Source organism: Cervus canadensis, chromosome 32 (assembly GCF_019320065.1).
Source record: "Cervus canadensis isolate Bull #8, Minnesota chromosome 32, ASM1932006v1, whole genome shotgun sequence".
Taxonomy (NCBI): domain Eukaryota; kingdom Metazoa; phylum Chordata; class Mammalia; order Artiodactyla; family Cervidae; genus Cervus; species Cervus canadensis.
Window position 1 is genome coordinate 27,447,357 of NC_057417.1, and position 281,885 is coordinate 27,729,241.

The following is a 281,885-nucleotide window of genomic DNA, read 5'->3' on the forward strand; positions in this document are numbered from 1 at the left end:
GACGTGGGTTCAATCCCTGGGTCGGGAAGATCCCCTGGAGGAGGGCATGGCAACCCACCCCAGTATTCTTGCCTGGAAAATCCCCATGGACAGAGGAGCTTGGGGGGCTACAGTCTATAGGGTCCCACAGAGTCAGACATGACTGAAGCAACTTAGCACTCATGCATGCACATCAGTGTAAAAAGGTAACATCTGGCATTCATTTGCACAAGTAGAAAAATGTAATAGTTCAACAAGATCAAGTTTTGGCAAGGATGTGGAACAAGTGGAATTTGTGTGCTATATGTGGATATGTAAAACAATATAATTTTGAGAGCAGTTTGGCAATATCACATAAAGTTGAAGAAATAATGTATCTCATAACCCTGCAGTTCCATTTCTGGGTACAAAGATAGTCACTGCAGCATCATTTGTATAACTGGCTATTTGAATACATCCAAATGTCTACTGTAGACTAACACAAGAACAGATGAATAGTGGTATAATTTCATATAACAAAATACCACAAAACAGCTGGAAATTAACCACCTATCTGACCATGATTAAGTGATACCACAACAGTCCTATAGACAACTATACAAATGGGCACACTTTTTGAGGCAACTGTTTGCAGGCAGGGGACAACAGGAAGCACAGGCTGATCTCTGAGCAGAAACTCATAAGGTGAGTCCCCCAGATCTAGCTCCTCTACCCGGGGACAGTTTCTCTAACTATTGCAGAGAGCTGGAGCCTAAGCAGGGTCGGGAGAGCCCACTGGGCTCAGGAGGCAGACCCAGACTTTGAAACCACGGAAATGGCTGGAAACCACTGGGTAGAGCAAGAAAACGGAGGGTGCCATGCAGACAGTTACTGACGTCTGTGTATGGGATCCCACAGATCTCTGGTGGGATGCTGATGTGATGGTTAATTTTATGTCTCAACTTGACTGTACCACGAGGTGCCTGGATGTTTTGTTGAACATCATTTTTCAGTGTATCTACGGGAGTGTTTCTGGATGAGATGAACACTGAATTGGTAGACTGAGTAAAGAGACTGCCCTTTCCACAGTAAGTGGGCCTCAACCAATCCACCGAAGGTCTGGATAGAACAAAAGGGACGAGAAGCAGTTCTCTCTGCCTGTCTCTGAGCTGGCCATCAGTCTTTTCCTGCTTTCAGACTTGGATTTGGACTAGAACTCCAGCTACTTACTGGCTCTTCTGCTTCTTGGACTGAACTACACCATCAGCTCTCCTGGGTCTCCAGCTTGCTGACTACACATCTTGGAATTTCTCAGTTTTCTATAATGACATGAACCAATTCCTAATTCTTCCTAGTAGTAATAAATATGTGTGTGTTTATCTCTAGTTTATTGGCTCTGTTTCTCTGGAAAACCCTGTATAATACAGCCAGGCTGCATATGCAGAGTGAGACAACCCGATGCTTACCAGAAAGCGGGTACTGTATGGGGGCTAAGATCAGAACAGAGGTACCAGAGTTAGAGCAGTCCTTGGATAAGAGCATTGACAAGGGAGCTGTGGCCGTGCCAAAGTGGAGGCATCCTGTAAATGCATTTTTAACACCCTTGGCATCCAGTTGAAACAGGAGAAAGGGTTCAGGGAGTCCATTGGGCTGTCTGTCAGTTCCCTGCCTATCTGAAATGGAGGTGATGGAGCTAAGAGTTTACCAGAGCAGTAAAGTTTAAAAGACAGAATACCAGGGACTTCCCAGGTGGTCCAGTGATTAAGACTCTGTGCTTCCAATGCAGGGGGCATGGGTTTGACCCATGGTTGGGAAACTAAGATCCCACATGCCAAGTAGCTCAGAGAAGATAATAGAAGAATACCAGAGAGAAGAGAACTGTAACAGAATCCCAGAGGTCTACAGAGGTCTCCTTGGGTATTCAGCACAGTACTCATTAGTATATGTTTATAAGAAGATTACCCAAAGCCAAAGAAAAAGCATTAGAGGAAACAGGATCTGGCACTAAAAAATGGCTAGGAAAGGTATCTGTTCCCTTGGCCAGACTGGGAAAAGCATAATTCATAGGACACTGGGTAGAGTACTCAGGAAGGCGCTGCTGCCTCAGCACAGATAATCCTCCTTAGACTGAGCACTGCTCTCAACCTACTTAATAGGTCAAAAAGCAAAGTCTAAAAGAACCAAACTTTTCCAAGGACTTTAACTGCATCCCAAAACAAAGTTCAAGAAAACATACAGGAATAAAAAGTGACCAGAACTCCACAAGGCAAACTTCACAATGTCTGACATCCAAAGATTACCAGGCATACAAACAAGCAGGGAAACATGACCTGTCAGAAGGAGAATAATCAAAACTGACCCAGAACAGACCACAGGGGTTAAAACTAGCAAAGAATGACATTAAAAGTTACCTTAGGGACTTCCCTGGCGGTACAGTGCTTAACCCCCTGCCCAAGCAGGGGACGTGGGTTCAATCCTTGGTTCGGGAAGATCCCACGTGCTGTGGAGCAACTAAGCTCCTGCGGCCCATGCTCTCGAGCCCAGAGCTGCAAACACTGAGCCCGCACGCGGCAACTACTGCTACAACCACTAAGCCTGCACACCTAGAGGCCGTGCTCCGCCGCGGGAAGCCACCACCGTGAGAGGCCCAAGTCCGCCAACGAAGAGCAGCCTGCGCTCATAGCTGGAGAAAGCTGCGAGCAGCAGCCAAGACCCAGTGTAGTCAAAAACCAACAAGAAGACATCAATATAATTACATTTCAAATGTTTAAAAAGTTAAGTATAGCGATATGGAAAAATATGAGAAGAAATAATGGCCCCAAACTTTCCAAACACAGTAAAAAACATTTAAAAAACCCCACAATTCTGAAGCTCAATCCCAAGTACAAGGTATATAAAGAAAACTATAACAAGTCACATCAAAGTCAAATTGTCAAAACCAGCAATACAGATAAAATTCTAAAGAAAAAAGAATGTTTCTGAGGAACAAAGATGATACCAAATTTCTTGTTGAAAACAATGTAAGTGAGATGATAGTAGAGTAATAACTTTAAAGTACTGAAAGAAAAAAACTATAAATTAAAATTATATCCCAGTGAAAAATATCTTTTAATATCTTCATCACCACCAGACCAACTACAAGAAATGTTAAAGAATGTCCTTCAGGACCAAGGAAAATCATCCCATATGGAAATCTAGATCTACATAAAGGAACAAAGAGCATCAGAAATGGTAACATAGGTAAATATTTATGACTTTTTTCTTGTTATTTAAATCTTTTAAAAACATAAGATTGACATAAGCAAAATAGCAGAGGCAGCATCTTCAGCTCCCATCTCCTCACAGAAACATCAAAAAACAGAGCAGTAACTATTAGAACTAACTTTATCAGAACTCTGGAAAACAATCAAAAGATTTACAAAAACCAAACAAATGCTAAGTCAAGAAAACAGCCATTTAAAAGTGGTGGAAAGCTTTGTGGCATTTTTACTTGCTTTTCTCCCACCCACTCTCCAGCTTGGCAGCAATCCATAAGATAGAACCCTACATTCCCAGTGTGGGAATCTGGTCCCTGTTTCATAGGGAGCAGAGCATATCTTATTTGCAAATTATCCTATATTTCTGCTCTAACCTATATAGGAACTACCTGAAGGAATTATGCAGGCACTTTTTCTGTTCTTCTGAACTTGGAATGCACTTAGGCCAGAAAAGCAAGTGGACATTGCTTGAAAATATCACAAGGTAAATAAACCACAGATGCATGGGGCAAAAGATTACAGTTGAGACAAACAATGGACTACTGTTACAGACTGAACTGTGTTCCCCCAAAATGTAAATACTGAACCCTAATCCCCAATGGGCCTTTAAAGATTAATTAAGGTTAAAAGAGGTTATATGAGTGGGGCCCAATCCAATATGATTAGTGTCCTTATAAGAAGAGGTAGAGACACCAGAGACGCAGAGAAAAGGCCACATGAGTACACAGGAAGAAGGTGTCATCTGTAAATCAAGAAGCAAGGACTCAGGAAAAACCAGCCCTACCAACACTTCGGTCTTGGACCTCCATCATCCAGAATTGTGAGAAAACAAATTTATGTTGTGTATACCACTCAGTCCATGATATTCTGTTATGGCAACCCTCATAACAGACTAAAGCAGGCTGCCTAAAGTCTGGGAGGAAAACCTGGGTAGAGTTTCTTTGGGTAAGCAGGGCATTTATAATCATCTAGGCATAACAGAGTATTTAGAAGGCTACGAGAATGCCTAGAGCAAGATGCACACTCAGAAAATACCTGACAAAATCAGAAACAGACTCACAGATAACAGAGAACAAACTAGTGGTTACCAGTGGGAAGAGGAGCAAGACGGGGTAGGAGATTAACAAACTACTATGTAGATACAAACTTTTATATATAAAATAAACTACAAGGATACAGCACATAGAATATTGCTAACATTTGATAATAATTTAAAATAGTATGTATTAGTCTCTCAGCGGTATCCAACTCTTTGCAACTCCATGGACTGGAGCTTGCCAGGGTCCTCTGTCCATGGAATTCTCCAGGCAAGAATACTGGAGTGGGAAATATTTACAGATAAATTTAAATGTAACAAAATATATGCAAGACTTCGATACTAAAACATTACACTAAGTCTGCAAATAATTTTTAGAGATATTAAAGAAGATCTAAATAGAGAGATAAATGTTTATGGATTGGAATATTCAATATTGTTAAGATAGCCATTTCTCTTTCATATTGATCTATAGATTCAGTGCAATCCCAATGAAAATGTCAGGTTTTTAACTAGAAATTGATAAGGTGGTTTAAAATTTATATGGCTATGCAAAGAACCCAGAATAGCTCAGTCAACTCAACTGACATAAATAAATTGGATATACTATCTGACTTCAAGACTTACAGCAAAAGTTATAGTAATCAAGACAGTATGTTGACATAAACACAGACATACAGGTTAATGGAACAGAAGAGAGAATCCAGAAAGAGACTAACATACATGCGGTCAACCAATGTTCTATATTGGCACCACTGTAATTCAATGGGGAAGATGTTGGAACCCTGGATGTATTTGTTATCTATTACTGCATAACAAATTACCCCACAATTAAGTAGCTTAACTCAACAAACCTTTCTTATCTTACAGAGCCAGGAATTTGGGAGTGGCTTAAGTGGGGGTTCTGGCTCCGGATCTTTCATGAGCTGGCAGTCAAGACATTATGCTGTCATGTGTAGGGTTTGCTTCCAAGACAGCTCACTGCCTGGTTATCTGGAGGAGGCCTCAGTTCCCTGCCAGCTGTTGGCAGGCCTCAGTTTCTCACTACATGGACCTCTCCATAGGGCTGTTTAAGTGTCCTCATCACATGGCAGCTGGCTTCCCACAGAGCAATTCATCCAGAGCAAGAAAGGGGGGAAGCCACAATGCCTTTTAGGCCTGAATTGTGTCTTACACCAACATTTGTACTGTAGACTAATCATTAAAAATCAAGTTTCACTGGAACTAAGACACACTCATCAGATTTTCTATTCTCTGTGGCTGCTTTTCCACCGTAAGAGCAGAGTTGAGTAGTTGTAATAGAGACCATATGGCCTCTAAACCTAAAATATTTACTACCCGGCTGTGATTGGCATAACCTACAGTGCTTGTCTTAGTGCCTTAAACATAGTAGCTTCTCAAGAAATGTGCTAGTGCTCATGAACAATACATGTTGGTTAGTTTGTTCAATAAATATTCGTTGAGCTCCTATACTAAATGCAAGGTAATATCATAAGTGCTAATGATATATAGTCAACAAGACAGACCTGGTTCCTACTCTAATTTTCTTCATTGCAGAGGTCCAGGTTGCCTCAGGGTGTAACACGTTATGAAAGTGACAGTATTAGTCACTCATTTGTGTCTGACTCTGCGACCCTGTGGACTGAAGCCCACCAGGCTCCTCTGTCCACGGAATTCTCCATGCAAGAATCCTGAAGTGGGTTGCCATTCCCTTCTCCAGGGGATCTTACCACCTGGGGATAGAACCCTGGTCTCCTGCATTCAGGCAGATTCTTTACCATCTGAGCCTCCAGAGGACTCTATTGTCCTGCTTCCCAGTAGAGGGCAGTCTGAAGCTTGTCCCCTGGGGATTGTTAACTCCAACAATCTAATACTGTCAGTGAAGAACTGTCATTAAGGACAAAACACCAAACTACCCAAGATGTGTATTTATTCTCTCAACAGAATTTTAATATGTGTCAAGTTTGTCTCTGGAACTCCTGGCCTCCTGTTTTTCCACTCTTTCCACCTTTTTCCCTGCAGAGGTGGTATGAACCATTATAGGCACCGCTGGAAAGTTAAAAACGTGGTGGAAACAACCAGGTGCATCTCTCACTGACAGACGAGCCAGGATGGGGAGAAAGAGGGGATTCCTGCGAGGGACGGATATACCTGGTAAGTACAGAGCCGCAGGCCAGAAGCAGTTCTGGGGGTAGAAACCTGGTGTCCACCATGTTAAGAGAAGAAACACATGCCTTCCAGTCGTTAGTTCACTACTGACTGTGCACCCACTACCTACTCTGTGCCACCCAGTATACGGCATCATGGACTACAGACACGGTGCCAGCCCTCAAGGAGGATGTAGTTTAACAAAGAAGTCAGACATGGAAGAGTAAGAAAAGCACTGAAAGTACCAAATTATTCAACAGTAAAGACTGTTCAATTACTAATAGCATAAGAAACCAGTAAAGAATGCAGTGGTGGGCTTCCCGGGTGGTCCAGTGGTTAAGAGTCTGCCTGCCAATGCAGGGGACACTGGTTCGATCCCTAGTCCAGGAATCCCCACGCACCACAGGACAACTAAGCCCGTGTGCCACAACTCCTGAAGCCTGAGCGCCTCAGAGCCTGTGCTCCACAACAATGAAAAGCCCACACACCGCAACTAGAGAGTAGCCCCCGCTTGCCGCAACCCAGAGAAAGCCTGCGCACAGCAACAAAGACCCAGTGCTGACCCCCCAAAAAAAGTGCAGGGGCAAAAAACAGTCATTTTATTATCCTGAGATTCTTTGATTCTAGTGGACTGGCTTGTTTCTGCTCCTCAGTATTTGAAAGCTCAACTAGGAAGGCGCAAAGGCTAGGAATGACTGATGGTAGAAGGCTGGCATCACTTAGATGCCTCTTCCCTCACATTGCTAACGGCTGTCAGCTGGGACATCTGCTGAATTATGGACCGGGAACACGTACACATTTCTTCTCCATGCTGTGTCTCCATGTGGATTACTGAGTGCTTCCTCAGAGTATGGCAGCTTAGTTCTGAGAGCCAGTGTTCCCAGACAGAAAGGCGGAAGTGCACAGCGTTTTGATGACCTAGCCTGGGAAGTAACATAGAGTCACTTCTGTCCTACTTTACTTGGTCAAGGCAATCACCGAGATCTGCACAGGTTTAAGAGGAAGACACAGACCTCCCACTACTCAATGGAAGAAGCTGTAAGGTTATATAGTCAGATGAGCATGTGTGATGGGAAATGTTTCTGTGGTTATCTTTGGAAAACTCGATCTGTCACCGGCTGTCGTGATAGCACAGGATGGGGTATAACAGACGGGTATAACAGGGTCAGTCAGCAAAGGCCTCTGTGAGGCAGTCTTGTCTTTGGCTAAGGGGTGAAGGGCTAAGAAGGAGCCTTGGGAAGAGCTTTAGGTAGAGGAATCAACAGGTGTAATGACTGCAGTCCAGAGAGAGGGTGGTGTGTTTGAATGCTGCACATCCATGCGACAAGAGCATGGAAGGCCAGAGAAAAGTGCTGCAGGGGAGGGTCCAGACGGGAGATACCGAGTGGCCTGGCTCATGTCCTCTGTGCTGGACCCCCGAGAACCGGAGCAGCCTCCAGTCAGCAGTGTCTTAGGAAAAGAGAGACTGGAGAGGAGAGAGCAGGCAATGGCTGTTCCCAAACTGGTGAAAGTGGGGCAAAACTGTGTAGTTTAGTGGACATCCTACCCCAGTGGTCCCTGCATGGAAGATAAAATTGAATCTAACTCTCATCCGATAAAATAAGGAAAGTCTGGAGAAATAATTAAGCCCAAGGCAGCTGTGGATAAAAAGAGACTGCACAGCAACACAGAGGTGGGGCGACCCTGCGAGGCTACAGTTAACAACTTAAGTTGCCATCAATTAAACATCTGCTGCCTGTACTCTTTTCCCTCAACCTCAATTCAGGTTAACGACTGAATTTTTTTTCTTTCTCATTTTATACTTTGGATTCAATGTGTCTCCATTGCTGATCTTGTCTCAAGAGTCAGATCCAAGAGGTGTGTAAAGATCCATAGATCCCATGGATACCATGGGACTTCCCTGGTGGTACAGTGGTTAAGAATCCACTTGCCAATGCCGAGGACATGAGTTCAATCGCTGGTCTGGGAAGATCCACATACATGCCGCGGAGCAGCTAGACCTGCGCACAACTACTGAACCTCTGCTCTGCAGCAAGAGAAGCCAACGAAATCAGGAGCCTGGGCGCAGCAACAAGGAGCAGCCACGGCTTGCTGAAACTAGAGAAAGCCCGCACACAGCCAGGAAGACTCAGCACAGCCAAAATCAGTCAATTAATTAAAAATAAGAGAATGGATACTGTGTATCACTGTGCAGGTATCAACACATTATATCAGACAAAATTATAAACATCTGTATGCCAATGTCAAGAGAAAAAGCTAGATATATACAAAATAGATAGCCAGCAAGGACCTACTGTATAGCACAGGGAACTACCTGAAATATAATCTGAAAAAGAATATATGTATATGTATCTCTGACTCACTTTGCTGTACATCTGAAACTAACACACACTGTAAATCAACCACACTTAAATTGGGAGAAAAAATGGAGGAGATGAAAAAAAAAGCTAGAAAGTAGGGACTAGATCATGAGGGACCTTGAAATTCAGGTTAGAGTCCGGCTTGTGAGCTTCTCTAAACATACAATTTGAATCCAACAGCAGACACGTGACAAATTATGTGAGTACTAAACTACATACCAGACTGATTCATATGTCCGAAATTCTGTTCCTCCTGCTTCTGTATGAAATGCGTTTACTCATCAGGGGAAAAACTACTTATTTTCTAAGATTTGCCCTAAGTGTTACCACCTCTGTGAACCCTTCCTTAGTCCCAAAGATATGGCCACTACCACCCTGGTGTCCCTACTATCTTGCACAGACTATTTACATTGCATTTATTTACTTAATTGTGCTCATTCACATATATATTACTCCCTACTCTATAGTCTCTGGACTCTTTGAAGACAGAGATTGTGTCTTGTTCACAATACTCAACATGGTGAGCCTTCAGTAAATGTCTGCATGAGTGACTTTCATCTTCAAACTGAAGCTGACAAGAATCTGACTTCCCTACTTTGGTGGTAGACCACAGAGAGCTGGGGTTTCTTTTACCTAAAGCTGCTGCTAAGTCACTTCAGTCGTGTCCGACTCTGTGCGACCCCATAGACGGTAGACCACCAGGCTCTGCCATCCCTGGGATTCTCCAGGCAAGAACACTGGAGTGGGTTGCCATTTCCTTCTCCAATGCATGAAAGTGAAAAGTGAAAGTGAAGTCGCTCAGTCATGTCTGACTGAGCGACCCCGTGGACCACAGCCTACCAGGCTCCTCCGTCCATGGGATTTTCCAGGCAAGAGTACTGGAGTGGGGCACCATTGCCTTCTCTGACCTGAAGCTGAGGCTATGCCAAATTGAGGGTATAACAACCACTATTATGATGTCAAGACCGCTTATTCTATGCTAGCTGCTGCTCTAAGTGCTCGACATGTATCGGTCTATTTAATCTTCCCAACAGCCCTACGGCAAGTTCAGCAAGGGTTGAAAAGCTGAGACTAGCCACCTGGAGGAGAGGGCCCAAATGGACAGATGGAATGAGGAAGAAGATGGGGAGAGGTCTCATACGCCAGGGTACAAGGCAGCGGGGCTGAACAACAGGGCTCTTTAGGAAGAAGGTCTGGGTTGTATACTGGAGTTAAGTTTTAGCTGGCTGCTGCAGTATGGGACCATGAGACATAATACCGGTAGGATTTTTCATCACACAGGAACAAGTGTATTGTTATTAAAACAAGAAGTTATGCTCTAAAACTTACCAAGAAAACAATTTTACTCTTTTTTTGGTCACATGGCACGCAGGATCTTAGTTCCCTGACCAGGGATGGAACCCACACCCCTTGCTTTGGGGGTGCAGACTCTTAACCACCAGACTGCAAGAATAGTCCCAAGAAAACTATTTTAAATGCCTTATGTTCTTTCCTGGTGCAAAGAAGATGGAGTATGCACATTCCATCATCTTCCTCTCACTAATTACAACCAAAATTGCTGTTCAAAACACATGACACAACTATTAAAAAAAAAAAAAAAACCTCTCAAAAGGTGAGAAAAGGCAAACTGACTGGAGACTCAAGGGATAACTCAATGGTGAGTTTCCTGGGTGGTCTGTTTGTTTTGACTCCTATATATTTTGGCTTGGGTGTTAGAGCAGTCTGCAACTAGAAAATGGCAATGAGTCCTTCTCAAAGCAAAATAACCCATAAAAACCCAGCCCTAAGAAAAGCCTACACTCTGCAACAAATGATGAGGAGGGTAGCTCTGCAAGATGGTACCCTTTAGGTTACAGTCACCCTACTCTAGGCAATGCCACAAAAGAACTCATACCTTTCTCCCTCTCCACCAGGTACTGCAGAGGCTATAAGACAAAGCCCTGTTGACCATGCCCACCTGGTACCAACAACACAGAGGTGCCACCTCTCCCCTGCCCACCAGGTACTGGAGACTGTGGGGAGGAGCCACAACCTGCACTAATTGAATAACAGGAAAAAGGCAGCACCTAATCCCCTCTCAAATAGAGAACAGGGAGCTAGAAAAAGGCATTCTTTAAATATGTGTATGAAGGATTAGTCATGCTTTCCTAAGCAGTGCATATGTGAAACCAATCAATATCAACACAGCAAAAGCTTTGGGAATTGAACTACAATGAGGAATACTCTGAGATTCCAAGTCGGTGTCTGGGTAGTACACAAATTGGGCAGGCCAGAACAGCTCTGAAAAACGCTGTGAAAATGAAACTGATCTTCAAACCAGAGCCCACAAAATTAGATGAGAATGTGCATTCTGAATATAATATATGGAAATTGATTTCCTCCTAAAATAGATTTACAAAAAAACTAGAACCTCATAATATTCAAGATGTCCATGATAAAATCTAAAAATTACTCTTCATACTAAGCGCTAAGGAAAAGAAATCAAATGAGAGAATACAATCAACAGATGCTGACTGCAAGGTGAAAAAGATATTGAAATTGTTGAACAAGGATTTTAGAGCAGCCGTTATAAATATATTGCAATAAATAATTATGAACACTCTTGAAACTTACTGATAAATAGAAAGTCTCATCAAAGAAAAAAACCTGAAGATCCAGAGGGAAATTTCAGAATTAAACATTACAGTAGGTTAAAAAATGCACTGTATGGACTCAAGAGCAAAACGGAGATTTAACAGAGAAAAGAATCAGTGAATCTAAAGATGTATCTGTAGAAATGATCCAATATAAGGAAAAGAAACAAAACAGCAAAAAAAAAAAAAAAGTGTAAGTATCTAAGGTACAGTAACAGAAGATCTAAGATACTCACGTCACTGGAGTCCCAGAAGGAGGAGAGAAAGAGTAAAGCACATAAAAAAATATCTGAAGAAATAATGGCTGAAAACTTCTCAAATTTGGCAAAAGACATAAACCTGCCAATTCAAATACCTGAGCAAACCCTAAAAGAATAAACTCAAATAAGTCAACACCCAGATACATAATTAAATGTCTGAAAATTAAAAATAAAGGAAAAAAATTTCAAAAACAGGTGGAGAAAAACAAAGTATTACCTACAGAGAAAGAACAATTTGAAATACTACAGATTTCTCATCAGAAACCATGGAGGAGAGAAGGAAGTAGCAAAACATTTTTAAAGTGCCGAAAGAAAAAAAAATGACAATGCATAATTCTATATCCAGTGAAAATATCTTTCCAGAAAGAAGGTGAACTAAAAATATCAAGAGACGGAGGAAATGAAGTGATCTGCAACTATCAGTCCTGCTCTAAAAGAAGTGACAAAGGAAAAGTTCTCCAAATAAAAATAAATTAACAGAAGTTTGAAATATCAGGAATGAAGAAAAAGCAATTTTTAGAGCAAATATCTGTGTGACTATAATCTCTTGAATTTTTAGTTATGTTTGATAGATGAAAACAAAATTATAATGTTGTCTCATATGGTCCTCAATGTATGTAGAGGTAAAATTTGAAACAATGTCATAAAGGGAAGAAAAGGGACCTAAAGGTGGTAAAGTTTCTACATTCTGCTTGAACTGGTAAAGCTTGACACTACTGGTAACCTATCATAAGTATGTGTAACATAATCTCAGCATTAACCACTGAAAACCTATACAACAAAAGCTACATTAAAAAAATCTATAGCTATATTAGGGAGGGTACCTGGTAGCTCAGATGGTAAAGAATATACTTGCAATGCAGGAGACCCAGGTTCGATCCCTAAGCCAGGAAGATCCCCTAGAGAAGGAAGTGGCAACCCATTCCAGTATTCTTGCCTGGAGAAGCCCATGAACAGAGGAGCCTGGTGGGCTACAGTCCATGGGATCGGAAAGAGCTCACTTTCACAGCTATATTAAAATGACATACTAAAAAATGTTCAAGTATCTATCCCATAAGAGGGCAAGAAAAGGGAAAAGGAAGCACCAAAAAAGCAGGAATAAATAGAAAATAAGTAAAACGGGAGACTTAAATCCTAACCAATCAAAAATTATATTAAATGTGAATCATCTAAACAGATCAATTAAGAAAACAGAGATGATCAGGACATATTCTTCTAAAACTGAGTCAGAGTGATGTCACACAAAATGACAGAGTAGGAACTACAGGTTTGTCCCTTCACCAAAGCAATCATTGAGCTACAAAGAATGACTGAAATCAACTATTTTGTAACTTGGAACATGACCAGAATCTTTTAACAACCTGAGGAGTCCTTCTACCAATGAAGGGAAAGGTTGCTGATCTTTCACAAGTGAAGAACATGTGCAAACTAGTCAATATCCCTTGTTCCTCAGACATGCTGCAGCTGTATAGGATAGCACCCTATGTTCCTGAGGAAGCTGGCTGATGCCAGAGTAGACACTGGAAACACTGTCCTCCCAAAGTTTGGGATCACACAGTTTGATTAGTCAGATGGGTCTCGGAAGATCAGCATTGATGCTTGCCTTGGATTTGACCCTACTGGCAGCTTTGGCTTTTCCTGGAGCATCTATCAGATAAAAAGAGACAGAATACACCTCCGCTAGCTCCCTATTTAGAGTCAAACATTTAAGAAAATCTATGTCAGGTCACTGACAGACAGCAGAGAAAATGGAACAGAAACTTCAGTGACCACAGAAAAACAAGGAATACACATTTTGCAATAATAGTTTGTAAAAGTAACAGCTCCAGCCCTCAACAAGCAAAAACTAGCAATCCCTGATGAGTAAGAATCACATTTTGAGAGTTATCACATTATAACACTTTGAGCAGGAAATGGCAACCCTCTCCAGTATTTTTGCCTGGGAAATCACATGGACAGAGGAACCTGGTGGGCTACAGTATATAGGGTCACAAAGAGTTGGACATGACTGAGCCACCGATCACACATTACAACACTTAGACTATATAGCTCTCAACAAAAAATTTAAAACAAAGAAACAGGAAAGTATGGGCCATTCACAAGAAAAAAAAGAAAACAATTAGCCCAGACACTGGACTAACTAAACAAAAACTTTAAATCAAACATCTTAAAGAAGTTCAATGAGCTTAGGAAACCATGGACAAAGAAACTAAAGAAAATCAGGAAAATAAAGAATGAACAAAATGAAGGCATTACTAAAAAGAATTATAGAAAGGAAGCAATCAGAAATCCTGGACTGAAAGTACATTGACAGAAATGAAAAATTCACTAAAGGGGTTCAATAGCAGATTTGAGAGGTAAAAGACTAGCAGACTTTGAGAGAGATCCTTTGAAGTAATCAAGCCTGAGGAGCAGAAAGAAAACTAAGGCAAGATGCCAAACAGACCCTGGGGGACCTGTAGAGGAGCAGTAAGCATTCAAAGAACAGTGACTTCCCTGGGGGACCTGCGGAGGAGCAGTAAGAATGCAAAGAACAGTGACTTCCCTGGTGGTCCAGTGGCTAAGACTCAGGTGCTCCCAACCCAGGGGGCCCGAGATTGATCCCTGGTCAGGGAACTAGATCCCACATGACACAACTAAAAGACCCCAAATGCTGTAACGATGATCGAAGATCTGGTGCAGCCAAATAAATAAAAAGAAAGAAAGTGGGCTAAAAAAGGCAAAGAATGATGGAGACAATTGTATATAGAACCTGGAATCTCATAGAACAATGGGGCTACAAGGCTGGGTAAGAGTCAAATCTGACAGTTTCATGCCTTTGTAACTATGGGAATTTAGTGAACACATAAGAGGTGGGGGAATGGGAAAGAAAGTGAATTATTTTGACTTCAGATTTAGACAAAGCCTGAGGTATGAAAAAAGGCACACAAGGGATTCCCTGGTGGCTCAGATGGTAAAGAGTCTGCCCGAAGTGTGGGAGACCCAACTTCGATCCCTGGGTAGGGAAGATCCCCTGGAGAAGGAAATGGCAACCCGTTCCAGTATTCTTGCCTGGAAAAATTCCAAGGACGGAGGAGCCTGGCGGACTACACAGTCCATATGGTCACAAAGAGGTGGACACGACTGAGCGACTTCACTTTCACTTTCACTTTAGAAAGAGTCTGAGATATGAAAAAATGCACACAAGGCCCTACAAACAGCCAAAATGCTGTCTTCGAGCTTAGAAGTCCTGTTACTTGAGAGCTAAAAACCATCTAAAATCACCCTACTAATTGAGAAGACTGTGTAGCGGACCAGCATCTGTTCAAAGAGGGCCAGGAACAGAATCCTGAAAAGAGATATGTTGTTGAGATGAGGTGCAGAATCATGTCCCAGCATCGTGGGACCCAGGAGGGCGGGGGCAAACTCCAGTGAGGAAGGGCAACAAAGAATGGCTGGGGCCCTCACTAAGCGACAAATGCTGTGCACCTACTCAGCACTGGACCGTCTTGCAATTATGACGTGTTTGACAAACCCCAACACACACATCATTGGAGTCGGAAGCCGCTGGTGACCAGCTCAGAGGGAAGCCTGAGACACCTACGCGGCCTGAGGGCCTGGAAGGGGCTTACCCGAGTGCGCACCTCCAGGTGAGGGTGGACGGTGTGGCCACGGCCCCGGTAACAAGCCAGCCCAGGCGGCTGCGGCCTGCGAGGCTCCGACATTCGCCAGTCTAGGCTGTGAAGACCTGTCAGCCTCGCTGACCAGCGGGCCCAGAAGGACACGAACCCGCGTGGTCCCAACATGCACCGCGCCTGTTGCGTCACTGCGGGCGACTCACGTGAGAAGCGCAGGAGGGAGCTGGTTGCCAGGCAACCCGGGGGCGTGGGTGGGAAGAGGGAAGTCAGCCGGTGGTAGTAGGCTGCTGCCTTCCCTCAGTGAACCTGTGGTTTTACGTAGAGGCTCCGTGAAGAGCGGTGGTGAGGAGCCAAAAGGACTTTTCTTTACTGCTCATACTAATAGAACAGGTGTAAGCTGTTCACTTTGCGCCAGGTTGTATTGTGACAGCAAATGATTTTTCCATGCTTGATTTGGGTATTTTGAGTATGTCGGCTCTCTCTGGGGTGTGATGAAACATTGATTGATCTGAATTAAGGTCTCCATTTGATTGTTGTCAACTTCAGCTGGTCTACCTGACTGTGGAACATTGTCCAGTGAGAAATTTACAAATGAAACTTCAAAAACCACTTTTGACCTGTTTGATCAGTCACATAACACCTTCTCCATACACTGCACAAATCTTTTTCTGCATTTCAATTCTGTTTTTACCTTTTTTGAAGTAATAAAGCATAATATGCAGAAAATGTTGCTTTATTTCCTTCCGTCTTCAATATCAAAATGACTACACAAAATTCACCTGTTTTGATAAGGTTTTTTAAACACAAGCTATTATGACAGCTGTCATACAATCTAAAAAAATGTTTCCAATGAACATTTATCTCTAAATCAATTCAAATAGAACTCCTTTAAGGGATTTTATAACTAACTTGGTAATAGCATCCAAAGGCAGAAAAATATCGCCTAAACATTTTGTAATATACATGCATAGACATGCATGTATAAGCAAATGCAGAGATCTTATAGCTTTCATTTTAAAATTTTAGCCATGAGTCAGTAAAACTTAGTAATACAAACTCATTGGTTTATACCCATTTTATATTTTTGGCCATGGGACGGGGCATGTGGGATATTAGTTCCCTGACCAGAGATCAAACCTGTGCCCCCTGTGTTGCAAGCAGAGTCTTAACCACTGGACCACCACGGAAGCCCTCATACCCACTTTATTCAGTTCAGTTCAGTTGCTCAGTTGTGTCTGATTCTTTGCGACCCCATGAATCCCAGCATGCCAGGCCTCCCTGTCCATCACCAACTCCCGGAGTTTACTCAAACTCATGTCCATTGAGTCAGTGATGCCATCCAGCCATCCTATTCTCTGTCGTCCCCTTCTCCTGCCCCTAATCCCTCCCAGCATCAGGGTCTTTTCCAATGAGTCGACACTTCGCATGAGGTGGCCAAAGTATTGGAGTTTCAGCTTCAGCATCAGTCCTTCCGATGAACACCCAGGACTCATCTCCTTTAGGATGGACTGGTTGGACCTCCTTGCAGTCCAAGTGACTCTCAACAGTCTTCTCCAACACCACAGTTCAAAAGCATCAATTCTTCAGCGCTCAGCCTTCTTCACAGTCCAACTCTCACATCCACACATGACCACTGGAAAAACCATAGCCTTGACTAGACAGACCTTTGTTGGCAAAGTAATGTCTCTGCTTTTTAATATGCTATCTAGGTTGGTCATAACTTTCCTTCCAAGGAGTAAGTATTTTCTAATTTCATGGCTGCAATCACCATCTTCAGTGATTTTGGAGCCCAGAAAAATAAAGTCTGACACTGTTTCCACTGTTTCCCCATCTATTTCCCATGAAGTGATGGGACCAGATGCCATGATCTTAGTTTTCTGAATATTGAGCTTTAAGCCAACTTTTTCACTCTCCTCTTTCACTTTCATCAAGAGGCTTTTTAGTTCCTCTTCACTTTCTGCCATACCCACTTTGTATATTTATCCAAATTTTATCCCATGGCAAATGGGACAAAAGAGGTTATATACTCAATATGAGGGCCAATTCTTTTTATCATTATTTATGGAGCAGGTCTCTAAGATTTTTGTTTGCCCTGGATAGGTAATCTGATGGAGGCTGAGAACTACATTTTAGGCTCATGACTGATGGCTGAGGAGACATCTAGCCTCTGTCTGGAAGTCTCCAAAGCTCATCTGAGTGGCAGGGAAGAGGTTGAAGCAGAGCCAGTGTGGGGAGGTCTGAAGTTTCCCAAAGAAACCAATGACATTCCACTTATCCTCAGTAGAATCGAGGCAGCAAGGGAGAGGAAGGCAGGTTGGTGAACCATAGCTGGCAGGGGTTCAAGAAGGGGATTTCAGTTGACAGAAGTTCCCATGGAGGAGCAGGACCACATAGAACAAAAGAAGCCTGAAAAAATAGCTCCCATCAAGAACTGAATATTGGCTTACAAGGCTAACTTCTGAAAACAGAACTCTTTTTAAAATTTTTTCTTTTTCTTTTAAGAATTTTTATATTTAAATTTAGTTAAAAGTTTCTTAAATATTTATTTTTTGGCCGTGCCTCGTGGCTTGTGGGAATGTCAGTTCCCTGACCAGGAATTGACCCCAGGCCACAGGAGTGAAAGTGCCGAATCCTAACCACTAGGTCATCAGGGAACTCCTCTGCCCGCCTCCCCACCCCCTGAATTATTTCAAATATCTTACTATCAGCCAAGTTTAACAACAAATGTTCCTGGCAGTGTTGAATACCCTCCTCCTTTTCTTTTTTTAAAACCAAAGGCATGTGTATGCCCGCTGAAAGTGTGAATTGCTCAGTCGTGTCTGAGTGTTTGCAACCCCATGTAGCCCACCAAATCCATGGAATTCTCCAGGCAAGAATACTGGAGTGGGTAGCTATCCCCTTCACTAGGGGATCTTTCCAACCCATGGATCAAACCTGGGTCTCCCACACTGTGGGCAGATTCTTTTACCATCTGAACCACCAGGGAAGTCTTGACTCAAAACTAAAACCAGTAAGACTTATATGATTTAGCAGGGGTCTCCCCGAAGAGGGTGCCAAAGACGCAGTCCTCTCCAGAACTGAGAGCCCAAAGAGAGCCCAGAGAAAGAGATCACTGTTTCCCCCAAAGAGCTGGGAACAATTGGAGGGACATTAGCTGCAAATGGGGTGTACCCATATTTCTGTACAGGCATATTCTTGAGAACCCTACCCAATAGTTGGCCTCCTGCACAGGAAAGAAGTGACAATTTTCACACTTCGGCAGGAGGAAAGCCAAGACAAGCTCCCAGGATGCAAAATGAGACAAACAGGAAAGCAGGAACTGACCAATAGGAGAAAGTGAAAGTCGCTCAGTCATGTCTGACTCTTCATGACCCCATGGACTACACAGGATTATTCTCCAGGCCAGAATACTGGGTATTTTGAGTGTGTAGCCATTCCCTTCTCCAGGGGATCTTCCTGACCCAGGGATTAAACCCATGTCTCTAATGTCTCTTGCTTTGGCAGGTGGGTTCTTCTCCACTAGCACCACCTGGGAAGCCCAACCTAAATATATATTATCCATAAAAATTTAATGTTTTGAGTGTTTAGATAGTTCATATTTCCTTGTTGGTTTATAACGCCATCTGTTGAACACTACTGCGTGGAAATAGAAAACACGTTGATGCTTGCCAGGGGCTGGAGAGAAGGGTGAATGAGGACTGACAGCTTAATGGGTACCATGCTTTCTTTTGGGGTGATGACAATGTTTGGCAACTATTGATAGACTGAGGTGCTGTTTACATAACAATGTGAATGAAATAAATGTTCTCAAGAGTTAATTTTATGTTATGTGAATTTCACCTCAATTTTATGAAACAACAATGGGAGGCCATTGAAAGGTTTTAGAAAGCAGAGAGGGTGACCGGGGAGGGGAAGGGCAGAGGAGGAGATGGCTAGTTAGTATCACCAACTCAATGAACTTGAGTTTGAGCAAGTGCTGGGTGACAGTGAAGGACAGAGGAGCCTGGCATGCTGCAGTCCACGGGGTTTCAAAGAGTTGGACACAACCGAGTGACTGAACAACAATAGGCTGACAAGATCAGATGTAACTTGGAGGGCGGATGATTACTCCAGCTGCAGAATGAGGATGGTGTGAGAGGGGCAGAATTCAGACAGGTGGAAGATTTAGGAGATTACTGAGGTCATGAAGCTATGAGGACGATGAGGCATTATATTACACCCTGCTTAAGATTCCCAGCATAACGTCCCACATCGTTCAAATGGCATTCAAGGACTTCTATATTTGGGCTCTAACTTGGTCACTCTCAGCTGGTAAGGGCTTCTGTTTTTCCTCAAACTCTCATTCACTGCTGTTAGCTTTGCCTGGCGTATCCTTCCCCTGCCAACTTTTCCTTATCTTTTGGTTTTAGCCTAAAAGTCATTTCTACATGGAAGCTTCCTCTGACCTCCTTGAATGTATTAGCTCCCTTTCAATGTCCTTTACACGCACCCTTTGGTCATGCATCACATTTGTTCAGTGTCAGGAGGATGACTTGTCCCTGGCACTGTATTCCTTGTGCCTTAAATGAGGTAGACATGGAATCAGAATTCGTGGGAAGAATAAATTAATCTGCACCTTAAGGAAGTTGCTTCTCAGTTCAGTTCAGTCACTCAGTTGTGTCCGACTCTTTGAGACCCCATGGACTGCAGCACACCAGGCTTCCCTGTCCATCACCAACTTCTAGAGCTTGCTCAAACTCATGTCCATCGAGTTGGTGATGCCATCCAACCCTCTCACCCTCTGTCATCCTGTTCTCCTGCCTTCAGTCTTTCCCAGCATCAGGGTCTCTGATTTCTGCCATATTTCAGTCTCTACCTGCTCTGACTTCTTTTGAGCCTTGAAACATGCTTACATCTTATTTCTTAAAAGCTTTCTCTTGATGCCATTATTTCCTAAAATTATTGCCTGTTTTTCTCTTTGGAGACTGCTAGGTTTCTGGAGATAATGTTTCAGCCCTTCCACATTTTCTCTTCTAATGTATGTGTCTGTCTTCCCGTGTTTGGAAGATTCTTGAAGAAGGGACTATCTCTTACTTTTCCCTCTCCTGTAGTCTCTTGTGTACAATAAGAACACAGCATTGTTTGTTGGTTCTAGAGGATGTATCTGTTGTAATAATTTTCATTTTAAACAATGTAGGAGGGATCTCCCTGGTTGTCCAATGGTTAGGACTCCACACGTTCACTGAAGAGCACCCAAGTTCACTCTCTGGTCAGGAAACTAAATCCTGAAAGACGCCTGGCATGGCTAATATATATATATATGATATAATAAATATAATGTATTATATCCTATATTAACATATAATATAATATATAATTATATAATATTTAATGTAATATTATAAATATTATATATGTAACATGTTATATTATTATATATATTATATAATATACGTTATTATATAATATATATCAATTATATAATTATATAAATATAATATATAAATTAGATGTAATTATAAATTATATAATATATATTATATATAACATACATATAAATTATATATTATATACATTATATAAATTATATAATTATTTATTATATAGATATGTATCATATATATTCCATATTCCATATTATATATTACATACATTGTATATTATATATATAATATATAATATGGGAAAACCAAGCTTTGACTATATATTAATATATATAATATATATTACATATTATATTAGTATATAATATGTAATATTATATATGTAATATATTAATATGTGATATATATTAATATATAATTATTATAGAGGATAACTATCCTCTATAATAATATATTTTATATATAGTCAAAGTTATGTTTTTTCCTGTAGTCATGTATGAGATGTGAGTGAAAGTCGCTCAGTCATGTCTGACTCTTTGCAACCCCATAGACTATATAGTCCATGGAATTCTCCAGGCCAGAATAGTGGACTGGGTATTCCTTCCCTTCTCCAGGGGATCTTCCCAACCTAGGGATCGACCCCAGGTCTCCCACATTGCAGGCAGATTCTTTACCAGCTGAGCCACAAGGGAAGCCCAAGAATACTGGAGCAAATAGCCTATCCCTTCTCCAGCGGAGCTTCCTGATCCAGCAATTGAACCGGGGCCTCCTGCATTGCAGGTGGATTCTTTACCAACTGAGCTATCAGAGTTGGACCATAAAGAAGGCTGAGCACAGAAGAATTGATGCTTTGAACTGTGGTCTTGAGAGTTTCTTGGACTGCAAGGAGATCAAACCAGTTAATCCTAAAGGAAATCAACCCTGAATAGTCATTGGAAGGACTGATGCTGAAGCTAAAGCGCCAATACTTTGGCCACCTGATGCAAAGAACTGACTCATTAGAAAAGACCCTGATGCTGGGAAAGATGGAAGGCAGGAGGAGAAGAGGACGACAGAGGACAAGATGGTTGGCTTGCATCACCAATTCAATGAAGATGAGTTTGAGCAAGCTCCAGGAGTTGGTGAAGGACAGGGAAGCCTGGCATGCTGCAGTCCACGGGGTTGCAAAGAATCGGACATGACTGACTGAACAATAGCCTGTAAGCTCCAGTAGCATGGACATCTATTTTTGCTTTCCATGGTGTTCCCGGTGCCTGGTAGAGTAGATCCTTGAAAAGGGAACAATGAATATGTGAAAGTAACTTTAGATGACAGGGAACAGAAAGGCTTCATTAAGCATTTCAGAGCATGTGCAACGAATGGATACATAAAATGTAAGAGTGTGGTGTAAAAAGAGTTCATTCACTCCATAATGTTTAAACTTACATTGGGTAATGTGTTAGAGGCCATGGTGAGCAAGATTAAGCCTCACTGGCTTTATTTTTTAATTTTTGGCCACACCGTGTGGCCGCCAGCATGCGAATGCTGCAAAAATGCGGCCAAAACCATGAAACCAAATGGATTCATAGGCAAGGGTGCCTCTGTATTTACCCAGATCATCTTCCACCCTGTGCACGTGTACCACTTTCCTCCTGTTATCCTGATTCTTTGCCCTCCTGTCCCATGGACAGAGGAGCCCAGCAGGCTACAGTCCATGGAGTCGCCAAGAGTTGGACACGACAGATTGACTAAACACAAAAACCACTTGCTTCCTTCTCTCTGTTCTTGATGAATCATTTTGGGCAGTTCTCCTCCTTGCCAACCCCAGGTCCTCCCCACCTTCCTCCCCCCCCTGGTAGGTCCCCTTGGCTTAACACGCTGGCAGCATTAAGTTACAGACAGGAAAGTCATCATGCAGCCAGTCCCATTCTGTCAGCTCCCTCTATAAATCCCCTGGTAGCTGTGACTGGCTTGCTCTCAATCCCCTTATGACTCGCAGCTCTGGTCCTGAGCAGAATTCATCCCATGCAATTTTAAGATGGCAGATGATTTTCATGGTTTTAGGATGGACAGGGGTTTCCTAGGTGGTGCTAGTGGTAAAGAATTTGCCTGCCAGTGCAGGAGATGAGTATTGAGTTTGATCCCTGGGTTGGGAAGATGCCCTGGAGTAGGAAGTGGTACTCCACCCTAGTATTCTTACCTGGCAAATTCCATGGGCAGAAGAGCCTGAACATACCTATCCTAGGATGAAGAAGAAAATATCCATAGCTTGAGACCCTGGATTTCAGGCAGAGACCTGGTCTTCCAAATAAATCCCAATACTATATTGCACACTTGATGCTCTCTGACCATTCCAAGAAAAAGAGATCATGCAGAGGATGGAAAAGTTCTACAGGGTGTGAATTAATGTTTCTTTTCTCTAAAGTAGCAAAGGAAGACTTCCCTGGTGATCCAATGGTTAAGAATCTGCCTGTCAATGCAGGGGACACAGGTTTGATCCTTGGTCTGGGAAGATTCCACATACTCTGGGGCAACAAAGCCAGTGTGCTGTAACTACTAAAGCCCATGTACTCTAGAGCCTGTGCTCTGCAACCAGAAGCCATTGCATTGAGAAGCCTGAGCACTGCAATTAGAGAAAAGCCCCTGCTCGCTGTAACTGGAGAAAGCCCACGGGCAGCAATAAAGACCCAGCACAGCCAATAAATAAATAAAGGAGCATAGGAAATGTGATAGTTGCACGCTTCAGCGAACCTTGGGATATGAATGGAGGCTTTTCATTGGAATTCCAGATCTCAAAACCAGTTTGGCTGGTCAGTTATCATCAATACTCTCCACTGCCAGGTTGAAGTATTTATTGAAAAATTGAAAACACAGATGCAATGTATTATACAAAGAAAAGTCTTAATACCCATAATAAAAGTACTGCTGGAAGGAAACAAAGCCAGTGGCTACCTGCCCTGGGAAGGTAGGCACTCAGTGAAAAATGAAATTCATTGGTAGGAACTAGTCTAATGGAAAATTAGGGGAAAAGGTTAAAAACAGAAGAAAAAAACAAACCCAACCCCACCCCTGCAAACCTAAACGTGACAGAGTTTGTTGCAAGTTTGAGACAAGTGCGTTATCACCAAGATTTCTCCGAACCCTCCTCGGTCTGTCCCCATGAGTAGTAATCAGCTTAATTTAGGGCCTTCAAACCTGAGGTAGTTGAGGGTCACCTGAAAGACATGTCTAGAAATCACCTACTCTCAGAATCGGACCCAACGATGTTTGACCAATTGTTTCATGTTGCTTTGGCTCCTGGGGTAGGAGACTGAGTCACCAGTCTGGGTTGTTGACCCCGTGTTTGGTCTGGACCTGGGAGACGTGAGCAGCAGACAGCTGGCCCGGTTTGCTGAGTTGGTGGCTGGCAGGCCCGAGGTGGTGGTTTTCTTTGCGACAGGCAGTGTGGTCTCTGGAGGACCGAGGATGGCAGAGAGAGGCAAAGCCGGTCTAGGTGGAAGGCCAATGCCAGGACCGAAGGCTTTCATCGGCGGGAAGGATTTCCAGAGACGTGGAAAGGTGGCAGAAGGTAGCAAGAACTTCACCACTCATTAAAGACCAAGGTAAGTGGAGCCAGGAGACCCCTCTAGACTAAGGAGCTGGCCAAGAAGCTGGCACCAGCCAGGTGTGAGCTCAGAACCAGCTCCTTAGCAAGAGGCAGAAACAAATCAACCGGACTGAATGACACGTGCTTGTGACCCCCCACGGTACCTGGTGTAAAGCCTGTTGTCCGCCTTGGCAGCTCAGACACTTCCAAGAGAGGGTGCTCTGGGCAGTGGTTCTTCCAGCCACTGGGTTAGGGATCCCGTGGGCAGCAGAATTAGCAAACAATCTAAACTCCATGCTCAGGAGTTTAACCCCACAAAAGCAGGTCTTTTGATTTTTTCTTTTCCTTATCAGGTACACTCATACCCTAACTCTAGAGATGAGACACTGTGTTATACAATTAAGGTAATGGATACGGCTCTATTTCATTAGCGCTAAGCTATTTCCTTGTTGTTGTCCTGCCTTGCTGTGACCCATTTACACTGACCCATGAGACTCCAGTCACGAATGATACTGACTAAAAGGCTGTGAGGTCCATTTTTAGCCCTAGGATGTGATTAATGGTTTAATCAAGGTGTTTCACACCCAGAATAACACGCTCATTTTTAGAACAGCCAAGGTACGACATTTTGATTTCAGCTGGAGAACGGGCTAGCTTCTAAGTCAAGTGATTATGAAAGTAATTATACCAATTCTGACATGTATTTCTTCATGGGAGACAGAACTAGCCTGTGTTCCAGTTTAAGTACTTCCATAATTGTTTTATTACTCTGGAAAAACTCGTGCAAGTTTTAAAAATTACTGTGGCTTCTTTTTAGAGGGAGGGTCATTTAGAGAAGCCTAACTTGGCTCAATACACTAGATTTTCTCCTCCTCGGTAATTTGGAGCACAATCATCTGAATGGCTGGGATGCTGGAAGCAAGGACCAGCCACCTTTGGAAATGCTGACCCACACTGAGAACACACCAATCGGCTTAACTGGTACAGCGGGGCCAAGGATGCTACGTACACATCATTCCATCTGAGCCTTGGATGGAAAAATATCCATAGCCGAGCACAAAGCAGCAGTCAACGTTAAGACCGGTCAGTTTCTACAGCTGCTGCCTCTTTAGCCCAGTTTGGAGAGCACACATCTGAGTCTCATAATCTGAGCTAATGGGAGGCAGCTCTTCGGGTGCCCGACTGAGAAAATGCAGAGAGGGAGAGTTGGCGATGGGCAGGGGGTAGGAAGGAGGGAGAGTGGATTCACAGTGATCAAACAGGGGTCTCACAACCTGTCACGTAGCTGCACTTAGCTACGGTCCTTGGGGACAGGTCCTGGGACGTGCTTGTTGGCTACTATCTATGAGCTGCTACAGATAAATGAAGGAAGACATCGTCTGTCCAAGATGGGAAGGTCACTTAAACGCCGGGGTCCATCTGGAGGTGAAGAAGTGCTGGCAGGCTGCCCATCTCCAGGACACCGTTCACGCGCCTCCTTCTTCTAATTCATCCTCCTCCTTCATTCCGTCCGCAAGGCAGCAAGGGCCCGGGACGTGTGGTTGGAAGGAGTCGGAGCCAGGGGTCCCCCCGCCTTCTGGTTTTCCCTGACCCAGATTCTCTGAGAACTTTCTTGCTTCGAGATTCAAACTGTTAACACACCAGATCTTGACCTTGTTTCTGCCTCTTGAAGAGAGAAGTCCCAGGGCAGCGATGCACGCCTTGCCATAGTCACAGCTGAAATCTCAGCTGCTGCCAGCATTTTCTTTGTAGGTTGCGGTTGCTGCTGCTGCTAATGGAGGTTAGTCATAAATATTCAAGGTACCAAACCAAGCCCAGGGTTCTTTCCTGTTGGGAGCAAGGTGGCCTGATCTTCTGGGTCTATTGATTAGGTAGAACATGGAACTATCTCCTTGAGATTCAAGAGGATGCCAAGGCAGAAAGGGATTGGAAACCCCTCACATGTTCCCCCTTAGGGCCCTGCCTGTGTCTGAAGGGAGGTGCCAACTCAAGGGACCATGGAACATTCCTTTGGGGGCAGGGGGCAGGAAGTGTGGCAACTCTCACTGGCTGGGTTCAAGCATGGGGTAAAGGTTTTTCAGCCCAGTCACGGGGAGTTTCTAAGATGGGTGGGACTCCTGAAGACCTGGGCTGTGTGCATCCTTCCTCTCCCTCTCTCTGTCATCCCCTTCCCTTGTGAAGGTGGGCAGAGGCTTTCGGCTGGGCTCCAGCTTTAGAAGGCAAGGCACTCGCTCTCCTTCCGCTTGACCCCGGGGAGTGGCCTCGGTGGACCCACACTCATTCAGCAGGACACTCGGCTCGGGGGCTGGCGGGGAGCACCACGGCGAAGCCTGGTCAGCACCGTCGCTGTGAGCTGCTGTGGTTAGGGGGCCCGCGATAGCCCAGGGCTTCAGGAGCGATCCCCTGAGAGAGTTGGCTATGTGAGTAGAACTTGGGGAGAAAAAAGAAAAAAATACAACCCAGCCAACCACCATAAGAAGCAGTGGGAATCCATGGAACTGCCAAAAGAAGGGACACAGCCTTGGCATTCTCTGCCAGGACACTTCTGCTTTGCTTCCGACTCTGCGCAGACTCAGGGTCGGGTCCCGGTTTGGAATCCATCAGCCCTCCGGTGCTCACAAGTTTGTGCAAATGATGAAACGGAAAAGACTGAAAGGAAGACAGAAGAGAAAAGGCATAAGATCTTTCCTCTCCAGCTCAGCAGCGCCCCCACCTCCCACCAACAAAGACATCAGATGTTTGGGGGTAAAGCAGGACTTTCCAGTAAGAAGGTCCCCTCTGTTGGGGTGGCCCTAGTCCCCCCTCCTCTGGGGGAGGGGCTGTGACAGAACCCAGATCACGGGCTGGAACACAGAGGGTGTCCCTGTGGAAGGAATCTTTGGAAGGCCTAGGTGGGCCTGGGGTGGACCCCCAGGGTCTGCCCGTGACTGGGGGCAGAACGCGCGCGCGCGCACACACACACACACACGCATCGATGGGCAGCAAGGATTTACACTCTGACATGTGGGGCATCGGTGTGACTATTCTTTTTCGGTTTTCGCTTCTTGCAGTGTAGATGGTGGTGCTTCGGTTCCTAAAAGACAAGTTACTTCCATTTCACAGTGTTTCATACACGCATGCATTCATCTAAACAACAACCACGGGTGCCAAGTTGGGCTCTGAAATACATGTGATCGTAACTGCATCTCCCGGGTCACGTGTCCAGGGAGGCATCTCTGGTGGGTTCCCAGAGCCAGCGAGCCCAACAAGAATCACCATCTTGGTTGTGATCAAGTTGGCCTCTTTGGCCGTACAGAAAAGCAGTCTGCCCAGATTCTGGGTGACCGGGAGTTCCCGGGCTGGTGGGCCAAACCTTCCTCCACTCTACCCTGTTTCTGGCTCCTGACCCCTTTCGATTTCTCTCCACGGCTGGCTCTCTCACTGGTTCTAGGCAGCCGGAAGCTCGGAACTCACTAACCCTGTCTGCTGGGTCTTCACCAATCACTATTCATCCATTCACTACTCAACTGCATGCTGGCCCAAAACAAAACTCCTGGGGGAGAAAACCAGGTTAACTAAGTCTGAAAGGAAATAGTGGTGACTGAGTGACCACCAGTCAACGTTTAGGTTTTAAAAGGTGACTACAAAAGCTTTCTGTCCACCACAGTCTACCCCAGTTTGGGGCTCTCAGGCCATTCAACACTAGAGAGAAGGGAGGCTCTGAGAGTGCAGGGAGGAGGGAGAAGTTCCTGGTTCAGCTTTCCTGGAGGGGAAAGACCCTCATCACAGCCTCCCCCCACCCCCACGGGCTGTGCGGTCCCCCGCCAGGCTCACCTTCCTCCCAGCCCTCGGCAACCCCAGCCAGCTCGTAGTGCTTTTTCCGAAGCTCTCCCAGTTTCTGACGCTCCTTCTGCAGTTCATTTTCCAGCTCCAGCACCCTAACCTGTGGGGAAAGTTGGCCTTTTCTTTGAGCAGGGATCTGAGAATGGTCTCACGTCGACTAATCCCTTTCCTCTGTGGTCTGGGACTTCTTCTCTGTTATGCCTGCTGTTTCCATAGCTCAACCAGTCCTCAATTTCACCCTTGTTTCTGCTCTGATTTCTCCACCCTCTGGTTCATCCATCTATCCCACAGTCTTTCTCACTGGGATCCTCTGTTGAAAATGAATGATGCTTTATGACCAATGCTTAAATGAGAGAAGAGCTTATCTCATATTCCTCTGATAAATCACTAACTAAAAACATACTGAATGTGTGTGAAAGTTGCTCAGTCATGTCTGACTCTTTGCGACCCCATGAACTGTAGCCTGCCACACTCCTCTGTCTGTGGAATTTTCCGGGCACGATTACTGGAGTGGGTTGCCATTTCCTCCTCCAGGGGATCTTCCCGGCCGAGGGCTTGAACCTACGACTCCAGGTCTCCTGCATTGCAGGCAGATTCTTTACTGCTGAGCCACCCTTGGCTATTAAAAAAAAAATCTTGCCATTTGCAACAAACGGATGGATCTAGAAGGTCTTATAAGTGATATAAGTCGGCTAGAGAAAGAAAAACACTGTATAATCTCTCCTATATGAGGAATCTAAAAAACAAAACAACATGAAAAGAGACTCACAGATACAGAGAACAGTAGTTCCAAGAATGAAGGGGGGGCAGAAATAAGTGACGGTATTAAGAGGTACAAACCCCCAGTCGTAAAATAAGTCATAGGGATGCAATATAGAGCATAAAGAATATGGTCACTATTATTGTAATAACTTGTATGGAGACACATGGTTACTAGACTTATGTTGATCATTTCAGGGTAACATGCAAACATCAAACCACTATGTATACACCTGAAACTAACATAGTATTGTTCATCAGCTCTATCTCAATACATAACAACAGAAAGAAATGGGAAAAAAAAAAGGACAACTCTAATGTTAAGTCTATCTGTATGATGTATTCTAATCCAGTTACAACCCGTCTTTCAATCCCAGTTCCCTATAAGTCCAGGAAGAAACCAAATACAACAGTTCTGGTCTCCTTGCGATGCTGGTGTAACTTAGGGTTATTACTGTGCAGGAAAAGGTATAATCTCACTAAAGGAAGGGTTGGTTCTTGGTTATTCCCTCTCATTAACTTTAGGAAAATTTTTTTTAATTGGAGTATAATTGTTTTATAATGTTTATTAGTTTCTGCTGTACAATGAAGTGAATCAGGTGTGTGTGTGTGTGTGTGTGTGTGTGTGTGTGTGTGTGTGTGTGTGTGTGTGTGTGTGTGTGTGTGTGTGTGTGTGTGTGTGTGTGTGTGTGTGTGTGTGTGTGTGTGTGTGTGTGTGTGTGTGTGTGTCCCCCTCTGCTTGGACCTCCTCCCTACCCCCAATCCTACTCCGATAGGTCATCACAGAGCCCTGAGCTGAGCTCCCTATGCTATATAGCAGCTTCCCACTAGCTATTAAATTTACACATGGTAGTGTATATATATGGGCTTCCCTGGGGGCTCAGCAGTAAGGAACTCGCCTGCCAACGCAGGAGATACGGGTTCAATCCCTGGGTCAGGAAGCTCCCCAGAGAAGTAAATGGCAATCCACTCCAGTATTCCTGCCTGGAGAAACCCATCGACCGAGGAGCCTGGTGGGCTACAGTCCATGGAGTCGCAAAGAGTCGGACACAACTTAGCAACTAAACAACAAGCGTGTATATGTCAATGCTACACGCCTAAAATTCTGATCTTTCCTAATCACCTATCTCCACCTCCACTGTTTTCTTCCAGCATCATTTATGTTCATTCTTGGGGTGATATGTATAGCTGTATTCATTTCTCCCACGAGTCTCTCTCTGACTTCTCCCCATGGAAATAATATTTGGGGTCAGTGTCACAGGCAATAGTCTGATTCAACTTACTGATGGAGTTCCTACCTGGGAATCCATCTCCTGCCGTTTGATCTGGGTCAGTGTAATGCTTGAGAAGTCCATGCTGTCTGCAAGAATGGAAAAAGGAGGGTCTTGCTGAATGATACTCCAGTTGACACTTACTTGAGAAGTGGCTGATGCCAGTGTTCTGCTGAAATGCTTGGTTTGTCATTTACCAACAGATGCATGGATGTAAGGAAGGAAGGAAGACAGGGAAACCAGGATCAGAGCCGCACCCCCGCTCCCCTAACAGACAATCGTGCCTGGGGGCGGGGGGGTGGTCATTTCTCTGAATTCAGAGGAATGACTCAATGGAAAAACTAGCTAACGCCTGTCCATATAGTGCTATAAATAGCATGCCCATGGGGTGTCTCAACTTACAAGAAAATAAGTTGGAATGTACAAAGACGAAAAAGAAAAACGAGAGAGAATTTGGAAGCTGGCCTGTGGGAAATTGGGATGGTGGAGAAGAATGTATCCACCCACACATGATGGAGAAGAAAAGCTCGGCTTCTGAGAGCCTACCTGTGTCCTCGATCTGTGATTTGCCGGAAATGGTTGAGGCCACAACCTCGGCGGTGGCCTGGTTTACAGCCCGAGAGGCCTGCAGCAGCTGGGCCAGGTTTGGGCTGTTCTTATCAGCTTTCACCTGCCAGGACCAAGCAGACTTAGGGTCATGCAACAGTCAACTGATGGCTCTTGACAATTATATGCGCTCTGCCGTAGCCACCCGTGAACTTCTCAAAAATCACTCCCTATGGGGGCACACTGGCATCACTCTCTAGTATCAAAAATCATTTCTGGCTTATTTGCCTGGTGGCCTTGAACTCTAACTTAACCAGTTTTTGAAAAATTTATGTTTAATTGGAGGATAATTACAATATTGCGATGCTTTCTGCCATACATCAACATGAATCAGCCATACGTATACACATGGCTATATACCTTAAAACCTCCCTCCCCCCTCTCTTAAACCCCCCTCCCATCTCTCCCCTCATCCCACCTCTCTAGGTTGTCACAGAGCACTGGCTTTGGGTTCCCTGTGTCATATAGCAAATTCCTACTGGCTATCTACATGTAGCAATGTATGTGTCTCAGTGGTATTCTCTCAAATCATCCCACCTTCTCTCTCCCCTCTATTTTGATAAAGCGTTCCAGTTGTGAAAACCAATTTGGGACAATAAACAAGTAGAGTAAAAGAACACTCGCTGGGGAACTATACAACCCATGGAAGGATGGTGACGAGCTTCGTGTTGGGATTAGTTGGGGCAATGGTTTGAACCTGGAGCCTTTTGAAGACAGGCAGACATTGGTTGTGGAACCTCAGAGCCAAGCCAGGGAACCAGCTAACTGGGCTGGCATTGTCCTTATTTGAGTGCTCCTTGAATGCATGATTGCTCAGGGGTAGGCATGGCTGAACCCTTAAAGGCCATTTGCAATAATAGTGAGGAAACCAAGAGGAGTGCATGCGCAGAGCGGGGTAGAGGGGCTCCCTGCTGAACGAAGGCTTTTAGGAGACCCCTGGAGGCAGAATTTTAATTTGAGACTCAACCTACCTGGATGCTGGATAAACCATCTGTTCTTGGGGCCAGCACCACAGTTTGGGTTTCTAACCTACCCAGACCTTACAGTGTCCTGGGGCAGCTGTTTCCAACCTTTTTGGCACCAGGGACCGGTTTCGTGGTAGACAATTTTTCCATGGACCAGGGTGGGGGCTAGGGGGGTGGTGGTTTCAGGGATGTTTCAAGCACATCATGTTTATTGTGCACTTTTTTATTATTACATCAGCTCCACCTCAGATCATCAAGAATTCGATCCGGACGCTGGGGACCCCTCTCCCTCGTGGGGAGCCCATCACAGATCCTACCTTGGAGGCGGCTACAAGCTGGGCGGTGCTAGCAGCAATTTCACGTGAACACACCATGAGCTCCTCGAATTTCCCTCGGCCTTGTACCACCATATCAGCTGCGTCTCTTTGAGAGTCAGGAGACCAGACGGGTTATGAAACTGTCATCTGTAACCCCTCTGTTCTCACCGAGACTACTTCCATCACCTTGGCAGACCGGGAACCCAGCCTGCCTGCCCCACTCCTGTGATGCCCCAGGAGACCCAGACTCCTTTCTAAACTTTCAGTTCTATTAATGTCCTTATCAGCAATCCATTTCTAGGGGCCAGATTTTTCCCCTGAGTTGGTCCCTGGGGTGGATCACTGGAATGGGGGTGAAGGTGAGGAGCCCTGGATTGGACAGATACTTACACCAGGACAGTGGCTCCCCAGCCCACAGCTTTGGCGGCTGAGATAAGTCCTTCTGTCCATCGAGAATTCTTGGCATAAAACTCTTTAGGGGATGCTGTACCCTGGGGAAGAGAAAAATAATAATAGTGACCTTTTATTGTGTGCCCACTACCTGCCAGGTACTTTTTATATGTATTATCCCATGCAGTCTTCACAGTAACTCTGAGGGGGTGAACATTATTATTCCCATTTTACAGATGAGAAAGAGAAGATTCAGAGAGGCAAAAATACTTTCACTTAGTATACGCAGAAAATAAACAGAAACAAATCCTAGGCTTTTCTGACTCCAAAGCTGATAGCATTTCCATTATATCCCAATATCTCTATCTTATATATATAAGAAAATATATACTGGGACTTCCCTTGTGGTCCAGTGGTTAAGACTTCGCCTTCCAATGCACGGCGTGCAGGTTCAAACCCTGCTCGGGGAGCTAAGACCCCACATGCCTTGTGGCCAGAAAACCAAAACTTAAAACGAAAGCAATATTGTAACAAATTCAATAAAGACTTCGTAAGCAGTCCACATTTAAAAAAACAAAAAAAACAAACTATTCACATACAAATAACTTATTTCAGGGGAGTCTAGTTGCTCTTCGTGATTTGCCAGAAGAGGACAGTGAGTACACAGTCAGTGATTAAAAAAAAAAAATTTCTGGGGCTTCCCTGGTGGTCCAGTGGCTAAGATTCCACGCTCCCAGTGCAAGGAGCCCAGGTTCAATCCCCAGTCGGAGAACTAGATCCCATATGCCGCAACTAAGACCCAGTGCAGCCAAGTGAATAGATATTATAAACAAAATTATTTATGAGGGATTGGAGGAGTGGGAATTCGAGGAAGGCAGTCAGAGGTACTAGGGACGTAATGTACAACATGATAAATATAGTGAACATATAGCAATGTATTATGTATGAAAGCTACTAAGCGTAAATCAGAGCTTCCCTGGTAGCTCAGATGGTAAAGAATCTGCCTGCAATACAGGAGACCTGGGTTTGATCCCGGGACTGGGACGATCCGCTGAAGACCCCCTGAATACTGGCAACCCATTCCTGTATTCATGCCTGGAGAATCCAACAGACAGAGGAGCATGGCATGCTACAGTCCATGGGGTGGCAAAGAGTCGCACATGACTGAGCGACCAACACTTTCACTTTACTTTCAAGAACAGATCCTAACAATTCTCATCACAAGGAAAAAAAAAGCTTTTCTCAGCTTCTCTCATTTTGCATCTATAAGAGACGATGGCTGTTCACTAAACTTCCTGTGATAATCACTTCATGTGTGTAAGTCAAACAATTACTCTGTACACAGCATCATACATCAATCATATCGGAATAAAACTGAAAGAAAAAAAAATTCCTACTTGGAATTCCTGTTGGAATACCCAACAGCCTGAGAATCTACAGGTACTCCTAGATCAGTCCCTTGTTCTCTTTTAGGGGCAGAAAACTATGGTGCTAGCAGTAAAGAATCTGCCTGCCAAACCAGGAGACACAGGAGACCTGGGTTTGATCCCTGGGTTGGGAAGATCCCCTTGAGTAGGAAATGGCAACCCACTCCAGTATTCTTGCCTGGAAAATCCCATGGACAGAGGAGCCTGGCAGGCTACACAGTCCATGGGGCCGTAAAGAGTCAAACACAGCTGAGCACGCACACACACAAAATCAGCTCTCAGACTGATAAAAAGCACTACCAAACCAGATGTGGCTTTGTTCCTTATACGACTGTTTTCAGGCTCATAACCCACTCCCTGGACCACCGTCTCCTGAGCAGCAGCTGCCCACAGGGATATGAGAAAGGAAAAGAGAGGGTGATGATGCCAGCAAAGGAATGAGAAACTTGAAGTGACGCTGTCAACAAGTGATGGAGGGAGAGTCTGTCTGAATCACCCAAGTAAACTGCTGTTAGCAAGACAGGGCAGGGACCTCCCTGGTGGCGTCCAGTAGGACTCCGAGCTTCCACTGCAGGGGGCTGCAGGTTCGATCTCTGGTCAGGGAACTAAATCCCATTTGCCATGCTGCACAGCCAAAAAAAAAAAAAGAAGAAGAGAGAGGGGCACGGCAGAGCCTATAATGGAAAGTTGGCACCAGGCTGGTGCTTCTGACTTGCCCAGTTTCTAAAGTCCTCACTTCCTCCTCTGGGGGCTCGGACGTGCAACGCACACTGTTTTTCCCCAGCAGGTTCCAGTGACATCGGCTGGAGTGAATGAGCCTGCCGCCGGAGGCTCTGGCTCACTGCCCTCAGGGGACCTGGCTGTGCCCCAGCTTCTTTCCATGGCATCTGCTGACGTCCATGGGAGTGGCAGCTATACCCTCAGCTGAACGCACATGGCTGGACACACACAAGATCTAGCTGAGGGTGTAGGGAGTAGACTCAGGCTCTCAGCGAGCTGGGATTCAGTGACCAGTGTAACCAACGTCTGCTCTGCCCAGGGCCCTCACCCATGCCTACCCGGCCACTCTCCACTATCTCTCTCTGCAGCTCCTTCGAGGCCACGACCAGGATCTGAATGGCCTGCATTAGGCTGGTACAGGAACCAAGGATTCTGCAAAAGAGCAAGAACAACAACAACAAAGTCAAGGGTGCAAAACAGAGATCCACGACAATGCCGAAGCCTGTTCTCGCTTTCCTGCCTAAACAGAGGCAAACCTGGGATGGGAAAGAAGGCAGAGAATATTCTGGAGGTGAAGCCCTGAAGGAAAGGTGGGTGAGAGAGGACACTGGGAAGGGGATCGTCTCCATAAGGAACAGAACAGTGGTGACTCTTGGGGTTCCTTTCCCCTGCAATACAACAGCTGTGTCATGGTATTACTAATAATACTGATACTGGGGCTTCCCTGGTGGTCCAGTGGTTGAGACTCCGCACTTTCAATGCTGGGGACGCAGGTTTGATCCCTGGTCCAGGAACTAGGATCCCACACGCCAAGGGGTGTGGTACGGCGGAAAAATAATCATACCGATACGGACAACTCCATAGACTCAGCCGTCCCCCGTGGCAGCTTTAATGTTCTACTCTAATCGGTATGAGCCAAGGCAGGACAAGATGTATCCTCATCACCCAGGGGCAACCACGCCGCTCAAACTGACCTTTCGTTCACCTCCAGTTTGACTCCTGTGTCTCCAGCTCGGGATTTGCTGAGCATCTCCTATTCAAAAAGAAGCAGGGTTTCCGAATACATCACAGAGACTGAGTACCCACTGGCGTCCTGTTTCATCTCGGGTCCAACATCCCGCAGATGCCGAGAAACCCAGCAGTGCCCACCCACGTCCTCATGAGGGTCAGGAAAACAACTCAGAGCTCCAAACTACTCAGTGGGAGGCAGCTGGCGCGACCTACAGCCTGTGTCTTAACAGCCTGGGACTGTGCTGATGGGCACAGAATTCTGAGAAGTGTGGCACCATGCCAACAGGGGCAGCTGCATCGAGTCCTTGAGGCAGGTCCTCCTACCAAGGCGGACGGCCTGAGTCTTCCACCAGAGGACCTGTCCAAGGTGCCTGCTCAGCTTTTCCCGGAGACGACAGCTACTGCTGATCTATTGAGCACCTGCCACTGAGACGCCTGTGCATTATCACACCGAACTGTTTACAACAGCGGTCCCCAACCTTTTGGGCACCAGGGACCGATTTTGTGGAAGGTAATTTTTCCATGGACCAGCCGTGGGGAGGGGGTGGTGGCGGTGGTGGTTTCAGGATGATTCAAGGGCATTACATTTACTGTGCACTTTATTTCTAATCTAATGCCGCTGCTGATCTGATAGGAGGTACCTGACTGTGGCTTGGAGGTTGGGGACCCCTGCTTCCTCCCTCTGAGGGAGGAACTAGTGTCATCACCATCATACAGAGATGGAATCTGAATCTCAGCAAAGTTAACGTAATTTACTGGAAATCTTACAACTAGCAAGTGATCAGTCTGGAACTTGAGGTTGGATGGCCTGACACCAAAGTATGTGTGTGATCCTTACAGAAACTGCTCATCTTCCCTTGGCTAGAACTTTCTATTTTCTGTTTCTCAGAGACCCTAGGGGGTTTGGGTTTTGGTTTGTTTTCTAGAGGACTTTGCAGAGAAGGGGGCTTTCCTGGTGGCTCAGACAGTAAAGAATCTGCCTGCAATGCAGGAGACCTGGGTTTGATCCCTAGGTCAGGAAAATCCTCTGGAGAAGGGAATGGCTATCCACTCCAGTATTCTTGCCTGGAGAATCCCATGGACAGAGGATCCTGATGGGCTACAGAGTCAGACACGACAGAGGTGACTTAGCATGCATGCACGCACATGGGGGCTCTGCAGAGAATGACTGAGATACACCCAAGAGGCAATGCTGCAGACAGGTAGCAGTTGCAAAGCATCACTTTAGGTGATGTCACAGACACTCCCATACCTCTATTCTGGCTGTAGCAGCTTCAATGGCAGCGGAAGTGGCAGCCATCTCCTTGTCCACCAGGTCCCCCAGTTCCTCCTGTTTGATGTCTAGGCCTCTGGGCAGGAGATCCTGTGAATAGCATCATGAACGCTGAGACCACCCTCAGACTTCCTCTCTATCCTCCTGTGGCAGACTGGTAAACCTCACATGACAGAAGGTACGAGGGCCCCGCCACGTAACACTTCTGCAAGCCAGGGAGGGGGCTTGTCTGGAATTCTCTCTACCTCATGAGCTCTACAACCCCACGCTCCTCCTACCTCTGTGCTCACTCAGAACCTACCTCCTTCCAAAAGGTCATCTCCACTGACCCCCACAAGGCCACTCAGTTGTAGCTGCTCAGACCCTAACCCCACCCAAAGTAGCATTGATTGAATTTGCTGCTTGGGAGGTACATCAAAAAATCTTCAAATGGGGATGATGTCTTCCAACCAGACAACCTGTCCCTTATTTAACTTTGCTTCCAGGGCAATCATACGAGGCAGTTACTACAACTCTCCTACAGATGGGAAGCCATGGCTCAGAAAGGTCAAATGTCTTGACCACAGTAACTGCTAACAGATGGAGAAGCAGGGATCTAAACTCTGGTCTGATGGCAAAGCCTATGATCTTTAGAAACAGTAAGTGTTATGCACACAAGAGTATAAAATAGATATGAGTGGGTCAAGAATATGATGACCCATATTATCCACCACCCAAACTTAAGGAAGAGCTTAAGAAACATCCTCAATACTTTGAGTCTGCATGTTTTGGAGAAGGAAATGGCAATCCACTCTAGTATTCCTGCCTGGAGAATCCCATGGACAGAATAGCCTGATGGGCTGTAGTCCATGAGGTTGCAAAGAGTTGGATATGGCTGCAAAACTAAAGATTGCATGTTTTGGTCTTTATTTAAAAGGAACCATACTGCAAGTGAAAGAGAAGAGTGAAAAAGTTGGCTTAAAGCTCAACATTCAGAAATCTAAGATCATGGCATCTGGTCCATCACTTCATGGGAAATAGATGGGGAAACAGTGGTTGACTTTATTTTTTTGGGCTCCAAAATCAATGCAGATGGTGATTACAGCCATGAAATTAAAAGACGCTTACTCCTTGGAAGGAAAGTTATGACCAACCTAGATAGCATATTAAAAAGCAGAGACATTACTTTGTCCACAAAGGTCCATCTAGTCAAGGCTATGGTTTTTCCAGTAGTCACGTATGATCGTGAGAGTTGGACTATAAAGAAAGCTGAGTGCTTTCTTAAAGATTTGATAAAGATTTTAAAGAACTAATGCTTTTTAACTGTGGTGTTAGAGAAGACTCTTGAGAGTCCCTTGGACTGCAAGGAGATCCAACCAGTCCATCCTAAAGGAGATGAGTCCTGGGTGTTCACTGGAAGGACTGATGTTGAAGCTGAAACTCCAATATTTTGGCCACCTGATGCGAAGAGCTGACTCATTTGAAAACACCCTGATGCTGGGAAAGGGCAGGAGGAGAGGGGACGACAGAGGATGAGATGGTTGGATGGCATCACCGACTCAATGGACATGGATTTGGGTGGACTCTGGGAGTTGTTGATGGACAGGGAGGCCTGGCGTGCTGTGGTTCATGGGGTCACAAAGAGTCGGACACGACTGAGTGACTGAACTGATACTGCAAGTATTTTTCTATGATTTACTTTTTCACTTGGCATTCTGTATGGGAGATTCATTCTATGACCTAGTAATTCTATTCCTGGGTTTACAGAGAAACTCTTACGTGTGTGCATGAGGAGATATATACAAGAATGATCATAGCGTGGGACATCTCTGGTGGGCCAGTGGCTCAGAATCCGCCCGCCAAGGCAGGAGGCACCGGCTTGATTCCTAGTCTCGGAAGACCCCACATGCTGTGGGGCAACGAAGCCCGTGTACCACAACTATTGAGCCCATGAGCTCCAACTACTGAAGCCCACGTGCCCTAGACCCCGTGTTCCAAAACATGAGATGCCACTGCAATGACAAGCTCACGTACTGCAACTAGAGAGTATCCACTGCTCGCCAACAAACCCAGTGCGGTCACAAATAAATAAAAATTTTTTTTAAAATTAAAAAAAATCCTATGACTATGTCACTCTCTAGAAGGAAAGATTAGCAGCTTCTCATTCACCATGGTCATCCTTCATCCACAGATTTCAGGTTCTCCGTCTCACTGCCCCCTTATCCCCCATGGGAACCTGCCTCCCCCAAGTGATTGCTCTCTTTTTAGCTGTTTTGCTCTCTCTCGTATGCATATTCAATAAATTCAACATTTGCTGGGTGTTAACCACTCAGTGAGTGAATAAATATATTGTCTTCATTTCAGGTGTTACCTGCCCAACCAGATAAAAACCCTTGAAAACAGGAAAGCCGTGCTCATTCATCTTTGACACTGCTGTGCAGTGACGATCACACAGCATACTCTCCATTAACAGCCAGTGACTTAGGTAGAACTGCAAAGTCAATCAGGCGGTCGGGTTTTACAGTCCTCTTACTTTAAATCAAGTTTCAAGTGCAGAAAGAACTGGCTTAGAACATCACTGATTCCCAAGGAAGCCCCCAGCCCTCACTCCAAGAACTACCTTCTGCAGGAATAAATAATACTGATCATACTTCGCTAATGGCCGTGATCCTGGTGAGGCAGCTCCTCATGGCTGTGCTGTCGGCATTCTCAAAGATTCTTTCTTCCTCCAGGAAAGACAGATAGGTGAGGGTCTCCTTGCCGTACTGCTTACAGGCCTCGATCAGAGCTGCAGAGGCAAGGCGACAGAGACTTTCAAAGGTCCGCCTGGCTCCCTGCGCGTTTGGGGCGGCCCCTCCCCTCGGTACTCACAGTCGGCCGACTCCGGGGGTGCTCTGAGGCAGGTGGCGCTGCCGTGAACGATGGTGTCACTGGTCAGGTGGGCCAGGAGTGTTACCGAGTGCAGGAGCCCGCTGATATCTGCAGGAGTTGAAAGGGAGCTTTCTCAGTCCTGCTGGAGGGTGTCACTTCTGTCCCTCCTTCCTCCCCACTTTGCAAGATGGACACACACACACTCCTTTTCTGGGGGCGAAGGAACCGATAGTCATTGCTATGTTCCAACGTTTCTGAACGTCACCTGGCTGTTGCTGGCAATATACCCTCCTTATCCTCCAGCTCTTACCTTCCGGGCACGCCAGGTACTGGCTCCAGCATTTTTCCAGCTGCTCAATGCAGCTGGAAGTGGAGTTGACCTTGGACAGCAGGTGATCTGTGAGAGGGAAGACAGGGTGAAGTCAGAGCCATAGTCACAGCTCGCTTCATCCCCATTAGTTAATCTGCCTCATGGATGACCTTGGGGCGGGTGGGTTGGGGGGGAAGGCGTGTTGCCCTGCAGGAGCTGCCCTGAGAGTGGGGAGGGAGGAGAGGTCACTGGCTATACTGATACGTGATTCTCTCATTGTAGCTTCAAAGGCTCTGCTTTGGAGTTATCTGGTCCTTTAGCCAAGAACCATGGCAACCATACCACGGCCTCGTTTCCGCCCCTCATTTCCTGTCACTGCCAATTGAATCTAACCCAGGCCTTCCTGTTAAGTCTTTCAAGGCCCTAAGCATTGGCCTATATAGGAAAAGAATCTTAAAAAAAAATATTTAAAGGGTGTATGTGTAACTGATTCACTCTGTTGTCCACCTGAAACTTCGTGTTCGGTCACTAAGTCGTGTCCAACTCTTTGCAACCCCAAGCTGCAAACTGCAGTTTGCAAACTGCAGCCCTGCAAACTGCAGCCCACCAAGCTCCTCTGTCCATAGGATTTTCCAGCCAAGAATACTGGAGTGGATTACCATTTCCTCCTCCAGGGTATCTTCCCGACCCACAGATCAAACCCGTTTCTTAACGGTCCCTGCAGTGGCAGATGGGTTCCTTACCACTAGCGCCACCTGGGAAGCCCACACCCAACATTGTTAATCAACTACACTTCAATTAAACAACAACAAAAGGCTCTTGGATTCTCATTCCTCTTTAGTTCAGAGCCCTGGTTCTGTGGGGCTAATCTACACTCACGCTCTGCCCACAACGCAGTCATCCATCCATTGCTGCGCCTTTGTGCTCTGATCCACAGAGGCTGCATCGCGTAAGAGGTTAAGTGCAGGCTTGCCCGTCTCCCTGCACAGGTGTTGCAGCCCCTGGTTCTAGCACTACTGGCTGTGTTCTCAGGTCACGTGCACCTGCTTCATCACCGGACAAAGGAGGGATAACAGTACATCCCCCGGCATCGCGGTGAGGGTCGCTGGGCCGAGGCACGTAAAGCACTGAGGATGGTGCCTTCACATCGCATAGCGAGTGAGCAGCTGTTTCTGATTTTTGTTTTTGATTTGGTTGCGCCACACGGGATCTCTGATCTTCACTGCAGCCTGGGGGATCTTTAGTTGCTGCAACTAAGAATTCACATGCCACAACTAAAGATCCCGCATGCCGCAACGTCGGCTGTTTTTATGGGTTATTATTCCCCACTTTTCTTCCTCTCCATGCCTTCACGTTTCTCCTCTTCTTTCAAAACCCAGCTCACACCATCTCCTGTGGAACCCCCCGCAGCTGCCTGCTCTCCTAGCATTTCTGCAGTCAACAAGGTACCCACGTGTTCCTTCCTTTGTAACTGTGGAGTTTCTTTACAAATGGGTCCCCTGCTGAACAAGATATCCTAGTCTTTCTTGAAATACTTCACCAAATTGAGACCTTTCTAGTTGATACTAAAAATCATTTGCTCCCTCCCTTCTGCCTTGTCCTCAATGGGACCTCACAGGACTTTGCCAATAAGTTCCCTCTGCTTCAGAACAAGCTGGAATCTATTCATGGCTATCCATGCCTTCCCAGAACCCCCAGGGCCTGGATGCTCTTCTGTCTAATGTACACCCCATCCTCTCGTGATAGGGGCCCCCTCTGACTCCAGTGCATGCCCTGAGGACTCCGGGGGCTGGCGGAGCCGACCCTTGCTCACGCCTGTGACTCTTGGGGGTGCGCGGGGGGAGGGTATCACTTCTGCCCCTCTGTGCTTAAGGAAGATGCTTCCCTGTCTAAGCTCACAGCAGCCATGACTGGATTGAGACCACACTGTTCTCCGCAGAGGCACACAGGGCTGTCTGTCCCTCCCCCTCCTGGCATTTAGAAGGGCTTGCAGGCCACAGCGCCCACATTTCACAGGTGTGATCCATGACTAAAGCCGTAGGTGTCCCACCTTGGGGGAGGTGGCTGGGGGTGTGGAAAGCCTCACTGCCAGGCCGCGGGCTGCTACACTGCCCATTTTACAGATCCTCGGGGGTGGGGCCTAGGCATCCCCTGGCGATCCTAACACACAGCTGTGCTGGGAGCCTGAGTCAGGGTCACACGGAGTTCAACGACAACACAAGGATCGGGGCAGGGGGGCGGGGCGGGGCTGACGCCCAGAAGCCGGGCGAGGGGAGGGGCACCTGCAGATCCAGCGCAGCTCGAGAGAGTGGGCTCCTCAAACAGCCTCAGGGCCTCCTGCACCACCTGCTCTGCAGCCCTCCTCGACTCAGCCAGAAGCATCTTGTGTTGGTCCTTCTCGAGCTGGCATATAGATTCCTAGAGATGATGGTGCCGGGAGGTGAGGGTTGGCCACAGACCTCCCTAATGAGCCTCCACCCAGTATCCGCCGGTGACACAGCTGGGATTCCCGGCACCTTAGCTCAAGCTGCGGCTCATGAGGCCCAAGCCACACGGCTTGACACAGAGAAAAAGCCTTTAACCTTGTCCGCGGGCGTGTGCGGCCAAGCACAGGAGGCTATGGCGCTGGACCACGGCTGCCCAGCCTCCACCCTTGGGGAGAGACGGCCAGGTCCCTTCTCATCTGCTCCGTGCGAGGCATCAGAAGTTATGCTCGCCGAGTATTCACCTTCACAATCTGGCCAAAGGCCCTAAACTCCCTTTCACAGCCCCCCTGCCTCCACCAATACCCACAACCCAACGCCCATGGGTGTGAGGCTGGACTTGATCTGCCCCAGGAGCACCCGTTACTTGCCTGTGCGCTAGACAGTTTGAGCTGTGTGTACTCCAGCTGCTTCCGAAGAGCGCACAGCTCCTCCTCTCGACAAGCCATGGCGTTCATCAGGCTGTCCCGGTCCTTCTCCAGGTCTGTGATCTGGGCGGTCCATTTTGCCTCCGACTGTGATGGGGATGGAGTGGCCCGGAGGGAGTTGCTGGGAGAATGAAACTGTCCCCTTCCCAGAGATCCAAACCCACCCCCGAGGAATCTGCATCCCCAAGTGCAGACTGATCCTGGATGGGACCAGGTGGGCCACGTGCCGGTGGGGATGGATGCTGTGCTCAGTCGCGTCAGTTGTGACTCTCTGTGACCCCACGGACTGTAGCCCACCAGGCTCCTCTGTCCACGGGATTTTCCAGGCAAGAATACTGGGTCGTCATGCCCTCTTCCAGGGGATCTTCCCACCCAGGGATCAAACCTGCCTTTCTTGTGTCATCTTTTCCTCTAGCTCCACCTGGGAAGCCCTAGCTGACAGCAATACCAACGCCTAAGGGGAAGAGAATGAGGAAGGGAAAGACAGGTGACACTCACCTGGGCAGAATTTTCTAGGCTGCCTTGGACAATCTGGAGTTCCTGTTTGCTGGTGGCAAGTTCTTGCTTCAAATTCTCTAGTACTTCTGTCTGTTCTTGAGTCTGAAAGAGAAGGAAAACAGGAGTACTGTGATCTAGGTGGTGGCTTCCAGGGATAAACACGTGTAAAAAAATTCCCAAGCTATAAATGTAGATTTGTTTAATCTGTTTTTCTTTAAAGCTATTTTTTGTATTTTGGCCACGCCACATGGTATGCAGGATCTTAGCTCCCTGACCAGGGATTGAACCCATGCCCCCTGCAGAAGTGCAGAGTCTTAACCGCTAGACTGCCAGGGAAATCTCTATATAATTCTCATACAGAAGCAAGAGAGGTCAGAATGAACCAATAATTTTTCTTTCAGCTACAGGAAATGTCAAGGGGGAGCTTTAAGCATGGGGTCCCAAAGAATCAGACATACTTGAGCAACTGAGCATCACACTGGAAATGTCAAGCTTGAGCCCATAAATAACACTAATTAAAGCAGAACCAGATTTTTAATTCAGGCATCCCAACACCTGGTAGGTATTCTGCTGACTCACTCTATCTCACCATCTTGAAGCAATCCCCATTCTTTGATTTCTAAGTGGTGTTTTTTTTCAAAGAGCAGGTTGTGACCCATGAGTAAGAATTCATAGCAAACATCTTTTTTAAAATGCAATAAACACAGCCAAAAAATAACCCACATGCATCCACATAATAAGGTAAAGTATTGCTCTCTGAAACTTTGATTTTCATTAGTTTTTTTTAAAACTTTTTTGCCATACCATGCAGCATGTGGGATGGTAGCACCCCAACCAGGGATGGAACGCGTGCCCCCTGAACGGGAAGCACAGAGTCTTAACCACTGGACTGCCAGGAAAGTCCTCCATTAGATGCTGTTTTTACTTTGGGACACAGAAAAGTGTGAAAGCCCCTGCTCCTAAGCGGAAGGCACTCTGTTTTATCCACCTGCCATCTCTTATGCCAATGGGACCTGCCGCCTAATGCCAACTCCACCCCAAGGCATGGCTGCAGACAACTCCTGGCTGTGGGTCTTTGTAAATGCCGATCCTCTCTCTCTGACATCCACCTGCTTCCACTTCAAAACCTCCTCGAGATTCATCTTAGCTGATGAGCCCTACTCAACTTCAGACCTTTCATCACGTCATGCCTTTAACAGCTTTCACATGAGTAATCATGTCCTGCCCCCAGGGCCCCTTGCCACCCACCCTGCAGATCCGCCCGTGAAGACAAGGCGCTCTATTCTGTGCAGCGCTCAAAGCCCCCTCCATCTCGGATGGACAGCTCCCTTCGATTCCCACCCACTTCTCCTTCCACTCACCTTCCGCTGGGCCTGGTCACTGATGCGCTGAAAAGAATCCTCCAGCTCTTTTTTCTCCCGTTCCAAATCCACCTGGGCTTGTCTGGCCACTGACACCTGTTTGGTCACCTCCGCATTCTGCAAGAGAAGAACGGTGTCTCAAACTAACTTATCTCCGGCTGAAAGACCACCTTCCTTGTAGAACAAAGGATGGCATTCAGACTGAGAGTGCCCTAAAGATGGACACAGACATCGCTTCCCCACCCAGAGGAAGCTGTTGCCTTCAGATGCTCAACTCTCAAGTATTGCAAAAATGATAAAGATGGGGGCTATCACAAGTAGGGCAGGTACCTAAGGTGGAGCTTGAGATATGAGAGCCAGGGAGCTCTGGTTTCCAAGAAATGGTGGGGACACTGGCCCTGGAGAAGCAACACAGCCTGGGTCGACATCTCCCCTGGGCAGGGGGCCCTGTGCACGTGGGACAGGCTGCTGGTGGCGGCGAGGGTCCTACCTTCCGCAGCAGGTCGGCGTGGTTCTGCACCAGCTCATTGTATTTCTCCTTCAGCTTGCTGTAGCGCTGCTCATTGGCTTGGGCTTTCCCTGAATTGTCGAGGACTGAGGTGAGGGGTCTGCATTGGCAGGGCACCCTCTGCTCTTCTTCTGATAAGCCAGAGCCCCTAGAAGACCATCTTGCCTTTCCACAAGCATCTACACCTCCTTCTCCCAGAAAAGTCTTACTTAAAGTCCTCTGGCAAGTCTGCTTTAATGAAGAATCACCTGATTCAAATCCCTCCATTGACTCATGCCCCTTGAGCATTCCAAACTTGGCATGTTTAAATCAGTGTTACTGGCTTCTACGCCACAATTTTTCGTAAGCTCTTTTTTGTCACCCTCTGTCTCCCCATCTGTGTTCCCAGCAGGCCCTCATGGGGAACTCCAACCCACCCTCCTAACCGCTGATGCTGATGTTCACGATAGCCCCTCCGGACAGATGCAAGGCAGGGACGCTGGTGCCCAGCCTCAGCCTGCATTCCAGGGCTGGCGGGGCGCCGCCCTCCCCGGCCCCACCCGCACGCCCACCCCAGCGACAGCTCCTCACTCTCGATCTCCGTCAGGCTCCGCTGAGCCTTCTCCGTGTCCTCGCGTTTCTTCTTGAGCTCGTCCAGCTCGGCCCGGAGGAACTCGCTCTCGTCGGCCGCCTGCTGCCGCAGGTGCTGCTGCTCGGCCAGCTCGGCCTCCAGCTCGCTGGTGCGGCCCTTGAGCTGCAGCACGGCCCGCTGGCTCTGTGGGGAGGGCCGGGGGATGAGTGAGAGCACTGGGTGGGAAGAGGGGGTCCCACCTATCACGTCTCCAGTGCCAACCGAATAAACACCTGGGGTTTCCCAACGAGCTCACTCCCAAGGCCTCGTGAAGAGTGGAGGTCACTACAAGCCAGCTACCCACCAACAGGGGGTGAGGGCGGGGGAGTTCTGGTCCTGTTAGAGGGACCTGGGGGCAATGATGGGCCCAGGACGAGGCAGGGGAGAACGCTTGCTGGTCCCAGGTAAAGGATCTGACCGGCTATGAGTCAGCAGCAGATATTGCAAACAGCTGGCAAAGCTACAAGCCAAACCTTCTCAACATCAAGTGACAAGAATAGGTATCTCACTGCACAGCTTCATAGCCAGCTGGTGGTCATGATTCTCTCCAAGTATCACAGGGCCCTTGGAGTGTGGCTTAAATGCTGCTTGCAAGGGTAAGTGTACTGGAAATACACGATAACCTGGTCCTCTGGCTTTGGCATTTCTACTAACTGACCTTCCATTAAGATGTGGCTCAACAAGGATGGATATGAAGAGAATTTAGTATTAAAAGCTGTCATGTTCCAGTGAAGCCCAGAGGTGGATCAGAGCCCAACTCATACCTCAGTCTTCATATTTTCCAGCTGAGCTTTCAGTTCTCTGGTCTCTCCGAACAGCTGATCAATTAACTGATCCCTAGGAAGAGAAGGAGAGCAAGTTTGCTTCCACTGTGCTTCTCTTTCCTTTGAAATGTGAGCTGGGAGACCCAGGGAGGAGGTTAAAAGCCGATGTTCGTTTGGGAACAATTCTTTGAAATCCTGTAAGTTAACCTCTAAGACCTGCAGTGTCTCCAGATACTAATCTACCACCCACTGGCCCACAGCAATCTCAGCCTCATTGGCTACTCCTCTAGGATTTGAAAGGGGTCAGTATTCAAAGGTTTGGAGAAGGCAATGGCAGCCCACTCCAGTACTCTTGCCTGGAAAATCCCACGGATGGAGGAGCCTGGTGGGCTGCAGTCCATGGGGTCGCTAAGAGTAGGACATGACTGAGCGACTTCCCTTTCACTTTTCACTTTCCTGCACTGGAGAAGGAAATGGCAACCCACTCCAGTGTTCTTGCCTGGAGAATCCCAAGGACGGGGGAGCCTGGTGGGCTGCCGTCTATAGGGTCGCACAGAGTCAGACACGACTGAGGCGACTTAGCAGCAGCAGCAGTATTCAAAGGTTAGGACTTCCCAGGTGGCTCAGCAGTAAGGAATCCACCTGCCAACGGGTTCAATCCCTGGGCTGGGAAGATTCCCTGGAGAAAGGAATGGCTACCCACTCCAGTACTCTCATCTGAAGAATCCCATGGACAGAGGAGTCTGGCAGGCCACAGTTCACGGGGTCGCCAAAGAGTCGGACACGACTTAGTGAATAAACAACTCAAAGGTCAAGACGTTTATCTACGAAGCCCAAGAATTCCTCTTCGGGTGGGTGTGGCAAGTGAGCTCTTGGCTTAACATAGCGCCCACATCATCTGCTTTAACCCCGCAGCCTGGACTCACTTCTCGTCCTTGTTCACGCCATTCTGACTGTTGAAATTGAAGGGATCGCTGCTGGAGGAGCTGCCGAAGATGTCATCGAACTTGCTGTCGAATGAATTCTGCTGTGACCAGAGAGGAGTGAGGACAAAGTTAGAGACCCAGAGGGGTCTGTGTGGGTCTCAACAGCCACAGGGGGGAACAGACGCTTTCTTAATCTGGTTCAAATCCAATTACAGCGCCTCCTAGGGACGCAGGGCAGCGTGATCTCTCTAGGTCAGTGCTTGGGTTAGAATGTGGCTGCAGAACGTCTCTGATGGTCCAGTAGCTAAGACTCTGCTCCCAGTGCAAGGGGGCGCCCAGGTTTGATCCCTGGTCAGGGAACCAGATCCCACATGCCTCAGCCAAAGATCCCCAATGCCAGACTAAAAAGATCTCGTGTGACACAGTGAAGACCAAGTGCAGGGGCTTCCCCAGGGGCTCGGTGGTAAAGAATCCACCTGCCAACGCAGGAGACACAGGTTCGATGCCAGGTTCCGGAAAGATACCACATGCCTCGGAGCAATGAAGCCCATGTGCTACGAAGCCCATGTGCTACAACTACTGAGCCTGTACTCCAGGGCTCAAGAATTGCAATTACTGGGCCCACGTGCCCTAGAGCCGGTGATCTGCAACAAGAGAAGCTCCTGCACCGCAATGAAGAATAGCCCCCACTCTTCGAAATGACAGCCTGCACAGCAGTGAAGACTCAGCGCAGCCATAAATAAATAAAATGTAAAAAAAACCAAAAAACAAAAAGACTCGGTGCAGTCGAATAAGAATAAATAAGAAGGTGGCCGAGCCTGGCCATGGTCCTCCCGCCTGCCCTCCTGCACCCGGGGGCACTGGGAAGGGCTGACCGAGCTTCCTCCTATGAGGTCCTCACCTGCTGGGAGGCGTCCATGCCCATGAGGTCATCCTTCTCCAAGACCGGCTCGCTGTCGGGGGACGACGCCTCGGCTGGGATCACCACCACGGGGCTGACGTGTTCTGACAGGGCGGAGGCTCGTAGGAAATTGGGTGGGTTCTGGAGAGGGAAGACGCACTTCTCGAGCCCCGCCCGCCTGCCAGCCTCGAGGACAGGCCCCCCGGGCTCCGCGGTTCCCTGGCACGCTTACCTCTGGCAGTTGAGGGATCTGAATGAGCCGCTTAAAGTACTGCAGGTTGCTGGAGCGGTAGAAGAAATCTTTCAACCTAGGGGTGGAGCGAGGTCAGAGGGCTGCTGGGGGCCTTCAGTAGCCCCAGGGAGGGGACACCCTGCTTTCCTACTGCCCGCCCAGCCCCAGGGCACAGGCTGCCAAGGAGATGGCCTCCATGGTGCGATTATGACGCTGCCAGGAGACATTATGTATTGCCAGCCCTCACTGATCTGGGGGTGAGCGATGTTGGTGGTGTTTAGTTGCCAAGTCGTGGCCGACTTTTTGCGACTCTGTGGACTACAGCCTTCCCAGGCGGCTCAGAGGTAAAGAATCCACCTGCCAGTGTAGGAGATGCAGGTTTGATCCCTGGATCGGAAAGATCCCCCGGAGATGGAAATGACAACCCACTCCAGTATTCTTTCCTGGAAGAATCCCACGGACAGAGACTGGCAGGCTAAGGTCCATGGGGTTGCAAAAGAGTCGGACACGGCTTAGTGAGTAAAACAACAACAAATCATCTTGGATGGATATGGGAACGAAGAAACTCCAATTTTTTCTCACTCTCAAGTCTCTATTTTGAATCTAAGCATCGAAGGCCAAGAGCACCAGACATACTTTCTGAGATGAAAGGGGGTTAGTGATATCAGCCCTCGCTCTGCAGCACCGCATTTCCTCCTGCTCAGCCCAAGAAACGAAACCCCTGGGGTCTCAGGACAGCCCATCAGACCCCAAGGTTAGGACTGTCCCTGTGACCTCACTGCTGCTTTCCCCGAACTTGGGGACACTGAGGCCTCAGCCGCTGCATCCGCGAAAGAGAAGGTGATGCTTTGATTAGCTCGAAGAATGAAGGGAAACTGAATCACCTGACCACACATCCCCCGCTTTCTGGGCTGGAGCCAACAGTAATAGGCTCCTGCTTTCCTAAGCTACTGGAATTCAACATTCCAGGAAATCGGCCCCAGGGCCTGTCTTCTGGGATTTAATAAGTCATTTTTTATAGCATAAACATACAAGGCTTTTCAAACAGAATAAGGAACCGGGTGGTTAGCACAACTCTGAACTTGCCCTCTGATTGCTACTCAGCAACCAGCAAGAGAAGCCTGGGCTTGGGTTCTGGGGGCGATACTTTTCCTGCAGTCAAGGATGAAGAAATTAACAAGGAAAACAATCACACAAGTGTCCTTCCTGGCTCCCTCGTCCTGCTGTCTCTCCTCCATTCTGACCCCTCTTCTTGGGCAAGCTTAATTGAAAGATGAACCGGATTTTTCATCTCATCACCAATTTTCTTCCCCAAACGCGCCAGAATAATTTGCCCCTCTGTCAGATGAGCTCTTCCTCTTCTAGACTAGAGAGCGGGCTGATTAATCCCTGAATTGATTCAAACATTGCCTGAACACTATAGTCTTAAGGAATTCTTACAAATTCAGGTGCTAGAGATACAATTACAGGCAAGACAGTCAAACAAAATAAGGTCATTCTTAGAACTAGAAAGGAAATGCACAAGGTGCTGTGATAGAGAATATGAGGGTGGGTGGGTGGGGAGGTGGGGTGGAGCTGGAGGAACAGGAGATGGCGGGGAAGACTCCACTTAAATAAGGTGGCTAGAGACTTGCTCTGTGTGGAGGTGACTGAAGATGACCTGGATGGAGCTGGCCAGGCTGGAAGAAGAGCATCTTGAGGAGGGGGAATAGCAAGGGCTAAGCCTCTGAGCTCTGGGTATGTTTCAGGAACTGGAAGAGGACCCCACAAAGTGTGGCTGAAACATGTTGAGCACTGGAGAAGAGATCAGAAACGACGGGCAGAGGCCAGATCATGCCAGGACCTTGCACACCACGGAGAGGAGCTTGGATTTGGTTTTCATCGTTGTCAGAAGCCACTGAAAGGTTGTGAGCAAGGGGTTTACGTTTTTACTGCTGGGTGGGGATGGGATTGCAGGGGACGGGAGCAGAGCACTCTGTCCATACTGGAGGGTCCTGGTAGACAGCAAAAGATGCAGACAAGGCGGGAGGCAGAACTAGAGCCAAGATCTGTTTGTAGATAAACCAAGTGTCATCCGAACTCGCTAATGGATTAAATATAGGGAATGAGGAGAATGGTGAGTTCCAGATCTCTCTCCTAAGCAGACGGTCGGCAGTATTTACTGAGATAAAAAAGACTGGGAAGAAAACGTTTTTGGAAGAAAGCCTAGAGTTCAGCTTGAGATGTAAATCTGGCCTAAAAAGTGAAGGTCGCTTAGTCATGTCCAACTCTTTGGGACCCCATGGACTATATAGTCCGTGGAATTCTCCAGGCCAGAATACTGGAGTGGGTAGCCTTTCCCTTCTCCAGGGGATCTTCCCAACCCAGGGATCGAACCCAGGTCTCCCGCATTGAAGGCGGATTCTTTACCAGCTGAGCCACAAGGGACGCCCAAGAATCCTGGAGTGGGTAGCCTATCCCTTCTCCAGCAGATCTTCCCAATCTAGGAATAGAACCAGGGTCTCTTGCATTGCCGGCAGATTCTTAACCAACTGAGCTCAGGGAAGCCCAAATTTGGTGTAGAGATGTCAAACAGACAACTGGCATTCAGAGGTGAGGTCTGGCTGGAGGTACATCTCTTGGAGCTGTCAGCATGTACATGGCACGAGACCAAGAGAACTTAGGGAAAGAAAAAGAGAAGAGGATGAAGTCCTGGGCATAAGGGAGGCAATGAATGAATGAATGGAGTCACCTTCCTCTATGAGATTTATTAGAGAACTGATTGCTTCCCCAGTCATTGGTAGTTTTGCCCACACCTTCTTTTCCTAAGCCTTTAAAGCAATAAAGCAGGTACCCTCATCCCTCGATGATTTAAAAGCAAGTGCTCCTGGAACTTCCCTGGTGGTCAAGTGGTTAAGACTCCACGCTTCTAAGGCAGGGGGTGTGGGTTTGATCCCTGGTTAGGGAAGTAAATCCCACATGCCTGCCACATGGTGCGGCCCAAAAATAAAATATAAAATAATATCAAATCAAGTGCTCCTGCAAGGATGGGTTGAGTTTATAGCACTTTTAGATTCGCTTCTTTTCTGTCACTCAAGCCGCTTACTTGGTGAACTGCTCCAGGAAGCGGTCCCGGTGGCCTTGCAGGGTGTCGGCTGGGAGACCTGGAAGGAATCGGAAAAGAGTAAGAGGGAAGAAGAGGGGCAGGGGGCAGGGGGCCTCCCTCTGGGGAGGGAAGGGGCCAGTGGTCAGCCCGGGGGAAGGCATTCCTGACCTAGAGCTGCCCGGGAACTAGTAACCTCTTGGGCCCAGTTGGAGCCAGCAGGGACTCTGGGGGCGCTTATCAGCCAACTCTCCTTCTGTCTGCTCCTGGAGTGCAAGCTCCCTGGGCACAGAGGCCTGGAAGTTGTGTCCCTGACCGCAGCCGCAGGGTGGACCAGGGCAGGCCCTAGAGGGGGGCTCTCTCCCAGGGGTCGTGTACACTGGATGCCCTAGGTGAGGCCTTGTGCAGACGTGAGTCTGGGAGAGACCCAGAGAGCCTGCCGGGGGGGCCAAACACCATAGGACTGAGACCCACAGGATCTAGTCTAGCACTGGCTTGGTCACTCCTGACTCTACGATGCTGGATAAGCAGCAGCCTCTTAGGGCCAGCCTCCTCCCTGGCAGAGTGGGGACCGCTCACCTCCCAGATTGTACAGTTCTGTGCAGTTCAGCTATAGATGTCTTACATTTCAATTTTAGTAATTTTTGAATGTGATATTGTCATTCGGTATACACAGGGAGTACACATATAAAGTATAGTAATTCAAAGGAGCAAAAGTTTACAGCGATGACAATAGCACTCTCCCTCAGCAATCTTCCTCCTAAGAACCCAAGAAGTCCAGTGGTGAGAAAAACATGAGACAAACTCAAATGAGGAGCATCCTCTGAGGTATCCGACCAGGACTCCTTAGAGACTTCCCTGGTGGTCCAGTGGTTACGAATGCACATGCCAATGCACGGGGCAGACACGGATTCGATCCCTGGTCTAGGACGATCTCGGATTTAGCTGCTGTAGTGAGCCACGACTACTGAGCCCTTAAACCTACAGCCTGTGCTCTGCGCCAAGAGAAGCCACCCCAAAGAGAAGCCCGGGCACCGCAACCAGAGAAAGCCCCCCGTGGAACAACGAAGACCCAGCACACCCAAAAATAAAGTGGAGAAAAAATTAACAAAAAAACAACAACTGTCAAAGCCATCAAAAACAAGGCAAGTCCAAGGAAACTGTCAGAGCCGAGAGGAGCCTAGGGATACCTGATGACGGAATGTTACACCGTGACCCGGATGGGATCTTGGGACAGAAAAAGGTCATTAGGCATAAAGTGGAAATGTGCATAAAGCATGGACTTCAGTGAATAATAACGTATCACTATCGGTTCACGAACAACGTGGCAGCCTGGAGGGGGCGGGCAGGGCCATCCTGGGTCACCGCTAGAGCAGGCTGGGTGCGTCCCTGCATACAGCAAGGCTTGGCCCTGATCTTTTATTATCAAGATGGCTGGGAGCTCCAGGGCCTTCTGGAATAGGAGCAGAAAGTCAAGGGCCCCGGGGGCGGGGGTGAGGGCGGGGGGGCGGGGAGGCGGGGAGCTGCCTCTCTCCAGGGACAGCCTTGCGGCCAGAAGCTTCCAGAGATCAAGCCTGGAATACTCACAGGAGTGGAGCTTGAAGAGAAGCTTGACAGCGTAATCATAGAGGTGGCTGCAATCCAAGATGACCTGGATGAGCGGGGCAAGGCGGCACTGCCCGGCTGTGGTCACCGACACGGAGCGGGACATGTCCAGGGAGTTGAACACTAGGGGACGGGAAGGGGAGACGTGAGCAGAGCTGGGGAACGAGAGGCCACCTGCTCAGAGGGCAGAGGACAAGCGTCCTGCACTGGAGGACCTGTTCTGTGCAACCATGGTCTCACGTTTAACCCTTTCAGCACTCCTCTGCTCTGCGCTGTGCTCAGGCATGTCCAACTCTTCGTGACCCCATGGAGTGTAGCTCACCAGGCTCCTGGGTCCATGGGATTTCCCAGGCAGGAATACCGGAGTGGGTGGCTGTTTCCTCCTCCATTCAACACTCCCTACGGGGTAGCTAAAAGAATCCCCATTATACAGGAGAGGAAATTGGAGGTAAGCAACTTGAAGGCAGTCACAAAGCCAAGAAGTGGTTTTGCTTGAGAGATGCTGAGTTAAAAGCCAGAGCCCCCGTGGCCAGTGACCAGACTAGGAACCTGTGCCCTCATCAGTCAACAGGCTCCCTGTGTCACAAACCGGTGAAATAAACTGGTTCTATGTCATGTACAGCCAAGTGGGAGCCCAGGAAAGCAGGGATTTATGCGGGAGCGCCCCAAATGCCTCCTTCCTGTCTGAGGAGTTTTACACTCCCTGCCTCCCATTGGCAGAAAGAACACATCAGCTGGTAGACTGCTGATCTAATGTGGGAGGTGAATTCTTGTCCAAGAGAAGCTCTCAGTTTTATGGGGAATCAGAATTTCAGGATTGGAAGGGGCTGTTCACACAGCTCCACCCAGCCCTCCGTCTCAGGCATGAGCTCGGTCTCATGGTGACCTTGACCCTAAGAAACACCCAATCTGGGGGTGACAATAGAAAGCATGTGGGGAAAATATCAAACGTTGATCAGAACACGAAGGAGCAGATAATTCAGCCTGGGTTCCTGGTGGTTTGTCCCAGTGTTCTTGGAACACCAGACAGGACCATGTGCAGGAACCTCAGGTGGACAACCAGAGAGGCTTCGAGGACACTGGGCCAGGAGCCAGGAGGAGGGTAAACCAACAGGATCAAGGCTGACAGAGGTCCTTGGGGGGAGTGGGTGAACCGCCATCTACTCTCCCGGGCTCCAGAGGGCAAGATGCTCCCATGGACCCCTCCATGCCCACCCCCTGCCCCTTGCTCCTAAACCAAGCAACTAGATGCCTGGCCATGGACCCTCAGCACACACTACTGGCCAGGCTGATCTCCCTGCAGTGGCTGCCCTCCGCCTCCGGAGATTCTGCACGTGGCCAGCACTGAGAGACTTCCCCCTGCAGGCCCTCAGCGCATGGGACTGCCCCGGAGGAAAGCCCAGAGCCACTGTGACCTTCCCCGGCCACACTAATCCCCGTTAACGGGCTTAAGTCTGGCAACTGAAAAAAAAAAAAAATCCCAAACAGTTCTAATTAAAAGGCAGCTTTTCTTCTTGACACAAATTAGAAGCAGCTGTCACTGCGAGGCGGCCATCCCCAAGTCTCCTGGCTTCCCTAGGCTTCACTCTGGCAGGGAATCCCAGGCTACTCCATCTCCCGGCCGGTCTGCTGCTTTCCAGGAATGCCCCTTGGCATCTAGCAACATCTAGAGTCCTGTGACCGGGGGCAAAGTTTCTCAACCTCTCGGTGCCTCCAGGAGCTCTTCCGTGAGATGCAGATGGTTCTAATGGCACATTCCTCATAAGGGTCTTATAAGGAGGTCTTGTAAGGACTAAGTGAGAATGTCCTATAACTGGCATAGCAACTTGGAGTGGTTCTTCGGGTTGCTTGGAGACTGATTAGAATCACCCAGGGAAACGCAAAGACGACTCATGTCTGCCTGCAGCTCCTTCATCCCTGCTTCCGTTTTAATTGGTCTAGGGTAAGGCGGGGGCGAGGCTTCCTGGGTGGCTCAGCCACAAAGAATCTGCTTGCGAATGCAGGAGATAGGGTTCGATTCCTGGGTCCGGGAGATCCCTCTGGAGAAGGAAATGGCAACCCGCTCTAGTATCCTTGCCTGGGAAATCCCATGGACAGAGGAGCCTGGCGGGCTACAGTCCATGGGGTCACACAGAGTTGGAGACGATTGAGCACACATGCACGCACTCGAGGCTGGGGCATTAGTGGGGTTCAAAAGCACCCCCCAGGTGATTCTAATAAGCAGCCAGGGTGGAAACTGTATTTTCTAACTCAGTGCTTCTCAAACTGTAACATGTATCAACATCCCCTGGAGTCATCCCCTGACGGATCACTCCAGGGGAATTCTGCGGTGATGGAAGGGCGCTGTTCAACACTGCCAGCCATGTGTGTCTGCAGAGTGCCTGCACTATGATGAGTGAAACGGAGGCCCTGACCTTTAAATGTTATTTAATCGTAATTAATTTAAATAGTCACAGATGGCTATTGGCTACCATATTGGACAGTGCAGACTTGGGGAGTTCGTTAAAATAGAGGACTGGGTCCCACCCCCAGAGATTCTCATTCAGAAGATCTGGGGTGGGATTTGAGAACGTGTGCTTCTAATACGTTCTCAGGTGATGCAGATACTGCTGGTCCAGGGACCACACAGTAGTTGAAAACCTAGGGCACCCCTTCTGAAGGTTCTGATCCAAACCTTACAAGGTCACAGGCTAAGATGTAGAAGCTGAATAGACTTCTGATACCATTTCTCTCAGTTTCTGGGCTTTTCCCTGGTGGCTCAGTTGGTAAAGAACCTGCCTACCAATGCAGGAGATGTGGGTTTGAGCTCTGAGTCAGGAAGATCCCCTGGAGAAGGCAATGGCAACCCACTCCAGTATTCTTGCCTGGACAATCCCCATGGACAGAAGAGCCTGGTGGGCTACAGTCCATAGGGTCACATGATTTAGTGACTAAACCATCACCACCAAGAGGTGAATGAGGACAGAAGTGGGGTGGGGAGACATGTAGAGGAGGCTCTTGATTCCAAATCAGCACTCTCTCCAGGATGAGAAAGCCACCAGCATTCAACAATGGAGGAGTGTGTGCAGACTCGGGTAGCTCTCTCTAGAAAATTCTAGCTAATTCACCCCAGATACTTCCAGAGCATTCAGATGGATGTTGACATCAGTTTATGAACTCTGTCCACTTGGTGTTTCTTCACTGCTATTCATCTAGAAAGCAAGTGTTCTTGAACTTGGTTGTTGAGCACTTGCAATGACAGGCACGGGGCTAGAACAGAGGTGAGCAGGGCCTAGTTCCTGATTTTTGAGCAGGAACTCAGCATATATTGCTAATAACCCGAGGGATCAATGCATATGGAAACAGAGCCAAGTATCATGGGATGCTGGGGCAGAAAGGGTGACTGTGCAGACCACCTCAGCAGAAATACATCCTGAGGGCCAGCCCAGCTGAGTGGCAGATAGGTCTGGGCCAAAGGACCAGCCAGAGCTGGGGCCACAGTCCAGGGACTGTCAGAGAGGCCAGAAGGGTTTTTGGACTCTGGGAGGCCAACTCGGTGGGGAACTGAAGTCCTTCGGGCACGTGACTCTGAGGATGCCCGTGGGCTTCAAGCCTTCCCTGTGCCAGGGCCGAGGGCACAGACGCAGAGGGGCAGCTCCATCTTCCTGGCCTGCGCTGCAGAGCGTGTCCGGAGAAGGGGGCTGGGCCGGCTGCTCCCAGGAGGGAACCAGGCTGCGGGTCAGGTGATGGCCAGGAAAGCCTGAGCCAGACGGGAGGGAGAGACTCACCAGTTTGGAAGAGGTTAAGTTCACACTCCAGGTAGTCGAACATCTCCACTGTCAGCTGGAAACTGGACCCAAGAGGAAAGACAGCTTATATTCCACGGCCCGAGGCCAGTGTCCCTGTGCTGCCGCCAAAGCATGCGTGCACACGTGTGCACACACGCACACACACATATCAGCTCCACGTCTCAGCCCCCACCTAGGTGGATATTAAAGCCACTGGAAGATCAAGCAGGGCGAATTCAACAGTGACAGTGGTAGAGAAAGCGGGCAGGTTCCACACTGTGCTGGAAGGGCAGAGGGGCCCAGAGAAGGGAGGCCTGGAGTGGGGAACACCCTGGAAGGGTTCTGGACGAGGCACCAGCCGTCAGCGGCCCCAAGGTCAAGTCACTTAGCGGCTCTGTCCCTGCCTCAGCCACCAGCCCTGCCCTCAGGCCCTCTGTGACCCTAACCGGAACTGAGGGTCTAACCTACACAAGCTCCCGTCCCCCTCGGTCCAGGGCGTGAGGACGCCCACTTACAAGTTGTTGACGTCACTCTCTCCAGCCTCCTCTAGCTGCCGGTCACTCATGTGAAGGTTGCCTGGGAACCTGGGGTTCTGGGAGGGAGGCAGAGGAAGTCAGAACAGGGCACCCCGAGAGCTCTCTCTATAGCCGACATCACGCACACCAAGCCCCACTGAGCTCCGGCAGCAACAGGCTGGATTCTGCTTGGTGTGGGTGCCTGCATGCTCCCCGGGGAATGTGGTAGCGCTCACAACCATACACACACACACACACACACACACACACACACACGCGCGCGCGCACACAAGTCTCGTGATCGGCTGGCTCACAGCAAAGAACACCCCCCACCCGTCAATATAGGCAAGCTTCCATCCCATGCCTGGGACCCCAGGGAGGGTCCCACCCCCACAGCCTGTACCACGGACATCGTCTCCGTGGGGCAAGGACACCCAGCGCCAAACTGCTGGCGGTCCTCAACCTGACACCCACACCAGGCAGGCAGTGTAGCCTCTGCTTATCCTCAGTACATTCCGAATCCTATCCAGGCTTCCCACTGGCCTCTGACCACTTCCGGAAGCTGCTATTGTTGAGTTCAGGGCCAGGCAAACCGATGCTCACATTAACTTTAGCAAATGGAATTAGTAAAAGAAACTTGAAGGTTGGAGAAGATTACAGGAAGCACCCCCGCAGTCAGGGGAGGTTATCTGGGATTATCAGTTGTTGAGTATCTGTAGTTTCCTGTCTTTCTCAGTGTGGTCTGTCGGGAGTGGAGGGAATACAGGGCAGCCGGCAGGTGGAGGGGAGCACAGAGAGATGGATGACCAGTCCACCAAGGGGGCTCTAAATTCCAGGGTGAGTTCTTCAGGCTCTGAAGTCAGAAACCCTCCACTCGGGCACCTCCATCTCTGGCTGTAACACCCTTGCAGCCCCTTCTGCCCTGAGGCCCACCACCCCGGCTCCTCTGCCTCAGAGACTCAGGCCGGTTGCTTTTCTTTTTAATTGATTTTATTTTTTGGCCGCACCCTGCAGCGTGTGGTTCCCTGATCATGGATCAAACCCACATCCCCTGCGTTGGAAGTGCAGAGTCTTAACCACTGGACCACCAAAGGGAAGTTCTCAAGCCGGTTCCTTTATCGCCCCCTTCTGGCTGTGCTTACTTTCTCACTGGGTCTGGACATGATGGCACCTCTGGCAGGCACCTCACCCTCATCTTTGCCTGTCCCCAACCCACACTGCCGTTAAGCACAGTGAGTCTGGATCGCTGTCGCATGCTCTCTGTCTCAGACCAGCTGCAAATCTCCTTGGAGAATGACTCACAACTGATCACTATGAAACTGCGCTCTCTAGCTCTGCGTGCGTGCCTGCTAAGTCACTTCCGTCGTGTCTGACTCTTTGAGACCTTACGGACTGTAGCCTGCCAGGCTCCTCTGTCCATGGGATTCTCCAGGCAAGAACACTGGAGTGGGCTGCCATGCCCCTCCTCCAGGAGATCTTCCCGACCCAGGGATCGAACCCAGGGCTCCAGAGGCTCCTGCACTGCAGGCGGATTCCTTACCACTGAGCCACCGGGCAAGCCCGCTCTCTAGCTCTACTGCCCCTTCACAGCCTTTGCTGGAGCTTCCGTGGTGGCTCAGACAGTAAAGAATCTGCCTGCAATGCAGGAAACCCGGGTTCAATCCCTGCATCAGGAAGATCCCCTGGAGAAGGAAATGGCAACCCGCTTCAGTATTCTTGCCTGGAAAATTCCATGGACAGAGGAGACTCGTAGGCTATAGTCCATAGGGTGGCAAAGAGTCAGACATGACTGAGCTTCAGACACGACTGAGCAACTAACAACAGTCCTTGCTACTGGCCCGCCGGTTCCCCTTCCCATCAACAACTGCCCGACTCTGCACCTGGTACCCAGCTCCCACACCATCACCCTCAGCACCTCATCACGTCATGTGCTTGCATTCTTACATCGAAACTCCTGCTTCCCACTCCCTTCCTTGCTTCAAAGGTACCCACCTGCCCTGCCCTTCCTCCAGCTTCAGAGAAGTTGCTGCCTCCTTCCTAACTCAGGATCAGCCCCTCCCTGTGCGCTATTTGAACCAATCTAGCTTCTGGTTCCTTCTCTGGCTCATCCAACAAATTCCACTTGAGCCCCTGTTCTGGGCTAGATGTTGGGCCACACACGGGACCCAGGGAGACACGCACACCGGCTCTCGGTGCTCCAGGAACCCACAGTGCAGAGCACCCACGGCTCCACCTGCCTCCTTAGGCTCCTGCCCGCATCCCGTGGTCCAGGTCTTTCCCATGGCCCCACATCTTCCTCTAGCTGTTGTCCCCGCCTCTCCTCCCTTTCCTGCCAGTCTTCAGGAAGTCCCTGACCCTCGTCTGTCCCAGAGATAACTGTCTAATTCTGGCTCTCCCCATCTTTCACACTGACAGCCCAGCTCTCCCCAAGTCACCCTCCACACCGAATGGATGACCTCGCACCAGCCCAGGCACCTGTCACTCTCCACCCCGCCTGCTCCTCACACTAACGTGGGTCTCCTGATGGTGCCATGTGGATGCCAGAGTGTCCTGGGCCTCCCGCCCTTATGTCTTCAGCTGATCCACCACCAGGAACACCCACCCTGCCCTTCCTCATTGCCCCTTCCTCTCTACCCGCTAAGTGGCAGCCTGTGGTCTGGAGAACGGAGAGGAAGTACTCCACAGCAGGCAGAGAGAGATGGGAACGGGGGGACCAGAGGGCGAACTGTGGCTGCTGCGACATATCCCATTCAACATCCTCTCTTTATGATGTGACCCCAATATTCCACCTGGAGTGAGGACAGTCCCCTCCCTGTGACTCTAGGAACCTCTGTGATGGCCTTCTCCAACACAGGATGGTGGGAGGGACACTCTGTGACTTCAGAGGCTGGGGCATCTAAATGCCACGCACTCTACCTGTTCTCTTGGCCAACTCACCCGGCTGCTAGGAAGCCCTGACTAGTGCTGAGACTTTGTGAAGAGATGCTAGACCAGCCCCCCACCGTTTCAGCTCCAGCTGGCATCTGACTGCAACTGCATGGGAAGCCCCCAGCCAGAACTGCTGGCCAAGCCCTTGTGGGACCCCAGACCAAGAGAATGTCAGCGATAACAACAGACTGTTGTTGTTTTAAGTCATTAAACTCTGGGGTAAAGTGTGTCTATCCAGCACAGATCATTGTAATGCCCTAAGGCTGAGCTCAGGTGTCACCACCTCCTAGAAGCCCACCTGGTTGCCCAAACCTGGGCAAGACACCCCACAACTCACTTCTGTGGGCCCTCCTTCTTCTCTCCCAACCAGACTGCGACTCCCAAAGGCAGCAGCAAAGTCTATCCCTCTTTCTCCAGAACCTCACTTCGCCCTAGCCCAGGGTAGACCCTCAGTGATACACGAGGGGAGTAAAGGTGGTCACTGAGAACAGCATGAGCTTCTACATCGACCTGGCCAAGGTTCAAATCCCACCTCACCACCGAGGCACTTTGTGACTCAGGCAAGGGACCCAGACACCGTCTGAGTTTTACTTTCCTAGGATATGATTGTACATGTTTATAGGGTTGTCGTGAGGATTACAAGATATTCAAAAAAGGCTGAACTGACTAGTATGGTTTTCATGAATCAAAGATACCCCGTGAGTATACAAAAGATAATGGAGATAAAATGCACCAAGTTATGGTATTTCTTCTTAGATTTCCTCCTTTCTCTATTTCCACTGCCAGCTCCCTAATTCAGGCCGCTTCCCCTCCCACCTGTCGGGGCGTTCTTCCTTACCTCCTATTGGCACCATGCCCACCCTTCAAGGACCACCTCAAGCCCCACCCCTCCATCTTTTCAAAACATCCCTGGCACTTTTCTAAAGGCGCACAGACCTGGCACTATTACACGGCCGGCTACTACAAGTGTGTAACCTCCTCTCCCCAATGCATCTGTGAACTCCTAAAGAGCAGACCCTTTCTCCTTATTCTTATATGCCACCTGGCACATACTTTTACATGCTTAGGTGTGTAAGAAATACTGACTAAAGTCGTATCCTGAACAGAAGGTTCTGTGCGGATGCTTATCATATGAATGGAAGGAGTTATTTCTATTACCAGTGAAGTCAGTGCTTCTGAAATATTTTCAGAAGGCCACCTAGTGGCCCAGGCTTCCCAGCTCACGCTAGAGGTAAAGAATCTACCTGCCAGTGCTGGAGACACAAGAGAGGCGGGTTCGATCCCTGGGTTGGGAAGATCCCCTGGAGGAGGAGATGACAACCCACTCCAGTATTCTTGCCTGGAGAATCCCATGGATGGAGGAGCCTGGCGGGCTACAGTCCATGGGTTCTCAAAGAGTTGGATTCGACGTGATGAATGAACACGTGGTGGATCAGGTTTCTCTATTTGCAAAATAGGGAACAAAATGTGCAGAGGACCCAGGCCACATCCCAGTCACATCTCACTGACTGCAGTCACTCTATAAAATGTTTCCTCTCACATAGTGGGGATATGGTGTGAGCATTCCCTGAGAAGCCAAGCTGTCCTATTACCTGGAAAACCTGACAATTAAGCCTGGCCAGGGGGGACTTCCTTGGCGGTCCACTGGTTGAGAATCTGCCTTCCAATGCAGAGGACACAGGTTCGATCCCTGGTCGGGGAACTAATATCCCAAATGTCTTGTGGCAATAAAGCCCACATGCTCTGGAGCCTGTGCTCCAAAACAAGAGAAGTCCTTGCACCTCAAAGAGAGACGCTGGTGCTGCAACCAAGATCCAGCATGGCCAAAACACAAACCAGAAAGGCCCAGCCAGGTGTGAGGAGACGGGACAGCCCGGGGCGGGGTGCAGGTGGGGTGGCATGTGAGGGGTGGCTGACAGGGCCAGCAGAATTGTTGAAAAGACTCACTTTGGTGTGATACTCCATCTTCGTTCTCAGCAGTTTGAGGTAGATGCTGCAAAGCTGCCCATACCCTTCACTCAGGTGGCCCTTTGACGAAGAGCAAAGAAAGCAGGGGGTCAACACTGAGAACATTGGGTCGAAAGACCTACAGCCAGGACGTCTTTTTAAAAGAATACATTTTTCCCCCCCGAGTATGAAAATAACATATACCCCCTGTTGAAAATTTGGAAAATATAAAAAAGGACACTGCAAGCAAGTCATCTTCAGCCTAATCACCAGAGATCATCATGGGAAAATGCACAAGGGTCAAAAAGTGAAAGATGAATGGATCAGGGACTGAAATGTAAAATACAAAACTATAAAACTCCTAAAAGATCACAGAGAAAACCTGGATGACCTTGAGTATGGCAAAGGCTCTTTAGATATAACACCAAAGGCACAAACCATGAAAGAAATAATTGATAAGTTGGGTTTCATTAAAATTAAAAATTTCTGCTCTACAAAAGACACTGTCAAGAGAATGAGAAGATAAGCCATGGACTGGGAGAAAATATTTGCAAAGGACGTATCTCATAAAAGACAATTACCTAAAATGTATAAATATACTCTGAAAACTCAACAATAAAAAACCAAACAATTCAACTAAAAAAATGGACCTAAGTCTGAAAATTCAGACTACATACTATATGATTTCAACTATATGGAATCTGGAAAAGGTAAAATTATGGAGCTATTCCATGGACCATAAAGAAGACTGACAGTCAAAGAATTGATGCTTTTGAACTGTGGTGTTGGAGAAGACTCTTGAGAGTCCCTTGGACTGCAAGGAGATCTAACCAGTCCATCCTATAGGAAATCAGTCCTGAATATTCATTGGAAGCACTGATGCTGAAGCTGAAGCTCTAATACTTTGGCCACCTAATACGAAGACTGACTCATTGGAAAAGACCCTGATGCTGGGAAGGATTGAGGTCAGGAGGAGAAGGGGATGACAGAGGATGAGATGGTTGGATGGCATCACCGACTTGATGGACATGAGTCTGAGTAAGCTCTGGGAGTTAGTGATGGACCGGGAAGCTTGGCGTGCTGCAGTCCATGGGGTCGCAAAGAGTCAGACACGACTGAGCCACTGAACTGAACTGAACTGATTCCATGAACAGAGGAGCCTGGGGGGCTACAGTCAAAGGGGTCACAGAATTGGACACGACTTAGCGACTAACAGCAACAAGGAATGTACAACAACCATGAGTGAACTATATTGTAAACTATAGACTTCGGTGATTACGATGGATATGTCAGTAGGTTCATTCACTGCAACAAATACACCACTGTCGTGGAGGATGCCGATAATAGAGGAGGCTATAATGCACGTTTGGATGCTGGGTACATGGAAAATCTCTGTACTTCCCACTCAGTTTTTCAGCGAACCTAAAACTGCTTTCTATAGTCCATAGGGTCACAAAGCTGTTTAAAAAAAAAAAAGGTCGTAATTAAAAAAAAAAAAGTAAAAGAGGCTTCTAAGTTCAGAAAGTCTCAATCAAATGGAAGAGACAGACAACATAGAAGAATTATATTTTGGATAAGGCAGGTGGGCTAGGTATCAGGGTTGACCTTCCCACTGAACACTACTAACAATATTGAGTGAGACATTAAAAACGCTTTGAAGGTATTAATGAGCTAGCAAGAGAGTAAGGAATCTTCAGGGCAGAAACTGAGTAATTCAGATATTCAGAGAGCAAATGGCTTGATGGGGTCAAAATGGGGGTGGGGGCGGGGAGTTACTTTCTCATATCAAGTGCCCTGGAGTTTTGGTTTTCTGAGTCTCCAGGGCCAGGTGGTGAACTGCAGGCACGGCTCTCAGCTGCCCAACTTGAAGAGTCTAGGGGAAGAGCCAACTGCCTTCTTGGTGCAGGGGAATTAAGGGTAAATTGGAAATAACACACACGTACTTCTGCACTGAAGGAGTCCCCCCGAGGACTGCAAAGAAAATCCACTGCCTTAAACCACTGTTATGATCAGAGGGAGGGAAAAACGACTTCCAAGAATTGAACCATGAGCTGGTTATCAAGGGGATCTGCTCGGAATTCATAAAACTTTTAAGTTGAGAATTTAATTTAGAGTGATCTCAATGGACGCAAATGCCAATTCTCTCTGGAGGAACCTGCCTTTGTTAGAATTCAAAGAATTCCCACTGAAAAAAATCTCCAGGAAAATGAGCAATTCACAGTAGAAAAATAACTAAGCACAAAAAGAAACTACATAGACTGAGCAAAATTCACCAAAACAACAGATGGCAGAAACAGATCTCTAAGGACTTTAGATACTGGAAGTATAAAAAGTGATATATGAAATCATATATTTAATAAGCCTAAATAAATTAGAGACTTTTAAAATATATGCAGGGCACAATAAATTATAAAGAGTGCCAAGCAGTTCTGAAAACAAAACAAAACCTCGAATTCCAAGAAATGATAACGACACTAAAATTGAAAACCTTATGGAGAGGTTGAGCAACAGATTAGACCTTGTTGAAAGGGGAATAAGTGAGACGAACACTAGATCTACTGAAATTATCCAGAATGCAGTACAGAGACAAACAGGTAGAAAAAAAATGAAACAGTCATTTAAAGGCATGGGGAACAGAGTGAGAAAGTCGAAAATGCTGCTAACCAGAGTCTCAGAGGAAAAGACAGAATGAAGCAAAGACAATATTTGAAAAGACAATGAGAACTTTTCAAAACTAATAAAAGATAATAACCTACAGATTTAAGAAGTCCAAAGAATCTAAATTCACACTTAGATACATAGTAAGAACTTAAAAACAGAAAAAATAAAATACAGATTAGCTTCAAAGAACAATGATGAGTTTGACAGCAGACTTCATAAGAATGAAGGAAGCCATAAGCCAGTGGAAGGGTATCTTGACTAATATCTTCCATGTGCTAAAAGAAAAGAACTATCATCCCAGAATTCTAAAGTCAGAGAAAATATCTTCCATAAATGAGGGTGAAATAAAGACATTCTCCATCAAGTAAAAGTGGTTGTTTCCCACCAGCAGACTCTCACTAAAGGAAGTTCTAAAGTAAATAATTCAGGCAGAAAGAATGCACGCTCTGAGATGTAAGAGGAGATGAACAGCGCCTAATACAACAATTAAAATAAAATATAGGGTCTAAAAAGAACCAAAATTAAAATATATGACAACAGCATATGAGGGAACGAATGGTGCTAAAATATTCTAAGGTCTTTGCGCTATACAGGAAACAAGGACATGAATTTTAGCAATGATAGCCTAAGCATACCCTTTGTAATTTTTAGATAACATTATCAACAGATTAAAAAAAAAAACCTCTGCTTTTATTTTTTATCTTCCCACTAGTAATGAGGAGGAAACTGAATGAGGAAGAAAATACCCAATCAATCCAAAAGAAGGTAAACAATGAGAGAAATAGAAACAAAACAGATAGGACAAATAGCATAAAATAAGATAGGAGATATAAGTCTAAAGATATTACCCATTATAATAAATGTAAACAGAGTAAAGTTCCAGTTAAAAGACAAAGACTGCCATCTTGAATTTTTATAGAATCCAACGAAATGCTATTGACAAATACATTTCTAAGACAAAAAGATTACAGAAAAGTCAATCACTATGCAGTACATCTGAAACTAATATTATAAGTCAATTACAGTTCAATTAAAGAAAAACTGACCATGAACTAGCTTATACAGCAAAGCTCAAAAAACTTTGAAATATCAACATGATATTGATTCTCTAGCCACAATGCAATACATATACATGTAAAAACTATTTAAAATATAAAAAGTTATAAGTAAAAGGATGGAAAAAGATATACCAGGTAAATTCTACAAAAAAGAAAAAGACCTAAGCTTTCCATGTTACAGAAATTTAACAGAAAACTCTCTAGCACACAGTTGGGAGCTTGGGGGGTAAATCTCTGCTCTGTTCAGATTAACTACTAGTCTTATGACTTAGGAAAAGCTGCTTCCTCTCTCTGGGTCTGTATTTCTCATCTATAATGGGTAGATTGGACTACATAATTGCTAACATTTTGTGAGTGCAGGCAGATACAGGTATGAATTTTAAGGAAAGGGCTAACATAGCAGTTCTTATCCAGTGGGACAAAAAAGACACATCAGCGTCCAATGGGGAGAGTCTTCAAAAAGCAGGTTACCTCCTGTCCTTACACATACTCCTTGAATCTAGAGGGATTCTGGTATGTATATAAAAACACTCTTTTCAATGCATTCAGATCTTGCCACCTACCTCCTCCCTCTTCCTGAGGCACCGAGAATCCCTAACCAGGAAAGAAAAACCACTGGCATTTAGATTGGGAATGCCAGTTCTCAAGGTGCTATGACTCCAATGGGACCAGGAGAAGGAAAGAAGCAGGAACTATGACAGCGTCACTGAGAGCAAGCCCTGTGACATGCGCTTCCATTGGCAGGAGAAACTCCTTGGCCCTGGAACCTCCCAACAGTTTCCAGGAACTCCAGGTAAGACTGCGAATATCATGGTTCCATGTGGGGGCATCCCTGAACCCCTCCCTGATGCCTGTGAAATCCAAAACAAGGTAAAAGAGATGACTTTGTTCTATCCCACACTCCTTGTTCTGTGGCCTCTGCGGAAGGACGAGGCGGTGCAGGTGGCCCCAAGGAGCGGGTTCAAACTCACCCACATCCTGCTCATGTCGCTCAATTCGCTTTTGTATCTCAGAGAGTCCTTGAGAACCTGGAGAGGGAAGAGAAGGAGAGGACACAGAGGCTGGTGAGAGGTGGGTCTGCGGTGGGGCAGAGATGGGGATGGGAGAGAGATGAAATTGGTACCCAGAAGGCCAGGAGATGGGGGCAGTTGCCATCCCCAGTACAGGGGTGGACAGTGCACTTTCCCCACGTGGGTCCCAGGCTCCCCGCCCCTCCGCTGCAGCCCCAGGCACTCACATTTGGGTGTCCATCCCGGAGAAGTTTGTGGAACACGTGGCAGAACTTCCAGCAGAGCACTGCGTTGCTAGACAGGGGCAACCGGTTGACAACAGACCAGAAGGTCTGCGCTCCCTTCTCGTGGTGGGTGCCCAGTATGCACGGTGAGGAGGGTCATGGAAAACAAAGGCGCGGACGGGGCCTGCCTGGGTACCAGCGCTGGATGGGGCCTGCAGCCATGGGGGTGGTGCCTTACTCATGGCGCCCCAGCACTAGCCAGCAGGGGGCGCCGCTTGTGACAAAGGCACCGTGGATCTGGGCTGCTGCTGCTGCTGCTAAGTCGCTTCAGTGGTGTCCGACTCTGTGCGACCCCATAGATGGCAGCCCACCAGGCTCCCCCGTCCCTGGGATTCTCCAGGAAAGAACACCGGAGTGGGTTGCCATTTCCTTCTCCAATGCATGAAAGTGAAAAGTGAAAGGGAAGTCGCTCAGACTTGTCCGACTCTTAGCGACCCCATGGACTGCTGGGCAGGTATCAGCAACTTTTTGACGGATGGCAAAAAGGCACCTTTCCTAATCTGGAAAGTAAGTGCTGGGCCAGCAGTGGTCCTGGCTGACCTTTCGTGGGAAGATGCTTTGGTTGGAATTAGGGCTTTGCTGTGGGAAGGGAGACTCTGCCCTTTAGATTTGCTGAGTTTGTCATGTGGCCTTTGCGGGGGACATAACTGCAGCTAATATTTTAGCAACACAATATGGCTTCTCAAAATTCCCTCTTATCCACTATTCAAAAGCGAGGGTGTGCTTCAGCTCTTCAAGGGCCCTGGCTACTGACACCTGGTTCCTCTTCCAAGTAGCACCTGATTCCTCTCCTGTTAGCCACTCTGCTCTTACCCTGAAAGCGGCAGTCTTTGTTTAAAATATATTAATATTTTCTCTAAATTTAAAATGACTCTTGGGACTTCCTTGGCAGTCCAGGGGTTAAGACTATGTGCTTCCACTGCAGGGGGCGCTGGTTTGATCCCTGGTCAAAGAACTAAGATACTATATGCCTTGTGGCACAGCAAAAAAAAAAACGACTCTTTCACTCCGCATCTTCTAAAAACCTTCCTGGCCTCACTCAGGGATGCCATTATCTTCTAACACCTTAAATTCCCTGTGTGCGGAATTCTGCCCCCCGAGATCCAATTTCAAACATACCTGTCACCCTTGGCACAACCTGCCACAGTTTGCGTTTAATAAATGTCCTTCTGGCCTCGAGTGATTTTAACAGACCTCCAGGCCTCTGTAATTAGGGAACCCTTCTGGAGGAAAGTAGAGGATTTCCACATTTCTTTCGTGATGGGAATTTGCACAGGCCTCACACACCCAGTATCTGGGCATCATCAATCCCAAGTACAATCCGGTCTTGGGCTTCCCAGGTGGCGCTAGTGTTAAAGAATCCTCCTGTCAATGCAAGAGACATAGAGATGCAGGTTTGATCCCTTGATCGGGAAGATCCCCTGGAGCAGGGCATGGCAACCCACTCCAGGATTCTTGCCTGGAGAATCCCACGAACAGAGCAGCCTGGTGGTCTACAGTCCATAGGGTCGCAGAGTCAGACACAGCTGAGGCGGCTTAGCACAGCACGTTCCGGCTGAAATGAGAGGCACTGCACCATTTAGGAGAGACTGGCCTCAGGCTAGAAACTATGGGACTTACCCAAAAGACATGCTGTTTTGCCTCTGAGCTAGAAGGTGTGGTAAAATTCCCTCCCTGGACTGACTGATATTTGTATTTTGAGAGGGGTCACCTTGAACACACAATTTTGGGTCTGGAAGCTGAAATCACCCTTTAAAACAAAAATTTTTTGGCTTCCCTAGTGGCTCAGTGGTAAAGAACCGGACTGTCAATGCAAGAGATGTGGGTTCGATCCCTGATCCGGGAAGATCCCACATGCCTCAAAACAGCTAAGCCCGTGTGTAACGGCTAAGCTTGAGCTCTAGAGCCGGTGAACTCCACCGAGTGAGCCCACATGCCAGAGCCCATGCTCCCCAAGAAGAGAAGCCACTGCAATGAGAAGCACGTGCACTTCAATGAAGAGTGGCCCCCACTTGCCACAACTGGAGAAAAGCCCAAGCAGCCACAAAGACCCAGCAAGGCCAAAAATAAATATATAAATAACTAAAATTAAAAAAATTTTTTTTTAAAATTTGCTTATTTGGTTGTGTCGGCTCTCAGCTGTGGCTTGTGGGATCTAGTTCCCTGACCACGGCTTGAACCCGGGCCTCCCGCAGTGGGAGCGTGGAGTGTTAGCCACCAGATCACCAGGTAAGTCCCCAACCTTTGTTCTTAAAAGAGTGATTTCTGAAATAACTTAGTTTCACCTCAAGCACAGCCCCCTTGGACTAGAAGGAAGGAAGAGGAGAGACAGACAGCCCCCTCCCCTCTCTTGAGATGACTTCTCGAGGCAGACTGTGGTTCCTTTGCTGTGCTTAATCGCTCAGTCATGTCTGGCTCTTTGCAACCCCATGGACTGTAGCTCACTGGGCTCCTCTGTCCACAGGGATTCTCCAGGCAAGAATACTGGAAGTGGGTAGCCATTCCCTCCTCCAGTGGATCTTCCCAACACATGGATTGAACCCAAGTCTCCCACGTTGCGGGCGGATTCTTTACCATCTGAGCCAACAGGGAAGCCCTTTACCCAAGAGCCATCTGCCAAAACAGGAGCCAGGGCAGGCGTGGAGCCGGCTGGGCACGACGGCGTGGAAACAGGCAAGCAGACCCCTCTGTCTTTAATTTAAAAAGCATCTTAATGCATCCAATTCATGTCAGGGACTTGGGGATATAAAGAAAAATAAGATCCACTCCCCAGCCCTCCAGGAGTGGACACCTGATGCGAAAAACCAACCCATTGGAAAAGACTCTGGTGCTGGGAAAGATTGAGCGGGAGGAGAAGGGGATGACAGAGGATGAGATGGCTGGATGGCATCACACTCGATGGACATGAGTCTGAGCAAGCTCCGGGAGTTGGTGACGGACAGCAAAGCCTGGCGTGCTGCCGTCCATGGGGGTCGCAGAGTCGGACACGACTGAGCGACTGAACTGAACAGTTGATTCACTTTGCAGAAACTAACACAACTATACAAAGCAGCTATACTCCAATTTAAAAAAAAGGTACCTATAAAGAATAAATGTTCTGTGAGATCTTTAGGCTTTAAAACTCTAACTGCGTGGAGGGGATCTTTTCAATGTTTATTCACTCCTTAGCAACTGGGAGGCAGAGAGACTCCCAGAAAGTCAGAGCTGGAATTTTAGCTTCTGGAAGCTTCTTTGGCCGACACTCTCATCTGACAGACAAGGGAGTTAAGGGTCGCAGAGGCCTCACCGGGCCCATTCAAGGTCCCAGAGCGAGATGAGATTCTGCTATCTTCCTCCAGGTCCCTCCCATCGCCCCAGGGTGCTTCCCAGGCAAGGTGTACCCTGGCGCTCTCTGTACTCACCGCATTCAGGGGGCACGCCGACCCGTGACAGCTGTCTCTCTCTTCATGTCTCACACCAGACTGACTGACTGGTATTCTTCACAGGGAAGGGTCAGGCCTGGGTAACTCTATTGGGACACTAATTCACGCATTAGTCAGTCGTGTCCAACTCTTTGCAACCCCATGGACTGTAGCCCACCAGGCTCCTCTGTCCATGGGATGTCTCAGGCAAGAATAGTGGAGTGGGTTGCTATTTCCTTCTCCAGGGGATCTTCCCAACCCAGGGATCAAACCCACGTCTACTGTGTCTTCTGCACTGCAGGCAGATTCTTTACCCGCTGAGCCATCTGGGAAGACACTAATAATGAAGGCTTTTCTTGGTTTGGTTTTCTTGACTCAGTAAAGCAACAAGGGTGTAAAAGGGCAGGGTCTGGCGAGGCTCACTGCTGGGCCAGGTTTCTGGGGTACCCGGTCGGGGTTCTATAGCCCCATCTTGGAGCAAAGCCCTAATTCCAAACCAGAGCATCTTCCACTCAAGACAAGATGCTTTCTCACCGCTGAAGAGCAGTACGCGCTGTGAGCGACATTTCCTGAGGGCCTGACCTCTCCTGGGCATTGCCCCGGCAGTACCATGCTTCCTTGGTGTTCCAACCTGGGTCTCCTGCACAGAGGGGCTGGGGTGGGATGGCTTCAAGACAGACTATTCCAACCTGACTAGCTGTGGGGCAGTCACCTTGCTGAACCCTGGCAAGAAGGAGCTTCCCAGCCCAGAGAGAAGCCCAGCCTCCCCCTGCCCTCTGGTCCGTCCAGGCAAACACAAAGGCTTCGGCCACTGGCAGCCTCTCCTCTGGTCTTTGGGGATCAGCCCTCTGGCACCTGGACTTGATCTCAAGAGCAGTTCCTGAGGGATCCACTGGCCAGAGTGCTGCCTGCACTTCTCTCCAAAGCCACAGGCCCCTGACGGTGGCCGGCCAGTCCTGTCGTGCATGCTCAGCTGTGTCCAGTTCTTGTGACCTTTTGGACTGTAGCCTGCCAGGCACCTCTGTCCATGGGATTTTTCAGGAAAGCATGTTGGGGTGGGTTGCCATTTCCTCCTCCAGGGGATCTTCCTGACCCAAGGATCGAACCCACGGCTCCTGCATTGCATGCCGATTCTTTTACCCATTGAGCCATCGGGGAAGCTGAGGCTTCTGCCAACTCTGCATGGCAGGGGGTGGGGGTCAAATCATCAGTCCCCTAACCCTGGGGTCCCCAACCTCTGGGATCTAATGCCTGATGATCAGAGGTGGAGCTAATAATAGAAATAAAGAGCATAGTAAATGTAATGTGTTTGAATCATCCTGAAACCACCGCCTGCCCTGTCTGTGGAAAAACCGTCTTCCATGAAACCGGTCCCTGTGCCAAAAAGGTTAGGGACCACTGCCCTAGTCCGTCCTGACCTTCCCATCTTCTTCCCTCCAGTTTGGGCTGAACCAGCTCACTCAAGAGGCTCATAGTTCCATGGTAGAGCCCCTGTGTCAGCTTAAGGCCAACCACTGCCGCCCAGATCGCTGTTCTGCTTTCATGCTCAGAGAAAGGCATTTGATCAGGTCCCCAAGGGGGTGGTCAGGGTGGAAAGTGCAGGGCCAGAGTCCTTTGATGATACAGGGGAGAAGACCTCCAGTGCCCCGAGGAAACATCTCAAAGGAGAGTAACTTCAAAGGTCTTGGCAGTTCTGCAAAGCTAAGTCACAGGAGAGGAGCGGGACTGGGCTGGATGGCTGCTGTGGTCCCTTCCACCCCGACGGGCTGTGGGCTCTGAAGCCAGCTGCTGCCAACCCACAGTGTTCAGACCCTGCAGGGGCCTGGCTGGAGGGGGGCTGCCCGTTCCTGCAGCTGAGCAAGGACGCCTCGCCCTGACCTCTGTCCCCATGAGTTGATTCCCCTCGGGGTCGGTCTTCGGAGCAACCTCCAAAAGGATATTTCTGGCGTGTTTTTCCTTGACGGCCACTACCTGTGTATTAATGGCCTTATTGATGCTGACAGTCTGAAAAACAAGAGGTGGGGGGGGAGGGGAAAGGAGGATGAGAAGAATAAGCTTCTGACAGTGGCTGAGACCCTCCCAGATGCCCCGCCCTGCCCCTTCCCCTCCCTCCAATGACTCCTCTCTCTCCGCAGACCCCCGTCCCCCTGTCCCCCTGCAGGCTTGGCCCCCACCCCCCACCGTGGGGGGCAGAGGCGGGCAGCGCTCCCAGGCCAGCTGGCCCGGGCTGTCCTAAGGCAGCGGGCTTTGCTGCCTGGCATTGGCTGTGCCCAGCTGCTGTGCCCGCCTGCCACTCATTCACTTGGCACAACAACATGCCAATTAAAGCCTGCACAAAGGGATGTCTTTCATCCCCCAGGGAAACATTATTTCTCCGGGAGCAGGAGGAAGAGGCGCTGAGATCAGGGAGGGGCTGTGGCTCAAAGACCATCCGGACGCACACCCCCTCCCACCCTCCCGCAGCTAGAACCTTCCACGGAGCCTCCCCTAGCTGGCTCGGTCCACAGTGGTCACTCTCCTCTCTTGTCTCCCTGCTCTTGGGCACTTTCCAACTTCCAACCAAACTCCCTTTTATTTTCTTACTTATAAGGCATGACAAATATTCACTCCTTTCCGGTTGTTTTCAAAATCATAATTCTCTTTTGAAGTTAGCAAAGCACGTTACACACATAAATATAATTTCTACATACACACACAGAGGATGGTATCAGGTAGTCTGGTTTTTGAAGTAACAGCCTTTTTCTGTTTTGCTCCCTTCCACAAACGTCATTCTATTCCAACTCATGTTAACAACCTGTTATGTACCCTACACGTACACGTACACCCTACATCTACCCTCGCACGTGCACACACACACACACTCCCACATTCTGAAGGGTTAACTTTGTCACTGTCCTATAAAACTGGGACTGTCATGCACAGACTTTTTTACATCTTGCTTTTTCACTTGAAAATATCCCATGAAATGTTTTCCAAGTGAACCGGTAAAACTCCAGCTCATTCTTTAAAAAGATAACATAATATTCCACAGTGTGGGTGGATGTGATTTATAGCAACCCGTACTGGGAGGAAATTTATTTCCACTAAACTCTTTCAGTAAACATTCTTTTATATATATATATATATCCTTATTAACTGATGCTTTCATTTCCAAGGAATAGAGTATAAGGAGTGAGATCACTGGCTCCACGTTTTTCATTTTTGTTTTTAACTTTTCATCATGGAAAAGTCCAAGCACACATCAATGTAATGGTCCGTCTAATAAGTCCTCATATAGTCGGTCCCCAGCACCAATGATTATGAACTTGTAGCCAAACATGCTTTCTTAGGGATGAGGGGTCACACACATTTTCTGTGAAGAGGCAGTTAGTAAATATTTTAGCCTCTGCAGGTCACAAGGTCTCCATCGCAAATGTTAACTCTGCCACTGGAGTGAGAAAGCAGCCTCAGCGAAACAGACATGAACGACTGTGGCTGCATTCCAATAAAACTTTATTTACAAAGTCAGGAGGTGGTCTGGATTTGGCCGGCGCCTCTAGTGTTCTGGGGCTTCTCTGGTGGCTCCGTGGTAAATAGTCCACCTGCCAATGCAGGAGATGTGGGTTCAATCCGGTTGGGAAGATCCCCTGGAGAAGGAGATGGCAACCCGCTCCAGTGTTCCTGCCTGGAAAAGTCCTACAGATAGAGGAGCCTGCCGAGCTACAGTTCATGGGGTCGCAAAGAGTTGGCAACTGAGCACATGCCTGGTGTGCTGACCTTTGCTTTTTACCATTGGCTACTGATTCCCCTGCTTCCTGGATTATCTGCAGTAAATCCCAGGTGTTATGCTATTTTACCAGTAAATATTTCAGTAAAAATCTCTAAGGGGAAAAAAAGACTCTGAATATTAACCATCATACTATTAATATGATCACACCTAAAATTTTAAGGATCACTTCTTTTGTTTTTTCTTTTATTTTTACTTTTGGCTGCACTGGGTCTTCACTGCGGCATACAAGTGCATGGGCTTAGTTGCCCGTGGCATGTGGGATCTTAGTTCCCTGACCAGGGATCGAACTGGCACCCACTGCATTGGAAGCGCCAAGTCTTAACCACTGAACCACCAGGGAAATCCTTGTTTGCCTATTTTTATATATAGTAGTGTGTATATGTTAATTCCAAACTCCTAATTTATCTCTGGAGAAGGAAATGGCAGCCCACTCCAGTACTCTTGCCTAGAAAATCCCATGGACGGAGGAGCCTGGTAGGCTACAGTCCACAGGGTTGCAAAGAGTCAGACACGACTGAGTGACCTCACTTTGACTTTGACTTTCTCTCTCCCCCCACCACCCCCACAGCCCCTTCGGTAACCGTGAGTTAGTCTCACAAGGCATAGGTCTGTGAGCCAGACTCAAATTCTTTAACAGCACAAGCTCTGTTGTGGGTGGAATTGTGTCTCCGCAGAAAAGATACGTTGGGAGTTCAAATCCCCCAGCCCCTGTGCACATGATGTCATTTGAAATAGCGTCTTTGCAGAGATAGTTGATGAGGTCTTACTGGATTAGGGTGGGTCCTAAGCCCAGTATGACTGGTGTGCTTATAAGAAAACCATGTGAAAACCCAGGGACACAGACACTCAGGGAGAAGGAAGCCATGTGAAGATGGAGGCAGACACCAGAGGGATGTGCCTACAAGCCAAGGAATGCAAAGGACCACCACCAAAACCTAGGAAGCTAGACCAGAAGCACCAGAAGCTAGGAAGAGGCGAGGATGGAATGTCCAACGTGAGCATGGCCCTGCTGGCACCTTGATTTGACCTTCTGGCCTTCAGGACTGTGACAGAACAAACGTCTATTGTTTTAAGCCACCCAATACGTGGTAATTGGTTGTGGCAGCCCCAAGAGACTAACACAGGATCCTTTCCCCATCGGCCTTAGTCCTCCCTGAGGACAAGGAGATGGTGGACACTCCCTTCCCTCTTCTCTATAGCACAGGCAGGGGGCGCCATTGAGCACAGCTGTTGGCTGTCAGTGCAGTGGTCTAGACCAGTTCAGACAGAATCTCACGTAAGAGATGATGCAAGAAAGGAGTAAGAAGTTTACTCCCGGAACTTCCTTGGGGGTTCAGTGGGTTAAGACTCTGAGCTCCCAATGCACGGGGCCTGGGTTCAATCCCTGGTCAGGAAACTAGACTGCACATGTTGCAACTAGGAGTTCACATTCCAAAACTAAAGATCCCGCATGATGCAAGAAGCCCGTGCACTGCAACTAGAGAGTAGCCCTGGCTTGCTACAGCTAGAGAAAAACCTGTGCAGCAATGGAGACCCAGGACAGCCAAAAATAAATAAATAAATAAAAAATATATAAAATAAGCCTCCTCTCTTCGACTTCTTTAAAAAAAAAAAAAAAAGGATTCTGCATGCTGCAATTAAGACCCATATAAGGGCTTCCCTTGTGGCTCAGCTGGTAAAGAATCCGCCTGCAATGCAGGAGACCTGGGTTCAATCCCTGGATTGGGAAGATCCCCTGGAGAAGGGAAAGGCTACCCACTCCAGTATTCTGGCCTGGAGAATTCCATGGATTATATAGTCCACAGGGTTGCAAAGAGCAACTTTCAGTTCACTTCACAGCCAAATAAATAAAAAAAATTAGGAAAATAAGTAAATCTCACGTGTTTACCAGCATCTTTGGCAACATTCAGCTCAGTTCAGTCGCTCAGTCGTGTCCGACTCTTTGCAACCCCATGAATCGCAGCATGCCAGGCCTCCCTGTCCATCACCAACTCCCGGAGTTTACCCAAACCCATGCCCATCAAGTCGGTGATGCCATCCAGCCATCTCATCCTCTGTCGTCCCCTTCTCCTCCTGCTCTCAATCCCTCCAGCATCAGGGTCTTTTGGCAACATTAGGGCTTAAAAATTTTATTGCCCCAAATCTCCCGTTGAGGCAGCACTTGCGTCCTCTGGAGGCCCAGTGCTTCCAGCTTTCTCATCACAAGTCCTTCCTTGAACCGGTTTCTCGGCTTCTGCTTCCAGGCCTGGCCCAGGCCATTCCCTTTCCTTCAGACTTCCTCAGGCGAGTCACACGCTTTCAACTATGTTTCTCTCCTGGCTCTGACACAATGATGGGATCCTGGCTGCAGACAGACCTCTGGGCAAAGTGGCCACATTTGCTGAGCCGTTAAAGGTTGCCTGCATTCATAAGGAATTATAAGGGACCTAATAAATGTAAGGTCTCAAATCCAGGACGGTATGAACTGGACGTGGTCAAGTCCTAGGGGGTCGGTTGAGACAGCCAGCTGCACAGGCTGTGATGGAAAAAGAGAAATCCTTGTTGGCTGGAAATGCTAGAAGCCGAGTCAGGGCCTCTAGAGAGGCCTGTGATGGGTGGGGTTTAGATTTAGTCCACAAATATCTGTTTATACTTACAGATCAAAGACCAGTTGCCCAAAATTGTGGTCAGTATGAGCCTCGCTTACAAAACAAAGAAACAAAACAAAAACAACCTTTAAATTCCCTTAAGCTACATAAAATAATATATCATGAGTCTGTAACTTTAGACTGTGTGTGTGAGAAAACTGAAAATGTTCTGTCCTGTGAAACTGTGATGCTGCTCAGGGAAACTTTAACAAAGGAAGAAGGGGGTTACCTGTCTGTCGTTCCCCTGCCACTCACTGACTTCTCTCACTGACGCTGCCTACGAGTCATCTCGTAGGGGCATCTATGATTGCTGCCCAGAAAGGCTAACTCACCCACTTGCCCAAGGTCATACTGTTCAAGTGGCCAGATCCTGGAGCCCAGCTCCGGAAAAGCTTGGAACACGAGGACCAGTTGGGCCATAGGGCCACACATGTGCAAGGGCGGAAGTGGGGATAAAAGCAGAAGGGGAGGTGGCACTCAGTGGGGGTGGGGGGTGGGGGTGGGCAATGGGCTTCGTGCTGGGCAGGAAGGGACGGAAGCAGCTGGAGGAAGAGTTGAAGGAAGCAGCTATATATATATATATATATATTTTTTTTTTTTTTGGGGGGCGGGGGGGCCACGTGGGATCTTAGTTCCCTGACCAGGGATCGAACCCATGCCCACTGCATTGACAGCTCGGAGTGTTAGCCACTGGACCACCAGGGAAAGTCCTGGAAGCAGCTATGAATAGCAGAGAAGTGAAGAAATAAAGCCCTCAACCTAAAGGGTGGACGTGTAAATGGAAAGAACTGGATGTAAGATGGGCTATGAAACAATTACAACAGGACTGGCCGGTAGGAGCTCCCAGTTACAGCAGAGGGAAGAACTGAAGATGCCGCAGAGGATTTGAGCTGGGCCGGTGACAGAACAAAGACAGGAGTCTCAGACTGAGGGGTCACTGTAAGCAAGGACCGACAGGCTTCGGGAGGGGGCAGTGAGAGACAGCCATTTTTAAAAGAACAAGGACATGAACCAGCAGCAGCAGTGGTTATGATCATCCAGATAATGGCTGCAAATGAGTGATCACTACCAGGCCCTGTGTTACTAAGTACTGTGTATGAATTATCTCATTAATGTCTTATACTCTACATCCTGTGAGTAGGTATTAGTATTAATCATCTTCATTTTACAGATGAGGAAACCAAGGCTTAGAAAGGCCAAATAAGGACTTCACAGCAGTGAAAGTGTCACTTAGTCTTGTCTGATTCTTTTCGACCCCCATGGACTGTGGCCCACCAGGTTCCTCCATCCATGGAATTCTCCAGGCAAGAATACTGGAGTGGGTAGCCATTCCCTTCTCCAGGGGATCTTCTCAACCCAGGTCTCTTGCATTGCAGGCAGATTCTTTATTGTCTGAGCCACCAGGTCTTCCCTCAGCTGAGCTCAGCTGAGCTGAGACTTCACACTCCCAACCTGGGTTTGACCCCTGGTCAGGGAACTAGGGTTTGATCCCTGGTCATGGGCTTCCCTGGTGTCTCAGCTGGTAAAGAATCTGCCTGCAAGGTGGGAGACCTGGGTTCAATCCCTGGGTTGGGAAGACCTGCTGGAGAAGGGAAAGGCTACCCACTCCAGTATTCTGGCCTGGAGAATTCCAAGGACTGTAGAGTCCTTTGCAGTCCTTTTGCAGCCGCAAAGAGTCAGACATGACTGAGCGACTTTCACTTTCAGGGACCTAGATTTGCAATTAAGACTCGGTGCAGGAAAATAAATATTTGCGGTGGGGTAGGGGAAGGCCAAGTAAATCGCCAAGACCCCTCCACCAGCCAGTGTAGAGCTAGAACTCAGACTTGGAGGTGGGGCTCCACAGCCCAGGCTCTGGATAACAAGCCCCACACCAGCCACACCACAGATGATGTCCATAGACTGGAAAAATGGGTGAAACTTCATAAGATGCAATTCAGCAGGTATAAAGGAAGCTCCCTATATTTAGGTCTAAAGAGGGCACAGGGGAGATATGACTCAGAGCAGCACTTGTGAAAATGATTTAGGTGTTTTATTTGGCTGCTAACTTAATAAAAGCACCATTGTGGTGTGGCTGATCAAAATGCAAGTCTGAGTTCCGGATGTATTAAAAGGAGCACAGTGTTCAAAATGAGGGAGGGGATGGTTCTAACTCTATGAAGATAAATACACATGTAAAACACTATTCAGTGTTAGACTTTGTACATTATCAAGGAAACTGACAAACTAGGCTACTTCTAGAAGAGAGTGACCTAGACTGGGATGCACATGGGGCCTGAAGAAATTTTAGAGGAATATCAATATTCTGAAAGGTGGATATGTGGAAGGAGGAGTAACTCCAGGGATCAAAACTAGACCAATGGGTAGAAGTACTGTGAGGCCGTTTCTGGATAAGTTTAAAGCTGTCTCATAAAAGAGAGAATTTCCTCTTATTAGAAGTATACAAGTAGAACTTTCCTGGTCTAGCGGTTAAGAATCTGCCTGCCGGTGCAGGAGACAGGGGTTTGATCCCTGGTCTGGGGAAATTCCACACGTGGCAGAGCAACTAAGCCCATGAGCCACAATTACCGAGCCCACGTGCCTAGAGCCTATGTTCCAAAACAAGAGAAGCCCCACGTGCTGAAACTAGAGAAAGCTTGCACGCAGCAATGAAGATCCAGTACAGCCAAAAATAAGTTAAAAAAAAAAAAAGAAGTGTACAGGCAGAGGCATGGAAACCTCTCTTTGTTGTTGTTCAGTCGCTAAGTCGTGTCCAACTCTTTGAGACCCAGTGCACTGCAGCATACCAGGACTCCCTGTCCTTCAGTCCTTCAGTGGAGTTTGCTCCTGGAGTTTGCTCAAATCCAAGCCCATTGAGTTGGTGATGCCATCCAACCATCTCATCCTCTGCCCCTTCTCCTCCTGCCTTCAATCTTTCCCAGCATCAGGGTCTTTTCCAGTGAGTCAGCTCTTCACGTCAAGTGGCCCTTTATTGGAGCTTCAGCTTCAGTTTTGATCTCCTTGCAATCCAAGGGACTCTGAAGAGTCTTCTCCACACCACAATTCAAAAGCATCAATTCTTTGGCACTTTTTTAGGGTCCAACTCTCACATCCATACATGACTACTGGAAAAACCATAGCTTTAACCATACAGATCTTTGTCGGCAAAGTGATGACTCTGCTTTTAAGTATCCTGTCTAGGTTTGTCATAGTTTTTCTTCCAAAAAGCAAGCGTCTTTTATTTTTATGGCTGCAGTCATTGTCCACAGTGATTCTGGAGACCAAGAAAAGAAAATCTGTGATTTCATTTTTCCCCTTCTATTTGCCATGAAGTGATGGGACCACATGCCGTGATCTTAGTTTTTTGAATGTTGAGTTTTAAGCCAGCTTTTTCATTCTCCTCTTTCACCCTCATCAAGAAGCTCTTTAGTTCCTCCTCACTTTCTGCCATTAGAGTGGTATCATCTGCATATCTCCCAGCAATCTTGATTCCAGCTTGTGATTCATCCAGCCCGGCATTTCACACATGTACTCTACATAGGGGCTTCCCTGGTGGCTCAGCGGTAAAGAATCCACCTGCAATCCACCAGAAGTAGGAGACACAGATTCGATCCCTGGATCAGGAAGATGCCCTGGAGGAAGGCATAGCAACCCACTCCAGTATTATTCTTGCCTGGAGAATCCCATGGACAGAAGAGCCTGGCAGGCTACAGTCCATAACGTCATAAAGAGCGGAGCATCACTGAAGTGACTTAGCATGCGTATGTACACACTGCATATAAGTTAAATCAACAGGGTGACAACATGCAGCCTTGTCACACTCCTTTCCCAATTGTGAACCAGTCAGTTGTTCCATGTAAGGTTCTGTTGCTTCTTGACCCGCACACAGGTTTCTCAGGAGGCAGGTAAGGTGGTCTGATATTCCCATCTCTTTAAGAATTTTTCAGTTTGTTGTGATCCACACACTCAAAGGCTTTAGCATGGTCAATGAAGCAGAAGTAGATGTTTTTCTGGAATTCCCTTGCTTTCTCTATGATCCAGTGAATGTTGGCAATTTGAATCTCTCCTTTAGATTTGCCAGGCCACTTTGGCCAATCATTTTTTAAAATTAATTTTTATTGGAGTATAGTTGCTTCACTATATTATGTTAGTTTCTTGTACAGTCACACGTACACATACATTCCACTCTTTTTTAGACTTTCTTATTACCATTTAGATCACCACAAAGCTTCAACGGACAATCCTTTGTAATTCATTCCTTTTTTTCTTTTTGAATTCCTGCTTCTCTTCATGCGTTTGACAACAAGCATATCGCATATCGTCTTACCTCCCGCACTGAGATTAAAATCCCCAGGGTGAGGACCCTGGCTTCTGCCTTCGTGGGCCGGCAGCTGCTAAGGCAGGACGGAGTCTTAATAAATCATCAAATCATTAAGGACTTAATGACTGCTTCCCGGTGAGCCTGCCTCTAAAAAGCACCAGGAATGTGATTCATGGTCTCCTAAGGAAATCTGTTCTCCTTCCCCTCTCTCCTCTGAAGGAAATAATCAGGTTTGGAGCTGGGTGATGCCTGGAGGGAGGGGGGGACCGAACCCCGGGCAGAGGGTTGGAAGTCTGGAGCTCCATTGCTCACCTCCGGCCCAGGTTAGAGAACATCCTCCAAGAACAGACTGTCCTCCAGATTCCCCCGGAGTCACACAGGCCCTAAGACCGCGCAGCGTCTCCCTTGAAAGAGCTGCATTGTACACCACTTCCTGACCCAGCTGGCCCCTATGTCCCAGGCTGGTTCCGGAGAGCCGATTATCAGCAGGCACGGCAGGAAGGGCCGCTTTTCCCCAGCCTACCCCCCCCCCAGCACCCCCACCGTCCTCTGTGCCCTCAGGACAGTGGCCGCCAACGGGAACTCTTCAGGCCTTGCTTCTGTGGGGAGCCAGGCCTGGGCCGGGGCTGCGGGGGCAGCTGGCCACGTCCGGGTCACGCACGCAGCTGCTGGCAGGGCCCAGAGCTCAGTCTGCCAAGGCCGGGCTGGCTCGCAAAGGTTTCATGGCAGGGGCAGGCACCGAGGATGTGCCCGGTGGGAGGGGTGGGGGGTGGGGGCTGGTGGCAGGTCCCCAAAGCCAGGAACCAGAGGGCCCACCACCCGGGCCGAGTATAGGAAAACCGGAGACCAGGCAGGGCAGAAGGAAAAAGCAAAGTGGGACAGAAAGGAGACAGAAGGAATGACAAGGGCACGCAGTGGGTGGGAAGCATTTGCTCAGCAAAGCCACAAGTGGCCACCACCAAGGGCCTCGGGGATGCCCGGCACCCAGGCGGGGTGGGGTGGGCGCACGCACTGCGACCCTCACCGCATCGGGTTTGGAAGTTTGGGGTAAACAGATGAGGCAGGTGGTCGTGTTAGCGCCTGTAACTTGGTCTGGTCTCTTATCTACCTCCTGTACCCCAGTCTGCAATCCTGCAAAAGTTTCCAGAATCTTCTTTCCAAGTGCATGATCCAAAGACGCAGGGCATAAAGGATTCACAATGTCCCTCAGCTCTGTAACTGGTGAGACGTACAAACCAGTGTTGGGGGCAGGGTGGCCAGGGCTGTGAAACACCCAGAATAGCTGAAGAAACAAGCGTTCAAGGTGGAAAAAAACGGGGGAAGCCACGCGAGTGTCCATCCACAGAGGAACGGGTATATAGAACGAGGTGCATCCACACAACGGGATATTATGCAACCCTGAAAGGAAGGAGATCCTGACACCTGCTACAACGTGGATGAACCTCGAGGACATTAGGCTGAGTGAGATGAGCCAGTCACAAAAGGACAGGCACTGTTGGATTCCACTTCTAGGAGAAATCTGGCAGTCACGTTCAGAGAGAAATAGAACAAGGTTTGCCAGGGGCTGCAAGGAGGGGGGACACGGACAGTTAAGGTTGAATGGGGACAGAGTTCCAGTTCCGGAAGACGAAGAAGTTCTGGAGATGGCTGGTGATGATGGTCATGCAAAAATGTGAAAGTACTCAATGCCACCACACTGTACACTTAAAAGAGGTTAAAATGGTAAAATTTATGATATAGAGATTTCAAAATATATGTACTTATTTATTTATTTGGCTGTGCTGGGTCTTAGAGGGATCTTCGATCTTCGTTGTGGTATGTGGCATCTTTAGTTTCGGCATGCTTAGTTTCGGCCAGTGGGATCTAGTTCCCTAACCAGGAATCAAACCTGGGCCCCCTGCATTGGGAGCTCAGAGTCTTAGCCACTGGACCACCAGGGAAGTCCCGGTATATACATTTTTACCATGATAAAAACACGCAAAAAGAGGAATTGATGTATGCTACAACAGGGATGAACCTCAAATACATGATGCTAAGATGCCAGACACAAAATGTCACATGTTGTATGATTTCACTTACATGAAAGATCCAGAATAGGCAAATCCACAGAGACAGAAAGCAGATTGCTAACTGCCAGATCCAGGTAGGAGGGGGAACGGGGAGTGACTGAACAGGTACACTATTTCCTTTTGGAATGATGAAAAACATGTGCTGAATTAGATAGCTGTGATGGTCATACAACATCATGAATGTATGAAATGCTACAGAACTAATACACTTTACATTGGTTGAGACGGTGAATTTTATAGTATGTGGGAACCATTTTTTTTTTTAAAGGAAGAAAACAACAGAGGAATTGTGATTTTGACCGAATACCTACTATATGCAGGGCAGGGCTGCCATCTAGGCTGTAGGACTGTGCTATAGAAAGCCAGGTGGGTCTTTCCCAGGCTATGGGCATGATCCCTGTACCTGGACCAGCTGCCTACATGCAGGACACCATACTGGTGCCACTGGAGATGCGATGTGAAGGTGGATCTTGTCGCTAAAGAGTTAACGGTTCATAGGGAGATAAAGACCATCCTCTTCCTGTTCCTATTCTTTCCTTCCTTGTCCTGACTCTGCAATTTCACATGAGAAAAGAAAGCAGCGTGGGCACATGGGTTACCTATGCCTGTGTGTGCAAGCAAGACCAGAAAGCTAAAGCCAAAATGAGATGGGAATTCCAGAAAACGTTTGGAGCCCCGCAGAAGGGCTACCTTATCACACAAAAAGTCAAAAGAACAAGCAGGGATGGGCGTGCTGCTTTCAGCAATGATGCCATATTGATGATAAACGCCTATTTTTTGCTTCTGTCTTTTCTGTCCAGAATGATCTTTGAAATGAAAAAGTCAGAGAGTGTCCAAAGAGCAAACCCAAGGTGAGTCAGGAGTCTCCTCGGTGCTGAGTGAGCTCAAGCTTCCGACCAACACACAAGGCATTAAGGCAGCAAGGGTCGGGAAGATCCCCTGGAGGAGGAAATGGCAACCCACCCCAGTATTCTTGCCTGGAGAATTCCATGGACAGAGGAGCCTGATGGGCTACAGTCCATGGGGTCGCAAAAGAGTCTGACTAAACAACAACAACAAAGGTGATACACAAATACTCTGGGCATCGTGGTGAGATCTTGGGGAAATGGACTGGTGCCCACAGACCAGACATGGGTGAGGATAAAGGTGACTGACCGGAAGAGAAGAAGGCAAAATTCCACACATGATTCACAAGAGATTCCTCAAAGAGGCAGCACCCATCACCAGGAGCCCACTTACATTCTTGGAAGCAAGTCCTGTGAGACTGACCTTTCCCCATTAAGATGTTAGGCCAGCATCTCAGGAAAATCAAGCAGATGTGGTGTGTACGTCTGACTTTCCATCCTCGAGGATCTTAACACAGTCTCACATAACATCTCGTAGACAAGGATGAGAAAGAATAGGGGCTACCATGATGGGGAAGACCCCCCCCAACTCTGTATCCCTAAAAATCCCCAGAAATTTCCGACAGGCTCTGATTCAGACCATCCAGCACAGGGGTGACTGATTACAGAAAGGGGGACCCCACTGCATCCTCCTGATGGGGTGAGGGAGCCAACAAGCTCCGCCTTCCCACCCTCATTGATCAGGAGGACAGAAGAGTCCCCTTCAACCAGGCCATTCTGCACATTCTCAGGCAAAGATCAGCACCCTCCCCAGGCTTTGCCCCCAGCCAAACCCAAGCTCCTGTCCCCCACCAACGAGAGCAGCCCAGTGTCTCCTGTGGGGCTCAGCCACTCCGCACAGCAGCTGCCACCCCTCCCAGGGGACGGCATCTATGACAACTGCGGGGTACCCATGAGGGCCTTCAGAAGGTCCTGGGATGGAGGGCACGAGGGTTAGATCCTGAGACACCGCGTCTCAGGAGAAGGCGATGCTGGCTCATCTTCCCTCTCCCCCACCTGCAGGCCGTCATGGCTTCAGAAAGGCACGCCCTGCCCTCACCCCAGTTCTGTTTCTCTGGTCACAGAGGAAGACTTGTTCTGCTTTCCGAGTTACCCGAACTGCCGCACCGCCACGTTCACAGGGGTTGCGCTGAGGCCTCACGCGAGTCCCTCTTGGGGCCAGGACTCTGCCTGGAAAGTGATGCCTTGGGCCGGCCCATCCGACACATCCCGGTCATTCAGGAGGGGCCGAGCCAGGCTCGAGCGGCCTTTCGCAATGGCCTTGGCTTCCAGAGGGACAGCTGGTCTGCAAGAGTGGAAACCCTGAGCTGTGTCTTTCCCCAAACCACCCACATTGCTCAACTTCCTCTCCTCCCCTCACCATGCCCTCCAGCACTCTCCTCCACCCAGATTTCTAACCTGGAGGTTCGTTTTGCCTTTTCTCTTTCAGCAGCACAGGAGTGACTGCTCTGACTTTCCCAAGGCATAGGGGTGGGGCATCGGAGGGGTGAGGGGGGTGTGGATGGCGGCGGAGCATAGGACCACCCTCCCCTGGCTCCGTGCCTCTCTCAGACCCCACTAAGAGTGTCTCCGTGTCTAATGAATGAGTCAGGAGGCACTTGGGACACCCCTCTAGTGCCAGAGCCTGCCACTTCCCCCATCCCCCAAACCTCTGCTTTTTTGTTCTATTTCTACGGCAAAATCCCCCGGAGAATTTCATGGACTCTCTAGTCCATGGGGTCGCAGAGAGTCAGACACGACTGAGCAACTTTCAAAGCAAAGTCAGTTCCATATTACTCTAAAGCCGCTCCCCCTACTCCCCTCTACCCCAGACTCAAATACAGCAGCAAGAATAACTCACGAGTCCTCCCAGCTGAGAAATCATGGGGTCCCTGATCTCGTGATATCAAAACTCCTTGATGAGGCTGCAGCGACACCCCCTCACGCCTCCTCTTTCAGCTTTATTTCTCACTTCAGATGGTGGTCTCCACAGGACTGTGACCCAATTTTCCCAAAAGGCAACTTATAAATAGAGTCCCATTTTACACAAGGGGGCAGCTGCGCGAAGATATGGTACTTGACTCCAGCAGTGAATCCAGTCACGTTAAATCTTCCCAATTCACCTGTTTGGCTCATTCAAATGTGTGAAGACCAGGTGTGCCTGGATAATTATAGCAACGGCGTTTCTCCTTTATTGTCTAGCCCTTCAGTTTGTAGAGAGCTTTCATTTGCATGATGCCAAGAAACCCTGGCAAGGGAGCTGGGCACACTTTATTTATTTAAGATAAATAAATATGTATTTATTTATTTGGCTATATCTGGTCTTAGTGGAGGCATCTGGGTCTTTGCTGCATCAGGTGGGATCTCTAGTTGTGGTCCACGGCATATGGGATCTTAGTTCCCCAGAGACAGGGATCGAACCCTCGTCCCCTGCATTGCAAGGTGGATTCTTAACCACTGGACCACCAGGGACATCCCTGGGCACACTTTATAAATAAACAAGTGGGCTCAGAGAGACCCAGCCACACCAGCCGGGCACAGGCTCTACACTGTACAACCTTGATGGTTATAACTGAATTCTTATTCAGAGGCAGCTTGTTTACTAAACTCTGCTCTGACCTCAGCACATCTGTTATGATCTTTTGGTCCCATGAGAACAAAAAAAGGAGAAAGTCTTTCAGAAAACCTAGAGGGGCTACCTGAAGAAGACCCTCCCCGAGGTCAGACAACCTCTAAACAAATCAACTAGTACTCTTGTCATGGAAGCAGGTCCGGGTCTCAGAGGTCTGCACATCTCTCACCAAACCTCCATAATGCACAGTTGTACTGTGGCAACCCACTCCAGTATTCTTTCCTGGAGACTCCCATGGACAGAGGAGCCCGGCGGGCTACAGTCCACAGGGTCGCAAAGAGTTGGACAGGACTGAGCGATGAAGACTTTCACTTCACTTTCATTCTTTCTCAAGAGGAACTCACTCCAGGTTGAAGGGAAACAGACTGAGTGTTGGGCCTCTGAAGTCCAAGGTGACTGCAGGCAGACACTGTTGACAGCACCTGGACTCACTCCATCAGGCAGAGGCCCCGGGAGCTCACTCTCATCTGAGATAGTGACAGGTGGGTGACGTCCTGAGAGGGGACAAAGATGGGACATTCCTGAGCCCTGAACTCCAGTTCCCAGACAAATCAGCCAGCCTCTGGTCAGTCTTGGCCAAATTCATAGAAGGAACCTTCTGCAAAGCCCCAGAGGGGATGCCTGCCCAGCCTCATTCTTTCTTTAAAAAAAAAAAAAATTTTATTTGGCTGCGTGCTTATGTGCTCCCTCACTCAGTTGCGTCCAATTCTTTCCAATCCTTTGGACTATAACCTGCAAGGCTCCTCTGTCCATGGGATTTTTTGGGGGCAAGAATACTGGAGGGGGTTGCCATTTCCTCCTCCAGGAGATCTTCCCAAACCAGGGACTGAACCTGTGTCTCCCGTGTCTCTTGCATTGTGGGCAGATTCTTTACCTGCTGGGCCATCAGGGAAGCCCATCGGGTCTTAGTTACAGCATTCAGGAACTTCAGATGCAGTGTGTGAGGTCTAGTTCCCTGATCAGGGATCTAGTTCCTTGACCAGGGATAGAACCAAGGCCCCCTGCATTGGGAATGCGAGGAGTCTTAGCCACTGGACCAGCAGGGAAGCTCCCCGCAGCCTCATTCTACAGAAAGCAAGCATGCATGAGAGAAGGACAAATAGCACACAATGTGGTTTTTTTTTTTTTTTTGGTCAGTGGCTCTCCAACCTGGCTGTACCTGAGTATCATCCAACAGCCGACCCCTGGACCCCAGTATGCACCTAAAAGATTCCTTTGCTCCACCCATGACTGGATTCTTCTGGTCTGAGAAGGGGCCACCGTTCATCATACTCTAAGCCTAACTGTGTTACAGAAGAACATTCTATGTCAGAGCCTAAGGGAGAAGAAAAAACTCAGCCAAGGGAAAATCGGGAATGAAGGGGGGGAAGAAGGAGAGCAAAGGAAAAGGAAATAATCAAGACAGTGGAAAAATGGAAAAAGAAGAGATTCCCTCAGCTCAGACATGCATACCTTGATATAAAGTAAATATAATCTTTTTCTTCCAGAAAATGTGAATTGACGCTAAGGACAAATTAGGAGATTATTCGTTTTACAGAAGAATTTGACATCAGAGGCCTTTAAATAGAAATCTCTCCGCTAGTACATTTAAAATAGGATTCCTTTTACAGAAGTGTGATTTATACAAAACCCCTGTTACATAAACCTCAGGAAAAGAGTTCTCCTGCCATGTAGTCTGGCTAACTATAGAACTGGCCCAATAGAGATGGTCACCTGTCTTCTTCCAAAAGATACCCAGCCCTGCTCTCCGTCACCTACATCTACTGTTTTACCTGATTATGGTTCACTGATTCTTAAAGGGCCCCTGGAATCTCTTCTCATCTTCCCTAAACTCAAGGAACAACTGCTCTGAATTTTCTTTCTTTTAAAGAGAATATTTATGTATTTAGTTGGCCATGTCAGGTCTTAGTTTGGGCACTCCAGGTCCTCACTGTGGGGCACGGATTCGCTAGTTGCGATGTACGGGCTCAGTAGTTGTGGCACCCGGCTCTGGAGTATGCAGGCCCAGGAGCTGCAGTCTGTGGGCTTAGTTGCCCTGAGGCGTGTGGGGTCTGAGTTCCCCAATCAGGGATCAAACCTGCTCCCCCTGCATTGCAAGGCAAATTCTTAATCGCTGGGCCACCAGAGAAGTCCCTGAATTCTTTTCATACTCATTCATTCAACACATGTTTCCTGAAGGTTATCATGTATTGGGTACTACTCTAGGAATGAAATGAAATTAATGCAGCCATGAAATTAAAAGACCCTTGCTCCTTGGAAGAAAAGCTACGACCAACCTAGACGGCATATTAAAAAGCAGAGACATTACTGTGCCGACAAAGGTCCATCTAGTCAAAGCTATGGTTTTTCCAGTAGGCACATATGGATGTGAGAGTTGGACCATAAAGAAATCTGAGCACCAAAGAATTGATGCTTTTGAACTGTGGTGTTGGAGAAGACTCTTGAGAGTCCCTTGGACTGCAAGGAGATCCAACCAGTCCATCCTAAAGGAAATCAGTCCTTAATATTCATCGGAAGGACTGATGCTTGGCCATCTGATGCAAAGAACTGACTTATTGGAAAAGACCTTGATGCTGGGAAAGATCGAAGGCAGGAGGAGAAGGGGGCGACAGAGGATGAGATGGTTGGATGGCAACACTGACTTGATGGACATGAGTTTGAGTGAGCTCCGGGAGCTGGTGATGGACAGGGAGGCCTAGAGTGCTGCAGTCCATGGGGTAGCAAAGAGTTGACTGAGCAACTGAACTAAACTGAACCAGGGATACAGTTGTGAACAAAAAAATGATGTCTCTGATCCTGTGGCTCTTATATAATAGTGGGAGAGAGGAAGTAAATAAATAAAATACACAGTACATGAGATGGTGATCTACAGAAGAAAGACAAGGCTAACAACAGGCTGGGGCATTCCAGGCTGGTGTTAGAGAGAACCCTACACACACGGTCATCAGGGGAGGCTGTCTGAGGAGGTGACACAGGCATGCACTTGAAAATGATGAGGAAGCAAGCCCGGCAGACACCTCAGGGAACAGTTCCAGGCACAGCTCACCTGGCAGGTTAAGAAATAGCTAGAGGTCAGGCATAGGACAGGGAAGTCTGGTGTGCTGCAGTCCCTGGGGTCACAAAGAGTCGGGACATGACTTAGTGAATGAAGTACAAGAGGTCAAGTGTAGCTGGCGCTGAGAGGTCAGAGGAGGGAAGGACCAAATCGCTAGGGGCTATTGTTAAGGACCAGCCTTTGTTTTAGGCAAGACAGGGACCACTGGGAAGTTTTGAGCAAAAGGGTGGCAAGATCTGACTCACTTCTTCAGAGGATCCCTCTGGCTGCCGTGCTGAGAAGAGGATGCAGGGACCAGCCTGGAAGCAGAGACAGTGACCAAGCTGCTGCTGCATTAGTTCACTTGGAGATGATGGGAGCTCAGACCGGGCTGAAGGCAGCAGAGGAGCTGAGATGTGGTGGGATTTGGATATGTTGTGAAAGCAGAGCCGACAGGATGCGCTGATGTTTGGACGTGTAGTGTGAGGAAGGAAGGAGTCAAGGAAAGTGAAAAGTGTTAGTCGCTCAGCTGTGTCCAACTCTTTTTTTTTTTTTTTTTAATAACAAAATTAATACAAACCCTTGTGTCGAGGGCTGACTTTCAATAGATCGCAGCGAGGGAGCTGCTCTGCTACGTACGAAACCCCGACCCAGAAGCAGGTCGTCTACGAATGGTTTAGCACCAGGTTCCCCACGAACGTGCGGTGCGTGACGGGCGAGGGGGCGGCCGCCTTTCCGGCCGCGCCCCGTGTCCCGGGATGAAGGGCTCTCCGCACCGGACCCCGGTCCCAAAGCGCGGCGGGGCGCGCCGCGCCGCGCCCCGAGGGACGCGGGCGACGGCCCGCCGGCGGGGACGGCGGGGGACCGGCTATCCGAGGCCAACCGAGGCTCCCGCGGCGCTGCCGTATCGTTCCGCCTGGGCGGGATTCTGACTTAGAGGCGTTCAGTCATAATCCCACAGATGGTAGCTTCGCCCCATTGGCTCCTCAGCCAAGCACATACACCAAATGTCTGAACCTGCGTGTGTCCAACTCTTTGTGACCCCATGGACTGTAGCCCACCAGGCTCCTCTGTCCACGGGATTTCCCAGGCAAGAATACTGGAATGGATTGCTATGCCCTTCTCCAGGGGATTGTCCCAACCCAGGGATTGAACTCAGGTCTCCCACTTTGCAGGCGGATTCTTTACCGGCTGAGCCACCAGGGAAGTCCAAGAAGTCAAGGAGGGCACCATAATTGTTTGCCAGAATAATGAGAGGGTCTGAGCTGCCATTAACAAGATGCAGAGAATCATGGGAGCACAGGTTTGGGGCAGGGCAGATCGGTGCTTCTTTTTGGACATGTTAAATAAAGGATGTTTGTTGGATATCCAGAAGGAGCTGTAAATGAGCCAGGGGATGTGCAAGCCTGGAATCAGAGAAAGGTTCTCGCTCATCCTTAAGTCGCTCAGTTATGTCAGACTCTTTGCGACCCCATGGACTGCAGCCCACCAGGCTCCCTCTGTCCATGGGATTTCCCAGGCAAGAGTACTGGAGTGGGTTGCCATTTCCTTCTGCAAGGGATATTCCCAACCCAAGGATCAAACCCTAATCTCCTGCTTGGCAGGCACATTCTTTACTGATGAGTTCTTGCTAGATCCTAACGGAATCAATATTCAGATATACTTGGTCAGTCTGGTGATCCTTCTTCACTGAGGCCTTGCAAGAAAGAGGGGAGGGGGGCGTTGACCTGCTTTGGGAAGATGGGCACCAGGAAGCTGGCAGTGGATGTGTCTGTTTGAGGGGAGGAGGCGGGGATGGGAGTCTGGAGAAAGCAGAGGAAATATAAGGACGAAACATCTGGAGTCCCATCACAGGCCCATCCATCCCAGCTACAGGGCTCCAGGCCTGGGGAGAGAACCTTCTGACTCATTTCCACTGAGAGAACACACGGGTCAATGTCAAGCTCGAGGTTCCAGGAACGTCCCTATTAACATACAACTGAAGCACAGGCATCACTGAACTCAGGTCAGAGCCAAACAGAAGACAGTGGACATGAGCAGGCAGGATCCAGTTACCCTCGGGAGGCCTTGGACTGTCCAGCTGGCAGGCGGAAACCCTGATGGATATTTCCAGGGCCGGACCCAGGCAGTAACAACGAGCTGGGGTGGATTTGCTAAACGGTCTTCTAAAGTGGAGAGAGGGGTGGATGCTAATTTTGGAGGCGGATTTCGTCATCAGCTCTGGGGCTGTGATGTGAGTTCCTGGGAAAGCAGAGAAGCCAGAAAAGCTCACTTCTTGTTTCTCGAGGGGTGAAGGAGAGCCCTTCCTCTGGGGAAAAGCCACACGGTTCAGAAGTGCAGGGCGTAGAGGGAGATGCCCAAAGGGCCCAGGCAGGGTGAACCCCCACCGGGCACCCAGGCCTGACGCCCTCCTGGTTTCTGGGCTACCAGCTCTTGTTCTAAAGCACAGCTCCTGCGGACTTCCCTGGTGGTCCAGTGGTTAGGACTCCCAGTGCAGGGGGCCCGGGTTTGATCCCTGGTCCAGGAACTAGATCCCACATGCCACAACACCCTGCATAGCCAAATGAATAAATATTTAAAAAGCAATAATAATAAAGCACAGCTCCCGGGCTTCCCTGGTGGTCCAGTTGTTAAAACTCTGCACTCCACTGCAGGGGGCACGGGTTTGATCCCTGCCGCATGGCATAGTCAAAAAAATAAATAAAAAAATAAAGCACATCTCCAACCATGCTAGACACATCCAGGGACTCACAGCAGCACCTCAAGCCTCTGCTTCAAGCTACTCTTATAAGCTAGATTAACCCCCCTTCCCCAAACCATCTCTGTTTATTTAAGTTCTGCCATTAACTGGTCAGTCATGACTGTATTCACTCAATAAATTCACTCATCAAACAAATACTGAGCACCTCTGCAACTGCTGTACTCAGTTAACTCACAGAGGAGTAAGAAAGAAGTCCTGGCTTCAAAGAGAGTGATCTAGGTGGGGAGAAAGATGGGTGGTATTGCATACACAGCCAGTGGGAAGAGGGGCTGGTGGGTGCAGGATGTAGGGAGGCCTCGGGGTAAGCATCCTACCAGGCTGGACAAGTCAGACAGGGAAGCCCTTCCCTGGACCCAGAGAGCCAGCCCAGACAAGGGGCATTCAGGGGAGAAGCCAGTGCTGGTCACAAAAGCGGAGGTCAGTGCCCAACGGCAGTATTGCCAGAGTGTGAAAAAGCCAAGAGGAGGCTGGGACCAGAGAGTCCAGTTTACAGAGTTACAGGGCAACAGAAGAGAGAACCGTCCGAGCAACTTTCCCTGTAAGGACCACCCCACCCGAAACACATCAATGGTTTCTCCTGTCGCAGAGCGTGGGCTGTGGGGTGCGTGAGCTTCCGTAGCTGCAACTCCTGAGCACTAGAGCCCAGGTTCAGTAGCTGTGGGGCACGGGATTAGCTGCTCTACAGCACGTGGGATCTTCCCGGATCAGGGGTCGAACCCTCGTCTCCTGCACTGGCAGGTGGATTCTTTACCACTGAGCCACCAGGGAAGTCCCTTAAAAGCCCCAATCTTAAAGCCCGAGTTATTAAAGCGTAAAAGCAGTGACTAGACAGACACACTTCAATGTGTATACAAGGATCTCACCTCAACTGTGGAGAATGGATACAGCTAAATGTCTATTAGTGCGGGAATGATTACGATGAAGTGATACATGGCTCTACTCATCTGGAAATATGAATCGCTGACGGTTGCTAAGTGCTTGCCCTGTACCAGACACTGGTCTAAACCACGTACAGACACACTAACTCCTCTGCCCTTAGGACAACCCTTCACATTCCCCTACACACGGGGGAAAACCCGGGCTCAAGGAGCCCGTCACCTGTCCAGGTGAGCAAGCGGTGGATACAGAGTCTGAACCCCAGGACCCATGACCTTGACCACGCTTGGTGTGTTTCTAGATCTAAGACACAGAGAAAGCTAAACTACAAGTTTACAAAACTGCATCACGGCATGGCCCCATTTTGTTTAATGTGTGTGTGTATCTGTCTGTATGGATGTGCTTGTGCTATGCTGTGCTTAGTCGCTTACTTGTGTCCAACTCTTTGGGACCCCATGGACTGCAGCCCCGCAGGCTCCTCTGTCCATGGGGATTCTCCAGGCAAGAGTACTGGAGTGGGTTGCCATGTCCTCCTCCAGGGGATCTTCCCAACCCAGAGATCGAACCCAGGTCTCCAGCACGGCAGGCGGATTTACTTTCTGAGCCACTAGAGAAGCCCATGGATATGATTACATTTGGTCAAATCAAATGAACATTTGGCCAGTTTTTACTTCTAAAAACTGTCCTTTCAGCTGGTTCAACCTTGCACACGTGCATGTGTGTTGGTGTGTATACCTACGTGCCCACAGATAAGAAAGTCTGTAAGGATCTATACCAAATTGTTAGCAGTGGTTTTGGATGGTGGGAATATGCCTGATCTTTGCTTTTTTTCTTACACTTCTTCATATTTTCTGAAAACCGGCACAATGTTAAATGTTTTCTTGTGCATGACCTGTTTCCTCACTACAGCTACGTGAGATTAAAATGCACCAAAAGTGGGGTCTTCCCTGATGGTCCAGTAGTTGAGAATCTGCCTTCCAATGCAGGGGACTGGCATTCCATCCCTGGTGGGGGACCTAAGATCCCACATGCCTCGGGGCAACTAAGCCCAAGCGCTGCAAACAGAGAAGCCTGCACAGCGCAGGGAGACCCAGCGCAGCCCAAAATAATAATAATAAAAATAAAATGTGGGCTTCCCTGGAGGCTCAGTGGTAAAGAATCCACCTGCCAATGCAGGAGACATGGGTTCGATCTCTGATCCGGGAAGATCCCGTATGCCTTGGAGCAACTAAGTTCGTGCACAACTACTGAGCCTGTGCTCTCAGCCCGGGAGCCACAACTACTGAAGCCCCAGCGCCCTGGAGCCTGTGTTCCGCAGCAAGAGAAGCCACTGCAAAAAGAAATCTTTGCACTGCAGTGAGAGAAAGCCTGAGCAGCAACGAAGAGCCAGCACAGCCATAAATAAATAAATAATTTTAAAAAATAAAATGTACCCAAAGTTCAGGAGCCTAGCCTTCCTCCTCAACTACCGCACCCGAGGCCAGGGCACTCATGGCCACTTCCCCTCGAGAGCTGAGAAGTCAGAGCATGGGCAGAAAGTTGTACGAGACAGAACCAGAGTCTGCTGACTCAGGGGACAATGCTGACATATGGACAGGACAAAAGGGATGACAGCCAGGACCCTGGGTGACGGCACCGGGAAAATCGCCGTCCGGCCCTAAAACTGCTGACACAGATCTTTGAGCTGGCGGGGTCAAGCAGGCACTGATTTGGTAAGACTATTTTCCAGAGAACCCAGCTTGGGAGAAATCCAGCAAAAGAAAAGCTATTTCAGGTCTGAGAAAATGAGGCGGAACCAGTGCTCCAAAGAGAGGTCACGATAGAAAGTTAATGAAATGTTCATTTCAAAACAACTTCCGCCTACCCCATGGTATGCAGGTCCCACGCTTATCTTGGCACTAGAAAGGACCATCTCCAGGCACTGGGGCCACAAGGGGTGTGAGCCTGTTGGCCAGTAGAGCACATTCCAGTCTGACTGTTCAGTGGAGGCCGCCTCACTTAGGAGACACCTGTGGATTATTTTTAACTTGGACCCTCACGCCCTGCCCGCAGTTATCTCTCTTCCCCCATTCCTCTGGCCCTGCTCCTAAGAGCTCCACTCAACATCCTTTTGCCGGCTCGCAGTACCACGCTCCCAACTGGAATGTCTTCTCCTCTTCTCACTGAATCACCCATTCAGTCAGCATCTACTGGGCGTCAAGTCTTTTCATCAATGACATTGCCGCTCCCTGGACTCAAAGCAGAGCTTAAACACCAACTCTTTCAGAGAGCATCAAGGTATGAGGCTTTGGACCCCGTGTCCTGGGAACTTCGCTAGCCCCACAGAAACGGGGATTGTCCCTAGTCTGGCACAAAAGAGCAGGTGGTTCCTGAACCAATCCCACGCTCTTGTGACCTTGCTGGGGTTTTTGTTTTCTTTGGCTGCACTGGGTCTTAGGTTAATGCTTTTTTTTTGGGGGGGGGGGGGTCGAAAGGCATGTGGGACCTTAACTCCCTGATCAGGGATCCAATTTGCACCCCCTGCATTGGAAGGCAAAGTCTTAACTACTGGACTGCCAGGGAAGTCCCAACATTGTGCTTTTGCATGCGTGGCTTTCTCTGCTTAGAATGCCCTTACCTTCCTAACCCTCTGGGCAAGGTCCTTCCCCTCGCCCAGTTTTCTCAGTGAGCCCCCCTCCTCTAGTGCCAGGCAGAGTACCACCCTCTCCCATGCTAGCACATCCCACAACTGGACCCTATGCATTTTATCGCAAGTACTGTAATTACTTATTGCCCCACTAGACTGAGCTCACTCACCAGAGGTCATCTTGAAAGAAAGACTATTCTATGCCTTCACCTAAAGTTTCAAGATTATATTTATTGCCTGAATGAATGAGCAACAATATTAATAATTATGGACTGGTGGCACAGTGGTAAAGAATCCTCCTTCCAAAAAAAAAAAAAAAAACAATCCTGCCAATGCCGGAGACTCAAGAGACGCGAGTTTGATCCCTGGGTCGGGAGGATCCCCTGGAGGAGGGCATGGCAACCCACTCCAACATTCTTGCCTCGATAATCCCATGGACTTAGAGGTCTGGCAGGCCAGAGTCCACAGGGTCGAAAAGAGTCAACACAACTGAGCAACCACACGCACACTTCTCAGGTGCCAAGAATTGTAAACATATCATCTTAACCCCTCAAGAGTCGGCACACACCGATTGATCTTCCAAAGTTAGCTGATATACAGCAAAGTCAACTAACCTGTCCATGGTACTCGAGTGGCATCAGGATTCAGCCTCCGGCCTTTGTGACTCCAAAGCCCTGGGTCAGCGTCTACAGTGGTCTCAGGACACCAAAGTCACCTCTGCGTGCAGGGGCGGGGCTGGCTCCCACTCCCACTTACAAACAGGCCTCCCCCGCTGTAATCACCATCTTACCTGCTCACAGCAATCATCTGCAGATTAAAGACTCACTAGAAACTAGGGAATCTAGAGGAGACAGGGGTTTTGTTTTGGTTTTTTTTTTTTCCTTCTTCTTAAATGGCTTAATTTCTCTGGGGATCCAGGAAATATGAATTTTGTCTGGCTTCTGTGGTCCAGGGGCAGCTGCCAGACCATGTGCCCGTCTGGCTTTGGATTGGGACCTCTTGGGTAAGAAAGGAGACACAGATGGAATGGAAAGAGCTCTTCAAGAAAATCACCCAGCTGTGTATGGGTCGGGGGCGGGGAGGGGGTTGGGGCTGGGAATGGTCAGCAGGGAGGGCTGGTCATCTGTGAGCTGGGCTGTCTTAAAACCTGCATGTGGGGACGTCCCTGGTGATCCTGTGATTAAGGATCCGCCTTGTAATGTGGGGACATGAGTTTGATTGCTGGACAGGGAACTAAGATCCCAACTAAGATTCTACATGTTGCAGAGCAACTAAGCCTGTGTGCCACAACTAAGACCCATCACAGCCAAATAAATAAATATTAAAAAAAAAAAAAAAATCCTGTAGGTGCATCTGAATTTAGTCCCTGATCGGCAGAGTGACTTTAGAGCCTGCTGAGGACACTAAATCCTGTTTCTTTCTCAAGGCTAATTTTTTTTTAATTTTAATTTTTAATTATTTGATTTGATTTTTTAAAACTAGAGGATAATTACATAATATTGTGATTTTTTTTTTTTGTCACACATCAACATGAATTGGCCACAGGTATACATATTTATTTATTTATTTGGCTATGCAAAGTCTTAGTTGCGGCCTGTGGGATCTAGTTCCCTGACCAGGGATCAAACCCAGGCCCTCCACATTGGGAGCATGGAGTCTTAGCCATTGAACCACCAGGAAATCACCTCAAGGCTATTTCAAGGGAGAAAATAATCCAGGTAAGAGTGTTCTGATAATGATGCAATGATGAAAAATTCACTCAGTCGTGTCCGACTCTTGGCAACCCCAAGGACTATACAGTCCATGGAATTCTCCAGGCCAGAATAGTGGAGTGGGTATTCTCTCCCTTCTCCAGGGGATCTTCCCAACCCAGGGATCAACCCAGGTCTCCCGCATTGCAGGTGGATTCTTTACCCACTGAGCCACCAGGGAAACCCCAGAGTGTTCTACCAACTACAAATGTCCAGGTGTCCTCCAACTCAAAGCATTTCACGGAAATCTGCCTCCCCTCCTTGATTCCAAATCTTTCAACAGACACCTCGGCCATCCTCAGCTCTGGGTCCCAGGCATATTAACACCCACCCCCAGGGGCCTGCACACAAAGTGAGAATCCTACATGTGTCTGCACTGAACAGGAACCTCATCTGAGCAGGATACAATCTTTGTGTTGGGTGACAGTAAGAGACAGCAGTCAGATGGAAAGGGCTTCCCAGGTGGCGCTAGTGCTAAAGAACCTGCCTCCCAGTGCAGGAGACAAGAGACGCAGGTTCGATCCCTGGGTCAGGAAGATCTCCTGGAGGAGGGCCTGGCAACCCACTCCAGTATCCTTGCCTGGAGAATCCCATGGACAGAGGAGCCTGGCGGACTACAGTCCGTGGGGTATCAAAGAGTCAGACACGATGGAAGCGACTTCGCATACACACTCATCAGATGGTAAATCAAAAACTCTTTTTTCCCCCTAAGCATTTTTAAAAGAGGCAAATAACAGATTTCCTTCCCCGCTGTCACTTGGCTGAAGCCAATGTCAGCTCTGACCCCTGACCTTATTCCACGGGCTATCCTGAGAAAGTGGCTGGTCCGTGATGCTCAGCTCAGTTTGAGAAACCGTGCTTGGTGTACCTAAAGCTCACTCCTCCGAAACTGCTCCCCAGTGTGAAAAGGAGTTTGCCTTTCACTGGGGGCCTGTCACACCTTAGGTGTGGAATCACAGGTCTCCGAGGACTGTTTCCAAAGCCTGAACCAGAGTCTCCAGGCTGGCAAGGACTTGGGGGCCGTGCTCCTCCAGGGTCCCTCCTCCAAGGGCCACAAGGTGCCGTTTCTCATCTGGAAGTGGATTCTGCCACAGGATGGATGCTCTCCTGTGAGGCAGTCCTGGCCAGCCAAAACCCCGCCTCCTAGAGCCCCCCGGAGTAGGTAAACTGCCCCTTCCTCCCAACAGCCCTCAGTTGTCCATCAGCCTTCTCTACCACTGGCTGGACTACTCATTTTACTGACATCCTCCTCACTGCTCTCTGGACAGTCTCTAGGTCAGATGCCTCAAACCTTCTCTGACACTAACCACGATAAAAAGCACATCTTACAAGGCAGGTCCATGCGTGTGTGTGTGTGTGTACACCCCAACCAATTTCATGAACCTTCTTACATGGAAGACACTTGGATGTTTTCTGGTCTGTTTCACTCTTTCAAAAGCTTGGCTGCAAGCCACTAAACTGATATTTTGTGACCCAGAACTGAACACGCTGCTCTGGTTTCACCGAGCCAGTCACCCATGTCCAGCTTTGACTGATTATTCAGCTCGGACACTAAGCTTTCCTTTCCACGCAGCTATTAGCTGATGTGAGCTGTGGGTGGAGTCCTGGGCACCTTTTTACACTGGGATCTCTCTGGCTCAGCTCTCCTCCACGCCTCTCCTGCATCCAGCAAGTCTGCACGAATCTCAGCAGACAGCAGGTTGGCCTGAAGCTACTTCCTGCCCTGCCATCAACACTGTTCACTCAGGACACCTAGATGTTTTTCCCCACTTTTTCCCTGACCTCTTCCCATCTTTCTGTCGTGTAAGATGGAGTGTTGTTGCTGTTGTTTAGTTGCTAAGTTCTGTCCGACTCTTTGTGACTCCATGAACTGTAGCCCACCAGGCTCCTCTGTCCATGTGATTTCCCAGGCAAGAATACTGGAGTGGGTTGCCACTTCCTTCTCTGGGAGAGCTTCCCAACCCAGGGATCTAACCCATGTCTTCTGCACTGCAGGTGAATATTTACCGCTGAGCCACCTGGGAAGCCCCTAAGTTGGAGGATCCCATGGATCAGAAATCTGACACCTGAAGCAGGCAGCTGAGATGCGTAAAGACACCCCAAGATTTAGAAACAGCGATACAGGCTTCCCTGGTGGCTCAGAGGTAAAGAATCTGCCAATGCAGGAGACATGGGTTTGATCCCTGATGTGGGAAAATCCCATGTGCCCTGGTGCAACTAAGACCATGGGCCACAACTATTGAGCCTTGCTCCAGAGCCCAAGAGCCACAAATACTGAAGCCCGTGTGCCCTAGAGTCTATGCTCTGCAACGAGAAGCCACCGCAACGAGAAGCTCGTGCACCGCAACTAGAGAGTAACCCCTGTGGCCACAACTAGAGAAAAGCCTGAACAATGAAGACCCAGGGTTGCCCAAAACAAAAATAAATGAATAAAATGATTTATATATGCATGCTAAGTCACTTCAGTTGGGTCCGACTCTTTGCGACACTATGGACTAAGCCCACCAAGCTACTCTGTCCATGGGATTCTCCAGGCAAGAGTGGGTTGCCATTTCCTTCTCCAGGATATATATATATATATAGGTACACAGACACATAGGCGCTAATCCCTTCTTCCGGGATCTTCTCCCCTGGGAGACCAGAGGCCAAAAGCCACCACCTCCAGCTCATCATTTTAGATGAGCTTCTGTCAGTTCTAGAATCTGGTCCCTAAATCTTTTTCCTTACCCTTTACTGACTTTGTCACCATTTTGGTGATGTGGAGAACTGGGGGTCCCAGATCTGGTTCCAAGATTTCCCTTTTCTGAACGTCAGTTTTTTCATCTGTAAAATGTGGCTAATTCTTTATGCCCTGCATTTCTCCTGGAGTTGTGGTGAGCAGGAACATGGGTGGAAATGCTCTGTAAACTGTAGAGCACTATAATGCAAATATAAATTGTTATATAAACTATACCACCTTTTGTTAGGAACTCGGGACTTCCCTGGCGGTCCAGTGGTTAAGAATGGGCCTTGCCATACAGGGGAACTAAGATGCCACATGCCACGGAGCAATTAAGCTCGCCTGCCACAACTGCTGAGCCTACAGGACATAACAAAGGTCTTGCATGCTGCAACTAAGATCTGACATGGCTAAATAAATACATAAAACTTTTTTTAAGAAAAAGAATTGATGTTACTCAGCCACAAAAAGGAATGCATTTGAGTCAGTTCTTCTAATGAGGTAGATGAACCTAGAGCCTATTATACAGAGTGAAGTAAGTCAGAAAGAGAAAAACAAAACCATGTATTAATGTGTGTATGTGGAATCTAGAAGGATGGTACTGACGAATCTGTTCGAAGAGCAGCAATGGAGACATAAACTTAGGGAACAGACTTATGGACAAGGACAGCGGAGAAGAGGGGGAGGATGTGATGAATGGAGAGAGCAGCATGGATGCATATACACTAACATATGTAAACAGCCAATGGGAATTTGCTATATGACTCAGGGAACTCAAACTGGGGCTCTGTCATAACCTAGAGGGGTGGGAATGGGCAGGGTGGGAGGGAAATTCAAGAGGGAAGGGACATATATACACCTATGGTTAACTCATGTTATGTATGACAGAAATGAAACCAGTATTATAAACCAATCATCAGTCAATTAAAAATAAGTAAATATTAAAAAAAAAAGAATTGACAAGGGTTGCCTCTGCTCCCCCAATTACAGCACCATGCATTCCTGCTCTGTGTTCAGTGAAGGCACAGAACTCATTATTGACTCTGGGTTAAACTGCCGGGTTAAACCAGTTTTCCCTTGGCCAGATATCTGATGTCATCAAAAATTCATCAGGTCACGGCAGCTGGTGAATCCACTGTCCCCAATCATTTTTACCGTCATTCAGAAAGATAACCAGACCTGGGAGAAGAGGTTCCCCAAAGCAAGTCAACTGAAATACGGCCTGAGTTCAGCTTTTTAGGCCAATCAAGAAAATAAAGGCTGTGATGGGGGAGGAGGGAATCAGAGTCATCTGAGATGAGACTTTGGGGACTTTCATTGGGCTTCCCCGGGTAGCTCAAACAGTAAAGAATCTGGCAGATTCTTCTCCTGGAATGCAGGAGATCTGGGTTCGATCCCTCGGTTGGGAAGATCCCCTGGAGAAGGAAATGGCAACCCCCTCCAGTATTCCTGCCTGGAGAGTCCCATGAACAGATAAGCCTGATGGACTACAGTCCATGGGGTCACAAAGAGTCCGACACGACTGAGTGACTAACACTTTCATTGTCATAACAGCCACTACACGTGGAGGATTTACTATGCTAAAGTAAAGTATGCCTTAAAGAATTATTTCCAACTTTGATGAGGATGCTCAAGGATCATTTTACACACGAGGCTAAAAGGTTAAGAAACACGCTCAAAAGGGATAAACTATAATCTGCTTTTTCTCGTTCAGTGATAAGCAAGTGAAACCCCAAAGCTCATTCAAGGATGTGGCTGCAACGTTGGGTTTGAGGTCTACCCTGGAACTAAGGACCCCCAGAATGAGAACTTTAAACCAGAGTTTTCACAGTCAGAACAGATAGCAACTCTGGCCTTCAGCAGGAATGGGAAGCGATGCCAACTCCCTGGGGTGGGTAAGGTTCTTCTTGCTCCCCAGTCCAGGGTCTGTGCTCTTTACAAAGAGCCGAGAACAATTGTTTCTGGGCTGGGAGCTTGGCTGCTCAATGATTCATGAGAATCTAGTATTACTTTTGTTTGGACCCCAAACTAAAAGAGCAAAGAGGCAATATATGTGCCTCTCCTGTGCCCAAAATTCTCCAGAGGTTACCCACTGCCGACAGGCCAAGGTTGGAATGCCTTGGCTGGCATTCAACGCTTTTCTGCTTGGACCTTACCAGCGATCTCAACATTCTCTCATCTCAGAACTCTGTCCTCAGCCTCATCCAATGGGTTCTGCCCATTTTTCTTCCTGCAACTCTGCCCACTGGTAAGGAACACCCCTCACTACTCTCAGCAGAGCTGAAACCATTCAGCCGTGAAGACCCAGCCCAGGGTCTTTCTTCCAGACTCTGTAGCCCCTCCGTTCTCAGAGCCCACAGCCCTCAGAGCTGAGAACTTCTGATCCGGATCTGCACTGATAGCCATTAGGCTGGCTTGCATCTCTCTGACCCCTCACCTAGATGCTAAGGGTCAGAGGAGCAGGGAGGCCATACATTATGTTTCTGTCTCCTTCACATGGTCCTTGCTATAGAAAGACAGGAATTAAATAAAGGCTGTTGCATTCAAAAGGGGGTGGATGGGGGCTTCCCTGGTGGCTCAGTGGTAAAGAATCCACCTGACAATGCAGAAGAAAGAGGTTCCATCTGTCATCCAGGAAGATCCCACCTGCCTCGGAGCAACCAAGCCTGTGTGTCACAACTATTGAGCCTGTGCTCTAGAGCCCAGGAGCCGCATCTACTGAGCCCGCAAGCCACAGTTACTGAAGCCCAAGTGCCCTAGAGCCTGTGCTCCGCAACGAGAGAAGCCACTGCAATGAGAAGCCTGCACACTGCAACTAGAGAGCAGCCCCTACTCACCACAACCAGAGAAAAGACAGTGCAGCATTGAAGACTCGGCACAGCTAAAAATAGACTAAAAAATCAAATTATCTTTAAAAATAAAGAAAATGAAGAGGGGATGGATGGAGGGAGGTGGTAGTGTCTAAAGTGGACCAGAGCTCCAGAGACAGAGGTCCTTAAACCCTGCGAGGTGGTCTTCACAGAACAGGCTTTGGAAAGAATCTAAGCTCGGGGACAGAAGGAAGCTCAGAGGTGATCTGGTTTGGCAGCCATTGGTCTAGAATTCTAGGTTCCCTGTCCTTCTCACTACCCCCACGTCCCCACAGCCCAGACAGGTGACTCTGGTCTGGCTAAGACACCCCAAGGAAAAGGCCTTCTGCCTTCCCACCCCTTAAGGTGCACAGAAGACTTTCGGAAGGGTATATCTAATAGTTAGCCAAAGAAAACAAGCTTTTATGGTACCCACATAGGGAATGGTGGTCCAGCCTCTTGGCATTGTCCCACCATGGGCAGTTATGTGTCCTTAGATGAAGATGGGAGCCAGTGAGGCCCTTCACCCGGGGCCCCAGCCCCAGGGGTAGCACTCAGTTTGAACGCGGTCTCCTGCCATGGGAAGGAATGACTCTCACCCATCATCTCCTCCTCACCCACAGTGCCCTACCTAAGACTGAATGCCAAAGGCCTGGCAGGGCCAAGAACTCAGCTGCCTTCTCCAAAGTGATGGTTACTTTAAAAGAGCACTCTGGAAAAATAGCTAGCCTAATTCTATACAAGATGAACTGAAATTATAGTACCTTCTCTTCGCTAAGGTATCAGCAGATCCAGAACCCCGTCTCCCCAGACACACTCCAACCTACGTCCTTCCCTGAAGCCCTGGGGCCCCCACGAAGCACAGGATATCAGGGGATACCTCTCCAGCCTGACACACCAGCCCTCAAAGGCTATGAGGCAGGGGTGTGGGTCTAAAGCCAGGGTCAGTGATCTGAAGAACCCTTGAGGTTCAGAGTAGGAGCCAATAAGGACCCCTAGGCAAACCTGTCCCAGCTCTCCAAGGCTCCCAGAGAACTCCTCCCTTCAGAGTTCCCCAAATCACATCCAGCTGCCCCTGCCCCCCAGCCCCAGGTATGTTCTGCAATCAATCAAGGAGCAAGGTATTCAGCTCCTTTGGTGCCCCTGGAGGAGTAGGGGGGCGGGAAGCCCTGGGAGATGAATCAGTTTCACCAGGGAATCACATGCTTAAGAGGCAGGGGATTGTCTGCTGCCTCCCAGGCCAAGGCAGTTGGGGGGTCTACAAGCAAGCCTCCAGTCTAGAACACCCCTCCATGGATTCTAAGCCAAGGATTCCACCCCTGCCCCATCACCCTCTAGGATCGTTAAAACCCTGGCTTCTGCCCTCCCAGGCCACCTACCTGTGCCCCCCTGCCCACTGGCTCAGTCCAAAAATCTCCCCATGAATCTCAAATCGGCGTGTGAGACGGGGGGGCTCTGGAGGAGCTCGGACGAGCCCCCTTCCCGCAGCCCTGCCCTCCCGCCACCAGGCTGGTTCCCCCGTGTGGGAGGCGAGCTCCACGGCTGTCTCTCCCTGGAGTCTTAAGCGAGCTCTCCGGGGCAGCCCTGGCGGCAGCGCGGCGGGAAACCGGGGAGCCCAGCCGTGTCCGCCAGCCGCCTCCACAGTCCTGGCCCCGCTCCCTCCTCCGGCACGCCTGGAGTTGGGGCCAACAGCAGGATCAACAATACAGAAACTTTCAATGGATCCAGCCGACTGGGAGGGAGCGGGGGAAGGAGGGGGGAGGGACGGGGACGCCGAGGCTCCAGGGCAGTGGCCCCGGCTCTTGACTTACCATCTTGTTCACATCCATGACGGAGGCTGCAGGGGCGCCCCCCGCCCTTGGAGATCCCGCGGGCCCCGAACGCTGCTCCCGGCTAATTGAGCCCGGATGGTGCCATGCTGCGGGGAGGGCGGCCGGCGGGGCCCCCGCGGACCGGGGAAGGCGGCGGCGGCGGCGGCAGGACCGAGACTGGTCCGGAGAAAGGAAGGGGAGGGGGAGGGGGAGGGGAGGCGGGAGGGGGCGGGGGCGGGGGGCCGAGCCGCAGCGCGCTCCGGGGGCGGGGGAGGCGCGGCACGGCGGAGCCCCGGGGGCCGGGGAATCCCGGATTCGGCTGCGGGCGCCCGGGCCTCCGCGACGGTGGCCGTGGCGGTGCGGGGCCTCCGGGGCGGGTGGGATCGGAGGGGATGGATTCCCCGGGCCGGAGAGCCTGCGGCCAGGGCGCGCGGCGAGGGTGTGATTTGAATAACAAAAGGGCGCTTCTCCGCTCCCCCCAGGCCCGGGGCCGGGATCGCTGAGCCCGCAGCGAGGCCGCCGGGCCTCCGGGAAGTGTATGCGCGCGTGTGCGCGTTGGGGTGGTGGGATTAGGGGGACTCAGGAAGTGAGCAGGGGAGGCGGCTGCAAAGAGGGGGGGTGAGGACTGCCCCCACCCCACCCCGCGCACCGAGCCGACATTCCAGTGGGGGCAGGGGGTCCGCTCGGCCCCTCCCAACTTGGCTTCACTGGACAAAGGCAGAATTCAGACCTAGAGGTTAGACTCCCGCGGCTCATCCCCCCCCCCCCGGGAAGGGGGGCTTTGGGAGTGGGGGACGCCCAGATGAGTCTGGGGTGGTACAGGTATCCCCGGAAGGCTCCGAGGTCCCCCTCCAACCCTGCCTGCAGTGCGAGAAACTGGCTTCTAAATGAAGCCTGCCCTCCCTTACTCAATACCTTGTCTGCCTACGAGAAAAGGGAGACAGACGCCCCTCTGCAAGGAGATGCGGCTGGGGGTGGAAAAGGGCTCCTGGCAAATGCTCTCTGGGGAGACAGGTCTCCAGAAAAAGGCTGGAGGCCCGACGCCTCTGGTTTCAACACAGGCATCCTTGGTTGAGCAGGAAGAAGAAAGATTCCTCCTAACCGAGTCACCAGGAACCTGATCCCACCAAGGCCAAGACGGCTTTACAGGGTAAGGAATCACAGGCCCAGAGAAGGGAGGTGACTTGCCCCAAGTCACACACTTGGCAGGAAATGAAGGCAGAAGAAACCTCACTAGGGACAGTGTGCATGGCGCTAAGTCGATTCAGTCGTGTCCGACTCTTTGCGACTCCGCCAGGCTCCTCTGTGCATGGGATTCTCCTGGCAAAAATTACTGGAGTGGGTTGCCACGACCTCCAGGGGATCTACCCAACTCGGGGATTGAACCCTCATCTCTCATGCCTCCTGCATTAGCAGGCAGGTTCTTTACCACTAGCGCCACCTGGGAAGCCCAAGGACAGTGCAGTCTGAGCCCCAAAGAGCTTTCATGCCGCCCGGAGTGTCCAGCTTCTAAAGTCCTTTCTACTGAATAGGTGATCACATGCGTCCATGACCCTCTGACCCTCTAACCCACACCAGTGGGCTGAGGAGGAGTGCTAGGAAATCCCCATTCCTGGCCCCAGGGCCTGCAGGGCTGAGTAGGACAGCCCCTTCCCCTTCAAAGCTGAGTTCTCCATCTATGACATAGGGGCTGTTTCTCTGCCTGCCTTCTTGGGGGATATGAGAACCCTGTGAAATAAAGGATGATATAGATAAGATACAAAAGCAGAAGAACAGGAGGGTCAGGGGCTTTTGTTGCAGTGGTTATTTTTTTATTTCCCAGCTCGGGAGCCCAGTCCAGGGGCCCTTAGCTGCAGGAAAGGGCTCTCTGGGCTCAGGTCTGTCTGTCTAACCCCCAGTGTGGACCGCACACTGACTCTCCCACCCTACCCTACAGCTGCTCTTGGCAAGCCTCTCCGCACTGTGCCCTGGCCAGGGAAGACAGGAAGGCTCCTCTGGTCGGTGCTGGCATTCCGGGCTCCATGGACCCTGCTACTGACACATGTCCACAAGGGTGAACCCCAGCAAGGGACGAGGCAAGAGGGAAGCATGCCACCACTTCCTCATCCTCCAACATGGACAGCCAAGGGAGATCAGGGCCAGGTGAGCCCGCAGGAGCCACCGGACACAGAAATCACTTTTGGATTATCTGCCACCTGATTAAATGCACAACGGCCTTTTTTGCTTAAGGGAAAAAAAAAAGGATTCCATGTTTAAAAAATATATATTTTTTAGCCTCTGGTAGTCCAGAGGCTAAGACTCTGTGCTCCCAATGCAGGGAGCCCAAGTTTGATCCCTAGTCAGGGAACAAAATCCCACATGCCACAACTAAAGATCCTGAGGGCTGCAACTAAGACCCAGTGCAGCCTAAATAAATAAATATTTTAAAGAAATATATTATGAACCCTTAGCTGGGGTTGATCAAGATTGCCCAATAGATCGTGACCTCTTAGCTGGCAAAGCTCATTTTCTTGTTGCTAAAATGTGAATACAGGCACCTGCTTCACATACAGGTGGTAAGGGTTCAGTGAAAGAACTTTCCCAAACCTTGCCTGTAGTAGTAGGCCGAACATCACCCCCACCCTCAGCCCCCACACAGCCAAAGATATCAGGCCCCAATCCCTGAAACCTGTAGATACTACCCTACATGGCACATAGAATTAAGCCAAGGATTCCCGGGTGGGAAGAGGACCTGGATTATCTGGGTAGACCTCTGATGGGGTCTTGTGCACCCTTGCAAGAAGGAGATCTGACCCACAGAAGAGGCAGAGATTAGAGAGATGTGGCCACAAGCTAAGAGATGCTGTCAGCCACCAGAAGTGCCAACAGGCAAGGAGCAGACTCTCTTGTAGAGCCTGTGGGAACCAGGAGGAGCCCCCTCAACACCCTGATTTTGTCTTAGTAGATTTTGTACTTCCGGCCTCCAGAACTACAAGAGAATCGATTTCTGTCGTTAGAGCTACCAAGTTAACGATCATTGGTTTCCCTGGACACAGGAAACTAACACACTAACATACAACTAAGAAACTAACAAACTGGGCAAAGGTAATGAGGGACAGTGTCGAGGCTCTAGACAGCGCCTGCCTTAGGGCTGCCCTCTCTGCTGGACTTCTTTGCCAGGGAGCTGCTCTTAAGGCCAGCAGGAGCCAGGAGTAGCGGCTATTCCTCTCCTGCTGCATTAGGGGCAGGGGGCTTGCATTGCAAAGTGGATTCTTTACCACTGGGCCACCAGGTAAGCCCCTCCTGTGTTCTTTCATCATCAGCTCCAGGTCACTGTATTCCGCTATCTACTGGACGTCCCTGATAGCCTAGCTGGTCAAAAATCCACCTGCAGTGCAGGAGACCCCAGTTCCATTCCTGGGTCAGGAAGATCCACTGGAGAAGGGATAGGCTACCCACTCCAGTATTCTTGGGTTTCCCTGGTGGCTCAGCTGGGAAAGAATCTGCCTACAATGCGGAAGACCTGGGTTCGATCCCTGGCTTGGGAAGATCCCCTGGAGGAGGGAAAGGCTACCCTCTCCAGTGTTCTAACCTTTGGGTCGCAAAGAGTCAGACATGACTGAGAGACTTTCACCAGACATCAACACCTGGGGGTTTCAGACTCACAGACTCAAGGAATCCAAAGATAATATTTTCTTTTACCTCTGTTTTCACCATCTGCTCCTGTTCCACATCCACTTAGTTCATCAAGCTAGAAACATGAAGGTTGTAAATCCATGGCTGATTCATGTCAATGTATGGCAAAAACCACTACAATATTGTAAAGTAATTAGCCTCCAACTAATAAAAATAAATGGAAAAAAAAAAGAAACATGAAGGTTGGCCTTAATCCCTCCATTGAAAACTCCCACTCTCACCCCATCTAATCAGTTCCCATGTCCATGTGATTCTTTCTTGCAAATAGTTTCCAGTCTATGTCTTCTATCGCAATACCAATTGTTCCTGCACTGGATAAGACTAAATCACAGCTTCCTAACTGGCCTTCCCACCTCTGGTCTCTACCTGTCCAGTTCATCTTCTACACCTTTAATTGTGACTCCTTACTGGCCAACCCCAAATGGAATAAAAAGCGAAACAAAAAACCCTTCTAGAGTTTACCCAGCCTTCAAAGTCCTTACTCATCTGGCCTCATAGCCCTCCATTCTAGCCACCTTCTCCCATCCTCTCCTGTCCACCCCCATCAATGAGGTTCCAGTGCATCTCGGGATACTCCTGAAATGCCCTTCCCATCTTCTCAGCGTGGAAGATTCTTTCTTACCTTTTCTGACCCATCTCAAATATCACCTTCTCTATAAAGGCATCCCTGACCCACTGAGCCACAGCCAGTCACTCAGTGTCCCTTCCAGCAAGGGACAGCCTCTGGGTACAGCCTGCATCAACCTTGGATGGGGACGGTTTTGCCCTGGGCTCTCTCTGCTCACTTGAGTTCCCTCAGGCAGAGGCTAAGCCTCACTGAGCAACCCACCCCAAACTTACTTCCCTGCCTCCAGGCTCTCTTCAACCTAAATTCCACACCCATAACACTGCTCCACCCTTAACTTAAACTAAGATCATGGCTGCAACCACAAAATTAAAAGACATTTGTTCCTTGGAAGAAAAGCTATGACAAACCTAGACAGTGTATTAAAAAGCAGAGACATCACTTTGCCAACAAAGGTCTGTATAGTCAAAGATATGATTTTTCCAGTAGTGATGTATGGATGTGAGAGCTGGACCATAAAAAGGGCCAAGGTCCAAAAAACTGATGCTTTCGAATTGTACTAGAGAAGACTCTTGAGAATCCCTTGAACTGCAAGGAGATCAAACCAGTCAATCCTAAAGGAAGTCAACCCGGAATATTCATTGGAAGGACTGATGCTGAAGCTGAAGCTCCAATACTTTGGCCACCTGATGCAAAGAATTGACTCTTTTGAAAAGACCCTGATTCTGGGAAAGATTGAAGGCAGGAGGAGAAGGGGATAACAGAGGATGAGATGGTTGGAGGGCATCACTGATTCCATGGACATGAATTTGAGCTATCTCCAGGAAGTGGTGGAGGACAGATGAGCCTAGCCTGCTGCAATCCACGGGGTTGCAAAATGTTGGACATAGCGACTGAACAACAAAGTGCTGAGTGGATGCAGGAAGTCAGGACGGGAGAGGCAGAGAAGGTGTCCTGGTGGAGGGTGACACCTACTGGAGAACTGTGATTCTGCAGCCTAGCCCTACAAATCCCACACTGAAGAGTCCACTGAGCCGCTCAGGGCTGTGTCTTCTAGAGCACTGAGAGTTCATTAATTCCCAGTAACGAAGCTTAAGGGAGAAGGCAATGGCACCCCACTCCAGTGCTCTTGCTTGGAAAATCCCATGGACGGAGGAGTCTGGTAGGCTGCAAATCCATGGGGTCGCTAAGAGTCAGACACGACTGAGCAACTTCACTTTCACTTTTCACTTTCATGCATTGGAGGAGGAAATGGCAACCCACTCCAGTGTTCTTGCCTGGAGAACCCCAGGAACGGGGGAGCCTGGTGGGCTGCCGTCTATGGGGTCACACAGAGTCAGACACGACTGAGGCGACTTAGCAGCAGCAGCAACGAGGTTTAAACTATGCAGTACTTCCTACAAAATAGCCGTATGTAATATATGTTACTATGCGACCTGCTACCGCTACCAAGCATATGCAGAGAGCTGTAAACTTTGTAAAGTTTATAAATTTTACAAAATGACTTTTTGTCCATTATCTCATTCAATTCAAGTAAGGCAGATAGAACATTATTATTGGCCGTGCCATGCTGCTTGCGGAATCTTAGTTCCCCAATCAGGGATCAAACCCTGTGAAAAACCCTGCGATGATGACACTTTAAAAAGCTGAAAAAGAAGGGCTTTCTTGGTGGTCCAGTGGCTGAGACCCTGAGTTCCCAACGCAGGGGGCCTGGGTTCAGTGGGCTTCCCTGGGTGGTTCACAAAGTAAAGAATCTGCCTGTAATGTGGGAGACCTGGGTTCGATCTCTGGGTTGGGAAGATCCCCTGGAGAAGGGAATGGCCACCCACTCCAGTATTCTGGCCTGGAGAATTGCATGGACAGTGGAGCCTGGCAGGCTACATCTATGGGGTCGCAAAGAGTCGGACACGACTTTCACTTTCATTGGGTTGGATACCTGATACCACATGATGCTACTAAGACTCTGGTAAATAAATAAATATTTTGTAAAAAAATGAAAAAGAAAAAACAAACAAACCCTCAAGATATATGAGAGTTCCAGGACCTAGAATGTACGTCAGGATACGGGAGGGCAGGGAGGGCACGGAATCAGGAAGCCTGAAGGAAGGTGGGTGTGTTGGGGGGCGGGGCTGTCATGCTGTGAATAATAATAGTAACTGATAATGTCTGTTGAGTTCTTACCAGGTGCTGGGCGCTGTGACAAGCACTTCACAAGCATTATTTCTTTTAGTTCCCACAACAACCTCCTATACTAAGTGTTCCTGTTATTACCCATATTTTTACAGATAAGGAGGGAGGCCCAGAGAGGTTAAGTGCCTTTCCCAGGGCCCCACAGCTAATAGTCAGGGGATCCAGGATTGAAGGTAGGCAGTATATTCCAGAGCCACATTGAATCATGCTGGGCACCTAGCATTACCCTGCCCGTGGGAAACCTGCCCTCACTAGGGTTGGCAGGAAGTTTGAATTATGTTACTGTTAGTATGTATTTTAATTATGGGGTTGCTTTTCTTCATTTTATTTATTTATATATTTGGCTGCAATGGGTCTTAGTTGTGGCATGTAAGATCTTTAGTTGAGGCATATGGCATCTGGTTCCCTGACCAGGGATTGAACCCAGGCCCCCTGCATTGGGAGTGCAGAATCTAAAGCACTAGACCACTGGACCACCAAGGAAATCCCGCTTTTTCTTTTTTTAATAAAGAAAATAAATAAGTATTTTATGTTTGGCTGTGCTGGGTCTCCCCCCGGCGGTGCATGGGTGAGCAGAGGTTACATTCTTGTGGTGCTTCAGAGCACTCAGGCTGGGTAGTTGTAGTGCACAGACTTCGTTGCTCCAAGGTATGTGGGATCTTCCCGGACCAGGGATCAAACCCACGTCCCTTGCATTGGCAGGACGATTCTTATCCACTGGGCCCCCAGGGAATCCTGAGACTCCTTTTAATGAAGTCATACAAAAGCTCATTTCGAATGCTTCTAGTCCTTGGAGTGTGGCCAGAATCATCGTCATCTCCATCATCATCAGGGGCACAGCAGCCTTCAGCGTGATCTACCAAGCCCCTCTTATGTAGGACACGATGCCTGGCAATGCCCACTTCTGAATCTGAGAAATGAGAAGCTGAGAAGCAAGACAGTAGTGGGGAGGGAAACAGAGGTGGTTATTGCAGGTAGTTGCTCTCCAACCTCACCGCATGCCACAGTCACCTTGGAAGCCTGGGCTCCACCTCAGGGATGCTGATATAAATGGCCTGGGGACAGAGCCCGGGCACCTGCATTTTAAAGCTCCTCTTGGGGATGTGCCAATGTGCACCCAGGACCGGGGACAACTCAACCCCTGACCACACAGCTGTGGCTCGGGAAGCCCCACCCCAGTCCTGGCTGAAATGAGGGGTACAGGAGACTAGGAGGTGTGGCACTTCCCTTTGCACTTCTCCTACACTGGGATTCTGGAACTTTCCATCCCTTGGCCAAAGGTTCAACCTAAGTGGGGACCTCTGAACCCATTGACTCTGATAGATTTTTTTTTTTGGCTGGGTCTTAGTTGTGGCATGCAGAATCTAGTGCCCCAATCAGGGATCGAACCCAGGCCCCCTGCTTAGGGAACTTGAAGTTTTAACCACTGGAACACCAAGGAAGTCCTGTCTCTGGTATATTTCTTTTCCCTCTTCACATTGCCATTCCATCCCCCAACCCTTACCATCATTAAACACTGATCTCCCTCTCTACATGTTTGATATCACAGGGAAAGAGACCCCCAAGCATGGCTGAGCTATACGAAAATGCCTAGCACACCCCCAGAACCAATCCATTTTCCAAGAGAGACCCCGACGAGGAAGAGACGTGTCCGCTCTCAGGATGCTGCTTTTAACTGGTAGGTTCTGGGCAGCAAAGATCTGCTGGATTTGTAAAGCCTCTCCCACAGCCCGTGGGTGACCGGCGGGAGTCAGGGGTCTGCTAGAAGCACAGACAGATGGGAGCCACTCGGCTAAGTCCCTGAGTCAGCAGACGGCCTGGAAACCTCAACACGGGGGCCCAGGCTGCTCTGCTTCTGCCTGCCTGGCCCCTCCTGGGAGGCAGGAATTTGGGGCTCCCTCAGATGGCCCAGTCAAGAAGCTGCCAGCCTCTCATTTGGAGGGGTTTTTCCACTGCTCCTTCCCCAAGGAGGACAAGTTCAGGAATCTCTTAGCTGATGAGCAAAAGACTTGTTCCGGGAGCGTGGACCAAGGCAGGAAGGTATCAACTCAGAGACGTCTATAGTGACCAAGCACTGGCATTTCCGTGCTGGAGAGGGCGGCTGCTGGGTTAATTCCATGTTATTACAGCCTTACAGGAAGCCAGCCTGGCCCAGCTGTCAGCCAGCAGCGGTTTGTGGGCCTTGGGGGCAGAGGGAGGGAGGAGGAGGAGAGAAAGGAAAACACAGCCCTCTCCCCCCACCCAAAATTGATCTGGAGTTATTTTTAGGTGCTTATTCATCCCATGCATTCCTTTTTAAGAGCCAGGACATGGGCTCTGTACAAAAGCCATTTAGCGGAAGGTAGCTGCTCACGCAGGCAGATGGGGCAGGGGGCACCTGTGAGCACAGGGCCCCGGGGAGAAGGAGGGACAGTGAGAGGGTCTTCAAGGACTGCCCCTCCCCCCTCCAGTAAAAACATCCCAGGATTCTGAAGACAGAGTCTGGCTGAATAGAAGCTTTCAAAATCTGAATTACCAAGTTCAAGTCCAGCTTCCAGCTTTCACTGCCACATGGCCTTGGGCAGGTTACCTAGAAAATCACATGAGACCATGGGCCGCAACCCTGGTGCTGTGTGGCCTTGGGCAAGTCCCTCAGCCTCTCTGTGCCTCAATTTCCCCATGGATGGAAGGAAGCTAGTTAACGTAGGTTAAAAGGAGAATTGCCTAGAACTTCCCTGGTGGTCCAGTGTTTAATACACATATATACACTATTATAACATAGTGTGTATATAGTATATATATTGATATACCTAGTGTGTATACTATATGATATTTATATTTATTTCCAATAACTTGGTAATCTGGAAATAGGTGGAAGTAGAATCCACCTGCCAATAGAGGAGACACAAGTTCAATCCCTGGTCTGGGAAGATCCCACATGCCACGGGGCAACTAAGCCCATGTGCCACAACTACTGAATAAATAAATAACATTTTTAAAAATCGCTCTTAAAAGAGGTTGTTATAAGAATCAAGTGAAAAAGAACATATGGGAAGGTACTTGGGAAACTATTAGTGCCTATAAAATTTTCCAAGTTCCAGAAAAGCCCCTTTATTGCTAAATTTATTAATAAATCATAAAACCTGTCCTCATGAGTCTAACAGGTTGTATTACCTAGAGTCTCTTGCCAATTCTTGCCCCATCAACCTTCCTGCTCCTTCCTTTGCCCAGCTCCTGGAATCTGGCTCAACTAGTGTCCCAGAAAGAGGCTCTGTCATGCATAGCTGGGTGACCTGGACCGAGGCCCTTAACTTTAATTTTGTTTAAATATATATATATATATATATTTATATATTTAGGCTGCATTGGGTCTTAGTTGCAGCCTGTGGGACCTAGTTCCCTGACCAAGGATCAAACCTGGCCTCCTGCACTGGGAGCTTGGAGTCTTAGCCACTGGACCACCAGGGAAGTCCCTCCTTAACTTTTCCTGAGTCTGTTTTTGAGAGACGGTGGAGGGTTTTGGAGAGGTTTCAAGGAGATGACTGGCAGCCAGGGCAGCATGTATGCTCAGTGGCCATGGACTCTTAGGGTCACCTCCAAGGGCTCCCGAGGGGCAGGGCTCAGTTACCAAACCGGATAAGCCAATCTCTGTCCCCAGTGGGACCAAACAGGGCCAACCACCACCGTTCCTAGTTAGACCTAGTGTTGCAGAGATCCTGGGGACAGTCACCCTGATTCCCACCCCTGAACTCCTTCAAGAAGAGACCTGGATGTATGACAAAACCCACTGGAAAAAAAAAAAAAGAAGAGACCTGGAGGCCACAGCTCTCGAATTTTCCCAGGGCGTGGTGGTGGGGGGAGTAGCTGAAATCATTTCTCTTTGTTCGGTTCATGCAGAAACCCCCGAAGGCTCTCCTCATGGCATCTCAAGCAGATGTGACTTGCCAATAGGTGGCCTATTCATTTTTTTCTTTTTTTGGGTCACGCCACATGGCATGCGGGATCTTTGCAAGACCTTAGTTCCCTGACCAGGGATCGAACCTGCGCCCCCTGCAGTGGAAGCTCAGAGTCTTAACCACTGGACCAGCCCAGGGAAGTCCCCTGGCGTATTCTTTATTCTACATTTTCAAACCTATTTTTCTCCTTAAAGCTAGAGACGTCTCTTTAAAACAAAGCTCTTAAAAAAATAAAAAATAAAACAAAGCTCTTCACCATGTCATGTCGTGCTGTGTCTTTAAAAAGTTTAAAGTTGGTACCAAAAGCACTGGGAAGGGAGGTAGGGCTCTTGGGGTTTGTTCCTGGATCACTGAGCAGATTGATGAGGCTGGGGCCTCTTTTTTTCTCTTGGCTCATGTCTGAATTCCAGCCTCTGGAACATCACCTGTTACAGAGCAGTCACTCAGTAGAGAGTGGTTGGAGGTAGGAATGAATGCCTGCAGGAAATCAGTTCACCAGCGTGCCAGGCTCCACTCTGACTGGCACATACTTTGGACTCTTCCCTTCCTCCTGCCGGTGAGTGCCTCTGACTTTAGCAAAGGGCTTTCACACCCACATCTCATGTCTCAACGTCCTGCGTATCAGGGTGCTGTTGCCTTTGACAGATGAGTTAAACAAGACACACAGAAACTCAGGGCTCGTGTAAGAAACAGAATTCAGGTCTCTTGTTGGATTCACACACCAGTATTAAGACTGACAACCCTAGAGAGCATATTAAAAAGCAGAGACATCACTTTGCTGACAAAGGTCCACATAGTCAAAGCTATGGTTTTTCCAGTAGTCATGTACAGATGTGAGAGTTAGACCATAAAGAAGGCTGAGCGCTGAAGAATTGATGCTTTCGAATCGTGGCGCTAGAGAAGACTCTTGAGAGTCCCTTGGACAGCAAGGTGATCAAACCAGTCAATCCTAAAGGAAGTCAACCCTGAATATCCACTGGAAGGACTGAAGCTGAAGCTTCAATACTTTGGCCACCTGATGTGAAGAGCCGACTCATTTGAAAAGACCCTGATGCTGGGAAAGATTGAAGGCAGGAGGAGAAGGGGGCGACAGAGGCTGAGATGGTTGGATGGCATCACCGACTCGACGGGTGTGAATTTGAGCAAGCTCCAGGAAATGGTGGAGGACAGAGGAGCCTGGCGTGCTGCAGTCCCTGGGGTTGCAGACAGTGGGATACGACTTAGCGACTGAACAACATTAAGACTGCAGGCTCTTTCCATGGCTTCTTGCTGTCTTGTGACAGAATCAGGGGGAACCTTGCTCTTCCCGTGGTCTAGAGTTCACGTGTCCACCCAGGCTGACCTGCACTTGGTACCAGCCTGTGCCAATATCAGTGCTGGGCTTTGGGGGGTGGGGGGAAATGGGGACAGATGAATGTAAAAAATGGAGTAAGAACAAGGCTCAGGGACTGAGCAACCACTAAAACGAAGGAAATGACCTCTCCTCTGTGACCAGCAAGGAAGAGTGTTAAACAGCATGACCATGGCAGCCGGCAGTTCCCCTCCTGGGTATATACCCAAGAACATTAAAAACAGGAACTCAGACAGACAGCTGTATGCCAATGTTCAGGGCAGCATTATTCAGAATAGCCAAAAGGAAGTTGCTGGTCAACAGATGAACGGATATATAAACCAGAGTATATCCATACGATGGAATATTCTTCAGCTATAAAAAGAAATGGAGTTCTGATTTACGATATGACGTGGACAACTCTTGTAAACTAATTCTACGAGAAATAAGCCAGACCAAAAGGACAATCGCTGTATGTGAAATTTAGAATATGGGAATTCGCAGACACGGAAAGTCGAGTAGACATTACAAGGCGCAAGGTCAGATGGGAAAAGGGAAGTTCTGTGTCACAGGTAGACTTTCTATTTGGAATGATGAAAAACTGGAAACAGGGACGACTGTGGGACAACACAAGGAGTGTCATCAATGCCGCTGAGCTGTATAATTTTAAGATTTTTTTTTATGCGGACCATTTTTTATAAGTCTTCATTGAATTTGTTACAATATTGCTTCTATGTTTTGGCTTTTTGGTTTCCAGGCATGTAGCATCCTAGTTCCCAGACTAGGGATTGAACATGCACCCCTGCACTAGAAAATGAAGTCTTAACCACTGGACCACCAGGGAAGTCCCTAAACTGTATACTTAAAACTGGTTAAAATGGAAAATTTATGTTTTATAAATTTATATCCATATATAAATTTATATTTATATATATAATTTATTTATATGTTTTATATATATATATATGACCAAAAATTTTTTTTAAAAGATAAGCACGACTGTAGTAGAATAGCAGTAAACATGTGGGTCAGTGAAATAGAACAGCAAGTCTAAAAACAAAGCGGACTATTCAGGAGGTACCAATACAATGGGAAAAAAAAAAAAAAATCCCCCTGCTCCAGGGTATGTAGGGTCAAATGTAAAAAGCAAAACTTTTTAGAACTTACTCAGAAGAACAATCTTAGAAGAAAATACAGAAAAATCTGTTTATACCTTTAGCAATGAGAATACCTTCTTATGCAAGACATGAAATGATGACACCAAAAAAACATTTTTCCTGTGGTGGTACAGTCTTTTATCTGGGCAATCTGGCAGAATCTAATAAAATTTCAAATACACATAAATATACTTATATCTTCTAACCCACAGGTCTCCAACCTCCGGGATCTAATGCCTGATGATCTGAGGTGGAGCTGATGTAATAATAATAGAAATAAAGTGCACAATAAATATAATGGAACCATCCTGAAACCAACCCACCCCCCAACCCCAGTCCGTGGAAAAACTGTCTTCCGGTCCCTGGTGCCAAAAAGGTTGGGGATCTTTGCTCTAAGCCCTGGGATCTGTCCTAGAGAAACACTCCCGTGAGTCATGTTCAAGGGCACTCCCTGAAGCATCGTTCCTAGGGAAAAAGCAAAAGCAACTCAAATCTTCCCACAATAGCACAAAGTCCAAACAAAAGAGGGTGTTTTAATTCTAAGGAATACTACACAGCAGGTTAAAAGAAAGAGGCTGATCTAGAAATGTTAACAGAAAAAAAAAACTCAAAAAAAGGGAGAGAGAGAAAGACACCCTGGATCTTGCCAGATAAATTTCCTTGCTGGCTAACCAGCTTCTTCCTCATTTTCAAAGGATTTTGAAGGTCGGATACACATCTACCCAGCTCCCAGCTGACAGGGTGTGGTGTTATTAACACCTGAAGAGCTGACAGACCTGTGATAAGACCCTGGAACCTCCTACCCCAGCAGCTGAACTCGGATGGAGGGAAAGTCAAGAAGGAGGCATCAGGGTTGGGTATCGATATTCACGCATGTAGTGGGGGTCAAGGGATGAAGGACAGCAGAGAAAACAACTATAAAAACAGCAGGAGAGCAAACTAAGGCAGGCCAGTGTGAAGGCCAAAAGGGCGAGGGCGAGTGCAGCAAAATTCCAACCACTGGCCTGTCATTTATGGGTGGGGACACAGCCAGTGATCTCAACACGTCCTCAGATGCTGCTTCAGGTCATCTTGTCTCCTCCTACTTCCGGCCAGTTCCAGGGCTGCAACTGAAGATCATTCAGGAAGGATTCTGGCTCCTGGCAGATGAGAACTGTCGTGCTAATGGCTTTCCTCCGAATCCTGAAGCCACACAAATGCTTGGCTTTGATCTCACTGGTGTCCTAGGGTCCCCCAGGCTGGTGCCCACCCGACTCTGTTTTTTCCAGCTCCTTCCGTCTCAGGAAGAAGAGGGAACCCGCTTTTTCTGAGCACCCATTATCACATTTCATCCTCACGATTACTGTAGTTAGAAAGGTAATCAATGTGCCTGAGATCACGCAACAGACAAGGATCAAGGCCAGGATCGGCATCAGAATCTGGGTCTATTTACATTAAAACTCATGCTCTTCTCATTAGCTGATGCTCCTGAGGAACACTGAGTACCCCTTGTATGGAAGCATCCCTGTTAAATGCTCCCCAGACATGATAATACATTTATTTAATACATTTATTATCATAAACAATGGGGAAAGTGTTAAGAAGAGAAAAGACCCAGGACAGAGCCCCAGGCAAAGTCTCCATCTAGGATGGGAGGAGCGGCCACTGCTGGAGCCCAAGAAAGTCCAGACAGTATGGAAGGAGAAGATGAGGCCTGGGGCCGTCCTCGAAGGAGGAGTTGGCCACATCCTGCAGGCATATCCCTGAGGATGGGAACCAGAGGGAGAGGGGGAGGCAAGGCACTCAGTTAAAGGTGCTGGGAATTGCGTGGTGGTCCAGTGATTAGGACTCTGGGTGCTTTCACTGCAGAGGGCCGGGTTCAATTCCTGGTGGGGGAACTGAGACCCCCAAAACTTCATGGTGTGGCTGAAAAAAAAAAAAAGCTGCTGGCTAGGTCTCTGATGTCATTTAGGGAGCAACCACAGAAGACAAACTCAGATCTAAGTCTGACTGTGAGATACTGAACATCTGGGGAGAGGGGAAAGAGGAAGGCAGGGAGGTGCTGCCTTTTCTTTGGAGAAGGCTAACGGTGAAGAGTACAGAATCCCAGGAGGTTCCTAAGTGGATGGAAGAGTCCTGAGAAGCCAGCAGGGTGTGTAAGGATGGGGAAGATCCGCACTTGTTCGTGGGCAGACGAGAATTGCAACCGAAGAGAGATGGATGATGGAGCGAGGAGAAGACAGACTCAAGGGAACCAGGGAGTCGGTAAACCACGGTAGGGGGTGGGGAGGGGGGTGTATCCAACATCATGGTGGGAAAAATCAGAAATGGGGAAGCAGCTGGCATTGGAGGGTCACCATCTTTCCAATAAGACAAAGTTAGCTCCGGGCAGGGAGGAAGAATCAAGAGAATGTGGTGTCCTGGAATTGAAGGTGGGAAAGCGTTCTCTGATAGAAAGGGGGGCAGATCACGAGGAGGGAGAGGTGTGTGAAAAGAAAGGACAGGAGTTGAGGGGGGTACCTTGAGGAAGAAGCCGGGTGGGAAAATGGGTTTAAAGGTTGAGGGAGGGACTTCCCTGGTGGTCCAGTGGCTAAGACTCCAAGCTCCCAATGCAGGGGTCCCAGGTTCAATCCCTGGTCAGGGAACTAGATCCCACATGCTGCAACTAAGATCCGGAAAGTGAAAGTGTTACTTGCTCAGTCATGTCTGACTCTTTGCAACTCTATGCACTGTAGCCTGCTAGGCTCCTCTGTCCATGGGATTCTCCAGGCAAGAATACTGGAGTGGGTTGCCGTTCCCTTCTCCCGGGGATCTTCCCGATCCAGAGACGGAACCTGGGTCTCCCGAATTGCAGGCAGATTCTTTACGGTCTGAGCCACCAGGGGAGCTCAACTAAGACCCAGAGCAGCCAAATAAATAACTATTTTAAAAAGAAAGAAAGAAAGAAAGGTTGGGGGCCACATGGGCATGTTTACAGGCTGAGAGGACGGATGGATGGGAGGGAAAATTACTGAAGACACAAGAGAGGATGGGGACAATGACAGAGCAATGTCTCGGGGACACCAGGGGGGCAGGCCAACCTCCCAGCAGCGTCCCGCAGTCTCGCCACCCTGGCTGCTTCCTCCGTGAAAATCCCCACCTCTTATCACACAAACTGCTGCAAAGCCTCAGTGGCCCGCCCAAAACTCACACGCCTGTTACTTTGGGATGAAACTACAGGAGTTTACACTTATCCTAATGACATTTCATAAACTGTCTTTATGACCATCTGTTCCGGTACAAAGACCAAGAAAACATTAAACCCTGTCCGGGGTTTGCCAAATCCCTCTTCAGTTCAGCTGTAGCACTGGGTGCATGCCAGGGAGTGTGAAAAACAAAACGCTGTCCCTGTTCTCAAGATGCTTACAGTGGAGGGTGGGGACAGACACAAAGACATCATTTTAATACAGTTTCAATATTGTGACAGATGCTCTAGAGGAAGGAGGAAGTGGGGCAGCTCCCATTGCCCAAGAATTGGCTGCTAGAACCCAAAGCTGAGTGAAGCTCAAGTGGTGATATGAGCTCCACCTTCTAGAGCCAGCTCCCAGCCAGTCTCCTAAGAGGCACCCAGACCACCAGGCTGCTCAACAAACCACCTAGGAACGTGCAAGATGCTAGGGCTGCCCGGAGGAGGGGGTGTCACTACCCAGCCCAGGGCTCAGGGTCCATGGTGGCTGAGTGGAGTTCTGGAAGACGACCAGAAGCCGCCCTGGTGAAGGAGGGCAGTAAGCGTGTTCTTGGAAGGGGTGGGGAGGTGTGTGGCAGGCTGGTGTCATTAAGGCAGAAAGTCCAAGGCAGGTGAGTCTGAGGAGCTGGGCAATTAGGGGTCACGGGGGAGAGAGCTTTGCAATGACAAGCTATCAAGGCTGGGACTCGAATTGGATGGGAGGTTTTTCCCAAATTATAGGTGCTCCCTCACCCAGGAGGGCATTCCTTCCACACCGCTCTAATCCCCAAGCTGCAGAAGATGAGACTGCAGAGGATGCGAGCAGGTCTGAGATTCCATACGCCGAGGGGTGTGGTCGGGGGAAAAAAAAAGGTTCTGGCCAAAATAAAACCAAAACAAAAAAAGGATGGCCAGGTTGAAAGAGACCCGAGAGAATGCTGCTGCAATGGTCCAGACACGAAATGATGAGGCCTGGCCCCGAGCAGCGAAGGGAAGAAAGAGAGGCCAGGATAGAGACAGGACATATCCAGGAGGTGAAACCCAGCGGGCGGCGGGTAAGGAACAGGCCGGGAGCAGCAGGTAGGCAGAGGGGACTTGGACAATTAACACAGCCATGGGCTTGCTGGGCCAAGGCGGGACGGGAACCCAGCACAGAGGCGGTGTTGGCTTCAGACAGGAGGTGGAATGGATGGGTTTTAACAGGTAGGAGGTGGAATGGACGGGTTTGAGTTCAAATACATTTATAGGTCCGGTGGTGGAAGCAGAGAACATTTACACCTGATGACTTTGGTTTTCTGTGGAAAGTACAAGCTGAACGATTAATAGGGTCACAGAGCAGTGTTGGAGGCCCAGCTGCATGTGGAGCGTGTTGTGTCTTTTGGCTCTGATTAGGGTATCTTTTCCTGGACTGGAGCTTTTGATTTTTCTGTAGCCAAATTGATCGACTTCTTTATAGCTTCTAGGTGTCACACATGCTTTAAAAACCCTTCCCCTGAGGGCTTCTCTGGGGGTTCAGTGTTTGAGAATCAACACTGATTCTCGGAGCCGAGGTCAAGGGTCCCTAAGCCCGGAGGTCACTGGTTCCATCCCTGCTCTGGGAAGATCCCACGTGCCTCAGGGCCCCTCTGCCAGCACTACGGAGCCTGGGAGCCACAAGAGGAGAAGCCACTGCAATGAGCAGACCCTGCTCTCTGCAACTAGAGGAAAACCTCCAGCAGCAAGACCCATAAATATTTTTTTAAAAGAAACCATTCCTTCTATGTGGCAGCTTAAAACAAGCAAAAACAAAATAAACAAATAAAAGCAAGGTGGGGCCCTATATGCTGATATAAACAACATCCAAGATGTCCATTGTTAAGTGGATGCTATTGATATGCACCTTGTTGCCTGTATATTGTTAGGTAGATATGTATACTGTTGATATTGTTGTATGTTGATATGCTCGGAGACTCACAGACTGCTTCAGGGAGGTCATCCTGAGACTGGAAGGGGCCTGCCTGCTCTGGGAGTCAGCTGGTTGGAGTGGGTGTTACGGAGGTCATGGGGCAACCAATCAGAGGGTATGAGCGAGTGCAGTGACCGCAAGGACCCTGCTGGCTGAGGGGAGAGGGAGAGGATGGCTTCCAGACACAGGGCAGTTCCTGATCGCAGGAACAGAGATCACCTGGGATCAGAGGAGAGTGCACGAAGGTTTGTAATCAGCTTATAGTGTTCTAAGGTTCCAGAAAGACTAAGCAGCATTGACAAGGGTCCACAGCTAACAGGGCTGCTACATTCTGGCTTCAGGGCCTAATTAACCTTCACTGTCAGTCCGTGTCACTTTTCACAACATCAAATGAAACAGTTTACAGTATGAGCACAATTTCCTAACAAGAATTATCAATATATTAACATATATGCATGTGTATATATGGGTCTTCCCAGGTGCACTAGTGGTAAAAGAATCCACCTGTCAGTAAAGGAGACTCAAGACTTGCGGGTTCAACCCCTCGGTCGGGAAGATCCCCGGGAGGAGGGCATGGCAACCCACTCCAGTATTCTTGCCTGGGAATTCCACGAACACAGGAGCCTGGAGGGCTACCGTCTATAGGGTCTCAAAGAGTTGGACACTACTGAAGTGACTGAGCGCATGTGTATATATGGGCTTCCCTGGTGGCTCACAGGAAAGAATCTGCCTGCCAATGCAAGAGACTCAAGAGACTCGGGTTTGATCTCTGGGTGGGGAAGATCCCCTGGAGAAGGGGTTACCATTGTAACCCGCTCCAGTATTCTTGCCTGGGAAATTCCATGGACAAAGGAGCCTGCAGGCTACAGTCCAAAGGATTGCAAAGAGTCAGACACGACTTAGTGACTAACAACAACAAATGTGTATATATACACACATATTTATAGGCAGTGTATTTATAGGCAAGGTAGTGGAAAGAAACACACTAAAATATCAATAGCAGTTATCTGAGTGGGATTTTAAAATGTTTTTCTAGATTTTCTACAATTAGCATTAGTATTATTAACATTTAAAAGTTATTAAAAATAATCGCTGAAATAGGAAAGCATCAAAGTTATTAATATATTTCAAAAATAGACTTTCTGGAAAAAGATACCTTGGCAACATACCCTGAGGATTTGAATAAACAAAAGATGAAGTCCTTTGCTTGACTTATGGGGTAATATTGGAAAGAACGTGAGATTTAGAAGACCTGGATTCATGCTATTAGCAAAGTCTTAACTCCCTAAGCTTCTTTTTCCTTACGTAAAACAAATGTGAAAGCAATAAAACTTGCTTTTATTGTTGTTGTTGTAGAGATCAAGTGAGACACTAAATGAAAAAAAAAAACTCTGTCAATCACTGAAACCATGTTAGTTTAATATTATTAGTCATATTACCTTATACACTTGATTAATGCATGGGCATACCTCCAGTTCAAAATTAAACTGTGATTGTAAGAATACAAGGCCAATTCTTGAATTCTCACTTTGATTTCATAAAACAGACATTAAAAACAGGGTACTGAGCCATAATAATAGAGTGTCTCCTTTCCTCTTATTCTCTTTAAAAAAAAATCTTTTAACTGAAGTATAGTTAATTTACAATATTGTGTTAGCTTCAGGAGCACAGCAAAATAAGTCAGATATACAGATATATATCTATAGATTCTTTTCCATTAGAGGTTATTACAAGACATTGAGTACAGTTCCCTGTGATATACAGTAGGTCCTTCTTTATGTATCTTATACACAATAACTTTCAACTTCATCTCCTATCCTTCTCTGCCTCACTCACTCTGCTTCAGATATTCAGGCAGTCTTGACTCTTGAAAAGCTGGTTCCTGCTTCAGGGTCTCTGCACATACTGTTTTCTCTGCCCAAAAACCTCTTTCCCAGGATCTCTGATTGACTGCTTCTTTTTTAGTTGTGGCATGTGGGATCTAGTTCCTTGACCGGGGCTCACTCGAACCTGGGACCCCTGCATTGGGAGTGCAGAATTTTAGCCACTGGACCACCAGGGAAGTTCTTTCTTTCCTGACAATGAGGTGTCCCTTTCATCCTGTCCTACTCACTTCATTCAAAAATTTATGGGGTCACAACTATATGCCAAAAAGATCTTTAAAGAGTGCAGGGGGCAATCATGACATTCATTGGCCTTTGAAGGTTTTCCATTGTCCTTAGGATAAGATATAACCTTCTCAACACAGCCTCAAGATCCTGTGCATCTATCCTGGGGCTTCATCCCCACCTTAAACCCCTTAACCCCTTCTTGTCTACCTTGCAGGCATACCACACCATTCCTGGAATGAGAAGTGTTTTCTCCACTCCTGGAATGTCCTTGACCTTCTCTTCCAGCTAATTCCTGCTCTTCCTTCCAATCTTGGCCTCAATCTCCTTTCCTGCCATCCCCAGGGCGGTTTTACTATTATTTACTCACACACCTGTTCTTTATGGACACAACATTTTTGTCATCACATGTTGAACATCTGCCCACCCACTGGACCCATGAAAGTGGTACCTGATTGTCCACTCACCATAGGTGCCAGCAGGGCTGGCACAATGCCTGCTCGTGGCAAGCAATCAATAAATGCCTGTTAAATTCTCTCTCAAGACATTGATATTTTTAGAAAAACTCATTTATTTCCTTGTACCCATGAAAGAGTATGAAATAAACTAGTTTTTTTTCCTCTTTTGTCTGTCACTAAGCCAAAAGTTGCCAAGCTCTAAATTGCAGAAATAATTTAATTATTGTAGTTGGTGTGCGCTCAGTCAGCTCAGTCGTGTTTGACTCCTGTGACCCCACAGACTGCAGCCCACCAGGCTCCTCTGTTCACGGGATTTTCCAGGCAAGAATACTGGAGTGGGTTGCCATTTCCTCCTGCAGATTCCTCGGAAAGGGAATCTTTCCGACCCAGGGATTGAACCCGCATCTCCTGCATTGGCAGGCAGAGTCTTTACCACTGAGCCTTCTGGGAAGCCCATTTCAGTATATTTCAGTTTTTTATGATTTTAGTATATTTTTAAGCCTTTAAAAAATTAAATGCCTGTTAAAACTATCTAGATCAATATCCTCATTTTATACACACACACACACACACACACACACACACAAAGCCCAATACAAAACAAACAAATCCAGTAGCCCTGAGGAAATTAATATTCCTATTTTTCAGGAGACAAGAGTTTTAGTTGCTTCTACAAGCCTTTGATCTTGGGATGCTTAAGGAGGCATTGACAGATACATATAGACACACACTGGAACATTCCAGAACCTGTTACAAAACTCATAAACAGAAGCAAACCATTCTGACCATGCACCCACTTCCTCCTTGCTAATGTATCCCCAATCGCTGCCCTAGGAGGATTTGCTGCTAATCCATCCATCCCCTCTCTGTCAGTCAGGCAAGGCCAAGGTACACGGGATGGGGCATGCTATTCAAGGACTTCAGGAGTGAGGCTGCAGGATTCAAACGAACCCCAAGCAGCAAACATCCGCATTCATCGCCCACCTGACATTTAAGAAGGACTGGGAGGTGTCTGAAGTGGGGCTGCAAGGAGCTCAAACCAGTCCATCCTAAAGGAAATCAGTCCTGAATATTCATTGGAAGGACTGATGCTGAAGCTGAAGCTCCAATACTGTGGCCACCTGGGGCGAAGAGCTGACTCATTAGAAAAGACCCTGATGCTGGGAAAGACTGAAGGCAAAAGAAGAAGAGGATGGCAGAGGATGAGATGGCTAGAACTTTCTGTGATCGGAGAGTGAGACAGCCCCACCACAAAAACAGAAGGGCCTCAGCCTCAAAATGAGTGTCCAAGGCCAAGAGGACCTGGGGAACATGGAGTCCTGGCTCCAAAGGGGTGCCCACCTTGCTGGGTCTGCAAGAGGGGGTGAGGGCGGGGCTCTTGGCAGAGACTCTCAAGGGGTGAACGACTTGGGAGGCAGCCAAGCGCAGCCAGGATGAGAGGGAGCTGGGTTGAGGGGAGACGCCCTGGGCCGCCCCTCCGGACGAGGGCACCCGGGACACAAAGCTTCACCTGTCAGGCTCCGCCCACCCGGTTCTCCCAGGCCTGGCCCTGCGCCCACCGCCAGCAGCTGCCGCCCGCCCTCCCTCCCCCTCTCGGTGGCCTCTGGCCCTCTCTCGGGGACAGCTGCACCACATCCGCAGGCGGGAGGGGCTTCATCACAGCCCTCCCAGCTCTGGCTCCTAAGAACAACCTCAAATTGCTGAAATCTCCCCGGCCGCCCGCAGCAGACAGTGGCCCCACGGCACTGGGTGTCCGCGACTTCAGTGATGAGCAAAGGACTAGTGGTTCCAGCGGACCTCCTGACCGGAGGCCCTCCTCAAGGCCCCCTTCATCCCCTGCGAGCTTGCCTGGCTCAGCTCCACTCTGTGGCTACGCCCGGGACCCCTCCTCCCTCTGTTCAGAGCCTTCTGGACAGCCTGCAGCCAACACAGACAGCAAGGCAACAGAGCAAACACACAGAATGAAACCCTAAAGGGAGATGCAAAGCAGACTGTTTTTCAATTTATTACAAGGGCAACACCCGCTCACTGTAGAAAATCATGTATACATGTGTGTGCATGCCTGCTTGCTAAGTCCCTTCAGTCGTGTCTAACTTTTTGCCACCCCATGGGCTATAGCCTGCCAGGCTCCTCTGTCCATGGGATTCTCCAGACAAGAATGCTGGAGTGGGTTGCCATTCCCTCCACCAGGGGATAGATGCATGCATGTTATGGAAAAACCCAGACAAATTTTTTGGCCAACCTAATATAAATTTATCTATACATATCCGAGGGCTTCCCTGGTGGCTCAGACGGTAAAGAATCTGCTTGCAATACAGGAGACCTGGGTTTGATCTCTGGGTCGGGAAGATCCAGTGCAGAAGGGAATAGCTACCCACTCCAGTATTCTTGCCTGGAGATTTCCATAGACAGATGAGCCTGGTGGGCTCCAGTCCATGGAATTGCAAAGAATCAGACAGGACTTAGAGCAACTAACACTTTCACTTCACTTTCATACATGTAGGAATGAATACTATAAACACAATTTTGGCTATGCCCTGGCACTGGTGGTGGGAACAGGGTAGCCGGTCTCCTTAGAGTACAGTCAATGACTGTCTGTATTTCCAGGAGGAGCCCAGGCCGCAAACCACGAGAATAAATAGAGGGTGAAGACTGTCCACAAAATGAACACTCAGGTAACCTAGAAACAGCTGCAGGTAGAGGGATGTCAACTGAGCAGGTTGTGACAGGTGCATGCACTGGAAGATGGTACTTTGCGCCCTTGGTCCCTGGTGCAAAACGGGTGCTGGTAAGAGCTTGGGGATAAATTTCATGCATTTTGCATTTCCCAGCATTCTCAGAGTCAGATGCCCCAGCCCTAAGGAAGGCAGAAACCTTTACTTAAGTCATCACACGGGTGCATCGAGAGCCCATTCCAAGCTGTCTTCTCCACTTTCCGATCCTCCTCTTCCCCGCCAGGTGAGGAAATCCTGGGAAAACTGTCCTAGCTGAGACAGGTCCAATGATTGTGCAACAGCTAGAGAGATGGTGCATTTTTTATTATTTAATATTCCACCACCCAGAGGGCTTCCTTGATAGCTCAGTCGGTAAAGAATCTGCCTGCAATCCAGGAGACCCCGGTTCGATTCTGGGATCAGGAAGATCTGCTGGAGAAGGGATAGGCTACCCACTCCAGTATTCCTGAGCTTCCCTTGTGGCTCAGCTGATAAATTCCGCCTGCAGTGCAGGAGACCTGGGTTCGATCCCTGGGTTGGGAAGATCCCCTGGAGAAGGGAAAGGCTACCCATTCCAGTATTCTGGACTGGAGAATTCCATAAGCTGTATAGTCCATGGGGTCACAAAGAGTCAGTCACGACTGAGGGACTTGCACCCAGAGGTAACCTTTTTATTTATTTCCTTCTTTTCCTTATGCTATCTTTTTATCTTTATTTTTATCAATAAATGAAATCTTTTAAAAAGAGATGATTAGATGTGTGTATGTATGGCTGAGACCCTTCGTTGTTCACCTGAACTATCACAACATTGTTAATTGGCTAAACTCCAATACAAAATAAAAAGTTTTTTTAATAAAAAAAGGGAGGATTAGACCATATTCCATATAAACTTTAGAACATTTTAAAACTTGTTTATTTAGCTGCATCGGGTCTTAGTTGGGGCACGTGGGGGTCTTCATTTGGTCATGTGGTATCTTTTGTCGAGGCACGTGGACTCTCTAGCTGCGATGCCCTGGCTTACCTGCTGAGCCTCATGTGGGAACTTAGTTCCCCCGACCAGGGATCGAATCCACATCCCCTGCATTGTAAAGGAGATTCCTAACCAGTGGACCACCAGGGACGGCCCTAGATAAACTTTTAGATGTCATTTTTCTCCTTGGAAGTTTAAGAATTCCACAATATTAAAAATAATACAAATATAATTTTACAAGATTGCATAATATGATAAACACCCTATGGATGTTTTGGTTCATTTCAGCAACTATTTATTTTATGCCTACTATGTGGCATGCGTTTCCAAGCACTGGATGCATCAGAAATTACTCATCCACCATCTGTTGAATGTTTAGGTCGTTTAAATTTTTTCATTACTTTTGTTTAAAAAAAAAAAAAATTCTTATTTATTTTTTGATTGCTCTGGGTCTTCATTGCAGTGCACAGGCTTAGTTGCTCTAAGGCATGTGGAATCTTAGTTCCCTAACTAGGGATAGAACCCAAGTCCCCTGCTTTGGAAGGTGGATCTTTAACCACTGGATTACCAGGGAAGACCTCACAATTTTCCATTATTAAACTGGCTTCCCTGGTGGCTCAGATGGTAAAGTATCTGCCTGCCAATGCAGGAGACCTGGGTTTGATCCCTGGGGTCAGGAAGATCCCCTGGAGAAGGAAATGGTAACCCACTCCAGTATTCTTGATTGGAGAATTCCATGGGCAGAGGAGCCTGGCAGGCTACAGTCCATGGGGTGCTAAAGAGTTGGACACGACTGAGTAATTAACACACACATGATAAACATCTTTGTATGTAAGAGGTTGTTATGTTTCAAGTTGTTTTCTTAGGGTAGATTCTTAGAGGTTGAATTACTGAGTCAACAGGAGTAATATTTTTAAGATTCTTGACAGACTGTGCCAAATTGCTTACCAAAAAGGCATATCAATTTGTACTTTCTTTATCAGAAGAGTATCTATTTTGCATATCCTGCCATTATTTAATTTTGTCACTAGAAAAAAATGTATCAATCTTATTAGATTAATTTGTTATTTTTACTTTCTCATTTTTCTTGTGTTTTTGAATGTTGTCTTCCTTTGAGTCATCTATTCATGACCAGTTACCTACTGGTGTCTGTGTCTTTCTTAGAGGTCTGTATAAGTCATTTATATATTAAAACACTTACTCTGAACTCCAGCAGCAGTTTGACTTATTGCAATTCCAACTTTAAGGATTTTTGTTGTTGTGTTGTTGTTTTTTAATTAATATTTTGCTTGTTAATAAAAAATGGAAAAAATACTCTAAATACTCTATCATTTTAAAACATATTATCTTTAAAAAATAGTATCTATGATTTTATTCTTTTACTGATTTCAATTTTTTAATAAAGATCATCAAAATCACACATGAATATAGTTTTAAAGTCAGGTGGTAACACTATCAAGAAAGTGAAAAGACAACCAAAGAAAGGGAGAAAATATTTGCAAATCATATATCTGATCAGAGTCTTCTGATCAGGGCTTCCCTGGTGGCTCAGTGGTAAAGAATCCACCTGCCAATGCAGGAGACATGGGTTTGATCCCGGGTAGAGAAGATCCCCTGGAGAAGGAAATAGCAACCCACTCTAGTATTCTTGCCTGGAGAATCCCATGAACAGAGGAGCCCTAGTCCCTGAGGTCACAAAAGAGTCAGACACAAATTAGCGACTAAGACAACAACAAATCCCGAATACATAAAGCACACTTACAACTCAGCAACAAAAAAAATCTAGTTTAAAAATAGGTAAAGAACACAAATGAACATTTATCTAAAGAAAGCACGCAAGTGGCTTAAAAGCACTCAACATCATCAGTCGTTAGGGAAATGCAAATCAAAATCATGAGCTACTACTTCATGCCAACTAGGATGTCAACTGAAAAAAGAAAAAAAACCAAACAAAAGCAAAACAGAAAATAACAGGTGTTGGCAAGGATGTGGAGAAACTGGAACCCTCTTACATTGCTGGTGGGAAATGTAAAATAGTGTAATTTCATTGGAAGGGTCTGAGAAGTCCTCAAAAATATAAACACAGAATTACCACATGACCCAGCAATTCCACTAGTAGGTATATACCCAAAGAACTGAAAATAGGTATTCAAACAAATACTTGAGCAATGAATGTTCATAGCACCGCTATTCACAACAGCCCCAAAGTGGAAATAACCCAATGTCCTTCAGTTTAATGAATGGATAAACAAACAAAGCTGGTATTATTCTCAGGACAGAATGTTATTCAGCCATAAAAAGGCATGAAATACTGAGACATGTTACAACAAGGGTGAACCTCAAAAACATCATGCTAAGTGAAAGAAGCCAACACAAAAGGTCACATATTGTGTGATTCCACTGAAATCAAACTTCCAGAATGGGTAGAGATAGAAAGTGGATTAGTGGTTGCCAGGAACTGGAGGTAGGGGGTGGTGAGGGCGGAGGAGACAGAGAGGTGGGGAAGGGCTGCTTTAAAAAAATATATTTTTTTGTCTATGCCAGGTCTTAGTTGAGGCACGTGGGATCCTTGGCTGAGGGATGTGAGTTCTGGTTCCCTGACCTGGGCCCCCTCCATTGGTAGAGTGGAGTCTTAACCACTGGACCACCAGGCAGGACCCAGGGAGGGGCGGCTTCGTGGGCATGTGGTTTCCTTTGTAGGGGGGCAATGAAAATGTCTTAGAACTGAGCAGGGGCCGAGGTTGCACAGCACTCTGAAGGTACTAAATGCCACTGAACTGGATGCTTTCAAATGGTTAACGGTTCACTTTGTGCTGTGTGAATTTCACACCACCACCAAAACCAAGCGGTAAGGACAGCTTCCAGTCATCAGTGTCCCACCCTCCAACTCTCCTTCCCACTTTTGATCTCCTTTCCCTTCTCCTAACGAATTTGAGATGTCCAGTTAATATAATGACCCTGCTACTTCATTTACTAATTTCATTTTATTTTCAATGTGTATTTGTCTGCAGCTCTCTAGTTGTGGCTGGTGGGCTCTGGAGCAGATGGGCTTTAGTTGCTCCGTGGCATGTGGAATTTTCACAGACCAGGGATCAAACCCGCGTCCCCTGCATTGGCAGGCAGATTCTTAACCACTGGACCACCAGGACCACCAGTTTTTTTTCTCAATATTTATTTATATGGCCGTGCTGGGTCTTAGTTGCGACCCACAGGAGCTTTAGCTGCGGCATATGGGATCTAGTTCCCGGACCAGGGGTTGAACCTGAGTCCCTCTTGTTGGGAGTGCGGAGTCGTAGCCCCTGGACCAGCAAGGAAGTCCCTAAATATATTTATATTGAAACTTCTGGATTGATGCTCCATGACTCTCATCTGTTCTCTGTGCTTTTCAACTCTTTGTCCTATTTTGCTACTTTGTGAGAGATTTGTTCGCCTTTATCTCCTCTACCTTCTAATGAAATTTGAGTTCATGGCCCTCTTGAACTCTATGGGAATACTACTTGGAAGTTTCTGCAGATTTCCTCCGAGCTGGCATTGTCTTTTTGTAAGCTGCTCTTTCCTGACTCTTCTTTTATGTGTGTGTGTGTGTGTGTTTCTGCTTTTAGTACCCAATTTAATACTCTTCTTTTGTTTGTGCTGGGACTTGCCTTTCCTTACCTTCTGCTAAACGTTGATTAGCTGTTGTATTAGCCGAGAGGCTCTAAAAAGTTAGTTGAAAGGTCCATGTGGAAGTGCCAGACGGTGGAATGTATCAACTGGCAAATTTTGTTTTAGGGCAGGTGGACAGGGAGCCAGGCTATCTCTGGGCCTCCCAGAGATCAGGTGATGGAGGGGTTTGCTCTAAGGACTTGAATTTCTCCAGAGAAGCATCTTTTGATCCCCCGCCCGGGAGGTGGATGCCCTTGACTCATCTGGATGGAGCAGTGCTTCCAGGATAATCCCTTGTTCTTAGCACCCTCTGCCAAGTGGAGGTTTTCTGTTTTTGTTTGTTTGTTCTTGTTGTTTTCAGCTGTGCAGTGGGCTTGCAGGATCTTTGTTCCTCGACCAGGAACTGAACCTGTGCTCCCTGCAGTGGAAGTGCCAAGTCCTAACCCACGGACCACCAGCGAATTCCCAGCATGGTGTTTCTGAGTGAGGATCTCTCCTGGGTCAGTTTCTCCCACCCGGTCCACTGCTGCAGGATACAGGCCTGCCTCCTGGAATGCAGTGTTGGAGGGGGAGTGTCAGTTCTTACAGACAGACATCTTCTGACTTCAGTCCTGCCTCCCCGCAACCCCCATCCCCGCCATGATGCCTCCAAGTTCAAGGGCACAGGCACAGCAGAACACATTTGCACTCCTCTTGTTATCATCTCTCCCATTCTTCCTAAACTGTGTTAAGTATCTCATTGGCTAGTGATCCCTTTCTCATCCTTTGTCTTGGTGGGCCTTTATCATTCTTGTTTTCACTAGTATTGTAATAAGTCTTGAGAGATGAAGGCCACTCCACTACTTTAGCTGAAGTTCCCTGCTGTGCCCTGACGCACCAAGCCAGTGATAAAATGACAGCCCTTCAAAGAGCTGTGTCGAGGTCTTAAACCCCAGTAACTCAAAATGGGACCTTGTATGGAAAAAGGGTTGTTGCTCAGTCGAGATGAGATCACACTGGTTAAGGGCGGGTCCTTAACCCAAGATGACTAGTGTCCTTATAAGGAGAGAGATGCAGAGACCCACAAGGAGACACCTGTGTGACAGAGGTCGCGGCGATGCGCCTACAAACCACAGAATAACACAGAGTGCCAGCGAACACCAGAAACTATTGATCGGAGGCAAGGAAGGATTTCTTCCTGTAGGTTTCAAAGGGAGCATGGCCTTACCAACAGCTTGATTTGAGACTTCCAGCCTCTAGAACAGTGGGAAAATAAATTTCTGTTGTTTTTAAGCCACCTGATATATGGCACTTTATAACAGCCAACCTGGAAAACTAAACAGAACCCTTAACTTCTTGTGATCATATAAATTCACGTTGTTTTCCTTGTGACTTTTGTTAAAAAAAAACTTTTTATTTTGTATAGGAATACAGCTAGCTAACAATGTTGTGATAGCTTCAGGTGAACAAAGAAGGGATTCAGTCAGACATACACATGTATCCATTCTCCCCTAGACTCCGCTCCCATCCTCACTGTGATATTTCTGATGGCTTTACAACTTAAAGTTCCTCTACTCCCTCCAAACTTCCTTCGACCTTCTCCAAGTGTTTTTCTAAAGGTTTGATTTTCTTCCGCCTCAAATTTAACCATTTTATCTGTCTGGAATTTATACAGGTGTGCACCTTGAGGTGAGAACTGAAAACATCCACTTCTTCCCAATAGCTAACCAAACCTAATTTATCAAGTAATCTTCCCTTTCCTATTGATGTGTGAGGTCACCTTTGACATATAATTAATTTACATGTGTATAAAGTATGTTTCTGGACTATTTACCCTATTTATTTATTCTACTGATCTGTACTTCCTTTGCTTGAAAAAATATTTATTTGGCTGCACTGGGGCTTAGCTGTGGCATGCAGGACCTTTCTTCGTTGCAGTATGTGGGTTCTTTAGTTGCAGTATGTGGGATCTAGTTCCTTGACCAGGGATGGAACCCGGGGACCCGGCCTTGGGAGCACAGAGTCTTATCCACTGGACCGCCAGAGAAGTCACAATCTACTTACTCTTTTTTTTTTTTTCCCAATCTACTTATTCTTAAATGAGTAAGTTCACTGTTTTAATCATTAAAATGTGTTTTGGTATTTTATAAGGAAAGTTTCTCCCCACCACAATCTTTTTCAAAATTTTAACATTCTTCTCATTTATACTTCCTGATAAATTTTGGAAAAACTTAGGTTCCAAAATAAATTCTACTGGGGTTTTGGTTACAAACACATGCTTAGTCGCTCAGTCAACAGGCCAAGTCTACTTTACTACCCTTTGTAGCCCTCCAGGATCCTCTGTCTATGGGAGTTGGGCAAGAATACTGGAGTGGGTTGTCATTTCCTCCTTCAGAGGATCTTTCCCATCCAGAGATTGAACCCGCATCTCTTGCATTGGCTGGCCGATTCTTTACCATTGAGCCCTTTGGTTACAAATAGGACAAATATCAACTATACTAGGAAGAGCTGACATCTCTACAAATTCCATAGTTTCCATCTAGAAACAAAGTACATGTCTCCATTAACTCATCTGCTTTCTATCTCTCAGTAAAGTCTTATCATCTTCATCAGGACCCCTCTATCTCAAATACCACCCCCCAAGTCACTCCTTATTCCTTTACCTTACCTTGTGTGTATAGTATTAATCACTTTAAGAAGAATAAGCAAAGCAGCTGATATTTTGGGGGTTCACTCAATGCCAGGCATTATTCTAAGTCCTTTTATAAGCATCATCTCACTAAATTCTTGCATCAGCATGAGTTGGTACCTATCATTTCCACTTACACATGGGAAAAAAAGTACGGCATAGAGAGACAATTAGGTCATAGGTCAAAGAGACAGAACCAGGTTCAAATCCAAGCAGTTTTATTCTGGAGTCCATTGTCTTATCTCAAATCAGTATTTTTATTGATACTGGGCAAAAGAACAAGGAAACCTTTTATCTGCTGACATATAAAGATTGCCAAGATGGTTGATTCAGTGAACAAGATTCTTTAAAAATACACATATATCTTAGTTGCAGCATATTAGATCTTTTTAGTTGGGGCATGCAGGATCTTTTTCTTGCAGCATGCAAACTCTTGGGCTTCCCTAGTGGTTCAGTTGGTGAAGAATCCGTCTGCAATGCAAGAGACCCTGGTTTGATTCCTGGGTCTGGAAGACACCCTGGAGAAGGGACAGGCTACCCACTTCAGTACTCTTGGGCTTCCCTGGTGTCTCAGACGGTACAGAATCTGCCTGCAGTGCAGGAGACCTGGGTTCAATCCCTGGGTTGGGAAGATCCCCTGGAGGGCTACAGTCTATGGGGTCACAGAGAGTCAGCCATGACTGAGCGACTTTAACTTAACTAAACTAATACAAACTCTTAACTGTGGCATGTGGGATCTCGTTTGCTGACGAGGGATTGAACCAAGGCCCCCTGCACCGGGAACATGGAGTCTTAGCCAGTGGACCACCAGGGAAGTTCCTGAAATAGCAAGATTCTGAACTATCATTTGTATTAATAGTGGGGAAGACGGTAATATTCCACTATATGTATATTTGCTTATATACGAAAATAAAATATTTGAATGGACGCAGAAAGGAGTCAGTGAGCGGTTGTTTCTCTTGAAGTTGAGCAGGGACACGACAATAGGGGGACAGGACCAGGAAGGAGCCTTTTTGCTTTTTTTTTTTAACCAAGTACATATATTATCTCTTCAAAAACTAAGTAAAATTTTAAACTTAAAATAAAATACACAACAGACACTCAGTAAATGTAAGTGAAAGAGTAGAGATTTCACAGGATCTCTTATTAAAAAACACTTACTTGGTCATGTCGGGTTTTAGCTGCAGCATTCAGGATGCTTAGTTAAGGCATGTGGGATCAGCTCCCTGACCAGGGATGGAGCATGGGCCTCTGCACTGGGAGCAAGGAAGTCCCTCACAGATTCTTCCAAAGGTATTTATGGTCTGGCTGCTGCGCTGACTAGATCTGTTTCATGGTACAGTTTCAAGCTGGCTGCTGACATTTAGGACAATATATTGTTGATTTTTATAATCTCACTCCCAACACTTGTATTCCTTCTACGGAGACTCTTTTCCATTGATTCTTCTGGGTCTTCAGTGACCAGGGCAGGGCAGGGGTCGAGGCTCATCCCATAAATGTGTTCAGACAGGCCAGTGATGAAAATGAGGAACGGTAAGAATGGTGGTAAAGGAAAGAGTGTATTCTCTGTGTAAAGACGCTGAGTTCCATTAAAAAAAAAAAAAAAAAAATCACCGTGCAGGCCAAATAAAACAAGCCCACAAAAGAATGCAGCCCTTGGGCCGCCAGTCTGCGGTCTCTGCCTGCAGTAGTCCATGTTCACTCACGCTTTCCTCCGCCCTCTTCCCCTCAGCTACCCCACCCGGGTTTTCCAGAGCCTTCCTCCAGGCCCACCCGCCCCCGAGGGCTCCTGGCTCCTTCAGTCTGCACAGGACTATCTACTCTTCTCCCAGGCTGGCGGGTTTAGAAGCATGTTGGGCTCTTTAATAAGCAACTTCAGTTAATCCTGCCTCGCTGGGCTCTTCCCACCCTTTCCAGCATCCTCTGCTTTTGTGGCTAGCGGACTGCAGTGACCATTCAGCTTCCCCCGCCGTTCTTCCTGGGGTCTAGGAGCAGCTTGAACTCAGCAATCAAGTCTGATTCATGCCTGACTCCTGGTGCCTGGCACTGCAAGCGCTTAGGAAACCTTATCTGCTGAGTGATGAAGGCTGCTGGGCAGATCTTCTTGGCAGGCATTGCAGCTAACCCACGCAGTCAAAACCCTGATGGAACTCTGTAGAACCAGCCAAAGAGGACAGGGCCCCTGCCCCTCCAGGAACCAGGCAGAGCCTCCACAAGGGCAGAAGCCAGTTTTTATACCTGTCACATAGAGCAGGCCCTCAAAAATAAATTTATTGGCTGACAGACATGATGCTTGCCACCTATACACCCCCAGCAGAGACAAAAAATGATGCATGAAGGACATCAACAAAAAGAGGGTGAGAAAAGGGCTTCTCACAGGGCTTCACGACCCTGGAGCACCCACGTAGCCCTTCACTGAAATATGCAAACTTTTACCCCTAAATGAGAATGATTGCACTGACCCTCCCAGAGCTGTGTCAGTGTTCACATTTTATTCTTATACATTTTACTCACGCTAACTGGTACAGTGGTCCTCACTTTATAGAGATGGTAACTCGCCCAAGATCATACAGGGAGTGTGACTTGCAGCCAAAACTGGGACACTGACTTTTTTTTTTTTTTTGGCCACATCAGGCTTGCAGGATCTTAGCTCTCCGACCAGGGATCGAACCCATGCCCCCTGCAGTGGAAGCATGGAATCTTAACCAGTGGGCCACCAGGGAAGTCCCTGGGCCACTGATCTTTGATTCTACCTCCAGTGTTCCTTTCTGGGAAATTCCAGGTGGGAACTCTGAAGAGAATTCTGAAGAGGCACGTGAGGTCTTAGCTCCCCGACGGATGACTGAACCTGCAGCTCCTGTACCGGAAGGTGAAGTCTTAACCACTGGACCACCAGGGAAGTCCCCATGTTTTTGTTTGTTTGTAATTCTCTGGCTATACGGCAGAAGACAAATAAAAGGGAACTAAGACTCAGGTAGAGAGAGCAGACTGAGCTATCACACATACAACCTCTCCCACACAATATGTAGATAAACTAAGAAAAAACATCACATTAAAACCGAACTCCCGGTCCAAGCTGCAGCCCCAAACCTTGGGTGGAGACTAGAGAGAAGCCAGAGTCTCTGGCTTGGGCTGCAAGGGTGTGCCAAGGTCCCCTACTACTCACACGTGTGGAAGCCCAGTCCTGGAAAACCAAGTAAAGCTTGACTGGGAACCAGTGACCCCATGGTGCCTAGCAGAAATAACCATAAAACTGTCCCAACAGATGCCTCCCTAATCCAAGGCATATGCAGGACCCCATGGGCTATAATCACTACCAAAGATGATCTCAAGGACAAAAATGACAAAAGATACAGAGAAATCAAATGCTATGCAAAGGGCAGATTCAACAGAGTGAAATACTTCAGAAACTATAAATAACAGTCCCCCGAAAAGGGAACTGAAGAATGCTCAAAACAAGATAAACAAAGGGATAGAAGCCACAAAGCAAAAATAAGACACTGTAGAAAGTGAGTCTGTGGTTGTAGTTTTTTAATATTTACTTATTTATTTGGCTGTCTTGGGTCTTAGTTGCAGCACTCAGGACCTTCACTGCTGCATGGGAGATCTTCACTGCAGTATGCAGGATCTTTAGTTTTGGCATGAAGGATCTAGTTCCCTGACCAGGGATTGAACTTGGGCCCCCACATTGGCAGCACAGAGTCTAAACCACTGGACCACCAGGGAAGCCCCAAGCAAGTGAATTTTAAAAAGAACTAGGGACTTCCCTGGTGGCCCAGTGGATAAGACTCTGTACTCATAATGCAGGGGGCATAGGTTCGATCCCTGATTAGGGAACTAGATCCCACATGCCACAACTGAGAGCTGGCTAGATAAATAAATAAAATAGCCTAAATAAAGAAATAAAATATATGTTTAAAAAAAAAAAGAATTAAATAGAAATTCTAGAAATCAGGGTATGTTTAAACACAACTGAAGAGAGAGTTAGTGAATGGGAAGATGAAACTGAGGAAATCACCTGGAGTGAAAACAGAAAAATAGACAGGAAATACAAAAGAGATGAAATAAAATGGCAAGCAGAACAATAAGTTCCACAATGCATTTAATAAGAGTTGCAAAGGGGAGAATAAAGGGAAAAAGTCAGAGGCAAAAATCTCCCAGAGATAATGGCTAAGACTTCCAGAATTAGAGTAAAAGCTAACACAAGTCCCAAGAACAATAAAGTAAAACACCAGTGTACAGAGTGCACCACATTAAAAGAAAAGAAAGAATCTTGAAAACTGTCAGAGAGAAAAGGCAGATTATCCACAAGGGATTGACAATTAGATTAACTGTCTGAAGACAACAGAATAGCAGCTTCAGAGCATTGAAGAAAAATAACTAATCTAATCCTGTTCCATCTGTTATTCCACTTCCATCTTACATCCCAGCAGCTCAGGTAGCAAGAGGAGGAATGATCAGGCTGCTGGCTTTGGGAATGTCTCTCCACAGTACCCACAGGTATCTGGCACTGCACCCCTGCCCCACTGTGTCCACAGTCACGACTTGCAGCCAAGATAGCAAGAACAAAAGCCAATTCTGCTGAATGGGCACTAAAGAGAAATGCCCAAAATATCAGCAAATAGTCACCTAATCTGGCCTTGGAAAAAAATGGAATGTTAGGCAAAAAAAAAAAAAAAAGCTATAGGAAAGGATAAATCTTCTGGCTAAAAAAGTCTCAGCAAAATAGGAAAAGGAAGCAAATGAAAATGGGCAGAGGAGGGGGGTGAGAAAAAAAAGAAAATGGGCAGAGGAGGATCATCAAGTAGAGACTAAAGGAGACTTAACAGCAGAGCCAGAATCTAAAAATGAAGATATTTCAGGCTCCAAAGTGGTGGGAAACTAGGCAGTCTTAGATTGGTCTTAGTGGTGGTTCTTACAAACCTTTCTCCTACAACTCCAAGAAGCAAGCTGTGTAACTATTGTAGAAATGGCAAGTTTTCTGGAATTCTAGAAACATATTTTTAAGAAGCTTGGAATCCCACCATATCCCATGTTTGAATACATCTTTCTTTCATATTTATTTATTTGGCTGTACTGGGTCTTAGTTGCAGCATGAAGTTTTGATCTTCACTGCAGCTGGATCTTTTTAGTTGCAGTATGCAAACTCTTAGTAGTTGTGGCATGTAGGGTCTAGTTTCCTGACCAGAGTTCAAACCCAGGCCCCCTGCATTGGCAGCACAGAGTCTCAGCCACTAGACCACTGAGAAAGTCCTGAATACATCTTTAAATACAAAAGTACAACTGCCTTTTTAAGAGGTAAAAGTTGTGTGCTGTTTAATTTCAGCAAGACCAGAAATTAGTGGAATGTTGGGAGGTTTGTTAGATGTAAACTTAACATTCCATAAACTGTGAAGGGCATTATACAAATCCCCTGAAATATACACAGCCCAGATGACAGTCATTTAAATGATCCATTTTTCATAATTGTGTTTTTCCCTACTATCTCACCTCTGTGTCTTCTATATGGTCTTTTTATCTCCTTATCAGAACTGCAGACACTCTGTGGCAATATCATGCAAGTGGTCCAGAATTTCCCCAAACCTGATAATTTGCTGTGGATAGAATGTGTAAGACATCATATCCTGTGTTATCGGGACATTCCTCACAAAAGGCTTACAAGTTAGCAATATTTGAAGATTCTGAGCTCTGGTGTCCTCTACTTACGGATAAAGAGTTTCTAAATTTTAAGCTGGAACAGAGGCTGAGTAATTCTTTGGCAGTTTGGTAGCTCCATTGTGTAGGCTTTTTTAATACTAGCTTAGGAACTGATATCTGCGTACTGACCACCAAACAGGTATGCACTGATAAAATCTTGGTTATAACAGGATGGGGGGAAAGGATGGTGAAATACAGACATCTTCACACATATAAAGACTATGAGAGTCCACTGCACAGAGCTTCTTACAGAAAGAGGTGTAAGTTCAGAAGAACTTCCCAGAATAGTTCTGTTTATATATTCCAAAAGGAACATTTGCAAAACCAAACCAAACAAAAAAACACAGCATCACTGCTGAAGCTTTATACTCTTGACGTTATCCTGACCACCCGACGAGCCCGAGGTGGAAGCCAGAGGAAAGAAGAGGTGGGATGCAGTCAGCCCCCATGGAAGCCCCACCCCAACGCCATCGGGACCCAACCAGTGTGAGTGGAATTTCAGTCCAGACCTTCCTCTGAGGCAGGAACTGTTCTATGAACTCTGCTTTTCACCAAGTAAAGATCCCAGGGCCCCATCCCACTCCTCCCACTTCTGTCACCTGCTTCTGGTCAGCAAGCACTTGGGTGGGCTCTCCACTTAGGCCCCCTGCAGTCCTGGGTGGGGGACGGGTGGGCAGAGCATCTCTTACACCTCCCTATGCACTGCCCCCTCCCTGAGCCTGGGCTTGGCAGAGAGGTCACACTTGTCCGAGGTAATTTACCAGGGCAGGAGGTATTTTTAAACGGAGATGAGAAGGAATTATCAAGAAATGACTGGCTGGCTACAGAAATCTAAAGCCCAAGCCCTAAGCTGGTGATTCCATAATTAAGACACTGACACCACCCAGGGCCCTCGGCTCCCTGCAGACCCACAGAAAATCTGGTATAACTTCACTTTTCTATCAAGAAAAGAAAAGTTATTTTCTCCTTCTTCTTTGTTCAGACATAACATCATCAACACAGCTCTTTAAATATCTATGCCAGGAGGCTATATTTAGTGACTGTTTGGCCCTTAAAATGAGCCTGATTTCCTGTGGCAAAAAGTTCTCAGCAACAAGGAGAGAGGCCTGGAGAATTCCGAAGCACTGACAAACAGCGTCAGAGCCGGAGATGCTCAAACACTGTGAGATCGGAGTTGCCTGCTTTTTCTGGAAAGGTGACTGGCACCCAAGAGAGAGGGAGAAAAAGCCTAATAAAAGGGTGCTTGGTCTGAACACTCCCAGGGTCATCCCAGAGAACAGCCTGACACTAGGCAAGCATTTGGGCCAATAATCATATATAGTAAATACTGTCCTCTTTCAGAAGGGCAGAAGGGAAATCTGTTTACTCATTCACTCACTCAACAATTTACTCACTCATTCACTCACCCATTTCACTCATTCACTGCTTCACTCATTCATTTACTCACTTGTTCACTCATTCATTCACTCGCTCACCCACTGATTTGTGCATCTCCCTACAGGCAAACCCTATGGTTTACAAAAGCTCTAAGTCATGCGGTCAACAAGACATACAAACCACGAGACTCAGAAGGGCATCCCTAGAGAGGGTCCTTGGAGGGACACAAAGCAACTGCTTCAGGGGACCTGCAGAGTGATGGGCACTTCCATGCGGGCCAATCAAGAAGGTTTCACGGGAGGGGAAGCCACCACTGGCATTGGCTACTGCTCTGGGCCCTCTCATTCAAATCCCTCACTGAGCCCAGATGTCAGCACATTATCCCATGTACTGGGAGCTTTCCCAAGCTTCGCCCCCTTCCCATGATAAGTAACCAAACTGGAACGGGAGCTAAGCTTGTCTGACTGCAGCAGGTGGAGGCTGGCAGCAGTGCCTCTGTGGGACCACAGACAAGGTCCCCCATGGCCATTTCTCCCTCGGAGACCTGCTGGCGGGGGAGCTCAGAGCAGGTCTTCTTTGGAGAAGGCACCCCGCCCTGCTCGCTCCCCTGATGCAGCCTAGACTCTCCACGCTTTCCCTCCTCAGACCCCACCATCCCATCCCTCCGTCTGTGGGGTCTCCAGGGTCCCCATGATGACCCAAGGGAGCAGTGGAATGCACATTTACTCAGCCCTGACTAACATTTGCCAAGCAACATGCCATTCTTTTTTTTTTTTAACATTTTAGTTTGAGATAATTTTAGACTTTCAGAAGAATTGCAAAAATAGTACAGAGTTCCCGTACATCTTTGCCTGGCTTCCCCTTATATTAACTAACATCTTATATAACCCTAGGAAAAATCATCAAAATGAAGAAATTAACTTTGCTACAATGGGCCCTGCGCTCAGTCATGTCTGACTCTTTGCAACCCCTTGGACTGTAGCCCGCCAGGCTCCTCTGTTCATGGGATTTCCCAGGCAAGAATACTGGAGTGGGTTGCCATTTCCTCCTCCAGGGGATCTTCCTGACCCAGGTATCAAAACCCGGGTCTCCTACACTGCAGGCGGACTCTTTACCTGCTGATCCATCGGGGACTAAGCCCAGGGTTTCAGGAACATTCCAGACCACCAGTGAACCTGAGTAAGTCTCAGGACAGGGCAGGCCCACCCTGAGGGAAGCCCTGCATTTATTCCCGCCTGTGCTTCCTGACTTTGAGTCAGTTCCCTCAAGTGCAGACACCATCAGGATCCTATAGTAACTCCGGGATTTCCCACCTGCCTTTTTTTTTTTTTTTAAATAGACAGCACAGCACTTACTTGATAAAAAACAAAAAAATTTTTTAAGGTTAAATAACTTACACCTATGATCTTCAAACTTGGAACTGCACCAGAGAACTCTATGGCCCAGCAGGAAAGAATGTTTTGAACAGGCTGCTGAATTGTTTTTCCAGGAGAAAATGTCTGTGAATAAGCGCCAAGTGTGGAAATCCAAAGTTCTCTCTATGGCCACAGAAAGCACGGATGAAATAACAAGTGTTCCTGTAGGTTTAAAAGGGTGGCCTGTCTGGGTTCCACTGGGCTTCTTGATGCACTGCATGAGTTACCTGTTATTAATACCATCCTGGATTAGCTTTTATCGCTGCTGTAAAAAAATTATCACAAACTGAGCAGCTAAAAACCACACCCGTTTATCATCTCACAGTTCTGTAGGTCAGAAGGCCAGTAAGATCCCACTGGGCTAAAAATCAAGGTGTCAGCAGGGCTACACTCCTTACTGGGAGCTCTGGGGAAATTTCGCTTTGAAGGTTATTCCGGTAGTTGGTAGGATCCAATTCCTTGCTGTTTCCCTTGGGCCCTTGCACATGGGCCCCTCCCACTCAGAGCCAGCAATGGCAAGTTGAATCCTTCTCCCATTTGGAATTCCTCTGGCTTTCCCTTCTGCCATGTCTCCCTTCCACTTGGCAGTCAGAGAATGTTCTCTGCTTTTAAGGGCATGTGATCAGACTGGCCCACTTGGACACTCCAGGCTCCTCTCTCTTTTTTTTTTTTTGGGCCATGCCACGCAGTGTGTTGGATCTTAGTTCCCTGACTAGGAATCAAACCCATGCCCCTTGCATTAGAAAAAGGGAGTCTTGACCACTGAACAGCTAGGGAAGTCCCTTCTCTCCATATCTGGAGGTCCTTAATTACATCTGCAGAGCCCCTTTCGCCACGTAACAGAAGATACGGCCATATTGATGGTGGGGGCATTTTCTGTCTGCTACATCACACTTCTGAGATGCAGAAGGAACACCAATCAGCTTGCCAGTAGAGTATAAATCAGGAATCCTGGCTCCAGTTCCCATCCAGATGTGTACTGTGACTGCACACAGAACCACCTCTGTCCCTCCCACTGAATTCTCCACTCCTAAAACATGCTCACATTTATCCTACCAGTGTTGCCAAAACTTTGGTTTCATGTCAACACGACACAGATCAAATGCATTCACTTTGGTGGGGAGCACCTGCCCTGGGTGAGAACTGGGCCCCTTCCCTCTTCTGTTGCAGCAACAATCAAACAAAATCAGGTCCTTAAGATGCATCATTACTTCACTCAGTAAACATCTCCCGAGGTCCTTCTGGGTGCTGAATCCTGTGCATGGGGTGCAGAGGCCTACAGAGCAGGCTAAGCTATAGGGGAGCTCACAGTTCATTGTGGGACAGACACCCAGATAAACATGTTAACAGAGAACAGACAGAAGTGTATATGTGCTAAGTCGCTACAGTTGTGTCTGACTCTTGGTGACCCTAGGGGTTGTAGCTCACCAGGCTCCCCTGTCCAAGGGATTCTCCAGGCAACAATACTGGAGTGGGTTGCCATGCCCTCCTCCAAGGGATCTTCCTGACCCAGGGATTGAACTCACGTCTCTTATGTCTCCTGCATTGGCAGGTGGGTATTTACCACTAGTGCCACCTGGGAAGCCTGACACACAGAAATACCATTCACTAAATCTGCGTGGAGAAGGGAGGGGGACTTTCCACAGGAGTGGCCACGAAGGTGGGACTTACCGGATGGAAAGAGTTTGGCAGGTGGATAAAGTGGGAGAGGCGTTCTGGGCAGAAGAGAAGGCTGCCACCTGGAAAAACCCAGGAGTGGAGAAGCCGCGGGTCTTTCGGGGAGAGCTCTATGGTGCTTGGTGGGCTGGCTACAGGGAGTGTGGGGGGTGGTGGCTGGGCATTAAGGTTGGCAAAGCCTGGCTCTGTGCCATGCCAATGAGCTTGGGTGTCAGCTTAGAGTTACGCATGACAAACAGAGGTTTTTAAAATCTGGAGTGATATAAACACTTGGACCTCTTAAAACCAAACTCTGGCAGCTAAGGCAAGGGCAGAACTTATGAGGGTCAAGACTGGAGGGCAGGAGGGCCAGGTGGGCCGTGCAGTAAATAGCTAAGTCTTGAGATGAAGGCCTGAACTCAGGCAGAGGCGGTGGTGGAGAAGTCGGGGTGATGTGAGATGCAGTCAAGGAGACAAGAACAGTAGGACTCGATGACTAGCTGCAGGGGTCCAGGCAGAAGAGAGGGGTCTCTTAGAATGAGTGGGACAATTCCAGGTGGAACAGCCTGGGACGGTTTGTAAACTGAGATTCTCTGAAACTGAGAACGAAGAAGAATGAGCAGGTCTGTGGCGGGAGGTGGAGTCCAGGTTTAGATGGGTTGGGTTTTCCTTCCCTTCCTTCCTTCTTTCTTTTTTCATTGCTTGTGTTGGATTTTTCTTAGCTGTAACAGGGCCTCGGCTGCACAGGGAGGTCCCATCCTGGAACAAGGGTCTCGAGGGAAGCAGGAGATGGCAAGTCACTTCCAAGCATGAGTCAGGGAGATGACAATCAATAGGAAGTCCCCAAGGACCACCCACAGTTACATCAAAGGGACGAGGTTTCCAGGGTCCCTCTGGGCAGCTCCAATTATGCTCACGTGATCCCAGATTCAGGGACTGTAAATCAGGGTTCACAGTTCAGAACTGGGACCAAAAATGGCTGATGCTCACTCAGTCCTTCACCAAAAAGATTTTATCCTTCATTCCACAAACCTGTACCAAGAGTTGCTCAGGGCCAGATGCTGCGCCAGAAACTTGAGCTGACAAAGAAAAGGCACCCGACGTATATTTTTTTTTAAACTTCCCAGATGGCTCAAGTGGTAAAGAATCCTCCTGCCAATGCAGGAGACCCAAAAGACGTGGGTTCGATCCCTGGGTCAGGAAGATACTCTGGAGTAGGAACGGCAACCCATTCCAGTATTCCTGTCTGGAGAATCCCAGGGACAGAGGAGCCTGGTGGGCTCCAGTCCACAGGGTCGCAAAGAGTTGGATACGACTGAGCAACTTGAGCACGCATATGCCAACCCTGGAGAGGCAGAGCCCTGGGCTCACCTGTGACTCCAAGGGAAGCTGATCTTGCTCAGAGAGGAAACCACAGTACTCACGCCTGTGTATCTTTCTGATGGATTATGGGAAATGAGAGGGAAGATTCATAGCATCAGTTAAGCCAGATCCAAGGAACACCAGAGAAGGTATATGCATCCAGGCCAGTACAGGAGAGGGGACACTTGACAGCCTAGTAAGACACACTAACGCACAGAGCAACTGTCACCAGGGCTGGCCCCAGGGACCATGCAGCCAGACAGAGACCTCAAAAGAACCACTGTTAGAAAGTCAGCATTTCTGCCATGTTCCTAGGTGACAATCCCTAAGCTCCCAGATTCTCACAGTGGCTCATCACGCCTCATTGTTGTTGTTCAGTCGCCCAGTCGTGTCCGACTCTTTGCAACCCTATGGACCACGCACGCCAGGCCTCTCTGTCCCTCATCATCTCCGGAAGTTTGTCCAAGTTCATGTCCATCGCACTGGTGATGCCATCCAGCCATCTCATCCTCTGACGCCCTCCTCTCCTCCTCTCCTCCTCTCCTCCTTCATCATGTCTGGCTTGATCTAAATCTTTGGAGCAAGAGCCAAGTCTGAGGTTCCGTGCCTACCATCTGGGTCTCTGGTTTATTCAAATGTGCTTTCTTTTGAGCTTAGAGACACGCTTTCTCCTTTCATTCTCTCCTTTGAGAACTTCTCTCTAATATAGTTCACATTTAACAGACATCCTGAGCTGGGGCTGGTGTAAAGCCTTCTGCTAGACATTGGGGAAACTCATTAAAAGATGAGTGAGGAACGAGGAACCCGTCTGCCACTGACGAAGGGAGATACAAGACATATGTCAACGGGAGCCGAGGGCACCGAGCTAAGCATGGCCTAATGACAGGTGTCACCCGCCCCGCTCCGTGTTACAGCAGCGCTCGGAGTGTGCAGCTTGTAGATGCATGATTCATAAATCAAACACTTCCCAGCTCCAGGGCAGCGTCAGAGGCACTCTCACGGGGGAGGCTGTGTTTGAGAGAGACCTCAAAGGGTGGGTGGATATCTAAATGGCAGGTTCTTACTTAGCCTCCACAAGACAGTCTCCTACTCCCTGGAAAGAGGTTTTTTATAATCTTTTGTATTCTGAAATATATAAATAGAGAGAACTGCATGAAGCGAAAAAGTACAGCTTAATGAATTATCATAAACCACCATCCAGGCCAACACACAGATGGATGGCAGGGCCACAGAAGCGCCCCTGTTCTGAACACCCTCCCCCTCACTCACCTCTCCTGCACTCAGAGGAGACCTTTATCTGAGCTCTTAGAATAATCAGTCCCTTTTTTCTCTACAGCCTTATCATCTATGCAAGCACCCCTAAATCCCAGTTTTGCTTTGCCTGTTTTTTGAACTTAATATAAATGGAAGCCTTCAGATTTGTCCTGGGAGTCTGTCTCTCCCGCCACCCCCAACATTATGTTTATAAGAGTCACGCTGACTTAACCCTGGTGGTCCAGTGGCTAAGACTTTGTCTTCCAATGCAGGGGGTGCAGTTTCAATCCCTGGTTGGGGAGATAAGATCCCACATGCCTCATAGCCAAAAAAACAAAACATAAAGCAAAAGCAATATTGTCACAAATTCAATAAAGACTTCAAAAAAAAGGTCCACATCAAAAAAAAAAAAAAAGAATCCCCCACACTGTTGAGGGTAACTATCGTTTGTTCCTTTTCACTGCTGTATAGTATCCCCATGAGAGAGAAGATCACAATTTACTTATCCATCTACTGCTGATGAGCTCTTGGGTTGTTTCTAGTTTGGGGTTATTACACAACATGATTATGAGTAAATATTCTTCTATAAATACCTTTTGGTGCATGGGCATACATTTCTGTTGGGTATATTGCTTGGTGTGGACTTGGTGGGTTATTGAGTGTGCTAATGTTTAATCTTTAATGCTGTCATTGTTGTTCGGTCACTAAGTGGTGTCCAACTCTTTTTCAGGCTCCCCTGTCCTTCACTGTCTCCTGGAGTTTGCTCAGATTCATGTCCATGACTCAGTGATGCTGTCCAACCATCTCACCCTCTGCCACCCTCTTTCACCTTCAATCTTTCCCAGCATCAGGGTCTTTTCCAATGAGTTGGCTCTTCACATCAGGTGGCCACTGGAGCTTCAGTTTCAGCATCAGTCCTTCCAATGAATATTCAGGTTTGATTTCCTTTAGGGTGGACTGGTTGGATCTCCTTACAGTGCAAGGGATTCTCAAGAGTCTTCTCCAACACCACAGTTCAAAAGAATCAGTAGTTCAGTGCTCAGCCTTCTTTATGGTCCTATGCTCACAACCATACATGAATACTGGAAAAACCATTGCTTTGACTAGACAGACAACCAGGCTATTTTGAAATGCAGCTACGCCAGTGTCCAGCCCCATCATCAGTGCATGAGCGCTTTCATTGCTCCACATTCTTGCCAACACTTGGCACTGTGATTTTTTTTTTCCTGTTTTTATTTCTTTCATCCTGATAGGCATGTAGCAATATCTCACTGTAATTTTAATTTTTACCTCCATGCTTACTAACAAAGTTGTACACCTTTCTATATGTTTATTGGCCATTTGCTTATCCTTTTTTGTGAAGTTCCTCCTGCTTATTTCTCTATTGGGTTGTCCTTGCTGGTTTTCCTTTTTTTTTTTTTTAAAACATATTCTGGATACAGGCTTTTCTGATAGTTGCTGTGGTCAGTCATGTCCGACCCTTTGTGACTCTCTGGACTGTAGCTCGCCAGGCTCCTTTATCCGTGGAATCCTCTAGGCAAGAATACTGGAGTGGGTTGCCATTTCCTGTTCTATCTGATAGTCGTGCTGTGCTATGCTTAGTCACTCAATCATGTCCAACTCTTTGTGACCCTATGGACTGTAGCCCACCAGGCTCCCCTGTCTTTGGGATTTGATGTGTTGCAAAACATCTTCTGGGAGGAATTTCAAAAGTCCAAATAAGTGAATTGAAAAAAAAAATCTAGGGAGTAAAAAAAAAAATCTCTGTACCTTTTTGAAGTTACCAGCCTTGGCCAGGCTTCAGCTTCAGGGGTATGGAAAAGAAAGTGTACAATCTGAGATCAGACCCACCAGGTTCCAGCCTCAGCTCCTTGGCCACTTCCTGGGTGTTCCTGGGCAAGACACAGAAGCTCTCTGGGCTTCAGTGTCCATGCTTGAGAACGGACCAAAATTACCTACTGCCTGGTTGCTCCATGGCTGAAAAGAGGTTACTTGTAAACGTACTTTGAAAACTTCACACAGTGATAGTTAAAAGAAGTGACTGGCCACACTGGCTTCCTGAACAGCCCACCAAATCCTGGGCTGTCTCTGAGCACTAATAGCAGAGGTGGAAGTAAAGGGCGGCCTTTCAGATCCAAGAAGATGCGTGCTCTCTCCCCAGCGGGCTGTGCCAGACGACACCTTGGGTCCCCAGCCCTCTCCCCGCAGCGTCAGACTTCACTGCCCACAGCTGGGAACAGGGCTCCTCCCTGCCTGCCCAGACAGGAAAACAGGAAGCAGTCACCATCCTGCCAAGAGGTGGGGCTGACAAGTTCCCTTTCCTAGGTGGGCACCTCTCCAGGCCGTCAACCCTTCTGGATGCAGGAGAAGCCCTGGCCGCTGGCCCGTGGTGCCGCCACGCCAGCCCTGCGCCCCACCCAGGCCCCCCACACACTTGGTCCCGAGGTAGTGGAATTAGTGGGCCCGCGGAAGGGGAGCATATAATGAGCCTCATCAGTGCCCTGCTAGCGAGCAACTCTTTCAGTGCCCAAGTGGGGCCGGGGATCTTCTCTCCTGGATCACACGGGCACACCCCATCCCTTCCTAAGGAGCAGCACCATCCTTTCGTGAGCCTCACATTACTGGTACCCGAGCCCCATCCCACAAACAGGGGGCATTTGGGAACCCCTTTTAAGGCAGGAGTTGCGAGCTCAGAAGAAACATGTGTCCTGATTTTAATGTGAAAGGCTGCTTAGAGGACTTCTAAAAGCTGAAATATGTATATTTTTTAAAGCTGAAATATTTGAGACTTGGAAGGACCCTCAGAAATCTTTTCCAGCCTCCTCATTTTGCAATGAGAGATGAAGGGGCAGAGCCAGACTTCCTGTTCCTGCACTCATCCTAACATCCCCAGACTTCCTATTCTTGTATTCATCCTAATGTCCCCAAACTTCCTGTTCTTATATTCATCCTAACATCCCCAGACTTCCTGTTCCCACACTCATCCTAACATCTCTCATGCTCTGCCCCAAACTCTAGCACCTGCACAGAGGCCACTGCCCTCGGCCATGTCCAGGGGCCCAGGACACCAGGCCAGTTTCTCTCCCTTCCTGGTAACCTCGTCTAAGCTCAGAAAGATCTGACCTGAAGCAGAATGAAGTCCTAGGAAGTCCAAGACCACAGTTTGGGAATGTTTATCAAGTGTTCTGAACTTGATGGAAATTCAAATCATCACCCTTGAGCCTTAGTTCTGTTTGCGGCCTCATCAGGCTCTTTCCTAAGTGAATTCTCCAACCAAGCTCTCAGGAGCTGAGCGATGTACTTCCACGGTACCCTGGGTGCCCAGGCCTGGCACACAGGGCCGGCATCTAGTGAGATATAATCATTAGGGAAACTGAAGAAGACGGAGAGGGAACCTCCAAAATGTGCAAAGCAAAGTGTTCTGCAAGCGGAGGCCTGCCGACAGCCCCAGGCTGCTGTTGGTCCTCTGACTGCTGTACATTCACTTATTTGGCAAACAGGCCTGGGTGCCTGCCTCATGCAAGGGCCGGCTAAGACTCAGATCCTGCCCTCAGGAGCTTCCAGTCTTAGGACTTCCCTGCTGGCCCAGTAGCTAAGATTTCGCGCTCCCAGTGCAGGGTGCCCGGGTTCAATCTCTGGTTGGGGAACTAAGATCCCGCATGCCACAACTAAGACCGGGTGCAGCCAAATAAATAAATAAATACTGGGGAAAAAAAAAAAAGAACTTCCAGTGTGGAAGGGAAGCCAAGAGGTGAGCATGGATGAACAGGAGAGACACACAGTAGGGAATGGCCCCTGAACCAGATCACAGGAGCTGCCTGGTGGAGGATGCTCTGTAAGTTAAGGCCTGCAGAGGACAGGGACTAGGGACCCTGAAGGTACCACATCCGGCAGGGTCTCTGGGCAGCCAGCACAGGTTCTTGGAAAAATCAAGTTATACGGGCAGTGCTGGGCATTAAGGACAATCCACCGGTCACCAGGCTCTTTGAGGGGGCAGGAAGGATGGGATTACAAAGATGCAGGGGAGAGGAAATAGGGCGGGGACAGCGAGAAGCCAAGGAGGGAAGGATAGGAGAAACATCATAGAATACAGTGTGGCAGTACAGGCAAAAGGCAGGGAAGGCTCCGGGCGGATCCTGGGAGATGGTGGGAGTCATGGGAGGGGCTCAAGTGTTCACAGGCTGGGGAGGCCCAAGTGGGGTGTGGGGCATGAGTGGTTTATCAGGGGCAGAAGTCTAATGGGAAGTGGTCACGCAGGCCAGGAAGTCGGTGTCATGGGGGTGAGAACAGAAACCATCGGATGGAAGTGAGGGCAGAGGAAGTGGACAGGAGGTAAAAGAGCAGTGGGGTGAGGACAGAGCCTTGGGGTCCCAACCTTCCCCAAGGGGAGGAAGACAAGTAAGAGCCAGAGGGGTCCAGGCAGTGCCGCGGGGCTGGCAGTCAGAAAAGCCAGGCTCGCGGGCCGATCTTCCTGGCTTTGAGTCCCAGCTCTGTCATTTACTCACTTCAGAGCCTTGAGCTAGTTATTAACCCCTCTCAGCCTCAACTGCCCCATCTATAAAACAGGGTGGGGTTCTGGCGGCTCAGATGGCAAAGAATCTGTCTGCAATGCAGGAGACCCAGGTTCAATTCCCGGGTAGGGAAGATCCCCTGGAGAAGGGAATGGCAATCACTCCAGTATTCTTGCCTGGAGAATTTCATGGACAGAGGAGCCTGGCAGGCTATAGTCCATGGGGTCGCAAAAGACTCGGATGTGACTGAGTGACTAACACTTCACAATCCATAGGCTTGTTGTAATGATTAAAAAGAGAGGTCTGTGCAAGGCCTTTACACTTGCACAGAGTAACTGTGATCAATGCTGGCTTTTCTCATTAGTATCATTGGGAGGAAACCAGAAGAGGATGAAACCACGCAGCCAGAGAAAGCTCTCAGCATCCTTTCTAGTTTTCAGTACTGATTAAGGGAGCAAGCGGGGGACAGGAAGTATACAGAATCTTTTATGTTAGAAGCCATTTCGGTATAGCCAGGTCTGAGAACCACTGATCCCTCCAGCCCAACCCTAAAATTTTTCAGCTGGTGAACTGAAGGCTGAGCATCTGCTGAAGATCATGTTCAAGACAGCAGATGATGTAAACATGGAGAAGAGGCCATGCCATCTGATTCTGAAGCCCTGGCTGGTCTATTTGCTTGCTGTGTGACCTTGGAAAAGTCACTTGGCCTCTCTGAGCCTGAGTTAGCAAATAAAATAATGGCTATAAATCACCTAGTAGGTCCCTAGGACCCAGCAAGTCCTTCACAAATATTTGTTTCTGTCTCCTGGCTCTCATTATATGACTTATATAATCATATAAAGTAAAGCATCCTTTACTCTGTCATGGGCTCCATCCAGGAGATTGTGACTAAGGGTTTGTCCCTTCCTCTGTGTTCCCAGAGCCTTGTGCTCTCCCCTGATCCCAGCCCTCAGCTGCCACAGAATACAGCAGCTCAAACTTCCGTGTCTGGTTGAAACACAGGCTCTGATGAAGCAGGTCCTGCCCTGCTACCGACTCCAGTGTTGCCCGTGCCATGGGTCCTCTGCTCCCTTTGGAGGAGGCCCGCTGCGGCCGGCCCACCTCCCCGCTGACTCATGAGCTCCTCTGGGGCCAATCTCTTTATCTTACTCATCTCCGCGTCCCCTTCACAGTATGTACTCACTAAGAGGATGTTGAAAAAACAAGCAAACCGTGGAGAAAACCATTTTCCAGCTAAGTAAATACAGACAGGACATTTTGTCTGTGAGTGGCAACCCTCCTGATTCATTCCAGAATCGCCCTCTTGGCTGACCTAAGGACAGTGTGGTGGAGAGGGCCTGAGACCTAGAACCAGGGCCTGGAACCCCGAGTCTTGGGTTTGAATTCTGATCCTTTCACTCACCAACTGATGGTCCTGGGCAAGTTACCAAGCTCTCATCCATAAAATGAGGGTGATAACACCCAACCACAGTGCAGTCCCAACAATGCCAAAACTTTCTAAACTGTAAAGTGCTCCAGGCTACATATCATTATTACTGTAGCTTTTTTGAGGGCAAGAACCACTTTTTACGTCCCCAGAGCCTGAAGGGTACAGGTGAGGGGCTGGGTGGGGGGCACACTGGGGGTCTGGTTGGAGCTGGGAGCTGGCAGGGACAGTGATCATGTGAAGTATAAGGATGATCCAGGAGAGTTGAGGAGGGAAGGCTTCCTGGAAGAGGCTGACAACCTTGAGAAAACAAGTCTGGTCTGAGGGCACAGGCAGCCGGAGCGTAAGCTCTACCTGAAGGAAGGCAGAGAATTCAGAGTCCGCAGAGGGCCTGGGACAGGGCCTCCGGCTGAGAGTGCGGAGACAAGGGAACTGGGGGCCGTTAGGAAAGAACACCAAGTAACTACAGATGTGCCCTGTGGCCCAGAGCTGAGTTCCCCATCCAGGCCAGGCATCCCGGCCGGGGCCAACCCATCACTGTGGACCCGAGACTACCGTCACTTCACCACAACACCAGCCCCAGGCACATGAGGACAGAAGTTAGAGCAAGACACTGTTCCACCCTCAGGAAGCTCACAGCGTGCCGAGGGTCACGTGCTGAGGGTCACAAGGGAACGGGGACAGGACAGGGAGCAGGGGCAAGGCGCGAGGCATTTGGAGGTGGGAGGAGCCGGTTCTGCTCTGTCCACCTTAGCTGATGAGTCTCACCCACACCCGCCTCCAGACCAAACCTTTTCTCCTGGAATGCCCCATCCCTCCTCTCTACCCAGCAAGTGCCGGCTCAGGCTGAAGGATGGGGTTCAGACCTCGGAGGGCTCCCACCCGCTTCGCACCCTGACAGCCTGGACTTTAAGCGATCACTCCTGGTAATCACTGCATTTACTAGGAACACTTCTGTCCCTCTACTGAACAGTTCATCACAGCCTGCCCCAGTACTTGGCCTTTTTTCTGGTCCCCTCTCCCCCTCAGATTATAGCAATCATCATCACCACAGTGCTCCCCAGTTTACAAAATGTCTCCATGTATACTATTTAATTGAGTCTCCCACAATCAACCTGTGAGGTAAGTAGTATCCTTATTTTGCAATAAGGAACCTGAAGCTAAGAAAGGTTGGACAACTTGCCTGGGGCCACACAGCCCCTCCATGTGCCTGGTTATCAAACTTCAGCCTCTTCCAGCTCCCATCCCAGTGCTCTGTCCAGTACTCAGAGGCCACACAGAGCTGTGGTTAAAGGTTGGGATCACAACATGCTGTGTGACCTTGGGCAAGTCACTTAACTTCTCTGTGCCTCAATTTCTTCCAGGTAAAATGTGGCTGATACTCACCTCATAGGTCCTTGTCAATATCACCTCACAGGACTTTATGAGATTAAAGCAGGTGATATAATGAAGTACTCAGAACAGTGCCAAACACAGAACTAGTGACAATCATCAGTCTACCTTCACTGATTCTCATGCTCTCTTAACTCATTAAATTTTTTTTCTAACTCATGTTCATATGGCTCAGACAGTAAAGAATCTGCCTGCAATGACAGAGACCCGGGTTCAGTCCCTGGGTTGGGAAGATCTCCTGGAGAAGGGAATGGCAACCCATTCCAGTATTCTTGCCTGGAGAACTCTATGGACAGAGGTGCCTGGCAGGCTGCAGTCCATGGGGTCGCAAAGATTCAGACAGGACTGAATGACTAACACACACATACATTGGGTAAGTAGTCATTAAACAATACACATTTTTGCAGGTTGACTAAGGTGAGGTTTCAGGATTATTCTCTTTCCTTTTCTTCACTCTCTTACTCCCCTAATAGTTTCAACAACAGAGAAACTCTTTTCCTGATTCATTCTATCTCCCTTACACAAACACACACACACACACACACACACACAAGCCACTAGGTCAAATCTGGCCAATTATCAGTGTCCCACAGAATGTAAAATACTGCCTAACACTGACCTAGACTCTCCTTGTTGGGACGTCCCTGGATAGCTAGAGAAACTTTCACAAACCTAATTTCCATCACTATAATGGGTCAAACTCTTACGTGTATTTCTCTATTGCTCCAGTTTTTACTGGAGACTCTAGAAGGAATGAATTACCATTTATTTTCCTTGTCTATTACAAGAAAGATTTACACTGTTTCCTGGAGCAAGAAGCCTTATGTGCCCAGGCAGCTAGATGAGGGCATAATGCCCAGAGCAGACAAGTATCTTCCTTCCTTTCTGGGGTCTAATCCACAGAATCAGAGAATAAAGCTTAAACCCAGCCAGACCCTGGGAGAGGGAAGTGAAGAGCCTTCTCTCCCATCTCATGTGGGGTAGGATGATGACCTAGGGAGGGGACACTGCCTACTTTACACCACCCGGACACACCTGCGAAGGGCCAGAGGTGCCTGGAAAAAGAAGAGGAGGAAGTCCCCCAGGTTTTCGTGAAAAGCTTCCTTCTTTGCAAGATTCCATACATAGAACACTTAGTCAGGACCTCACAATCTTTATCTAAAGCCCCACTGCCCTTCCATCACATGGTACTAAGTCTGGAGAGGGGGAGTTGGGAGCAGAACAGAATAGGAGAACCAGCTTCTGTCAGGGGAAGCCCCCTGGATCTTCAAAGGTTCCACTCTGAGAGCAAGAGTGGGCGAGAGTGAGGAACAAACCTGCCCATACAACTTTGGCAGTGGGATTAAAAGAAGTGCTATGCCCTTCGAAATGGATTTTGCATACAAACGAGCCCAGGAACACCATAAACATATCAGCTTTATTCAGTCCAATCAATACACCAGGCATTAAAACTCTGAGGTAAAAATGGATTGTGGCTTTTTGTTGATGACAGTGAGGAATTTTGGCCCCTAGCCCTGCTCAGGCTGGACAAATAGGGCAGGCTGCCTATTAGCTGTCAGGCACATTTGGGGGGATGAAATCAAAACCCCGATTCAGGGTTCTGGGCACCCCAGGATGACTCGACGTGACCAGCATCCGGACCACTGGTCCAAGAGCCTCAATTTCTGTCCTTGGGCCGGCCCCCTCCTCCAGCCCCCGGTCATCTTCCAAACTCGGCCATACACCGCATTTCCTACATTCCTTCCTCCCGGCTCAGACCCCTTCAGTCCGGTCCTCCGAGGCCGACAGCTGGGGGGTGGTGTGAGCCAAGCTAGAGGCACAAGGAAGGCGATGCTAGGGATGGGGGGAATGTCAACGCAGTCCTGAAGTGATCGAGCGGAGAGGACAGGGCGCCCCAGCCTTCACATTCCCGACTCAGCGCCCCACTCTCCGCTGCCACACTTGCGACTCCCAGTGGCCCCCCTAGGGACCTTCCCCAGCCTAGGGGCACCCCTGCCATTCGGCCCCCTTTTCGCGTTCCTTCCCCGCTCACCGCCCCCGTGACCCCTGCCCTGCCCCGTCGGGACCGGCTCCGGTCGGTCGCGCCGCGCGGACCGTGCCAGCTGCTCGGAGCTGCCCTGCCCTCTCCCCCAGGCCAGCCGGATGCCCCCGGGGTCCCCGACCTTCCCGGATCGCCCTGACCACCGCACCAGATGCCCCCTCTTGCTCCGTCCTTCCCTGGGCCTGCAAGATCCCTACCCGCTTCGAGTCCCCTCCAGGACACTGCGGGATGCCCCAGCCATGCACGACCCGGGGTGTCCCCTCCCGCCCTGCCCCGGTCCTCACCTGAGTCCGCTCAAAGCTCTCCCGCTCCGCCGCCTCCATCCCCGCGCCGACCCCACGCCGGCTCAGCACCTTCGGCAGGGGGTTGGGGACCTGCTTCATGGAGCTGGCCATCCGGTCCATGTCGCCGCGCGGAGCCGAGTCAGGGGCCCTCGGCCGCCCCGGGATCCCCACGGCGCCGCCCGCCCCTCCCTATCCACTGGGATCCGGCGCTAACGGGAAGGCGCCCGCCTCCCATTGGCTGAGAGCGCTGCTACTCTGCCGAGGCCCCGCCCCCGCTCAGAGGCTTCCCCGTCCACCCCCGCCCTTTCCAGAGCCCCCGCCCCGGCCCTGCCCTGCCGGGCTCTCGGGACCGTCAGGCGCGCCGGGACCGGCCGGGAGGCCTGTCGGTCACCGGCCTCCACCGCCCCTGGCGGGGGCGGGCCTGACCTGCCCTAGCCCGCCCCTTCCCCGACGCCCCGAGCGCGGCTCTCCCAGCCGCTGGCTGCACCCGCGCGTTCCCCGCGAGCCGCACTCTCCCAGTCCCCCCGCCTCCACCCCGGGCGCCGCTAGGTCCCGGCTTGGGTGGTGGGCGGGGGTCAAGCTGGCGGTGAGTTGGGCCTCCCTCAGGGAATCCGGGCCCACTTGGGACTGGCCTGTTAACTCTTTTCGGGCCGGAGACAAGAGAGCGCGCGATGGACCTGCCCGGCGGCCGGATGCGTCCCAGGATGCGCTGTCCTGAGGCCCGGGGTGGGTGGCGGCTCCCACCCAGCTCCCACCGCCTTCTCCCTCGTCCTGCCCCTGCCCCGAATCCCTGCCCATCCCTTTTGTAATGTCCGCAGACCCGGGAGCGCTGGGCTGGGTCAGTGGAAACTTCTCGACACCTTTCCAAACCTCTCACCGTCTGGATCTGGTCAGGATGTATTCGTTGGTAGAAACCCATGTGGACATTTTAATATTTATCCCCGGCTCTGGGACACCCCTCCCATCCTGCTCCGTCGTCAGCCAAGATACTGACGACAGGCGTGGGGGGGATGGAAGGGGGTGGAAGTGCGATCCTTAGGCGAGATGCTGAAGAAAGTTAAAAGTTTTCTGTTCAAATGCCAATTTTGGTGTTTTAAAAATAAATGCTTTTTGCAACTCAAAGTAAAGAAAGGCGTTACTTTTTTTTTGACTAAGAGCTTTTGATAAAAATTCACACATTGAATAGAGAAGTAGAAGAGCGGGTGGGCCTATGTAGGCGCTGGGGAGCCTCTGCCGGCTTTGCCAGCTGGCATTGTGTGGATGGGATTCTGGGGGCGACGGGAAGGAAGGGAACCAATGGGGAGACTCCAGCAGTAGGTGAGAGACCAGGAGGGCCTCCACTCGCGAGCCAGGAGAGAGTTCAATTCTGTGGGAGGTTCTGTGAATCAGTTCAGTTGCTCAGTCTGGTGGGACTCTCTGAAACCCCATGGACTGCAGCTCGCCAGGCGTCCCTGTCTATCACCAACTCCCAGAGCTTAGTCAAACTCAGGTCCATCGAGTTGGTGATGCCATCCAACCATCTCATCCTCTGTTGTCCCCTTCTCCTCCTGCCTTCAATCTTTTCTGGCATCAGGGTCTTTTCAAATGAATCAGTTCTACGCACCAAGTGGCCAAAGTATTGGAAGTTTCAGCTTCACCATCAGTCCTTCCAATGAATATTCAGGACTGATTTCCTTTAGGATGGACTGGTTGGATCTCCTTGCAGTCCAAGGGACTCTCAAGAGTCTTCTCCAACACCACAGTTCAAAAGCATCAATTCTTTGGCACTTCTTTATGGTCCAACTCTCACATCCATACATGACTACTGGAAAAACCATAGCCTTGACTAGACAGACCTTTGTTGGCAAAGTAATGTCTCTGCTTTTTAATATGCTGTCTAGGTTGGTCATAGCTTTTCCTCCAAGGAGCAAGCGTCTTTCATTTCATGGCTGCAGTCACCATCTGCAGTGATTTTGGAGCCCAAGAAAATAAAGTCTGTCACTGTTTCCATTGTTTCCCCATCTATTTGCCATGAAGTGATGGGTTCTGTGAATAGGTTTGGACAAAGGGAAAGAGGCAGAGGGAGGAGGCAGTGTTGGGACCAGAATTAGAACTTTTCTTCTTTCTTTTTCTTTTTAAAAAGTATTCATTTATTTGATTGTACCAGGTCTCAGTTGCAGCATGCGGGATCTTTTAGTTTTGGCATGTGGGATCTAGTTTCCTGATGAGGGATCAAATCAGGGCCCCCTGCATTGGGAGCACTAAGTCTTAGTTACTGGACCAGCAGGCAAGCCCTAGAATTTCTGTAGAAGAAGGATCTAAGGGTGGCATATGATGGAAGGGTCTTTCCTGGGGCTTAGTGGTAAAGAATCCACCTGCCAATGCAGGAGATACAGGTTCAATCTCTGGGTTGAGAGGATCCCCTGGAGAAGGGAATGGCAACCCACTCCGGTATTCTTGCCTGGGAAATCCCATGGCCAGAGGAGTCTGGCAGGTTACAGTCCATGGGGTCGCAAGAGTCGGACACAACTTGGGGACTAAACCACCACCATGATGGAGGGGAACTGCACTGAGGCTACACTTGCATATCAAGCACACTGGTTTTGCCTTCTCTTAGACTGTGTTTGTAGGTGAGGCCTTAGGAGTGGCTCCCCGTGGCTTTCTCTGGCCTGAGATTAGCTGTCACCTAGTTTTCCAGGCTTTGCTCTAGTCATGGGAGATGAGGCACCTGACAAGAACTGTGGCCTGATGCAGAAAATCAGTCACTGAAGACCCCAACCTCCATCTCTCCCATCCTTTCATTTCCTACTAGTGCCTCCCACTGGCCAAACCCAGCTGGAAGAAGAGGGCTAGGGTGATGGGTCAGGTACCGCCCTCCTTCCAGGCTCAGAGCAGAGTGGATGTGAGTGGAGGCTAGATGGAGAGTTTCCAGCATGGGACGGGGGTGGAGGGGGCCCTCACCAGAGTGGACCTCCCAGGAAAACAGACAGGCTTCATACTAGTATCACCTCCTTCTGTCCCTCTGCCCTGTACCCAACTCCTGCTCTGGACCCAGCTAGAGTGATTTGTGAGCCTTTGCCCAGAGTTTATAGCTTCAGTAAACAGGGGCCCTTTAAACAGGGATTAAGGGATCAGCCTACTTCTTATTAGAATAAACCAAAGTAGGAATTGGGAATTTGTGGTTTGGAGGCACCCTGTGAAGAAAGACTCAACTGAGTTACCTTCCTCTGTGAAACTCAAGAGTGAGTTAAAAATAAGATTTCCCACTTGCCGCAGCAGCAAAACCCTTTGCCAAGGGTTGAAGGAAACCCTCCCCCAGGATGTAAATGATAAGACTCTGTTCACTGCCTTCAGTTCCTCCAGTCTCTCCAAGCAATGTTGGGACCACTTGCTTTATATGTTCTGGGGATGCCTGGTTTCCAGATATGGAATCTATCTCTGGGAAAACCCATTGTGGGGGTCATACCTGTCTTATTACCTGCCTCTCTGTAACTGATGAAATCTTCCCCACCCCACATCTAGTTTGAATTTGATTTAATACCTTATGGTGGTGATGGTTGGTGATGATGGTTTAGTCGCTAAGCCATGTTCGACTCTTGCAACCCCATGCACTGTAGCCTGTCAGGGTCCTCTGTCCGTGAGATTCTCCAGGCAAGAATACTGGAGTGGGCTACCATTTCCTTCTCCAAATACCTTATGACACATAAGCTGACCACACTATTCCTACAGGATCCTGGAGCCCGAGTATGCATATTTTGGTAATTTAATGAGATATAATTAGTCTACATTAAACTGCATCTATTTAAAGTATACAATTTGATGGGTTTTGACATACAAATATACACTCATGAAAACATCACCACATCAAGAACATATTCATTACACCCAAAGATTTCCTCATGTCTCTTTGTAATCTAGTCCTGAGTACATGCTCAGTTGCTAGGTCATGTCCGACTCTTTGCGACCCCATAGAGGGCAGCCTGCCAGGTTTCTCTGTCCATGGGATTTTTCAGGCAAGAATACTGGAGTGAGTTGTCATTTCTTTCTTTAGGGGATCTTCCCAACCCGGAGATCGAACCTGCATACCTGCATTGACAGGCAGATTCTTTACCACTGAGCCACCGAGGAAGTCCAGTCTAGTCTTTTCTCCTCCCAAACCCCTGTGCCTAGGCAATTACTGATCTGCTTGTTGCCACCATAGATTAGTTGCATTTTCTAGAATTTTATATAAATGGAATCATACAGGATGTATTCCTTTTTGTCTGGCTTTTTTTCACTAAGAAAACCCTAACCCTAACACTCTTATGGATCTTTTAATTTAGAAAAGAAAATTAATATAGAAAATGTAAACATACTACTTGATAAATACAGAAACAACAAAACATATCCCAAGAAGTGCTTTTTATGTTGGTTAACACAGATTCTCAGTTTATTACTAGCTGGTGCACAGTAGAAGCTCCAAGATGGAAAGCTTCCCTTAGTTATGTAGCAATGACTTATACTTTATTGTCTAAAGGCTTTGACAGATCTTGAAATGTTCAAGCCAGTACTCAGAATGTTAATTTTGTGCGTGTGTGTATGTGAGTTGTAGGGAGTCAGGGTAGATTGGAGAGAAGCGTGGTGACTAGGAAGAAGGCAGCAGACACCTACCAGGAATGGTCTAGGATGCCCCGCACCTGACTAGGCCAGGTAAGCTGGAAGGGGACACCTCTCCTGGTTGACTCAGGAGCCTAAGGCAAAATCTGAAACTAGAGCCAGGGGCTGTGTCAAGTCAGGAACCAGGGAGACAGGAACTAAGCCCAAATGGGAACTGGAACCAAAGTTGGACAAGCAGACTACAAGCTAGGAGTGGGGAGACAGCACTGGATTGATCCCAGTGATGCACCGGGGTCAAGGGTCTGCAGGGCCAGCTGATCTCTTGCACTAGCAAAATAATGCCGTTGATCTAGATGAGGAATACACTCAGGGAAAAGTTACGAGTTTACCTGTGAACACACTAGGACATGTATCTAGAATATACCAAATACACATTAAAAAATTTATTTTTGGCTGTGCTGGGCCTTCGTTGCTGTGCAGGTTTTTTTCTCTAGTTGCGGTGAGTGGGGGCTACTCTCTAGTTATGGTGCATGGGCTTCTCATTGCGGGGGCTTCTCTTGTTGCAGAGCACAGGCTCTAGGGCGCACGGACTTTAGCAACTGTGGTGCACGGGCTTAGCTATTCCATGGCATGTGGAACCTCCCAGACCAGGGATCAAACCCATGTCCCCTGCACTGGCATGTGAATTCCATTGGACCACCAGGGAAGCCCTGAATATACATTTTTTTTGTTTATCTATTTTTATTTTATCTAAGGGGCTTCCCTCATAGCTCAGTCAGTTAAGAATCTGCCTGCAATGCAGGAGACCTGGGGTTCAATTCCTGAGTCAGGAAGATCCCCTGGAGAAGGAAATGGCAACCCACTCCAGTATTTTTGCCTGGAGAATCCCATGGACAGAGGAGCCTGGCGGGCTATAGTCCATGGGGTTGCAAGAGTCGGACACGACTTAATAACTAAACCTTTATCTAATTTTATTTTTTTAATTTATTAATTTTTAATTGAAGGATAATTGTTTCATAGTATTGTGTTGATTTCTGCCAAGCATCAACATGAATCAGCCGTAGATTTACCCATATCCCCTCCCGCTTGAACATCCCTTCCCCCTCCCTCCCCATATACTTGACTTTAAATCCTATACACTGGTCAGGATGACCAAGGAGCAAGGGGACAGCGTAGGGAACCAAGGTCGGGATTTACAACAACAAGGATCTGGGTCTGAGCTTAAGCCTCACTGTGCTTATCACTTGAGCAAGTGTTAGGAAATAGCCACAAGAAATGGTCAAGGAAAATGAGGACTGAGAAGTCAAAGGGAGGGGAGGCCAGCGGATCTCAGTGTCATCAGAGCCCAGGCAGGAGAACACTGTCAGACCTGGGGCCCCCAGGTAGACAGAGATGCTCTCATCAGGCAGGCTACCCGAAGGGCTTTGAGATCATCACCCAGGAGCTGCAAGCAAAGCCAGCCCTCTCCTTCGGTGAGGTCAATGCTTTACTACACAGATGCTACATCGCAGTGGGTTGAGAAGGGAATTAAACGCGAGCAGGAGAAGCTGTCACTATGGCTCTATGGCACTAATCCAAATCATGTGTCAGGAAAAGTGAGGGTGGAGAAATGGGAGGAGCAGAAAAATGGAAAGAGAAGGAGGGGGCTACAGGGATGCAGAGATGTGGGCTGCCACGAGAGCGCACACAGTGGGGTCCAAGGCCATGAGAGAGAAGACAGGCGGAAGACACTTAGGTTGTGTCTAGAGAGGAGTGAGCCTGGGAGAGGATTTCTGTGGGGCTTTCGGGCTCAGTCAAGATTCAAAATCTCGGGCGAGAGGATCTAGGCCAGGCTGAGCAGGACAGTTGGAGGAAGGATGCCAAAGGTGTCCCTTTGACAATTTTCTGTCTTAATGGGCAGGTCCTTGGGTTTAACCCTCTCTGAGGCTGTCCCTATTGGGGGAGGGGTGCTGTGGGGAAGAGAAAAGGACCCAGGTACAAGAGATGTCTGCTACTTCGACTTAGGGAACCCACATTCTTAACACAAGAAAGAGGAGTCACTATATAAATGGCCGGTGAGCATCGAGGGAGAGTTCCTTGCCTTCTCAATGGCTGTAAGGTAGGAGGTTCTGTACTCTCTTAGAGGAGTTTCCAGCATCCTTGGCAGACAAGGAAGGAGATGGTGGGTCTGGAACGTTCCCAACAACCATGCATCAGGTGGCTGGTCATTTCTTCCTTAGACAGTGAGCCCGTGCAGCTGGGGAAAGCGCAGGCTTTGGGATCAGCCCTACCGGGGCCAAGTGCCAGACCCACTTACTAACTATGTACTCATCACTTAACCTCTTTGACCCTCAACTTCCTCATCTGTAAAATAAGGATTTAACTAATTCCTGCCACCGTAAACTGTTAGGTCCAAGGAAATAATACTGGAATTATCTTTTTCTTTTTTTGTTTTCCTTTAAATTAAAAAATTTTTTTTTATCAAAGTTGTGATGTTTAGAGTTTTAAAACATCAAAGTGAATAAACCAAAAGAATCAGGCTCCTTCTCTCTCCTCCTTTTCCTTTCCTCCCTCTCATCCCTTCTCCTCCCATCCCTTCCTTCCCTCTCTCCTTCTCCTCTCCTGCCCTTCCTGATCGCTGTGGGATCTGACCTCTCTTCAAGGATTTTCAGGCATCAAGGAAGGAGACATTGGGTCTGAAACCTTCCCTTGGGACTACCCTTCCTAGGTCAACTAACTCTTAGAGATGGCAACTTCCCTGGAGTGTATCTTTCATATGCAAACCCTACCCCCCCACCCCAGGGTTCACACCTTAACTCCTCCTTTATGGAGCTCTCATTCCAGGCAGCAATCCACCTTCCATAATCACCCCCCGAGCCAGGTACCAGACAACTAGGGGTGGCCCTACACCCCAGAACCCATTGAAGTTATCCAAAGGAGCCAATCCTAAGCCTGCTGACCCTGCGTCGCCCATTAAAACCATAACAAAGGCTCTCATAGTTTCCTTTCTCCCTCTGGCTCCTGATCCACTCTGGTGCTCCCCTGTGTGGTTCTGTGTGGGGTGACACGACCCTGCTCTTGGGATCTGTGAGTATAACAAACTACCTTTTCAACGGCAGTCATCTCCTGATCTGGCAGCCTCACCATACCTGAGCAATAATAAAACCTGCATTTTATTTATTTTTTGTTTAAATATGCACTTATTTTGCAGGTCTTAGTTGCAGCATGTGGGATCAAGTTCCTCCACCAGCAATTGAACCCAGCCCCCCTGCACTGGGAGCATGGAGTCTTAGCCACTGGACCACCAGGGAAGCCTCAAAACCTACATTTTAAAATATTTATGATTCCAGCTCACTGTCACTCACGCCAACATTACTCCTGTCTTGATTCCTGATGATTTCCATTTGCACACAAATCATCTGTCCACATCACAGTTCACCCATCACCACCTGACGGCAGGTGATTTCTGGATTGAAGGAACACGGGTCCAGCACACACACACACACACACACACACAAATCCTTATCAACAACCCCACCCCTGGACTGTAAGACGCCTCACGCCACCCCCAACCCCACTCCAGATTGGGACACACAGTTTTGAGGGCATTAGCCCCCTTTGCCTGGCAAAGGAATAAAGCTATTCTTTTCCATTGGTACTTCACCCCAAACTGTGTGGTTCAATTTCGTAACCAGTGCACATTAAGAGCCAAGGTCTTGACACTATGTCACAAACCCTACATGCTTTGACCCCATTATCTCTGATTCACCGGCTATTCTTCATTTCATTCACTTCTCACTCATTAGACTGTGTCCTCTACCAAAGCCAGGCACACTTCTACCTCAGGCCCTTTGCACTGGCTGTTGTCACTCCCTGGAATATTCATTCAGACACCTGCAGGGCTCATGCCCTCGCCTCCTTCAAGTCTTTGTTCAGAGGTCACCTTCTCACTGAGGCTTTTCCTGAGCATCTCCTACCATTTCTAGTTTCTACTTCTTTCAGAGCTCTCACCTTCTTCTTCTTCTTTTTTTTTGGCCACACCACAGGGCTTGGGGGATTTTAGTTCCCAGACCAGGGATAGAACTTGAACCCTCTGCAGTGAAAGCTTGGAGTCCTGACCACTGGCATGCATGCATGCTAAGTCACTTCAGTCTTGTCTGACTTTTTGCAGCCCTATGAACCAGCCCACCTGGTTCCTCTGTCTATGGAATTCTCCAGGCAAGAATACTGGAGTGGGTTGCCATGCCCTCCTCCAGGGGATCGTCCCAACCCGGGGATCCCACCCTTGTCTCTTACATCTCCTGCATTGTAAGTTCCGTTCTTTACCACTAGTGCCACCTGGGAGGCCCCCTAACTACTGGACCACCGTGGAATCCCCAAAGTTCTTACCTTCTAATGCACTGTCTGGTTTACTTATTTATTATGTTTATTCCTTTATCATATGTCTGCACTCTCCCTCCAACCCCGCCTGCAAATGTGAAGTCAGAGATTTTTCTCTTTCATGGCTATCTCCTCGCTTCTATTAGAAGAGGGCTTTGCCTAGGATACATGCTCCATAAACATTTACTTAATGAATGAACAGGACATTAGCCCCTGAGAGGACCCTGAGACCATCTTGTCCAACCTTCTCACTGTAACAATAATAAAGACAACAGAAGAAGCCGCTGCAGCAACCGCCCAGAGTTAATCACTGACTACGGAGCCGGCCCTGAGCTCTCTGCTTTTAATGCAGTTACCTCGTTTAAACCTCAGGGCGGCCTGGAGCTTGGTATCACTATAATCTCCACTTTGCCGGTAAGGAAACTGGGGTTAATGATCGAGTTCAGGTTCAGGAACTTATCTTAGATCCCCAAAGCGATAAGTGGTGGCCCTGGGCTCCCAGCCCAGGCAGCCGGAGTCCAAGCCGGTGCTCTCAGCCTCCCCGCCGCCCCCTGCAATGTTCCTTCCAATCGATCACGTGCAAAACGTCCCCTAAGGAGAAAACTGCTTCACACATGGGAGGGTCCAGGAACATGCTCAGTGCAGAGATGCTCTTGATCAAGTACCTTGCATTTGTTGGGGTTGATGGTTGGGGAGAGGGGAGGGGAGGGGCCCGACGGATGGGCGGGGTGGGGGAGCTGAGTGCGGCCTCTATGCCTGTGCCCTCTCGGCTCTAATGCATTTGGTGGAAGCCAGACAGCCCCAGGAGAGCCTTAATGGACCCGCAGAGTCACAACTTCAGCTGAAACACCGGATTAATAATGGAGGAGGCAAGGTCATTAAGGACCAGAGCAGGGAGGTGGACACACTGTGATTGGCTTCTAAGGATCCAAGCCCATTCTGGCCAATCCTCTGCTCCTGTCTCTCCGCCCACAGCTTCTCTCCTCTCTGTGTCCGGGTCCCAGTGTCTGCTGAGCCCCCCATCCATCTAAACGTCTGGGTTTCTCACCTGCCAGGAGTCCTTCTCACCTGTCAGGAGTCTGCCTCACTTGGGTTCCTTATCCCCCAGCCTGCATCCCAGCTGACCACATGTATTGGAATTTGGGTGTGGCCCTTGGGCAGGATTCAGGAAGGGCAGGAGCAAGTTCATTTAAGAAAAGCTTCCCTGTGATTCTAAGATGCTAATCTGCCTCTTCTGCGTCCCCTGAGAGCCACGGCCGTGAAGTTCTGTTGTTTTATTCCTTCCTTCCTTCATCCAATACATTGGTATTAAGAATTTACTATGTGTCAGACATTCGTCCAGGCACTATATCAGAGATGTATTAGATAATTCATAGATGCAGGCAATTTTAGAGTAGAACCAAAGCATGTGAGCCCAGGAGAGTACCCAGGTGGGAACAAAAGCCTCTGAGTTTGAGCCCCGGGTGACTCAGGAGTTTCTCTCTCCCATCTCTCCTGTCCTGCCCCCATGAGGCCCTCAGCCTTTCTCATACGGAGTCTACAGCAGCCTCCCCACATTTTTTACAAAACTGTTTTTCATTGTAGTTAAAATATAGTAACATAAAGAGTATCCTTTTCACCATTTTTAAGTATACAATTCAGTGATGTTAAGTACATTTCCAATGTCCCACAACCACCACCTCTATCCATTTCCAGAACTTTTTTCTATCAAGTCAAACAGAAACTCCGAATCCACTAAATAATAACTCACCACCCGCCCTCCTGGTCCCCAGTAACCTCTACGCTTCTTTCTGTCTCTATGAATTTGCCTCTTCTAGGTATCTCATATAAGTGAACCCATACAATATTTATCCTTCCGTATCTGGCTCCTTTCATTTGGCATAATGTTCTCAAGGTTCACTCATGTAGCATGTATCAGTTTGTGTTCCTTTTAAGGCTGAATAATATTCTATTGAATATATATACTTCACATCTGGGGTATCCATTCATTGGCTGATGGCCATCGGGGTCATTTCCACCTTTTGGGCGCTGTGAAAGATGTTGTTACGAACATGGATACATCCCTGCTTTTGATGGTGTTCCCAGTCTGTTCTCCATACAAATGTCAGACACACTTTCCTAAAAAACAGATTTGATTCGTTTCAATATTCTTGATCTATAAAGGTGTCTGTTTCTCAGATTCTCTTTTGAACCAGCCGTAACATTATCCTGGTTCCCTCATGATGAGTAAAGTAAAATCTTTACAGAGTGTTCTTTCTCATGCCTGTGTGAAGTCATGATTTTGCCTTTTCTGAAAAATGATCTCACAATAGAATACTTTAGATATGAAGAAAGAGGTTCAGAGAGGTTCAGAAACTTGCCCAAAGTCACCCAGCTAACAAGTGGCAGAGGTGGGAATTCGATCCCTTCCGTGTTCTTTGCACTGCAGTTTGCAAAGCTCAGGACACGGCAGAGAGGAGGATTCGTTCACTGGCAGGACTGGAGAAGGCTGGTGTTCACACTGGGTCTTGGCAAGCAGAGAAGAGCACAGGCAGAAATTTCGGGAGCTGGGAAGGGGAGGGTGTGTTTGGAGAACACTCACAGCACCACGCGGGCAGGCTGCAGGGGGGCTGAAGGCATGGGTTATTGAATTCAAACTCTGCCACTTGAGCTACTAACAAATTTTTGGAGCCTGTTTTTTCAGTCGCTAAGTCAGGTCCGATTCTTTGAGACCCCATGGACTGCAGCACACCTGGCTTCCCTGTCCTTCACCATCTCCTGGAGTTTACTCAAACTCATGTCCTTTGGAGTCATAGCTATTATTTTTTAATCTCTGAATTAGAGGAAAAAAATTCCTAACAAGGTTGTAAAGAATAAAAAGCAATCATGAGGATGTGGGAACACTTTATCGGTTTTTAAATTACTTGCAAATGAAAGAGATTATTATAAATGGAAAAAAAATAAATTAGAAATTAAAGTCCCCCAAAGATGGAGTTCTCTTGTGGTTCAGCTGGTAAAGAATTCGCCTGCAATGTGGGAGACCTGGGTCTGATTCCTGGGTTGGGAAGATCTCCTGGAGAAGGGAGAGGGTACCCACTCTATTCTCTTCTGGCCTAGGGAATTCCATGGACTATACAGTCCATGGGGTTGCAAAGAGTTGGACACAACTGAACGACTTTCAGAAAGATGGAATAACTGAGTTCAAACCAGGTCTAAAACTTGGGATTTTGAGATTTAAAGGTCCGGGGCTAAAGGGGCCTTGAGAAGTCTTTCTGGAAATCTCCATGGGGGCATCAACCACACAGATCTCCAGGGTCCTACATGAGCGTGCTCCTTTTTAAAAATGTATTTTATTTTTGGCTGCATTGGATCTCTGTTGCTGCACATGGGCTGTCTAGTTGCAGCAAGCAGCGGCTACTCTCTAGTTGCGTTTCATGAACTTCTCATTGCAGTCGTGTTCTAGGGGCAGGCTCGGTACTTGTGGCACGTGGGCTTAGTTGCCCAGTGGCATGTGGGATAATCCCAGACTAGGGATCGAATCTATGTCCCCTGCATTGGCAGGTGAATTTCTAACCCTTGGACCACTAGCGAAGTCTGTATGCTCCTTTTTTAACCAGATGGAATTGGAGACCGAGTAACTCACTGCTGATGTCCGGGGCTCAGCAGGGAAGGGCAAGTGTCTCATGAGATTCCCATCAGCCTGGGCTGAGTCTGAGGGGCTCTGGAAAGCCAATAACCATGGGACAGAGCAAGAACACTGGCCCCTGGCAGTTGCTTTGGGGGCATATCCTACCCCAATAGCCCCAGATTTCCCTCAAGGAACCAAGAGATCTGTTTGTTCCATAGCTGTTGTTCAGTTGCTCAGTCGTGTCTAACCTTTGTGGCCCCATGGACTGCAGCACGCCAGGCTTCCCTGTCCTTCACTCTCTCCCAGAGTCTGCTCAAACTCATGTTCGCTGAGTTGTTGATGCCATCCAACCATCTCATCCTCTGTCGTCTCCTTCTCCTCCTGCCTTCAATCTTTCCCAGCATCAGGGTCTTTTCCAATGAGTCAGCTCTTCGCATCAGGTGGCCAAAGTATTGGAGCTTCAGTTTCAGCATCCAATGAATATTCCCTCATTAGTAAAGAGTAAAGGGTTTTTCTGATGCTCTGGTCTGAGGACCAATATTTTTCAATTCTGTAGCTGATCAGCAGGGTCGTATTTTTGTAAGCAGCATGAGGAAGTGGATAAAACCACAGGACGTGGATTTGGAGGAACTGGTATTAGCCAACAACGCCCCACTACTGGCAGAAGTGTGACCTTGACCTTACTACCACTTCTTGTCTCTACCTTCCTTGAAAACGGGAATCATTTTATTCTTCTTCACCTTGAAGATTGAGGAATACTCTAATGTGTTTTATAAATGATAAGGCCATAGGTACATCAGTGTTTGGTATTTGACAACTCTTATCTCATGGCACTGTACAAATGTCACCGTAAATACTTGCCGTCATGTCAGTCCTTCATTAGACCATGAACTCCTAGGAAAATCTTCGCCACTTTTATTTGCCATCCCCCCCACCCCACCCCCACAGTGTCCCTGGCATCTAGCAGAGTGTCTAGCACAGAGTGGGTGAGAATTAATGGCTGTTCAAAGAATGGGAAGAACCAAGTGCATCGTGGACAAAGATGTTTATTCTTGCAACTGTGTCTCCCTTACCAAACCTGCCCATTTTTCTGCACCCAGCCCCAGTCTTCTTCATAAAGCCTCGCACAGCTAGATGTGCACATGCTCGCTTCTTTTTTAGCATCTATTCCAATCTTCTGACTTTATGAATGAAGAAACTGAGGCCCAAGGAGGTCATGTCTCCAGTCAGACTCACACAGGCCGCTTATCTTGTGCGTGCTAAGTTGCACAGTCATATCCGACTCCCTGCGACCCTATGGACCATAGCTCTCCAGACTCCTCTGTCCATGCGATTCTCTAGACAAGAATACTGGAGTGGGTTACCATGCCCTCCACCAGGGAAGCTTCCTGACCCAGGGATCAAATCCACATCTCTTATGTCTCCTGAACTGGCAGGTGGGTTCTTTACCACTAATGCCACCTTGGAAGCACTCCCCCTTATCTTGTAGGGGGTCTTAATTGCTTTGTGTATATTTCATTTCTCCCCTCCTGGTGGGCTGCAGTCCATGGGGTCGCAAAGAGTCAGGCACGACTGAATGACTAACACATATACACACTCTCCCCTGGACCCTCAAGCCTTGAACTTTACCCTCTGAAAATTGAACTGTCTTCCTTTTTCTCATATCTTTCTTCTGCCTTCCTCCTTCGGTGCCTGCATGTGATCCAGGATCTCAGGTAGATCCTCAGAGAATGGACTTCTCTGCAGATTGTCCCCTTGTCCAGGGAGAGGCAACAAGTGTCCTTAACAGAAGGTAAGTGACGGTTGCCATCTGCTGGTAGATGTGTGGAACTACAGACAACAGTCTCTCCCCCCCCCCCCACCCCCCCAAAACCACCTCCTCCTCCCCACCTTCAGTTCTTGTCTTTGGGCTTCCCTGGTGGCTCAGACGGTAAATAATCTGCCTGCAAAGCTGGAGACCCGGGTTCGATCCCTGGGTCAAGAAGATCCCCTGGAGAAGGGAATGGCAACCCACTCCAGTATTCTTGCCTGGGAAATCCCATGGACAGAGGAGCCTGGCGGGCTACAGTCCATGGGGTCGCAAAGAACTGGACTTGACTGAGCAACGAACACTTCTTGTATTTGGCAGCTCCGTGGTGCTTGTGGGATCAACTTAGTTCCCCCACCAGAGACTGAACACAAGCCCTCAGTAGTGAAATCACGGGGAGTCCTAACCCCTGGACCGCCAGGGAATTCCACAAAACTCTGTCTTTCTACTAGACCCATCAACATGACCTTGGTCTTGCAGGCCTGCATGTATATATACCACTCTTACTGGAGCTTGGGCAATGAATGTCTGGAGCATTTTTGGCATGGTCCGCAAGTGTTTTCGAAGTCCTTCATTTCTGCAAAGATATTTATACTTAACTCCTGACCTCCAGGAGCCTACAGTCTGGTAGAAATCCAAGCGCATCAATAAATATATTACAATTGTAGGGACATTGCCGGTGGTCCAGTGGTTAAGACTTCACCTTCCAATGCAGGGGGTGCGGGTTTGATTTCTGGTTGGGGAGCTAAGATCCCACAAACCTCGTGGTCAAAAAATCCAAAATGTAAAACAGAAGCACTATTGTAACAAATTCAATAAAGACTTCAAAAACAGCCTACATTAAAAAAAAAAATCTTTAAAAAAATTATGATTGTAAAGGAGTACCATAGAAAATGAACAAAAGATGCCAGCATCCTCCGAAGGCACAAGGGGTCTGCTAACTGTTTGGGAGGGGGCTTCTTAAGTGGCTCAGCAGTAAAGAATGCCTGCAATCCAGGAGCCGCAGGAGACATGGGTTCGATCCCTGGGTCGGGAAGATCCCCTGGAGGAGAGCGTGGCAACTCCCTTCAGTATTCTTGCCAGGAAAATCTCACGGACAGAAGAACCTGGTGGGCTACAGTCCATGGGATTGCAAAGAGTCAGACACAATGAAGTGAGCACACACTGTCTGGGGGCATGGAGAAAGTCACCAAGAGCTCATGGAAAACCTCCATGTTCTCAGCAAATGGAAGAAACATTTTGACATTTGGGGGGATCTTGTTTGGCAGAATTTTGGCAGGGAGAGACTGGAACTGGAGAGGGGATGTTCTGGTGAAGGAAACAGCTTTCAGGAGATGGAGGAAATGGCCGCTTGTTGGCCTGAAGTGAGCTAGGGATTGTCACATTATTCAGGAAAGCACAGGGTGGCCCAGTGCGTTTGGTTAGGTAAGTTGGCTGGAACCGTAGGCTGCAGCCTGGTCCAGTGAAGCTAATGCCCTCAGTGCCCTGCTCATAAGCCCTCAGGCCTCACCTTGGTATCCCAGCCCGCCAGCATCTGCATCTCTTTGAGGGCTCTCTCTGATGACCCACTGTGGCTTCATACAGATAGGATGCGTATGCCTTCTGGATGCCAGCATCTATTAGCCTCTGACAGACAGGAATTGGTTTATAAACACCCTTGCTCACTTCCCCTTGTGTCGGGTTAACTCTGAGACACCTGCTGTTCAATCATCGCCTCCCAGAGATCCCTAACAGGACTAAGCTCAGTTGCCCAGAGTGACAACTTGCCTAATAATACACCCTTACTCTTTGCCTTCCCTTTCCTGTCTCACTTCCTCATTTCTTTCTGTTATCTCCTCTGATCACTTCCAAAATCTGTCATATACACTCAGTTCTTATTTTTGGCTGCACTGGGTCTTCGTTTCTGTGCTCAGACTTTCTCTAGCCGTGGTGCTCGGGTTTGCTGTGGCGGTTGGTGGCTTCTCCTGATGCCGTGCGGGCTCAGCACTTGTGGTGCGCTGGCTCAGTTGCCCCGCGGCATCTTCCCAGACCAGGGTTCAAACTCGCGTCCCTCCCACCGGCAGGCTCCTAATCACTGGACCGCCCGGGAAGTCCTACACTCAGATTTTTTAAAATCTCAAGGCCTGTTTCCAGTGAAAGTAAATCTAAAACATCACGGAAGGCCTGGGATGCTAAGTTAAGAAGATTGGACTTCCAGCAGTAAGTGCTTCCTTCATGCCAAGTCATAATGGTGTGTGTGAGTCCCTCACTTGTGTCCGACTCTTTGCGACCCCCTGGACTGTAGCCCGCCAGACTCCTCTGTCCATGGAATTCTCCAGGCAAGGATATTGGATTGGGTTGCCATTCCCTTTTCCAGGGGATCTTCCCGACCCAGGGCTCAAACCCAGGTCTCCTGTATTGCAGGCAGATTCTTTACCATCTGAGCCACAGGGAAGCCCCAAAGTCAAGATATAAATGATTATTCTGACAATTCTTATCTCGTGGTACAGAACAAATTGAACCATGATTATTTGTTGGTGTGTTACTTCTCCTGCTAGATCCTGAACATTATTTGCAGATGGTGTCTTATAAACTGCCATTCTTCCAACACTTTCTCTTGGGGTGTGGGGATCTCCCAGCCAGTCTGCTTGCTATGTGTGTGAGTGTGTGCTAAGTCACTTCAGTTGTGTCTGGCTCTTTGCAATCTCATGGACGGTATCCCGCCAGGCTCCTCTGTCTGTGGAATTCTCCAGGCAAGAATACTGGAGTGGGTAGCTCTTCCCTTCTCTAGGGGATCTTCCCAACCCAGGGACTGAATCCAGGTCTCCTGTATTGCAGGCGGATTCTTTACCGTCTGAGCCACCAGGGAAGCCCAAGCATTGTGGAATGCTGCGTTTTTGCATCTACTATTACTCACACATTTCCAAGGTTCCTTCTTTTACCTTTTCCTTTCTGTTTAAAGAACTTCCTTTAGCCATTTTTTTAAGATCAAGCCAAGACTTTCATCCCCACCCAGGTAATTAGATATCACTCCCTACTATAAATGGATTACATGTACCAGTCAAAAGGCAAAGATAGGCAAAATGAATTTTTTTTTTTGGCTGCACCACGTGGTTTTCGAGATCTTAGCACTCGGACCAGACATTGAACCCAGCCCATGGCAATAAAAGCACTGAGTCCTAACCACTGAACGACCAGGGAACTCCCTAGAATAGATGTTATTTTTAATAAAATATATACTGTCTATAGGAAATTCAATTCAAATATAATAATACTGGTATGTTAAAAGTAAAGGGATGGGGAAAAGATGTAGCATGCAAATATTAATCAACAGATAGCAGCCGGGTCTGTATTTAACATCAGATAAAGTAGACTTCAGAGCGGAAAAATTACCGGGGACAGAGAGAGGCATTATATAATAAAAAGAAGTCAATCCACCAAGAAGGAATAGAAGTCCTAAACAGCAGTTCTGCAAAATGTATGCCCTAAGTAACAGAGCTGCCAAATATATGAAGCAAAAACTGATAGGAATGAAAGGAGAAATAGACAAATCCACAACCATACTTGCAGATCTCAACACCCCTGTCTCAAAAACTGATAGAACAACTATTTGGAAAATCGGCAAAGATATAGAAGAATTCAACAACACCATCAACCAATAAGACCTAATTGATGTTTATAAGAGACTCCACCCATGAGCCATAGCAAATCCACAGTCCTTTCAAATGCCTGGGAAGCATACACCAAGAAACACTACGTATTCTGAGTCATAAAACAAAACAGGTTGAAAAGAATTGGGAGAAGGGGTTGCTAGGGCTGTTAGGGAGTAAATACTAATAGGGATGGGGTTTCTTTTCGGGGTGTCGAAAATATCCTGGAGTTAGTAGTGATGATGGTCGCAGTACCTTGTGAATGTACAAAGGAATCAGTGAATTGTACACTTCTCACTGGTGAATTTTATGGTGTATGAATTAACCTCAACTTCATCAAAATTAAATCTTTAACTCTGTGAAAGAAGCTGTTAAGAAGATGAAAAGACAAGTTACCGTCCGAGAAAAAAATATTTGCAAGCCACATATCTGACAAAGGGCTCGTATCTGGTGACTCAACAGTGAAAAAACAAATGCTCTAGTTAGAAAGTGGAGAAAAAGCATGAGAGCTAGCTCACCAAAGAAGATACGTGGATGGCAAATAGGCACATGAAGAGATATTGCACAGTGATAGCCATATCACAGAGCTGACCACAGTCAGATACCTTGGCTTCCCAGGCGGTGCAGTGGTAAAGAATCAGCTTGCCAGTGCAGGAGACACAAGCGATGCAGGTTCGATCCCTGGATTGGGAAGATCCCGTGGAGGAGGAAATATCAACTCACTCTAATATTGTGCTAAGTGGCTTTAATCGTGTCTGACTCTTTGTAACGGCATGGACCACAGCCCATCAGGCTCCTTTGTCCATGGGAATTCTCCAGTCAAGAATACTGGAGTGGATTGCCATGCCTTTCTCGAGGGGGTCTTCGCTGCCCAGGGATCGAAGCCAGGTCTCCTGCATTGCAGGCAGGTTCTTTACCCCCTGAGCCACCAGGGAAGCCCCTCACTCTAATATTATTGCCTGGAAAATTTCATGGACACAGGAGCCTGGCAAGCTACAGTCCATGGGGTCACAAAAGAATCAGACATGACTAAGTGACTAAACAACAACACACATTCATTAGTGATTTAATTTTGGAACAGCTAACATTAAAAATAAGTGCTAACACCAAATACTAGCTCAGAAGCGCAGAAAACTGGAATCCTTAGTATTGGTGGGAAGGTAAAATGACAGTCCCTTTGGAAAATAGCATGGCAGTTTCTTTTTTCTGCACCGGGAGGCATGCAGGATCTTAGTTTCCCAACCAGGGGACCAAGGATCATACTTGTGCCCCCTTCAGTGGAAGCACAGAGTCTTAACCACAGGACCACCAGAGAAGACCCTTGGCAGTTTCTTTAGAAAACTAAACATACATTTATTTTATGACCCAGCAATTAATTGCATGCCTGGGCATTTATCTCAGAGAAATGAAAACCTATGTCCATGTAAAAGCCTTTGTGTGTACGTGATTGTTCTCATGAGCTTTATCTGTAGTTAAGTGAAAGTGAAGTCGTTCAGCCGTGTCCGACTCTTTGCGACCCCATGGACTGTAGCCTACCAGGCTCCTCCATCCACGGGATTTTTCAGGCAAGAATACTGGAGTGGGTTGCCATTTCCTTCTCCACGGGATCTTCCCCACCCAGGGATTGAAACCGGGTCTCCCTGCATTGTCGGCAGACGCTTTACTGTCTGAGCCCCCAGGGAAGTCCTTATCTGTAGTAACCTCAGACTAAAAACCTATGAGAGGGTAGTTTAAATAAACTGCAGTGCATCGCTCCATGAAATACTAGTCATCGATAAAAAAAAAAGAATAAACTGTGGAAACCCACAACAGCTTGGATGTATTTCAAGGGCATTATGTGAAGTTTAAAAAAAAAATACCACCTCAAAAGGTCACGTATGATATGATTCTGTGTGTATAACATTCTCGAAATGACAACATTTTGCAGGGGGACAGATTAGGAGTTGCTAGGGGTTAAGGATGGTGGGGGAAGGGAGACGTGACTGAGAAGGGAAGACACTCGAAAGATCTTTGTGGTGATGGACTAGGTTTGGCTCTTGGTTGTAATAGTGGCTTCAGGAATCTCACACGTGTGATAGAATGACAGACTCATACAGACACTTACACCACTGTCGATTTCCTGGGTGTGCTATTTTACCATAATTGTGTACGATGTGACTGTCGGGGAACACCGGTTAAAGGGTACACCTGACTTCTCTGTATTGTTTTTGCAACTTCCCGTGAATCTGTAATTATTTTTTTAGGTGGTTTATTCTATACGAAGTGAAAATGTTAGTCTCTTAATAGTGTTCGACTCTTTTGTGACCCCCATGGACTGCAGCCCACCAGGCTCCTCTGTCCAGGGGGTTTCCCAGGCAAGAATACTGGAGTAGATGGCCATTTCCTTCTCCAGGGGATCTTCCTTACCCAGGGATCGAACCCACATCTCCTGCAATGGGGCAGATTCTTCAGTGCTGAGCCACCAGGGAAGCGTATTAATTATTACCTTATGAGAAAACCGTGCCCAATATGGATGTACTTCATTTATCCTGCAAAAACAGGCCACAAGGTATTGTACAGAGTTTAATTTTCCGTATGACATAAACTTATCTCTCTATATAATGTTAAAACATTTCATGGGCATTTTGCCAAAATATATTAACATTGTCCCTGCTTTTTCTTTTTCTTTTTCCACACACAAAAACATAAGACAGAATTCAATACGATGGTCTGATCAGGGACTGGGGACTCGCCAGGCAGTCAGCTGCAAATATTGACTCCTTTATTTTCTTTGAAGAAAATTCAGTTTTTAATTGAATAAGAAAATTTATTGAGCAAATAAAATCTTTTTAAAATGACTGATTGAAAACTCTCCTCTCCTCCCTATCAGACCCATGGAGCCTTCTCTTGGAGAAATTCTTCAGGCTCCACCAAAGGACCACAGAGCCAAGTGCAGAGCCGGATCCAGGAGACTTGGACTGAAAATTCAGCAGTCAGGTCACAGTTGTTGCTGGGCTTTGAGTAATGAAATGTATTTTTGCACCCATGCTTCCTTCGGCTGGGCACACACTTTCTGGCTTCTCTTGGTGGTGAATCTGTGGGAAAAGAGATGCTGAGAGTCAATACTAAGAACTTTGGCCTCCTGGAAAAGGATGGACTTGAGGGGCAGCCCCCCCACCCCACCCAACTGATCTCCTGATTGCACCCCCTTTGCTGCACCCCCGTCCCTCTTCCATCTTCCTTCTTTCTGGCTGCGTTGGGTCGAGTCTTTATTGCAGCGTGTGGGCCCCTCTCTAGTTGTAGTGTTCCGGCTCCAGCTCAGGCTCCAGGGTGTGGGCTCTCAGCTGCCCTGAGGCCTGTGGGATCTTCGTTCCCTGACCAGGGATCAAACCCAAGTCCCTTGCATTGGCAGGCGCATTCTTAACCACTGGACCCACCAGGGAAGCCTCCCAGCTCCCTCTTCCAGCCCCTGCCCTCCCTCCTCTCCCCTAGCTTGTTTTCTAGTGGAAACCTCGCTTCCTGGCCCACGTTTGTTAGGAAACATGCCCCAACAGCTCTGGTCTGAAGCAGGTAACATGAGCCATGCTTCTAAATTCTTCCGTTTTAATATAGCAGCTTTATTGGGATATAATTCGCACACTGTATAACTGGCCCACTTAAAGTGTATAATCAGAATTCAGGGGTTTTCATATACCCATAGATGACACAGCCATCACCACGATCAATTTTAGAATATTTGCATCACCGCACAAAAGAACCTCATATGCATGGAGCCACTTAATTCTTAATCACATTATTGTGGGTTGTTTGCCACAGCTGTTCATGTGGAGAAGATTCCTGTGTTCCTCACCACACTGTGAGCTCCTTAAGACCGGGGGTTGTGGGGCTTCCCTGGTGGTCCAGTGGCTAAGACTCTGCACTCCCCATGCAGCGGGGCCTGGGTTCAATCCCTGGTCAGGGAACTAGATCCCACATGCTGCAAATAAAACCTGGGGCAGCCAAATAAATAAATATGTTTAAAAAAAAAAGACTGGGGCTTGTGGCTGATGTCCCTGAATGGTTTCCAGCCTTTGCTCCTTGAGAGCATTCAGAAGTGACAAGAGCCTAAGTCAAGGGTGCTCTAACCTGGAGTACCGTGTACTTACTGGGTTCCTGCCCTGGCACGTGCAGGGGAGAAGACCCCAAAGAATGGGAAAATAAGGGATAAAAAGGGCTTCATGGATGTTCCAACATCCATTTGACATTGTTCCTATTAAGAAATGGGGGTCTATGTCTCCTCCCCTTGAATTTAGGCCAGTCTTAGGGGACTGGTTGACCAATAGGAATGGCAGAAGTGATGCTATGTGACTTGGTAGCTAGGTCATAGAAGGTTGTAGAACTTCTGCCTGGTTCGTTGAGCACTCACGCAGGAGCTTTGGACCTCCTTGTAAGGAGTCCTGCCACCCCAGGTCACCACACCGTGGGGAGGCCCAAACTAGCCCAACAGAGATTACACAGAGATGCCCTGGAGACAGAGAGATGCCTCCAGCCCCCCGAGCTGATCCAGCTCCAGCACGGCCAGTCTGCTGTTGTTTAGTCACTGGGTTCTATCCAGCTCTTTTGTGACCCTGTGGGCCACAGCCCGCCAGTCTCCTCTGTCCGTGAAATTTTCCAGGCAAGAATACTGGAGTGGGTTGCCATTTCCTTCTCCAGGGGATCTTTCTGACCCAGGGATCGAACCCGCATCTCCTGCATGTGTCTCCTGCATTGCAGGTGGATTCTTTACTGGTAAGCCACCAGTGAAGCCACCATCTGTCCATAACCACATAAGAGATGTCAAGCCAGAGCCTCACAGCTGAGCCCTTCTGGAATTCTTGACCCATGGAAACCATGAGAGATAAGAAGATTATCACTGTTGGATTAAGCCACTAGACTTTGAGTGATTTGTTATGCAGCAACAGATGGCTGATCTAGACCCCTCACCTTCCTTTTAAAAATGACTTGTGTCCAAGGTCACACAACTTGTGACAGAGCCACTGCTTTGAGCTTAGCCTGGGGCCTTTTGCCAGTTGTTGGTTAAGTGTTAATGTCTGTAAAGCTCCAAAAAGTCAATCAAGACACAAAGGAGAAGACCCAGGGAGCGCATCCTGAGCCCAGAAGCATCCCCCTCCATGCCTGGGCACTGGGGTGCCTCTTGCCTGCCCTTAACTGTGACAATATTTGGGTTTGTCCTTGGAGCCTGTCATCTACCTTTCTGCACATTCTCTCATGCTCAGGAACCCCAAGTCCTGGAGAGGAACCCGGAGTCCTGGAGAGGAACCCCGAGTCCTGGAGAGCAGTGGCGGCCCCTACTTATGTATTTACACTTAAAGATCACTTCCATTACCCACTCCACTATTCTTGCCTGGAGAATTCCATGCACAGAGGAGCCTGGCGGGCTACAGTCCATGGGGTCACCAATAGTTGGGCACAACTGAGGCAACTTAGCATCGCTTCCATTTGCTGAACGTTTCCTGTGTGCAGGCTCAGCGCTACATGCTTCGCATATGTTAGCCTCATTTAGTCCTTCCAGGGACCCTTCCTGGTATGCATCATCTCTCCTGCTACCGATGAGCTTGGCATGACCTGCCTCTTGCGCACCTGTCTGCCTTGTCAGAAATTTGTTCACCCTTCTCCCATCCACCATGCTCCTGCCAGCCCCCCTCACCACTCCCACTTATCCTTGGGGGTTCTCAGCGTAAATGTCACTTCCTCCAGGAAACCCTCCCAATGTTAAGTGAGGTCCTCCTGTGACTATGATGAAGGGTACCCAAACATGCTGCCCCCAAATATGCCACTTTGACAAAAGGATTATTTTGAGCTAAAGACACTAAAAAACTCAAACAATAAAAAGAAACCTAAAACAAAACAAAAAAACCCAAACACCAGCAAGTGCAAGAAGGGCATTCTGACCTCCCCTTTGCCTCCTGAAAGCAGGAGATAAAACTCCCATGTGAAAAATGTCCTCCTTGTGCCTGGAGGGAAAATTATTCTTAACGTCAGAGATAGTCAAGGCCAAGAAAACTCTGTACAAACAAACATTATTAAGATAACCCTTATCAGTCTTTAGCTTTCTTCACCCCCACATATTTTAATTACTTTTCCACAATTCCCTCTTTGTTCAAAAGCAGGTAGGCTTTGGACAAAAGCATGTGGATTTTGCTACTTCCTTGGGTCTTCATCTTCCTGTGGGGGCTCCGTGTGCATGAAAAAATCTGTATGCTTTTCTCCTGTTAATCTGTTTTATGTCCATTTAATTCTCAGGCTCAGCCAGAGCCCCTAGGAGGGTAGAGTAAGGTTTTACCTCCCCTCCAATGACATGCTCCCTCCTGCTGTTTTCTCCTGCTGTCCTTTTCAAGCACTCATACAATTGAGATTATCTATTTTGTGCAAGTGTCTTTTAATGCCCTCTTTCTTATGCTAGACGTAAGATCTATGCAGGCATGCTAAGTTGCTTCAGTCATGGGACCCTGTGGACTGTAGCTCTCCAGGCTCCTCTGTCCATGGGGATTCTCCAGGCAAGAATACTGGAGTGGGTAGCCATGCCCTCCTCCAGGGGGGTCTTCCCAACCCAAGGATCAAACCCACATTCTTCTTCATTGGCAGGTGGTTCTTTACAGCTAGTGCCACCTGGGTCTATAAGGGCTGTTTATTCTTTTATACCCAGCACTTAGCGCAGTGCCTGGCAGATCCCTGGATCATGGGCTGCAAGTCAGGAAACCTAGCTCAGGGTCATGCTTGTTAACGCCCGAGGTTGAGCAATAACCGACTGACCAGGCTTCCAGCCTGAGGCTCATCCTGGCCCTGGGGTCGGTGAGGGGGTCTGCTCAGCACCCCTCTGACTACATAACTGGTAAGGGACCCCAAAAACCCAAAGGAGAAATACTCACATCACAGCCTTCTGGGAGCAGCTGTCCCTGGTGAATTCATAGCTACGCACCCGCTTCCAGGGAAGGGGTTTTTGGCTGTATTGGAAACAGCAGAACTTGGCCACATCACTGCCACCTTAGAGGAAAAAAAGAGAGAGAGGAAGGATCTTGGAGCTGGCCCTTTGCTTCCACCCCTGGTCAGCCCGGGAAGGGAGTGGGGCAGCTCCGTACGTGTGGTAGCTCCAAGATCGACACTCAGGATAAGAACCAGGAAAAGAAGGGAAGCCACAGGGAAGTTCTTCATCATGCTGCAAGCTGGGTCCTTCAGAGCCTTCCTTCTAATTCCTCTGACTTGTCAGGAACCCTCTTTTATGGGGCTGAGCCGACCCTGAAGATAGTTCCAGAGAATTTTATGGTTGAGCACAAAAGCAGCTCTCTTGACCCTTCTGCGGGAAGCAAACTTTTATCTGCGAAAAGGTTGCTGGAAAGTCAGGAGGTGTCATGGGAGGGGAGGAGCCAGCACACCCTAAGAGTCTCTCAGCCAGGGGAATGGTTTGAGCCAACACTGATTATTTAAGAAGCAAAAACAGAGGAAATGAAATAAGAATTCTAGTGAATTGACCTCAAATGCTTTTTATAAATCAGTGATTGTTCCAGAGAGATGTCTGGTTCTTGGCCAAAGCTTTTATGGTTTCTGAAGCATTGATTGTTCTCAAGGAGGTCTGGATAGTCTCAGGAGAGGACCATAGAGCAGCGTGACCACACAAAGGATGTTAAGAATGATGCTCCAGGTATGTGCCCTTCCCAGCATCCCAGTGCTGCTTGAGGGGGCACTTAGCAGGTATCTCATCCAGTTTAGAGGGTCTCAAAGTCTGTTAGAACATCACAACCATCTGGAATGTTGAAATAATCCCCACTGGCCAGTGATTTAGTGAATTATGCCTGCACAGTAAAGCCTCTATAAACATCCCCAAAGAGGATGTCCCTGGTGGTCCAGTGGTTAAGAATCTGACTGCCAATGCAGGGGACATAGGTTCGATCCCTGCTTCTGGAAGATTCCACATGTTGTGGGGCAGCTAAGCCCATGGACCACAACTACCGAGCCTGTGCTCTAGAGCCCAGGAACCACAACTCCTGAGCTCATGTGCTGCAACTAGTGAAGCCTGCGAGCTCTAGAGCCTGTGCTCCACAAGAGAAGCCACACACCCACAACTAGAGAGTAGCCCCTGCTCGCTGCATATACAGAAAAGCCCGAGCAGCAGTGAAGACTCAGAGCAGCCAAAAAGAAATAATAATAATTTAAAAAGAGGCAGACAAAGGATGGAGGTGGGGTGGGTCTGTCTTGGGGAGACCTCATAGGGTCCTGCCCAGTTACAAGGTGGTGGCCTGGGCTTGTGATGGGCGTCTGAATTGTGGGTGAAATCTTGCAGGACTGAGCCCTTAGCCTGTGGGATCTGAAACGATCTCAATGTAGACAGGGTCAGAATTGAGTAAATTGTAGGGTACTCAGCTGGCGTCTGAGAATTGCTGAGTGTGAAGAAAACCCTCCCACATCTTCATCAGAAGTAAAGAATGTAGAGTACAGTGTTTCACTGAGTAGACAGGAAACAAAGATTCTTTCCCCCTCTCAGCTCTAAAGCCAATGATTGGTATCCTGTTAAGAAGTTCCATGTGAAGAGGTAGAGAGAGACACAGGGAAGATCATGTGAGGACAAAGACAAAAATTGGAATGATGCCATTACAAGCCCAGGAACACCCAGGATTCTCCAAAAGATAAGAAGAAACAGGGAAGGATTCTCCACTAGAAATTTCAGGGGGGAGTATGACCCTCTTGACCCCTTGACTTTGAACTTCTAGCCTCCAGAACCATGAGAGAATAAATTTTTGTTGTTTTCAGCCATATGGATTGTGATCATTTGTTCCAGAAGCCCTGAGAAACAAATGCAACTTGTATCTGTAAGCTCTAGAATTCAGAATTTCTGAGGAACACTGTAAGTCAACAAGGGAAGAGACAGATAACTCGACAGAAAAAGGTGACGGAAATTCTTTGTGAAAAAGGAAACCCTAATGACGAAGGAAAAGGGGCTGGTTTAAATGAGTCATTAGTGAAATGCAAACAAATTAGAATGGGCTATTACTCACACCCCTATCAGAATGACTAAAATGACAAAGATGGAATTTATTCAATATGGGAATCTGGTACACTGGAAACTCACATATTGCCAGTGGGAGTGTAAATTCTTGGCAGTATTTGCTAAAGCTAAACATACACAGATTCTACTCCTAGGTGTATATCCATCAGAAACGTGTACATCCGTGCACCTAAAAACATTGCTTATAATAGCCTCAAGCTGGAAACTACCAAAAGTATCCATCAACATAGAATGGAAAATAAATCGTGGTTTATGAATGTAATATGATACCATACAACAACGAGAATCACACATAAGCAATGAGCCCTGGTGACTGAGTGGTGAAGAATCCACCTGCAATTCAGGAGATGCAGGAGATGCAGGTTCCATCCCTGGGCTGGGAAGATCCCCTGGAGAAGGAAATGGCAACCCACTCCAGTAGTCTTGCCTGGGAAATCTCATGGACAGAGGAGCCTGGTGGGTTACAGACCATGGGGCTGCAAAGAGTCCAACATGACTGAGGGACTAAACCACCACATGTGGAAAAGTATTTTATGACCAGTGTTGAAGGAAAGAAGCCAGACATGAAAGAGAAACATTGGAGGGTTCCTTGTATATAAAGTACCAAATAAGCAAAACTAACCCTTTATGACGGAGAAGGCAATGGCACCCCACTCCAGTACTCTTGCCTGGAAAATCCCATGGATGGAGGAGCCTGGTAGGCTGCAGTCCATGGGGTCACACAGAGTCGGACACAACTGAAGCGACTTAGCAGCAGCAGCAGCAATCCTTTATGATGGAAATCAGAATATGGTTACCCCTTGGGCACAGTGACTGGAAGGAAGGAAGCGCCAAGCTGGGGGTCTGGGGCACTGGTATGCACTCTATTCCTTGATCTGCGTGCTAGTGGACCCTGTTATCCTTGTGCAAATTCATTGAGCTGTATCTGTAAGATTCATGTATTATATTTCAATAAATATAATCTGATAAATTAGTGAAGGGAAAGGAAATGGTGAATAAAACACATCACTCTGCAGTTAATGTTTTATCAGTGTCATGACCTTCTCATTTCCCTTCTTTCCTCCTCCTCCTTTAGTATTGAGGATGTTTTTCTCATTTCAGGGAAAAGTGCCGGCTGGCTGCCACATCAGCCCATACATCTTTTTTTTGTTTGTTAATTTCTTTTTGTTTTTTAATTTTTTAATTGGAGGATAATTGCTCTACAATGTTGTGTTGGTTTCTGCCTTACAACTGCGTGAATCAGCCATTAAGTATACGTATGTCCCCTCCCTCTTGAATCTCCCTCCCATCCCTCTCTAGGTCATCGCAAAGCATGGGGCTGAACTCCCTGTGTTATATAACAACTTCCCACTACCTAGCTATTTTACACATTCCACTCTCGCAATCCATCAACTCTCTCCTTACCCCGCTATGTCTAGAAGTCTAGTTCAGGTCGCATTTGTTTGCACTGTTTCTACCTCCTTCTTCCAAGTCCTGCCTTTCCTCAACCTGGCAGAGTCTATACTAAGCGTCATGCATAACTTCAACGTCCAGGCTCCTACTTGCCCTCCAGAGTTTGTCTCAGCTGCCATAATTCCTGGATCTGGAGCACCCCCAGAGTCCAAGTGAAGACCTCTTCCTAGCTTAAATAATTATATCTGCAAAATCCATATTTTCAGATAAGGCCTCATTTTGAGGTTCTGAGTGGATATGAATCTGGGGCAGGGGTGCAATTCAGCCATTCTGGATGTATTGCAAAAATCTCTTGCTTTATCACTCCCTTATTGGTGTCTTCTAATGAATATAAATCCCAAATTTCAAGGTAGTCCAAATTATCAACTTTCCCCTCTTATGGTTAATAATTATGTATCTGTGAGGCATTTGGGTCTCTTCAGACAAGGAGCATGTCTGTAAATAGACTTCTGCTGAAACCTCTTCTCCTTGGTACTTGTGTAATAGGCCCATCTGGCCAGGGCCTTGAGTATGTCTTTAATGCCAGTCCATGGCTGATGGCCCAGGATCCCACTGTTCCTCCCAGCCCCTTCCCTATCGCTGAAGCCTCTGCCCCCTCCCCTCCAACCTGCCAGCTGGGCTCCCAGCACATATATAAGGGTATCTCAGAACCCCCAAGTTCTGAACTGTCATCTGCATTTCCATTGCTATGGACACTCTTTTGGAATCAGACCTACTGTTCTGTCATCTTGGGCACTGAGCTTCAACAACTGACCTGCCTCTCTAAGCCCAACTTTCCTTAGCTGAGTTGCTTTTCCCCAATTCCCCTCTTTATGGACTGAATTTTATTCCCCTCATGTTCATATGTTGAAGCCCTACTCCCCAGTGTAACTATATTTGGAGATAAGTGTCTTCAAAGAGGTAGTTAAGGTCAAATGAGGCCATAAAGATGGGGCCCTGATCCAATAGGATTAGCGTCCTTATAAAAAGAGGAGGAGGACTTCCCTGGTGACCCAGCGGATCAGAGCCCACCGGCTAATGCAGGGGACATGGGTTCGATCCCTGGTCCAAGAAGATTCCACATGCTGCAGAGCAATTAAGCCCACACACCACAACTACTGAACCTACATGTCTGGAACCTGTGCTCCACAACAAGAGAAACCATCACAATGAAAAGCCTGAGGGCTGCAGAGAAGAGTAGTCCCTGCTCACCACAACTAGAGAAAGTCCACGTACAGCAACAAAGACTCCATGCAGTCAAAAATAAAATTAAATTAAAAAAATTATTTTTAAAAAAGAAGAGGAGGGGACACCCAGGATGTGTGTGCACAGAAGTAAGATGGTAGGACCCCAGGAGAAGACGGCCTGAGAGAGGCCTGGAGAAACCAATCCTGCTGACACCTTGGAGTCCCAGCTTCTCAAATCGTGAGAAAATAAAACGTCTGTGGTTTAAGCCCCCCCAGCCTGTGGTATTTTGTTACAGCAGCCTGAGTTACATAACACAGCCTATGCTTCTGTGAGGGCTTCTCCCCTCTTCCTTGTATTTTTTTTTTTCCCAGATTGGGTTTTCCCAGAGGCAGATCCTGAGACATGAATTTGAGTGCAAACAACATATTTAGGTGAAGATTGAAAAAAATACCATCAGGGCTGTGGAGGAGTGAGACACAGATGGGAGGGCAGCCAATAATGAACGGGCAGCTTAATAAGCATGTTCCTACCGAGGGCAATAGCTCCATCGAGCCTTTGGACAAGAATCCGAGTCCTTGCGACTGAGGGCCCGGAAGCTGCCGCTTTCATCTGCCGCTTTCATCTGCCGCCTCCCATCACCACAGCCTGGGGGCATGTATGCCTAGAGGGAACCCTCAAGTAAAGCACCTCAGGTGCATTCAGATGGGGGATGGAAGGAACAGTGAAAATAGGGTGAGTGTGGAGGGAGGTGGGCTGGGCACCCCCAGTATCTGCTACGTGTGGACTCACGGGTAGGAGCCAAATATCCTTCCGCTAGGGACACTGTGCCCTGTTCTGCATCTGCAGGGACTTCACGCTCTGTACCTATGACCTATGTCACTGGCTTACAAAAACTTCCCTCCATCCTCCCTTGCAAGTTCTCCCCTGGTTCCCAGAGAACATTGTGCCACATTGAATCACAGACAGCGTCATCAGTTCAGTTCAGTTCAGTCGCTCAGTCGTATCCGACTCTTTGCAACCCCGTGTATCGCTGCACGCCACGCCCCCCTGTCCATCACCAACTCCCGGAGTTTACTCAAACTCATGTCCATTGAGTTGGTGATGCCATCCAGCCATCTCACCCTCTGTCGTCCCCTTCTCCTCCTGCCTTCAATCCCTCCCAGCATCAGGGTCTTTTCCAATGAGTCAACTCTTCGCATGAGGTGGCCAAAGTATTGGAGTTTCAGCCTCAGCATCAGTCCTTCCAATGAACACCCAGGACTGATCTTTTTTAGGATGGACTGGTTGGATCTCCTTGCAGTCCAAGGGACTCTCAAGAGTCTTCTCCAACACCACAGTTCAAAAGCATCAATTCTTTGGCACTCAGCTTTCTTCACAGTCCAACTCTCACATCCAAACATGACCACTGGAAAAACCATAGCCTTGACTAGACGGACCTTTGTTGGCAAAGTAATGTCTCTGCTTTTTTTTTTTTTTATTAGTTGGAGGCTAATTACTTCACAACATTTCAGTGGGTTTTGTCATACATTGATATGAATCAGCCATAGATTTACACGTATTCCCCATCCCGATCCCCCCTCCCACCTCCCTCTCCACCCGATTCCTCTGGGTCTTCCCAGTGCACCAGGCCGGAGCACTTGTCTCATGCATCCCACCTGGGCTGGTGATCTGTTTCACCATAGATAGTATACATGCTGTTCTTTTGAAATATCCCACCCTCACATTCTCCCACAGAGTTCAAAAGTCTGTTCTGTATTTCTGTGTCTCTTTTTCTGTTTTGCATATAGGGTTATCGTTACCATCTTTCTAAATTCCATATATATGTGTTAGTATGCTGTAATGTTCTTTATCTTTCTGGCTTACTTCACTCTGTATAAGGGGCTCCAGTTTCATCCATCTCATTAGGACTGATGTCTCTGCTTTTTAATATGCTATCTAGGTTGATCATAACTTTCCTTCCAAGAAGTAAGTGTCTTTTAATTTCATGGCTGCAATCACCATCTGCAGTGATTTTGGAGTCCAAAAAAATAAAGTCAGCCACTGTTTCCCCATCTATTTCCCATGAAGTGATAGGACCAGACGCCATGATCTTATCTCTTTTCAAACTCACCAGCTTATCTATCTACCTTCCTTCCTGGACAGTAAATTCTTTCTTCACTGACTCATTCATTCAACATTTTTTTTTTTCATGCTGTTTGCATGGTGCTAGATGCTGAGAGCCAGGGGTAGAGAAGTGTCAACTACACATTGGCTCTTGCCAAGAGCATCTGCCAGTGACTAAACAACAACCAGGATGTTTGCCATCTGCCTCTGCAGAGACTGAACCCTGTGCTGTTGCAGCTGTTGACCTTCAACACCCCCTGAGGGGAATTCAGAGTGGAGAGTGAGGCACCCTGTGCTCCAGGGAAACTGGTTCAGTTCAGTTCAGTTCAGTCTCTCAGTCGTGTCCGACTCTTTGCGACCCCATGAACTGCAACACTCTGTCCATCACCAACTCCCGGAGCTTGTTCAACCTCATGTCCATCGAGTCAGTGATGCCATCCAACCATCTCATCCCCTGTTATCCCCTTCTCCTCCTGCCTTCAATCTTTCCCAACATCACAGTCTTTTCCAATGAGTCAGTTTTTCACATCAGTGGCCAAAGTATTGGAGCTTCAGCTTCAGCATCAGTCCTTCCAATGAACACCCAGGACTGATCTCCTTTAGGATGGACTGGTTGGAGCTCCTTGCAGTCCAAGGGACTCTCAAGAGTCTTCTCCAACACCACAGTTCAAAAGCATCAATTCTTTGGCGCTCAGCTTTCTTTATAGTCCAACTCTCACATCCATACACGACTACTGGAAAAACCATAGCTTTGACTGGATGGACTTTTGTTGGCAAAGTAATGTCTCGGCTTTTTAATATGCTGTCTAGGTGGGTCATAGCTTTTCTTCCAAGGAGCAAGCATCGTTTAATTTCATTGCTGCAGTCACCATCTGCAGTGATTTTGGAGCCCCCCAAAATAGTCTCTCACTGTTTCCATTATTTGCCCATCTATTTGCCATGAAGTGATGGGACTGGATGCCATGATCTTAGTTTTCTGAACGTTGAGTTTTAAGCCAACTTTTTCACTCTCCTCTTTCACTTTCATTAAGAGGCTCTTTAGTTCTTCTTCACTTTCTGCCATAAGGGTGGTGTCATCCGCAAATCTGAGGTTACTGATATTTCTCCCGACAATCTTGATTCCAGCTTGTGCTTCTTCCAGCCAGCGTTTCTCATGAGGTACTCTGCATATAAGTTAAATAAGCAGGGTGACAATACATAGTCTTGACATACTCCTTTCTCGATTTGGGACCAGTCTATTGTTCCATGTCCAGTTCTAACTGCTGCCTCTTGACCTGCATACAGACTTCTCAAGAGGCAGGTCAGGCTGTCTGGTATTCCCACCTCTTTAAAAATTTTCCATAGTTTGTTGTGATCCACACAGTCAAAGGCTTTGGCATAGTCAATAAAACAGAAGTAGATGTTTTTCTGGAACTCTCGTGCTTCTTTGATGATCCAACGGATGTTGGCAATTTGATCTCTGGTTCCTCTGCTTTATCTAAGTCCAACTTGAACATCTGGAAGTTCACAGTTCATGTACTGTTGAAGCCTGGCTTCAACATTTTGAGCATCACTTTGCTAGCGTGTGAGATGAGTGCAATTGTGCAGTACTTTGAACATTCTTTGGCATTGCCTTTCTTTGGGCTTGGAAGGAAAACTGATCTTTTCCAGTCCTGTGGCCACTGCTGATTTTTCCAAATTTGCTGGCATATTGAGTGCAGCACTTTCACAGCATCATCTTTTAGGATCTGAGATAGCTCAACTGGAATTCCATCACCTCCACTAGCTTTGTTTATAGTGATGCTTCCTAAGGCCCACTGGACTTTGCATTCCAGGATGTCTGGCTCTATGTGAGTGATCACACCATCGTGGTTATCTGGGTCATGAAGATCTGTTTTGTATAGTTCTTCTGAGAAGGGAATGGCAAACCACTTCAGTATTGTTGCCTTGAGAACCCCATGAACAGTATGAAAAGGGAAACTGGTGGAACTGGTCTTTCCTGTTCCTTAGAGCTAACAGGTAGTTACATATTTTCAGGAACTGATTTCATGATCCCAATCCTTTCACCTCTTCATATCTAGAAGAGCACTAAATCACTAAATGATGACATCAGATCCTCATCACTGGCAGAAAACCTTTTGTAAAGTAAGCACTTGATTGTATGGCACTCCCCCTTCACCAAAATCTTATATATTGACCTTCCCCCACTGCCTCTTTGGAGCAGTCTCCCAGAGCTATCTGAGACACTGTCTCCCAGCCTGCATTTTGCCCCAAATAAAACTTAACTCCCAGTTCTCACGTTGTGCATCTTTTTAGTCAACACAAGACATGCAGTCCTTGCTATCGGAGAGTGTATATTCTAGTGGAGGGACTAGATATTGAACAGAAAGCAATCACCCAGTATGTTATTTTTTAATTAATTTATTTTTAGCTCTGCTCAGTCTTCATTGCTGTGCATGGGCTGCTCTCCAACTGCAGTGCGCAAGCTTCTCACTGCAGTGGCTTCTCTCGCTGCAGGGCGCTGGGCTCTGGAGCCAGTGGGCTTCAGTAGTGGTGGTGCATGGGCTTAGTTGCCCTGAGGCATGTGGAACCTTCCCAGACCAGGGATTGAACTTTTGTCCCCTGCATTGCAAAGCAGATTCTTAACCACTGGACCACCAGGGAAGTCCTGCAATGGATTATTAATTCTACCTGGATTAAGAGTGTAGACTAAGGGAATATGAACGAGGCTAGGGAGTCAGAAAAGTCTATGGTTTTTCCAGTGGTCATGTATGGATGTGAGAGTTGGACTATAAAGAAAGCTGAGTGCCAAAGAATTGGTGTTTTTGAACTGTGGTGTTGGCGAAGACTCTTGAGAGTCCCTTGGACTGCTAGGAGGTCCAACCAGTCCATCCTAAAGGAAATCAGTCCTGAATAGTCATTGGAAGGACTGATGCTGAAGCTGAAGCTCCAATACTTTGGCCACCTGATGTGAAGAACTGACTCACTGGAAAAGACCCTGATGCTGGAAAAGATTGAAGGCAGGAGGAGAAGGGGATGACAGAGGATGAGATGGCTGGATGGCATCACTGACTCGATGGACATGATTTTGAGCAAGCTTCAGCAGTTGGTGATGGACAGGGAAGCTTGGTGTGCTGCAGTCCATGGGGTTGCAAAGAGTGTAACGTGGCTGAGTGACTGACTTGACTGAACACTTATACATTTGGTGGCTCTCTCTCTCTCTCTTTTTTTTTTTAAAGATGCAAAGCTACCAAACGAGGTTCAGGGCTTGGAAGGGATCCTGAAAGTGACGGGCCTCTTGGTGAATTCCCTCTGACTCTGCTCTGTTGCCTTCTATATAGAGCATGGGTCAAGCATTTTCTTCTTCTTTTTTTTGACTGCACCACATGACTTGCAGGGTCTTAGTTCCCTGATCACGGGTCAGGGATTGAGCCCTGGCCCCCAGCAGTGAGAGTGTGGAGTCCTAACCATTGGACTGCCAGGGAATTCCAAACATTTTTTCTTTATCCTAAACACAGTGGGGAGACATTAAGGAATTTAAAGCAGTGCATAAGATTAGATTTATAAAGAACCCCCTGGCTGTTGTAAGGAGGATGTACTGGAGAGGGACAAGCAGGATGTGGAAGACTATTAAGAAACCTCCTTGTTTGCCTACACAAGCCTTCAGCACAGAGCCTGGAACCCATTGATTTCGCAAATGTTTGCTGAGTTCTTACCAGGTGCCCAGGAGCCCCCCAAGGCTTTGGGGGATCATGCTGGACCAGACCCACCCCGTCCTTACCAAAGTTGAGTGAACGGACACGACCTCCACCCGTGGAAGGTTGCAGTGAAGACTCCATCAGGGAGAGGAGAGGCCAGAAGGAGTCACAGTGTGTCAGGAGGGTTTCCCCAGGAGGTGGGCAGTGTCCTTGTGGTTTTCTTGTTTAGTCACTAAGTTGTGTCCTACTCTTTGAGACCCCCATGGACTGTAGTCCTCCAGGCTCCTCTGTCCGTGGGGCTCTCCAGGCAAGAATACTGGAGTGGGTTGTCATGCCCTCCTCCAAGGAATCTTCCCGATCCAGGGATGGAACCCACATCTCTTGCGTTGGCAGGCGGATTCTTTACCAGGGAGCCACCTGGGAAGCCCAGGCAGTGTCCTAGTCTGGATGGAGTCCAGAAAAGAAAACGTGTTTCCAGGAATTGGAAAAAGACAAGCTTTTATTTGGGGAGGTGGGGGAGGGTATTGTTCGTTACCAGTTACTCCATCTATCCTCATGGCAGTTCTCTGGGGGAGGTTTTCCTTTCCTTACTTTTCATCCAAAGACACTGGGATTCAGAAAAGGGAGGTGATTTGTTCAAGGTTGCACAGATAGCAGGCGGCAGATTGTTTTGTTGTTTAGTCGCCAAGTTGGGTCTGACTCTCTTGTCACAGACTGTAGCCCACCAAGCTTCTCTGGTGATGGGATTTCCCAGGCAAGAATACTAGAATAGGTTGCCATTTCCTCCTCCAGGGGATCCTCCCAACTCAGCGATCGAACCTGTGTCTCCTGCATTGGCAGTCAGATTCTTCACCACTGAGACACCAGGGAAGCCCAGTAGCAGGTGGCAGAGCCAAGGTTCAAAGCCAGGCTTGTCTCATGCCTGTGTCTTATCCTGCCTCTGAGTGTCTCAGGGTCCTGTCCCCTGCCCCACCCCCCCTACCCCGGGAAAGGGCCTCCAGGTTGACTTGCTTCAGGCTCTGTCCTAGAGCCAAACTCCTCAACTAGGCGATAACATCAAAGCAAAGGGTTAGTAAGGACTGACAGATAAGGTGTGGCACCTGTTTGCCTTAGAGGGTTGGCAAGCTTTCAATGAGCTAATAATATCCAAAGGGAAGTGCCATCAATCCCAGGATTCCCAACATACACAACATAAAAGCAAGCTGCTGGTTGTCTGAGAGTCGTGCAGCTCTCCCTAATTCTGAGATCCGAGAGATGTTTTTTCCAGGTGACTCTTGGAAACAGGTCCCTGGGTGATATCACCAGGAGGGTCATACCCACAGCATCCAGACAAGAAGTGTACGTTCCCTAGGGTTTATCCCTGTTCTGAAGTTAGGGCTTCCCTTGTAGTTCAGTCAGTAAAGAATCTGCCTGCAAGGCAGGAGACACGGGTTTGATCCCTGGGTTGGGAAGATCCCCTGGAGAAGGAAATGGCAACCCATTCCAGTATTTTTGCCTGGAGAATCCCATGGACAGAGGAGCCTAGTGGGCTACAGCCCATGGGGTCACAGAGTCTGGCACCACTTCGCGACTAAACCACAACCACTAGAGAGCCAGGAGAAGGATACTGAGAATTCCAGGGAAAGCCAGTCACAAGACAATTTTTTCCCTAGAATTAAGAAATATAGAGGCCAAGCAAAACTTCTCTGAATGTGGTTATTCTCCTTAGCAAAGAAGGGACAGAAAGAGCGGAGATGGGATTGGTCAGGAGGTGCCTGAGCTGTCCTCCCTTTGTCACCTCCCCCTCCTCCCCCAGCCTCACCCATTTCTTGGGTGGAATGCTGGGGTGAAAGACCCAGGCACACAGCTTTAGGAGAGTGAAAGCTGAATGTTTTCTGAAGGGATTTCCTGGAAATTGATAAATGTGTAATTCTGGGAAGTTAAATAATTACTTTTTTTTTTTTTTTTTTGGCTGCATGGTTTGCAGGATCTTAATTCCCCAACTAAGGATTGAATCTGAGCCCTTGCAGGGGAAACACAGTGTTCTAACCACCAGAGCATCAGAGAATTCCAGACAACTAAGGGGGCAACTGAGGATAAGATGGTTGGATGACATCACCGACTCAAACTCTAGGAGATAGTGAAGGACAGAGGAACCTGGAGTGCTGCAGTTCATGGGGTCGCAAAGAGTCAGACACGACTTGGCAACTAAACAACCACCACCTTTTTACAAGGCCTTGAAGAGATGAGGCCATGGGATTTTTTGGGAACAAATAGTTTTGCAAGGGTTGGGATCTAGATCTGCAATAAGAATCCAGAAGTTCTGATCACAAAATATCTTTCTCTGCCAAACAAAGCCTCTTGCCAGTAACCCCTCCCAGAAGGTCTGTTTCCAGGAAGGAAGTGGGAAGGAAGTGGGGAGAAGAGAACCGATGCTTCTCTGAAGGAACCGATCACTGAGGGGTCAGCTGTGCAGGAACTCCCATCATCAGATGGTCGTCCTCTCGATAGGTGGGTGGGACCTTGTTGAACCCAGTAGGAAGGCTGGCTGGTGGGAGAGAGGAGAAAAACCCAGGAAGGAGGAGAGGAAGGAGGAGACATGGGAGAGGGGGAGAAGAAGGGAGGGGAGAAAGCTCTGAAAAGTTCAAAGGCTTTGAGCAAGTACAAGACTTTAGGATGTGGACTGGAAGAACTATGTCGTTAAAATGACCATGCTACCCTAGGCCATCTGGACCCTAGGTCATCTGGGCTTCCCAACTGGCAAGAATCCGCTTGCCAGTGCAGAAGCGGCAGGAGACTCAGGTTCGATCCCTGGGTGGGGAAGATCGCCTGGAGGAGAAAAGGACAACCCACTCCAATGTTCTTGCCTGGATAATCCCAAGGACAGAGGAAACTGGCGGGTTACAGTTCTTGGAGTCACAAAGAGCCGGACATGATGGAAGCACGGTGCATGCTCGCGCTCTCCCTAGGCAATCTATAGATTCAGTGCAATCCCTTTCAAAATACAAAGGACAGGGGTGATCTGGCCGAGTTAGGCTGCTGTCTGCTGCCTCGGAGTCGCTGCTGCCACTGACATGGCTAGTCTGTCGGGGGGAGAAGGAATTCCAGGCCAAGGAAGCTGGGCTCTGCGATCCCACAGCGGCTGCAGCCCTGAAGTGGAGAAGGACACCCAGGAGAACCTGACCATCCTTCAGACCTACTTCTGGCAGGACAGGGATGAAGTCCTGGATAACCTCTTGGCCTTTGTCTGCGCCATCCAGCCAGAAATCCATGAAAACTATTGCATAAATGGATAGAGGCCAAAGAAAAGCGCCTGTTCCATGGACTGGTGTTTTTAATGCCTTCATGGAACCTGAGGCTTGAGCAAGGCTGGAGTTACAGTCTTACAAAAAGGCATTAAATTATTTCTGTGTTTTATATAGTGGGTCCCTTCCCTTTTTGAAAAATAGAAAACATAGATTCTTTGTACAGGCTGCAGGCTTATCCAGAGATTGTATCTTTTTACCTCATAGATCTTAGAAATTTAATGGATATATGTTGTCTGTTTTCTATGCCTTTTTGGTCAAGCAGCATATTATCAACACTGACTTTTTCTTTCTTAGATAGTTTTTAAAAACCCAATTTTCTTAAGAAAGAAAGGGATTAAAATATTTTTTCCCTAAATCTCTCTTGAAGGTCAGGGGCTTTATCTATGAAAAAGTAGTAAATAGTTATTTGTAACTGATGTGAAGCAGCAGCCAGCCTTAATATGGTCCTTTTTCCAGCTAAGAGTTAGAACAATGGGTCCTAGTACTGGGCTGCTTTTAGTTTCTTTTATTCAAAATTGCTAGATTAGAATTCACTAACTTGTTAAATGTTACTACTTGATGTACTGAAAATCATTTAAAAGTAAAGACTATCATGCATTTCCCCTCCCCCTCCCCCCAAAATACAAAGGACATGTTTTCAAAGAGCTAGAACTAATAGGTTTTTTTAAGCTTTTTAAGAAATAAAAAAAATTTTTTTAATTTATTTAGTTGGCTGCACCAACTAAATAAGATCGCAAGATCTTGGATCTTTGCTGTGGCATGCAGGATCTTTTAGTTTCAGCATTCTAACTCTTTTTTTAAAAATTAATTTCTTTATTTTCATTGGAAGATAATTACTTTACAATATTGTGGTGGTTTTTGCCATACTTCAACATATAGGATCTAGTTCCCTGACCAAGCATTGAACCCAGGCCCCCAGCATTTGGGGGCTTAGAGTCTTAGCCACTGGAACACCAGGGAAGACCCTACTTTTTAAAATATATGTATACAGTAGGTCCTTACTGGCTATTTATTTTAAATATAGTAGTGTGTACATGTCAATCCCAAACTCTGTAACCATCCCTCCCTACCACCCTTTCCTCTGGCAACCACAAGTTCTACAACAAATAGTTTTAAACTTTGCATGGAAACACAAAAGACCCAAATAGTCAAAACAATCTTGAGAAAGAAGAACTGAGCTGGAGGAATCACATTTTCTGACTTCAGACTATATTATAAAGTGACAATAATAAAAACAGTATGGTTCTGTCGCAAAAACAGACAGAAATCAATAGAACAAAATAGAGGGCCCAGAAATAATGTGACCACATACTCATGATCCATTAGTCTACAACAAAGGAGGCAAGAGTAGATAATGAAGAAAACAGAGTCTTTTCTGTACGTGGTGATGGGAAAACTGGACAGCTACATGTGAAAGAATGAAATTAGGGGGTGGGCCATCCATGGTCATCCTGGAACCGTGGATTCCACTTTTTCAGAACTCTGATATCTGTGGACGCTAACACGGACTTCATTTAAAGAAATCCATGGACCACTAATGGAAAAAAACGTGAATCAGTTTGCATTTTGGCATTCAAATCTTAGCACTTTGGGAAAGCATCAAGTACAAGTTTTTGAAGACCCTGGGGCCTACCATGATTATGCGTTCAAGATTTGAGTTCGAATCACTTCATCAAGACTTAGATCCTCTTCAAAAGCCTCAAGTCTCACCTGTATTAAAGCTCTCCTTTGAACCCTCTCACAAAAATAAAAGCTTAAATGACTGGAAAAAAAAAAAAGAATGAAATTAGAGCATTTTTCTAATACCATATACAAAAATAAACTAAAAATAGATTAAAGACCTCATATAAGTCCAGAAACTGTAAAATTCCCAGCAGAAAACATAAATGGAACTCTCTTTGACATAAATCATAGCAGTATATTTTGGGGGGATCTTTCTCCTAAAACAGCAGAAATAAAAGCAAAAATAAAGAAATGGAACCTAATTAAACTTAAAAGCTTTTGCACAGAGACTTCCCAGATGGTCCAGTGGTTAGGACTCCACCTGCCAATGCAGAGGACATGAGTTCAGTCCCTGGTCCAGAAAGATTCCCACGAGCCAAGGGGCAGCTAAGCCCCTGCATCACAACCACTGAACTCCTGCGCACCCTAGAGCCCGTTCTCTGCAGCAAGAGAAGCCGCCGCAATGAGAAGCCCATGCACCACGACCAGAGAACGCCAGATTCTGAAGCCCCGGGGGGTTGAGAACTGCTCTTCTGTGGGTCTCCTCCATCCCCCTCCCAGTCCTCGGGCTCAGGGGCTCACCCGTGCTCACTTCCTCCCCTACCCTTGGGTTACGATTATACATTTTGATCCACCAGCCGTGGGCTGTAACAGAGCTTATTAACTCAGTTTCAGTGAGTCACATGACAGGTTTTGTCTGGAGCAGGGTGCTCTCCCAAACACCGGCCAACTTTGGTTTCACAAAGCTCTGTCTCTCCCTGACCACAGCAACTCCCGGCACCCTCTCCGTCTCGGGGATATCTCAAGGTAGCATGAGAAAGACTGGGTGACTCCACGCATTGTCATCGTGCTGGGGGCCCACCCAGAGGCGGGGCAGGAGGGTGTCCCCTTCCTACTCACAGACTGACTATGCACAACCAAGGCTCACATTCTAAAGAGAGACCAAGGCCAAGGCAGGCTGGGACTCTGGTGGACAGTTCAGCTGCCCGCAATCAGCATTGCAATGAGGGCCTGCTTTCTGCAGAGGCACTTAATGGCCATCAGATAAATGAGGCAGGAGAAAGTGGTGGGGGAGCACAGAGACACCGGAATGGGCACAGAAGAGTCAGCCGGGTGCCCTGGCCATAGCAGGACCGGCTTCAGCTTCTCAGCCTCCCGCCTTAACTGAGCCTGCAGTTAACACTCACTCAGCAGTTACCACGTGCCAGGCATTAAGATAAGTGTTTCCCGTGCATTAAGCACCTTGTTTCATCCTCATGGCCGACCCATGAGGCAGATAGTCCTGTTACGCTCATTTTACAGATGTGGAAACTGAGGCCAGGGAGCTCAATTAACTTCCTCCAGCATCACAGAGCCAAAAATGGAGGGGCCTGGGATCAAACCCATCTGACGCCTCAGACCAAGTGGTCTCTCCCTTATTTATTCATTTTTCTTTGTCACTTAAACTGATTGACTTGGTTTGCATTTCCTCAGAAACAAACCCTGAGATGAGGGCCCAGGAGTATGTAGTTTATTTAGGAGAAGCAGACACACCAGCAAGAAGGGCAGGCAGCCAGAAGGGTGTGTTGTCAAGCCTGTAATTGATTGTGAAACACAGCAAATTGTTGGCAGATGGCAGAGTACACATCCCCCATGGCTTTTTCCACTGAGGAGTTAGGGACTGGGGATGGTGGTTAGACATCTATTTTATTTTTGTTAATTTTATTTGTACTATATTTATTAACAGAACATGATGTTTTCCTTTCTACTACTACACTGATGCATGCTCAGTGGCTCAGTCATGTCCAACCTTTTCAACCCCATGCTATAGCCCACCAGGTTCAACCCCTGTCCGTGGGATTCTCCAGGCAAGAATACTGAAGTGGGTTGCCATTTCCTTCTTCAAGACATTCACTCTAATTAGCCATTGGTTGAGGGCTGCCTGGGGCTCTTCATTCCCTGGTATTTCTGGCAAGGAATGAAGTACCCAGACACAGAGCCACAGATCCTCCTGACTGTTGGAAGAAGTCAGGAGCACATTGAAGGTACAGCCCGAGGGAAAGGGGCAGAGACAATACAGCTTCTGTACACTTTACTCCAAAAGGGATAAGTGCACGTAGTAAGAAGTTTAAACACCCCAGAAAAGTACTAATAAAGATGTCGTAATATCTTCTGTCTCCCTGACTCCCATTCTGACTTGCCAAAGGCAACCACCCTTGATAGTCTGAGTCTGTCAAGTTGCTAAGCATACAAGCATCTTTATTTACACAAATAGGATCATACAGTACCTGCCCTTATGCACCTTGCTCTTTTTTTTTTTTTTAACTTAAAAATATGTCTTGGGGGACTTCCCTAATGGTCCAGTGGTTAAGAATCCACGTTGCAATGCAGGGGACGTGGGTTTTATCCCTGGTCTGGGAATTAAAATCCCGCATGCCACAGGGCAACTAAGCCCGTGAACTCCAACTACTGAGCCCGCGCTCTGAGCCAAGAGAAGCCACCACAAGGAGAAGCCCGAGTACCACAACTAGAGAGTGGCCCCTGCTCGCCACAACTAGAGAAAGCCCACGTGGAGCAATGAAGAGCCCATGCAGACAACAATAAATAAATGAATTTTTTAAAATCTTAAAAAAAATGCATATCTTGGCTGAATCTCCTATGAATGAGCGATTAGGTTGTTGTCAGTTTTCTCTCACCGTGAATAGCGCCGCCTGCATCCTTGTACATGCATTTGTGTGCAAATGTGTAGGACACATTCCTGGAGGTGGAATTGCTGGGTCAATGGTATGTGTGTTTAACCTTTTAACGCATGCTCCCAGACCATCCAAAGAGGCTGGACCAGGAGACACATGCCCGCTGTAGGACAGAGTTCCAGCTTCTCCACCCTCCCCGGGGGCACGCCTCTCCTCACCATCATCTGCTTCAATCCTCTCATGAGCCTGGCTGCCACTCTACCAGATCTGACGAAACAAACAAGAACCGCCAGATGAGAACCAGAAAAGACATTCCATTCAGGGCTCGCTTCAGCAGAGGAGTCAGATGCGTCATTTGCATTTGGCAGGGACTCAGCAGAGGAGTCAGATGCGTCATTTGCATTTGGCAGGGACTCACGGGCCATTGGGGAGTGGGAGAGTTTCAGCAAGGAAGGAAGTGAGGAACATGTAGTAAAATCTGGCGCACAAGTCATGCTGCCTGAATCAGAAGCAGCTCTGCCTGTCCGGGCTCAAAGTGAGGACAACGGAAAACCCCTGAAGGCTGAATCCACCGCCATCAACTTCCCTGACTACAGAAGCTATTTAGAAACCCCTCAAAGACCCAGTCAGAGTGTTGTGAATGGCCAGGGCAGTCCTGCCAGTCTTTTGAACATCTCTGCTGGTAGTGTATTCGGTTCTTCTCCTGACATGGAAAAATTCACTGAGATTATAAAAAAGATGGACAGCACCATGTGTATGCCCCAGAAGAAAAAGAAGCCCAGGCTGCCAAACTTCCCCGCCCCTCACTTTGCCATGCGGCCTATTCAAGAGGACAGTTTAGAAAAGGTGTTTGATCCCAGCGTGTTTACCTTGGTTTGGGGAAGAAAAAGGAAGGCGAGTTGGAAATGTCAGCAGCTTCACCTTTGATGCAGAATCTTGACACCAAATCCAAATTGGGGCCCAAACGTTCATCCACTGAACAGAGTGTCCTTTTCAAGTCCTTGCAGACTCACACTAATGGGAAAGACGAGCCCCTGGCAGATCCAGAAGTCAATGATAAAGAGAACAAGGATGTCCCAAATGGTGGAGTCAAGAGATCAAGGCTAGAAAAAAGTGCGCTTTTCGCAACCTTGTTACCTTCTCTACCACAAGACAAAATCTTTTCTCCCTCTGTAAAGTCAGTCAATACCATGACCACATCTTTCGGTACAGCTCATAGCAGTTCTCTTTCTCGACCTTCCATGCTGCAGCCCGTGGCTGAGAGTGCCCCATCCTGTGGTTCAGAGAAAGAACCACCAAGTCTGCCAGCCAGTAACTTAAAGGTCTTCAATTTCAACTCGTCAGATACGTCTCATTCGGGATTGAAAAGTCTGAGCCCCATGGAAAAGTGCCTGCAAAAAGAGGAAACCAAAAAGGAGCTGGATCAACGAAGCAACCTTCCCACGCCAGAAACTAAATTTTCTGAATTTTCAAAACTGAAGACCAATGGTGATACGTCTAATCATACTGAAAGTGTTCTTAAATTGAACTTGCCGAGCTATGGAAGCAGTGACACAGACTTCACTGGTCTCTTCAAAGCCAGCCGGTTTGACCCAAGCATTTCTTTTTCTGGAATGGCATTATCAGATACAACAACACTTAGAGGGAGCGTCCAGAATAAAATCAATCTCAGACCTGGAGAAGTAGTGATATACAGTGAGCCCAGCGTCTCAGAGGCGTGTATTGAAGTGTTCAGTGACGTGGAGAATTGTAGCTCCTGGACCCTCTCTCCTGTGATACAAGTAAAAGTCATTTGAGGATGTTGGATGTTGTATGAGAAACCAAAATTTGAAGGGCACTCCATCCCCTTAGAGAAGGAGAATTGGAACTCTCTGGTCTCTGGGGTATAAAAGATATTTTGGAAAGAAATGAGGATGAGGCAGTGTTGACTAAACCTGTGGTGACTGGATCAATCAGACTTGTGGTCTAGGATTACAGAGTTAGTCAGATTGACTTATTTACTGAACCAGAAGGGTTAGGACTTCTAAATTCCTACTTTGATGATACCAAAGAAATGCAGGGGTTTGGCATAATGCAGAAGACTTGTTCCATTAAAGTACATTGGGGCACATGGCTGATTTATGAAGAGCCTGGATTTCAGGGTGTCCTTTTTATCCTGGAACCTGGTGAATACCCTGACATATCCTTCTGGGATACAGAGGAGACATATATTGGATCCATGCGGCCACTGAAAATGGGTGGCTATAAAGCTGAATTCCCTACAGATCCTAAGGTAGTTGTTTATGAAAAGCCTTTCTTTGAAGGAAAATGTATGGAGCTGGAAACTGAGATGGGTAGGTTTATCATGGAAGGAGGTGAAACAGAAGAAACCACTGGAGATGAATATTTGTCATTTATATCAGTGGGATCTATGAAAGTTCTACGAGGCATTTGGGTTGCTTATGAGAAGCCTGGCTTTACAGGTCATCAGTATTTGCTTGAAGAAGGAGAATACAAGTGCTGGAATGACTGGGGAGGTTACAGTGGTGAACTTCAGTCTTTACGACCCATATTAGGTGAATTTTCAAATGCTCACATGATAATGTACAGTAAAAAAAAAACTTTGGATCCAAAGGTTCCAGTATTGATGTATTAGGAATTGTTGCTAATTTAAAGGAGACTGGATACAGAGTGAAGACACAGTCTCTTAATGTACTGAGTGGAGTATGGGTAGCCTATGAAAATCCTGACTTCACAGGAGAACAGTATATACTGGATAAAGGTTCCTATACCAGCTTCGAGGACTGGGGAGGCAAAAACTATAAGATCTCCTCTGTCCAACCCATATGTTTGGATTCTTTCACTAGCCCAAGGAGATGAAATCAGATTCACTTGTTTTCGGAACCACACTTTCAAGGTCACAGTCAATGTTTTGGAGAAACAATAAGTCAAACTGATGATTCATTCTCTACCAAGTCTTGTAGAGTTTTAGGAGGCAGCTGGGTTGCATATGATGGAGAAAATTTCTCTGGGAATCAGTACGTGTTGGAAGAAGTCCACTATCCTTCGCTCTCTGCAATGGGATGCCAACCTGGAGCAACTTTCAAGTCTCTTCGTTTTACAGATGTTGAATTTTCTGAACCAACAATTATTCTTTTTGAAAGAGAAGACTTCAAAGGAAAAAAGATTGAATTTAATACAGAAATAGTTAATCTCCAATCCCTAGGATTCAACACGCACATACGCTCTGTCCAGGTGATTGGTGGCATATGGGTTACTTATGAATATGGCAATTACAGGGGCCAACAGTTCCTACTGTCACCAGCAGAAGTACCTAAGTGGTATGAATTCAGTGTGTTACCAAATAGGTTCTCTATGACCTTTTGTTCAGAAGCGAATTTATTTTAGACTTTGAAACAAAGCAACAGGGTTATTCGTGTCAACCAATGGAAACCTAGCGGATCTGAAGCGTCTCAGAATACAGGTCATGGAGGATGTCGGTGCTGATGACCAGATTTGGATTTATCAAGAAGGATGCATCAAATGCAGGATAGCAGAAGACTGCTGCCTGACCATCGTGGGGAGCCTCGTAACCTCCGGCTCGATGCTGGGCCTGGCGCTCGAACAGAACGCTGACAGTCAGTTCTGGAGCATGAAGCCTGACGGCAGGATCTACAACAAGCTTAAGCCAAATTTAGTTTTAGATACCAAAGGGGGCACACAGTATGATCAAAATCACCTTATCCTCAACACTGTCAGCAAAGGGAAGTTCACACAAGTGTGGGAAGCCGTGGTCCTATAGACCCGAATAAAGAACACAGGAAAAATATTTCTGGAAGTCTTCCAGAGCTACCTTACTTAAACAGAAAGAAAGAAAAAAAGGCCTGCTTCTGGAAGCACGAAGAAGAGAGTAGACCTGCTTCTTCAACAACTCAAAAGTCTCTCTTGAATCACAGTCCCGTGACCAGGGCAACCTCTCATCTTATCAAAAGACTGTGATCATTTTAAACCAATCATCTGTCCTCTTGTTTCTTCCCTTTCCTTTCAGGAGCTGCTTAAACAGGTTTCCTCCTTAGCCGCTTTAGGGTGCTTTTTGGGAAAAGTTATACTAAGACCTTAAGAGACGATGTGCGTTTTAAATTATTTCCAAAGATAGAGAACAGGAACAAACTTAACCAACCCTGCAGGTACACTTTAAAGGGAGGGACAGAAGCTCAAGTTTGTAAGGTAGGAGACGCTTCAGCATCTGAGAAGAAATCATTTATTCGGCCTGTAATTTTGGTCCCTGACCCTCTGTTTTCTGGACTCATTAATTATGCTGTTCAGACATATTTTACAGAACTAAGTATAAACCAAGTATGTTTCTGTTAATATTAAAAATTAGCAAATTTACAAAGAAAAAAAAAAAGGAAGGCACAGGGATGTCTTGATTAGAAGCTGTTGGTCAGGAAGCTGGAGAAGGGATAACTATAAGCAGACATCTGTGATTGATTTGGGAGTTTGTTTCTCTAAACATTTTTTTCGTGTGGGAAAAAAGTCTTTATTGAATTTGTTACAATGTTGCTTCTGTTTTTTATGGTTTTTTTTTGGCCACCAGGCATGTGGAATCTTAGCTCCTCTGACCAGGGAATCAAACTGGCACCCTCTGCACTAGAAGGTGAAGAGTCTTAACCACTGGTTTTCAGTCCCTCAGTCGTGTCTGACTCTTTGTGGCCTCATGGACTGTAGCCCACCAGGCTCCTCTGTCCTTGGGATTTCCCAGGCAAGAGTACTGGAGTGGGTTGCCATTTCCTCTTCCAGGGCATCTTCCCAACCCAGGGATTGAACCCAAGTCTCTTGTGTCTCCTGCATTGGCAGACAGGTTCTTTACCACTGGACCTCCAGGGAAAACCCTGGTTTTCTGGGCTGGTTGCTACAGAGTCTCTGCGTCAGAGTTCTGTTGTCACCTATGAGACCAATGTCTATTTGTGGTTCAGTCTGTCATCCCTGAAGATGCAAGCTCTCTTCCATCCTTAGAAAACCACTCTTCTTTTCAGAGGGAAAGCTCAGTCACCATTCAGATGCCAGCTCTTTGCCAAGGATTTCTGCAGGCTCTCTTCCCCCCATCAGAATGTCATCTTTTCTGCGTGGTTTACCCATACCCTTGATTCTGCTTTATATGGTGTTAAAAGAAGGTGCCACTCAATCCTAAAGGAAATCAACCCTGAATATTCATTGGAAGGGCTGATGCTGAAGCTGAAGGTCCAACACTTTGGCCACTTGATGCTAAGAGCTAGCTCACTGGAAAAGACCCTGATGCTGGGAAAGATTGAGTGCAAAAGGAGAAGAGGACAACAGAGGATGAGATGGCTAGATTGCATCACCAACTTAACGGACATGAGTTCGAGCTAATAGTGAAAGATAGGGAAGCCTGGCATGCTGCAGTCCACCGTGTCACAGAGAGTCAGACACAACTTAGCGGCTGAACAACAACAACCAAAGAACTTTAATAGTTTACTGCCAGGTCTTTTCAGGAGGCTCGTTTTGGACCAAGGAAGGTTGGCTTGCCTCCCAGCTGCAGGAAGACCACTGGGGATCTCTCCCCAGTTTGCGATGACCGATGGAGGGAGGTATAATTCTGAGGGGGTGGGTCTCACAGCACTTCCCTGTGACTGGAGCTGGTTCCCCTCTGCTTGATAACACACTCTTCTTACTGGCTGCTTTCTGTCTCTCGTGTTACATCCTCTTTCTCCTGGTGGTGTTTCCTGTGCGTGCAACCAGTACCTCCCAAATGTAGTATTTTAACCCCAGTCTTTGATTTGGGGACTGCTTCTGGGGAAAGCTCAAACAAAAATGAAAAGTTGTTCATCTTCCAGAGTCCCTTGGACAGCAAGGAGATCAAACCAGGCAATCCTAAAGGAAATCAACCCCGAATATTCATTGGAAAGGCTGATGCTGAAGCTGAAGCGCCAATATTTTGGCCACCTGACCTGAAGAGCCGATTCAATGGAAAAGACCTTGGTGCTGGGAAAGACTGAGAGCAGGAGGGAAGGGGCGACAGAGGATGAGGTGGTTGGAGGGCATCACCGACTCAATGGACATGAGCTTGAGCAAGCTCTGGGAGATAGTGAAGGACAGAGGAGCCTAGCGTGCTGCAGTCCATGTGGTCACAAAGAATCAGACACGAGTTAGCAATTGAACAATAACAGCAACAACATTTTACAGATGAGGGAAACAGGCTCAGAGAGGTTAAGTGACATATTTCAAGCTCCTGCTGTTTATCAATCAGGATTGGTATGAAAGCCACACTGCTTTTGACTTGTGAGTGTAGATGTGTTATTTTTCTCCCTCATCCTTTGAAACCAGAGATCATCTTTTATAAGTTAATAGTCTTCTGATGCCTAAATAGCTTGTTGTGCAACAATGTGTTCTGTGGAAATTGTTTAGAAACTTAATTTAATCCAGCCATACATGTATGTTTTTTGAATAACAGGATTCCCAAGGGCAGGCCAAGACCATTCCTGGGATGCCCCGGGCTCAGGCTGCCTTCATTCCCTCCCAGCCTTGAATGGGCAACTCATTCAGGGTGATCTCTGGGGCACACGCTCCACTGTTCACACCCCAAACCTTCCTCCTGAGGGAGATGAGAACAGGAAAGACAGGCCCAGCCTCGAAGGAAAAATTCTATTTTACTTGGATTGTCATTTCAGAACATCCAGTGTGTCCGTCTACACTTGACAGACAAATGACATGGTGTAGGAAAAAAAACCGGGATCCTCTTCCCCCTCAACTCCCACCCCATCTACCCCTCAGCAAAACGTAGGGGAAAGGCCAGCTTTAAAGGCAGAGTGGGTCTTTGTCCCCAAAGCAGCAGGGAAGCCAAAACATACCGCGAAGCAAAGCATCTCCTCAATCCCCTATCTTCACAGAGGAATGCAGCTCCCCAGGCTGGCCCCTCACCCAAGTCCTCCAGGTCCATTTCATTACAAAAACCAATGAGTTTCTAAGAACGATATTAATCATGTCCCACAGAGGTGTGCAAAGAGGGCCAGGATCTGGCGGTGTCTGTGACCAAGAGCCCTCCGCTTTTGTTGGGTTTTTATTCACCTGTGAGTGGGACATCCCAGGAGCATCCCCATTGTGATGGAGAGCTACAGGTGTTGAGAGGTCACCCATCCCCGGACAGACAGACAGGCAGGCAGGCAGACAGCCTGGAGGTCTCACTACAAGACCAGAGGGCCCATCGAAGCTGCCTGCAGACTAAGACACAAGCAGAATTGGTCTGCAGGTCAGGCCTCATGCACTGAGACTCTTATGCAACCTGTGAGTTGGAGAAGGGCTGGTTCCAGCTCAGAGGAAGGTCAAAGGGCCGCCTTGGCCTTCCTTCTGAGAACTTCTCCCCCCAGCTCAGGAAAATCAAGCGGCTGGGATCCTTGGAGCCTTGGGTTCTTTAAATAAACTAGACACATCCCCTGAGAATGATGCAAAGAAACGGCAACAGTAGTCCTTTGCCTACCACCGCTGGCTCACCAGGCCCCAAGCAGCCTGCCAGGAGGTGAGACCCAGGCCCAAGCTCAGGACTGGGGGCCAGGGCAGGGCTTAGATGAAGGTGCTGTTGGCTAGATGTCTCCAGAAGGGGGCTGTAGTGTTCATCGCCCTGGTCCTAGTGGAGGCTTTCTTCTGCTTGGCATCCAAGTTCTTCACATACTTCTGGACCCACGGCAACTTGGGGTTGCCACAGAACTTCTGGCCCTTCCGGGTGGTGAAGCTGTGGGGAGAAGATAGGGCACCCATGAAGCCGGGCAGGGGGTGGGATCCCTTCCCTTTCTGAGGAGGGCACTCGGAAGCCCAGAGGACATGCCACTGCCCCAGCCTCCTGGCAGGCTCTGAACACAATGTCTTCTCTCTGTGTGTCTGCATCCCTTTGTTCCAAAAACATCATGTTCATGTTCAGTAACCTCCTTGTCAGATGGGGGAGCCCAGCCCTGCCTGCAGAGGACACTGGGTCTGAAGGGAGAGACACAGTGTCAACTCACAGGGGACGAGAGGAGAAGATGCATGAAAACCCCCAAGACAAAAAGGCCTCCAGTTCACTGTGCAAGGAAAGGTGGTCGATAAGGATGCCAGAGCTGGGAGGAGGCAGTGGAATGCCCTCTTCCAAACCAGGGATGCCGGACCGTGGAGCTGGGTCTGGTGCCAGTGGGGAAAATTACCAATAATAATACAACGGTTTTCTTTAATCCCCCTCAAAGATGCAGACAAAATAAAGATTCAAAGTTTTAATTAATTTCCAGAGTGATAAAAACAATTCTCTGAATTATGTAAACCATTGCATAAATGCTTGCTTTGGGGGCTTCCCAGGTGGCACTAGTGGATAAAGAACCTGCCTGCCAATGCAGGAGACATAAGAGACATGGGTTTGATCCCTGGGTTGGGAAGATTCCCTGGAGAAGGGCATGGAAACTCACTGCAGTATTTCTGCCTGGAGAATCCCATGGACAGTAGCTTGGCAGGCTACAGTTCATAGGATCGCACAGAGTTGGACATGAAGTGACTGAACATGCAAAACCATTTAAACAAGTGTTAGCAAACTTTAAACAATTCACTACAAGGAAATGGTTATACATTATAAATACTACCTTCTGGGTTAAGAAAAGATCACATTTCTGTGGCATGCTGCTGCTGTTTATGAAGTGAGCTCCCACTTGCTGTCTCGCAACTCTGAAGTTTATTTCAAGTCCTAAGTGACCTTGAGTAGGTCACCTTTCTAGCCTCAATTGCCCCCTGTCAAATGGGGATAATCAACTGCAGCTGATATAATGGCTGAGAGGGTTAGTTAGGGGAATGTTATATGCCCCGATGGATTTCCCTGGTGGCTCACTGGTGAAGAGCCTGCCTGCCAAGCAGGAGATGCAGGTTCGAACCCTGGGTCGGGAAAGATCCCCTGGAGAACGAAATAGCAATCCACTCCAGGAATCTGGCCAGGAAAATCCCATGGACACTAGCCTGGCAGGCTACAGTCCATGGTGTGGCAAAGAGTCAGAAGGACTGAGCGACTAAACAGCAACAACAAAAATATGCCCCAAAGGCTGCCTCGTATATTTATGATGGTCAACTCTGAATCCTCTTTCTAGTCTCATGGTGAGGAAGCTGAGGCTCAGAGAGGTGGGGTGACCTGTCCGGGATCACAGAGCAGGGCCCTCAGTGAGCCTGGAGGCTCATCTCTCCCCGCTCCCCTCCTGAGTAGTAGTTACTTACATCACTCCTGCCTGGGGGCAGACGCTCCCGTTGGTCAGCTGGTAGCTTATCACTCGGCTCTCGGGAATTTTCTTGGAAATGAAGGTAATGCAGCAGGAAGAGGGGAGTGTCACAGAGTCTAGAAGACAGGAGAGAGAAGAGCCATGGGCTCTGCTAGCCTGCCCTAGATTCTGAGCTTCAATAAGGGCCCATACCCTGCACTAAGAACTTCCCCGGTGGTTCAGGGGTAAAGAATCCGCCTGCAACATAGGAGCCGCAAGAGACACAGGTTGGATCTCTGGGTTGGGAAGGTCCCCTGGAGGAAGGCACGGCAACCCCACTCCAGTATTCTTGCCTGGAGAATCCCGTGGACATAGGGGCCCGGCAGGCTAAAGTCCATAGGGTCACAAAGAGTCGGACATGACTGAAGCGACTTAGCATACACTCACCCCGCGTTAAACACCTCCAGTCCAGCCACTGGGCTGCCCCTCTTCTCACTGTTCCCCTGCAGACCCAGGCTGCTCGGTCCTACATGCTCTGCTGTGCCACCCCAGTCAGGCCCTTGGGACGGCTGTCCCGAACAGGAGACCCAGGATGGGGTCGGAGGTCTTACCTGCAGGGGTGATGCACAGGGCCAAGAGCAGGAGGCTGGTTGCCATGGTCACGGGCCCTGCCATGTCCTGGAGAGCAGAGAGGGCGGCTCAGGGCTCAGTGCTGGTGGGCAGGAGGAGAACGGCTGGGACGAGAGCACTTGGGCTACCCTCTGGCCCTTTTCAGGCAGCTAGGAGGAAACATCGGCTTTTATAGAGGCCTCTCTTTGGGGAGCCTCCCCCACTAATTCAAAGTCCTAGAAACCTCAGATCTGTAAAGGGGAAGTTGTTGTCAGCTGAGTCAAGGGTTACCCTGAGCACGCTAAGAAAGAGCTGGAGGAGGAGGGCATTCCCCCGCCAGGGTGAAGAGCAAACACATTGGATGCACAGTCAGAAGGCTGATAGGGAGCCTGGCTATGCTGGCCATCGCCTGTGGGACTCTGGGTCAGTCATTCACCTCTCTGAGCCTCAGTTTCTTCATCTGAAAATGGATAATGTTATCCTCTCTCTTTCCTTCCTTTCATCCATTCATTCATTTAGCAGCTCTTATTAAGCATGTACCTTGTGCCAGGCTTCTAAGTGGTTAGGCACGTATAAGATCAAGTGCGTAGAATCAGCTATTGCAGGTGCTGACAGAGTGGGCGTAGAGTCAAGTATCATTCGTCTCCAGCCCCTCAGACCCCTTGCCCATGCTCATGCACGCCGCCTCTTGGTGACCTTGCTTTTCTAGCCTCCAAGCTGCCAGAGCTGCCTAGCCTGCAGGATCTAGGAAAGTGGGAAGTGTCTGGAAACTTACATCCTCGGGGAAGCCCTTGACCAATGCTGGCTGGAGGGGTACAGACTCCAGGTCCAGTGTGATCTACACTGTTTCCAGTGTTCCTGTCGAGGTTGAGTCAGTTTCTCTTTGCGAGACAAGGCTTGAGTGACCCCTCCCCTTTGGGGTCCGCTTCCCTTCTCCCCTGCTGGTTTCCCCTAGAAGCACTGCTGGATAAAGCACTGGCCCATGAATCCTCATCTCAGGGTCTCTTTGGGGGACCCAAACCTGAGACAAGGGGACATTGGAAGGACTGGCCTGTTCTGCGAGGAGGAAAGTAGGGGATGCCCTTGTGGAGGGTATGAGGTTGGCTGTGCTGAGGTCCAGAGGATGAAAGGCGGTGGGGACTGTCCTGGAGCTTTGTAACCCATAATACTCAGCTCAGTTGTCAGACTGAATGGAACATGATACCCACCCAGCTCCGTCCCCCATTCCTGGCTCCCAGCCTGGGATCCCTGTCACTGCTGCTTCGTTTCCCAAATCTACTGCGTCCTCTCCATTCCATCCTTCACAGGAACAGCTGGCTTTCTCCAGCCTCTCCACTCTGGCCTGGCAAGAGCACACCTGTGGGGCACCAGAGTGGCCCGCATCACTGGGCGGCTGGTGCCCAGCTGTGTCTGTGCCTCCCAGTTGACTATAAACACCTCGAGATCAGTGTCCCATTTCCACCAAGTCCCGTGCAGGTCACTTGTCCCACGGCCGGTATTTGGAGAATGAATATATGATGGACCAACTCTGGGTCACTCTCCTCTGGATCAGGGACTCCCATGGGGTCTCTGCCCAGCCCGACTGGGGTCAGTGGGTACACAGGGGAGCCGCGTGGCAAGTCCTCTCATGGGGACAGGGCTGAAGTTGGGGAGGCCTTGATCAGCAGTGCCTGATCTCATTGTCCTTGTTTATGGAGTGAGAAGCGCTGAGCACCCCACTCAGCTCCACCCCAGCCAGCAGTGGCAACTCTCACCTGGCAGAGGATGGGAGCATTCAATGAGAGCCCTTTACATACGCAAGAGCTTTTCCCGAGTCCATTCTAGGGAGCCCCTTCTAGTCCTTGCTCCTCAGTGATTCAGAGGGGACAGCCTGTTATCTGTCTGGGTTTCATGACTCAGGGGGCGCTGGGAGGGGAAGCAGCATGCTGGAGAAGAGTGGGGACCGGACTGAGCAGGGTGGGACGCCTTCGTGCATTGACCATATGTTGCAACCAGAGTGGGACGGCAGAAGGTCATCTAGTGGGAAGATTTGGGGTGGGGTGCCTCACCCCGATTAGTTAACACCAATTACAAGCTTTCCCAAGACCAAAAAAAACAAAACCCCACCCAAACACAACATGGTAAAACAATTACACTCCAATAAAAATTAATTAAAAAAAATAAAAGAAAGGCCAGTTCAAGACAAAACAAAACTCGATACCCAGTCTCACTGCTGTGTCTGGGGAAGCGGGTAAGGCAGGGTTTACCAGCCCGTTTTACAAAGGGGAAAACTGAAATCTACAAAAGGTGACCTGACACCACCACAGAGCCACTTACCCCGACTCCCAACATGGGGACCTGCATGTTCCCGCTTGAAGCAGGGGATCCAACAGCCAGAGCAATTAGCCAAAGTAAAAGAGGGAGAAGTCGAAGGTTCCAAGAGAGCAGAATAGAAAGAGACAACTAGAGAAAGAGAATGAAGGCAGGAGGGCAAGTGGATGCAAAGACTTGGGGAAGGAGGACTTCCCTGGCAGTCCATTCATTAAGACTCCGAGCTCCCATTTCTGGGGGCCTAAGTTCGATCCCTGGTCCATGAACTATGATCCCATGTGCTGCAAGGTGGCCAAAAAGAAAGAGGGGTGCTCCGTGAAGCAGCCAGAGCCCCTCCACTCCAGCTCGGACCCTGCCCCTTCCCCTGCTGGGCTTCGTCCGTCTGAGAAGTGGGGGTGTTGGCCAGATCTGCATTTCCCCAGGTGTAGCGGTCACACCACAACAGGTGCTACATAAGAATGGGTGCTTTTCATTTTAATTTAAATATGCCTTGTTAGGGTCTGTCTATGATGAGGGGTTTTATCTTTATGACAGTGATAGAGAAAATATGAGTTGACTAAAAAAACTGGAGGTTGAAAGTTAGTCTCACAGTTGTGCCTGATTCTTTGAGATCCCATGGACTGTAGCCAGCCCAGCTCCTCTGTCCATGAAATTCTCTAGGCAAGAATACTGGAGTGGGTTGCCATTCCTTTCTCCAGGGGATCTTCCCAACCCAGGGATTGAACTCAGGCCTCCTGCATTGCAAGCAGATTCTTAACCAACTGAGCCACTTCTCCTTCATTGAAAGCAGATTCTTTACCAACTGAGCCACTAGGGAAGACTTTTTTGACTAAAAAAACGAAATAAAGCAAATCGCAGAACAAATGGTATGTAAATATGACAGAAACAGAGACAATATATCTGATATCTAAGAATATCTGAAGTCTGAGAAGCCTGGCCAAGTCCTCACTGAGGGCCTTTCCCCTCCTATGTTCTGTACAGTGGAGCCGACCCTGGGGAGGAATTGCGGGGTTGGGGGGGATCGGAACTGTGCCTGGCAGGGGGCAGGCGGCCGTGGTCCTGCCCTCGTGAACCGTAGCCAGGGTGCTGTCCCTGAGTGAGCCATGGTGATGTAGCACAGAACTCAAAGGGAAGCTGGGCCAACAGACAGCGGCCAAAAGGACAAGGGCGCTCCAAGGCACATCCTAACAAGAACCGATCAGAAGAGGCGAGCTGTTAGCTTGGACTAGAAACGACTTCCATACATGAAGACGTGTCCCAGCAAGGAAGAATGGGCCTTGATGACCCTAAGTGGTGCAAAAGCAGACCACAGACAAGGGTTATGATGTTCGGCTGGGGTGCATGGGGTAGGAAAGGTGACCAGTGGAGCAGAGCCCCACTTGCCGATGAAACTGCTAAGCACTTTGAAGCCCTTGTCTGTGTTAATTTTCCCCATTTTATAGGCAAGGAGACTGAAGCTCTGAGGTTAAGAAAGGGGAGAGCTGGCATTTGAACTGAGTTCTACCTGAGCTCAAAGTTCAGGCAGTGCCTCTTGCCAGGCGAGCTCAGCCGTGATCCTGTGGGCAGGGGGCCAACTCAGCTTTGAGTGCAGGGTCAGCAAGGTCAGATCTGTGGTCTCGTGGCATGGTTGGATGCACCAGCAGGTGTGATAGGAAGGGACTGGGGGCAGAGATCACATAGCTTCCCAGGGGAGGGATGATCAGGGAGCCGGGCAGGGGTCGAGAGAGCTTAATTGGCTCCACTCCTCATGTTAGACCGACCTGATGTGCCTGGAGGAGAGGGTGATATGGAATCTGGGTGTGACCCCTGGTGCGTCTTGGATTGTGAGTAAGAAGCACCCGCAGGTTTCCTAAGACCCGCTTCTTGGAAGTCAGTCCACAACCCATCGTTCAAAGCCCCTCCCAACTTGGAATAAACATTTTGCATCAGCTAAAAAAAAAATAAAGCCCCTCCCTAAACCCCGAGAAGACTGACAGGAGCCAGGGCTCAGAGGACCACCTTTCTAGATTGGAGAGTCACCTGCCAGGGTTGAAATCTTAACTCAGCTGGGTGGCCGGGGTTACTTAACTCCTCCAAGCCTTAGTGTCCACACCCCTTCTGTAAAATGGAACGTACTGACAATATCTGCCTTGTAGGTTATTATGAGGATTCAGTAAGATAACTCATATCAAGTGTTTGGCTCCCCCTCTGGATAGAGAACTGTCCAGAGTGCCCACAAAAAGATGGTTATGTGTTTCCTTTATTTCCCAACAAATATTTATTATTGACTAAATGGCAGGTAAGTTCTAGGGACAAGGGATCCAGGAGTGAATACAGCTCAAAAAGTCCATTTCTTCATGGAAAGACCGTTCTTTCATTGGGAGATAATATAGCAAGTAGAAAACAGTGATAATTGTATCTTATAATCTGCCAGGTAATGACATATAAAATGCCTTTTGTAAGTAGCCTTTTATAAACTCTTCATTGACTTGGAAGCATTAAAAATTTTACAAAAATATTGGCTTATTTACCAAAGAGGTAGTTCACTAAAGTGTATACCTATTAGAACATTTCAGCAAGCAAAAGGTGGTCATCATGTTTTGTTGTTTTTATTACAACAACTTGTTTACAAGCTGGTGAGCTGACTAAGCAATCCACAGGCTCTTCCAATGACCTTTCATATATCAGGGCATTTAATCTAATCTTTACGATAATGACCCTATGGAGTAGATACTATTCATTTTGTTGCACAGAGGTGAAGTAACTTGTTCTGGGTCACATGGTCCCTGACTGTACCTGGTCTGCAGCTGAAACCTCAGCCACCATGGATGGTGTTAGAAATATAGAGGGAACGTGAGGGAGAAAAAAGTTTAAAAAAAAGAAGACAAATGGACAAGCTGATCCTAAAATTGATGTGGAAGTGCAATGAACTCAGAGCAGCCAAAACAATCATGAAAAAGAAAGCAAAGTTGGAGGACTAACACTTCCGGATTTCAAAACTTACTGCACCCTAAGGTAATCAAGATAGATTGATACTGGCATTAGGATACATATGTCGAGTAAAGGAATTGAGTTGAGAGTCCAAAAAGAAACCCTTACATTTACAGTTAATTGATTTTTGACAAGGGTGCAAAGTTCATTTGATGGGAAAGAACAGTCTCTCAACAGTTGTGCTGGAACAACTGGATATCCATAAGCGAATAAATAAAGTGACACTCTACTAGATACCACATAGAAGAATGAAGTCAATTTAGAGCAAAAATCTAAATGAAAGAGCTAAAACTCTTAGTCCGGCTCCTCTGTCCATGGGGATTCTCCAGGAAAGAATACTGGAGTGGGTTGCCATTCCCTCCTCCAGGGGATCTTCCCAACCCAGGGTGGCCCACACTGCAGGCGGATTCTTTACCATCTGAGTCACCAGGGAAAACCTTAGAAGACCTTGGATTAAGTAACAGTTTCTTTGATACGACACCAAAAGCACAAGCAAGCACAGAAAAAGTAGATTAAGTTTGACTTCTTTAAAATTAAAAACTTTTGTGAATCAAAGCACACTCTCAAGAAAGTGAGTAGCCAACCCACATAATGGGAGAAAATATTTGGAAATTATCTGATAATTCTAGTATCCAGAATATACAAAGTCCACAATACAAAGACAAAAAAAAAAATCTAATTTAAAAATAAGCAGAGAATTTAACTAGATGCTTCTCCAAAGAAGACTACAAATGTTCCATAGCACATGAAAAGATGCTCAATCAACATCATTAGTCAGTAGGGAAAAGCAATGAGATATCACTTCACACCCACAGGGATGGCTATGGAAAAAAAAAAACAGAAAATAAAAAGTGTTGCAAGGAGATGGGGACGCTCACACATTGCTCATGGGGAATGTGAGACGGTATGATTATCATAGAAAAGTTCAGCAGTTCCTCAAAAAGCTACATGTAGAGTTACAGTATGACCCAATAACTTCACACCCTAACCCTAACCCTAACCCTGGAAAACAGAAAACAAATATTCACACAGACACTTGCACCCGAAACTTCAGAGCAACATTATTCACAGTAGCCGAAAAGTGGAGACAACCTGATGTCCCTCCAATGATAAATGGATGAGCAAAGGTACAGTGGGACATACAGTCGGATTTTATTCAGCCGGGAAAAGGAATGAAGTGCCGATATATTCATTATGTTAAATGACAGGCACAACAGCCCAGACACTGTTATTCCTGATAAGAAAAGTTCAGAACAGACGAATCCATAGGGACTTACAGCAGATTACTGGCAGCTGGGGGCCTGGCAGGAGGAGAAAGTAGGGAGATACAGAGTTTCTTTTGGAGGTGATAAAAATATTCTAGAATTTAATAGTAGTGACGGTTGTACAAATTGTGAGTATACCACTCACATGTATGATTTAAAGAGGTTAAAATGATGAATTCTTATGTAATGTGGATTTTATCTCAATTAAAATTTAAAGGAGGGAATTCGCTGGCCATCTAGTGGTTAAGACTCTGTGCTCTCAACGCCACGGGCTCAGGTTCAATCCCTGGTGGGGGAACTAATCTCACAAGTCATGCAGCACAACAACAACAAAAAAAAAAGAAGATGCCGAGGAAACCTTCAAAATGTTTGTTCAAATGGTGGGGCCTAGAAGGCTTCATTAAGGCCGCACCCAGTTTCAAAAATCTCGTCTATCTCCCTCACATGGCCTGACTTTCATCCAAGCGTCTGATTAATAAGAATGAAATCTGAGAGGGCACACAGGCGGGCAGGGAGCAGTGGGTTTTCCCCCGGCTCTCCCCGACCCTGGGCACACTTCCTGGCAAGCAGGCAGAAAAGGAAGCTTCCTTTGGCAGGTTCCTTGGCCAAGTCCTTAGAGAGATGAAGCTTTGAGGGCCCCCTTCTCTCTCTCTTTTTCCTCCCCCAACCCTCCTAAGACCCCAGTACTTCCTTGCTCCCTCTGTCCCTTCTTATGTCAAAACCCACTGTATAAAAAGGCAATAAAAGGCACTCATTCCCTCGACACACAAGTGACTTTTAACAGCTTAAAATGGGCTTCCCAGGTGGTGCTAGTAGTAAAGAATACACCTGCCGATGCAGGAGACCCGGAAGATGCAGGTTTGATTCCTGGTTCGGGAAGAGCCCCTGGAGGAGGAAATGGCAACCTACTCCAGTATTTTTGCCTGGGAAATTCCAGGGACAGTGGAGCCTGATGGGCTACAGACCATGGGTTCGAAAAGAGTCAGACGCGACTGATCAACTGAGCAAACACACAGAAGCACACATCACTTAAAATAAGAGGGCTTCTTGTATTCTAGGCCTCTGGAAAAAATGAGGATCTTGGAAGCCAGGTTTGTCCTTCTTGGAGAAGGTGCTGAAAATATGCAAAGGGTGGGGGGACTTCCCTGGTGGCCCAGTGGTTAAGAGTCTGCTTGCCCATGCAGGAGACACGGGTTCAATCCCTGATCCGGGAAGATCCCACATGCCGCAGGGCAACCAAGCCTGTGTGCCACAACCACTGAGCCGGCACACTCTGGAGCTTGTTGTACTCTGCCACAAGAGAAGTCCCTGCAACGAGAAGCCCACGCAATGAGAAGCCCACTCACCACAACTGGAGAGTAGCCCCCGCTCGCGGCAACTAGAGAAAAGCCAGTGCAGCAAGGACAGGCCAAGGACAGCCAACAATAAATAAATAAATAAGTTGTTTTAAAAAAGAAAATACGCAACAAGGGAAGGAGTGAGTGAACCCAAGAGTGCTGAATTGAAAGCAGAGGTGTCCATGTACATATCATCTTTCAGATACGGTAGTACACCAGTAGTGATGAGCGTATCTAGCAAAGATATTTCTCCTTGGAGAAATAAATGATTCCAGTGCTGGGTCAAAGAAAGTAGAATCTGGAATATCTTTTTGGTGCCAGAAAGAAAGAAATTGCTCAAAGAATCATGGAGATATGTCCAAAGGACACAGGAGCTAGCTCGCCCGAACCCACACTGGCTGATCTGGGACAGTTGGATCAGTAATAGTGGATAGTGACGAACTGAATAAAATAGGAATAAAATAAGAATCAATTAACAAAGTTTGGGGTTGAATTTTTGTCTATCCCCAAAAAATGAGTGTTGGGGTCCTAACCCCCAGAATCAAAATGGGACCTGATTTGGAGACAGAGTCTTCACAGAGACAAACAAGTTAAAATGAGGTCATTCAGAAGAGATAAAATCTGATATAACTGGTGTCCTTACGCGTGCATGAAAGTTCAGTTGGTCAGTCATGTCCAACTTTTTACGACCCCATGAATTATAGCCTCCAGGCTCCTCTATCCATGGGATTTCCCAGGCAAGAACACTGGAGTGGGTTGCCAACTCCTCCTCTGGAGATCTTCCCCACCCAGGGATCAACCTGCATCTCCTACATGATAGTCAGATTCTTGACCACTGAGCCACCCCTGAGTTTCCTCTGTTCATGGGATTTTACAGGCAAGAATACTGGAGTGGGTTGCCATTCCCTTCTCCAGGGGGATCTTCCCGATTCAGGGATCGAACCCATGTCTCTTGCATTTCCTGCATCCGCAGGCGGATTCTTTACCCCTAGCGCCACCTGGGAAGCCCCTTTTTGAGCTCTTACCTGATCCTTTATTATTCCCATTTCACAGGTGAGGAAACTGAGGCTCAGAGAGGTTAAATGACCTACTCAAGCCCCAGAGCCATGATGCAGCAGGACTGGTCCTCCATCTTCCAGTGAAGAACCACGGCCCCAGGCTCCATCAGCTCTCTCCTGGATTCCTGCCCCGACCTCCTAACTGAAGGTGGTTGAAGACAGAGTGTCTGGGGTGGAAAGTGAGGGAGATGCGGGAAGGAGCCAGGAGGATGGATGGGCACTGGGATGAGACACGCAGGGGATTCGGGGGAGAGCAGGCTGGGGGTATCACTGCTACCCCCGGTACCCTCCCGGCCCGTTACCCAACATACACCCAGTCCAAAAAGGACTGGAAACAGGGGATGGTCCAGGGAGCCACTTACCTGGAGGTGACAAAGTGACAAGTCGTAGCACCAAGTCTAGAAATATTTCCCCTCTCTTATCAAGTCTGGGAGAGTAGGCGGAGGAGGAGGGCCTCCGGGGCAGGGAGGGGATCCTCCTGTACATTTCACTTTTGCTTGGCTTGGAAACTCAGGAGCCCAAAGTTCATGAGGACATCTGAGAACATGGCTTCATTGCATCAGGGGGGCAAATGCTCAGGGTGAGAGGCCAGCCCATTGATAGACCGTGGGAGCTCTTTGATAAGGAGGTCATCTCCTCACATACCCTAAGCCCCGTCCTGGAAGGGACGTGGCCCTGGGCAGTACAACGGGGAGACAGGTGACAACTATGAAGCACCTTGCCCTTTGATCTCTTGATAGGAGGACTTCCCAGAACTCAACTTTTTTTTTTCTTCATGAAACACCTTTATTTTACTGGGCTGTGAAAAAAAATTGCTGTTGTTGAGTCACTAAGTCTTGTCTGACTCTTTGCGATCCCATGGACTATAAGCCTGCCAGGCTCCTCTGTCCATGGGATCTCCCAGGCAAGAACGCTGGAGTGGGTTGCCATTTCCTCCTCCAGGGGATCTTCTTGACCCAGGGATCGAACCCAAGTCTCTTGCATTGGCAGGCAGATTCTTTACCACTGAGGCACACTTGGAAAGTGAATATGAGGTAATCTCAAAGGAAAATAAATAGTTAATAGAGATGAAGGTGTCAATTGGCAAGCATCAAGATAAAAATAAAGGTCTGTGACCAAGGCTCGGGGGGAGATAAAACACCACGTGGTAATGATCCACACAAACAGGGCCGGTGGATGGGGGTGTTAACAGGGAGGTAGGATGGAGTAAGAATTATTTCCTAATTAGAGATGGTCACTTCTCAATTCCTCCCCAAGAATGGTTTTTGTTTCCTCAAGAGAAGAAAGGGAAACAAATACCATATATTAATGCATATATATGGAATCTAGAAAAAACGGTCCTGATGAACTGATGTGCAGGGCAGGAATAGAGATGCAGATGCAGAGAACAGACTTGTGGACCCAGGGTGAAGAAAAGGGTGGGATGAATAGAGAGTAGCAGCGACAGGCGTACACTACTGTGTGTCAAGTAGATAGCCAGGGGGAAGCTGCTGCAGCAGAGAGCTCATTTTGGTTCTCTCCGTCGGCCTGGAGGGGTAGGAAGGTCAGAGTGCGGAGGCTCAGGAGGGAGGGGGTGTATGTGTCCTTATGGCTGATTCACGCTGTTGTAGCAGAAACTAACACAGCACTGTAAAAGCAAGCGTCCTCCAATTAAAAATACATTTTACAAAACTCCAAAATAGTCACCTTGGTTACTTCTGACTCCAGGAATTTAAAAGAAAAAATTGTCTACATTTTCTGAAAAGGAAAAGAAGAAAGGAGAAACAAAATTAACCCTCGTCTTTAACAAAAGTGAATAAAATAAACTGCATTGAGTCTTTTAGCAAACACACAACACCAACATGTCAGATGTTCGTTTCCGACTGAAACAGGGTTAGAAAATATGATTATGTAATGAATCAAAAATCTAATTGTAGACCTGCGTTATTGATAATAAATAGTATACAGTATATAAATATACTAGTAAAATAGGATTCTTGACCAAGGAATAAAAACTAAAGATATGTTTATGTCAGTGGCTCAGTGCATAAAATGAACTCAAAAATCAACAATATAAAAATCTCATAAATCTAAAATTATCATTCTTGCAGTATGAATTTATGCATTCACTATATTTGTTTTTATCATACATCAAGCTTATAGTAGGGAATCCTTCGTGGCTCAGACAGTAAAGAATCCACCTGCAATGCAAGAGACCTGGTTCAATCCCTGGGTCAGGAAGATCCCTTGGAGAAGGGAACAGCAACCCACTTCCAGTATTCTTGCCTGGAGAATTTCAGGCAGGAGACAGAAGAGCCTCATGGGCTACAGTCCATGGGGTTGCAAAGACACGACTGAGCAACTAACACACATGCTTATAGCACTGGAGACCAGAGCCCAACTTAACGGAAGCCGGAGCAGAGACAGTGGTACTGCTCACCCACTTGCCCAGTCTGCCTAGTGAACTGGGACCACTCTAAACCAAAGGGAACTAGAAGATCCCCTTGCACATCTCAGAGTCAGTGCTACCACCTCGCTTTCCCAACGGCTCAGATGGTAAAGAGTCCACCTGCAATGCAGGAGACGTAGGACCAATCCCTGAGTCAGGAAGATCCCCTGGAGTAGGAAATGCAACCCACTCCAGTATTCTTGCCTGGAGAATCCCACAGACAGAGAAGCCTGGTGGGCTACAGTCCATGGAGTCACAAAGAGTTGGATACAACTGAGCATACACGTACACTGTTATGTCTTAGACACTGGAGGTCCCAGGAAGACAGAAACAGGGGTCAAGAGGTAAAACTCAACAAAGGAAGACATTAGTAGTGGAAAGAGCCACCTAGAGACAAATCTGCCCATCTTGGATGGTAGCAAGATCCCCCAACAAGTGGGCCATGCAAGCATTTCTTGGCGGATCTCCCTAGTAGGAAATTCAATCTTTAGATGAAGAAGTCCCATTCAGCTCTGAGGTTCTGGGATCCCGGGAAGGACCCATTTCAGATTCAACGCCACTAGAACTTGAAGTCCAGTGCAAAGACAAACACACAAATGAATAATTACACTTGAGCATGATAAGGCATAGGAAGCAGAGAGATTAAGAGCATGCGCATTAGAGGTTACTAGGCCGGGATTCAGATCCTGGCTCTGTCAGCCTCGATTTTGTCATCTGTGAAGTGGGGATGAAACCCTTTGCTTCCCAGGGGTGTTAGAAGAGAGTGAACCACGAGCTGTACATAATGTTCCTGGCACGGTGCCTGACCTGTAATAAATGTTAACAAGGGGGAGTTATCACCAGTGCCAAGCCCCTGCCAGGCACAAAGGTACAAAGGGCTCTGGGAGCACAAAGGAAAACACAGTTCTATGTGGGGGGTGGGGAGACTCCCGGAAAAAAGGCAGCCCACTCCTGGGTGTATATTTGGAGAAAACTGTAATTTGAAAAGATACATATATCCCAATGTTCAGTGTAGCACTGTTTACAATAGCCAGGACATGGAAGCAACTTAAACGTCCATTGACAGAAGAATGGATAAAGAAGATGTGGTACATATATACAATGGAATATTACTCAGCCATAAAAAAGAATGAAATAATGCCATTTGCAGTGACATGGATGGGCCTAGAGATTGTCATCCTGAGGGAAGTAAGTCAGACAGAGAAAGACAAATACCATATGATATTGCTTATATGTGGAATCTAAAAAAAGAAAGGTATAAATGAACCTATTTATAAAACAGAAATAGAGTCACAGATGTAGAAAGCAAAATTATGATTACCGAGGGGGAAAGGGAGAAGGAAAAATTGGGAGATTGGGATGACATATACATGCTATATATAAAATATATAATAAGGATCTACTGTTTGGCCCAGGGAGCACTACCCAATACTCTGTAATGACCTACATGGGAAAAGAATCTAAAAAAAGGAGTGGGTATATGTACACATATAACTGATTCACTTTGCTGTACGCCTGAAACTAACACAACTTTATAAATCAACTATACTCCAATAAAATTAATTAATTTAAAAAAAAAAAAGAAGACAGCAGGAGTTCCCACAGGACGAGGGAGTCAAAGGTATTCTAAGCTAACAGGAAGCCTGGTGAGCAATGGATTGACTGAGTTCTGGAAGATGATGAGAGGAGATGAGGTTGGGAGATTGGCAGCAGAGATAACACAAACATACCTCAATCATCCTGCCCCAGATGCAATTCACGTATTGCTCCTTAATGTCCAGCAAAGTCACCATTGTCCCCTTCTCCGTATCTAGTAATGTCTCTAACTTTGTTGATTGAACCTATATAACTCCCAGACCCACCTGCTCCTTCTCAACCCCATCCCATTGCCCCCCCCGACTTGCCTCCGTCCAATCTGTTCTGCACACAGATGCGAGAAATCTCCTCCTACAGTGCAAACCACCCAGCTCACTCCCCTGCCTAGAATTCTTCACTAAGACCCATCACCAACAACTAGACTTTCAACCATTCCATCATCTCCAGAATGTTTACCCATCACCCAATCTATCTTATGTCTAAATGAAAGTGACCTCATCCAAAAATATCTGTGACCGAGTTCCCCAGCGGTCCAGTGGTTAGGACTTGGTGCTCTCACTGCCGGGGGCCTAGGTTTGATCCCTGGTCAGGCCACTAAGATCCCTCAAGCTGTGTGCACAGTCAAAAAAAAAAAAAACACGAAAAAAGCACACATACACACAAAAAATCCTTGAAATCACAGATTTAATGTACTGGCTATATTTTTTTTCCAATATGCATTGAAATAAACCCACAGATATTAAAGCAAACCAGGAATGAGTAAGTATATGTGTGTGTGTGAAAGTATTCATGGTCTGCCCATATCCCCTAGTTCTTATCAATTCAGGGCACATTGGCCTGGCTCCCATCTGCCAGCCCCTGGCTGACTCTGCCCCCTGGGGTCAGGCTGACCTGGGGAAGGGGACTCAGGAACTCCAACAAAGTGACTGATACCAACACCAGTGATTATCAGCAAATACCTTGGCAGCTCTTGGTTGACAAACAGGTGAGATGCAGCCCAGTGATGCACTGATAAATCTTTAACAACTGGCTCTGAGAGGAAAGCTCTGTTTTGCAACATTTGCTCATTCCTATTATGTAAATGGGCTTCCCTGTTGGCTCAGTGGTAAACATGGGTTGGGTCCCTGGGACGGGAAGATCCCTTGGAGAAGGAAATAGCAGCTGACTCCAATACTCTTGCCTGGGAAATCCCACAGACAGAAGAACCTGTCGGGCTACAGTCCATATGGTTGCAAAGAGTCGGACGTGACTTAGTGACTAAATGATAACAACACATGATATAAATACTCCTCACGTGCCTGATTCCAAGCTTTCAACCTGAACATGGAGATGGGAAGAGATGCTGTCCCAGGTGGGATGAGCTAGCTTTGGTGTACCACTGGGTGGAACCCAGAATGAGGACTTAGGGGACTCATAGTCCTTATGTTCTGGGAGATGCAAGGAGGGGAAACAGTGATATTGAGAGGGAGGTTGGAAGGTATTTACTAACCGGAGGCTCACAAAAAGCAGGTGGGTGCAGGAGGAAGGGAAGGGCGGCATGCGCACAGGGTCTCTCGGATGGGCCACATCTAAGGATGCCACGCCTAAGAAGGCAAGGCTTCCCCAGGCTTGTGGACAGGAAGCCCTAACCACCCAGTTTTCCTGTCTTGCCCAAGGCCAGGTCCCATCCTTCTCTTGCAGAAAGAGCTCCTGATTGGAAGTCAAGGAAGGATCAGATTCTGCTGATCCACAAAAGCTCACGGCCAAGGACCTCAGTAAAAGGAGAAGTGAAAGGGCATTCTTCCTGAAGGATTATCACAGCTGGATTTCTTCCCTAAGACAGAAAGAAACTGAGGCTGGAGCCACAGAGGCCCGGCTCCTTCACTGGGCTGCCCAAGGATATTGAAGAAGTGGGTCTGGGATCAGACACACTCTTCCCACTTGCTTGACTCCAAATCTCCTGGGATTGGTTGGAATCATCGGGAATCTTATGCTTCTGGTATGTACTCACTTGTCCTACCTCCTGGAATCAGTAGGAGGCTTGAATGACAGAGAGTTACAAGCTCACTTTGCAAATTGCAAAGCAAGAGAAGAAATGAGTGATGGAGTTATGGTGATGCCCAATCCATCCAAGACCCCTGGGGTCAGTGGCCCCTACTCGTGGACTCAGTGGCTCAGGCCACAGAAGAAAGTCCTTGTTGGGTTGGATAGTTAGCTACCCAGCAAGTTTGGGGAGTCTGGGGGAGATGGGGTTCTAAACAAGCTCCTGGGAGAGATGGGAGGCACCAAAACAGATAATGGCACTGAGAGAGGAGATGGGAAGAAAGCACCAACCACTCTGCCCGTGAACCCCCTCTGTCCTCAGGAGGCTTACAACCTCAGACACTGGACCGAGAGTTGATAGATTCTGATTTCAGCTCTGCTACTTAGCGGCTTAGTGAGAGCAAGCAAGTCACTAATTCTCCCTGAGCCCCAGTTTTCCCACCTGTAAGAGGGACATGGAGATCTCCACCCTGTTTGCCAGCCCCAAAGCATTGTCAAAGACTTAGCTGAGTTAGTGAGTGTGAGATGTGTGTGTGTATTTAGTTGCTCCGTTGTGTCTGACTCTTTGTAAACCCATGGACTGTAGCCCACCAGGCTCCACTGTCCAGAGGATTCTCCAGGCAGGGATACTGGAGTGGGTTGCCATTCCCTCCTCCAGGAGATCTTCCTGACCGAGGGATCAAACCCATGTCTCCTGCATCTTCTGCACTGCAGGCAGATTCTTTACCATCAAGCCTTCAGGGATGCCCACTCTCTGGCAGGAACATACCAAATTCTAGAATCCCAGAAGGAAGGCAGGTGTTCCGCATAAACCATATTGCTTGAATGAATGTTCTGGCCAGAATGAATCTTCCTTATCAGTTAACTATTGACTAGGAACACTCCAAGGACCAGGCTTCCCAGGTGGCACTAATGGTAAAGAGCCCATCTATCAATGCAGGAGACGTAAAAGACGCAAGTTCAATCCCTGGGTTGGGAAGATCCCCTGGAGGAGGGCATGGCAACCCACTCCAGTATTCCTGCCTGGAGAATCCCATGAACAGAGGAGTCTGGCAGGCTACAGTCCATGGGGTCACAAAGAGTTGGACAGGACTGACGTGACTTAGCATGTATGCACTCCAAGCACCAAGTTCCCAGATGCCAACCAAAGACCAAACTCGTAAGCAGATCTTTCTAAGGCTAGGTCTAAGGGTAGGCTGACTATTCTATGAATAACTTTTTTCTGCACAGGACTAAATATTCCAATTAAAAGGCAGAGATTGTCAGACTGGATAAAAGAGCAAGACTCTGCTACATGCTGTCTACAAAAGATGCATTTTAAATATAAAGACACAGATAGGTTGAAAATAAATAGATGGGGGAAGACATTTAAATATAAGGAGGGACATCTTGTAATAAGTCATCAGGACGACAAAACAATTATAACTATGTATATGCCTGTTAACAGAGTTTAAAGATACATGAAGAAAAGGGCTTCCCTAGCAGTCCAGTGGTTAAGACTCTGCACTACCAATGCAGGGAGCATGGGTTTGATTCCTGGTCAGGGAACTAAGGTCCTGCATGCAGTGCAGAACAACCAAAGAAATAAATAAAAATTAAAGACACGTAAGGAGAAATTGCCAGAATTAAAGGGAGAAAAAGACAGATTCACAATTATAGTTGGAGATTATAACACAGTTCTCTCAGTAATTGATAGAAGAAGTAGATTCAAAATCAGTATGGACAGAGAAGTTCTGAATGACTTTGACCGAACTGACGTTTATAGAACACTACCTTCGACAAAGGCAGAATATATTTTTTCCCAAATGCATAGAATATGGCCCTTGAGATACACAATGTGCTTGCCCAATTGCTCAGTACATTTAAAAAAAACTGAAATATGGGCTTCCCTGGTGGTACAGTGGTTAAGAATCTGCCTGCCAATGGAGAGGACAAGGGTTCAATCCCTGGTCTTGGAATGCTCCTACATGCCTCGGGGCAACTAAGCCCATGTGCCACAACTACTGAAGCCTGAACAGCTAGAGCCCTTGCTTTGCAACAGGAGACGCTACAGTGATGAGAAATGCCCGCATCACAAGTAGACAGTAGCCCCCATTTGCTGCAACTAGAAAAAGCCGGCTTGCAGTAAGGAAGACCCACAGCAGCCAAAAATAAATAAATTTTAAAAAACTGAAATATTAAAGAAAATGTCCTCTGACCAAAATGGAATTAAATTAAAACCAGTAATGATAACAAATCTACAAAAATGCATTTGGAAATTAAACATCATGTCTCTTAATAATCCATAGATCAAGGAAGGAATTACAGGGGAACTTAGAAAAGATTTTGAATTGGATAATAATGAAAATACAACATACCAAAATTTGTGGGATTCAACTAAAACAGTGATTAGAGAGAAATTTACAGTTTCTAATTCTTATATTAGAGAGAGAGAAAATTGGTGACCCAAATTTTTATCTTTAGAAGCTAGAAAAATAATACAAAGATTAATCCAAAGTAAGCACAAGGAAGCAAATAATAAAAATAAGAGCAAAAATCAATCAAATAGAGAACAAATGTAGAGTAAATTAGCAAAGCCCAAAGTTGTTTATTAGAAAGATTAATAAAATTGATAATAATCCTAGCTAGGTGGATAAAGAACCAAAGAGGTGTTCTCACTGCAGATTCTATACACATTAAGAACATAAGGAAAATAACCAATGGGTCAGAAAAGACGTAACAAGGAAAATTAGAAAACACTCTGAGATGAATGAAAATGAAAACACACTATACTAAAACTTATGGGTTACCACTAAAGCAGTGCTTACAGGGAATAATACGCATATCTATATGTCAACAAAATAGATAACTTAAGTAGAATTGACACATTCCTAGAAGGACATAGACTACCAAAACTGACTCGAGAATAATTTGAAATTCTGAATAGGTTTATGGCAAGAGATTGAATTAGTAATCAAAAGCCACCCACAAGGAAAAGCTGAGCCCCAGATGACTTCACTGGTGAATTCCATCAAACATTTAAAGAAGAAGTGATATCAGTTCTTCACAAAATCTTCCAAAAAATAGAAAATGAGGAAACACTTTCCAACCCACTCTATGAGGCCAGTATCGGCCTGCTGCCAAAATCAGACAAAAATATCACAAGAAAAGAAAACTACATACCAATATCTCTTATAAATATAGACACAAAAATTCTCAACAAAATGCTAGCAAACTGAATCTAGTAGCATAAGAAAATTATTATACACCATAACCAAACAGGACTTATCCCAAGAAGGTAAGGTTGTTTTAACATAAAAAATTAATCAATGTAATACACTGTATCAATAGAATAAAGGGCAGAAACCTTATGATCATCTCATAAATGCAGGAAAAGCATTTGACAAAACTCAACACCTCCATGAAAAACCACTCAAAACCTAGGCAGATAGCTCCTCACCTGATAAAAGGCATCTCCAAATAACCCACAGTTAACAATGTACTTAATAGTGAAAGACTGAATGCTTTCTCCCTAAGATCAGAAACAACCAAGGGTGTCTATTCTCATCACTTCTATTAGATATTTTACTGGAGGTTCTAGCCAGGGCAACTAGGCAAGAAAAAGAAATAAAAGACATCCAGACTGGAAAGCAAGAAATAAAAGTATCTCTATTTGTGGATTACATGACATTATATACAGAAAACCCTAAATAACACAAGCACACATACACACAATTAGAGCTAGTAAATGAGTTCAGGATACAAGAGCAATGTTTTAAAAGTTATATTTCTGGGAATTCCATGGTGGTCCAATGGTTAGGACTTCAACTTCACTGCCAAGGGCACAGGTTCAATCCCTGGTTGGGGAACTAAGGTCCCACAAGCTGCATGGTATATCCCAGGGGGGGGAAAAAAAGATTATTTCTACACACTAGGAGTGAACAATCTGAAAATGAAATAAAAAAACAATTCCATTTACAGTAGCATCAAAAAGAATACAACAACCAGGAATACATTTAACCAAGGAGGTGAATGAATTATATACTGAAAGCTACAAAATATTGTGTTTTTTCAATTTTATAAAACATTGTTGAAAGAAATTTAAAATGACCTAAATAAATGGAAAAACATTCCATGTCTATGGGTTGGAGACTTATTATTGTTACGATGACAACATTCCAGAAGTTGATTTACTAGCAGAATACCAGGTGGCTTTTTTGCAGAAATTGACAAGCTGACTCTAAAATTCATATGGAAATTCAAAGGGCCCAGAATAGCCAAAAAGGAAGAAAAAAAATTGGAGGACTAACACTTCCTGATTTCAGAATTACTACAAACTAATCAAGATAGTTTGATACTGGTATAAAGATCAATGTATAGATCAGTGGAATAGAATTAAGAGCCTAGAAATAAATCATCATGTTTACAGTCAAGGGCTTCCCTGTAGCTCAGCTGGTTAGGAATCCACCCGCAGTGCATAGGACCCCGGTTGGATTTCTGGGTTGGGAAGATTGCCTGGAGAAGGGATAGGCTGTGCACTCTGGTATTCATGGGCTTCCTTGGTGGCTGGGATGGTAAAGAATCTGCCTGCAAGGTGGGAGACCTGGATTCAATCCCTGGGTTGGGGAGATCCTCTGGAGGAGGGCATGGCAACCCACTCCAGTATTCTTGCCTTAATAACCCCACGGACAGAGGAGCCTGGCGGACTACAGTTGATAGGATCGCAAAGAGTGGGACACGACTAAGTGGCAAAGCACACAGCACACTTACAGTTAATTGATTTTTGACAAAAGTACCAAGTCTGTTCAATGGGAAAGAACAGGCTTTTCAACAGACGATGCTGGGACAGCTGGATATCCATATGCAAAAGAAAGAAATTGAATGCCTACCTCATACTATATGCAAAAACTAACTCAAAATGAATCAGAAACCTAAACATAAGAGCTAAAACTATAAAACATAGGAAGGAAACATGGGGTAAATCTTCTGGATTTGGCAATGGATTTTTAGATATGACACTAAAAGCCCAGGGCTTCCGTGGTGGATCAGTGGTAAAGAGCCAGTGCAGGAGACACCGGTTCAATGGTTCAGTCCTTGATCTGGAAAGATCCCATATGCCATAGTGCCACAACCATTGAGCCTGTGCCCTAGAGCCCAGGAGCTGCAATTACTGAGCCCACGTGCTAGAACTATGGAAGCCCGCTTAGCCTAGAGCCTGTGCTCTGCAATCATAGAAGCCACCGCAGTGAGAAGCCTGCACTCCGCAACGAGAGAGTAGACCCTGCTTGCCTCAGCTAGAGAAAAGCCTGTGCAGCAATGAAGACAGCACAGCTAAAAATAAATAAATAAAATTATATCTAAAAAAGCACAAGCCACCAAAGAGAAAACAGATAGACTGAACTTCATTAACGTTTAAAAGTTTGTGCTGTGAAGAACACTGTGGAGAACGCGAAAAGACCAAGGAACTATAGTCAATATCTTGCAATAACCTATAATGGAAAATAATCTGAAAAATAATATATGTGTGTATGTATACCTGAATTGCCTTGCTGTGTACCTGAAACAGACTTCAATAAAATATATATATATTAAGAAAACAAACAAATAGGGACTTCCCTGCTGGCCCAGTGGTTAAGACTCTGAGCTCCCAATGCAGGGGGCCCAGGTTCAATCCCTGGTCAGGGAACTAGATCCCACATGCTGCAACTAAGACCTGGTGCAGCCAAATAAGTGAATAAATAAAAAAAAAAAGAAAACAAACAAATAAATAAAACTACTCAAAAAAAAAAGGAAGTGAAAAAGACAACTCACAGAAAAGGATAAAATATTTGTGAATCATACGTCTGATAAGGGACTTGTACCTCAAATATATAAAGAACGTTCATAACTCAATAATAAAGAGACAAATAACCTGATTAAAAATAGACAAAGGATCTGAACAGACGTTTTTCCAAATAAGGTACTGAGATGACCGATAAGCATGTGAAAAGATACTCAACACCGTTAGTCATGCGAGAAATGCAATTCAAAACCACAATGAAATAGCACTTTATACTGACTATAACGGTTCTAATCAAAAGGACAGATAATAATAGGTGTTATGGGGATGTGGGAAAATTTGAACCCTCAGGCAGAGCTGTTAGGAATGTAAAATGGCACAGCCATTTTGGAAAATAGTCTGGCAGTTCTTCAAAAGGTCAAGCTTACAACCCAACAGTTTTTCTCTAAGGTATATAACCAAGAGAAATGAAGACATACATCAACACAAAACTTTGACATAATGTTTAGAGCAGCATTGTTTATAATAGCTCCAAAGTGGAAACAACCCAATATCTATCAACTGGTGAATCGTTAAATAAAATGTAGTAGGTCTTCCCAGGTGGCTCAGTGGTAAAGAATCTTTCTGCCAAAGAAGAGATGCAGACACGATCCCTGGGTCAGAAAGATCCCCTGGAGGAGAAAATGGCAACCCGCTCCAGTATTCTTGCCTGGGAAATCCCATGAACAGAGGAGCCTGGTGGGCTATAGTCCATGGGGTCACAAAGAGTCAGACATGACTTAGTGACTAAACAACAACAGCAAATACCCATGTAATTGAATATTGTTATTCAGGCGCTAAGTTGTGTCCGACTGTTTTTGACTCCATGGACTGCAGCCCGCCAGGCTTCCCTGTCCTTCACTTTCTCCCGGAGTTTGCTCAAACTCATATCCATTGAGTCGGTGATGCCATCCAATATCTCATCCTCTGTCATCCCCTTCTCCTCTTGCCCTCAATCTTTCCCAGCATCAGGATCTTTTCCGATGAGTCAGCTCTTCATATCAGGTGGCCAAAGTATTGGAACTTCAGCTTCAACATCAGTCCTTCCAACGAATATTCAGAGTTGACTTCCTTTAGGATTGACTGGTTTGATCTTCTTGCTGTCCAAGGGACTCTCAAGAGTCTTCTGCAGCACCACAGTTTGAAACATTATACATGTTTCAGTGTATCAATTCTTCAGGGCTCAGCCTTCTCTAGTCTAACTCTCAAATCTGTACATGACTACTGGAAAACACAGCTTTGACTATATGGACCTCTATTGGCAAAGTGATGTCTCTGCTTTTTAATATACTATCCAGGTTTGTTATAACTTTTCTTCCAAGGAGCAGGCATCTTTTAATTCCATGGCTTCAGTCACCACCCACAGTGATTTTGGAGCCCAAGAAATTGAAATCTGTCACTGTTTCCACTTTTCCCCCATCTATTTGCTGTGAAGTGATGGAACCAGTGGCCATGATCTTTGTTTTCTGAATATTGAGTTTTAAACTGGCATTTTCACTCTCCTCTTTCACCCTCATCATGAGGCTCTTTAGTTCTTCTTTGCTTTCTGCCCTTAGAGTAGTATCCTCTGCATATCTGAAGTTGATAACAGTAATAATCATAGCTGTCTGTATATATTTTTGAAATATGTGTGGTACCAAGAAAACCATAAGACCAATTGTTCTACTAGTAAAGGTTTTATTCTTTGATAAAGAAAAAAGAAAAATAAATTCATACTTCCTAGCTCTGTCCACTGAAAAGGCTCAGAACAATGACCACTTTTGGTAGCAATGGGCAATCCTAAGAGGCCCAGAATGTGGTCTCTAAATACTATTTCCCACTAAAGAAGCCACAGAACTTTGAAGAAAATGACTTATTTCAGTTCTGGGATTGGAAATATCCAAGATAAGCAAAAAAGCAAAGATGACCGCAGTTGTGCTAAAGGGAAGCAGGAGTCAAGGTGAAGAGGGACTCCCTGACTAAAGATTGGACAATTTGAAATGCAACAAAAATTATGACCTGCTATGGATTAAAACAAAAAGTATGGTCAAATTTGTGAGTTCACAGTGGCACTTAAGAAATAAAGCTTCAGGTTTCCCTGGTGGCTCTGTGGTAAAGAATCTGCCTGCCAGTGTAGAAGACACAGGTTTGATCCCTGATCCAGGATGATCCCACACGCCACGGAGCAACCAAGCCGGTGCACCACCCTGCCGAGCCTGTGCCTTAGAGCCCGGGAGCTGCAGCTACTGGGCCACGTGCCGCAAATGCTGAAGCCCGCGAGCCCCAGAGCCTGTGCTCTGCAACAAGAGAAGCCACCGCAATAAGCCCTCGCACCGCAACTAGAGAGTAGCCTCCACCCTCTGCAACTAGAGAAAAGCCCACACAGCATTGAAGACCCGGCACAGCCAAAAATAAAATAAAACAAACAAATAATGTAATCTAAAAAATGTGAAATTTCATCAGTTACTCTATTAGTTTATTAGAGTTGCCATAACAAAGTGTCACAAACCGGATAGCTCGAAACAAGAGGAATGTTTTGTCTCGTTGTTCTAGAGGCCAGCTGTCCAAAATGAAAGTGTTGGCAGGTCCACACTCCAACTGAAACCTGTAGGGAGGAATCCTTCCTTGCCTCTTCTAGCTTCTGGTGTTTGCTGGCACTCCTTGGTACCCCTCGGGTTGTTGGAGCATCACTCTGCTTCCATCACCACATGGCCATCTTCTCCCCTTCCCATGAGGACCCCAGTCATACTGGATCAAGGGCTTGTCCTAGGGTTAGCAACAACTGTATTTCCAAAAAGGGCTTCCCTTGTGGCTCAGCTGGTAAATAATCCACCTGCTGTGTGGGAGATCTGGGTTCGATTCCTGGGTTGGGAAGATCCCTTGGAGAAGGAAAAGGCTACCCACTCCAGTATTCTGGCCTGGAGAATTCCATGGACTGCAAAGAGTCGGACACAACTGAGTGACTTTCACTTTCACTATATTTTCAAAAAAGCTCACATTCCAAGGTTTTGGGGAGTTAGAACTTGAACATATCTTTTGGGCAGTGGGATACAATTCAACCCCTAACAGTCTTTTAAGGGATGCTAAGGAAACAACTCACCCAGAAAACTAAAGGAAAAAAAAATCAAGTAATTAACCTGGCTTTCCTGTGCAAACTGTATCCAAGGCAACCGAATAGTTGCCAAGGGAACCTTCCCCTCCATGAATTTCAACTAATCAATGAGAAAGAAACGATGAGATCGTAATGTTCCATTTTTCAACCTCCTAATGAAACAATGGATCCAGGCAAAGATCATTTTGTACTATATCACAAAGAGAGAGAAAGACAGGGTCATGAGATTCCTCCTAATGGAAGGTCGAAGCGACCCCAGGAAGTAGTCTGCAAAACACTTAAAGCTGAAACAGACTAAGCCACTAACCATAGGTGTCCTGGAACTAGAGGGGACAGAGGGAAACATTAAATATTAATAGTACCCCAGGTAGTCGATCTGCCATGTAGGAACTTTACAGGATCAACAACCCAGTCTCTTCAAGCAATAAATTCCAACGGAAAAAAATAAAGAAGGAGGGAGGACAAACAGTAGTTGACCAAAGAAGAGACTTAAAAGACACATCACCACTGAGATGTGTGGACCTTGTTTAGATACTGATTCAAATAAACCAATTGTAAAAGATATACGCATAGAGGCATATAGATTAAGGGGTAATTGGGGAAATCTGACACACAGACTGGACATCTGATGACATTCAGGAATGATTAATTATTTGCAGAGACATGAACAGACCTAGAGATTGTCATACTAAGTCAGAGAAAGACAAATATCACATATATTGCTTATATGTGGAATCTAAAAAAAAATGATACAAATGAGCCTATTTACAAAACAGAAATGGAGGCACAGATGCAGAAAACAGACTTAAGGTTATGAAGAGGAAAGGTAGGGAGGAATAAATTAGGATGATGGGATTGACATATACACACTACATATAAAATAGATATTTAACAAGAACCTGCTGTATAGCACAGGAAACTCTACTCAATACTCTGTAATGACTTACATGGCAACAGAATCTAAGAAGGGGTGGATATATGTATATGTATAACTGATTCACTTTGCTATAAAGCAGAAACTAACACACATTGTAAATCAATGATATTGCAATAAAGATTAATTTTAAAAAATCTTTACTTCTCCCAAAAAAGACATATCAACCACTTATGTAGGTACCTTGTTAAAATATTGATTCAGATAAACCAACTGTAAAAAAAAATATTATGGAGTAATTGGATAAATTTGACTTGGACTGGATATTTAGCAACATTAATGAATTAACAATTTTTTAGCTATAATGGTATTGTAGTTGTGTTTTTAAAGAGAGTCCTTATATTTTTTACATAATATTTACAGTTGAAATGATATGATGTCTGGGAATGGCCTCAAGACACTACAGAATGGAGAGGGGGTGAAATGGAAAGGCACACATATGAAGTTTGATGTCATAAACCGATGATTGTTGAGCTGGGTGGTGAGTAAATGAAAGCTCACTATGCTGTTCTCTCTATTTTTGCATATATTTAAAATATTCCAGGCTTCAGCAATACGTGAACTGTGAACCGTGAACTTCCAGATGTTCAAACTGGTTTTAGAAAAGGCAGAGGAAACAAAGATCAAATTGCCAACATCCGCTGGATCATCGAAAAAGCAAGAGAGTTCCAGAAAAACATCTATTTCTGCTTTATTGACTATGGCAAAGCCTTTGACTGTGTGGATCACAATAAACTGTGGAAAATTCTAAAAGAGATGGGAATACCAGGCCACCTGACCTGCCTCTTGAGAAATCTGTATGCAGGTCAGGAAGCAACAGTTAGAACTGGTCATGGAACAACAGACTGGTTCCAAATAGGAAAAGGAGTACGTCAAGGCTGTATATTGTCACCCTCCTTATTTAACTTATATGCAGAGTACATCATGAGAAACGCTGGGCTGGAAGAAGCACAAGCTGGAATCAAGATTGTCAGGAGAAATATCAACAACCTCAGATATGCAGATGATACCACCCTTATGAGAGAAAGTGAAGAGGAACTAAAAAGCCTCTTGATGAAAGTGAAAGAGGAGAGTGAAAAAGTTGGCTTAAAGCTCAACATTCAGAAAACTAAGATCATGGCATCTGGTCCCATCACTTCATGGCAAATGGATGGGGAAACAGTGGAAAAACAGTGTCAGACTTTATTTTTGGGGGCTCCAAAATCACTGCAGATGGTGATTGCAGCCATGAAATTAAAAGACGCTTACTCCTTGGAAGGAAAGTTATGACCAACATAGACAGCGTATTAAAAAGCAGAGACATTATTTTGCCAACAAAGGTCCATCTAGTCAAGGCTATGGTTTTTCCAGTGGTCATGTATGGATGTGAGAGTAGGGCTGTGAAGAAAGCTGAGCACCAAAAAATTGATGCTTTTGAACTGTGGTGTTGGAGAAGACTCTTGAGAGTCCCTTGGACTGCAAGGAGATCCAACCAGTCCATCCTAAAGGAGATCAGTCTTGGGGTGTTCCTTTGAAGGACTGATGCTGAAGCTGAAACTCCAGTACTTTGGCCACCTCATGCGAAGAGTTGACTCATTGGAAAAGACCCTGATGCTGGGAGGGATTGGGGGCAGGAGGAGAAGGGGACGACAGAAGTTGAGATGGTTGGATGGCATCACCGACTCGATGGACATGAGTTTGAATAAACTCCAGGAGTTGGTGATGGACAGGGAGGCCTGGCGTGCTGTGATTCATGGGCTTGCAGAGAGTCAGACATGACTGAATGACTGAACTGAACTGAACTGAAAATATTCCATAATACAAAGGAGGACAAAAGCAATACAGTACTTCATGATAAAAAATATGGCAAAAATAAACAATATGGAAATTTTGTAGATGTCACAGATGGTTGCTTCTGGCTTGTGATGAGATTTCCAACAATGATATCATATACAGGTTCCAAAAGTGCTCTATTAAAACCCTGACATCCTAAATATGTATGTGCTGTGGATGTATTGGGGCTACCCTCCTGAATGACTGCACTAGGTATACACACGTTGGAATAAAACTGTTGCATGAAATGTGAGAGTGAGGGAAGCAGTATTGATCAGTATATTCTTTCCTATGAAGGGTGCAACTACGTGGAAATTAAGGATGGTAAGAAAGAGAGAGAGAGAATAAAAGAGACTTAAGAGACATTGCTGTGTTGGAATAAAATTGTTGCATGAAATGTAAGAGTGGGGAAAGTATTCTTAATCAGCATATTATTTTCTATAATAAATGCAACTACATGAAGATGAAATATTATAAGAGAGAGACCTAAGTAGCATTGCAATTGAGTGTACTGTGTGGGCCTATTCAGGGGTCTCACTGGAATGAATCAACGATAAAAAGATATTTTGGGGTAACTGGGAAAATTGAACCCAGATTAGGTCTGGGAGATTCTAAAAACTTGTTGATTTTGAAGGATGTTGTAATAGTCATTATGACTATATCATAATGAAGAATGTCATTATAGTTATATTATCCCCAAAAGCCTTGTTTATTAAAGACATAAAGAAGCAAAACACAAAAGATCACATGTTATATGAAATATTCAGAAAAGTAAACCCGAAGAGACAGACAGCAGATTAGCGGTTAATGGTGAAACTGCTTAATGGTGAAACTGCTTAATGGGAGTAAGGAGTTTATCTGGGGCTGATGAAAACATTTTGAAGCTAGACAGAGTGCGTGGTTGTACATTGTGAACATGCTCAGTACCACTGAATTGTATATACTCACAATGGTTAATCTTATGTAACCTCTACCTCAATTTCTAAGATATTTATGGCTGTGCTAGGTCTTTGGCGCTATGCGTGAGCTTCCCTAGTTGCGGTGAGCGGGCGCTACTCTTCGTTGTGGTGCTCAGGCGAGGCGGTGTTCACTGCAGTGGTTTCTCCTGTTTCAGAGCATGGGCTCTAGGGTACATGGGCTCAGTAGCTGCGGCACTTGGGCCTGCTTGCCCCATGGCATGTGGAATCTTCCTGGACCAGGGATCAAACCTGTGTCCGCTGCATTGACAGGCGCAATCTTAACCTTTGGGCCACCAGGGAAGTCCTTATCTCAATTTTTAAAAGAGAAAAAAATGATATGGGAGAGATGAACAGGGTGAACACAAAGAAAATGAAATTGTCCAGGCACTGTTAATGATTGGAGCTAGTGATGGGTACTTGAGATTCCACTGTACTCTTCTCTTCATGTGATACAAGTTTAAGATGTTCTGAAATAGAAAGGGGTGTGTGTGTGTGTGTGTGTGTGTGTGTGTGTAAGAGGAGGATTTCAGTAATAATAAAGCCACTGGTATCAAAGATTCAGAAAAGCATTTGGACAAATTAGTTTCATGAAATCAAAGAGTGGGAAATCCAATATTTGTAAATTAATAAATTGCTATATATATATTATAACATGCAGTTTTAAAAATGAGCATATACCTAAATTAATAAATAATATTTTATAAATAGTACAAGTATAATATTATAAACAAGCATCATTCTCCCTAAAAGTTACTATATTCAAGTTGAGGAAAAGCTCTTTATTTTAGCCTTCTTCAGAAGCTTTGTGTGGTCTTGTTATATGCTAGCATTTAAGCTGTATTTCTGTGATGAACAAGAGGATCTCATCATTAGAAAGACATCCTTATTCCTGGAGCAGAACTACATCCGAATATTTCTGCTGAGCCTGGGTGACACAAGACCCGCCAAACCATTTGGCTTCGAGTCCTTGCCCATCAACCCCCTCATTTTACCAACTTGGTTTTCATGTTGAATAATTCTGATCTTCCATCCACAAAAAAGGTAAATTCAGGGAAGTCCCAGGTGGTCCAGTGGTTAAGACTTCACCTTCCAATATAGGGGGTGCAGGTTTGATCCCTGCTCAAGGAGCTAAGACCCCACCCGCATGCCTGCAGGCCAAAACATCAGAACGTAAAACAGAAGCAGTATTGTAATGAATTCAATAAACACTTTTTAAAAAGTTCAGATGTTCCCCAATAAAGCCCATTAATTTCGTTAAACACCGACAAATGAGATTTACCCAGAGCCTGCTTTACCAATACAGGGACCCAGTTTCCCTCGTGTTATTCACCTGTCATTTCTGTGTGTTCCCCAAGGGCTGCTTCTCATGACTCAGGTGAATTTCTCAGTTTCTTCCCCTCTGGCCTTCTGACCACTTCTGTGTCTTGTGAGATGACCATGCGCTGGCTCCCTTTTCTGACAGTATTCTCCACACCTCTCATCTCTCTGACTCCCGGAGAAGATACAATTTTTCTTTGACCCCACATATCTCTCAGTTCCCCACAGAGCAGCTGTGATCAGACTGTAACATCTAACAAAACTATGTATATTGCACATTGGGGCTTCCCTGATAAAGAATCCGCCTGCCGATGCGGGAGACATGGTGTCGATTCCTGGTCCGGGAAGATCCCACATGGCTCGGAGCAGCTAAGCCCGTGTGCCACAAGTATTGAGCCTGTGCTCTAGAGCTCGGGAGCCGCAACTACTGAAGCCCAAGTGCCCAAGACCCCTTGCTCCACAGCAAGAGAAGTCGCTGCAATAAGAAGCCCTCGTGCCTCAACTAGAGTAGCTCCTGCTCTCTGCAACTAGAGAAAAGCCCATGCAGCAACGAAGACCCAAAAATAAAATAAATGATTAAGCATTTAAAAATAGTATATTGGACATTAATGGATAATAATCCATAGCAGGGTCTGCAGATTTGTTTTTGTAAAAGGCCAAATAGTAAATGTTTTAGGCATTGTGGACCACGCACAATCTCTGTCACATATTCTTTTTGAGTGATTGTTTGTTTTGACAGCCCTTGATACATGCAAAACCCCACCTCAACTCCGTGGGCTGCACACCATGTCCTGCAGGGGATTTGGCTCACAAGCCGTCATCTGCTAACCCTGATCCACACCCTCCCAGCTGAGCCTCGTAAGGGACGGCAGCCCAAGTCCACAGGGGTCAATCCACCCACAGCCTCCTGTCCAACTCCATTCTTGCTCAACTCCCAGCCTCAGCCCTCGCAGGAGCTGGTTTCTGGAGAAATTGTTTGCCTTAGTCAGAATTCTCAGAGAAACAGAACAATAGGGTGTTTATCTATAGCTACAGAAACAGAGACAGAGGTTTATTTTGAGGAATTGGCTCACATGACTGTCCAAAATCTGTAGGACAAGATGGCAGGCTGGAAGTTCAGGCTGATGTCACAGTGTCAAGCCCAAGCTTCACAGGGCAGCAGACTGGAAGCTCAGAGAGGATTTGGGTATTACAGCCTGGAGGAGGAGAATTCCTTCTTTCCCAGAATCCTCAGGCTTTGCTTTAAGGGCCTTCAGTTGATTGGATGAGGCCCATCATAATGCTAAGAGCTGACTCCCTGGATAAGACCCTGATGCTGGGAAAGCTTGAGGGCAAGAGGAGAAGGGGACAACAGAGAGATGTGATGGTTAGAGGGCATCACTGACTCAACGGACATGAGTTTGAGCAAACTCCAGGAGATGGTGAAGGACAGGGAAGCCCGGTGTGCTGCAGTCCATGGGGTCACACAGTTGGACACGACTTAGCAAATGAACAGCAACATCACATTACAAAGAATGATCTGCTTTATTCAGTGTCACTGATTTAAATGTTAATCATGTCTAGGGACAGCCCTGGGGGTTCAGTGGTTAAGACTCTGCACTTCTAAGGCAGGGGACCCAGGTTCCACCCCTGGTCAGGGAATTAAATCCCACGTGCTGCAACTAAGAGTTCACATGCTGCAACTAAAAATCCTGCATGCTGCAACAGAGATCGAGCATCCCAGTGCCATAACTAGGAGCTGGTGCAGCCAAATAAACAAATAAAAGTAAATAAATATTTTTAAAAATGTTAACCACTTCTAAAAAACACCTCCACAGCCACATCTAGACATGTGTTCAACCAACACCTGGGCATCTTAGCCTGGCCAAGTTGACACATAAAATGAACCATTCCATTGCCTGAGCCTCAGAGTATAGGTTCAGTGGGCCTGAGGCCAGGGAAGAGAGAGAGACCTTTGCCTCCTCTTCAGTCTGAGCCCTGCCTCCCCCTCCACCCGGCCACCACCATTTACTGTCCAAGGACTGGCCTCTTTCCAGATTGTCTTACAGTGAAATTTCCACCCCTTCCAGAGGAAACACAACTCCCACTCACACTGATAAAGGACACTTCCTTAGTACTTAGAGTGATGAGATCTTTATTTTCATTTCAGCTCTGCTGTGGGGACTGGTTTTTCACCAGCTTGGAGCCTTCTGCTAGACTCAATACACAGAAGAACCTTGTAGAATAAAGTAAACCTTCAACAGATGTGTGTTACCTTAGCTTTAGGAAGCCTTGTGCAGTCAGAAAATAGCTTTATTTCCCTAGGCCAGCCCTCCCTCCCCTTGCAGCCCTGAGCTTTGCATCTCAGTGTTCATGTTTGGGCCCAAAGAGCAGAACCGAGGTGTTGGCAGCTTGGGCCCAGAGTGGAAAGTTAGGCTTCCTTTCTGGTAAGGAGAACTTATCACTGACAAGCGTCACACCTGTCAGACGCGGTCAGAATTCTATCTATCCTTGAAACGGTTCTAGGTAATTTCGCCTTCAAGCAACTTTGCTGTCGACATCTTGGCCACAAACATTTTTGCTACAAAAACATTTTCACCACACAGCTGTGTGTGCTCAGTCAGTTGTGTCCAATTCTTTGTGACCCCATGAACTGTGGCCAACCAGGCTCCTCTGTCCATGGAATTTCCCAGGCAAGAATACTGGAATGGGCAGCCGTTTCCTCTTCCAGGGAATCTTCCCAATTCAGAGATCAAACCTGCATTGGCAGGCAGATTCTTTACTGCTGAGCCATCTGGGAAGCTGCCACAAAGCTAGTTGGCTTTGAAAGATAAAATACAGTAAGTCTCCTACATACAAATGAGTTCTGTCCTGAGAGCGTGTTCGTTAAGTCCAATTTGTTTCTAAGTCCAACAAAGTTAGCCTAGGTACCCAACTAACACAATCAGCTATATATACTGTACTATAATAGGTTTTTAATAGTTTTCAAACAAATAATATGTACATAAAAAACAAACAAAAATAAAGAAAACATTTTTAATCTCACAGTACAATATCTGGGAAAGTACAATAGTACAATAGCTGGCACGCAAAGGCATGTCTGCTTCTTTGAAAAGTTCACAACTTGACAGTTCGTATGTAGGGGTCTTACTGTAACTGGTTGACACTTCAATTTCAACTGGCTGAAATGTGTTAGTGTTTCTTCCAGTTAATGATGTTAACTGATGGCTTTATCGAGCTGCTAGATGACAATGATTGGCCCCACGAGCTGGGATTTTTTTTTTCTTCTCCCCCGCCTGAAGCTTGTGGGATCTTAGTTCCCCAACCAGGGATTGAACTTGTGTGCCCTCAGCAGTGAAAGCACAGACTTCTAGACACTGGACCACCAAGGAGTTCCCCAACAGCTGGTTTCTTATTTTGAAAATACTACGTAGGAGGGAAAAGAGGCTGAGGGCCTTAAAGGCGCAGAGTTGAACCCACATTTCCCATAGAGCTTTGGAACATCTTATCAACCTGGATACAGACAACACATCAAGGACAAAAAGAGGGCAGAAGCTTTCCCAGCACAGTAAAGAGCTGTTACAAATACACATCCCAGCATTTGGAAACGGATACCTCTCTTGAAAAAAGAAATTTTAGTGAAAAAGGAAAACAAAAGTATAATGAGAATATGAATCAACAAGCAGAAAAATGCATGACACTATGAAAGACAAGGGTTTAGGCACAATCCCCAAGTAACTTATTTGTGCAGATTTGTCACAAACTTACACACATGTTCAATTTATTCAAATGTTTTGTATTTTGCAATAGTCTTTTTAGTTGAATTTTGTTATGCAGTTTTCATGTTTCAGGGTGTCCTTTTTAATGTCCCTCTTTCATTTTACACTGTTTTGTCTTTTATAGCAAAATTGCCTGATGACCAATTTGTTGTTTTTCAGTCACTCAGGCACGTCCAGCTCTTTGTGACCCCCGTGGACTGTAGACGCCAGACTTCTCTGTCCTTCACTATCTCCCAGACTTTGCTCAAACTCATGTCCATTGAGTTGGTGATGCCATCCCCCTTCTCCTCCTGCCCTCAATCTTTCCCACCATCAGGATCTTTTCCAATGAGTAGCCCTATGTGGCAAAAAAAAAAAAAAAATTAAAAATGCTTGCAGGGAAAATGCTTGTGGCAAAGATGTCTAAGGCAAAGAGCTTAGAGTAAAAATAACAAACTCTGCTCACTATTGGCCAAGTCTGTTCTGATTGGACATTTTCTCCCAGCCTGTCCATATAAAGGGCAGCCTTGAAGAGCCTGGTGCTTCTGCCCATGATTCAGAGGGGACTTCCTGTGAAATAAAGATGGGTTCTCTCTGTGAACAGGAATTCTCAACTCTTTAGCAAGAATGAAATTCATCTAAATTTAGGCTGTCAGCAGAGTTGAAGTTTACCACAAAGCTGAACACTAGTGGAAAGGGAACATTTTGGTCTGGGGAATTCTCAAGGGATTGAGATAGGGGTGTGTTTGTGTTTGTGTATGTGAGTATGTGTGTGTGTATGTTTTGGTCTGGGGAATTGTCAAGGGATTGAGATAGGGGTGTGTGTGTGCGTGTGTGTATGTTATGGTCTGGGGAGTTGTCAAAGGATTGAAATAGGGGTGTGTGTGTGTGTGTGTGTGTGTGTGTGTTTTGGTCTGGGGAGTTGTCAAGGGATTGAGATAAGGATGTGAGTGTATGTGTATCTGTGTGTGTGTGTGTGTGTTGAGAAATTCAGCTGCAGCTGGTAAGAAGGTAGAGGAAGAGGAAGTTGGATCAAAATGTGTAGAAGAAGTTGTGGTTGGGACACAGTCAGATTGAGAGTTTGTTTCTCTGTAAGGCACGGTGACCTTGGTTGGCAGCATCTCAGACCCGGATCCGGTTCATGTCAGTAAAGGTAACGCTGAGAAATGTGAAGCTCTTGTCAGCACTGGGCCATGAGGGTGGAAGAATATTTGCCCTAAAGTTGCTCATGTTTGCCCAGAGAAGATTATTTTTATTTCATTTCATAATTAAATAACATTTTAATAAGCCATTTCTAAAATCCTCCTGGCAAAATTTCCCTATCTGGGATAGGGGGAAATTCCTTGATCTCTGGACTTCCTCCTAACATACAATGGCAAAACAGGAAGGGTTAACCATAGTATACACGCCCACTCAAACAGGAGAAAGATGGAAGGCTGCCTACCTGGGTTTGGGGAAAATTCTTTGACTGGGTGTTGTCTCTGTCTCTGGAAGGGTCTCCCTAGTCTATTGTTCCCTGTGGCTCTTGGATTTGCTCTTGAAGAAGCTCTGTCCACACCATTACACCCGGCGGCCTTATCTGAAGTAGACTTCGGACTGCAAGTTCTCTGTGGAAGCCAAGTAGCTTTCTCAGTTTCCTTCTTGCCTTAGAATGTTGAAGCATCCCAGGATTACTTTAAATACTGAAATACCTCTTTTTTAGTTCAGATGAATGGTTCTTTTGATGCTACAACTTTCTCAAAAATTTAGTTAGCTTCATGAATATGTGTCAGATGCAACCAAGAGAAACCTAGTCACAGCACCAAATTCTGTTTTCTCATTTCTTTATCCCAAAGCCAAAAATTCATTAGCTAAGTCAACTTCCTTCCCAGTTAGTTCAGGTGATTGATAGTTTTGACAAAGGTTTTGCCATTGTGCAACACAAACTGCCATTTTTTTTTCCTGGATCTCCGATGACTGCCAATGCAAATTATTTTTAGATTTTCATATTTCTAGGTACCAATTTTTGTATAGGTCATTATTCACTATAATGTTAAAATCACCACCCATAAATCTCAGTTGCTTACCCAAAAAAAGTAAAGGCTATTTCTTGCTCACTTTACATGTTATTCTGTGGTCAGCCCCAGCTATGCTCACATATCCCAGGCTGCAAGAACAGCTCATATCTCAACAAGTCAGGCTCATGGCAGAGAAAAAGGACAAATAGGAATGGTAGAAGCATGTATTGACTCTTAGGATGCTTATACTCACGTGGTTCATTAGCTACATTCAATAAATACATATCCTGACTTTAGGAGTGTGGGGAGAATAATCTTCTCTAGGGAAAAACAGTAAATGTTTGGAACAATAATGCAACCTACCACGGGGTCAGTGAACAGAACTCTGTTTTCTTTTGGCCTCCCCTCACAGCACACGGGACCCTAGTTCCTTGACCATGGATTGAACCCATGCCGCTGCATTGGAAGCAAGGAGTCTCAACTACTGAACTGCCAGGGAAGTTCCAGAACCTTCTGTTTTAAATTTAATTTTTATTTTACATTGGGTTGTGGTTGATTTATCCCAATCCAGGGATCGAACCCAGGTCTCCCACATTGCAGGCAGATTCTTTACCCTCTGAGCCACGAGGGAAGCCCAACTTTCACAGATGTACAGCAAAGTGGTTCAGTCACACAGATACATATGTCCCTTCTTTTCAGATTCCTTTCCCATGTAGGTTATTACAGAATATCGGGTAGAGTTCCCTGTGCCATACAGTAGGTCCTTGCTGATTATCTATTTTATATAGTGTGTGTATGTTAATCTCAATGTCCTGATTTACCCCTCCTCTCCCTTCTTCCCCCTTTGGAAACCACAAGTTTGTCTTCGAAGTCCGTGAGTCTGTTTCTGTTTTGTAAATAACAGAACCCTCCTTCTACCTGACCTCTGAACTAAGACATAAGACAACAGAGACAACATATAGACAATCAAAATGACTCCTTTAGGGACTTGGGCTTCCCTGGTGGCCCAGACTGTGAAGAATCCGCCTGCAATGTGGGAGACCTGGGTTCGATCCCTGGGTTGGGAAGATCCCCTGGAGAAGGGCATGGCAACCCACTCCAGTACACTTGCCTAGAGAATCCCCAGGGACAGAGGAGCCTGGGGGGGCTACAGTCCATGAGGTTGCAAAGAGTCAGACACAACTGAGCGACTAAGCACACAGCACTGGTGGTCCAGTGACTAAGACCTAATGCAGGGTCCGGGGTTCGATCCCTCATCTGGGAACTAGATCCCACATGCCACAACTAAGACCCAGTGCAGACAAATAGATAAATAAATATGCATTTTTTAAAATTACTCCTTTATCACTAATATAGGCTAGATTGGAGAATGGCAGCTTGGTATAAGAGCCCTAATGGGATCAGATATCAAAGCCCAGAGTTAAAAACCTTGCTGCCCAGTCGCTGCTTTGCTGGAGGGGCAGGCTTGGGCGGGTAACCTGTTCTTGGAAGAACAGAAGATATATTCCAAGGGAAAGAACCAGCTCTAAAGCCAAGGAGAAGAGGGTGGGAGGTGAGGGGAGACACTTGAATTCTCCTTCAAACTTTCCAGGCAAGTGAGTTATTTCAACTTCTCTGGAACAGATTAAGTGGACAGACAGAGGAAGGCCAGGAGTGTAGTGCAAATAAACTCCCACCACATGGAGGGAAACATCAGGAGTGGGCAAGAAACACTTACGAAGTTAAGTACCTTTCAGATGAGGAAACAAGTTGGTGAAGGGCAGTAACTTACTCAAGTCCCAAGTGGGCAGCTGAGTATCACTCAACTCTGGGGAGGGAGGAACTGATTTCTACCTAAGAGAGACCGGAGGCTTCCCTGATAGTACAGTGGTTAAGAATCCACCTGGGGCCACGGGTTCGATCCCTGGTCCGGGAAGAACCCACATGCCGCCACAGAGCAGCTAAGCCCACGCGCCACAGCTATGAAAGCCTGTGCTCCACAACAAGAGAAGCCACTGCAACGAGAAGCCTGGGCACCCCCACGAAGTGCAGCCCCAATCTCTGCAGCTAGAGAAAGCCCACCGCAGTGAAGACTCAGCACAGTCAAAAATAAACAAATAAAACCAAATAAATCTTTTTTAAAAAGAGTGAGAGAGACCAGACTGTGCTTCATGGAGAGGCATTTGCCATCTGGGTAGGAAGGTAAAGGTTTGAAAAACATTTTCTATGTGCCTTCATGTATCCAAATTTGTATTTGCTGATTTCATATAAATCTCTTTATGTTTGATGAGTCTATATAGTTTTAAAACATCCCCCGTCCACTCCACAGAATGGCCACTCAAGAACCCAAAAATCAGCCAAAAAAAAAGAAGCCAAAAAAAAAAAAAGAAAGAAAGAAAATTGGTTGATTCTGAATAAGAACAGCTTTACTGGGTCTTAGGCCTACTTTACAGGCCCAGAGGAGCTGAAATGCTGCCTGAAACCCAGACATAGGATATAAGGATATATAAGGATATATAGGATATAAGGTTGGGATATAAGCCCTGGTCTTGTAATTCCCATGCAGGGTTTCTTCTCTGCCTCACACTGCCTGTCTCCTCCAACAAGAGCTTAAATATCTCAGTGCATTGAGTCCCATCCCTCCAGGGGCATCCTGGAGGATGGCTGCCTGGCTGATGCCATCATAGGATCCCAAGCCAGTGTCAGGCTGACCCACCCAGGGGCCTGCAAGGGGAGTCTCTGAGTTCACCAGGCAGCAGAGCAGACACAGTGGTGGCAAGCCATCACAGACATGCAATTCCAGAGTCTACTGCCTGGGAGTGGGTCAGAGACACAAACCCTTTTCAAAAGTCTCCTCAGATTTGCCCCAAGACGGAGCCAAGGCAACACATGTGAGTTGTGATCCCTCCTGATTCTTGTTGCCTCATCTACACGAGTTTTTTCTCCTGACTCATCCCAGGATGTGGGGATGGAGTCTGTTACCAGGGCAACTGGAGGAGAATTTCCCTGGTTTCTCCCCTCCCCCCCATTCCCTTCTCCTTCTTCAGTTCAGTTCAGCTCAGTTCAGTGTCCGACTCTGTGCGACCCCATGGACTGCAGCATGCCAGGGCTTCCGTGTCCATCACCAACTACCAAAGCTTACTCAAATTCATGTCCATCAAGTTGGTGATGCCATCCAACATCCTCTGTTGTCCCCTTCCCCTCCTACCTTCAGTCTTGTCCAGCATCAGGGTCTTTTCTAATGAGTCAGCTCTTCGCATCAGGTGGCCAAAGTATTGGAGCTTCAGCTTCAGCATCAGTCTTTCCAATGAATTTTCAGGACTGATTTCCTTTAGAATGGACTGGTTTGATCTCCTTGCTGTCCAAGGGACTCTCAACAGTCTTCTCCAACACCACGGTTCGAAAGCATTAATTCTTGGCTCTCCTTACTCTTTCTGCCCAAAGAATTGCAAACCAAGCCATCCTTCTGCTTCCCTTTCTGTCTTACTTTGCTTCATTTTCCAAAGTCTGAATCCTCCTATGAGATCAGATTGACCTTTGTCATCTCCCCCAGCCTACTCACTTAGGTCTTTGTATTCCTCCAGCCAGTGGGTGCCTTTGCCATCTCCTGTATAGCAAGATCTCTCTCAGACTTCTCCTTTGTGTTCCTACTTCCCAACAGTGAGGAGTTCAGGATTAGGGTTATTTCTGGGGGTGAGGAAGTTGCAGGTGGGTTTTGAGAGAAAACGCGCCCCCCCTCCCCTTTTGGGGGAAGATTGGTCTATTCTCGTGTTGTGGATATTGGGTCATCCCTCTATTGGTACCTCTTGCCTCTCAGCTCTGGAGGGGTAATGGCTCTTACTCATTCCCAGCCCTGGGGTACCTACCTGCCTACCTGGCCTCATCTTTACAAATAGTCTCTTTATCAAGTTTCCCTTAAGGGTCCCATTTTTTAAAAAAGAGTCTTGGAGGTTTTTGTTTGTTTGTTTTCTGTTGTAGGTCTAGAGAAGCATGCGGGCTTCTCTAATTGCATCACACAGACTCTGTTGCCCCGAGGCATGTGTGATCTCAGTTCCCAGACCAGGGATTGAACCCTGCATTGGCTGGCAAATTCTTAACCACTGGACCATCAAGGAAGTCTCAAGAGCCTCATGGCCCCATTTTGAGTCTGTCGGTCATCCTTTTACTCCAGGGTCTTGATAAGAAAGATAGACCAGCAGATCTCAGTGGTTTGACCCAATGAAAGTTTATTTCTTATTCATGTCACAATCCACTGTGGGTTTGAGTATCTCCACATGTATAGGATAAGGGGAGGAGATGAGGAAGTTGGGTTAGATAGCATAGAAGAAAAGTTGTGGGTGGAGGTTTATTTCTCTGGAAGGCTTAAAGTACATTGACCTGAGTTGGCGGTTGGCAACACCTTGGAAAGTGACTTTTTAGGTCAAAGGGTGTTCGCTGTAATTGAAGATATGTCAATTACAGAGAAACAGAAACCTCTTGTCAGCCCTAAACTGTGGAAATCTAAGAATAATTGCCCCAAATGTGCTGATGCTTGCCCAAAGAAAATAACTTTAATTTAATAATCATTTACTTTAATCCACAACTACTAAGCATAAACCAATGTATTCAACTTTCTGGGATTCATCAGTTTGATGCAGATGTAGGGTCTGCCCTCAAGAAACCTGAAATTCCTTCATACTTAAAAACTATATTTTAGGTTTACACACAAGAAAATTCATTTGTGGGGGCATACAATCCTATCAGTTTTTCATTTATTTTTTCATTTGCATTTTTTGAGCACATTCTTCATGGCAATATAATTCATATACCATAAAATTCATTCACTATTTAAAGTATAGGGTTCAGTTATTTTTGGTTTTTCATTCTTTAATTATTTTTAATTTTTTGGCCATGCTATGTGACTTATGGGATCTTAGTTCCCCAACCAGGGATTGAACGCAGGCCCACAGCAGTGAAAGCGTTGAGTCCTAACCACTGGACCAGCAGGGAATTCCCTCAGTCGTGTTTAGTGTGTTCAGAGTTATGCAACCATCACCACTAATTCTAGAACATATTTATCATCCCCCAAAAGAGACACCATACCTGTTAGTACTCATTCCCTCATCCCCTCCCTCTCCCCCATCCCTTTGCAACCTCTAATGTATTTTCTGTCTCTGGATTTACCTACTTTGGGCTTTTCATAAACAGGGAATCACACAATATGACCTACTTTTGGACTTGTTCATAATGTTTTCAAGGCTCATCTATGTTACAGCTGTTTCAGTACTTCATCCTTTTTTATGGTTGAATATTTCACTGTATTTATACACCACACTTTGTCTTTCCATCAGTAGATGGAAATTTGCGTTGTTCCCACATTTTAGCTATTACGAATAATACCGCTATGCACATTCTATACAAATTCTTGTTTGAATGCTGGTTTTTCAGTTCTCTCAGGTTAAGTACATAGGGTTAAAATTGCTGAGTCAAATGGTAATTCTATATATAGCTTTTTTAAAAACTACCACTGTTTTCCACGGTGGCTTTACTATTTTACATTCTCCTCAGCAGTTATGAGGGTTCTGACTTCTCCACATCCTCAATAACATTGCAATTTCCTTTTTTTTAAAAAAAATTATAAGCATCCTGGGGATTGTAAAGTGGTATCTCACCATGGTTTTGATTTGCATTTCCCAAAAGATTAATGATATTAAGCATTTTCTTATTGTCTATTTGTATATTTTCTCTGGAGAAATGTCCATTCAGATCCTTTGCCCAGTTTTTAAACTGGGTTGTCTTTTTATTCTTTTTTTGTTTTGTTTTGTTTTTTGTTTTTTGTTTTTATTTATTTTTATTAGTTGGAGGCTAATTACTTTACAGTATTGTAATGGTTTTTGTCATACATTGACATGAATCAGCCATGGATTTAAATGTGTTCCCCATCCTGATCCCCGCTCCCACCTCCCTCCCCATCCCATCCCTCTGGGTCATCCCAGTGTACCAGCCCCGAGCACTTGTCTCATGCATCCAACCTGGACTGGCGATCTGTTTCACCCTTGATAATATACATGTTTCGATGCTGTTCCTGTCTTTTTATTCTTAAGTTATTTGTATATCTGACTCTTTGAGATTCTTTGAACTGTATCCTGCCATGTTCCTCTGTCCATGGGATTTTCCAGGCAAGACTACTGGAGTGGGTTGTCATTTCCTCCTCCAGGGGATCTTCCCAACCCAGGGATTGAACCCACATCTCCTGTGTTTCTTGCCTTGGCAGACAGATTCTTTACCCACTGAGCAATCAAGGAAGCCTATAAACTGAATACTAGACCCATATCATATACGTGATTTGTGAACATTTTTTTCCTATTCTGTGGGTTGTCATTTCATTTTCTTGATAGTGTCCTTTGACGCTTAAAAATTCTTAGTTTTGATGATGTTCAATTTATCTTTATTTTCTTTGGTTGCTTGGGTTTTTGGTATAAAAACTAAGAAATTCGTGCATAATCAAAGGTCACAAAGATTTACACCTATATTTCCTTCAAAGAGTTTTCTCCCATTCTGTGGGTTGTCTTTTCACTCTCTTCACAGTGTCCTTTCATGCCCAGAATTTTCATATTTTGATGAGGTTCAATGTATCTATTTTTTCTTTTATAGCCTGTGCTGTTGGCATCATATCCAAAAATAACTGCCAAAAAAAAAAAAAACACAAAAATAACTGCCAAATCCAATGTCATGAAGATTTCTTCCATGCTTTCTTCAAAGAGTTTTTATAGTTTTAGGGTTTTGATCCAGTTTGAGTTAACTTTTGTGTATTTTTTTTTTTTTTGGTATAAGGATCGAACGTCAAAAAAAAAAAAAAATATATATATATATATATATATATAAGGAACCAGTGTGCTGAGGTTAAAAAAAAAAAGTATTCAACTTCATTCTTCTGCATGTGGCATCCAGCTTTCCCACCATCATTTGTTGAAAAGATTATTCCTTCCCCCCTGAATGGGACTGGCGCCTCTGTCAAGAATCAATTGACCAAGGACTTCTCTGGCAATCCGGTGGTTAAGACTTTGCCTTCCAGCGCAAGGGGTGCAGATTTTCACCTGTCAGGGAACTAAGATCCCATGTGCCTTGCAGTCAAAAAACCAAAACATAAATTGTAACAAATTTAATACTTTTAAAATTGGCCCATATAAAAAATCTTTAGAAAGAAATCAATTGACCTCATATGTGAGGGTTTATATATAATGGGTCCTCTGTCTTACTCCACTGGTCCACCAGTCCTTTGGCCAGTACTGTGTACGTGTTCAATCAGGTCCAACTCTGCGACCCCAGGGACTGTAGCCCGCCAGGCCCTTCTTTCCATGGAATTTTCCATGGCAAAACTACTGGAGTGGGTTGCCATTTCTTTCTCCAATGAATCTTTGCAACCCAAGGATTGAACCCATATCTTCTGCATTGGCAAGTGGGTTCTTTACCGACTGAGCCACCAGGGAAGCCCCAGATCTTTATGGGGTACCATAATTCATGTAAGTATTGCCCTTGATTTTTCTCTTTCTCTTACTCTGCACACCCACTCCATCAGATAACTCAGGTGCCATCTCCAAATTGTATTCCAAATCCATTTATTTTTCTCCACCTTGGCTGCTGTGTCCAGCCATGGTCATCTTTCTCCAAGGCATCTTTTTTGTTTCATTTTTAACATTTTATTTGTATTCAAGCATTTCACAAAATGGCCATGATCATTAGTCATCACAGAAATGCAAATTAAATCAATGAATACATCCTGGTATTGACAAAGATGTGAAGCAACTGGAATTCATTTTTACTGCTGGGAGGAGTATAAAATAGCCCAACCACTTTGGAAAACTCCTAAAATTAACTCTATCTTTATGCATTGGGTTTTCTGGGAAGCACACTCTGAGAGAGAGGTGGTCATTTACCGGGGAGCGCTCTTGGGATCAGCATCTATGCCAGGGAAGGAAGCAGGTTTGGAGAGAAAAACTGAGGCGTAACGAGCCTTGGTGAAGGTCTGTAACGGGACTCAGATTCGGCCACTCACCACTCCCCAGCCAACAAGGCAAGCTTTGGTCGAGAAGAAAGTTACTTTATTTAGGGTGAACTGATAAGTTCAGAGACCAATCCTGAAGATTCTGCTCAGCCATGAGCATTTTTAAAGGGAAAAAGGAGAGATGATCTCAATTAATCACTAAGTGCATAAGTCTGTGTGCTAGGTTGGTTCAGTCACGTCCAACTCTTTGTGGCCCTATGGACCGTAGCCCACCAGGCTCCTCTGTCCATGGGATTCTCCAGGCAAGATTACTGGAGTGGGTTGCCATGCCCTCCTCCAGGGGGTCTTCCTGACCCAGGGATCGAACCTGGGTCTCCCACATTGCAGGCAGATTCTTCACTGTCTGAGCCACCAAGGAAGCCCACGTATGGATTGGAGGGACACAAACGTTCAGGCCACGGCAAAATGGTTCAAAATTTTAAATGTACCCAAGAGTTTACAAAGGAGTGAGCCCTCCCAGACTTACACCCCAGTCATTCAGTTCCTCTCCCTGGAAGATTCAGAATTATTCCATGCAGAGTAAGGTACCTTTTTCTCCCCAACTCTTTATATTTATGGCAGCACGGTATACCCACTGATATTAACCCTGCTTCTTGATTCAAGAAAATATTTCAGATATCATCCCATACTGATACATAGCTTTCTCAGTTTTTTTTTTCTTTTTGTGGTTATAGAACATTCCTTTGAAGAATGCACCATTATTTATTAATCATTCTTTCCATGATGGACATCTGGTTGTTTCCAGTATCTACTACTACAGTAGATAACGTTTTATGTAAGACAGATTCCACAGATGCAAATAGGTCAGTAGGCTAAAATCCTAGAAGTGGAAATGCTGTATCAAAGATAAGGGCATTAGTCATTTTGCAAGATATTGCCAAATTTCCTTCTACAGAACGTCCGCCAACTTTCATTCCTCCCAGTGTCTGAGAGGGCTCATTTCCCCACTTACTAAACCATAAATGGTTCAGGAAAATCTGGCTTAACCCTGCTAAACTTTCCACTTTCTTGGAATGAGATTCACATTGCTCACCACAGCCTGCAAGGGCTTCCACTGTTTGACTGTTGCCAACCTGGCTTCCCAGGCCCCAGTGAAACCAAGTGTTGGGAGAGATCCAAGGAAGATCATTGCAGAAACAGCAATGCCAGCCAGAAGGCATCCTGGGGCCGGTGTTCTTTTCTCTGGGGGCATGTGTATTTAGGGAGTGGGCTGGCTGCTGTGTGCCCCACTCCACAAGTGTGGGAAAAGAGAGGTGGGGTAGGCTGGCACGGCACATGAATGGCATGGAAGGCTGAAGCTACATTACCTTGGGGGCCATGTTGGGGGCCATCCAGGATTTTGGACCTACTCAGATGTCCCCAGATTAAGCCATCCATCTAGATGTAAGCAGCTTCCCCGGACAGCCGGCAAGGGGGCAGTACTCTGCTTCGGGATTTGGCCTCTTCGCCAACAAACTTAAAGGACTCCTGCACAGAACTGTCCACCAGGGGGCAGTAATTTTTGAGAGTCCCTTGGGTTCAACTCAGTCACTCAGTCGTGTCTTGACTCTGAGACCCCATGGACTGCAGCATGCCAAGCTTCCCTGTCCATCACCAACTCCCAGAGCTTGCTCAAACTCATGTCCATCAAGTCAGTGATGCCATCCAACCATCTCAACCTCTGTCATCCTCTTCTCCTCTTGCCTTCAATCTTGCCCAGTATCAGGGTCTTTTCTAATGAGTTGACTCTTAGCATCAGGTGGCCAAAATTTTGGAACTTCAGCTTCAGCATCAGTCTTTCCTATGAAGATTCAGGGGTGACTTCCTTTAGGATCAACTGGTTTGTTCTCCCTGCAGTCCAAGGGACTCTCAAGAGTCTTCTCCAACACCACAGTTCAAAAGCAACAATTCTTTGGCACTCATCTTTCTTTATGGTCCAACTCTCACATCCATACATGACTACTGGAAAAAACATAGCTTTGACTAGACGGACCTTTGTTGGCAAAGTAATGTCTCTGCTTTTTAATATGCTGTCTAGGTTGGTCATAGCTTTTCTTCCAAGGAGCAAGCGTTAGAAAGTTCCTTAGATAGCAGGAAATCAAACTAGTCAATCCTAAAGGAAATCAACCCTGAATATTCATGGGAAGGACTAATGCTGAAGCTGAAGCTCCAGCACTTTGGCACTTGATGCAAAGAGCTGACTCACTGGAAAAGACCCTGATACTGGGAAAGATTGAGGGCAGGAGGAGAAGGGGGCGACAGAGGATGAGATGGTTGGATAGCATCACCAGTGGATAGCATGGAGTCCAATGGACATGAATTTCAGCAAATTCCAAGAGATAGTGAAGGACAGGGAAGCCTGCCATGCTACAATCCATGGGGTTGCAAAGAGTTGGACACAGCTTAGCAACTGAACAACAACCCCAGTAAATGGCAAGTGTCTCAACCCTCTATATGCATTTGTTTGTTTATGGAGTCTTAGAACTGAGGCTCCAAAAAAATTTTTAAAGGCATCTAGTTCCATCTCCAACCTGACATTTGAATCACTTCAATAGGCTCCTCAAGTCCCCAGATTGCCTCTGCTTGCACACCTCCAGTCACGGAGAGCTCACTATCAACTAAGGCACCTCATGCCATAGATGGACAATCCAAATTGTCAGAAAGTTCTTTCATAAGCCCAGTGTGTTGCCCTATCGTTTTCCACCTTTCATCCCCAGGTCTCCCCTCTGGAGTAACACAGGGTTAGTCTATTCCCTCACCTCCAGGAAAGCCTTTCACATAGTTAGTCAGTGGTCAGGACCCCTGAAGCTTTCTCGGGCAAGTCTCTCTGATCTCTTTAATTGTCCCTCATCAAATAGGATTTGAAGTCCCCCTTTCCCTCCCCATTCTAGTCACTTGTTGTTGGACAAGCCCTAATTTTTCTAGATCTTTATCCAAAATGTATGTCTGAAAGTAGGCCCAGAACTCCTGGAGTGGCACAGAGGAAATGGGACCACCATTCCCTTCCTCTTTCCAAGGCCCAGACTCTTGTGCCAGCAGCCCAAGTCCCCACTCATTATTTTTAGCTGCTACACTGCACTTCTGAGTCATATGCTGCTTCCTGTTGAGTAAAACCTTCATTTTCATGCCCACTGCTGCATCATGAGCAGCATTAGTTTAAATCTACACAGCATGGAAAAGGTACGTTTTCATTCTAATTCCAAAGAAAGGCAATGCCAAAGAATGTTCAGACTACTGCACAATTGCACTCATTTCACATGCTAGAAAAATAATGCTCAAAATTCTCCAAGCCAGGCTTCAACAGTACATGAACTTCCAGATGCTCAAGCTGGATTTAGAAAAGGTAGAGGAACCAGAGATCAAATTGCCAACATCCACTGGATCATTGAAAAGGCACGAAAGTTCCAGAAAAACATCTACTTCTGCTTGATTGACTATACCAAAGCCTTTGACTGTGTGGATCACAACAAACTGGAAAATTCTTCAAGAGATGGGAATACGAGACCACATGACCTGCCTCATGAGATATCTGTATGAAGGTCAAGAAGCAACAGTTAGACCTGGACATGGAACAACAGACTGGTTCCAAATAGGAAAAGGAGTATGTCAAGGCTGTATACTGTCACCCTGCTTATTTAACTTATATGTAGAGTACATCATGCAAAATGCCAGGCTGGATGAAGCACAAGCTGGAATCAAGATTGCTGGGAGAAATATCTATAACCTCAGATTTGCAGATGACACCACCCTTATGGCAGAAAGCAAAGAAGAACTAAAGAGCCTCTTGATGAAAGTGAAAGAAGAGAGTAAAAAAGTTGGCTTAAAACTCAACAATCAGAAAACTAAGATCATGGCATCTGGTCCCATCACTTCATGGCAAATGGAAGGGGAAACAATGGAAACAGTGACAGGCTTTATTTTCTTGGGCTCCAAAATCACTGCAGATGGTGACTGCAGCCATGAAATTAAAAGATGCTTACTCCTTGGAAGGAAAGTTATGACCAACCTAGACAGCATTTTAAAAAGCAGAGACATGGCTTTGCCAACAAAGGTCCATCTAGTCAAGGCTATGGTTTTTCCAGTGGTCATGTATGAATGTGAGAGTTGGACTGTGAAGAAAGCTGAGCACCAAAAAATTGATGCTTTTGAACTGTGGTGTTGGAAAAGACTCTTGAGAGTCCCTTGGACTGCAAGGAGATCCAACCAGTCCATCCTAAAGGAGATCAGTCTTGGGTGTTCCTTGGAAGGACTGATGCTGAAGCTGAAACTCCAGTACTTTGGCCACCTCATGCGAAGAGTTGACTCATTGGAAAAAACCCTGATGCTGGGAGGGGTTGGGGGCAGGAGGAGAAGGGGACGACAGAAGTTGAGATGGTTGGTGGCATCACTGACTTGACGGACATGAGTTTGAGTAAACTCCAGGAGTTGGTGATGGACAGGGAGGCCTGGCATGTTGCGATTCATGGGGTCACAAAGAGTCAGACACGACTGAGCGACTGAACTGAACTGAAACACAAATGACAAAAAGAATCTCAGGTTCCCTTCCTGAGGTTCATGGGAACACAGACATTGCCAGAACCATCGACAGGGGGGCAAACTAGGTCTGGGAACGGATCTGAAAGTCCAGCACAGAGAATGAAGCATTTGTTCATTTCTCAGTAGTCAAATTTAAATCCATGTAGCAGTAGGCAGGATATTAGAGGGAAATAGTGAAAAGGGAAGAAAGTCAGCACTTAGCAAACAGGGATTCAGATCCTAGTCCTAGTCTGGAGCATCTGTAATTGAGGAAACAATATTTCAGTTGTCTAAACAACTGGTGAAGGTGAAGGTGCTTTTCTTCTCTGGTGAAGATGCTTTTCAGACTTTAAGGGCTGAAACAGACTTTGGTTATTATTATTCTTATATTACATCCCTAATACTTCAGGTCATTGGGAAAGATCTGATGCTGGAAAAGATGGAAGACAAAAGGAGAAGAGGGCAGCAGAGGATGAGATGGTTAGATAGCATCACTGACTCAATGGATATGAATTTGAGCAAGAGATGGTTAGATAGCATCACTGTCTCAATGCATATGAATTTGAGCAAACTCCGGGAGACAGTGAAGGACAAGGAAGCCTGGCGTGCTGCAATACACGGGGTCGCAGAGTCAGTCAGGGTCGGATACAATTTAGCAACTGAAGAACACTTCAGGGCCTTCCGTGGAATTCCTCCTTCCTCTCCTACCCTGTTTTTTTAATCCAGGCACCAAAACCTGCCTTTGCCAGTAGCCAATTCCAGGCCATAGCAACGGCAGGAACCTGAGTTCTAATTGTGTTTGCCATCTAACTGCATCACCCAAACCCTAGTGTCGCCACTGGTATTAATGAAGGTAAACACAGATAAGGGAGGCTGTGTGTGTGAGAGAGAGAGAGAAAAAGATCGAAGGCTCTGTAAACTGCAAGGCACAATACTCATTAGGTAGCTAGAGCTGAGATGATGAAATCCAAAATTCGAGCCGCCCCGCCCGGAGCCCCCCAAGCGGCTCCCGACTCCTAGCCGGTCCCGAGGATGCTGCAGCCAGCGATCACAGGCTGGACTCCTTCCGGCCTACGCTCGTGGGAGGCGTGCCAGCGCGAGTTACCGGATTGGGTAACTCCGCACGGGGTGGGGCCTCTGGGAGGCGGGGCTTCCGGCCACCATCTCCGCTGTTGCCAAGGGTGACAGCCGCAGGGAGGCGGAAGGAGCCGAGGACCAGCCAGAGCTGCGTAGGTGAGCGGGAGTCTTGGCGGCCATGGCGGTCTCGGAGCCGGGGTACCGGAGCTGGTCCTTGTGGCCCGAGGTGCCATCCGCCACCTTCTTCACCGCGCTGCTCTCGCTGCTGGTATCCGGGCCCCGTCTGTTCCTGCTGCAGCAGCCCCTGGCGCCCTCGGGTCTCTCGCTGCGATCCGAGGCCCTGCGCAACTGGCAAGGTGAGCAGGGCGGGGCCGGGTCCCGGGTGCCAGTCCTTTTTCCTCCGATCTCGCCAGGCCCTGGGCTCCGGCCTCCCAGAACCCACGCCACCCCATCTCCGTCCGCCTCATTCTCCCCACCTGGAGGACCAGCCCCATATTCCACGTCTTTGTGCAGAGCCCCATCTTGGTCATCCCTGTAACCCTTCCCTACCCAGATGTGTTCCCGTCCCTGTCGCCATCGTACTGGTCAAGGCTCCCATATCCATTCGTAGCAATGGCTTCATTCACCCCTGCTTGCTCGCCGAGGAGGATTTTTCTCTCCCTTGTCACATTCACACCGACGTCTGCTTTAAGGGCCCAACCCCCTACTGGAAACAAAAAAAAAAATTTTTTTTTTTCCACCTTCTCAAGACACTTGAGCTGTATCTGTGGCCACCTCTGTAAGCATCCTGGCCTCCTGGGGTTTAGAATTTCTTCTGCATCTTCGTTTTTATCTTAATCCTGACTCCGATTCCCAGCTTATAGAGAGAGCGGGGTGTCTTGTACTTTTGGGAGAGGTGTTGGTTTTCTCAGGGAGATGGAGAGATTTTGCAGACCAATTAAGTATAAATATCTGCTCATAAAAGATGTTCTTAGCCTCTGTTTCTTCCCCATTCTTTTTTGGGGAGGAAAATGAGAGATTTGTATGACTTTTGTTGTTTTGCAAAGGACTTGCACATGCATTAATCTCTTTTAATTCTCACGGTGATCCCATGACGTATTATTACTGTAGGCTTTATTGCCCATGAGCTTTATTGTTGTCCATTCTTTAGCTGAAACTGAGGCTTAATGCGAAGACTCACAGAGCTATTGAGTCATACAATTGACACAGGAACCCAGATTGTTCTTTGCATCGTTTGACATTTTGGAACTGGAACCTTGGGCTTTCTAATCCCCCAATTATATAGAATTGCTTCTAGAATCTTCACATGTACCCTTGGGATTTCAGTGTTGGAAGTACTCAACAAGTAATGATGGTACTCTTCAGATAACGAAGCCTTACCGAGATGGCCTGACTGAGGTATATGGTTCTTAGCCTGCCTCCCTGCTCAAATCTAAAAGTGGTCCCCCTCACCCTCACCCTGGATCACATAGCACGTCTGTCTTCAGAGACAGATACAAAATGCCAGCCTAAACTGAGCTCCCTTTTTTTTTTTCCTTTACTTTGCGGCTTCCCTTGAGTGTGGGATTCATGGACAATGTGAGTATTAGACACGTAAGAGACCTTTGAGGGCCTCAAGTATATCCATTTTATTTTACGATAAGAACCACTGAAGCCGACAGGGCCCTGTATCTGGACTGAACTCAGCCAGTCTAGATGTGACAGAGCCAAGACCTTTAGACTTCCAAATCCAATGTTCCTGCCACTTCACTGATCACCCCCCTCCTTCAGTTTAGTGTTTTTGCCTGCAGGGATGTAAAAATACAGAAGCGAGGACTGCTTTTAGAAAAATAAAAGATTCTTTGCTATCTTATTGCATATCAAACATCACTCTACCTCTAAGACTGGATAAGCACTTGCAAGAAAGACTTCTGAGTTCTGTATCTACATTCTTAGTGATAGTTTTCTCATCTTTACAGGTGCACAATAATTCATGGTCCCTTTTTTCTTCCTCTGAACAGCCACTATGGAAGGAGAGGTCAGGATTACAGCCGAGGAGACGGGCACAAAGAGTGTTAAGTGACACCCACTCAATCCACCTGAAGCTGTTACAATTAATTAACCCTCAAACTGCCCGGTGAGATAGGTCAGTATTAAAGCCTCAAAGAGGATTATAAAGCACATTACAAATGATAAGAGACCATCCCATGCTAAAAAGTGTTATTTTTCTTCCCCCACGTGGAAGCCAGTCACAGATAAGACTTGCTCCAGGTCTGGGAAAGAGCAAAGATTAGACATCCCCGCCTCTACTTAGAGTCCTGGGTCCTTCGCTGTTGCTCCCCTCTGCTTATCCCGCTGGCTCCGGGCTGATTTTCCCTGGCAACGAGAGCCAGCTGCTCCCCGTTTTCCTAGGTGGGTTGTAACCTGGCTTTTCCCTTCTTGGAGCAAGCCACCATCGGGCCTCTAACTCGGTTCCCCCTGCAGTTTACAGGCTGGTGACCTACATCTTTGTCTACGAGAATCCTGTCTCCTTGCTCTGCGGTGCCATCGTCATCTGGCGCTTTGCTGGCAATTTTGAGAGAACCGTGGGCACCGTCCGCCACTGCTTCTTCACCGTGGTCTTCGCCGTCATCTGCGCCATCATCTTCCTGTCGTTTGAAGCCGTGTCATCGCTGTCAAAGCTCGGGGAGGTGGAGGACGCCCGCGGTTTCACCCCCGTGGCTTTCGCCATGCTGGGAGTCAACTGCGTCCGCTCTCGGATGCGGCGGGCCCTGGTGTTCGGCATGGTTGTGCCCTCACTGCTGGTGCCCTGGCTCCTGCTCTGTGCCTCCTGGCTCATTCCCCAGACCTCTTTCCTCAGTAACGTCTGTGGCCTGGGAATAGGGCTAGCATGTATCCTTCCTAGAGAGCTGTTGTAATGATGACATGCCAGAGGGTGAACCACGCTGTAGTAGGTCCTGGGGGTCAGGGCGGGGGGTTCAGGCAGATAGAGCTCACACGTAGGTATTCTGTGTGCCAGCTTCAGATTTGAAAACCATGTGGCCTCAGGCCACTTCCCTTCTTTACACCAGAGTTTTCTCTTCTGGGAGAGATCTCCCTACCTCTTTCCATACAATGGCTTAGCTGCTGCTGCTGCTAAGTCGCTTCAGTCGTGTCCGACTCTGTGCGACCCCATAGACGGCAGCCTACCAGGCTTCGCCATCCCTGGGGTTCTCCAGGCAAGAACACTGGAGTAGGTTGCCATTTCCTTTTCCAGTGCATGAAAGTGAAAGTGAAGCTGCTCAGTCGTGTCCGACTCTTCACGACCCCATGGACTGCAACCTACCAGGCTCCTCCATCCATGGGGTTTTCCAAGCAAGAGTACTGGAGTGGGCTGCCATTGCCTTCTCCGGCTCAGCACTACCATTTAATGAAATACTCTGATTTGGTTTTTTCCAAGGTATAAACCCATTTGGCCAATTTTTTGTTATTGGAGGATCCTGAAATACCCATGAGCTAGAGATGTTCCATGAAAGGTATTCCCAGGAAACAGGTTTCTTTGTTTTTGTTTGGCTTAGTCTTTTTCTCAGAAGAGAAAAAAAAAATTTTTTTTTAAGGTAGGCTTTGAACATATGAGTGGTTAAAAACTTAGAATAAGCCTTACATTCCTGGCAATTAGGCTGACTCTTTTTGGCCGTCTCGGCAGTGACGGGCTGACGCAGGTCGGACAACCAGGGTGCCCTCACATCTCTGGGAGCTGGTGACGGTGTGGGGGACCGGCTGCCACAGAGGCCCACGGGAAGCTCACTTGGTCACATCGAGGCAAGGTTCCTTCTACCTGGGACAAAGGACAAGATGTCAGACCTCCCAGAGGGTATTAGACTGGCCGCCTGCTTCATCCCACTTAGAGAAACAGAGGTGCGCGCTGGCTTCTGACAGTGATTACAGGGGCTCGAGAGGCCCAGGAGAGAGGATGGGTGTGTCCTGGGGAAGGTGAGATGTTAGCACCTGCCTGCCTCTCCTATTGCTGCGTTGTGTTCCCTCTGAGGTACAGAGGCTAGAAACTCCAACTCTTGGTTTCCCCTGAGCTTGAAACTGCAGTCCAGAGATGATGGTGGAATAAACCCAGGCCCCCCGTGGAGTCAGCATGGGCTCCTGTGTCCTGGGGCAGCACGTAGCCCCCCTCCCTTTAGCTGTCTCCACTTCTCCTTAATATGCTGACCCCAGACGGCTTCACCTACTGCTTCTCCTTTGACGTCCCAGAGCAAGTCGCAATGAAGCTCGACCAGAAGTTCCCCTTCAGCCTGATGAGGAGGATTTCGATGTTCAAGTACATCTCCGGCTCTTCAGCCGAAAGGAGGGCAGCCCAAAGCCGGAAGTAAGTTCCAGAACGCAGTGCTTGCCTTATTCCTGGAGCAGCTCCAGGGCCTATAAAAGCGCTGCCCCAAGCCTTTTTGGCACCAGTTTCGTGGAGGACAGTTTTTCCACGAACCAGGAATGGGATTGGGGGGGGGCAGTGGGGGATGGTTGTTTCAGGGTATTTCAAGTGATTACATTTTTTGTGCACTTTTATTTTTACTCTCAGATCCACCTCAGATCATCAGATCCCAGAGGTTGGGGTCCTCTGCTGTAGAGGGTGTGACTGGTTTTCAGTGTCCTGGGGAATAGGGAAGAGGGTGTGGGTCGCTTGGGCCTACCCAGCAAAACCTGTGCACAGATTTCTCCTGAGTGCCCTGGATTCTGCCCAGCTGCTTCTAAAGTGGGGACCAAGCAGGAAGGGCATTAGATGGGAGGCGTTCAAAGCCCTTGCACATAATCCTGAGGGCCTTGCGGGAGGGCATCACCAGCCCTCAGCACTGACAAGCGCTCTGTGTGGCTGGGACTGGGCTCTGGCAGGCGACACTGGCAAGAAGTGTGATCCACACGGCTGACTGGCAGGCTTAGGAGGTGGCATGGCCCGAAGCTCAGGGTGTTCTTGGCCACCTGGCAGGAGAAGGCGAAGTTTATTCACTGTTTTCCAATCCAGGTGTGTTAACTCTCAATGGAGCTGTCACGTAGCCTCACTCCCTCCTGTCAGAGAGGAGGCCCAAAGGGGACAAACGTCTTTCTCCAGGTAACACAGAGTCAGAAGTGCCCAATCTAGAGCCCGGGGCTCCTGCTTCTGGCTCCTGCTCACTTCCTGTCACTCCGGCACACACGCTGCCGGCCTCAGGTGGCCTTCACTGGTTTTTGCCGATGCTGAGAGTTCACAATGGAGGTTTCTCTCCCAGAGAAAGGGTTCACTGCAAAGTCAAGATGCTTTGTCAGTGGCTGGTTTCTGCCTTGAGCCAACTGTGGAGTCCATCTTGTCCCCCACACTGGCCTGGAGGCAGGATCTCGGTTGAATCAGGAGCTATTCCTTGTAGTTTATTTTAAGAGGTGGACTCTCAGCCTTCGGCGGCTCAAAGCCCTCTGACCATTTTCTTTTCTCTTTTTTTTTTTGGCCATGCTGTGTGGCTTGTTGGATCTTAACCCCCCACCAGGGATCAAACTCGGGGCTCCCTCAGTGAGAGTGCCAAGTCCTAACCACTGGACCTTGCCAGGGAAGTCCCAGCTCTGACCATTTCTTAAAGGCAAGGACGGGTACCAGGAAAAATAGAAATGCACACTCACTCATTTTATTTCAGGCAAGTAATTCTGGAGTATCAGTGAGTTGGAGGTGTTGACGTTTAGAATTAGCTGTATTTTAGCTTTTTGGAAGGACCCTGATGCTGGGAAAGAGCAAGGGCAGGAGGAAAAGGAGACGACAGATCATAAGATGGTTGGATGGCATTCCCAACTCAATGGACAAGAGTTTGAGCAAGCTCCGGGAGGTGGTGAAGGACAGGGAGGCCTGGTGTGCTGCAGTCCGTGGGGTCGCAAAGAGTCGGACACGACTGAGCGACTGAATAGCAACAACAGTGGGTGGGAGGTGTTTACATTTACAATTAGCTGTATTGTATAGCTTTTTGGTTCTTAATTGCTGTTCTCACAGAATCTAGAGAGAGCTTCAGTTCTAAGTTCAGTTCAGAGAGAACTTAGTTCAGTTCAGAGAGAACTTAGGAGTCCTCATTTGCAAACTCCTCAGCCACGTTTCAAGAAGGAAGCCCCTCTAAGACAGCTGACGATGTTGACCCCTGGCGGCTGGGGCCTCGCTCTACGAGGCAGCCCCCAGTGAGGACGGTCTTGCACGCTGGATCACACTCACTTCTCTTTAACTGTGACACCCGTGGTGCCCAGTGATCCTGCTTCCCCATAACGTGCAGACCTGGCTGGGGATATGGTGACCCACACGGCATAGTGTCCCAGCCCATGTCACCCTGGCCTGTTGCAGGCACCCAGAACAGACATGATATTTCTGATGACCCAACAACAGGACACGGGCAGTGCTGATGCATGTGTTGGTTTTGGCATCAGTCCTGGCTGCCTGGACAGCTTTGTCTCCCTTGGAGGCTCTTATCAAGCTTCTTATAGGCCAGAGCCTCTGCATTTTTAAAATTCCGGAATTGCTGCTAAGTGTCTGTGTCTGTACTTCAGTTGATTTATAAGCTTAGGTTTGGACTGAAATGTATCAAGGTTTAATCGTTACCTAACACAGGTGTCAGTGGTGTTGACATTTGTTCTTCGTATTGAGAAATCTCTGCAAAAGGTCACAGGCTAAATCCCTTAGAAGATGTCCCCCTTCATGGCCCCAGCCACCTGTGTCTGTGGTGGGGTCTTTGACCTCGGCACAGACAGCTCCCCGCATCTATCACATCCGTTCCTGCCTGCCAGGACTTTGAGCTATAAGCCTTCTTTCCTGCCGTCATGGGTAGACCATCTGCCAGCAGACAAGGCCTGGGCCCGAGCCCTGTGTTACCCCGTTGGAGCCCTCCCCTCCGACCTCCCACAGAAGTGGACCCGTTCTCTTTGGTTGATCGCTCGGCCAGCCACGGAAGACACGAACTACTGTGATCCCATCCCCAAGTCCATCTGACTTGCAGACTGCCCTTATACCTCAAGGGGACTTAGGCATGGGCCCGACCGCCCCTCATCCTGCTGGCTTACTGCAGGGCCGTGAGTAGGCCCTGCCCGCTCTGGGCATCTGTTTTCTGTTCATTTGAGATGACTCTTTCTCCCCGTGTGGCACTCTTACAGCTGGTTACAGGAAACCCGTCCACAGCATGTTGTAATAGAAGGCAGTGCAGCGAGCCCAGCCTTTTCTCCTGCAGATCCAGTCTGGGTGCTGTGTTCCCCGGCATGACTAGCTCAGCACGCGTCTTCTCTCTTGTTCCTTTCCAGGCCGAACCCTGTGCCCGGCTCCTACCCCACACAGAGTGGCCACCCTCACCTGACCCCGAACCACCCTGCCGCCCAGATGCAGCACGCCAGTGGCCAGAAACTGGCCTCCTGGCCATCGTGTGCTCCTGGGCACATGCCCAGCCTGCCTCCGTACCAGCCTGCCTCCGGCCTGTGCTACGTGCAGAATCATTTTGGCACAACCCCCAACTCCTCTGGTGTCTACCCAGCTTCTGCGGGTGCCTCCCTGGGAGTCCAGCCCCCCGCCCCCCTCAACTGCCCTGGCACCGTGTATTCCGGGGCCCTGGCCACTCCAGCCGCCACAGGCTCCAAGGAGTGCTCAAGGGTCCTGATGCCCTGAGTGTTTCCAGGGACGCGGTCTCCCCTCTTGGCCTTCTCAAAAAGGGCCTCTCTGAGCTGAGATTTTCTTGACACGAAGTTATTTATTGGACACCTCTATGTGCCACGCTCTGTGTTGAGTATTTTGATATGTGTTCCTGTTCAGTCTCCTTTATCCTCATGACAGCTTCGTGAAGTACAGTGGTCCCCACTTCCCAGATGCAGAAAGCAGGGCGCCCAGTGAGGACGCGTGGCTCTCGTGGCACAGCTGGGGGCGCTTGGCTTCAGGCCCAGGCCCCTCCCACCCACTTCCCCCCGACAAAGAAGCCCCGGAGCAGGGGGATCGGTTGCCAGTGGCTCCCCCCAGCTCTCGGTTCCTTCCTGTCCTTGCGCACAGCTCCCTTGGTTACCCCGTGTCTGTGTGTCCGTGCGTCCGTGTGTGCCCTCGGGAGCGCCCTGTTGGTGTGCTGGCCGGTCCCAGGGCCTGTGCAGTGACGCCCCCACCACCCAGACTTCTGCCCCAGGGCTGGTGAGACGGGCCTGCGTGCGCCCCAGCCGGATGCTGACGGTCCGTTGCGTTGGTTACATTTGTATAAAGAAACTGCCTCCAACCTGCCCCTGGCGTGCTGTGTCTTTATGATCAGGGAATACAGAGGACAGCAAAGAGAACCACAGCCAGGTCCAGTCGGGCAGACAACTCCCCAGTGGGGATATGAAATGGGGCGGGAGATACGTGGCTCCCTGGAGAGCTGAGAGGGCAAACGGGAAGGTTTGGCGACCCTGAGATGGGTGGACAGCAGGGAGCCACTGTGGCGGTCCCCGCGCTCCAGGCTGGGTCACCATGAAAAGGGCTGCCTGGCGGGACTTTACACAGAGGAGAGACGTGGGCACCGGCGGCGACGCTGTCAGAAGCAAGAGGCGGGGAGGAGAGCCCCGCCCTCTCTGCCTGTCTAATGATCTCCCAGCAGGAGCTCCCGTGGGCTAAATTAACCCGGAAGCTGTTGGCAAGTGAGCCCAGAAAGTGTAGTTTGCAGGGATCAGCTCCCCGCCCCAACCCCTCCAGGCAGGGCAGGACAGGACAGAAAGTGATGGAGCCAATGGGCACCTGGTTGGGCCGGCGGAGCTCACAGCTTCTGATCAGCTGTCGGCTGGACTCATGGTGGGCTCACGTTGAGGAAACACTTCTGGTGCGGGTGTCCTCACCAACACCGTAACATGTGGCCTTCATGCATTCCTGGAGCTGGATGGCCCCCTTGGGCTGGCTTTATGGAGAGGCCCTGGGAATCAGAGGTGGGTAAGACACACCCACAGACCCGCAGCAAAGGCCAGGGCAGTGAATGGCCTGCACTGGCCGGGGAGTGGGGATGAAGCCAGAGAGTGGCTCCCAAGCCCGATTGTGAACAGGATTCACCCGCCAAGGAGTCCAGACTGCGGCTGAGACTTGCCTGCAGTCTCGGAGCCTGACATCTCCAACCACGCCGGCACCTTTCCCCTAGGGTCACTCGGTGAGGGCAGGCTGCTGTGTGTCCCTTGGTCACAGTCCCTCCACTCCAGACTCCAGTCCCAGGCCTGTGCCCAGAAGCAGGTGAGGCGGCCACTACCTTCAGTGTGCTACCATCGCCTCCTTCGTATCTGGCCCTCCTGCTTGGATCGGCCAGAGCTGTGGAGGCCGGCGGCCTGCCTCGTGGATGGCCAGGCTCAAGGACCCTCAGGCGACCGAGTAGCAGGGCTGTAGGGTCGTCTGAGGTCACTCTGTCCCAGCATCTCCTCTGCCACTGGTTTCCCGAACCAGCTTCCAGGGAGGCGGGGTGAGTCTGGCAGAGCAGCCGACAGCAGCCCAGCCTTGGACCTCTGCTGCAACCGCCGCTCTGAAATCGGTTCTTCGTCTGTTTGTTCCCCTGGGCTTTGCTTGGGCCGCAGCAGGCAGCCTGGACCAGAGCGGGGGCATTTGTAGACGGGATCCCAAAGCCCTCCCCCACTTGCCTGTTGAATCATCCACGTGCAGCCGCTTCCGTGCGTGTGTGCCAAGCCTCGGGCTGGGCCTGGAGACAAGACAGAGGTGAGCTCCATGAGGGCGGAAAACCCCCAACCCCGGCTGACACACAGTGAAGATCTGTTGACCAAGTAAATGAACTGGGACACCCCACCCTGGGGGAGCTCAATCTGGGAGTGGGGGGAGTAGACGATTGAAAAATTGTAATTCAATGATGCTGTTCAGGCATCAGAAGAGGCCCCCAGACCAGCCTGGAGATCTGGGGGTGAGTCGGACACGGACCACACATCCTTCCATGGGGGCGGGGGTGGCTCTGGAGGGAGGGAAAGGGGAAAGCCCTAACCAGGCCCTCCAGCTATTGTTAGGCAAATGAAGAAGACAGACCACCAGACAAAGGGATGGCCATTGTTCCCCCACATGATAGAAACCGCTGTCCTATCCCCAGGTCAGGGCGGACCACTGATAGCCAGAGAAGCTTCCAGACGTCCTCCAGTTCCCCCTCTTCGTCAGCAGGGGGCAGCAGAGAAACAGCCCCTTGGCCGCCTCTGAAATCTTACCCAGGGGCTGGTGCTGGGACTACCGGAGAAAGAGGATGTGTGCATCGGTCCTCCGAGGAGGCCCCCTCTGGGGTGGGGCCGGGGATCCTGCTCTGTGCACAAATGTGACCCAAGATAAGGGCTGGGAGAGAGGCATGGACGCCCAGCTCCGAGAGGCCTGGCTGCTTCAGACGCCTGCTGGTTCATTCCTTCATTTAACAAGCGCTTTGCGAGCAACTAGAGCTCCAGGCCTGTGCTCGGCTCTGGGGACACGAAGAAGGAAAAGAAGGAGCCCAGCCTTCAGCGCGCTCAGTCCGTTGCGGGAGACGTGTTCTGTGGAGCGGGAGAAGAGCCAGGTGCAGAGGCGAGGGGGGCCCACCTGGCCAGGATGGGGTGGGGCGGGGGAGGGCATCGGAGGGGAGTTAACCAGTGTGAGCAGAGATGGGGAGGCGGGGAGGTAGGCAGGGCAGAGGCTGTGTGCAGCTCGGGAAGAGCTGGAAGTGCTGGGTGCCCAGCCTGACCCCGAGTCACAGCAAGTGAGTGGCCAAGCGTGTGCACACAGCTCTCCCACCCGGAGTTCAGTGCTCTTGCCCTGCCGGAAGGCGTCTGCCCGCCCGCAGGTGGAAGGGTGCGGGAGGGCCCAGGGTGGGGTTGGAAAGTCCTGTAGGATGAGGTTCCCCCCAAGTGAGGAACGAGGGGATGGAAGAGGATGGAGTTGGCTCCTGAGACCTGCAGGGCCCCTCCCCGGGCCTGCATCCCAGGGTGCCCGCAGGGCTCTGCTCAGAGCATCTCGGCCTGGATAACTGCCCACAGCCAGAGGCGGCAAGTCCCCCAAGCTCGGCGCTGCCACACCATCTCCAGGTCCCTGGCCGCCCGGAATCTTGCTCCTTCTGAGCCTGGAGCTCCTCCCCCGTGAAAGGTGGCCTGTCCGAGTCTGCTTAAACACCCCAAGGCTACTGCCTTGATGGGCTCCTCCTCCTGGGGGCCTGGCTACAGCATCCCTGGAGCCAAGGACCAGGTGGGTTACCCACAGAGGTGATGCTGGGACAGGGCTTGGGGCGGTTGGGACACAAACCACACACACCCACACACACCCACACACCCCCAACACAGGCATGTGAAAACACAGACGCGACATTCTGAACTCACAAATCTGGGCCCTTACCCAGGGGCCTCCCATGCCGACGTGCGCTCTCTGTGGTCAGGGTTGTGGGTTCTGTTGGTGAAGGAAAGCTACATGGCTCAAAATAGTCTGGAGTTAGAGCTCCCTTCCAGGTCCTCCCCACCATTCTATTCAGAATAAAGAACTTTCTCCCCCGAAGAAAGGAATGGACATTAAGATTGATTACGTTCAGCTCCCAGCCGACCCCAGTCTCCAGCTGGTCTCAGGAATTCCTTGCCCCAGTTGTTGAAAGCTAACTAGTGAAAAATAATCTTGAGGAGAAACAGACCCCCTCAAAACAATGTATCTCCGCATATATATGTTTTCTATACAGACCTACTCTCCTCAGCCCACTTATCTGACTGCTGCCTCTTCTCACCTCATTAAAGGTGATCTGTTCCTCTAAAGTGCCGGTCTCCTTCTTTCTCCAAACCTCGCCTTCTCTAACTCCCTTACCCTACAGTTGGGTCCCCTCAAATATGTTGAAGGCCTAAGCGCACCGCCCCCCCCCCCCCAGCCGTACCCGTGAATGTGACGTGTTGAAGTCATTTGGGAGTCAGGTGGGGCCTAAACTCAACAGCTCGCTTCCCCATAAAGATGAAGCTACACAGAGATCCTACAGGGAGAAGACGGCTGTGTGATGACGGAGGCAGGGTCTGGGTCGATGTGCCTCCCAGCCACGGGCACCAAAGGCTGCTAGGAATGAATGGAAGCTGAAAAGAGGGAAGAAAGTGTTCTTCCCTAGAGCTCTCAAGGGCAGCACGGGGCCCCTGGATGCCTTGATTTCAGACTTCCGGCCTCCAGGACTGTGAAAGAACAAACCTCTGGGGTTTTTTTTCACTTTTAAGTCCTTATTGAATTTGTTATAATTTTGTTTCTATCTTATGTTTCGGTTTTTTGGCCATGAGGCCTGTGGGATCTTAGCTTCCAGACCAGGGATGGAACCTGTACCCCCTGCATTGGAAAGCGACCTCTTAACCACTGCACCACCAGGGAAGTCTCCGTGTCTGTTGTTTGAAGCCACCCAGTTTGGGGTGCGCTGTTACAGCCGCCCTGGGAAATAGGCAAGGTCACCTCCCTAGATGGCTACCCCCCACCCCCACCCAGAATCCGGGGAGCTCCCCACAGCCGGCTCCTCTATCCGCACCTGGGGGCCCCCACCCCCGTCTCTCCTCCTGCAACGTGGTCAGTTCCATGGCATCCCGTACTCATGCAGTGGGAAGGAAAAGGGGGAGGGAAGTAGAAGAGAAATGACATTTTGAACTCTCCCGGCTGGAGACAGTAGCTGGAAGAAGGAGGTGGTCTGCGGGCAGGGCCTCGGGGGATATGCCATGTAGGGCACTGTGATTCTGTGGCCACGAGGTCGCAAGGCAGAGATGGCCTGAGGCCTTGGGAAGACATGGTGCTAGAACCCAGATGATGGAGGGTAGAGACCTTACCCCTCACCTGGTTCCCCAGGCCAGCGGGGAGAGGAGGGAGGGCTGGAATGAGTAGCCCCAGGAAGGAGCTCTGATCAGAAGGCAGAGGGGGGCTCAAGGCTCCAGCAGCCTCTCCTGGCCTTGGGCAAGTCACTGACACCAGAGGGAGAATTACATAGGTAATAAAGCTACTGCTGTTTAGTTGCTAAGGCGTATCTGACTCTTTGCAATCCCATGGACTGTAGGCGGCCAGAATCCTCTGTCCATGTAATTTTCCAGGCAAGAATACTGGAGTGGGTTGCCAATTCCTTCTCCACGGGATCTTCCCAATCCACAGATGGAACCCAAGTCTACTGCACTGGCGGGCGGATTCTTTACCACTGAGCCACCTGGGAAGCCTCAGGTAATAAAGACAGAGGGATTATAATCATGCTTTTTTCCTAGTGTTTGACCTAAGGGCAAAGCACAAGCCTCACCTGAGCTTCCTTCCCGCAAGTGTCAAGGGCAAAGAGCCATCCCTTCCTTCAGGGACGTCAGTAAAGGACAGAGGCACCTGTCATGCTGTGACTGTAGCTTCCATGGGTGGGGAAAAGACTTTTATCAATGGTGGCAAATTGCACCAATGCAGTGCAATTGGTGCACCAACGCACCAGTCTCCAAGCAGGTGCCTATCTATTGAACCTTGAACCCTGTGAAAATGGGGACTGTCTGGCTTGTGTTCATTCATTCACTGAACATCTACTGAACACCCACTTTATTCGAGGCCCTATTCCAGTTATGGGAATGCAGCAGAGAGCAAGGTGGCCAAATGCCTACATTTAAAGAGCCTAACAGTCAGTGTGTCGGGGGCAGGGAGGAAGAGAAAGACAATTAACAAAAAGATGAATAAATGAAAAATAGGGGCTAGTGATAGCATGGTACAGAGCATTAAAGTAAAATGAAAGAAAGTGAAAGTGAAGTCGATCAGTCGTGTCCAACTCTTTGCAACCCTATGGACTGTAGCCTACCAGGCTCTTCCTCCATCTATGGGATTTTCCAGGCAAGAAAACTGGAGTGGGTTGCCATTTTCTTCTCCAGGGGATCTTCCCAACCCAGAGGATCAAACTCAGATCTCCCACATTGCAGGCAGACTCTTTACCCTCTGAGCCACCAGGGAATCACAAGAATACTGAAGTGGGTAGCCTATTCCTTTTCCAGCAGATCTTCCCAACCCAGGAATTGAACCAGGGTCTCCTGCATTGCAGTCAGATTCTTTACCAACTGAGCTATCAGGGAAGACCTTACAGAGCATTAAGACAAGACAATGAGGCCTAGAAAGGGGAGAACCTTAAGTCATTGAAGGCCTCCTGAAGGAGGTGACTTTTCTGCAGAGATCTGATGAAATCCAAGGAACAGTCATAAGAGGATCTGGATGAAGAGCATTCCAGGTAGAGAGAAGGACAGAGCAAGGGCCAGATGGGAAGGGCCGAGCACGGGGGAGAATGGCCGGGGGGTGAAACACACGTTAGGTGCTCAGTCAATGCTTGTTCCCCTGGGAATCTGTATGTGGGCAGCCTGGGTTTGGGAGGCCACACTCATACTCACGGCTTGGTGCTCTGAGCCCCCATGACCTGACCACCTGGCCCACAGGGAGTCCATGGTCTAGGGTCAGAGATCCTGGGAGCCCAAGCCCTCACAGTGCCTGCCCTCATTCATCCACTCATTTCCTTATCAAAGAGTTACTGAGCATCTGCTACATCTGGACCTCATCCAAGGGGCTGGGCCACAAAGATGACCAAGGCCCACTCTCGTCGAAGTCTGGTGAGGGAGACAGAAAGCTCCCTGGGGGACCCCAGCTCTGGGAGAGACCCCTGCTCACCCCTGCAGACCCCAACCAAGGGATCAACCAGCCCTGCGGGACCCAGGGAAGGTGTCCCAGATGAGGCGATCCCCGAACCTGGCCTGGAGGGCTGAGCAGGCCTCTCCAGAATAGAATGTGGAGAAGGGCATTCCAGAAGGAGAGGGCAGCCCGGGACAAGATGTCCAGCCAGCCTGGAAAGTGTGCTGCAGAAGGGCCAACAGGGCCAGCGCCGAGGGATGGATGCAGAGAGGCCATGGCAGCCAGGGTGGGAAGGGCCCTCATGGCCAGCCTAAGGAGTCCGGACTGGATCCTGGGGGTGGTGGAGACCACGGTGGGTTTCCCTACTCGGGAAACCTGGGGTCTGGAGGCAGGGGTCTGGAGGGAGCCTCACAAATTCACGCAGCTGAAGCCAGGCTTCTCCCCTGGGGCTGCCCCCGCCTGCCCCGGGGCCCTTGGGGCTGGAGGAGGACAGGCAGAGCTGGTTCTTCCATGTACCCAAGCTCTCTGCCTAAGGGTGAGTCAGCTGTCTGGGTTTCTGTGTGATAGGCGGGTTCGCCCCCACCGCTGCCGCCCCCCGCAGAGCCATCAGGAACATTCCTGTGGTTGGCGGAAAAGAAATCTAAAACCCCTGAGCTTCCTGTTTGTTCTTTGTTGTGCTCCACCCCCAGGTGTGGCCCCTCTTCTGTGAAATCTCGGGACTCCAGGTGCACGGAAGGGTTACCTGCCAGCACCAGGGAAGCAGGACAGAGCCAAACTCCCGGATCGGAAGGGTGGGACCCAGGTGTCCCAGCCCCCAGATCCCACCCGCCCCGAGTTCTTCCCCTCTGGGGAAGTGGGAGGATGGGGAAAAGGAGGGTGTTTCAGCTCTCCCTTCCTGAGGGCTCTGCCGGTGGGGATGGGTGGGGACAGCCCTGAGCCCGCGTCTCCCCAGCCCCCAGATGCAAGAGGAGCAGCTGAGAGTGTATGAGTACGGGCGCTCGGGGAGGGTACGGCAGATGCATCGCTGTGTGTTCAACGTGGGAGCAGGTGGATCAGCTTGAAGGTGCGGGCGGCGCTGCCTATTAGATACTCTCCAGTGGGAAAGGTCCTTCCCCGGCCTGGTTCAGCCTCAGAGCTCCGATGACCATGCTGAAAAGATCCTTAGATCCTCTGATCCTGAGAGGAAAGAAGTCTTTCCCGAGGCTGCACAGGGAGTGGACATAAACCCCACGTGCCAGCCTCCCACTTGCCCCCCAGAGACTGTCTCCCACGACAGAACTGCCCAGGCCCTGCCCTGCCCTGCCCTGCGTCGGCCTCCCCCCAGGCCTCTCCAGCCAGTGTGGCTCGGTCGGTCCCTCATGGTGTCCAGCCAGCCCCTCTGGAATGTTCGGGGTGAAACTCTCTGCTTGGAGTCTAGCCTTAAGCCTTCATGCTGCAGTCCCAAGTCCTGATGGAAGAACCCGGATCTCCCTACAGGCCCTGGAACTCTCCCTTCCCAAGGGTGCCAGGCCCTGCTGGTGGCTTCTGCACCTGGGACAGTGTCAGTTTCCCTGAGAACTAAGGTCTGGCCGGGTCAGGTTCTGGCTCACCCTGGGAGGCTCTGGGTGGCATTAGGTAATAGTTCCAGCTCTCCCCAGGCTTCAGGAGCCAGGCCCATCCCCCTTCACCTGTTCTGAAAGGTGGAGCCAGGCCGGAGTGAGGGCAGAGGACGTGAGACCTGGCTTCTTTTTTCCCCATAGCCCTGCAGGGTCCCTGAGCCTGTCACCTCCCCCTGGGAGGCCGGGACTCACTCCCATTTTATGGATGAACATATTGGGGCTCTGGGAAGAAAGCAACTTAGCCAGTGGAAGCAGTCTCACTGAGCCCCCAGGTCTGCAGCCCACTGATCCTGACCTGCTCACGGCCAGGAAGGGGGTTTGCAGAGAGGGTGGCCAAAATGCCTGCTGGAGGTGGCAGAATGGACCTGGGTCCTCTCAGAGCTCTCACACATATGCGGGCATGTGTGTGCATGTACACATGTGTGTTTTTGTGTGCATGTGTGTGCATGCATGTGAGTGGGGTGGGGGGCCAGTTTCCTTCATGAGCCCCTCTCCTGCATGGAGTCCACTCTCCCCCTCCCCCTCCAAGAGCTCCCCTCCCCTTTATCCCTCGGGAGCCCCTCCTCACCCAACCCCTCCCCAACATATATGTAAAGTTCCATGAAGGAATTCCCTGGCTCTCCAGTGATTAGGACCCTGTTCTTTCACCACCAACACCGTGGGTTCAATCCCTGGCTGGAGACTAAGATCCCAAAGGCTGCACGGCCTGGCAAAAAAAAAAAATTATATTATTAAGTTCCGTGAGATCAGAGCCTTGGTTCCATCCACAGTGTTATCCCTCACTAGTGCCCAGAACAGTTCTGTTTCTCCCTGTCCAAGCACCTAGAAGGCAAGCACTCAACAAATATTTGCTGGATATATATGATAACTCATTTAATTACTATAATGCTCCTATGATGTAGGAATGACTATCAGCCCTGTTGCCTGGAAGCAGTACAGTTAAGAAGCAAGGTTTGAGCCCAGAGGCAGATACTGAGGCTCTGGGTTCTGACCTCTACGCCAGCCTGCTGGGTACCTCCAGGGTCCACTCCCTGCAATGTCGGGCAGGGGACACGAGGCATGTCATCATCAGCTGGGGACACAACTCCTGAGCCCACACGCAGGCCTGGCCTGGCTGGTGTCCAGCCTGCTGAGCCTCTCAAGGTGGTCCACGGGCTCCTCGTGGTCTCACATGTCCTCTGCAGAGAGAGCCCAGCTCTGCTCCCCCTGAGAGAGATGGGGCTACACCCAGAGGGGGACACAGAAAACAAGAGAAGTCTGGGGAAAAAGTCCAGAAGGTTCCTCACAAGACAGTGGAAGACAAAGGGCCAGCTTCCAGTACAGGACAGTACAGGACCAGAAAGATATGCCAGGGTGTCTGCTCCTGCAGACAAACCTCAGTGCTGGAAGTGTGTTTGTGCGTGCTTGTGTGTGTGTCTTCTGCTGGGAGAGGAGGAAGAGGGGGCTGTCTAGGCAGGGCTGAGCCCCGGAGAGGGAAGGACCACAGGGGTTCTGCCCGCTCCCTGGTGTGAGAGAAGGGGCAGCGGCATGGGCATCAGCTGGCCTGCTTTACTGTGTGACCTTGGCCTCCCAGTTCAGGTCACTCAACTGCAAAATGAAGGTCATACTGCCCAATGCAGAGGTTGCCCCGGGAGCCAGTACGGAGGGAGCGTGGCCCATCTGAGGATGAGCAGGCTGCTTTGGAAGACGGTGTGATCCTGTTACCAAGGTGAGCAGATGAGGGATGCTGTGGAGGCTGAATGTGGTGAAGACCATTAACTCTCTGAGAATTTGGGCAGTATGGGGGCAGATCACAGTCAACCTGGGCCTCATCCTTATAACGGGCATTTCTCCCCAGTGCTCGATGTCCTACCGTGAGAACCACACTGAGAGCCAAGTTGTCTCTCCTCCTCCCTCACCACCCTGCACCAAAGTCTCATCCTTTGCAGGGGGCTGTCCCTCCCTGAGGGCACTGGGAGGGTGGGGGGTGATGGGGGCAGGGCTGTGAGCAGACCTTACCTCTCCAAGGGTCTGGATCCCTGCTCAGAAGCAAACACGGCTACCTGACATCACCCTTCTCCAGGCTCTGGTCCCTTGTTCAGGGCTTTCCTGGGAATTGCTGGGTCTCTGAGGATGTTCCTGCCAACGGCTGGAGGGTGGGTTGCATTCTGGACCAGATGTCGGTGCAGTGACAGAGCTGTGTCCACAGAAAGAAGGCTTACTCAAAAACTGTGCTGGCCCTCTCTTTGCTGCCTTTGCCCCTAGTTGGCTGGGTAGAGGGTGGCTGGGTGTTGGCATCTTCTTCTTACAAGGAAAAAGCCAGGTGTCCAGAGATGAGACACATGAGGTGGGAATCACAGGAAGATCCCCCAGCGAAGGAAATGGCAACCTAGTATTCTTGCCTGGAAAATCCCATGGACAGCGGAGCCTGGTGTGCTACAGTCCATCAGTTCAGTTCAGTTGCTCAGTTGTGTCCAACTCTTTGTGACTCCACGGACTGCAGCACTTCAGGCTTCCTTGTCCATCACTAACTCCTAGAGCTTGCTCAAACTCACGTCCATCAAGTCCGTGATGCCATCCAACCATCTCATCCCCTTTTCCTCCTGCCTTCAATCTTTCCCAGCATCAGGGTCTTTTCTAATGAGTCAGTTCTTTGCATCAGGTGGCCAAAGTATTGGAGCTTCAACTTCAGCATCAGTCCTTCCAATGAATATTCAGGACTGATTTCCTTTAGGATGGACTGGTTTGATCTCCTTGCTGTCCAGGAGAGTCTCAAGAGTCTTCTCCAACACCACAGTTCAAAAGCATCAATTCTTTGGTGCTCAGTCCATAGTGTCGCACAGAGTCAGAGACATCTGTGCACACACACCTGCAGAATGCAGAGCCTGGAATCTCTCGATTTCTTTTTGCTTCATTGGGGGCCCACCTGGAATGGTCTGGGGTCCTCAGAGGAAGAACCAGAGGCCTGAAAGCATCCTTTCTGGTCTCCCCTCTCCAGCCTGCCAGTGCCTCATCCCCCATTCCTTCCCGCGCCCTCTGATCAGGAGCCAACAGAGTGGCAAGAATACAAGGAAACAAACCATGCTCTTCCCAGCTCACATCCCTTTGGTGCCTCCCCGCCCCCTCATCACACACGTTGTCCTTCGTTCATCAGCTCGCTCAACAGATGTTCATGAAGGGTCTGCTAAGTGCCAGGCACGGTGCACACGATCAGCTTATAGGCTGGTGGAGAGAAAGCCAGTAATCACACAGCCACACAAATGACAGACTTTCCAATTACCAACCACACAAATGCTCTGGGGGAAAGGAACATGGTTGAGTTGTGGGGGGTCCTTACACAGAGGACCCTGGCTGGCCAAGTAGAGGAAGAGGAGTTCACTAAGGACCCTGAGCAGGAGCTGAGGAAGGGAGTGCCAGGGAGCAATTAGCTGCAGAAGGCAAGAGAAGAAAGGGGGACAAAGAGGCCAAATGACGCCGAGATGTCAAGTAAGGTGTTGGTGTTGTTTAGTCACTAAGTCATGTCTTACTCTTTGCGACCCCATGGACTATAGCCTTCCAGACTCCTCTGTCCATGCGATTTCCCAGGCAAAAATACTGGAGCAGGTTGCCATTTTCTCCTCCAGGGGATCTTCCCGACCCAGGGATTTAACCTGCATCTCCTGCACTGGCAGGTGGATTCTTTACCACTGAGTCACCTGGGAAGCCCTTGAGTGAAATGAGAGAAGAATGTCCTCAGGGTAAAGCACAGACTTCTTAGTTTGGTCATCAAAGCCCTTCAGGATGGCCTCATTTGTATCTCCATCCACCCCCAGGCCATAGCAATTTACTCCCTGCCTGGAATTCCTTTCTCATCCTGGCAAATTCCCAAAGATCCCGCCACCTCAGCTCAAAAGCTGCCTCCTCCATGAAGCCTTCCCTGATCGCCACCCCTCTGGTAGAGCATGTCACTACCTCCTTGGGTGTGCCCATAGCCCTTCGTATAAACATCTGTTTGAAGCCCACGGCAGAATAGTAAGAGTGAGGCTGGTGAGAAGGCTGGTGTGAATAACAGCCAATGCCGGGAGGGCCAGTGGGGTATGTGGAGATTGTTGAGAACGATCGATCAGACTTTCCAGAAGGGCAGTGCTGAGACCAGGACCTTTGGGTCCACTGACAGAGGCCGGCAAGTAGCCCTCCCCGCACTGGCCTGTGGGTTGGTTTTGGATTCACCCTGCTTCTCCCACTCCGGGGCCTCGTACAACCCACAGCATCTCCTGTCCTGCTTGCAAGCTGCTGGGTGTCTGCCTGTCTCCCTGTGGATGCATAAATCCCTTGAGGGTTCTTTCTTCATGGTCCCTCCCCCACCTGCTGCAGCATAAAGGGCTCTGCGATGGAAAGTGGAACTCGAGGCCAAGGCAAGGGATGCTGTGCCAACTTCCTTCAGCCCCAACTAAGGATGTTTCTGGGCTCCCTCCCTGATTCCTTCATTGCACACGCGCTTCTCAAAGGATGGAACCAGCAGCTTAATCCTTCACCTCAAGGACTTCCTGGGCCTGGACCTGAAAGGAGAGGAAGCTGGGTTCCTTGAAGTGTTAGTCACTCAGTCGTGTCTGACTCTTTGCAACCCCAGGGACTGTAGCCCGCCAGGCTCCTCTGTCCACGGAATTCTCCAGGCAAGAATACTGCAGTGGGTTGCCATTTCTTTCTCCAGGGGATCTTTCCAATCCAGGGATTGAACCTGAGTCTCCCTCCTTGCAGGCAGATTCTTTACCATCTGAGCCACCAGGGAAGAACTACTTAATAATACAGGGGGTGCCATCTGACCCAGGCTGGCCTTCCAAGATCACTGTGAATGCCAGGGCCACCACTAATAGATCTACCTGCCCAGAGAGGTCCTGGGAGGCTGGGGCAGCAGCCCCCAGCATGGGCTCCTGGGCTGGGCTCTCTGGGCTTTGCACTTGGCCAGTCAGGCCCTAGGCTATGCTGAGGGCCTGCTGTGTACTCAGTGTTGACTGAGAAACAAACAAAAACACACAGGCTAAGAGTTCTAAGTCTCAGTTTTTAATCAGAGACCTTCCTGAGGACTGTAGCCTGGGAAACAGTCTCTCAATACCTCTGAGGGTACTACTTTGAAGACGTTCTGGCATAGAGAAGCCAGGATACATGTATATATGATTTTGGCTGCGGAATACAGGCAATCCAGTATCTGTCTCAGTGGAAGGTCACTGCTAGGTACAAGGTACAGATATCTCAGTTAAAGATTTTAGTGTGTGTGTGTGTGTGTGTGTGTTTTCCTATGTACGGGAAAGTACAAGAATCTGGGTCTATTATAATTCTTCCTGAGATATATCTAACTGTTTAAGGGGCCTATTTTTTCAAAGCACAGAGTGCTTTGTCCTGTTCTTGGTCTTAAATTCCTTTCAGGGTATATAGGTCAGTAACTGTAGTGGCTAATGACTTGATCCTTGTGGAACTGGATGGTGGGCAGCATTCTTTGATGGACATCAGGTGGGATGTGGATCCACTCAGAGCCTGGTTCTGGTCCAGGCTTTACACTGACAACCTATATAATCTTTAGCAAGTCACTCAAACTCATGGGGCCTCAGTTTCTTCCTCTGTAAAATGGGATGATAACCACCTCCTGGGGTTGGTTGCGACAGTGAAAAAAGTTTGCTTATGTAAAAACACTCTGTAAGCTATAAAGAGAGGTGGATGAAGGCATGGGCCATGTGGGCTGGGGGGCATCCTTCCCAGTGATAATAATAATTTTCCCCCACTCTGGGAAGGATAGGTACAAAAATAAGATCTTGATGATCTAGGTCTCAGTATTATCTATAGCTGTATAACAAATTACTCCCAGATTGAGTAGCTTAAAATAACAAATATTTATCATCTCACAGGTTTTGTGGGTCAGAAATTTGGGAGCAACTTCATGGGGAGGTCCTGCTCAAGGCTTCTCTCTCTTTTTTTTTGGTCACATGGCATGTGGGATCTTAGTTCCTCAACCAGGGATCAAAAGCCCCCTGTGGTGGAAGCAGAATCTTAACTAATGGACCACCAGAGAAGTCCCTCAAATCTTCTGTTGAAGTTACAACCAAGGCATCATCTGAAGGCTTGACTGGGGCCGGAAGATCTGTTTCCATGGTTA

The 281,885-nt window shown here is 47.8% G+C and overlaps 4 protein-coding genes, 1 long non-coding RNA gene, 1 other non-coding gene and 1 pseudogene across 11 annotated transcripts; 4 read left to right on the forward strand and 3 right to left on the reverse strand.

Annotated features, from left to right (window-relative positions):
* Nucleotides 1–23,446: 23,446 nt before the first annotated feature.
* HIP1 (huntingtin interacting protein 1) lies at nucleotides 23,447–158,759 on the reverse strand. 3 transcript variants are annotated; one of them, XM_043454757.1, is made up of 32 exons: nucleotides 158,555–158,759; nucleotides 72,828–72,891; nucleotides 67,430–67,572; nucleotides 67,164–67,220; nucleotides 62,474–62,554; nucleotides 57,599–57,675; nucleotides 57,084–57,145; nucleotides 53,299–53,439; nucleotides 51,715–51,772; nucleotides 48,630–48,705; nucleotides 48,398–48,538; nucleotides 47,497–47,594; nucleotides 46,571–46,643; nucleotides 45,767–45,950; nucleotides 45,179–45,267; nucleotides 44,689–44,805; nucleotides 43,328–43,429; nucleotides 42,773–42,916; nucleotides 42,201–42,336; nucleotides 39,919–40,005; nucleotides 39,609–39,716; nucleotides 39,389–39,525; nucleotides 36,738–36,848; nucleotides 35,449–35,507; nucleotides 34,813–34,906; nucleotides 32,328–32,428; nucleotides 31,938–32,043; nucleotides 30,596–30,719; nucleotides 30,077–30,138; nucleotides 28,011–28,119; nucleotides 27,191–27,270; nucleotides 23,447–26,846 (listed from the first exon to the last, which is right to left on the reverse strand). In XM_043454757.1, the coding sequence occupies exons 1-31, from the start codon at nucleotides 158,672–158,674 to the stop codon at nucleotides 27,218–27,220; spliced, it is 3,114 nt and encodes a 1,037-aa protein (XP_043310692.1). In that variant the 5' UTR covers nucleotides 158,675–158,759; the 3' UTR covers nucleotides 23,447–26,846; nucleotides 27,191–27,217. The 3 variants fall into 3 exon arrangements, with proteins under 3 accessions (XP_043310692.1, XP_043310691.1, XP_043310693.1); XM_043454756.1 differs by having other exon boundaries at nucleotides 47,497–47,597; XM_043454758.1 differs by lacking the exon at nucleotides 158,555–158,759 and adding an exon at nucleotides 105,596–105,792 and having other exon boundaries at nucleotides 47,497–47,597.
* Nucleotides 105,671–107,908, forward strand: LOC122432723. The gene is made up of 3 exons (XR_006266946.1): nucleotides 105,671–105,775; nucleotides 106,675–106,745; nucleotides 107,532–107,908. It is a non-coding gene; the product is annotated as an uncharacterized LOC122432723 (long non-coding RNA).
* Nucleotides 139,904–139,976, forward strand: TRNAM-CAU. Its single transcript has one exon. It is a non-coding gene; the product is annotated as a tRNA-Met (tRNA).
* Nucleotides 158,760–179,073: 20,314 nt separating the features above from the next.
* On the reverse strand, nucleotides 179,074–183,910 carry CCL26 (C-C motif chemokine ligand 26). The gene is made up of 3 exons (XM_043455730.1): nucleotides 183,629–183,910; nucleotides 183,419–183,533; nucleotides 179,074–179,605 (listed from the first exon to the last, which is right to left on the reverse strand). Exons 1-3 carry the CDS (start codon nucleotides 183,702–183,704, stop codon nucleotides 179,509–179,511), a joined length of 288 nt encoding a protein of 95 aa, XP_043311665.1. The 5' UTR covers nucleotides 183,705–183,910; the 3' UTR covers nucleotides 179,074–179,508.
* A 16,138-nt stretch (nucleotides 183,911–200,048) lies between these two features.
* Nucleotides 200,049–205,411, forward strand: LOC122433573 (annotated as a pseudogene).
* Nucleotides 205,412–208,260: 2,849 nt separating this feature from the next.
* CCL24 (C-C motif chemokine ligand 24) lies at nucleotides 208,261–211,609 on the reverse strand. Its single transcript, XM_043455769.1, has 3 exons — nucleotides 211,439–211,609; nucleotides 210,847–210,964; nucleotides 208,261–209,356 (listed from the first exon to the last, which is right to left on the reverse strand). The coding sequence occupies exons 1-3, from the start codon at nucleotides 211,500–211,502 to the stop codon at nucleotides 209,188–209,190; spliced, it is 351 nt and encodes a 116-aa protein (XP_043311704.1). The 5' UTR covers nucleotides 211,503–211,609; the 3' UTR covers nucleotides 208,261–209,187.
* Nucleotides 211,610–259,746: 48,137 nt separating this feature from the next.
* On the forward strand, nucleotides 259,747–267,869 carry RHBDD2 (rhomboid domain containing 2). 4 transcript variants are annotated; one of them, XM_043456048.1, is made up of 6 exons: nucleotides 259,876–260,016; nucleotides 261,661–261,785; nucleotides 261,889–262,051; nucleotides 262,124–262,531; nucleotides 263,846–263,996; nucleotides 266,918–267,869. In XM_043456048.1, the coding sequence occupies exons 4-6, from the start codon at nucleotides 262,369–262,371 to the stop codon at nucleotides 267,273–267,275; spliced, it is 672 nt and encodes a 223-aa protein (XP_043311983.1). In that variant the 5' UTR covers nucleotides 259,876–260,016; nucleotides 261,661–261,785; nucleotides 261,889–262,051; nucleotides 262,124–262,368; the 3' UTR covers nucleotides 267,276–267,869. The 4 variants fall into 4 exon arrangements, with proteins under 4 accessions (XP_043311982.1, XP_043311983.1, XP_043311985.1 ...); XM_043456050.1 differs by lacking the exon at nucleotides 261,889–262,051; XM_043456049.1 differs by lacking the exon at nucleotides 259,876–260,016 and having other exon boundaries at nucleotides 261,659–261,785; nucleotides 261,885–262,051.
* Nucleotides 267,870–281,885: the final 14,016 nt, after the last annotated feature.

What these genes read in the sequence shown, in the direction of transcription:
- CCL24 (XM_043455769.1), bottom strand. Translation starts at nt 211,502, where the DNA reads ATGGCAGGGCCCGTGACCATGGCAACCAGCCTCCTGCTCTTGGCCCTG. An exon ending in CCTGTGCATCACCCCTGCAG is followed by an intron (nt 210,965 to 211,438) that starts GTAAGACCTCCG and finishes CCTGTCTTCTAG; the next exon opens with ACTCTGTGACACTCCCCTCT. An exon ending in TGCCCCCAGGCAGGAGTGAT is followed by an intron (nt 209,357 to 210,846) that starts GTAAGTAACTAC and finishes TTCTCCCCACAG; the next exon opens with CTTCACCACCCGGAAGGGCC.
- HIP1 (XM_043454756.1), bottom strand. Translation starts at nt 158,674, where the DNA reads ATGGACCGGATGGCCAGCTCCATGAAGCAGGTCCCCAACCCCCTGCCG. An exon ending in GCGACATGAGCAGGATGTGG is followed by an intron (nt 62,555 to 67,163) that starts GTGAGTTTGAAC and finishes TCTTCGTCAAAG; the next exon opens with GGCCACCTGAGTGAAGGGTA. An exon ending in GGCGTGAACAAGGACGAGAA is followed by an intron (nt 46,644 to 47,496) that starts GTGAGTCCAGGC and finishes TTCTCTTCCTAG; the next exon opens with GGATCAGTTAATTGATCAGC.
- CCL26 (XM_043455730.1), bottom strand. Translation starts at nt 183,704, where the DNA reads ATGATGAAGAACTTCCCTGTGGCTTCCCTTCTTTTCCTGGTTCTTATC. An exon ending in CGATCTTGGAGCTACCACAC is followed by an intron (nt 183,534 to 183,628) that starts GTACGGAGCTGC and finishes TTTTCCTCTAAG; the next exon opens with GTGGCAGTGATGTGGCCAAG. An exon ending in TGCTCCCAGAAGGCTGTGAT is followed by an intron (nt 179,606 to 183,418) that starts GTGAGTATTTCT and finishes CTTTTCCCACAG; the next exon opens with ATTCACCACCAAGAGAAGCC.
- RHBDD2 (XM_043456047.1), top strand. Translation starts at nt 259,839, where the DNA reads ATGGCGGTCTCGGAGCCGGGGTACCGGAGCTGGTCCTTGTGGCCCGAG. An exon ending in CCTGGGAATAGGGCTAGCAT is followed by an intron (nt 262,532 to 263,845) that starts GTATCCTTCCTA and finishes TGCTGACCCCAG; the next exon opens with ACGGCTTCACCTACTGCTTC. An exon ending in AGGGCAGCCCAAAGCCGGAA is followed by an intron (nt 263,997 to 266,917) that starts GTAAGTTCCAGA and finishes GTTCCTTTCCAG; the next exon opens with GCCGAACCCTGTGCCCGGCT.